The sequence below is a fragment of the Cervus canadensis genome, chromosome 11, assembly GCF_019320065.1.
Source record: "Cervus canadensis isolate Bull #8, Minnesota chromosome 11, ASM1932006v1, whole genome shotgun sequence".
Taxonomy (NCBI): Eukaryota; Metazoa; Chordata; class Mammalia; order Artiodactyla; family Cervidae; genus Cervus; species Cervus canadensis.
This window is the reverse complement of record NC_057396.1, coordinates 55,955,867-56,244,224: the sequence shown is the minus strand read 5'-3', so window position 1 is coordinate 56,244,224 and position 288,358 is coordinate 55,955,867. Positions and strand designations below refer to the sequence as shown.

General features: G+C 41.3%; 1 protein-coding gene and 1 non-coding gene across 6 annotated transcripts; both read left to right on the top strand.

Annotated features, from left to right (window-relative positions):
- The first annotated feature begins 68,221 nt into the window (after positions 1 to 68,221).
- MPPED2 (metallophosphoesterase domain containing 2) lies at positions 68,222 to 265,571 on the top strand. Of its 5 annotated transcripts, none has more exons than XM_043482793.1 (7): positions 68,251 to 68,805; positions 74,477 to 74,725; positions 119,154 to 119,335; positions 167,574 to 167,799; positions 255,461 to 255,576; positions 259,821 to 259,934; positions 264,008 to 265,571. In XM_043482793.1, exons 2-7 carry the CDS (start codon positions 74,598 to 74,600, stop codon positions 264,124 to 264,126), a joined length of 885 nt encoding a protein of 294 aa, XP_043338728.1. In that variant the 5' UTR covers positions 68,251 to 68,805; positions 74,477 to 74,597; the 3' UTR covers positions 264,127 to 265,571. The 5 variants fall into 5 exon arrangements, with proteins under 5 accessions (XP_043338732.1, XP_043338728.1, XP_043338730.1 ...); XM_043482795.1 differs by lacking the exon at positions 68,251 to 68,805 and adding an exon at positions 70,238 to 70,364; XM_043482794.1 differs by lacking the exon at positions 68,251 to 68,805 and adding an exon at positions 70,570 to 70,687.
- On the top strand, positions 263,312 to 263,385 carry TRNAG-CCC. The gene has a single exon. It is a non-coding gene; the product is annotated as a tRNA-Gly (tRNA).
- Positions 265,572 to 288,358: the final 22,787 nt, after the last annotated feature.

Sequence of the window (288,358 nt, the reverse complement as noted above, 5' to 3'; positions counted from 1 at the left end):
CATGTTTTCAATCATCTCCTCTGGAGACATTTTTCCTGCTCTCTCCTTCTACTCTCTTGAGAAACACAGATTGAAATGTGACAAAATTAAGAAAGTATTATGGTTCTATTTACTATTCATGGGAAATGAACTGACTTCCATATCTGTAGGTCTATGTAGCTACCTTACAGTAAAGACCAAATGAAATATGTAAAACACAATGCTTGATACATACGCAAGTACGTAGCCCCATCCAAAATGTTAGCTTGAACTAAGTATAGCATCTAAACAATTTTTCCTGCCTTCCCAGGAAATGCTTACACTGGTGAATAAAGTTTGAATTCACTCTTCCATTTGGTATTGCCATATTCTTGCTCCTGTTCATTTAAGAAATTAGGTAATTTGAAGCAATATTTTCAAAAATTGAATATAGATGTGTGATTGGTGCAAAGTAGGATATATAGAAATAACACTAGAAGAGAGGGAAAAGTCCATTCTGGAAAAGGTGAAAATTACAGATCATTCAGATCAGTCCCAGGAAGGTCTATTTCCTTAATTTACAGATTTATAGATTTAAAAATTATCTTGCAGGATTTCTTATACAGAGCTTCAATGAGTGGGAAGTTAAACCAGATAATCCAAAAGGTTCATCCAATTTCTAAAGTTCTGCTAAAACTTCTGTGATTTGATCAACCTGATTTCTAGTACTAAAGACATGAATGATTTTCAAGTCCTCTACCCTAAAGTGTTCCTTTATGTATTGTGATGATTGTACACAATAGCCAGAAAGTGATTCACTATTTCTAAGTCAATAACTGATTTGGAACAAAATATGACTTCTGTCCACTCAGTTATATCTACATACTCAAAGACAAGTAAACATTTTTGTCATAGAGATTTAACTAAGCAAACAATTAGTAGGGGCATTTACCAAAGCCTAGCTCCCTTCCCAAAGTGAAGAAAATAAAGGGAAAAAAAAAAGGGAAATTTTTAACATATTAAATATGCTAATTTTACTGTAGATGTCAGTTTTGTACAAAACTATACCAGGAGCAAGAAGATTTCCTTAACAGAGAAATTTACTTTGCTGGATATTTCCTGTTACCCTTCCAAGATATTCCCCATCCTGCCCTGGACCCTGGGAGGCAAAGCCTTTTAGATGGTGTCAGATGGGCTCCTGGCTCTCTGTGCTCAATTTGGGTTTAACCAACAGGAGAGAACAGCAGGATATGGGTGGGTGGGAGGAGAATGAGAGGGAAGTATTTCTTCCGGCTCTCTCATTATGTAGTCAGGAAGGATTGGCTGTCTTCCTCAACCAAATGCCACTGATTTTGGCGGCTGGTGGCTGCCATTGGCAGCCCTCTCATTTGGTGGTATCAAGTCTACATCCTAATGACCATTTCCCTCATTTTCCTCCTTTAGGTTGGATTGGTGATAGTTCCACACTGTTACTAGCCCCTTGTTTCTGTCCCCAAACTCAGTAATATGCCCTTTATTCAAACTCCTCAGTTAGCCAGTTTTGAGTATGTCCTCCATCTCCTGCTGGAATTCTGATGCATTCACCTTTGAAACTGGCTACAAAATCATTTTGTAACTACAGTGTTGGGTCACTCGGAGCACAATGGTTCCAAGTGCCAGTGTGAGAATCCAAAAGCCTGGGTTGAAATCATGGCCCAGCCCTTTACCTCCCATGTGATCTTGAATAAATTTATTAACTTCTACATCTCAGCTTCCTCATCTACTCCAGGAGATAGTGAAAGACAAGGAAGTCTGGCATGCTGCAGTCCTTGTGGTCACAAAGAATCAGACATGACTTAGCAACCGAACAACAACAAATATATATACACTGCTATGTGCAAAATGGTAACTAATGAGAACCTATTGTATAGCCCAAGGAACTCTACTCAATGCTCTTTGGTGACATAAATGGGAAGGAAGTTCAAGGAAGAGGGGATATATGCATATACATAGCTGAATCATTTTGTTGTACACCAGAAACTAATACAACATTGTAAACCAAATACACTCCAGTAAAAACTGAAGAAAAAAGAAAACCAGATGGATACTAGTAGAAACTACCCCATGGTGCTATTCTGAGGATTAAAATATCTTAGAAACATGTCTGGCACATAGTTAGTGTTTATAAATGTTGACTATTTTTTTATGTCTTCATATACTCTGTAATACTCTATATTCAGTAATAGACACAACATTGGTACATCACGATTAACTGAACTCCAGACTTCATTTGGACTTTGCCAGTTTTTCCACCAATGTTATTTTCAATTTTTTAAGAAAAAAAATACTAATAAAAGGGGGGGGAAGTTTCGGTAACCAATTGAGGAAAAAATAACACAAATAAACAACAATGTTAATTAAAGATAACTAAAAATAGAGAATTTTTTAAACGCCTAAGATTAATCTTTTTGACAAAGACTCCTGCCCACTACAATTTGTGGCTTCCCTTGCAGTTATGTGTAACCATGTAACCAATTTCTTCCCCTATTCAAAGAGAGTGGTATTGACATACATAATTTTGGGGCCTGGGTGTTAAGATCTTGGGCATCCCCCTCCAAGTCTTTCTTCCCTGTTTTCACAGTGAGAACGATAACCTAAGGAAAGGCAGAGCAGGTGCCTGTCCCTAAATGACCGGGAGGAGCATAATTCAACCACCAGTTTGAACCGTTCACACAGTAAATGTTACATAAGAGAGAAATAAACTCTCTCCCTTTCATTTATAATTTTAAAAATGGATTTGCAGCCCACTAGAAATAACAGGGAACTTTCTTAACCTGATAAGGGAATATCTAACAAAAGCCTATAGCAAACTTCATACTTAATAGTAAAAGTTTAACTATATTTTCATCAATGTAAATAATGAGATAAGGTAACATACTATTTTCATTACTATTCAACTTTGTAATACTAGAGGCTCTGACATTACAACAGGCAAGAAAAAGAAATATAATCTATAAGAGTTAGAAAAGAATACACAAAATTGTCATTATTTGCAATACTATGGGTTTGTTTACACAGAAAGCAGAATAAAATCTATGATTATTAAAATGTATGAGAATGCAGCAATTTTCTGAATACAAAAAATCCATCGCATTCCTGTAACCAACCACTAAATAGTTCCAGACAATTGGATTTCCATATAGAAAAAAAAAGATTTGTAAATTATCCATGCCAAAAAATTAATTTCATATTGATTGATTAGACATCTACAAGGGAAAATAAACTTTGTCTATTAGCAGAAAATATATGAAAATAACTAACTTTATGGACTCATGGTAAAGATGAACATTTTTAGGCAGCATACTAAAGAAATCAAGGAAATGTTTGATAAGCCAACTTTGATCATTTATGTCACTTGTTGTTCTTAAAAAGATGCCCCAAATAAATGGAAATGATAAACTATAGACAGGGAAAAGATACTCACAATGCACATAATTAACCAAAAATTGATATAAGAATATACAAATCACTTCAAGAAAACATGAAAAGATAAATAACCCAATGGAAAAAATGGGAGGCAATTACTAGTAGACAATTCATAGAAGAAATAAAAATGGCAAATAAACTTATGAAAAGATGCTTAATGTAGAAAAATAGGGAGAATAATGTAATCCACCATCAGAATGTTTTAAAAGTTAATCATCTGTCACCATACCTCCATATTTTTTTTAAATATAAAAGACCTAAGCCATTATTGATAAACATAAAGTCCCCTTCGTTCCCTGTCTAGTACTACCTGGTTCCCTTGGAGCAATAACAATCACATATTACATATATACGCTCCAGTCTATGTCTTTATATGCATATTTTAGATATAAGTATTGTTGTGTGGTTTTTAGAATGTACCTAATGGAATTTTTTTTAAAAAGTAAAACTAGAAGTGGTCAGGACCTGACATTCAATCCCTGAAGGGGCCTGCCTTCAAAACCCACACTCTTCCCAACAAGAATGATCCTGTGGTACTTCCGAGACAGTGGAGGTCTCCTTCTGGATGTCAGAACCAGACTATTGTCCTGTATGCCGGAGGTCTAGCATTTCCCTGGCTGGAATGGGTGAAGAGTGAGACAGAGCAGAGCCGTGGGCTAATTAGGGCCTCTAAGAGCTAGAAATAAAATCCTTGTGAAAACTCCTCAGAGAAATCCAAGCTTCAAGACCTGGAAAGACTAACAACAAACCTGCAACTCGTCAGAGGCAGAACATAAGCCTGGGTAGCAAAACAAAGAGTCCAATCTCAGTAGAGATGGTGAAGGAAGGAGGAACTTTCAGCAAAAGAGAATTCAGACCTTTCCAAGAATTGTCTCAGGGCCTCTGGCCTTCGTGAATTATAGATATATGATACCACCAAGTCAAGTTGACTTAAAGGACCTATTCCCTCCTTTTCCCTGCCAAACTAGTGATGGCCGACAAGTCATTCTCTGGATTAAGAAGTAGTGGATAATAGGAACCCAAAACAGAGTAAACGACCATCTCCCATCTTTGCCCTCTCCAAGAAAAAGTCACAATCCCAATGATGGGACCATAAGACTGCCTCAGCCTTTTGATGAATAATGGGATCACAGAAAACCAAGCTCGCCATGGGGCCTGCCAGATAGATGCTTGACTGAGAAAGAAAGACAAGCAGGTGAAAATGGTTCACAAGGAGGTCAAAGAAGTCTATATAAAAAATGAGACAAAGTCTTACAAGCGTAGTAAAACTCTTCAGCTTTCATAACCCCATCACGATTGTGTCAGATTTGCTGGGTCAATTAGCTGCCTACTCTGTCTTCTTCCTCTGTTAATAATGGGCAATATTCTCTCCCTTTAAGGAATGAAAATGAGGGATTTGTGGTTATAGTAAGCTATCATTAAAAGCACATGAATTCCTAAAAGCCTCTGAAAATAAATTAGTCTTCACATTACCATCTGCAACCATTTCACCTCAGCTAGTGATCCCATTAGCCCTTGTGCACTCTAAATAGGAGAGGGCTTGGATATTACTTAAGGAAAGATCTCCAAGGGAAATCAAGTGGTTGTAGAGATCAAAAAGAGAAATTCCAAAGATGGCATCTATACTCTCACATTGCTCCAGAGCCAGGACCCCTGGGCCACATGCGGAACACCTACTGCCATCTCTCAAAGGAGAAGACAGACTCTCCAGTACAAGTCACCAATAAGACCCCAGAATGACTGAAAACAAGAAGAGAATTTGCACATTCAGATTTAGGGATCACCGACTAAAATTTTATCAGCAGATCTCCGCTTTCCAACAAACTAGGATAAGTTTTAAACTATTCTCTGGGCCTCTCTTCTGCAAATATCACAAGTTGCTAACACTGTCTTCTTTTGGAATTTATCTTTTCTCTTTGTATACTGGGTGCAGTTCAGTTCAGTTGCTCAGTCGTGTCTGACTCTGTGCGACCCCATGACACGCAGCATGCCAGGCCTCCCTGTCCATCACAAACTCCTGGAGTTTACCCAAACTCATGTCCATTGAGTCGGTGATGCCATCCAACCATCTCATCCTCTGTCATCCCCTTATCCTGTTCTCAATCTTTCCCAGCATCAGGGTATTTTCAAATGAGTCAGCTCTTTGCATTAGGTGGCCAAAGTATCAGAGTTTCAGCTTCAACATCAGTCTTTCCAATGAACACCCAGGACTGATCTGCTTTAGGATGGACTGGTTGGATCTCCTTGCAGTCCAAGGGACTCTCAAGAACCTTCTCCAACACCACAGTTCAAAAGCATCAATTCTTCAGTGCTCAGCCTTCTTTACAGTCCAACTCTCACATCCATACATGACCACTGGAAAAACCATAGCCTTGACTAGACAGACCTTTGTTGGCAAAGTAATGTCTTTGCTTTTTAATATGCTATCTAGGTTGGTCATAACTTTCCCTCCAAGGAGTAAGCGTCTTTCAATTTCATGGCTGCAATCACCATCTGCAGTGATTTTGGAGCCCAGAAAAATAAAGTCAGCCACTGTTTCCACTGTTTCCCCATCTATTTGCCATGAAGTGATGGGACCGGATGCCATGATCTTAGTTTTCTGAATGTTGAGCTTTAAGCCAACTTTTTCACTCTCCTCTTTCACTTTCATCAAGAGGCTCTTTAGTTCTTCTTCGCTTTCTGCCGTAAGAGTGGTGTCATCTGCATATCTGAAGTTATTGATATTTCTCCTGGCAATCTTGATTCCAGCTTGTGCTTCTTCCAGCCCAGCGTTTCTCATAATATACTCTGCATATAAGTTAAATAAGCAGGGTGAAAATATACAGCCTTGATGTACTCCTTTCCCTATTTGGAACCAGTCTGTTGTTCCATGTCCAGTACTAACTGTTGCTTCCTGACCTGCATACAGGTTTTTCAAGAGGCAGATCAGGTAGTCTGGTATTCCCATCTCTTTCAGAATCTTCCACAGTTTGTTGTGATCCACACAGTCAAAGGCTTTGGCATAGTCAATAAAGCAGAAATAGATGTTTTTCTGGAACTCTCTTGTTTTTTCGATGATCCAGTGGATGTTGGCAATTAGATCTCTGGCTCCTCTGCCTTTTCTAAAACCAGCTTGAACATCTGGAAGTTCACGGGTCATGTAGTCCTCCTAAAATTTATGTCCCCAGGTTGGGAAGATCCCCTGGAGAAGGAAATGCCTCCCCACTTCAGTATTCTTGCCTGGGAAGTCCCATGAACAGAGGAGCCTGGCGGACTATAGTCCATGGGATTGTAAATGAGTTGGACATGACTTAGCCACTAAACAACAACAGAATGTTTGCATGTCCCAAACCTTGAAATGTGGCTTTATTTGAAAATAGGTTCTTTGCAGAAGCAATTCATTAAGGTGAAGCCATACCAAAGTAGAGGGGACCTTTAATCCAGTATGACTGGTGTCTGAATAAGCAGAGACCCAGAGACAGAAACACAGAGGGGAGATTTCCATGTGACAGCAGAAAGAGATAACAGTGATGCATCCCCAAGCCAAGGACCGCCAAGGATTGCAGAAAAACCACAAGCCAAGAAACAGCCATGAACAGATCCTCTGAGTCCCTAAGAAGGAACCAACCATGCTGACACCTTAACTTCAGACCTCTGGTCTCCTGAACTGTGAGAGCATACACTTCTGTGTTTTAAGCCACCCAGTTGCTGGGGTAGCAGTCCTGGGAAAGTAATACACCTGACTTCTATAATGCCGCATTGTTTGGTGTAAAACTGTAAAAACCACTAATACCTGGACCTTAAATGATGGAATTTCTCTAGGGTCTGTCCCAGGCACCTTTTTTTTCTCACTCTAATCTTTCCTTAGCTGACCTGACCCTTTCTCATAACTTCCATTACAACCATCATACAGCTGACTAGTATCGGATGGTGAGTTGTATTAATTCTTTGTCTATTTTGAATATTAACTCCTTATCAGATATACTGTTTGCAAACAGCATCTTCTCCCATTCTAGTAGGTGGACATTTTGTTTTGTTGATAGTTTCCTTCACTGTGCAAGAGCTTTTTTACTTCAATGTAGTTTGTTTATTTTTTTTCTTTTGAGGAGACGCGTCCAGAAAAATATTACTGAGACCCGATGTCAAAGAGTGAACTGCGTTCATTTTTCCTATAAGTATTATGGTTTCAGGTCTTACATTTAAGTCTTGATTTCACCTTAAATTTATTTTTTGTGCATGGTATGACAGAGTAGACCAGTTTGAATCTGTTGGATATCTATCCAAGGAAAATGAAAACACTAATTGGAAAAGATACATGCACCCCTCTGTTCATTGCAGCATTATTTATAATAGCCAAGATATGGAAGCAATCTAAATGCCCATCAAAAGATAAATGGATTAAGATGTGGTGTGTATGTGTGTGTGTGTGTGGTGGAATATTGTTCAGACATAAAAAAGAATGAAATCTTGCCATTTATGACAATATGGATGGGCCTAGAGGATACTATGCTAAGTGAAACAGGTCAGACAGAGAAAGATAGGTACTATATGGTTTCATTTATATGTTGTTGTTGAGTCGCTAAGTTATGTCCAATTCTTTTGTGACCCCATGGACTGTAGCCCACCAGTCCCACCAGAGGAGCCCACCAGGCTCCTCTGTCCATGGGACTTCCCAGGCAAGAATACTGGAGTAGGTTGCCATTTCCTTCTCCAGGGGATCTTCCTAACCCAAGGATTGAACCCACATCTCCTGCATTGGCAGACAGGTTCTTTATCACTGAGCCACCAGAAATAAATATTATATGATTTTACTTATGTATGGAGTCTAAAAATCAAAGTGAATGAACATTATGAAACAGAAACAGTCATAAGTAGAGAATGAACAGATAGTTGCCAAAGGGGCGGGTGTAGAAAAAGGAAAGAAGTGGGTGAGGGAGATTAAGAGATACAGATATCCAGTTGCAAAATGAATGAGTCACAGGTATGAAATGTACAATGTGAGGAATACAGTCAATAATTAAGTAATATCTTTGAATGGTGACAGATCATAACTAGACTAATCATGGTGCTCATTTAGAAATATATAGAAATACCAAACCACAATACTGTGTAACAGGAAATCACATAGTACTATAGGTCAACTATATTTCAAAAACAAACAAACTCATAGAAAAAAGAGATCAGATCTGTGGTTATCAAAGGAATGGGCAGGGGAAGAGGGAATTGGATGCAGGTGGTCAAAAGGTACAAACTTACAATTACAAGATAAATCAGTACTCAGGATAAAATGTACATGATAAATATAATTAACACAGCAGTATGCTATATATGAACATTGTTAGGAGAGTAAATCCTAAGTGTTCTTATCACAAGGAAGAAAATGTTTTCTATCTCTTTAATTTTGCATTTGTGTGAGGTGATGGATGCATACTAAACTTCTTATAATAATCATTTCATGAAGTTTGTTAGTCAAATCATTATGCTGTACACTTTAAACTTACACAGTGCTGTGTCAATTATATCTCAATAAAATTGGGAGGGAAAAAAGAATGTCTAAATATGTTTTACAGCCATGAGCATCAAATTTCTTCACCTCTACAGGGCTTCTGGGTCCAGAGTCAAAACTGAGTCAGCAGACACCCAGGCAGAAATGTCATTTCTACAGAAAGCACCTCTAGTTGAAATTTGAAAATCTCGTATCTTTTGTTCATACCGCAATAGTGTAAATTTTAAATTTCGGATTTTTTTATCTCCTAATTTAATTTTTAAAGGTTTGACAACTTTCATATTAATAAGTTTTTCACATAAGTATCATAGAGATTTTTTTCTGCCCTAAAGGTCAAACGTCTTTCTGGACATTGAATAACATTAGACAGTTGCTAAGAAAAGAGCTCACAAAGTAATTGAAAATAATAACTATCATCTGTCCATGATGAGTTAATTTGTCCACTGTGCTTGCTTTGAAATGTCTATTTTCAGTGTAATGATGAAATTATATGCCTTTCCTCATTAGACTCTGGCATTATATCAAAATTAAATGTGTTGAGCCTGATAAAATAGAGTGGCAACTTCTACTGGAGTTCAGTTTTTACATGAAATGTTATACATTTGGTGATTTTTAAAAATACTTACTCTTTTTTTATATACTTATGAAAAGTTTTAAAATTTCCAAGAGAGAACTCTGACTAGGAATCAAAACACTCAGTTCAGTTTCCACCTTGCCTGTGCCACTAACTAGCTGTTGGCCTTACAACCTCTTTACATATAGTAATGATTAAAAGGGAACATTTCCTACCTTTGTATCTGGAAGGGTTGCTATGACACTCATGTGTGTGGAAAAGCTTAAAGAGTTAAAATTCTATGCTAATGCAAAAAATAATTATAATTACTATTATTTATCAATTCCTTAAGGAGACAAAGCCTTACATGGAGAACAAAAAGAGCAAGGCAGAAACAATCCACAAAATATGTATGACTCATAGTTCATTGATAAATGGTTTCAAGTTATTTACGGATAGGAGTTAATTATTGGTCATCATCACAACTATCAGTGATCACCAATGTGCAAAGTATGGAACATTTCCAAATAACTGAATAATTGCCATGGTAAAGGCAAAATACCCAAGTGTTGGAAACCATCAAGCAAATGATTCAGAATAATTTAGACTTATCTAAAAAGAAATGAAAAACCAAACTAAAAGTGACATTAGCACATCACTGCTGATACAATAAATCAGCATAACCTTTCTGGAGTGAAGTATGACCACGCATGTTAGGAGACTTCAGAATGGACAGAACCTTTTCCACAGGAGTTACATTTTTGGAAACTTCACCTAAACACATAAACAGGGATTTGTTCAGTTACGCACAAAGACTCGAAAAATTGAAACTACAATGAGATTGGCTATCATCCAAAAACAAGCAAAAAACAAGTGTAGTAAGAATTAGTAAGGACATGGAGAAAGTAGAATTCTTGCGTATTCCACAAAGTAAAAAATTAAAATGGTATAACCACTGTGGCAAACAGTATGGAAGTTCTTCAAATACTAAACACAGAATTACTGCACGATGCAGAAATTTCATTTCTAGGCATATACCTTAAAGAATTGAAAGCAGAAACTAGGAACAGGGATTTGTTCATAGCAGCACTATTCATGATAGCCAAGAAGGGAAAACAACTAAAATATTCAGTGAATGAATGGACAAACTGAATGTGGTATAGACATAAAATGGAATAGTATTCATCTTTGAAAAGGAATTAGATTCTGACACACACCACAACTCGGATGAACCAGAAAACACTATGCTAAAGTGAAATAAGACAGACACAAAGGAACAAATATTCGAAGTATGATTCCACACATATGAGGTACCTAGAATAGCAAAATGCACAAAATAGAATACTGGTTATCAGGGGCTGGGGAAGGGAGCTATTGTTTAATGAGTATAGAGTTTCAGTTTGAGATGACAAAAAATTTCTGGAGATAGATAGTGGTGATGTTTGGACAAAAACGTGAATTACTAAAGGTCACAGAACTATACACTTAAAATGGTACATTTTATGTTGTGAATGTTTACCATAATAAAAAAAGAGAGGGTAAAAAACTCACAAAGGTTTACACTGCAACATTCTTTATGATTGTGAAAACAGCAAATAATTTACTGACCAACAGTAGAGGTTGAGTTAATGGCAGTTGTTTATCTAGTATGCTGATTCAATGGGATCCTATACAAGCACTGAAAACCATTTGTATGTTTAACAAAGATTTGAACAAGAAGGTTTCCGGCAACTTTAATCAAAATAGCAAAAAACTGGGAAATAAATGTTCATTAATTGGAGAATGGAAAACCTAATCAAACTGTGGTATATTCATACAATGAAACTTTACTCAGTGATAAAAAAGATAGAACTATGTGCAGCAGCAAGAACAAATTACAAAATCATTTTATGTTGAGGAAAAAATATGGCAAACTTAAGAGACTACATACTGTATGATTCCATTTAAATTAGCTCAAGGACAGGTAAAACTAACTTATCTTTGAGGAGGTAATGTTAATTAAGAACTGACTGGAAGAAGGAATAGTTCTATATTTGAATTGTGTTGGTTACGTGGTTGCATACATTTGTGAAACTCATAAACTGTACCATGTATTGTAAGATGTACTTCAATAAAAGTTGTTGAGAAAGAATGTGCATTTATGTGGAAGCATTTTCATAGTATGTTAATGAAGGTTAAACAGAGACAATAAAAATAATAGATGATTCATGATTCCTGAGAGATGGGAGGTAGGGAGGGAGTGAGGATAAAGGACATAAAAGCATGGTAACGGGGGTAGAAGAAATGAGCCATTTTTCCCTTTTCAATTCTCTGTGTTTTCTAAGTTTTCCACATTAAGCATTGAAACAATATTTGTGAAGAGAATAAAACAAATTTTTTAAAATGTGAAATGACCCCCCAAAAGGTGTGAGTTTAGGAATACCATCAGATTTTTCTTATAGCTCAACTGTATATTCAATATATATTGAATACTGGCTTTTTTCAAGATTGCTTATTGGAACAAAATTCAAAACACGACTTAGCTTACATTTCTGCAATCTTTGGTGTCATAGGGAGAGGGTAAGATTATTCAAGATATGTTAATAAGCTTTAAAAAAAAAAAACTGGGTGTCACCCACTCTACAATTTTCCAACATGATGCATAATTTGGGAAGTGCCACTTTCTGTCAGAACAAAGAAGAGAGATACAGATGATTTTTGAGAGAAGGGTTGGGTTTTTGTGTTTTGAGGAGATCTGGTTTTAAGACTAGATTTGGGTTCTGCTTTAGGAAAAATCCAATGAAACAAAAATAAATTTAAAAAACTGTCATGATATCTTCAAAATGGATTTACAATATGGCATATACGAGAAAGGAAAAAAAGCTCATGAAATTGAATGTTGGCCCCTTGAAATCTGTATATCTGATAAAGTGGTGGTTAGGCATGTCAAAAATCAATTTCTCCTCTGATCTTGAGAAAATTAAATTTAAATGTCTTTTTTGGTTTCCCATGTTTAGAATTTTGAAAAATAGATGAAAGAGAACAAATATCTATATTGACTTTTTTTCCTAGAACTTAAAGTGATTTGACGTGAGTGGCTGGGTTATAATATGCCATCCTTTGTCACATCTCCTAAAGCAGAGATGGAAAGAATCACTGACATTCTTCCACACTAAGCACAATGAATTTTAAAATTCCAAGTGTTATTTGTGATGATTTAGTCTAGGGTAAAGGAACAGATTTTCATCTCAGATGTTACCTCTACTGTATAGATGGATTGCTAGACCAAAAGAGGTTCAAAAAGGACAATGGATTATAACTGATTATCAAACTCTGACCTGGTCATGGAAAGGGAGAGTTAGTAAGCATCCCCCAAATCAGCTGTCCCAGCTTTTAGCCTAACTCACTGATTTTACAAAAGAGGAAAGCAAAGCTCAGAGAGTTGAATTTACTGATTCATAAGATTGATGAAGTACCCAGTGGAGTCCATTCTCCTCAGCATCTTCTGCCACTGTTAATGCCTATTCTACACCAGGTTTATAAGCTTGCAATATTTATCTACCCTTTCCCATTACCCCCATATTATTTCCTTCTTTTTACCTTTACCACCACTTGGGGATTATCACCCCCATCTCTTCCCTGGTAGGCGCTGACATACATCTCTTGACATCTTATCTCTTCAGAAAGCAAGGGTTGATTATTTAACAAAGAAAAGAAATGCATTGCTATCACACAATTGTTAGATTGAGACCCTATTATTATAGACACTATTTAATTACAACCTATTTGAATCAAGCCTTGTTCTTTTTTTTTTTTTTTTTTCCTTGGGTATTTATTTGGGCAAGTTTGGCCCTTGGCAGATTGAGGGGAAGATATTTTTCAGGGAAAATCAAACAGGGAAGTTTGATTACACTGTCTAAACTTGACTATCTTTCCACAGAAGGTTTCCCTCTTGCCTGGTCATCACTTCTGCTGCCAGTCTGAAAAACATTTCAGCTCTTTAAATCAGTCTTGAGACTTGGTCCCACTCCCTTTTACCCTTTCTGTCTCTTTCTCCCTATCCTAATCATTAACGTTAGCTGAAATTTTTAAAATTCTTATTGGAGTCTAGTTGCTTTACAAGGTTATGTTAGTTTCTGCTGTACAGTAAAGAGAATCAGTTACACATATACATACATCCCCTCTTTTTTAGACTTCTTTCCCATTTAGGCCACCAAAGAGTACTGAGTATAGTATATGTGCTGCCTAAGTGAGCACGCGCAATGAGTATAGTTCCCAGTGCTACACAGTATTCACTAGTATCATCAGGTACTCACTAATGAATTAGTATTCATTAGTTATCTATGCTATACATAGTAGTGTGTATATAGAGATAGATAGATAGGTATCAAGCTGTACTTTTTTTAAGATGAAGGTGAAGTTCTTCAAAGATGAAGAAGCCAAATCATGGAATAAAGGACGTCTGTAAAATCTCTACATGGACACTGAAATTCTCAAGGATAGTGATAGAATTTATATATAAAAAGGAAAAGATGATCCAAGTGCCCCACAACCTAGTAGCTAAAAACCACAAATATTTATTATCTAGCTCGTGTTCTGTGAGTTGACTGAGATGACTGGGACAGCCCAAAATGTCTGGCCTGAGTGGAATCCGCTGATCTTTGTAGTTGGCAGCCCTGCTGGGGACAGAAAATCTAGAATGTCCTCATTCATTCATCTGGTGGTTGGATCTCAGTTGGTCTGCTCATTTCTGCTCCACATGGTCTCCATCTCCCATCAGCTCCACTCGGTCTGTTCACAAGTAGAAGTGTTGTGATAGTGACAGAAAGAAAGCTGCAAGACTTCTTAAGATCTCTGTTCAGCAGCAGCTTGATGTCCTTTCTGGCTCATTTGATTGGCCAAAAAACTTACAAGGCCAGCCCAGGGTTAAAGGATGGGGAAATGGACTCCTGATGACAGTTGACAAAGGCTTTATTAACTGTGGAGACTGAATAGGAGATAAGAAGTTGTCAGCAAAGAAGGGAAGAATATGGTAAACACAGAGAGAATGGGCTCTCAGGAGATGAGGAAATTACAATGAGAATGTTCCCTCTGTTTCCACGCTCCATAATTCTTGGGGTAACTCACAGTGTGGTCTCAACTTAAGACAGCTACAAAGGAAGTAAGATCCTCAAGGAAGAGCAAGGTTTCAATTAATAGACAAGATGACTCAAACATTTAGGTAAAGATCACTTTGTCAATTATCACTTTGTCTCCTGGAGACACTGGGAAGAATTGAGCGAAGCAGAGGAAGGGAGTGATTAACTGGGGGTGGGGGTGCGCAGTAGATGGACAGAAGAGTTAGGTATTAGAATACGAAAGAGAAAATATTTGCAGTGGTATCTAAAGATGATACCACGGGGTAAGAGGAAAGGAAAAAAAAAAAACAACTAACCTCACGATTCTTAGAAATCTGACCAAGGGGCAATTTTCAGACTGACATTGATATTGGCCCCATCTTTGGGGAACCTCTGCATGTGCTTGCTCTAAGCTCCTAGTATCACTCTGGGTCAGCTGGGTAGAGTTTCCAGATCTAGCAAAGAAAATACAAAATGTCCAATAAACACAGGATAATTTTTTATTATAAGTATGTCTCAGGCAACTCAGGCCATATTTTTACAAAATTTATTCTTATTTGCCTGACATTTAGATTTAACTGAGAACCCTGGATCTTACCTCTCAACCCTGGGGGGAGGGAAGAAAATGAAGCAGATGCTGAGCAGGACTGATCACAGCCACCTACCCCAGCAGCTAATTAGACTAGAACCCAATCTAGAACCACCAAGTCCTGGGAATTCCAGCTGGGTGCCCTTCGCCATTTCCATTTACGAGAGGTTTTCTTTTTCTCCTCTCCATCTCCACCCCGACCTCAGCTCTCTCCCATCACTCCCACCTTTCTTCCTTCCCATTTCTCAGCCTTCAAATCGCCTGGTGCCAAGCCACAGTTCTCATCTCTTCTCCACCATTCTCTGACCCTGCCAGTCAACTTCATGCTCATTCTAAAATGAGCATTTCTCATTTTTTAATCTATTAAGTGTTGAATTACAGTGTTGTGTTAATTTCTGCTGTACAGCAAAGTGAGTCAGTTATATGTGCATGTGTGTGTATGGACTTCCCAGGTGGTGCTAGTGGTAAAGAACTTGCTGCCAATGCAGGACACGTAAGAGATGTGGGTTCAATACTTGGGTCAGGAAGATCCCATGGAGGAGGGCGTGGCAACCCACTCCAGCATTCGTGCCTGGAGAATCCCACGGACAGATGAGACTGGCAGGTTACACTCCATAAGGTCACAAAGAGTCAGAAATGACTGAACCAACTTAGCAGGCATGCATATATGTGTACATATATGCACATATGTATTCTTTTTCATATTCTTTTCCGTTATGATTTATCACAGGTAAAATGAGCATTCCTACTTCACCATCCTCATTTGCCGATTTTTGTCTCCAGAAGAAGAGGAGGGGTAAAATTGCCATCTGCTATAAATAGGAAGGGAGGGGTGCTCCTTCAATCACATCCTAAATCCCCAACCTTGATGCCAGCGCTGAAAGAATATGTCCTTAACTTTGCAAATCAGGAATGAAGGTGACACCCATTAAGAAACATCAAATAAAATATTTAAATGTATTTAGATTTCATATCCTCAGGTTGAGGAAAGCTATAATATAACTGATTATGGAAACCCTCAGGGTTTGTAGGAAAGACGGCTTCTTTTAGTGAGCAGTGAATAAATAGCAAAATGAAGTACTTAAAATTGGTTTACAATACACCTCAGCACAGAGCCAATAAATTAATAAAATCTGATAAGTTTTCAGATCCCTTGAGGGGTAAAATGCAGCTTGCAACACAGCAAATTTGCAGCCACATCACAGAACAGTGAAAGTTAATTTTTTCATTTCCTATGTGGCAAGGTCCAGCTAATTTTTCACTGCCAACTCCCCTTTTAAAAAAATATATAGTTCTTAGTGTGTAATGGTTAATCGTGATTTTTCACGTCATTCTGTTATTTCAATTGCTTTTAAGGAATTCCAACTTACAAATGAGGTGAACAGCAGCTGAATTTTATCTTTTTTACTCAAGCATTTTCAGTGAACTCAGTAATCAGTGGGGTATACTTATTCTGGTGTTGGGCAGGGAATTGCATACCCAGCTCCTATTACTGTCCATAAATTACTGCCCCCACATGCACCATCCTGAAAATGTATCTCAATGAGCTTTGTTTGAGCTGTGTGCTCCTGCCATCAATGGTGGTAGGAATCTCACCAGAAATCTGGAAAAGACCAATTAAAAGGCAAATCCTCTCTTCTCAATCCAATAATGCTGACCAAAGCAACTGAACATAAGGAGATAAATGTGAATTATTTTCTATGTTTTGCATAATCATTGTTCATTTTAAAATACATTTCAATATTGAACACAACATAATGCCCCCTGAAAAGTTCTGTTTACAAACCTTTTTAAAGACATATCATGCAGACAGCCTACCTACATAATTCTAAAGATCTCAGATATTTTTCATTGAGGCAGTTCTAGTGGTTGGTACTTAAATGGTCACAAAATTAAGTAAAAGCATAAAAACTCCCATCTTTAGGGATAAAACAAACAAAACACTTTGATGCAGATAACAGCCATCAGATAATGCCACAGTAGGACATTGTGTGCTCAGTTGCTCAGTCGTGCCTGACTCTTTGCGACCCCGTGGACCGTCGCCCGCCAGGCTCCTCTGTTCATGGAATTTTCCAGGCAAAAATACTGGGGTGGGTTGCCATTTCCTTTGTTCAGTTCAATCACTTAGTCATGTCCAACTCTTTGCGACCCCACAGACTGTAGCACACCAGGCTTCCCTGTTAATCAACAACTCCCGGAGCTTGCTCAAACTCATGCCCATCGAGTTGGTGATGCCACCCAACCATCTCATCCTCTGTCCTCCCCTTCTCCTCCCACCTTCAATCTTTCCCAGCGTCAGGGTCTTTTCCAATGAGTCAGTTCTTCGCATCAGGTGGCCAAAGTACTGGAATTTCAGCTTCAGCATCAGTCCTTCCAATGACTATTCAGGACTGATCTCCTTTAGGATGGACTGGTTGGATCTCCTTGCAGTCCAAGGGACTCTCAAGAGTCCTCTCCAACACCACAGTTCAAAAGCATCAATTTTTCAACACTCGGCTGTCTTTATAGTCCAACTCTCACATTTATACATGACTCCTGGAAAAATCATAGCTTTGACTAGACAGACCTTAGTTTAATAGTTAACTCCCTTGTCTGATTAAATAACATTACTATATACTTCTTGAAGATTTCTAGAATTTCAACTTGGGAGTGGGTCCCATCTCACAGAGACTCATATGAGCATCTTATAAAGGTCTGTGGAATAAAAGAGTCTTCAATTTATTGGCTTGAGGGTACCTCAGTTGGAGAAGGACACCATTCCTGTCCTTAAGCAGTTCCCAGGCAAGTGAGGGAGCTTGAAAGATGCATCCAGAGCAAAAGGATAAAGATGCCTGACATACAGAGGACTCCAGTAAGTCAGGCACAGGTAATCCAGTTTGTTTTCCTTTTTTCTCTTTTTCCTCTCTTTTAGGAGCACTGATCTTAATCACCAGGGGGAACATATTTCAAACGCTTTTCCTTTTGCTTTATCTGCAAACTTTTCTTTCCTACACAGAGATTTCTTTCATAAGAGGTGTCTTCAGTAAAATAGCTACCACTTCAGTACAAAATAAAATAATCTCACTACACAATAATAAACAATTTTTGGTCAAATTACAGAAAAAAAAAAAAGTATGGACTTCCTTGGTGGTCCAATGGTTAAAACTTCTTCCAATGCAGAGGGTATAGGTTTGACCCCTGATGGGGGAACTAAGATCCCACCTGCCTTGTGGCCAAAAAACAAAACATGAAACAGAAGCAGTATTGTAACAAATTCAATAAAGTCTTTAAAAATAAAAACAAATTTAAAAAATTTTAAGAAACATTCTAACTCAAAAATGAAAGAGTTGTCACTCAGAGGAAAAATGAGATGGTTCTGTAATAGCAGTGAAACCTGATGATCTAAAATATTCTGACAGATTTTTGAGCAGTTTGCTTCTCTCTTCATATCTATTTTATCTTTATTAGGGAAGTTGATGAAGCCTTTGATGTTCCAAAGACATAATATGGGATGAATTAAACATCATTTCCACAGTCATGTGTGCGGATTTGGACTAACGATATTTTTTTAACTCAGCCAACCAGTGTCCAAAGCAGTTTTCCTTATTATTAACATCTTCTCCCACCAATTTCTTTCCCAGCCTGATACCTCATTCTGATTAATGGACTAGTAGCAGGGACTACTTTTTTTAAATGATGTTTTGCTTAAAGCATCTGTTTATGTTTCAGCAAAACAAATAAAGTCAGGCGTATTAAGGAATATGGTGTTTTAGAAACAAAGAAAACAACCAAGATTAGAGAAAAGTTAACTGTTCCCTCGGGAGAAACCCTGGTGGTTAAACTGTTTCATCAGCAACAATACAGAAATTGTTTTAATGGTGTTTTCAGCATCTTATCCTGGAAAAAAAATAAATAATACCCAGGCTCACAAAACACAAAGGTTGAAATCAAGGCTATCTATCTGGAAGACTGACATTTATTGAGAGCAACATTTCATAAAGTCTGTTAAGGCCAGTAGAGTGAGCATATAGACACTAATGATGTACCTTTATCCTTTGAAATATTTTTCATGCTAAACTGGTTACTATCACTGAGAACAATTAACATGATTCAAGAACTGGAGAGGGGTTTACTTTTTAGGGCTGGGTTCTTCCGGCAAAAACCACACGGCAAAGCTTATTTAATAAAAATTGAAGAGAAATCGCACAGGGAACAAAACCAAAGTCTTCTATCTATATAGAAACAGAAGGGCACCTATGGAGTTTATCTTCACATTCTCTTCCCAGTTAAAAATACAACATTCCTTTCTTTATGTTTTTATGTCCCAGGCTCAGTTTAAACAATTTACCTCTCCTAAATATTCTTTTGAAGGTTAGGGAGAGGCCTTTCCCTCATGTAGTGAAAACTGCAGCAGCTTTTCCCTGTCCTCTAAACACCGTCGTCATTAAATGCACACAGCTGTCCATAGACTATCCGGGAGAAACTTCCAGTTTTGTCACAGCAACAAACTCCATCATGAGCATGGGAGGGTATAAGCAGGCAGGGCAAGATCCGCCTCAGGCAGAATATCCACGTTGAAGGCTTTCCATTTTTCGCTCCCTTGGTCCCAAATACAGCACCGTCTCCTTTCATGAAAGGCTTTGGTTTGCCTTGGTAAAGGCTGTTTCTTACAGCCCGTGTTGGGGGCAGAAGTTCTTTAGTAAAACTTGTCATTATTTATGTACCAGAAAGGAAAACCTTGTCTACTAAATTAATTAGAATGCGACCTGAAAAGGAATATTTTTGATCAGTGAAAACAGAAGTCTTCGGGGAAAGGGGGGAAAAAAAGGCAGGAAGGTTCAAAATACAGAACTGCATTGTTTGCAGAAAGCCTGCTGCTTCCTTTATGCCTAGCTGAACCATGCCAGGAGCCCTCTTGAATTTCTACAAGAATACAGTTTCAGATCATCTGCATTCAGGGCCAGAGTCATGGCCCTGGAACCGATAATTGCCTCTGACAGGATTTAATTACCTTCTCTAGGACCTTTTCTCTGTTTGATTGGAGACCACCCCCTGCCTCCGATCAAATCAGACAGTAATAACACGCTGAAGCGCAGCAGCCAATCACGAGTCAAGTCTGAACAGTGACCTTGCTGAGTCGAAGCTGATTGGTGGTGTCAGCCTTGTCAACGGTGTCAGGGAACCGTCAGACGAGAAGGAGCGAGGGGGGAGCGGAGGAGCGCGAGGGGAGATAAGAGAACAACATTAATGCTAATGGAGGCTGTCAGCATTCAGGGCTCCAGGCCGCCTCACAAGCGGCCTTGCACAAAAACAAAAATATGAGAGAAGTCATACAAGTCTGAAATATTCAGAAGGGGAACATTTGCGCGTCTCCAGTTTGGGGAATCTATTCAAGGTGCAATCCACAGGCAATTCAGATCCAGACACATGTGCATGATGTGAGAGAGTAATTTTCATGAGAAGAGAAAGGCCCATAAAACTTAGATAAATTGGGGCTTGGCGGGAGGGGGAGGGAGGATAAACTACTGCTCCATGACTTTGTGTTGTCTGTCTTTTTTTTTTTTTTTTTTTTTTAAACTAGAGCCCTGAGAATGCTGGTACTTAAAGATGCACCACAAAACTCTGCTTTTAATATTAACTTGACTTAGCAGTCACTGTATTATTTATGACCACTTTAGTGTGGGATTTAAGCCCACCTATAATGTTAACAAAGAATAATACATTCATTAAATGGCCAGTCTTTATGTACGTAGAGTTTTAAGATAATTTATAGTAATGGCATAATTCTGGTCATCTGCAAAAAATAGTTTAACTAAGCTATAAAATTTGGTTAACCTCTACTCTATCAAAAAAAAAAAAAAGAGTTCTTTTCTACAGAAAAACAACACTAAGACATCAGTGAGTTATGCAGAAAGTCTGTTACAAAATAGTAATAAATCAAGATTTGGAAGAGAAGTAGAATGCATTATTAAGACTGTACTAATTTGGAGTTTAATTTATTCATTACATTTGTCTATAAATAACCTTCCCCATAGCATTTGTTTTGTTTCTGACTCACTCACCTCTTTACAAATGTAGCAACTAATATGAAAAAAATACATTTACAGAGGTGTGTAGAAGTTGAATGTTTATAGTGATAAACAGTATTTTTCTTAAGACTTTCAGTCATTTACAAAAATTGGTGTAATTTAACTTCTCTGGCAAAGAAAGGGACACTTTGTTACATGATTCCTGGACTTTACCAAAAGGAATACTGTTTTTAAAAACAATACCAGCTGATTCAAGATAAGACAAGCTTCTGCCACATGTATACAAATAAACATTTCTTCAAGTGACTTCCAGCTCCACCAAGGAATTTTACCTAAACAGAATTGCACAAGTGGATTCATTGTTTTTGACTCCTGTTCAACTCTTTACATACCTCTCCCTACAAAAGATGATTTTTAAATAAAGAATGGAATCTTTTCCTATATCTCTACAATTCTTTTCCTTTAATAGTCATGGAATTTAAAAACAGTTAACATATAAATAAATCATATTTTTCTATACCAGATCAAAATTTATAATGGATATGTTAGGATGATCATAGTTATAGCAACTTTTAAAAAAGCTATCTGCAACAACCTACAGGGATGCAGAGTTACTTCGAATAGATTGCATCTTTTCAGAGACTCATGGTTAAAGTAACTCATTTAAGGGGAAAATGTATCTTACACAGAAAATCAGAGGCTTACAGCCTTGTTCCCAGCTTTGCTATTGACAAGCTGTCCAATTTGAGCCAAGTCACTTTGTCCTCATGCCTTTTGGTTTCCTCAACTATAAAAGGCAGTTAACAGGAGGTTACTTAAAGAATTAAAAGTATGTAAAGTACGCCTGTAATTAGAATGTAGACAGGATAACAGTCTTTTCGCTTCCTGGAAACACTATTCAAGGTTGGTTTCTCTGCCTCTACTCCCTCCAGCTCCATTCTGTCACATGCATTCACCCCCACCCAACACAACATATGCTGATAAATATTTTAATAAATATGGGGAGATATGTAATATTTCATCAGTAACAGTATCAGGACCAGAACCCAAATTTGCTAACTCTTATCCCTAGGTTCTTTCTGACTCCACTTTTTTCCCACTTGGAACTAATACATTTTTTTGGTACTCAGATAAGTGCTGATCTTTTACTGTGCTGCGTTTACGTATAGTCCCTTAGTAAACTCCATATGCATCGTGTATTTTCTTGGATAAGGGAGCAGATGCTTAACAAATGCTTTTAAAAGAGACTGTGCAAAAGTAAACAGGTCTAGTCATGTGATCATTATCAACTTGAATTTTTGGCCACTTAGGATTTTATCCCTATCTAGCATGTATGGAACTTTGAAAATAAGGACAAACTTTATTTAGCTATTTTTCAAGTATTAAAGAGAGTATAACAAATGAAAGTGTGTATATTCCAGACCTAACAAGGAAACATAAGGTTTATTATGTCTCAAAGTGAATAGTCAGTAACATTTTATTTCAGTGGAAGATACTATGCTTTTCAAAGACAATCTACCTCCCCTAATTGTGAAGGGAAGGGCAAATTTTCATTCTGTCCTCCTACTATCACATCTTCAGCCAGTTCAGATCAGAGCAACAGCAACAGAAAGAAAGGAAAGGAAAGAAGCCAATAGCATGCCTTATTCATTTCTTTAGCAACGCTATTCTCACCCTGGAAAGGTGAATAATTAATACCCATCTGACTCCACCTAATTAAATCCACATTTGCTTTTTCTGTTCATTTGAAAATGCTTTCCTTTAGAGAAAATAGCTTTTGCTTATCTTCACAGTTTATATTTCTTCACAGTTTAAATGGACACTTTGGAATTAAAGAGATTCTATCTTGGTTTTCAAAAGCCTTTCCCCTTTTTTGTTTTAATCATTAGGAATCAATGACAAAGCTTACTATTTTTTAAAAATGGGAGACAGAATATTAACCAATTGCTAGATTTAGATTTTTATAAAACAGATAGTCAAGCCAGCTGTAATTCTAGATTATGTCCTTTTTATTTTCCTAAAGAGATGGAAAAAAGTCTTTTGCTCCTTTAAAAACTGAACACACAACAAATAGAAATTAAAGAGAAACCATATACCAAATCCTGAATTAAATCTCAGTTGCTGTTTCAGAATGATCTTTGCATAATCTGAATTACACAAAAGAGTGACTCTAATTGCAAATTCAATCACTCCTTGACTGAGGCTCAGAAATCAATTCTCAGTAAAATATGACACTCAATCATTCAAAGCAATAGAATAGTCAATATTTCACCATCAACAGTCTAGTTAGGACCTATTTCAATACAATACAAATTCAATTTTTTACTGTGCCTAGCAAACCTCTTCTCTTCCTCATAACCTTGTCTAACACTCCGAATAATCAAAATCATGATGGAAAGTTAAATAAAATCCTGAGATTTCCAAGACTGGTCAAGAGAATTTCACTCAAAGAATTCTGATCCAGACTTCTGATCTTTTCCTTAATTAGTACTGATTGTCAACTTTACTTGCGTCCTCCTCGCTTGGCAATTTAAATTTAGACAGGGATCATCCCACTGAGGCGGACAGCTCTGTGGATTGAGGGGCAAGGGACAAGGAGGGTGAAGAAGATTCAGGTTCAGGTAGCTGGTCTAGAATCAAATCTGAGACTGTAGGGTCCTGGAATTTACTGAATTTCAGCATATGAATGGAAATTGTAGTACAGTTTCCAATAGACCTCAGCTTGGCATCATTTTCTCTAACTCTGAAAGACAAAGATGAAAGAAAGAACTCAGATATAGAATTAGAAACCAAATCTAGATAGAAAATAGGTAAACAGAGAGTTTTCAGTCAGTCAGTGTTTCCAAGGCTAACATTCCCTGGTTTTGACTGATTGTTACCTCTTACTTGGTGACCTTATCAATTCATCTGATGCCCAAAATTCTATTTCTCTGTCTCAACCCTGGACTCCCAGATACTAACGCAGGATTTTCATTTTGCAGCTTGAAGTTTTACTAAATAAAATACTCAAGGCCTAAATTGTTTTGTCACACTATTGTTGTCACTATTATAACAACATTGGGGTTTGTCTGTATGTTTGGGAAGAGGGTGTTTCTAAAAAGGATACATCTGATTAAGCGCACTGTTTATTTACTTTAGAATCCACATTTTAAAAAACCCGCACACAAAAGGCTTAGAAATGCATCCAAAATGAGAAACTCCAGTCAACTGATTACTCAGCTGGCAAAATGGAAATTTCAAGTTGCATAGACAGCTAATTGTGGCCTGCCTCTGGAATGACAGGTCTATAATTTTTAGTTTTGTGTGCATTGAAAGCCAGTCACCTTGACACTCAGTGCTCCATTATCTGCCGACCACCAACCATATGATGATATTCAAGGAGTGACGGGCACTATCCATTATGGATGGTGAAACACATGGAGTTTTATTTGAATGAAGCTGTCCTGAGAAAAAAAGAAATCCAGGTGTCTACTCCTCCCCATAAGCAACAATGACACTGAAACACCTTTAATTCCAGAGGAGCAATGTCTTTGTTCTTGTATAATAACATCCATCAGTTTTTCTTGGTATTCATTACCAACTTCCCAAAAGTGCTTTAATGTGTCACGATCCTACCCTTTTAAAAACAAATTTTGCGTTTTAATGTCAAGAGCTCTCCCCATTAAATTATATTATCTTAGAAGAACTTGAAACCTAGTTAAAGCCTGCATCCCAGAGAAAGTGTAAAATGTTTGTTCTTTGCACTTTTCTTCCCTCCAACTTATCATTTCAGTTGTTCCAAGGCTTTCACAGGTAGAGGAAATATTGTTGAACTAGGCGCCAGAAGATGAAATTGTAATCCTAGTTATGACAAAATTTTGGCTGTTGACCTTGCAGAAATCTATCACCTCTTTGAGCCTCAAATTAGTAATCTTTAAAATAAAGAGGTTGAACCAAATGTTATCTACAGTTTCTTCTATCTGTGCAAGTCTCTGTTTCTATATTAATATTAAGGCCTATATTATTAAAGTCTGAGCCATATAATATTGAAAAAATATAACACTCCTAGCTACAAAGAGCAGTGAACTTCATTTGTCAAACAGAGCCATGAAGGTGTATTCAGCTGCAAATAACAGTACCTACTAACTGTGGCATCAACAGAAAAGTCAGCTAATTGTCTTCCCTAAAGGAAATTTGGAGGCATATTGTTCAAGGTTCTGTGCAGTGGCTCAACATTGCTATTAAGAACCTACGCTCTCTCTGTCCTTGGTGTGGGGTTTTCATCCTTTGATGTCATTTTGTTGTTGTTGTTTAGTCGCTCTGTTGTGTCCAACTCTTTTGCGATCCCATGGACTGTAGCCCTCAAGACTCTTCTGTCCATGAAATTTCCCAGAAAAGAATACTGGAGTGGATTGCCATTTCCTTCTCCAGGGGATCTTTTTGACCCAGGACTCGAACTCACATCTCCTGTATTGCAGGTGGAGTTTTATCACTGAGCCACCTGGAAAAAAAGCCCTTGATGTCAGTTATAACATGGCTGCAGCATCTCTAAGCATGCAAGCTTCAACAAAGATGAACCAGAAGACATTATATAAGTGATCAAAGCCAAGAGAAAGAAAATTGCTGTATGATCTCACTGATAAATAGAATCTTAAAAAGTCACACTTGCTTCCAATACAGGGGGTGCAGTTTCAATCCCTGGTTGGGAACTAAGATCCCACATGCAGAGGAGTGCAGCCAAAACTTTTTTAAAAAATTAAAATAAATAAGTAAATAAATAAATCACACTCAAAGAACCATAGGGTAGAAAGATGGTTGCCAATGACTGGAGGGTAAGGGAAATGGAGAGCCTCTTGGTCAAAGGGCACAAATGTTCTGTTATATGTTGATTAAGTTCTGGTTATTACAGTGAATAATACTGTAGTCATACTTGAAATAGGCTAAGAGAGTAGATCTTAAGTGTTCTCAACACACACACACACACTCATCAAAAAGTATTAACTTGATTGTGATAATCATTTCACAATATACATGTTTATTAAATCATCATGTCATAGACCTTAAAAATATCACATTGTACAGTCTACACACATACAATTTTTATTTGCTAACCATACCTCAATAAGGCTAGAATAAATTTAGTTTAAAAAATTTAGTTAAAAACCATGGGTACAAAAAAAATGTCTCCCACAAATTCTTAGCAAGGAAGGGAGAAACTGAAGAGAGGGCTCATCAATAATCAGAAAGCCAAAACCTACCCAAAGGCCTGGTCTGTGGACTAATACATACCATATCCTCCTCTTAGCCCTTAGAACCAGTGGGTGTTACTTTATACGACAAAAGAATTTTGTAGATATGATTAAGAATCTTGAGTGGGAGATGATTCTGGATTAACTAGGTGATCTCTGTGTGTAATCAGAGGGTCCTTATGAGAGGGAGGAAGAAAGTTTGACACAGAAGAGAAATAGGTCATAGAATGACCGACAGGAAGTTGGAGTGATATGAAGAAGGAGTCACAAGCCAAGAATGCCAATGGCCCCCAGAAGCTAGAAAAGGCAAGGAAACAGATTGTCTCCTAGAGTTGCCAGAAAGAACAGCCCTGCTAACATCTCAACTTTAGCCCAGTGAGACTGACTTTGGATTTTGGCATTCAGAACTTTAAGAGGATATGTTTGTGGGCTAAGGCACTGAATTTGTAGTAGTTTCTAACAGAAGCAACAGGAAATTCATGCAAGCCCTGAGCATCTGATTGGGCAGATATAGGCCATTCCTTGACACAAGAGAAGCTAGGAGAATAAGTAGCCAGCAAACAGGAAGAAAACAGACATGATCGTCTTAGACGTGCTTTGATTCACTTCCTGGGCTTGGGTATGTTGCGAGCCACAAACAAACTGGAGTTCTGTTATCATGTCAGTAGGGTGTCATATCAAGGTTCAAAACAATATATGAATTTTGAGATTATTTTTCCACTTTGAGATTATTCAGATATTCAGTCATAATATTTAATACGTGCCTAGCCTCTCAGCTTAAAACTTCAGTGACTTGCAAAGTTCTCCTTTGTCTCACCCCTGCTTATCTTCCCATCCTATCTCCCATCATTCTCTAGGGATCTAGTCTTACTGGTTTTTCAGCTTTTGTTACAAATTAGGCTTTCTTCCTCAAAGTCACCCCAGCAGGCAGTTTGCTTTCCATGAAAATCTCCCTAATTCAACTCAACTCCTGTATTTTTACTTAGCTAAGTTCCACTGACTTTTCAACTCTCAATTTACACAGTAATTCTTCAACATCATCTCCCCATCATCTGTCACTAAGTTAGCCTTACTAACTACTAGCAGTAGTGAGCATCTTGAAGTGAAAGTATTAGTCTTACAGTTGTGTCCGATTCTGTGACTCCACTGACTGTAGCCTGCCAGGCTCCCCTGTCATGCAATTCTCCAGGCAAGAATACTGGAGTGGGTAGTCATTCCCTTCTCCAGGGGATTATCCCGACCCAGGGATCAAGCTCCAATCTCCTGCATTGCAGGTAGGTTCTTTACCATCTGAGCCACCAGGGAGGTCTTATGATTACATAAAAGATGCTCGCTTAACTTCTTTTATGTAATCACAAGACTGACAACTACTTCTTTGATGTTGTATCTTCCATTAATCCAGGGTAAACCCTGGTTCTAACAATAAAGGACCATCCTTGAGTCTAGGACAAGAAATTAGGTCAACTCTATTGGCTTGCAAGGGAGCAAAACATAAGGCAACATAATTTTTCCTACCTGTCTCACTGCTATAATCTGAATATTTGTATTCCCCTAGATTTCATAAGGGAGAAGGAAATGGCAACCCACTCCAGTATTCTTGCTTGGAGAATCCTGTGGACAGAGGAGGCTGGTGGGCTGCCGTCTATGGGGTCGCACAGAGTTGGACACGACTAAAGTGACTTAGCAGCAGCAGCAGCAGATTTCACAAGTTGGAACCCTAACATCTGATGTGACAGTATTAGGAGGTAGGGCCTTAGAAAGACACTTAGGTCCTGAGGATGGGGCCCTCCTGAGTGGGATCAGTACCTTTGTTAAAGGCCCTAGAAGGCATGCTAGCTGCTGTGAAGTAATAGTAAATACATCAATTGGTCTCTGCCCTTGGTTCATGGCACGGAGCCCTTAAAACCCTGTAATTTCCTAAATGATAAGAGTATTAGAAGCATGTAGAAGAGTATCTTCTCTTCTAATATTTGGTCTTTCCCAGGAAGGGGAATCACGGGAATCTCTGATTTGTAACCAAGTCAGACAGAAGTTGTGGGTGACTTGGGGACCTACCACTTGCCATTGACATCTTAAGTGGGGAGCAGAGGGAGTAGGCTGTCTCATGGGACTGAGCCCTTCACCTATGGAGTCTGTGCTAACTCCAGCTAATGTCAGAGTTGAATTGAATTGCAGGACACTCAGCAGGTGTCACAAACAACTGTTTGGTGTGGGGAAAAAGAATCTATATGAGTGGTCTCAGAGGTGTTGTGAGTATGGTGGTAGCATGAGAGTTAAGGAGAAACACAGGATGAGTTTTTCTTTTCCATTCCCCTTCCAACATGTGAGGACACATCACTCATTATGAACCAGGGAGAGGGCCCTGACCAGAGCAAAACCATGCTGGTGCCTTGATCTGTGGCTTCTAGACTCCAGAACTGTGAAAAATAAATTTCTGTTGTTTATAAGCCACACAGTCTTTAGAATTCCATGATAGCATCCCAGGCCGACTAAGACACTTACATGAAAGCACTGATGTTTCCGTGGTGGGTTGAACAGTCTCTTAGTTTCAAAGATTTTCTTTGACATATTCTTCATCATAGTCCCCAGCAGCATGTCAATTGTCAAAAAGGAGCCACTTTGAAAGAATATGCTAAGTGAGGTGTTGAAAAATACTCTCTCAGGACTTCCCTGGTAGCCCAGTGGTGAAGACACCATGTTTCCACTGCAGGGGACTCAGGTTCAATCCCTGGTCAGGGAACTAAGATCCCACATGCCATCTGATGTGGCCAAAAAGTAGAAAAAGTAAAAAGATAAGAAAGGAAAAAAAAGAAAAGTGCTCCCTCCACTCACACAGTCAAAGCTCTGTTTGCTTTATTGATAGCTCCATGCACAGACCTAGGCTCAAAGTGTTCTTTGAAGAAATAATACTTACTGAGTGAAGGCATCAAGCTAAGTGCTGGAGCTATGGAAGTGAACAAGACAGGGGCCTGGTCAACATGGTGGTCAAACACATAAACTGCACAAGCTTGTGCTTCTTAAAATTTGGTGCACTAACCACTTGCATCAGAAACTCTTGCAGCACTTATTTTAAAAGAATATTCTTGGACCCCACCTTAGACCAGTTATTCAGATTTTCTTTGGGTATAAATGATTTGAGACCAATCAAAGTTGAACAATCCTTGCCATAAACTGAAAACAAACATAAGCAGTCCTATTTTTTCTAACTCAAGGAATTTTTTGTTCTCATTTGCTTGCCTCACAGAGACACTCACCTGTTTTTCCTCATAGATTTAGCACAATGCTTTGCAAACATTAGCTAGCGCATCAGCTAAGCAATTCCAGAATCTTCATCTATTCCTCTATGCAACCATAGAACTAACACACAATTTATGCCACAGAATAGCTTGCTCTTGGGGAATTGTGTTTCATCTAATTTCTTACAATTAATGAACAAGTTCTATCAGTTTTAATGGTGTTATCTCAGGCCTACATTTTGACATAAATTATTTATCCTACTAATTTAATGGCAAACAGTCACCAAGGTGAGCTTAAGGCAGTAATTTCACACGTATATTGGTTATAGGTTAATTATTTAGGTGCCACAACTAGCTTTGTGATAATGAACTCTCCTGGGCAGACCCCATAAAATACATTCCTCAGCTTTAAAAAAAAAAGGAGGTTTAATGCTTCAAAGTCTCTCATGCTGAGGTTTATGTAACTTCTGAGTTGGACTGAAATTTTATGGAAGAGACAGGAAATGTTTGTACCAAGCAAAAGACAGAGACTGGGATGAAGGCAGAAAGAGCAAGCATATTTGCAAATCTTTATATGAAACTTCTGAAAATTAGTAGTGCCCTTAGTCAAAGAATTATGAGACTTAAAAAATTAAATGCCCACATTTTACAGCATGTCATATTTTTAAAGTCTTTTAAATTCTCATTTTTATTATATAACCTTAATATTTATAATATTTTTGAAATTAATTTTTATTGGAGTATAGTTGATTTACAATCTTGCTCTAGTTTTTGCTGTACAGTAAAGTGGATCAGTTTTATATATATAAGAATTTGATACAACAGTGGTTCTCAAGAGCTATGATGTCACACTGGAATACTCTGAATCTTCTGCAGGCATGTGCCAAAGTTTGATCACTTAAATTTTTATCTATTACAAAATAGGATATATACAATGAGATCCAAGAGGGATTGAACAGTTTACACAATGTGACATATTACAAGATAAAAGCCCTGAAGAGTAAGAGATGCAGTATTAAGTCACAGCTGTTGAGAAATTACTGAAAAGTTTAAGACATTTTTTCCTTGAGTGCATGAATCATCAGGTTAAACATCTCTCAAATAGTAACACAAGGCTGAAGTGCTACCCAATGAACACAGTGACACAGATATATATTAATGTCTTCAAATATTCTGAGCAAAAATTCTATGCTCAAAACCCAAAAGCTGAAAACTGCTTTTATACAGAGTAATAAGGGCTATGGCACAGATATGCACACTATTTAAGGACATAGAAGAGGAACTCGTATTCTGTTTGAGTTTGCAGACAGCAGGTTTGACTTGAGTAGTTGAAATCATGGAAGAACATAATGTAACCTATGTGGGTAATTAATTTCTTTTTCCAAGTAACCAGGGAAATAGTGAACAGAAAGTTAGACAGTTCCCTTGAGAAGAGAATAGACAATGGGTTGGGGAGGAAAAAGTATTTCTACTCAGATGGTCAAAGATCCATCATCCCATCATTTGACTGTCCACATCATCTCCATCTGTTTTCCCTGCATAGTAATTAGCCATATTTCCTCTTGTCTTCTGAAGCTCAGAGACATATTAGACCAGCAGGCCAACATTTCACCTCTGCAAATCTGACGGCATTTAGGCAATGTGAGAAATGCAAACTTTTCAACCGCTGATCCCACTATAAATCCAAAAACTCTCATATCTGTGTCATTTTCTTGACCCATAATCTTCAGGAAATCCTTTTAGTTCTTCTTCCCTGCTGAGTTCATTATTTTCTCCCTCGTCCCTTTGCTCCATTCAACACTTAGAATGAATCTCAAATCTATTAACTCTTTCCTGGAAAAGCCTAGCCATCCTTCATGCTTCTATACCAGTCTCTCATATTCACAGGAGTTTCTGTAAAGGTCTGATATATTCTCAGTTTTCTGAAGAGCAACAGATAAGCTCTGCAGTTTACGTGGAGCTTTAGAGCATTCTATATTATGCCTCATTTTAGTTTTTTGCTTCTTTGTTTTGTGTTTTGCTCATAGGCATATTCATGTTTTTCAGAAATTGTTTAAAGTTTTCTTAAAAAACAAACTATCATTTCAGTTCTCTGTGTTTTCTAAGACTCTCTCCCTGTGACTTACTGTAGAATGAACTATCTATGTAATTATTTCATCCCCTTAAATAACACCATTGTTTTACCTCCTATATGTTAAATATCTTATAATGGGTGGCAGGATCAAATAAGATTTCAGCATTTGTGTAACTTTAGACCTGGAATGAACATAGTCCTTTGATGAACAACTATTGGTCCCAGAGGATAAGTCCTGCCCAGTTTCTTTGTAGGATTTAAGATCTAATTTCAGCATGAATGATTGGAGAAGTGCCTCCAAAAATAAAACCTTTATTTTTTTATTCTTAATTGATTTATAGGATAACTATGTGTTCAGAATAATAGTAGTAACAATGTATTTGATTATGTATGTTCATGTATTTATATATGCTTTTATATAAGTGAAATGAATAACAGCAATGATATAAAGGGTAGGAAGGAGGAATTGGGAACATTTTGTTTTTATAAAGTACTTACACTATATGTGAAGCTATACACTATACTGTGTCATTTGAAAGTGGACTTGGATTAGCTGTAATGTATATTGCAAACTCTAGAGCAACCACTAAAAATGTTAAAAAAAAAAAACTTGATATGAGAAAATAGAATCATATAAAACTTTCAATTAAAACCATAAAAGGCAGAAAAAGTACAGGAAGACAAAACAGGAATAAGGCTAAATGGCAACAAATAGAAAAGAATAGCAAATATGATATTACTCCAACTATATCAATAATCATCTTAAATAGCAATTGTCTAAATACATCAATTAAAAATAGAAATTGTCAGAGTAGATTAAAAAATACCCAAATATATGTTGTCTATAAAAGTTCCCTTTAAATATAGAAACATATAGATTAAAATGAATGGTTGGAGAAAGATATACCATGCTAACGCTAATCAAACAAATCACTATACCACAAATGTTCATATAGTCAAAGCTATGGTTTTTCCAGCAGTCATGTTTGGATGTGAGGGTTGGACCATAAAGAAAGCTGAGCACTGAAGAATTGATGGTTTTGAACTGTACTGTTGGAGAAGGCTCTTGAGAGTCCCTTGGACTTCAAGGAGATCCAACCAATCAATCCTTAAGGAAATCAGTCCTGAATATTCATTGGAAGGACTGACTCTGAAGCTGAGGCTCCAATATTTTAGCCACCTGATTCATTGGAAAAGACCCTGATGCTGGGAGAGATTGAAGGCAGGAGAAGGAGATGACAGAGGATGAGATGGTTGGATGGCATCACCGACTCGATGGACATGAATTTGAGCAAGCTCTGGGAGTTGGTGATTGACAGGGAAGCATTGCATGCTGTAGTCCATGGGGTCACAAAGAGTCAGACACGACTGAGTGACTGAACTGAACTGACCACCAATCAAAAGAAAGCAGGAATAACTAGCAATTTTAGCTAAAGAAAACTTCAGAGCAAGGAAGATTATCATGGATAAAGAAAAGCATTAGATATTGATAGAAAAGCTCATTATTACAAGAAGACATAACAACCCTTAATATGTATGTGCCTGACAACAGAACATCAAAATACATGAGGCAAAAATTGATAGAACTACGAACAGAAATAGATGAATGCACTGTTATATAGCTGAGACGTCAACCCTCTTCTATTAGAAATGGAAAGATTCAACAGGAAAAAAATCACTAAGGACATAGCTAAACTCAACAGCTCCATCAATCAACAGGGTATAATTAATAACTCTAGACTACTTTATGTAACAGCAGAATACAGATTTTTCTCAAACTCTCACAGAACATTCAACAAAGTAAACCACATTCTGGGTCAGAAAACACATCTCAACAAATTTAAAGGAAAGAGAAATCATGCAATTTGTACTCTTAGACAGCAACAGAATTAGACTAGAAGTCAATAACAGGAAGATAGCCAAAGAATTTCAAAGTATTTGCAGATTAAACAACAGACTTCTAATCACACATGTTAAAGAAAAAATCTCAAAAAATTTAAAAAGATATTTTTTACTAAATGCAAAAGTAAAACTTAATAAAGGTTATGTAGAATACAAAGTTTAAACAGACATTTAAAGCATTAAACCTCTATGTTAGAAAGGTAGAAAGATCTAAAATCAATAATAACCTTTCATCATAGGACACTAGATAAAGAAGAGTGAAAAAAAGAAATAACAAAAATTAGAACATAAAGCAGTTGAAAAATGGAAAACAATAAAACAAAGGCTGGCTTTTTGAAAATATTAATAAAATTGCTAAGCCTCTAGACAAGCCAACTAAGAAAAAAGACAAAACATTAATACAGAACCTATGGATATTAAAACAATAAAAAAAGAAATATTATAAACAATTCTATGCCCATAAGACTCACTCCATGAAAGACACAATCTGCAAAAATTCATACTCAGATGAAATAAACTATCTGAATAATCCTTTATCTATTAAAAAATCAAGTCAGTTGTCAATCATTCAATCCAATAATCATGCTCCTTAGTATTTACCGAAAGGTATTTACCCAGACTTACATGTCCACTGAAAACCTGCACATAGGTGTCTATAACAGCTTTGTTCCTAATTGCCAAAAGTTGGAAGCAATCAAGATGTCCTTCAAGTCCATCCTTCCAGATGATGGGCCATTATTTGAAACCTGAAGAAAAGAAGAGCTACCAAGACATGAAAAGACAAGGAAGAAACTTAAATGCGTAATTCCAACTGTATGACCTTCTGGAAAAGGCAAAACTATGGAGACGATAAAAGATGAGTGGTTGCCAGCAGGTGGGAGGAAGGAAAGGATGCACAAGCAGAACACAGAGGATCTGGGTACAGTGAAACTAATCTTTGTTACACTACAGTGGTGGATACACACCGTTATGCATTTTTCAAAATCCATAGAATGTATGACATCAAGAGTTAACCTCAGTGTAAATCAGGGAGGCTGAGTGACAATGAAATGTGAGGGTGCATTTATCGTAATGAATGTAGCTCTCTAGTATGGATGTTGACAGTAAGGGAAGTTGTGCACTGTAGAAACAGCAGGTATACGAGAACTTTGTGTGTTTTCTGCTCAATTTTGTTGTGAACCTAAAAAATAAACTTCATTAATTTGGGGAGCAGGGCAGGGAAAGTAAATGACTTATCCAAGGTCACAGAACCAGGGTGAATATTGAAGCCAGAGCCCCTGGTTTTCAGCCCAACATTTTCCCTTTCCACCAGGCTCCCATTCTTCTACCAGATTTTATTTTTATTTCTTACCTTGAAAAAAATAGAGAAAATATTTATTTGTCATGTGCTCTCTTCTTTATAGAACTAACTTACTCTTTCATAATTTCCCAAACATTCCTCCAGTTACATCCTGATTAAAGTGGTGTCTATTATTTGTAATGAGAAAATGGGGATTGGACTCATTTGTACTTCAGAATTTTCCTAAGGCTGCATCTTAACTTTTCAGGAGTGTACAGTTCAAATACCTCTTTTCTCCTTTCAGAGTATCTGATATTTCTTCTCAGGTGCACATTGCCTTCTGAAGCTTCAAGTAGATCATTCCCATACCAAGAGTTGTTCAGTGTCATAAATTTTAATTTCTTGATTATCTGTTCAAGCATAATCTGTATTTCATTAGTATTACTTATTTCTCCCTAGAGAAAACTCCAGACATCTTACATCTGTTTCTCATAGTCTGATATAAATAATGATGATAAACTGTACATACAAAAAGACAGTGTACTGTTTCACAATATTTTCTACTATAAGTCTTGTCAATTCAAACTCTCTTTTATTGAAGTTAACATTCTATCTTTTATAATCTTAGTTGCAGCAGGCATAGTAGACAAATATTGTGAATGGGCATTATTTCCTACCTTTCATATCCAGCATCTGCAGACTGTTTATCCTCCATCAGGAAGTTAGCTAATATAAATGTCTAGTGATTTGGATAGAGTTCTCCAGAATTCTTTCAACTGAGATTTGAAGAATTAAACTAACCTCTACCTTAAGGCTGGGGCATTATTATGCTGAAACTTGAGATAATGGGCTAAATAGAAATCCTGTCACTTAACATCCTCCTGAACCTAAACACAAAAGGAAGAAATTTGGAGTTGAATTCATATTTCTCTTTCAAAAACGAAGTAAAACACATTTGGAATAATTCCCTTTGAGAAATATGATCTGTATGATTTCACTGTGTCTTTACAGTTGCAGTTTGTAGGAATATGGAGAAAGGGGAGAGGAAATACAAAAGAAAACAAAGAAGAATTCGGTTTGTTTTTAGTCCTCTCAGAAATTATTAGTTTGATCATAAAGCATAATAGGATCATGAAAGGATCTGAAGGAGTGTATTAAGGAAAAAAAGATGAGCAGAGAAAGTCCTGAGGACTGGTCAGTGGTGTATATTAGCCCTTTGTTTCCCGGGACTCAGCAAACCTGGAGAAAATCATAATTTGCCTTGGTTTAAGGAAGGTAAGAGTAGATGAAAGGTTTAGGGTTTTTTTTGCTTTGACTTGTCTTGTTTTGTTAAGAGGGTATAGAATAAGGTGGTTCATCGGAGATAGCACCCAATCTAGAATTAAAATTGCTTCATTCATTCATTCAACAAAATGTCTATTTGAGGAAATGGCAATTAAGCTGAGATCTACAGGATGGACAGCAAAAGTAAAAGACTTCTAGGTAAAGGAAGCATCACATGTGAAGGCTTACAGGTATAAACAGTTTTGAGAAGGGCAAAGATCAATGCAGTTACAGTATAAAGTCTAAACAGAAAATTGGCATGAGATGTGGTTAGAAATACAAACAGCAGCCTTTGCAGGTAAGGTCTTGAAAGGCTTTACAAGGAGTTTGAATAATTGTCTTAGACCCACTAAAGGGCATTCAATGATGGGGGGCTAACGACTTACATACTTTTTAGGTTAAACTTTGTATAATAAATAGATTAGAACAGTGGTTCTCAGTGGAGGGTGATTTAGTCCAGAAGGGACAATTGGCAGTGTGTGCAGACATTTCTGGTGGTCACAACTGACGAGGGAAGGGGGAGATCACCACTAGCATCTAGTGGGTGGAGACCAAGCATCTGCCAAACATTCTGTTATGCACAGGATGGCTCCTCCACCCCCAGCTCCCACAATTCACGACAAAACATTGTCTGGCCTAAAAGGTACATGGTGCTGAGATTGAAAAACGTCAGGCTCAAGGAGGCAGCCAAAAATACAGGAAAATTAAGTTAAATTATTCTTGCATCAGTAGTCTCTGTAAGAGATGATGATGTTTACTCAAATGGAAAGTAGTGAAATGGAGGTAATCAGATGGATTCCAGATACAGTTTAGAGAAAAACTGATGGAACTAGACTTCAGTTTTTGGTAACTGCAGACTTGATCATTTAAATCATCACTGAAGACTACTAATAAAGGTGGAATACATGGCTTTTAAAAAAGTCTTTTCAAGATAATTAAACAGCTAACAAATCAGTGAGACATCAATACATCAAACTTAGTCAACAGATAAACATCCAACGTTTGGATCATATGCTACATTCAAGACACCAGCAAATCAAAAGAAAAGCAATGATAATGTTTTGGATCATAAGAGGGACCCAGTTATGTCCTTGGGGAAAAACAAAACAAAGCAAAACGAAATAAAACGAAACAAGCACATTACAATAAGAGAACAGCGAGAAAGATAATGAAGCCCGGGGAGGTGGGGGGGGGGCGAGTAAAAAATGATCAAATATTCAAAAGTACATTGGCTCCGACCTTCTGCACTGCCAGAGTCCTAGCATAACTAACAAGGTTACCACTTCGTATTAAATAACAAAGGTTTGTGTTTCAGAAATTAGTTTCTATGACAAATATGTATAATCAGAAATAACTTCCCTGATTTAAGAAAATTATAAATGGTGTTTGAGTGCAGCATATGATCCAAACTTTGGTTTCGTGTCACGGAACTTAGCTAGTAGCCGAAATGACACTTGCAACATTTTGCATACCTTAGTAAAGCCAGTAGTGATAATTTAGCCTTTCAATGCCACTTACATACTCTGGATAGTTCTATACTGAAGTAGTGATAAATGAGTCCTGGTTTGATTGTGATAATTTCCTAGACTCTGAGACCAGTGTTTGGGAATTATCTGATATAAAGCTAATCCTATATTTTATCATTCAGTGGACACGAACTTGGGCAAACTCCAGGAGGTGGCGAGGGACAGGGAAGCCTGGCATACTGCAGTCCATGGGGTCTTGAAGAGTCGAACACAACTTGGCAACTGAGCAACAACATATTTTATCAAGTTGTCTGATACAAAACATTCTGTCTTCATTCTGTGTCATCATTAAGGTACTGTCAACTAGTAAAATCTCAGTAAAACTCTGAAAACACAAACTTAAAGGCATAATAAGTGAATTAAATTAGAATTATGCAGCAATTTATATATACTCAGTACATTTTATTATTTTCAAGCATGATACTACATTAATATTAGAAAAATGCTTATACAAATTGCTGTGTTTTGGAATGTAATTCTCCATTTCAGATGCTATTCCATGGTTGGGAGCTTTGTTGTTGCTTTTTTTTTTAAATTGTAAGTTCATACAGTTTTTTTACTTTTTAAATTATGTAATGTGATACATAATTTTTATTTTCTAAAAAAGATATAAAAGTAAACTTTTAGAATTTTTCTTAATATCTTCTTATAAAATTGATGGAGATAGCATGGATTTAGAGCATAGATTTGGGTTTTGGTCTTGATTTTTCTTATGATCTATATGAATTTAAATTTATTATTTTATTTCTCTGGCATTCAGTTTTCTTGCCTGAAAATTGGAAAAAAAATATTTCAAAGAGTTCTGGTGAGGATTAATGACATTATTATCATTAATGTTTATGATAAAAAGGTCAAGTAGAATGTAGGCCCTCAAAGAATAGCCATTTTCTTTGCTTTTTCCTTGGGTATGTTGTAAGCTACTTTATAAGAATTTATTTAATTCCTTAATGTTTGGAACAATGTGGGATATTCAGGGTTTACTAAATTCTCATTAAGGTAAAATATCCAATAGAAATTTTGGAAGTGAATTGAGATTTTTTTTTTCTTATTCATTCCTTCGGTTTCTTAAATACTTCCATGCTTTTGCTTAAGGGATACCTTTTAAAATAAACTTCTTATTTAAAAAAATATATTTATTTATTTATTAGCCCACACTGGGTCTTAGCTGCAGCATGCAAGATCTTTAGTTACAGCATGTGAGCTCTTAATTGTGGCATATAGGATCTAGTTCCCTGACCAAGGGTCAAATCCCAGCCCCCTGCATTGGGAGCACGCAGTCTTAGCCACTGGACCACCAGGGAAGTTCCATTAACTTTTTACTTAAATACTGTAGGACTGGGTTAGATAGCTATGCCTTGTGTTCCCAAAAAGCCTCTAATGTATCTCCATTATAATATTTATCATGAGGCTTTATAATTATCTATGAATTGGTAGTCCTTTTTACTAAACTATGAAGTTTTTGTAACAATATTATTCATTTTTCTTACATCCCTAGAATTTTGCAGAGTACCTGACATGTAGGAGTTTCCAGAAACATTTATTAAATAAAAATATGAACGAACTTATGGTTCAGCATTTAAATCTAGCATTGTATATATCATCGTCTCTCCCTTCGCAGTTAAAACATCAAATGAGGGAAATCCAAAACAGAGTTTTTAAGCACTTGTTCTTATCTCCTTCTATTTAAAAAACAATTGACAACAATGAGGCATACTTAATACATTTTATGATGTAAAGAATATAGTGATAAAAGTATAAAAGATTTTAAATTAAAAAGCAGAGTTTATAATAAGAATACTAGGAACATCACTCATTATCAGAGAAATGCAAATCAAAACCACAATGAGGAACCATTACACGCCAGTCCGAATGGCTGCTATCCAAAAGTCTACAAGCAATAAATGCTGGAGAGGGTGTGGAGAAAAGAGAACCCTCTTACACTGTTGGTGGGAATGCAAACTAGTACAGCCACAATGGAGAACAGTGTGGAGATTCCTTAAAAAACTGGAAATAGAACTGCCATATGACCCAGCAATCCCACTCCTGGGCATACACACCGAGGAAACCAGATCTGAAAGAGACACGTGCACCCCAATGTTCATCGCAGCACTGTTTATAATAGCCAGGACATGGAAGCAACCTAGATGCCCATCAGCAGATGAATGGATAAGGAAGCTGTGGTACATATACACCATGGAATATTACTGAGCTGTTAAAAAGAGTTCATTTGAGTCAGTTCTAATAGATGGATGAAACTGGAGCCCATTATACAGAGTGAAGTAAGCCAGAAAGATAAAGACCAATACAGTATACTAACGCATATATATGGAATTTAAAAAGATGGTAACGATAACCCTATATGCAAGACAGAAAAAGAGACACAGATGTATAGAACAGACTTTTGGACTCTGTGGAAGAAGGCGAGAGTGGGATGATCTGAGAAAATAGCATTGAAACAAGTATATTATCAAGTGTGAAACAGATCACCAGCCCAGGTTGGATGCATGAGACAAATGCTCAGGGCTGGTGCACTGGGAAGACCCAGAGGGATGGGATGGGGAGGGAGGTGGGAGGGGGGATCAGGATGGGGAACACATGTAAATCCATGGCTGATTCGAGTCAATGTATGGCAAAAACCACTACAATATTGTAAAGTAATTAGCCTCCAACCAATAAAAATAAATTTAAAAAAAGAATACTAGGATCATAGAATTAAGCATGAGTACAACGTATTAATAAAGATAGTCAGAAATGTCCCAATATCAATCAGATTCCAATAGAAAAAGAGAATCTCCTCTGAGGATTTCAAACAAGAGAATTTCAAGGCAGGGAATTTTTTTATACTGGTGACAAAGGAGCTGAAAAGCCAAAGAGGGAACAGTGAAGTAACCCAGAAATTGACAACAACCAGGAATGTCCACTCCATGACCCTCAGCCAGAGAGACAAGGGCCAGGGAGCTCAGAAACAGAACCGAGGGGCTGAAATCTCTTGTTGGAATTAGGATCCGTGAGGGGTTTATCACGTGGAAGCTGGAACCATTGGGGAGATACAGCTGCTTCTGGAGGTACCACCCAGACAGACAGACAGAAGCTAGGGAGCTTCTCCCCTCCTCCCACCACCCACCTCCACCCAGTGACTCCCATTAGGCAAAGCCAGCTGACATGGGAGCCTGGGAAACTCTGGCTGCAAGGGATCTAAGAATCCTTACCTCCAAGGAGAGGATTACCTCCAGAATGAAGTAGATAATATAGGAAAAAAACAGAAGTATGCTTTGGCATAAAGCCCACCCTTCAACCTCTATCAACTTACCAAACTGGTCTTCAGTTTCATGTTTGATATTGCAGTAAGCACAGATGTTTAATGTCTAAATGACTGCTTATAGAGCTTCCCATCTTCCTCGCTCCAATCAGAGGAGTATTTACAGTATTTACAATGAAGCTATTGATTCTCAAAGCTCAGGACCCCACCCTTGCTCCTCTCTTCTAGTGCCTTGGAGAAGGGCTTAACTATTTTTAAAAATTTATAATTGTATATTCTTTTCGAAAACAGAGGACCCAAAATGTTGTATAAGCATCTTGCCCCTTACATAAAATCTGCCCATTTCTGTCTGCAGTCCTCCCCCTCCTCTTAGATCTAAGTTAGCTTCCTTTCTCAAGTTTCCTTCTGTAACTCTTAGTCCAACAAATGAAACCAGGACCCTGGATCAGATGAGCATGGGAAATTCTAGTTCCATTCAGCAAGGTGGAAAAAAAATTATTCTGCTTATGGAAACTTTCTTTACAATAAGAATCACAAACTCAAATTCTTTCAGGGATCTAAGCAAGTAACCAATGAAAAAGGATCAGTAAGGGCTAGACTAGCCTCTGTGGCTCATGCACAGGTTGAAAAGAGCAATTGTTCCTTAGCTCCAGCCAATGGTTACGTGAAATTGAGCCGACTATATCCAGATCGTCTCCTTCTTTTCTTTTCAAGAGAAACTGAAAATATAATTTCTTTTTCCCAGTTAAACTGTGAACTCTCTTGATTTTTAAATGTACACTGAAAAAACTTGCATACACTGCCGAGCAAAACAAATCACATTCAAGTGCGATATGGAGCCCTCAGGCTGCCAGTTTATGGCACTAGTTTTATAGGAAATATGTATAACTTGAGAAACTTAGAACCAATCTTTGCAAAAATCTGATTCTGGGAAAGAAAAGGATATCACTACCCCAAGAAGTCTGTCTGAGCTCTAGAATAGGTTATTATTTATTGTAGTAAAAATACAGATTTAACAGAATCAGTTTAGTGTCAAACATATTACTGAATCTGGTATATGTAAGTGAGAGAAAAGTGAAAGTCGCTCAGTCATGTCCAACTCTTTGTGAGCCCATGGACTATATGGTCCATGGAATTCTCCATAATAAGTGAGAGAGATGGGGCCAAAAAATCGAGGGGCCAGCTGATATACAACTAAATAGAATTCTGGTGATAAAACACCTAACAGATATTGAGTACTTACTATGTGCCTGCCATGGTGCTCAGTATTTTGTCAGTCACATAGTCAGTCAACAGAAGTGTTCAGCAACACACTCTTCTATGTACTGGGACAAAGCATTGACAAGACAGAGGAGGCTGTTTTCCAGAAACTTAGAGCCCAGAAGAGGACAAGAGTAAATAAATGTGTAAGAAAGAGATCTGTAGGATGATTACAAGTGTTCTGTGATATAACAAAGAAATGAGAAATAAAGAGAGAGTGGGAGATAGGAGTTTTCAAAACTGGCCCAGAAAAACTTTACTTTGGATAAAGGCATGACTTATGAGAAGAAAGCTGTCATGAAGCCAAAATTGTGAAGGTTGTTCCAAGCATAAAGAAGAGCAAATGCTGAGGATCCTGTAATGGCTACAAGTCTGGCATAACTGAAGGATGAAAAGTAGGCCAATGTGAGTACAGCAAGGGAAGAGTGAGAGAAGGTGAGCTCAAGCCCACATGGCACTGGAGACCATGATCAAGAAGTTGGCTACTCATCTACGATGCAAGGAGACCACCGTGGGTTTTCAGCAGTGCTGGAGGATGTTTTGATGTAAGCATTAAGGTCATTCTGGTTGGTCCATGAAGGATGACGTATTGATGTGAAAGCGGAGTTTATGGAGGGCTGGATTAGACTGTAGCAGTGCCAAGAATGAGATACTGGAAGATTTTTTAAATCTATTTCTTTGTTTTTAATGGACTGAAGGCAAGACCTAAACCAAAAATGATATCTTGGTTTGGCGCTGACAGGAGCTGCACGGGCCACTGCCACTAAAACCTTTAGCAACCACAGTCCACCACCCCTCTTCCCGCCAGCATCATTCCCACGCCCCGTTACTCTCAGTCATAGCTAACGCTATGCTAGATCATTAGGTCTTTATAGAGTCAATACTGTATTACTCTTTACAGCCAGAATGGAAGTATTTTAATATCATAAAATCTGATAACAGGGCCTCTGGTGGCTCCACTGTAAAGAATCAGCGTGCCAACGCAGGAGACACGGATTCCATCCCTGATCCTGGAAGATCCCACATGCCACGGAGCAACTAAGCTCCTCGCCACAGTCATAGTAGCTCAGCTCGTTGCAGCTAGAGAAAAGCCCACACAGCGATAAGGGCACAAGCACAGCCAAAATACATAAATAAAATAGTTTTTAAAATTACTTTTAAAATCATTATTAAAAAAATAAATAAACAAAAGCAATAAAAACTGATACAGCCATGCCAGGCGATTGATACCAGCTAAATATCCATCTGAGACTAAGAAGTTCTAAACTGGTCCTGTTGGACATGGACAACATTGGTAGTTTCTGGCCAGGGGAATGAGACGAGCAAGGTAGAGTTCCCAGAAGGCTCAACTGGCAGCAAGGTGCAGGATGAGTTAGAGAGTGGAGGGAAAAGCTGGAGGCAGGGATCGGTTACCAGGTTATTCCAGAAGAGGCACAAGATCAAGGGAGTAGAACTCTTAAATTCCCCAAGGATTTTGTTGTGAAAATTAGATCCTGCCTTGATAGGAGGAAGGTAATATAATCCCTTCTCCCCTTTAAATTGATTTGTTGGAGCTTTGTTTTGTTGCTGAAGGTCCCCAGTGAATACTCTTTCTCACCCACATGCCCTGTGGGTAAATGATAGAATTACCATTCCAGCTTCCTCTTTCTCCAAGGGATGAACTTTAGAACTCTATGGTATGAAGTGGGTTCGATTAGGCACAAATGCCTGACATAACTTGGTACTTTCCAGAGATAGAATCTCTCTATGAATCTTTAACACATTGGCTAAATTGGGAAAAAAGGAAAGATTCACACTCACAGGAAAAATATTCAAAAATCCTTGAAAATAACCCTAAAACATATCTTTGCTTATTTATGACTGTCAGAATAGATATAAAAATTGAGGGAAAGAGAAAGAGAGAGAGAATAAAATAGTAACAATACAATAATTGGTGAATTTTGGTGAGTATATGAATTATCACAGTACTATTTTGCAAATTTTCTGTAGGTTTAAAATACTTCAAAATAAACATCAGGGGAAATACTTTGCTAGTTTGCTACTTGTTCTTTCTGGGAACTAACTGACCTTTGATTTTTAGTAGTGATGATTTTAATGAGTCACTTTATTTTCACTCTTGGAAAAGTCTCTCTATGGTTTAAATGACAAAGTGAATTCCATTTTTCCAAATAAAGGGATCAAGATCTTAAATATTTCCTAAAGTACAATTGTCTTTTTCTTCTTGTTTTAATTTCCCTAATTATCATTAGAAAAGCAAGGGACCATTTGTATGGCTACAGATTTTCCTAGGAGGAAAACTCTATATTTCCCTCTTTGCCATTTAATACCTATTCAAGTTGACACAGAAAGTACTCAACCCAATAACTAAATGTTGTGCCTTATCTATTTATAATGTTTGCTTGAGTCTGATAGTTTTGAAAATGTCTGGTGGTTTGAACAAATGTGATATAATATTTAAGAATGTCAGAGCATACTAAATTTTACAGTTAGCCCTCTGTATCCACAGGTTCTGAATCTGCAGATATATAGGGCCAATTACACCGTGCCAGCTGATGTAAAGGACTTGAGACCTATGGATTTTGGTGTCCATGAGGGTACCGGAACCAATCCACTGTGGATACCGAGGGACAACTATATTTATTTTTCAGTCCATCTCATCAAAAATACAAAAAAGTTTGAATCTCCACAGCTTCTATAAAGTAGGACAAATTCCAATGTAACTCCAATTATTCTTAGAATCCAAAAAATAATATCATTGCCTGTGGTTTATTTACATCTTAAAATACTAGGTTGAGCCATATAAAATTGACATTTAATAGATCAAAAACAGTCAAATATTAACAACGTCATACAGTTAATCCTGTTAAAATCAGTACATTTTCTGTAATGATGACATCAGATAAAAATATTATTCATACTGCCTATTATATATTATTTCCTCCCCAATGAAAGCTCATAGCTTAACGAAAACATGGAGGCTTAACAGTTTGTAGAATCTCAGAGCATGTGCCCAAACCAAGTGGGCACATAAACTCACATAAATTTACAAATGATAGAGTTCTGTGTGTAGCATCCAGCTTATTATTATTTTGCTCTGTTATGTCCAGGCTGGCAGCAATGGAAGAAAGAAATTTTTGATTAAGGTTAGCTGGGGCTTTTGTATATTTTGCACATATTCTGTACAAATTCTAAAAACTATTTGAATGCCTTTGAAGTCCCCAGATTGTCATCATCAAAGTGTGTCATTTCTTTGGCTCTCAAACCCCACTGAGGAGGTGGAAAGTTCACTAAGTAGTATTAATCTATTGGGCAACCTACATCTTTTCGTTTCATTTTTTTTCCTGAATTACAGCTTCCGATAACCTCTGACAGGTGAAAAACCACTCACAGAATTCTCTTACTCTTACAACAAGTGGATATTTTCAATTAAGCATGTATCATACTTAAATGCCAAATCCTGAACGTACCACATGATGCAATAGAGCATAGATTATCCTAACTGCTCTGGTAAGTGCAATAAAAAAAAAAGTCTGTGAATAATTCTCATAATTTGGCTCACTTACAACACAGGAATATCTTTTCCTTGACATAGAAAATGTATTTTCCCTTCAAATGATGAGTGTTTCCCTTGGATATTCCTCATTAATATCCTTAAATATTGTAGTCCTGAGAACTGCAGTTTTTTTAGAAGCAGAAAGTTATATAGGTTTTTTTTAACCAAACTCTCTTAATAGAAAATAAAATATTGGAGATTCTGTACAACATAGCTGCTCTTTCAATTAATACTTGAAAACTATACTAGCAACATGAAGAAAGAACTAAAATTTGGGCTCCTTTACTTAATGAATTCACACAACACTTTTCTATTCCAGTTGTTCCAAAAGTTCACTATTTCAGTCAATAGAAATTTGTTTTCTTCTTTGGCAGAAAACCTACACACTTTCTAATATTACATAAAGTATCCCAATAGTAAAAAATAAGCAGAGGAGAAAAGGAATCAGAATTTAACAGAACAAAAAGTCAACTGGAGAAGGAGAGGTATGAAGAAAAAATGTATTATGGAAGGAGGCAGCAAAAAGACTCAGGGTATGATAAGGATAAAGAGACTCGATGAAAGTGAAAGACAAGAGTAAAAAAACTGGCTTAAAACTCAACATTCAAAAGACAAAGATTATGGCATCTGGTCCCACCACTTCACAGCAAATAGATGGGAAGACAATGGAAACAGTGAGAGACTATTATCTTGGGCTCCAAAATCACTGCAGCCACAAAATTAAAAGACGCTTGCTCCTTGGAAGAAAAGCTATGACAAACCTAGACAGCATGTTAAAAAGCAGAGACATTGCTTTGCCAACAAAGATTCATATAGTCAAAGCTATGATTTTTCAGCTAGTTGTTTATGGATATGGGAGTTGGACTATAAAGAAAGTTGAGCACCGAAGAATTGATGTCGTGCTGGAGAAGACTCTTGAGAGTCCCTTGGACTACAAGGAGATCAAACCAGTCAATCCTAAAGGAAATCAGTCCTGAATATTCATTGGAAGGACTGATACTGAAGCTGAAGCTCCAAAACTTTGGCCACCTGATGTGAAGAGCTGATTCATTAGAAAAGACTCTGATGCTGGAAAAGATTGAAGGCGGGAGGAGAAGGGGACGACAGAGGATGAGATGGTAGGATGGCATCACTGATTCAATGGATATGAGTTTGAGCAAGCCCTAGGAGATGGTGAAGGATGGGGAAGCCCGGCGTGCTGTCATCCATGGAGTTGCAAAGAGTTGGACATGAGTGAGTGACTGAACAGCAATGATAAGGAAGCTGCTAGAGAAATCCCCAGGTCTGGTACTGACCTATGTGTGGCCTCACAGCAGCACTACTGGCCTGGATTCAGGTGTCACACTGCTGCTGCTGCTGCTGCTAAGTCGCTTCAGTCATGTCCGACTCTGCGACCCCATAGATAGCAGCCCACCAGGCTCCGCTGTCTCTGGGATTCTCCAGGCAAGAACACTGGAGTGGGCTGCCATTTCCTTCTCCAATGCGTGAAAGTGAAAGTGAAGTCGCTCAGTCGTGTCCGACTCTTCGAGACCTCATGGACTGCAGCCTACCAGGCTCCTCCGTCCATGGGATTTTTCAGGCAAGAGTACTGGAGTGGGGTGCCATTGCCTTCTCCCAGGTGTCACACTAAGTGGGGCCTAATCCTAGTTGTACCTGGGTGACCTTGGGTAAGTTGTTTGCCCTTTGTGCCCCAGTTTACTTGTCAACAAAACAGATATAAGAATGGCTTGTGTAGGATTGGATGAAGAAGACTGAGTATAATACTCCAAGCAAAGCACATAGATCCTTAGATCTTGATTCTGATGAACTTCCAACAAATGTTAAGTATAAAAGCCATAGCTCAGATATTGCAACTTCATTATAGATGTGCCTGCAGAAATGCATTGTGCTACATTGGAAAGAACTAGCAAGCTTTTAAACCAGGTAGGGCTGGATTCTATTTTTAGCTATGTGAGGTTGGGCAACTCATTTGATCTTCCCAAGGCTCAGTTTCCTGACCTTTACAACAGGAATAACAGTACCTATGGAAGGTTGATGTGGAATAAGCACTAATAACCAGGCAGATGCTAGGCAGGCCATGAGTTCTCAATAAATGGCAACTCTTTATTCTCAAGGGAGGGCAGCTATTTGATACAATCATACCAGAATATCAGAAACTTTAACACATGACAGAATCAATTCAACAAACCTTCACACTTGCTTTGAGATCCAATTTAGGATGCTTTTGTCATATATTAACCTTTTTAATTTACTCAAACTTTCTTTTGGTTACCCTGTAATTTTTTATTGCCTTAGACATTTCGACTTTCACAGCTCCAAGAAATTTGAAACTGAAATTAAAAAAAAAAAATCCACTCCAAACAACAAAACTCTCCAATGCTCTCATTGATTGAGCTCTTACTATGCATTCTACACTTGGGTCTAGTGTCAGACCTGAACGGGATACATTAGTACTCAGATGATCTTAGATACCATTAAATTAATATGTGAAAGCAACTACTGAATTTCAGAGACATGAAACAAATTACCGATAAAACTAGCTAAATATATTGCTAATATCTTAAGTTCTTTTCTGTGCCACGTACTAAACTGAGTACCATATATGCATTATCTTATTTAATTCTCATACTACCCTCTGAGGCATATGATCCTGATGCTTATTTTATAGATGAGAAAGCTGAGTCTTGGAGCTATACAGTCTAATAAAAAGCCACGAGCTACAGGTTGCTGTCCAAATTAAATAAATTTAAGCAAAATTTAAAATTCTGTCCCCCAGATGTTTTTCAGGCCAATTTTCAGATGCTCGAGAGTGGTTATTGTACTAGATTATATAGAACATGAACAACATCACAGAAAGTTCTATTAGACAGCATTGCCTTCAAGTCTTAATCATCTAAGTTAATACAGGATTGGATTGAGAACCAGGACTCAAATCTAGGTGACCTGACTCCTGAACTTGTCCTTTTAAGCCCTCATTGCCGAAGTCAGAACCAAGATTTCCCAATATCCACACAAACTTTCTTCCCATTGTCCAAACTTTCTTCCCATTGTCCACTCTTTCTTCTTAAGAATATCCCTACCTTGATGAATTATGTGCTTCATGATGGCATAGCACTGATATTCATAAAACTACGGTTTTCTAGACCTCAGGCATTCATTTATCACTTCATGAGTTCTGTACACACAGACTGTGCTAGTATTACTCACTTTTTAAAATTTACCTACATTTTAACTTAAATATATTTTTCAAAATTTTTATGTTACTATAGTAAATGATTTACCTCTATTACTTGCCTGTATTTATATCTATTAGAAGAAACACAAAACAGTAAAATATTTTATCATAGTCTATTCAGATTCTAAGAGATTTTCATTTCTATGTAAGGAGGAGTGTGTTTTATATAGGTATTAAACAGAGACTAGGACAAAAAAGATACTTTTACTTACCCTCATCCCAATTACTGAAAAATAGTCAAAGAAGGAATACATCTCTCACAATGTGATATGATGCTATTCAGGGCTACATCTGTAAAACCATCTAAAACTTCCTCTGTGCCCGACCAGGAGATTGTGTAGGAACTCTGTACCAAATATTTAGGGAAACTCAAAGCAGCATATAATAAAGAGCAAATACAACCATGTGCAAAAACTATCACACAGACAATGGGTAATTCGGAAAGGAAGTGACTTTCAAGGAATAGCATCATGGAAGGATGTAGATGGAAATGGGCTTTAAACCTGGAACAAAACGGGTAAGACGATTTTGGCCAAATATTCACTAGAGTGAGCGGGCACAAGTAGTTTTGGGGACAATAAGACTATCAGCATGACTAGAACACTTTGAAGAACTTTAGGAAATAGACTTAAGTAAGTTTGAGAAGGCTCAATTTAGAGTTTTGATGCTAGATTAATACAAACTGAGAGGAAGTGAAATCAGTCCCGAGGAGTGGCTTCAACTTGTGCACAGAAGGGTCAGGATGGGAGTGGTCTTGCTAACATCATTATGGAAATGATGAGCAATGACGAGCAGGATAACTTCAAAGAATCAGAATATTCCAGGCTTTATCAGCTGTGAGTTGAAATTTAATCCCCAGTGCATGAATATACCAAAATCCCTTCATCAGGCAAATCCTTTTCACTTGATTTAACAAAGTCCAGTTTTCCCAAGAAACTCAGTCCCCCAATATATTTCTAATCCTCAGAGGTCTCATATGTCAGCTTCTACTTCACTAGGCCCAAGTCTGGATGTCTGGCTCTGGGTTAGTTGTGCAAATAAGTCACAGCTACTGTTAACTGGAGGCTGAATGTGTGGAAATCCTACAACAGCCTTTCCGTTTTCACAATGGGTTCCCCATGCAGTAGAGAAGAGAAAGCATCTCCCACTATGGTATAACCTTGACGCAGGTGTGGTTTTCAGAACCAAGTTAGCTCAGAGGGCTCCAGAGTCACACTGCTTGAGTTTAAATCCCAGTCTAACCATTCAATTGTATTTCTTTCTCTTAGTTAAAATAAATTCATAATGATACATATATCATAACTGCTGTTAGTATTAACCAAAATAATTCATAGAAAGTATTCATTCAACTCCAGATTAAATTCATGCCAGATGTCTCCCTGTTATTAACCCCAGACTATTAGAGCTCTAAGTCACTCATACAGGCAAGCAAGCACATATACACACAGACCCACAGTCCCCAGGCAGCTCACATCCCAGCAGGGTGACTATTTTGGCATGCTTCCCAGTATTAGCCAAGTTATTTACCCAAATACATCTTCAACCATCACCACCCTCTGATACCTGAGCCTTGGTACCGTCTTGCTGAGGCAGATTCCTTCACCTACTTGCCTTCTCTCCCCCAATCCCCCTCACACACACACTCCCTACATAGACTAACTTTTGCCACCAAGGTGCCAAGCTCTTTCTTATGTCAGGATCTTTGTTCCTGTTAAACCTCCTCTCTTCAGTGGTACTCTCCCCACTCTTCTTGACTAAGTTTTATTCAACCTTCAGGGCACTGAGAAGCCTTCCCCAAACTTCAATCTAAATGGGCCGCTTCAATTCAGTTCAGTCTCTCAGTCTGGTCCAACTCTGCAACCCCTTGGATTGCAGCACACCAGGCTTCTCTGTCCATCACCATCTCCCAGAACTTGTTCAAACTCATGTCCATCCATCGAGTTGGTGATGCCATCCAACCATCTCATCCCCTGTCAACCCCTTCTCCTTCTGCCTTCAATCTTTCCCAGCATCAGGGTCTTTTCCAATGAGTCAGTTCTTCATATCAGGTGGTCAAAGTATTGGAGCTTCAACTTCAGCATCAGTCCTTCCAATGAATATTCAGGCTTGATTTTCTTTAGTATTGATGGGTTTGATATCCTTATAGTCCAAGGGATTCTCAAGAGTCTTCTCCAACACCACAGTTCAAAAGTATCAATTCTTCAGCACTCAGCTTTCTTTATGATCCAACTCTCACATCGATACACGACTACTGGAAAAACCATAGCCTTGACTAGATGAACCTTTGTTGGCAAAGTAATGTCTCTGCTTTTTAATATGCTGTCTAGGTTGGTAGACATTTAAATGGCCATTTACTTATCTATTTCTACGTATGTATGTCTATCCTTACTTTGTGAAGTTCAGCTTAAGAAATTCATAAATGTGTATATAAACAAAGTTTTACCCTGGAGCAAAGCCAAGTTAATTCTGTTTACCAATGACTGAAGACAGAAGTGGTCATGTACAGTCATTTTAATCTTAGTCATCTTGTTTTCATTTATCTTAGTTCTCTAGAGCTTGCTATGTTTGTGTGTAATTTTGAGGTGTTTTATGAGCATTATTAATCTCATTATGTCCAATGAATGTGCAAGCAGTGAGAATGATGAAAACTACTAATTAGTGGTATAACATTATGATGAAAACAAAATGAAACCTAACATTAATTGATGTGCATATTTTCATCACTTTTATGGCATCATTTTGGATGTACAAACAAATAGATTTATACAGTCTTTGGAAATTTAACACATTTGTACCCAGAGGAATTTCTCTTATTCTTTCTTTCTTTGGCTGTGCTGGGTCTTAGTTATGGCATGTGGAATTTTCCTTGTGGCATGCATGATTTTTAGTTGAGGAATGTGAGATCTTTAGTTGTGGCATTCTGTATCTAGTTTCCTGACCAGGGATCACACCCAGACCCCTTGGATTAGGAGCTCAGAGTCTTAGCCACTGGACCAGCAAGGACATCCTCCCAGAGAAGTTTCTATGTTTGGTTTTCTGGTTATATATTTTTTGTCTCTCTGTCTGTCTGTACTCTAAGCTCCATGAGGCTAGGGATCAATGTTTTGTTCACCATGGTACTGCAGATTTCCTCAGGATGACTGTAAAGACACCAACTACCTAGAGTTAAGCCAAACTTCCCAGCCTAAGGGCAGAGTACTCCACAAGACTGCCCTCCCTTCAGACATCAGTCACAAATTCAGGAGTCCTCAGGCCACATTGACTTCTGACTAGCTGGCTGCAAATTCAAAATTTCCCATCACCTTCTCAGGTTGGATAATTCATTAGAGCAACTCTCTCTACTTAATGATTATAGTTTTATTATAGCAAAAGGATATAAATCAGAGCCAGCCAAAAGGGAAGCACAGAGGATGATGTCTAAGAAGGCCTCAGATGTGAGGCTTTGAGTGCAAGTTACCTTCTGGGTACACAAGTGTGTGCCAGAACACAGAGTGTTTGCCAGCCGTAGAAGCTCATCTGAACTTCAGTATCCAGAGATCTTATTAGGGTTTCATTATGTAGGCAGAGTTGGTTGAATCATTGCCTTTGAGTTGGTAACTCAATCTCCAGCCCCATCCCTCTCCTCAGATGTCAGGCTTATATCAGTTTTGAGGCTCAAAGCCCCAAAATCTAATCAGCTGGTTGGTCTTTGAGGCCCCTCTTGACTCATCTCATTAACATAAGATGTCATAAACACCATGAGCTCCTCATTAGCATAAACTTTCAAGTGTGGTCTGAGGGGTGCATCATAAATAACAAAGATACACCTATCTTTTGGCAAAATTCCAACTGCTTAGAGGTTACTTCCAGGAATCAGAGACAAAAGCCAGTGAAATTCTTTACCACACATTGGTGCATAGTGGTGCTTTAGTTACTAAGTCATATTTGACTCTTTCAACCCAATGGACTCTACCCTGCCAGGCTCCTCTGTCCATGGGATTCTCCAGGCCAGAATACTGGAGTGGGTTGCCATGTTCTTCTCCATTGATGCATAGTAAGTGCAATAATTGTTCGATAAACAACCCCCTGGAGAGTTAGGCCAAATGAAACTGGATATTGCTATGACTATGTCAAGAAGAAAAGTAAGAGAAAACATGATTGAATTTAGCAATTAGGTGATTGCATTCAAAGAAGTTTCAGATGTTAATTGATTAAAGAATAAATGGAAGTCGAAGTTTTATAGATTATTAAGAAGTTTGCTGGCGACTAGAAGGCTTGAAATACAGTAGGCATGAATAGGCAAGACAAGATGGGAAGGATCCAGTGGACTAAAAGGTATTAAGGAGAGAAAAACTGATAGGGAGAGTTCAAGCTGGCCTTATGGGTGATTGACTTACTCTTGGCTTTATGGGGCCAAGCACTTCTCATGGTAAAATATAGGTCTTAGGGATGACGTAGAGATCACTTATTCAACCAGATGGCTTCTAATGTCCCTTCTCAACCTAGAAGTCCATGAATCAACTCAGTGGAAATACAATTGTTCAAAGAAGCTTGCTCCTTTAGATAAGACAAGCAGTCCTTAATTGGGAGTGATTTTGCTCCCCCCCACCCCAGGGACATTTAACAATATCTGGAGACATTTGACTCAGCAATTTCACTTCTGTCCATATGCTCAAAAGAATTAAAAGCAGAAACTCAAACAGATATTTGTATACTCATGTTCATAGCAGTATCATTCAGTCAGTTCAGTCCCTCAGTCATGTCCAACTCTTTGCGACCCCATGGACTTCAGTACACCAGGCTTCCCTGTCCATCACCAACTCCTGGAGCCTACTCAAACTCATGTCTATCGTATTAGTGATGCCATCCAACCATCTCATCCTCTGTCATCCCCTTCTCCTCCCTCATTCAATCTCTCCCAGCATCAGGGTCTTTTCGAATGAGTCAGTTATTTGCATCAGGTGGCCAAAGTATTGGAGTTTCAGCTGCAGCATCAGTCCTTCCAATGAATATTCAGGATTGATTTCCATTAGGATTGACTGTTTGGATTTCCTTGCAGTCCCAGGGACCCATATCATTCATATATAGTTTCATTCATATATATATATATCATCATATATAGTATAGATCATATACTATATACAGAGTATATGTATATACACATATATAATATACATATATAGTATAGATCATATATAGTATCATATATAGCAGTATCATTCATAGTAGTCAAAAAGTAGAACCAACCCAAGTCCAATTGACAGATGAGTGAATAAACAACATGTAGTACAATACTTTGGCCACCTCATGCGAACAGTTGATTCATTGGAAAAGACCGTGATGCTGGGAGGAATTGGGGGCAGGAGGAGAAGGGGACGACAAAGGATGAGATGGCTGGATGGCATCACCGACTCGATGGACATGAGTTTAAGTAAACTCCAGGAGTTTGTGATGGACAGGGAGGCCTGGCGTGCTGCGATTCATGGGGTCGCAAAGAGTCGGACATGACTGAGCGACTGAACTGAACTGAACTGAACTGAGTACATCCATACAATGGAATACTATTCAACCTTAAAAAAGGAAGGAAATATTGACATGCTACAACATGAATAAATCTTAAAGACATTACAACAGTAAAACTGGCTAGTCACAAAAGGACAAATATTGTATGATTCCACTTAAGTGAGATATCATGAGTAGTCAAATTCACAGATATAGAAAATAGGGTGGAGGTAAGCAGGGGTTGGTTGGGGGTGGTGGGAAAGGCAAATTACTGTTCAATAGGTGTGAAGAATCAGTCTGGGAGGACGAAAAATTTCTGGAACTGGATGCTGGTGGTTGCACAAAACAGTGAATGTACTTAATGCCACTGAATTGCACACTTAAAAAATGATTAAAATGGTAAATTTTATGTACCTATATTTTACCACAATTTAAAAACAGACTGAATTGTTACTAGCATCTACTGGGTAGAAGCCAGGCACACATTAAACATGCTATAGTATATAGGTCAGCTCCTGAAGAAAGAACTTTCCAGACTGAACATCGACAGTGCTGAGGTTGAAAATCTCACTTTCACAGAACAGTGAAAGAACAACAGGGAGAGACTTACAGTGATGCTGGTCTTTTCACTTTTATACTGCTTTTCCACACTCAAGCCACTTTCTTTTTAAGAAATATTTAAGAAGACATACAGATGGCTAACAAACACATGAAAAGGTGCTCAACATCACTCATTATTAGAGAAATGCAAATCAAAACCACAATGAGGTACCATTACACACCAGTCAGGATGGCTGCTATCCAAAAGTCTACAAGCAATAAATGCTGGAGAGGGTGTGGAGAAAAGGGAACCCTCTTACACTGTTGGTGGGAATGCAAACTAGTACAGCGACTATGGAAAACAGTGTGGAGATTTCTTAAAAAACTGGAAATAGAACTGCCATATGACCCAGCAATCCCACTTCTGGGCATACACACTGAGGAAACCAGATCTGAAAGAGACACGTGCACCCCAATGTTCATCGCAGCACTGTTTATAATAGCCAGGACATGGAAGCAACCTAGATGCCCATCAGCAGATGAATGGATAAGGAAGCTGTGGTACATATACACCATGGAATATTACTCAGCCATCAAAAAGAATTCATTTGAACCAGTCCTAATGAGATGGATGAAACTGGAGCCCCTTATACAGAGTGAAGTAAGCCAGAAAGATAAAGAACATTACAGCATACTAACACATATATATGGAATTTAGAAAGATGGTAATGATAACCCTATATGCAAAACAGAAAAAGAGACACAAGAAATACAGAACAGACTTTTGAAACTCTGTGGGAGAAGGTGAGGGTGGGATGTTTCAAAAGAACAGCATGTATACTATCTATGTGAACAGATCACCAGCCAGGGTGGGATGCATGAGACAAGTGCTCGGGCCTGGTGCACTGGGAAGACCCAGAGGAATCGGGTGGAGAGGGAGGTGGGGGGGGATCGGGATGGGGAATAAGTGTAAATCTATGGCTGATTCATATCAATGTATGACAAAACCCACTGAAATGTTGTGAAGTAATTAGCCTCCAACTAATAAAAAAATTAAAAAAAAAAAAGAAATATTTATTTGTCTTCTTAGCTGTGGCAGGCCTTAGGTGTGGCACATGGCTCCAGAGCTCCTGGACTCAGGAGTTGCAGCACTCAGATTAGTTGCTGTGGCATGTGGGATCTTTGTTCCCTGACTAGGGATCGAACCTACGTCCCCTGCATTGCAAGGCAGATTCTTAACCACTGGACAACAAGGGAAGCCCCTCAAGCCACTTGCTTTATTTCACCAGATTTCACTGGCCACATCAAGCTTTAAAAGGACAGAAGTAGTAAAAATAAATGAATAAATAAGGAGAAAAAGGATCACTTAAACCTCAAACTTGAATTTTGGAATTCTCTCTTTCTGAGGTACATATATTTCTCTGTCTCTCTTTTTTAACAAGTTTCACCATGAAGTTTGACACTACATAAGGCTCCCAAGTTTGGCTTGAACTCTTCATTTTGTTGTATTTCCAAAACTATTCTTTGCATGTTCAAGGAAAAGGTAATAGAAGCCTTGTCAATGATGTATTATTTCAGTATATATTGTGTCTAAATACATGCAATCTGATTTAAAATCTTGTGAAAATCGTGAGTCCTCTACAGTGAAGAAGGCATCCTGATTTAAAGTATGACTTTATTTCTCCTGTTTAAAGTCTTAAGAGAAATCTCAGTGATTAAGAATAGTTTTTTTACACTGCTTGCATTATCATTTAAAAGGGGACAACGTCCCCTGTTAAATAACTAAAACAAATTAAAACTTGAATGAATCATGACAGGAAGGGAAAATTATCCTTTGTATTTTTCTATCACAGAGCTACTAGATCAATGGCCTTTCAATTCAGTCAAATAAACCTCTGATCCAGTTGAACAATCAGTGAGTCGCACTATTTTCAAGAAATTGAGCAGCTTATTTGACTGAAAATGATTGAGGCAATTGTGTGTGTGCGTGCGCGTGTGTGTGTGTGTGCGTGCGCGCGTGTGTGTGTGTGAGTGGGAAGGTGGGTGGGTGACTCTGCAAGAGTCAGACACAACTTAGCAGCTAAACCACCACTACCAGCTCTCAAAAGAGTACCATCAACATCACGTTGTAGGAAGAATGGGATAGAATATATATTCAGTTCAGTTCAGTCACGCAGTCATGTCTGACTCTTTGAAACCCCATGGACTGCCGCACGCCAGGCTTCCCAGTCCATCACCAACTCCCGGAGCTTACTCAAACTCATGTCCATTGAGTCGGTGATACAACCACCCCATCCTCTGTCGTCCTCGTCTCCTCCCACCTTCATTCTTTCCCAGCATCAGGGTCTTTTCAAAGACTTCTCAAAGAATATATATTAGTGCAATAATTTTCAGAAAATTTAATCTACCACCCTGAGCCTTTGGATTTGATGTAATCCTGTTACTTTTCAATAAACTTCCTGTTGCTGATCTTAGCCAGGGTCAGATTCTATTACTTATAACTAAAGGATCCCAGTCTAATAGAGTAAGGATCTGTTTTATTAATCCCTGGGCAATTAAATGTCACTTTAATGTTGGATATTTAATTAATATCACCATCTAAAGGTTGGTACTTATTCATTAATTAATTACTAGGCACACCTGCGTGACTCAGAAGCCAGCTTTGCTTCACTGGTGAACGATTTCAACTATTTTATCAGGCTTCCCTCCATCGCTGCAAAACAGACACAATTATAAGAAAATAGCTGAGGCAGAGAAAGGTTATTTGGCTTATCACAGATGGCAATGGGAAGTTCAGTGCTTCCAGAAACAGACCCAGAAGTTTTCATTCCCTTGGCCGGGTTGGAATATTAAATCACACAGAAATACCAGGAAAAGATAAGCTACATGAACCAGTGATTGTTGGCACTAAACACTCTATTGAGTTCAAAGAACCCTTAGGGCCTGTTGTTTATTTGGAAAACCAGGGGGAGAAAAAGTAGTGAGAGAATGGCAGGATAGAAGCCTAGCTCCGTATTATCTTACGATTTTATCTTAACCAGCTTGTTTGAAGAATTTACATACTAGGGGTGCATGAGTTTATGTATATATGTGTTTCGAATGTTTAATCTTTTTTTTAAAAAAAGCCTCAGGGCATGCATACACATATAAAATAAAAATATATGTGCCATTACATATTATCAAAATGTTATCCTGAAAAGAACTTTAACATAAGAACGCATAAATGTCAGAAAAGCAAGTTAGAAAAATAACTAATGATATAATTAATGTGTAGACTATGATGCTGCTTTACTAAAGGTGAAAATGTTATGATAAATAAAGAAGTAAGAGAATAAGCATGTTGTTTCTAGGAATATTCCATCCCTCCTTCTGGAACTTATTAGTCAATTTCCCTAAGATGCCTGAAGGGTGTAGAAGATTTTTTTTATGTAATTGTGTAATTGATCACCTATATTTTCAAACTCTTTTATTAATGAAGTTCTTGGAGATAGAAGAGAAAAATATATGCCTGTGATTTCAGCTACTGAAATTTTTTTCAGGGTTTAAATCTTTACCTTTTAGTGTTCAAATATTATATTTTCATCTACTCTTAATCCATCTCTCTCTCTCTCTCTCTCTCTCACACACACACACACACACACACACACACACACACTCTACTTCCACCTCTTTTTCTCTTTGGTTCTCTTCCAGAGGCTGCTGTTTCAGTGACAGGCGTCTCCTGGGCTGTTCTTTGTGACCACCGGCCGCGTTGTAAGAACTGTTTTGGTCTGGCTTTTCTTCATGCCTGTCAAAGGCCATAGGGTGTTGGGGACTGAAAATATAGCCAGCATCAGTGTGGACCCCAGAGACTCCCAACACATCTCAATAAAACTTTCAATGATCTCCATTTTCCTCACAGCACTTTGGTTGTGGATGATACACCTCATCTGCAGAGAATTATATTCACCAGCATCTTAAGTGAAAAGGTGTGTTCAAACAAAGAATTACCTCTAATACCTTGTTTTTTTAAAATTCTCCATTATGAATAAATTCACCACTAAACCCCAAGAAAAATCATAAACATTCCTTTCAGAAGTACAAATGGGGGAAAACCTTTGATTTGAAAACCTCTGTGGCCCCAGCACTTTAAGCTACCTTGCAGAAAATCCTATATGTGTAAAAACACTTGTTAGGACTATTTTCCCAAAGAAATGATTATTAAGGTTTAGTAGAGAAGCACCTTTCTATTGACTAATTTTGGAGTCATCACTTCATTCATTGTGTGTGTTTATCTAATATTATTAGCCACTTGTTGCTGGACTCTAACGTATTAATTCTGTGCAGCAGTTAGGATTTTTTGTGCTGTGTTAGTATGAGGTTCCTTTTAAAATGCTAGGTTTTTACCCCTGTTTAAGCACAGTGCCAAAGAACTAAAGGACATACATAACTCTCGATCTATCATCTGCATTCCCTTTGCATTAGGTGTAACACTGGCACAAAAATCAGAGCCCCAGCTCCAATTTTTCCAGCTGTCTCTGTCGCCCTGTGATCTTTCGGTACAAATTTTCTAGCCTGTTTGAAAAGGCAGCCTCCTACCCTCTTCTTTGATTGTGCTTAGGCATTTGGCCAGCCTGAGACATGGATTAATATGAACAGAATCATAGAGTTTTCTGAACATAAGTCATTTATGTGTATTTAGTGGCAGATACCAAGCAAGGGAAAGGCAGACCGCAGTTGCCTTTGTATAGAGTCTGGGTAGGTTTTGATTTCACTCAGAGTCAAGAACAAAGCAACCTCTGACTTTTCTTCAAACTCAGTCCGTATGGAATGACTTCTAATGACTTCATGAACTGCTAGCCTTCAGATGACTGCCGCGTTTTTTTTGCTTTTTAAGTTTCCTCCTTCTATGACGTTTTATGATTATACCTTATGGTGCAGTTCTATTTTTGTTCTTCATGATTTTCTGCGTGCTTTAAGTCTAGAGGGAATTTTTTTTTTTTTTTAATCATTTGGCCAGCATCAAATGTGCTTTTCAGTTTGGGGATGTTGTGGAGCGAGGCTTTCAGTACTGTGCCAACACCAAACATGGCATTCCCTGTTGAATGAGCCAAATCTGTCCCCGGAGTCTGAATAATTTAGAGGAGACGTGATGTCATTGTCTACTTAGAGATAAATGGAAAGGAGTCTGGGCGTAAACTTTTGGAGTGGCCTTTGTAATAACAGTAATTAAAAAGAGCATTACCTCATATATTTAAACTTTTTGTACATACCATGTGCTTTTCTCATTTCTACTCAATATTACTCAGAAAGGGCTAGTAGTTCTGTTTCATTATTTTTGAAGTACTATTTGATGACACTGGTTTTAACAGTTTCTCACAGTTCACTGCTTCAGTTTTCATCAAATTATATTTCTAGTTACACTAGACATTTTCGTCGTCAATTTCCATATGCCTCAAAGATATGCAAGGACCAGTTAGCTAACAGCAAATTTGGATACCAGATAATAGCTGCTGTAGGACATGTTTTTCTCTTAGCACAGCCTTTTCTAAAATGAAAACCTATACTCCACCAGGCAAACCCCTTGACACCCAAACACACTCATATTTCTTTAACTAAATTAGCTCATGCACATGGGAAAGGTTGAGGATCATCATAGACTATTTAATTTTGATGTGCAAATCTTATAATAAGATAAACACTGGCCATATACATTTTCATACACTTCAGTTCCCAGCTGGTGGAAACGCAGCAGTCATACAATTTGCCAAAGACCTGCCAAGCTCCAAACGATTCTGAGATCCTCCTTCCCTTAAGTTCTACAACTTTCCCATGTTATTGTCATCACGTTTTGAACCTCCTGTTGTCAAATGAATGCTACATATTAGGGCTTATTACATATTCTAGACAGCTCTGAAATATGCAAATAAGTGTCATATCAACAATTGGTGGTAAAGTTAAATATCAATTAGTCATCATTCTCAACAAATGATCAGCTTGTTTTGCTTATGAATTTAAACAGCATAAATAACCAAAACTGATTGCAGCTAGCAAAATATAGAATCCCTAAATTGCTTTTTAAAATATTGCCTTTGCCTCAAAAATTGTTTTTTATTAGTAATATGACAATAAATTAAATGTAAATCTTTTGATCTTTCACAGATCAATCATTCCCTTGAATGTAACTATCAGAAAGATTTTCTTAAAATGTTTTAGGATTACTGAATCCTATATCTTTTAATCTCTATGATCATAATGGGGCTTCCCAGGTGGCGCTAGTGGTAAAGAACCTGCCTGCCAATATAGGAGACATAAGACACAGGTTCGATCCCTGGGTTGGGAAGATCCGCTGGAGGAGGGCAAGGCAACCCACTCCAGTATTCTTACCTGGAGAACCCCGTGGACAGAGGAGCCTGGCAGGCTATGGCCCATAGGGTTGAAAAGAGTCAGACAAGACTGAAGTGACTTAGCATGTGCACATGATTATAATACGTGTGCAGTGTCCTGAAAAGGAACATGAACTGTTGGTATTCTACACTTATAGAATGCATAACACTTCTTTTAATGAAAGTTCTAGTCTACAGAGCCACAGAACGATGTTTAATGACATGAGGAAATATTCACAGTATCTATTTAGTTGAAAGAACTGGTTATATAGGTAACAGGACATGAGGAAGAAAGAGGGGAACTTTTATTTCCTAATGTACTTCAGTCTTTAATTTATTTACAATGGCTGGTATTAATTTTGTATTAAAAAGATTTAGAAATGGATTACAAGACTACAATAATTACTTGATACATATCATGCATTTTGAAAGTTAGTTTTCTTAAAAAAACTAACTCATTTAGTCTTTGTAACAGCTCTATAAAGTAGGGAATAGTAATATCTCCTTTTTACAAATGAGGAAACCCACGGCACAGAGGGTTTAAGCAACTTACCCAGGGTCACACAGGTAGTAAAAGGCAGAGATGGGATTCCAGTCTTGCTCTGCCCTCAACTACTACAATATACACTTAACTACGTTCCCAATTTTACTTCATTTTTTGTAAAATACATTTGACTGAAAACTGTATAACCAAAAGTCAACAGTGGAAAATTCTGAATGATAAAATTGTAGTTATTTAAATTTTTTTTCTTTTTGCTTGTCTGTATTTCCTGTTTTCACAAAATAATAAATAGAAAAAGAAAAAATATTGAAGAGGAAAAAAATATTTTTTTTATAGTTCCTTCTGTAGTAAGCATGATTATAGTGCTGTGATTTTTAAAAAACTGCCCTCCTGTAAACCTTGCCTTTATTTTAGTATCTGGTAAAACCATGTCCTGAAGATCTTGACTATTCATCTGTTTTCTTGTGTACAGATTTTGCTTTGTTTACAGATGGTCACTATGGGGAATCATGAGGACAGAAGAAGAAGCTGATGGAACTTTCAAAATGTAGAAACGCCAAGAAAGGGGCAAATTTAGAAAACATGCTTGCCATTATGAATGTCCTTAAATGTTTGTATATATTTCCATTGCACGCTTTCTTGGCAGTCTGACTTGCTAAGCAGGGCCATAGTGTCTTAGCTTGCAACAATCGGGAACCCACCAACTAGAACACTTTCACAACGGGTTGGTGAAGACTGATTGGGTCCACATGGAATGATCCTGTACCAAAAGAGCAGTATTCTTACTTGTATTTCCTTTGAAAGCATATCTGCTTCTTTGAAGATTTCACTTAAAACACAGTCATATTTTAAGAATCACTTAGAATATTGTTTGGAATATTGAATAGAAATGAACTAGTTCCAATGAGGACAGACCTGGAATTGATGTAGCATCTGCAAACTTTAAAGCAAAAGCAGAAATACACTTACCTCTTGCATTTATATTTCATACAAAACAAGACAAGTCCATATGTGGACCAAAAATAGGTGTGGGACATTGAATGAGGGATAGTTTTAGAATCTGTGTGCTTGAAAAAAAGATTAGTGACATTTTATGCTAGTATTTAATACTGCAGTTCTTCATGACAAGATGGGATACCAAAAGGATGTAGAGAATAGAATGAAGGTGACTTGGGAGACAGGAGAAGTCTGACCTACGAGGGGAATGAGGGGTTTAATAAAAGAAGTCATCAGGTAAGTATAGCTCTCAGCCTCTCTGGCTGGGTATTTCAAGATTTTGGTGATCTTTGTTTTAGGGCTTCACTGGTAGCTCATTGGTAAAGCATCTGCCTGCCAATGCAGATGAAAGTTGATCCCTGAGTCAGGAAGATCCCCTAGAGAAGGAAAAGGCAACCCATTCCATTGAACCCAATCCACTGAAAAATCTCATGGACAGAGGAGCCTGGACGGCTACAGTCCATAGAGTCGCAAAAGAGTCAGACAGGACTTAGAGACTAAACAACAATAAACAACAACAAAACTTTGTTTTTATTACATGAAATGTATTCAGATCTCTTAAATCTATTCACATCTCTTCACGCCTTACCGCCTCCAAACTTTTGCTGGAGGTTACCATCACCTTCAACCTAATGATTGTTAGAGCTTGCAAATGACCTCCCAAAATTGACCCTAGCCCCCTAAAATCCATTCTCCACGCTGGGGCAAGAGTGGCCTTTGCAAAACATAAATCAAATCATGTTAGCCTTTCTACTTAAGATCCTTAAACAGCTTCCAGGAGCCCTCAGAATAAAGTCAAACATCTTCAACAGGGCCTTAGCTGTGACCTTCAAATGTTTTTAACTTGGCCCTTTAGTTCAGGCTTCTGCCTATAGAGCTGTGTACAGATCCCTTTTGAACTCAGCAACCTGCCAGACTGCTTCTCTTTTCTATGACATCCTTGTATTCCTTTCCTCACTCAGAGGAGGAAAAGTACCCCTACTTTAAGTTTTCTTTGTACCCGTTGCCTCTCCTTTTCTTAGATACAACTTTTACTTGTGTGATTATTTAAAGCCAGTCTCTCATCAGGCTCATTAGATTACATACTTCATAGTATGGGAGAAAACTTTTGCTTGTTTGCATCATAAGATCATCAGCATGGTTTTGAGTACTCTGCCTGTCACAGAGCGCAGCCTTTAAAATATTTAATAAATAATCGAACCATAACATTAATAATACTGAGAGAAATGGAGTTTAGAGTCTGCTGGTCTCTCAAAGTCAGTTTTTAAAAAATGTATTCATTTATTTTTGCTGAGAAGGAAAATTACGTTATAGGTTGCTTACTCAAAATATTGATATATCTTATACTAGCTTGTCAAATTGAATTATTAAACTTGAAAACCCCCACATACATTTTCTTTAATCAGGTTATTATGGGTCTTCTACCCTGCCCATCTTTCAAAAGAGATTACTTTGGCTTTTACTTCAATGAGATTGCTCATCTTCCACCATGACAAGCCTATCTCAAGTACCACTAAATTCCACCCCACTTTTCCAGAATTGGGACCATGATATAGGAAGGACCCAGCAAACACTGACAACAGAGATCATGCAAGTTTGTTAGGATGTAAAACATACCAGCATATGCTCAGTATCTTGCTCAGATTTTTTTTAAATTGATTACTAAAATTATCACATAAATAATATTCATTTGATTTGTTGATACATGAGAGGCATTAACTAGTAAATATGGTAAGAATTAGTGAGTGCTTGGCAAAATTTTAAGATTTTCACTTCCTCCATGTTTATTACTTAAGCTGCTGGCAAAGGTGGTTCAGATTCAGTCTTTCTAAGATAATGCCTATAAAATTTATTTATTTATTTTTTAAATTTATTTTGTGATACAAAATTTCACCAGTTCTAGTGTTTCTTGAATCTTAGTCACACACATTTTTATTGGTTAACCAAAAGGAAATTTTAAATAAAAAGGACAAAAACCATTATTTATATATTTATTTTGCCTACTTCAATAAGGATCTATCAGAGAATCAGGTTAAGCACATAGCTGTATTTTGAGACTGTATCTTGGTGTATTCAATATGTAAATTTTAAGATAGAAATTCTTTATTTGTACATCCTACTATATTTAAAAAGAAGGCTGCCTTTAAATGGATGAGATACATAAAAATCATCAGCTTCTCCATGAGAAAATCAACTTATGGGAGAGTCTTAAGTACTATTTCATGTTTCTGAAGATGTTAACAAACCCCTTTAATTGTACTCTCTGAACTTCATAGGAAATCCTTAGCTTTTATCCTCCACACTGGTCTTAGGATGTCACTTCCATTCCTACACATATGATATGGATTTTCATTCATTGTGTAGTTGCTTCAATTACTCCTGAATTATCTTATTCATTTTCTCATTTATTGACTCATAAGGTTGTTTAACAAATATTTCCAAGTTTCTATTAATACTATGTGCATAGCACAAAAGAATGAAAACCAGAAAGCAATAGTGGGCATCATTCTCCAGTTTGAGGGGGTTACAATGAAAACATTTAAAACAAGTTTTAAAAAAAGTAAAAACTGTAGGAATTTAGAATAAGGTAAAGGTGTTAGTTGGCTCAATTTTCTAATTGTGTCGTAATAGTTCTATTAACAGTCACTGATTTCTGATCATATATATCTTAAGTTTTGTTGGAAAATGATTAAAATGCAACCAACTTAAAGAAAAAAAGAGGTAAAATAGTTCATTTTTTTCTGAAGAGGAGCCACAGGGTGGAATTAAGTTTTAAGTTATATGCAAGTATCCCTGAAGTATTAGAAAGCTGTTCTTATACGGAGAATGAAAGCCAACTCCAAATAAAGTACTGAGATTTCAAAGGAAGTAGTATTCACTTTCCAGGCTTCCATCTAAGGTTCTCCCACGCTTCTACCTCTCATTTTCTTCCCTGAATGCATTCTGAAATGATATTTTAAAGGACACTGTGGCAGGCTATTGGGAAGTGTATTTGCCAGTTCCTTCAATGAAATCACTGGAGAAAGAGTCCAGATTTACATTCCATTAAAGGAAAAAATTTGTAATATTTGCATAGAGGCAAGCATAAACTTGGCATTTGACTTTCATCCTTCTTTTGTTTTCCATCAGAAGCAATAAAAATTGAATTTAACAGCAACAACAAAAATGGATCTTATAGGCTTACTTACCTTAAAACAAAACAAAACAAAACCCACAACTCCCAGAATATAACACTTAAAATTTGGTATAATGAGGCTTGATGTTTCAAAGCTGATGTCAAGGGACAGCCATAGTTCGCATCCAATCATTTTAAAACAAGCTTTTAGTGTAGGTAGCTATATTGGTAGAGAATATGATTTCACAAAATGCAGTATGTTCAAATACATGGGATGAGAATTATTTGAAAAGTGAGTTTCTTTTGTTCTTAATTTATTGTTTAAATTCATGTATACTTCCCCAGCTTTTTATTTTGGTAGACAAATGGAAATAAAAATTCATAATCCTAATATAGGTTGGTCACTATCAGTAAGTAACTGATTAGCAGAGACATAGAAAGGTGAACTTCTTCCTATACTACATGTTACAATTTTAAGCTGTTTGCCTCAATTTCTCCCCACTCAATTAAATAATAAGTAATTCTTCATCAACTTTGTAAAGATCACTGTCTTGATTTTTTTTTAATATCATTAAGTGTCCTATAAAATGTGCCGCTAAAGTAGAACAGGTTATTTATTTTTTGTGTGTTATTTTTTGTGTGTGTACATTTATTATTATTTAGATCCGGGATCATGTACAAACTGGTTTTGTTGTTTTGATTAACTATCAAGTTTTTTTTTTTTTTTTTAAAGGAAGGAAACCACAGAAATGATTTGGCTGGTGCAGATTTATATCAGTCAAAATCAGTTGAAAAATTTCAACCATTTAGATAAGGAGTGTACTGCTAACTCACAGAATAAAGAAAAGAAAACCAAGCATTTCTTCAAAAACATGACTCCAGTCAATGTTTGCTGCTGGACTGGCAATCAAAAACAAAATATAAAAGGTCCATCCCCCCGCCCATCTTTGATGTTCTTTCACACCAGTGCTCCTTGCTGTGGTTTATGCTGGGCAAGGAAAGTGACTGTCCTATGGTTCCCAGCACATTTGACAGGGACGGACACTCTGGACATACTGTACAATAAAATAAATACATTAGCAAGACCATCTCCTCTTCATTTCAGCTCGGGCATAAGACATAGCTTACTTCAAGTGCCAGGAAAGTCCATTGTAAAAGGGATATATTTTCAAGTGAATTCCGTTTGATCTTTTTTATAGGGGCTCCTACCAGCCTCTCTCCCTTCCTCCCCTGACCCTGGAAACCAATTAGTCTCAACACAGAGGCCACAGACCAGGTTGCAATGGCTCCTTTTTATTTTTAGGGGATATAATTTCAGCCAGGATGTCTAGTCCGTTGTCACATAGTATACCTAGCACACTTCACTCTCTCACACACATCCACTGGATTTCCCTTTGGAGAATGCCTAGATTTTTGAGTCTGACTCCTGGAAAGGAATTAGAGCTGGTTGGCATCCAAATCCTTCAACTCTGACAATGGCATAACAGCACAGGGTCACCTCGTCTTTCACAGCCAACGCCGTCAACCAAGTTTTCTAAAAGCCTTCTCTTCCTTGTCCTGTCTTCCAGCATCTCAGCGACTTTTCTTTTTCTTATGTTGTTTGCATACAATTCTGAAAATCTTTTCTTCCATAATCCAAAGTAGCAGGGGGAAAAAGGGGGCAAACTGATTTTTACAATGTTTTTGAATTGCTTATCCTTCGGGGGAAATGTGCCCCAAAGACCAAAATGTTAACACTTAGACTCTTTGCCTCTCCTCACCTCCCTAAACTGAATCTGGAGGTGAAAGAAATTGTCAGCTGGGTTGGCCTTTTCTTTCTCAGGAACAACGTTGCAGAAAGAAAGAGGTGTGTGTGCATGCGTGCGTGTGTGTGTGTGTGTGTGTGTGTGTGTGTGTGTAAAGGTGCATAGCTTTACCCCATTAAAGTCTAAGCTCTGAGACAGTAGGAGACCCAGGGTCGCCCTCCCCCGTTTCAGCGCAGTGCCCGAGCCGCTCTCATTGCCCCCAGGCAAGCTCTGCGCCTTGGAGCTGTGCCAGGACTCCAGACCGCGCCTGGCAGGTCGGTGGGTGGGGGGGCCTGGGGCCTGGGTGTTCCCTTTGCAGAAGACGCCCATTTGGAGGGAAAACTCCCTTTATTTTCCTGGGGCTCCGTAGCCCCCCTCCTCAGTCCCCTATCATTTTTACGCTGATCACACTCATGATGATGAAGAACTTGCAGCTCAGCTTCCTGCCGCCTGCTTGACCCGGGAGCACCAGCAGGCTACCGGCCTCGCCCTTAGCTCCCGCCTCCTCTCGCAACCCCGGGGCCTCGGGGCGCCAGTGGGGGCTCCAGCGGGCCGGGGCCGCAGCAGGGGCGCGCGGGGGCGCGGGGTCCCGCCGGGGAGCGCGCACGGAGCGGCGCCTCGGCCGCCCTGCTTCCTGGAGCTCTGCTCCTTTGACCCCAGTGGCAGTCCCTGTCACTGCACCGCTCTCGTTCCCTCCGGCTCGCCGCGCCCTCGCTCCCTCTCCTCGCCCCCACGCTCGCTCTCTCCCCAGATCGAGGCTGCTCGGGTCCTTTCTCCCCCCGCCCCCCGCCTCCCTCTCGCGCCGCGCCCCCCGGCCCCCCGCCCCAGCCCGCGGCGGGACCTTCGGGGTCGAAGGTTCTGGCCCGCCCGCGCCCCTCGCCGCCCCCGCGCGCCCCCCGCGCGCCTCCCGCCGGCTCCGGCTGCTCCGCGATGGATCGCCTGCTCGTCGGGCGCTGAAGGCATCCCCGGGACCCGGAGCGCAGCCCGGGAAAGGTAATCCGCCCCGGGAAGGGAGGCGGAGGGCGGGGGAGGGGGAGGAGGCGGCCGGGCGCCCGGTGCCGCGCGCGAGAGGAAGGGAAAAAAATGCACACACAAAGCGGAGCCCGGGTGAGAGGTGCCTTGTCAGAGGCGCGTGCGAGGGGCTCGGAGGCTGCGGACCGCGGCTGCCCCGGTGCCCCTGACAGTCGCTCGAGTCGGCGCTTTCCGGGCAATTCGGAACCCGAGGAGGGCTTTTTTCAACCCCTGGAGCGAAAGCGAATTCTTTTTTAGGAGCTGTCTCCTTCCCACTCCGCATCTCGCCCCTCTGCCCTTCTCCCTTCCCCCCGCCCCCGTCCTCGGCCCCCGACCTCCCGGGGTCTCCACCGCGCCGCTCCCTCCTCCGCCGGGCTCTTTCAGCAGCGAAGGAGGGGGTGTAGGCGAGGGGCAACGGCGAAAGCCGGGCGGCGGGGATGGGGGTGGGGACGAGGGCACGGCGAGCTGTTTACTAGAAAGTCCGGGGGTTCTGTGTTCGAGCCGCCCCGGCCTAGGCCCGGGTGCATTGTGTTGGCCCGAGCCCTGGGCGCCCGCGGCGGCCGGAGCGAGGTGCCGCGGCCGGGAAGGCGCCGCGCAGCTTTGTGCTGGGTCTGCGCTCCGCGGCCGCCCCCGGGCCGCCTGCGCGCGCGCCGCTCTCGCGCGGGGCCGTTTCTCACCCTCTCCCCGCGCTCCAACCTGGATCTCCCCCGCCGCCTCCGGTCTCCGCGATCGCAGCCTGCAGAGCGGGCCAGCGACCCGGGCTGGGCGGCGGGGAACGAACGGCCAGAAAAAGTAACCGTTGCAGCTCGATTTCTTCCCTCGGGAGGCAGGAGTTTCTTTGCTATTTACATGAAACAGGGTTGTCTTTGCAAAACCTTTGAATTCTGAGGATTTGCGGCCTAGGAGGTGAAGGGGGCATTTTTCCTGGCGATTGGGGAGGGTATTAGAATCCACCAGCAAGGAAAGAAATTAAGGATGCCCCAGTGGGCGGATTTATACCACACCCCTCCCCAGGACACCCCCAATTAAGTGCAAATGCAGGTCTTGAAAAATGTGTAATTGAGATGCTGTAAACACACAAACAGGTCAGGGTGGGGAAAAAACAAAACAAAACTTTAAGTGAAAGAAAAGATTTCCAAAGAGGGGGGTGGAAATCCGTGGCCTCAACACCCCCTTCGAACGCTCGCTGGATCCCTCCCTTTCTTTCTCTGCCGCTCCAAGGATGCAGCCCGGCAGCTCCGGGGCGGAGAGCAGGGAGGCGCCGGCGGCCCCGGGCGCGGGTTCGGCTCTCGGGGTTCGGGGATGCCAACGCGCCCTAGAGGCTGACGTCGGGGGCGTGGGGCTGTGATGCTCGAGCGAGGATGGCGCGGTGTCAGAGCCATTGGCCGCCGGTGGTCATCAATCAATTCGGGGCTGGGGAAGCGGTAGAGAAAGAAGGACAAGCGCCCAGCGGAGCCTGGGGCCGCGAGCGCCAGCGCCAACAGTGCCAGCCGCGGCGGCCGCGGCGGAGACGACGGCGGTGGCAACGAGGGACTGAGCGAGTAAGGCCAGCTGGTGCTCCAGGAAAGAAGGGGGAGCTATAGCTCGGACGAGCCGGCCGTGAGCCGGGAGGGCAGGGCGCGCGCGCGAGTGAGTGAATGAGTGTGTGTGTGTGTGTGTGTGTGTGGTTGCTGACCCCCCCACCCCCAACTGCCCACCGTAGATTTAAAACAAACACACCAATCCAAAGTAGAGAATTCCGCACCCCCCGCCCCACCATATATAGACTCCACGCGTTGCCAGAGGCGCGGGAGAAAAGTCCTGCCCTTTCTCTCCGAAAGAATGTGCCAGCCGGGTGTCCGAAGTGCTGGAGACAAGTTCAGGTGTAAGTGCGTTGGGAGGGAGGGCGCTCTGTGGACAGAGGGCACGTGGGACTTTGTGCATCCGTCTTAAAACCTTGGCGGAGAAACCGCCCGGAAGGCTTCTGGGCATCGCTCCGGGATACAGGGATGAGTAACTGGAGATGGGCATAAGAGAGTAAGGGCGTGAGTTGAGAAAGCACTCCATCCGTGCGGCAGAGGGAGGGGAGAGCGAAATTTGGCGTAGTTGGAGCCAGCGAGTTCCAAAGTCCGGCCAGGAGGTTGGTCGGATGATCTTCTTAGGGGCTAGTGAATAAAATGAGCATCCTTGTTTAAACGAGGAAATCACGGGCTCCTTTCTCATAGGCTGTGCCGTGCGGTGTTCGGGTAGAGAGGTCAGGAGTTGTTGCTTTGAAACTTTTGGTAAATTGGACTTCTGGTGTCTAGGAGGTGGAGACAGTTATTTAATTCCTCAGTTTTTAATCCTTTCATTGCCAGCAGACTTTAAAAGGATTTCCCACTAGATTCCTAAAAAAGAATATTGCAAGTTGCACAGCTTAAGGCACAGGAGAAGTGATTGCTGTCTAGGAAATGCAAAATGTGCTCACATGATTTTTTTTTTAAAGAGAAAATCAAAGTAGCCCCAGCATGAATGTTTGGCAGTGTCAGTCCCCTTTAGATTTTTCTTTAGGATTGCTGGCATGTAGTACTGGGTTCCTTTGTTTTGTAAAGCAAATGTATTGAAGTCTAAAAATGGAAATTAAAAAAAAAAAAAGTACCGCTCTCTAAATATTATATGTAAAAAATAATATGTGTGATGAGGATGAGGTGTTCTAAAATCTGATCATTTGGAGGGTTTTACTGCCTGTGTTAAGCAAGGGGATGCAGGTTCTTAGTAGTTTGAAGGTGTTGTATCATTCTGTCTTGTTTCAAGCTTTTTCCAGGTTTCTCAGATTAGAGGAGGGAATTTACCAAAAAAAAAAAGCCTTTTCCATGTGTTGGTGTTTCATATTCTTGAGATATGATTATCCTGTGATGTGAATGGGGGTGAACATAGCATTTTTAAAAAATAAGCTTTTTCTTGACTTGTCTGTAAAGGTTCCTGTGAAAGTTTTGAAGCTCTCTGCCTCAGTCTGACATTTTCTTCAAAGGACTCCAGATTAAAGAAGATAGACGCTGCAGGTGTACTGTTTCGATAAAACATTTGAAAGAGAACATGGTAAAGATGAATTCAAATGAGGTGCCAGCCACCCATTTACCCTTTTGAGTTACAGGGGTCTATGCTTGCTGATGAAAAGATGTTCTATTTGTCTTACTGGAGCAAAGGTGCAAAGAGGCACAGATCTCACTTGATAGAAAAGGCAATCCCATGTTGACTATAGGATATAGTGGACCATAAAAGAGTGCAAATTGATCACCTTCTAAGTTCCTGCTTTTCTGGACTTCAAATGAGAGGGTCTAATGCTAACTACTGTAGGTCATTACCTAGATATTTACATAATAGGTATGCATCTTTCATTTCTAGGCCATTTTGCTGAGTTTAATTAGTGAGTTTACTCCAGGAACATTTAAACTGTTTCTGGCTCCGGGTGCAGAGATTGTTACAGAGAGGTCACAGTGGTCTAGACATGAATTTTATTTCCTTTGCTTCTTAATGTTCTGTATTTCACACAATAGACATTGATGGCAGGAACATTAAGAATTGCCGTGTAATTTTTACACCACTGTCTAATTTATGCAAACACTAAGTTCTCCAGTCTGAAAATGTGTATTTTTCCCCCTCTGTGCTTTGATGGCTAACATTCTTTTTAATGACAGTCATTTCTATAACAGGAAGATGTTTTCATTTGTATTTACTTTTCAGCATGTCGCAATTATGCAGTTTTGCACTTCATTCGTGTCTCGGTACTTTGTGTCTCAAAAGAGAATTACAGTACTTAGAACAGGACTGCAATTTGAAGCAGGTGTTGTGTTTTACTGTTATGCAAAATAACAGTAAAATATAATTGTGGGGGAAATTAAGGAAACAGCTGCAAACTTGGTATGAAAACTGCTACATTATGATTTGTAAGCAGTTCTTATAGATATCTTACATCAGAGAAGCAGGCAAAGATTTTAATTTCGTTAATCCTACTGGCCTGGTTGTCTGTCAGCAGTCCTTAGAGGACTCATACCTCCCATGAAGTCAGGAAGAAGAAAGAGAACCCAAAATGACACTTTGTTTAAAATGCCAGAGCAGGAGGGGTTCATGTCTTGGCAGCGCCATTATGTGTTAGGAACGCAGGCAAGGTGGGTGTTTTTTAGCTTGCTTTGCTAATATGAAGAAGGCAGTGATTTGAGTAGAAGGCTGTGGAATTTCTTAGCTCAGCTAGCATATGGAGGACTTACACAAGCCCTGGGTTGTAAAATAATAAAATAAATGGCCTATGGCAAGCCATCTGCCTTTTGCCTGATATTTAAGGTGTTTCATGCCAAATTTAAATCTAATCTTATTATTCTAAATATTTTTATTTGAGATAGCATCTAAGATTCGAGAACTTAATGGTGCACATGGTGAAAGTATTGTAATGCAGAGCGCTTAAAGTAAAAGAGGGTGGGTTAACCCAAGGGTATCCAAGGAGCCTACTGTCCCCTTCTTTAAAACTTCCCTGATCAATTGCAACAGCGTAGAAGTAGGGATGGGCTCTGCTCAGTCTTCGCGCACCTGCTATAAAAACAAACATCCTCATTTCTGAACCCAGCACAACAAATAATATAGTGTCTTTTATACAAATAATCAAAATGAGCTGAAAAAAATTTTAAAGGATGAAACCAGCTACTGAGAATATTGCAGCACCAAGCAGGAGTGAGGGCTTCCCTTGTGGCTCAGCTGGTAAAGAATCTGCCTGCAATTCAGGAGACCTGGGTTTGATCCCTGGGTGGGGAAGATCCCCTGGAGAAGGGAAACGCTACCCACTCTAGTATTCTGGCCTGGAGAATTCCATGGACTGTATAGTCCATGGGGTCACAAAGAGTCAGACAGGACTGAGGGACTTTGACTTTTAAGCAGGCATGAAGCAGTAGATTCAATGGCCACCCTCGTTTACTGCTCATAATGAATGCATCCGAAATGGTGATCCAAGCCTGGATGTGTTCAACTTTCCCCTGAATAACTGGACGGTTTTAAGAAACTATGTTACATGTAGCAAGAAGGATTTGCCTTAACATAAAGTTCTTGGCTGGAGTGGAATTCATATGTATGCCATGCTTTGAGTACCTATGTATTTTGAAACCACTGAAAAATTATATGTGATGTGTGCATATATTATGTGTGTATCATAGTTACACACAGGTATCTGTGATGAACAGAGCATTTTAAATTTACATTTGGCATTGTGTTTTATGACTGTGCTAAGCACCGAGGTTTCAAATTATTCTGTGACACCAACTTTGTACAGACCAAACATTCCAATTAGCAGGAAAGGTTTGGAAGACTCTCCACTTCGAGCTCAAACCATTTCTAGTTAGACACCATGGCAACTGTGGATGTGCCCTTCCGTAATTCACGTTAAGTGCCATAATTATAATTAAAGAGGAAATCTTAGTTTGAACACCATTGAAATGATTTGCTAGCAGCCAGCCATGTCATTTGGAGTGTCATGTCCATTCTGAAGTACGTGCTAGGTAGAGAGTTGGGAGAGGTTTTGTCCACGAAGCGACCACACAGATTAAGATTTTTCCTGAACCAATTTCACATCCAGGTGTCACATCTGACATTGTTTAGAACATCCTCTTTTTCTTTGTCCTCATTTTTTGGTTTGTTTTGTTTTTTCCAGAAACGCAGAGCATTATTGATGAATAGATCCTTGGGTTCAGAGGTTGGCTGAAACGCACCATGCCCGCTTCCATCCTTCGCTCCGGAAAGTTGTGAATTGCTCATGCCTATAGAGAGGAAGGATGGCACATGGGATTCCTTCTCAAGGCAAAGTTACCATCACGGTGGATGAGTACAGCTCCAACCCCACCCAGGCATTCACGCACTACAACATCAACCAGAGCAGGTTCCAGCCGCCACACGTACATATGTAAGTATCACTCGTGAACTTAAAAAAAATTAGCCATCAGGGAATTAGAAAGTCGCTAATGACTTGGAGAATAAAAGATGTATGCTTCACCAGACAGATGGGTTATCTGAGGTTCCAAGTACAGCTCAGAGGAATCCTCCGCATCTGGGTAATGCCGAACCTTTCCAGAGTATGTACTGTTGACCATAATTTGCCATTAGATCTTTAGAGCCCCCAAGGGCTTGCCTACATTTTGTGGATAACAACGGAGAGGTTCAGATACTCGTCCAATGTCACACAGCGAATTTTGGCAGATTCACCTGACCCCTTGTTCAGTTTGCATTTACCTTGCATTGCTTGCTTCCCTGATGAAATGTCCTTAAAATTTCTGTAGCTTTTCCCCCCCTATACCTCACCCCACCACCCCTTTACATTCAGCTGGGAAATAGGCCTAGTTGGGACTAACTGTCCAGCCACTACTAAATCTGTTGTCGTGCCTGTTGCTTGTAGGACGAGTGCCGCATGCTGCTGGATTCGAACAATATGGGGAACAAAGGATTAAGGGACAGTGGGACAGTGGGTTCCAGGAATTGTACTTTTCCCTCATTCCCTAATACTTTTTAAGCCCTGTCTCGGTTTAAACTGTTAAAGGAACAAAGTGTGGGAGAAATCCAGAGGCAAGGATTTTTGCAGCACCTGGGTGCACACCAGCTTTTTTTCTGTTCCTCTGCTACAGGATGTGCTGGGCTTTCAGCAGAAGGGGCAAAAGGTCACCGTCTCCCTTGTTTATTCAAGGCCTGGTGCTCATTCTCTATTAGACCCTTCCAATGTCTAACATGAGTCTTTCATGGTAGGACTAAACCCCTTTGAAAAGCATTGTATAGTCAAGAGAGAAAGGAGGTTAGGGATCTGTTGACTGATTTTGCCATTCCTGGCAAAATGGAACTCGGGGCATGTCCAAGTCACAAGCTCTTTTTTTTTTTTTTTAAGTAATTGTTTTATTTGGGCGTTAAAAAAAAAGCCCCAGTAAGTCCACCTCCCTCCCACCACCAACACAGGCACACACACAGATACATGCAACCCCCTCTCCTCAAATTTACAAACACAAAGATCTTTCTCTTGACTGCCTGGGTGTTGTCACAAGTACTAGGATGTTACTTTGCAAGTTTGCATATTCTGTAGAGCTACTCAATTATCTATGATAGGATTTCTGCAAAAAAAAAAAAAGAAGAAATAGAGAAATCCTTGCAAATGGTTAATACTAAACTATTTCTAAGATTTTTATACTCTCTTTAAATCAGGATATGTTCATAATAATGAAGGTTTCCTAACATGGTTTTAAGGAAAAGTTTTTAAGGGGAAGATTTTTCTTTGTTAAAATGGCTTTTCTGAATAGTAACTGTGTGTTCATTTCAAATATTCCTTTTATCCTTCTGCTTCTAATAATTGCTTTTCCTTCAAATATGTTATAGAATGTGTGCAAACTGGACTTAGGAATCCTTGAGCTCTGCTTTGCTGGTGTAATATTTCTGTTAAAGAATGGCACAGCACTTTGTGGATTTTTGTTTCCTTCCAGGCAAAAGAAAGTATGTTTTGCCCCAGATTCCTTGGAAAACGACTGACAGGGAATCTGAGCTTAGTCTTTGCTTGTTTGTAGCCCTAAGATTCCGCTGGTGAACTGTGAATGCACAGTGATATTTTAAAAATCATGTAACCTTAGAACTGATGTACATGATCTAGCCATGAAAAATCTGAAGGATCAAATTATCCCTTTTATGAAAACAAGGCTTGAAAAGCGGAGTTTGCAGTGGCGGCCTGGACAGCTGTGTAGCCCTCTTGCCAGACTTCTGCCCTGGGAGTAGCAGTTCTTCCACGGTTATCTCAGCTGCCCTTTACACCTTCATCACCCGTGAACGAAAGGTGCAGGTGGGGGGCTTCCCACCTGCACCTTTTGTTCCAGCCACGCGTGTTGGCACCCCGTGGGCCTTTCTGTCTTGGTGCCGTTGCCTTCACTGTTTCTCACAGCTGAGACGCTCACATTTCAGGTCTGCTGAGAGTCAATTCTTGTCCCTCTGCATCTAGGAAACCTCTTCTCTCTCTTCCCCAGTCCAGAGTGACTGTGCCCATCCACCCCCCTACCAACATGACATGTCTCATCACTTGATATTTTCCTCCAACCAGACCACCTCCATTTTTATTCTCTTTTTCTGTCTCCCCCGCCCCCGCCCTTCTGCCTACCTTCTCTCTCAAACTATATCATTCATTTCTTCTTTTAAAATATTACAAATTGTTTTATTAAAAAAAGTTTTTAACATTTATTTATTTATTTGCTGTGCTGGGTCTTAGTTGTGTCACGTGGGCTCCTCAGTCTTCATCGAGGCACGTAGAATCTTTAGTTGTGGCCCTGTGACATGTGGAATCTAGTTTCCTGACCAGGGATCGAACCCAGACCCCTGCATTGGGAGCACGGAGTCTTAGCCGCTAGACCACCAGGGGAGTCTTGTATCATTCATTTTTTTAAAGGCAAGGATTGAGCAGGTGACAGGTGTTTAGAAATATTGATTGATCACTTGATCGATCCATGGATTTGATTGTGCATTGTGTTGAAAAATTGTGGTTGAGATTTGGAGATTTTCACTGGGATCTCTCTGACCAGTCTTAACACTCAGTGTTGTTTGAAGGAGTGTACACATTATCAAGATGCTGGCCGACCTTTTCCTTGACCTTTCTTTTCCATGCTTGGTGCCCTAGCACAGTGACCAGCCCATAGTGGGCATTCAGGTTTCTTGGTTAAAGATGGTCATGTTATATCTAAAAAGATTGCCCTGAGTCTAAATAGAAACTTAAATTGGCTGAAAAATACCTATAAAATATTTAGTCTAAGATTTCTTCAGTTTTTAAAAAAATTTTTAGCATGTCATGGTAAGAGCTCTACTCCTCTCCCTAAAGGTATTTTGTCTTTTCTTTTTGAATAGTTGCTCATTTATTTTGCATGAGTTTCTTAAAACATTGGCTTTCCTTTTGCACTTACAACTGACATCTGTGGAGACCCATGACTGATCACCTGGATTGGAGTTACAGTGCTGGTCCGTTAAGTGATCTTTTGCTTTCAGGAAACCTAGTTGAGGTTTATTTAACTTAGTTAAGAAATAGTTTACTTCCCATTTAATTAGTTTGTCGCACCTTAGCTTTGTGACCCATCTTGGACAATTTACTTTCTTTTCTCTCTCGGTAAATGTAAACATTTGCACCAAATGATAGATACGAACCCTTTTAGCTCTGACATACCAAGATTAAGATTGCAGTCAGGACATTTATTTGCAGGATGTGCTGTGAGGGGAACACACATGCAGAAGACCCAGTTCCCATCTTCATAACCTCAGTCATTGATTTCAAAGCTGTCATTTCAACTCGCATTAAGGGTTTACCACGTGGCCCTGGTTTGGTTTCACTTGGGAGTTCTGAACAGGTTGCCACCAAGCTTTCTAGGAATCACTGGTCTGCATCTCTGCCTGTGATGTAGGGAAGTTTTTGGTTTTTGTTTTTTTTTAAAGAAAGCAATCCCGTATGACCTTGGGAAAGAAGATGAAAGCACAGCTGAAGTTGGCAGGACAGAATTGAACCCAGAATTTGTAAGCTCCTCTTATCCAGATTCTTAAAGATACTGATCGATGTGATGGTTGAAAACCAGCAATTAACAGGGCTTCAGTTTTCTACAGCCCTGTCATCTTCCCCAAGCAGAATGCTATTTAGTATTTTTAATGATAAAATTATTTAGTATTTTCAGTGAGGGTGGGAGAAAGGTGCTCAAGGAATCAGTGTAGATCTCAAAACACCAACAAGATTTTGTATGTTTTACATTGTCTGAGGCCTAATTAAGTACTGTAAAACATCTTTAGTAAGGTATCTAACCATATCTGTTTTTGCATCAAAAGTCCCACTTCCTGGGAGACCCTTCAGTCCCCTGCAAACCAGGATGGTTGGCTACCCTATTGAGGTTAATTCCTCACCATTTTCTTTCAAGATTGGTTGCTAGGAAGCTCAAATTAAATTTTATTTTCAGTTTTAGATACTTTCTACTTTATTGTCTATGGCTTTAGTTGTTAGCACCCCTGAAATCTTACTTAACTCTTTCTTTTACATTTATTTTGAGGAGGCAGTATAGTATAGTGGAATTAGATTGTTGGATTTAAAACCTGGTTGCATGATGTACTAGCTGCATAACCTACTGTGGAGGAATGTGTTAACATCTCTTTTTTTCCTAGCTCTAAAATATAGATGATAAAAGTAGCGCCTATCTCCAAAGGTTGTTGTGAAGGTTAAAAACATTATTGTTTGTAAAAGTTTTAGAGGAATGCTTAGTATATAGTCTGTACTCAATAATTGTTAGCTCTTCTCATTGATGATCGTTTTATTGATTCTGCACTTTTTTATTCTGCCTCAGTTCATTTTGAAAATTAGTGGAGTATAGATAAATGAGTAAATAAGAAAATCACTGCTAAGTTTTGTCCTGTCTTCCTCAAGGAGTCATTACTAGCAAACTTGCCCTGTGCTTAGTTGAGGAATCATTGGACTGTAGCCCGACAGGCTCCTCTGTCCGTGGGATTTTTCAGGCAAGAATACTGGAGTGAGTTGCCATTTCCTTTTCCAGGGGATCTTCCCCATCCAGGGATCAAACCCACATCTCCTGTGTCTCCTGCATGGCAGGTGGATTCTTTACCCACTGGGACATGGGGGAAGCCTTAGTAGCAAACTTGGGCTGGGTGTAATTTTCAGCTGTTAGTGTTGGAAGGTGCCCTGACTTCTTTTTAAAAATTTTTTCATTTTTAAAATTTTTTATTGAAATATAGGTGACTTGCAAAATTATATTAGTTTCAGATATACAAAATTGTAATTCTATATTTTTATACTTTATATTCCATATAAAGTTACTATAAAATATTGGCTATACTCCCAGTGCTTTATGTTGCATTCTTGTAGTTTATCTATTTTATACCTGGTAGTTTGTACCTCTTAATCACCCGCACCCTTTTTGCCCCTCCCTCTGCCTCTCACCAGCAGTCTATTCTTTGTGTCTGTGTTTCTGTTTTACTATATTTGTCCTTTTATGTTTTAGATGCCACATGTAAGTGAAAATGTATAGTATTTGTCTTTCTCTGTGCCCTGACTTAGTGCCTGTTGGGATGTCTCACCGATCTCGAGTTACTCATGAGATTGTCAGTCCCAAGGGGACAAGGAATCTGGAGAGCTGAGTGTTGTCACCTGATTTTTCCTTGTAGAATCATAGTGGCCTTCATTCATTTGTGCTAGTCTCAAGCCTTTGTAGCCCTATCAGTGTCTTAGGCTCTGTAGCTATGGCTGTGGTTAAAACAGAAGCATTAAGTCAGTCAGTCAGTCAGTTCAGTCGCTCAGTCGTGTCCAACTCTTTGCAACTCCACGGACCAGACCACAGCACGCCAGGCTTCCCTGTCCATCACCAACTCCAGGAACTTGCTCAAACTCATGTCCACCAAGTCAGTGATGCCATCCAACCATCTCATCCTCTGTCGTCCCCTTCTCCTCCTGCCTTCAGTCTTTCCCAGCATCAGGGTCGTTTCCAGTGAGTCAGTTCTTCACATCGGGTGGCCAGAGTATTAGAGCTTCAGTTTCACCATCAGTCCTTCCAATGAACACCCAGGACTGATCTCCTTTAGGATGGACTGGTTAGATCTCCTTGCAGTCCAAGGGACTCTCAAGAGTCTTCTCCAACACCACAGTTCAAAAGCACCAGTTCTTCGGCATTCAGCTTTCTTTATAATCCAACTCTCCCATCCATACATGACTACCGGAAAAACCATAGCTTTGACTAGGTGGACCTTAGTGGTTATAATAGAAGCCTTAAGAATTAACTGAATTTAACCAGGATTGAGTACAAACAGCATAGCTTGAGCTGGGGAATGAGGACAGTGTTCTCATGGCAGCTGATAATGTGATGTGAAGTCAGAGATCTCTATCCGAAGGCTGATCTCACTAGTTGCTGGCTTGGCTAGGTGATGATGGGCTGGATTACTGAATTTCTGTCTTCTCATCTGTAAAATGGGTTCAGTGACTCTCTAAGATGGTTGTAAGCATTACTTGAGATGATGTATATGACATAGTGCCCAGAAGATAGCATTGGTAAATAAATGCTGTGATCATATTTCTGGTCTTGTCCATTAGCTGGTGAACATGAAGTGTTAACATCTTTTTTTTTCCCTGAACTGCTTGTGTGAAATTTGACAAGTCCAACTTGTCCTTGTTGCTTTGTTGCATTTTACAGCATCTGTCAGTGTTTGCTCAGGCATTGCTAATCAAAAATGGTCTGAAGCTTTTAGGGTATCTAGGTGATCATCCCATGCCAAATTCTTACAAGATTTTGTTTGTCTAATCTGAAGTTTTATTCTTAAGTGGTAGGAAATAAATATTTATTTCAGGTCTGTATTAGTTATCCTTGGCATTTCCGAGGTGGCAAAGTGGTAAAGAATCCACTTGCCAATGCAAGAGATGCTTGGGACACAAGTTTGATCCCCGGATCGGGAAGATTCCCCTCAAGTAGGAAGTACCAACCCCCTCCAGTATTCTTGCCTGAAAAATCCCAGGGACAAAATAGCCTGGTAAGCTACAGTCCATGGAGTCACAAAGAGTCAGACACAACTGAGCAACTAAACACAATAGGTATCCTTATATGTAAAATGAAAGTTACAGAAGAGTGTTAGAGAATGATGCCATTTGGTTAAAAAAAATCTCAAAATGTGTAAAAAGATAAATATCAACATTATTGGGGGATTCTGTAGGGAATAAATTTACAAGTAAATTTAAGGGAGGGAATGATAGGTAAAGATCTTAACACTTTGTATTTTATATACTTTCATCTATTTTATAAGAACTGTATAATGCTTTTATGATAAAAAAAATTTAGTTAAAGAATGATAAACATGTGATTTGTCTGCAGTTCCTTCTGCTTTTAGTTAGCAAGATTTGCATTGAAGGCTCACTCTCATGGAAATCTGCTTTCTTTGGGCCTAGCTTCTTTGGGTGGTACCTTCTTCTGTTCTATGTTGTGATCCAGGTAGAGACCAAAAGCTGTTCCTTGGTTCAGTATCATTCAGCTTGCTCATGTATGTGAAGATGTGAGGCCATAGATGCTGCTGCCTTCTTAGTCCTGTAACTGGAGGGAAATCTATCTAAGAAATGCTGTCAAGTTCATTTTTGGAAGCCAGAAAAGTGTACAGTATTGGTAAATAAAGAGCTTGCTGTTGCAGATGACTTGACAGTATTTCAGGGAACCTGGATTCTGGTCCTGTCTTGGTCACTAATTAGGTCTGTGATCCTGAGCAAGTTGAGCATCTTTGAATTTCAAGTTCCTTACCAGCCATTGGACTCGATGCACTTCAGCATCATTCCTTCCTACTCTGGCCGTCTAGGGTTTCCTCTTTTCTTCTCTTTTCTTTAGTTTGTTTGAAATAAAGAACACAAATCCCTCATCACTAGTGATATTCTGTAGGGAAAGACTACATGGTGAGATACCATGGGGATATGTTGGAGGAGAAGACCAGTGACCCCCCCCCCCACCTCTCGTAGGGAGGAAGAGGATTATCAATGAATGAGTGATTGTCTGGGGCTGTGTAAAATTGCACAGTACTAACAAGGTAGAAATTCATTCTTTGTCACAGAGCTGGGTTGCATTAGCTGTGTGAAGAAAAAAAAATTCTAAACATTTTTCTCTTGGTAAGCCGCTTTCTCATTCTCATTACAAATTTATCACTGGCCTGCACATTAGCATGGCCATAATTTTTGTTAATGTTTTCAATCTGAAATTCATCTTGGAGATGCTGAATGGCTCTTTTGGTTTGTGCTCATGTACAAACACAGAGTGTTTTTTCTTTTCCTCTCTCATTTCTTTTTAAAAATAAGTTCTTTTTCCTGTTACGCTCCCTGAGGGTACTGGTCTCGTGGTCCGTGACAGTTTAGGCTTCATTTTAGAATTGACTTTTTTCTTATTCCGTTGATTTCTTTGTTTGCATTCTGGCTTTAAAAAGGCAACCTAAAATTAGACTTTTTTTTTTTTTTGTCCCATATGGATTTGTTCTTAGAAATTTAGCTGTATGTTGCACAACTGAGTAGACTTATTTGTTTTTGGTTCCTTGACTCTCTGGGAGGGTAAAGAATTTTGACAAAGCCGATTCTTTTTACTATGGTATGCCTGGATTTCAAATCCTGAAACAGTTACCTACGTTTATAGAGAGAAAAGATTCATATGAGAAGTGTGGCTCCAGTCAGTGGATTGGTATATCCTGAAACTGGGCAATTGTTAATCACCTCTCCTTATGGATTAAATTTATCTCCTGATCTGAGTCCAATTTTTAAAAAACATTTCTTTAAGGGAGAAGTTTTGATAAAAATAGACAAAAATGACAAGACCAGCTAACCAGGGAAGGAGTATTATAATAAGGAGTTTGTATCTGAAACATACTTAATTTTAATTCTGAGATTTAGAGCCTGTGAAGATGTAGATTTTAAGATATGAAAACAAAGCTAATAATTAAATCTGCCACCTCTCGTATAACAAGCTCTAGGTAGTTCTGAAGTATTTCCAAAAAGGAGAAACAACTCACCAAGTCTCGGAATGTGTGCATCAGCTTGTTTTTCATCTTTAGTGTTTGCTTCGCTCTCTCCTTCCCGTGTCTCCTTCCCTTTTAGACTTTCCTAGCATCCTGGAATCTGGATGTTTCAGTGGCTATCCTGGCATAATTAGGCTATTATTTCAATATCAGTGTGGACAAAATTGCCACAATTTTCCAGACCACCGTGTTAGTCTGCCTTTTTTTTTTTTTTTTAATGTAAAAAGTACACTTAAAGGCTTTGTCTGTGTAGAAACACTAACTTTGCAAAGAGGAAACGTTGTTGAATTTATTGGCCTTTGCAGTATTTGGGTCTGCATGTTTTTCTTCTATTTTGCTTTGAAGATTTTTTTTTTCTTTCAGTTTGTCCCTGTAAGAGGGTAAAATGTATGCAAATAAGAAAATGTGTTGTTTTGCAGGCTTTTAATTTTTTTTCCCTTTACCACACATCAAGAATATAAACTCCTCTAGTTGGTTTAAATTTTCGTATGTTTTTATATTAAATAGCAAAGCTCTTGATACTAGTTGAAAAAAAAACAGAAAACCACTAGCACCATTTAATAGAGCAAAGAGGTAAATTTTCAGAACTTGATGGTATTGACCCTTAAAATTTCATGTGAGAATTAAACCCTTCTTGAGGTTCATTGGTTGGCAGTGGCTTCCTTAATAGATTATGGTGCCCCACCACCATAACATGAACTCTACTCAAATCCCTTTATTTCTTTGACTAGACAGTCTCTGAAACCTTCCAGCTAAAGGATTTGATAATTCTCCAATTGGAAGAAAAATATCTTTTCTCATCTTTCGGTGGACTATTTTGGCATTTCTGCTGATTGGCTAAGAAAAGCGGTTTACTTGTGGTATTTAGTTTTAGGTATTTGGGCCACAGACCAAGTTTCAAACCGTTTACATATTGTACACTTAGTTTAAAATGTGTTTTGCCCAAAGACTTAAAACTGAAATTAAGGGGAAAAAAAAAAAGGTGAAGTCTCCCACCAGCTAAGCAACCTCAGCATGTTTCTCTAATTTCCTGAGTTAGCCTTTTGCTATGACATAGACCTTCTTCTACCAGCTCTATTTTGGTTCTGAGTTTTGGAAAAATTTCCCCCTTTTGTTTCATTTTGCTTTGCCTTAAGACTTCAGAGATAACCACAGAAGCATGTCAGACTGTATTAGGCATTTTTTAAGAATCACAGATATCATACCCATTGCTGTTAGTTCTGCCTTATATTTAATATTATTCCATTTTTTAAAAAGTACCAACTTTTGTACATTGGTCCTATGAGGGTGTGGAGGAACTATAGTGAGGAGATACACTTTTTATGGAGAAGAGGGAAAGTAGTGGTATATGTGAAGAAGAGAGAGAAAAGGAGAGGGAAGGCCTGGAAGGTATATTATTAGATTCTAACTCTTTCTTGCAGTTATGATGTCCCTGGCCTTGGGCTTGACTTGAATGCCAGGAGTATGTCAGCTCATCCGTAAACATCAGTCAGTAGGGAGAGATAAGACAGATTTCACCTTGGATTTTTGGGGTATACATGCTAACTCTACATACCAATGAATCCAGCATTTGAAAAGATCAGAATTGAAATTTTTGATACACTGACCTGTGTTGATCCCTGAGATGGAGCAATTTGTTAGACTTTTTTGGGTAACTCAGAACTTTAGGTTTGTGTTTCAATATTAAAAAAAAAAAATCCATTTGAGAAATAGTGAACCATGAACTGGTTTTTGAGCAATGTAAAAAATATCTGAAATTTCAGCTGCCCAAGGTCTGCCCTCTGTTAGTCTCTAGGAGACTTACCGTGTGTTGTCCTCCGATTCTGACTTTCACAGTTAACTTGTTTTCACTTTGTTGCTGACCCTCACATTTTGGGCACAGCTGGATGCCCTGAAACCTATTTTGTCTCCACCAGCTTAGAGAAAAGAAGAGTGAGGAGGGGGGAAGTCTTTGGGAAGAACTGACAGACTAGGAAGGCGGTATTAACTCCTGAAGGGTATTAATTCCTAATTCTCCCATAGTGCAGTTCAAAGAAGCATCTCTTCCCCCTCCATGTGAAATAGAAAAGCACAGGTAGGTGTCCTTTTGCTTACAGAAGAGGGAGTCTAGTACCACCCCCTGGTCGGCTGACGCTCTTGAGAATTCAGAAGGGAAATAGTAACAGCGTGGGAGGTGGTTGGCCCCCGTGTCATGCCCTTGGGTGCTGGACGGCTGGCCTATTTTGCATCTCTGCATCTTGACCCCTCCACCACGTTAATGGCAGCCGGCACGCTCCACTGTTTATCTTGGAATTCGATACCATCATCTTGGCAACCAAACTGGGACCTTTACTGCTCACATTGTTGTCATTTGTTGTTAATTATCTGTTACCATAAATTCTGCACTTTGAGAAAAAAAGGAATGTTTTGAAATACTTCCTCCCAACATATAAGTGGAGTTTCATTTTTCTGTGGACAAAAGAAGGGGGAAAAAAATCAGCCCTTTTGGGAACTGGTTTCAGGGAATTCAAATACCCAGGTTTTTCAGACTGCCTGGGTTTGTTCTTGCTAATATGGCCAGGATTTGCAGCAAAGGAATCTTTGCAATTTAGGAATGGCCTGTATTGGTGAGAGGTACCCCCTTTCTAGAAAAAAAAATTAACTTTACATAGGGAGTTGTGCTTTTATTGCAGTCTCTTTGTGCCATAATTGTGTGTTGCGTTCTGTGTGAGAGCCTGTTCCCCACAGTGGATTTCTTGCTTTCATAGGTTATTAAGGCAGAGCAGTCCAAAGTGGAAAGTAGCTTCTGCTTACCTGCCTTTATGAGGTGTTTATTTTGTCAAGTGTAGAACTGAAATGAGCTTTCTGGCCATTAGTGGACTTTAGTCACGCCCCCACACTCTGCAGGGAGGGCTGTGTCACCTTATAAACAAACAGCGCTGCTTTGAAAGGTGCTCTGCCGAGGGCTGCCCGACTCACCGCTGGGCTTAACAAAGCAGTCAGCAGAACAGGAGACCAGAGAATGCACGAGTGTATTTTGGAGAGGAGAGTTTGGGAGTGGAGTGGTTGTTGCTAAGCAGAAATCTAGGCACATTTAAAGATATAAAAACTGCTATCATTTAAGAAGTTCTCCAAAAGTATGTCCATAATCCTGGCTGTCTACCCAGGTGCCCCTTGTGTGTGTTCACTTACAGACTCCGCTCCTAGAATCTCACCTTTACCGTGGTGATCATAATAATATATGCGTCCATAGGTAATGATGGAGGTTATATTAGATGATGCTTAGTACAGAATAAGGCACTTAGCACCGTGTCCCAATACTCAGTGCCTGGTAACTATTGTTACTAGTACTGTTGTTTACCAGGATTGTATCCACAGCGTTAACACTTGAACTTCAGCAGACTTTTCATGGTGCCACGTGGCTCATCCTCACCTTCACTTTTTGGGTTGCCCTTAAGCTGGGTGTGTCTGTTCTATTCTTGTAGAGAAGTTTTTGTTTGTCTCAGCACTTTTAAAGTATTTAGGGCATCGCTGTCTCCCAAGGGATTCCCACCCCGGGAGGGAGGGATTGAGTCTTTGTTAACCTGCTTAATGCGAGGGGCACAGACTTAATGAACAATGATCGCAGCTCCTGTCCGCTTCTTGGGACAGTGTAGCTCTTGGTGATGTGTGTTTTCCTGGAGGTGAGGAATTGGCTTGGGTCTGCTGCCTTTATTTTCTGCAGAACCAGAAAATGTTCTTCCCAGGCTTAGGAGGAAGGTCTCCTGATACTGGTGCTGCCCCTGAAATAAAACCCCCTTTCTACATATTCCACTTCCTTTATTCTTTTATTTCCTCTCTTAGTGGTTTTTAAAGGCAGTACGTATGGTAGGTGCACACGCACTGTTTTAGAACACTGATTACAATCAGAAAAAATGAATATTAACTTGGTGTTTCAGATTTAGGAACAGTTTGGGTATGAGAGTAAAAGACTGGATGGAGAGGAATAGAGGTTGAAAAAAAAGCACCCTCAGATGCTCTGGGGGAGGCTGGGAAAAGGATTTAACACTTTGGATTCTTTAGAAGCCATTAAAACTCTGATGGGATCGGATTACCTGACTGCACATCTGAAACATGAAACTCTTGCCCTAAACCGTGCAATTGAGTTAAGCTCAAAATTCAAGGCCTCCCCCCAAGACTGGCCTCTGGGTAAGCCTCACTGTGGATGGCAAAATGATTTCCTTTGAGAGGAGCAAGACTACAGTGAGGTTTTTATGGCCAATTTAGCCTGTGTATTTGTGCCAGCCAGACATTTGGCAGCTCTTAGTGCCAACTTCGGTGATCTGTCCACCAGTTTTTCCCAAGGTCTTCAGTTCCGTCTGGATTCAGGGCTGACATTGAAGAGAAGATACATTGTAAATCCAGCTTCCTAGGCATGCCTCCTGAATTTTTTATTTTTCCAAGTGGAGAAGTACTGAGAGGTGTGGGGAGAGCAGCAGGGCCCCAACTTGGAGGCTCAGACTGATGCTGACGGTCCTCCTCCCTAAATATACTTTCTTTTCCTCCCTCCACATTTGTCACTGCTTCAAGGGAGCCCCTACCCCTTTCTCTGGACTCCGTGAATTCCTTGTATGTGTGTACTCAGAGCACGTCCTATGAGTAATGCTTTTCTTTGGTCACACGTTTTATGAATATTTTTTTCTGAGTGTTTGTGAAGTGTCTGTCTGGCAACTAGACTTTTAAGTTCTCTGAAGGCAGTGACTCTTTGCATTTTACTTTCTTGCCTTTCTGTACCTGCAGCACCTGTCACGTGCTAGCACGTTCTAGACAGTCTTCAAATACCTGTTGAAGGAATGAGTGGCTGTTGAATTTGCAAGAATTCCATATTCTCTTACTGTGTGCTTCCCCGGGAAGTGTGTGCTCCCTTGGAATCATTCATTCATTTTGAGAGCATGCATATAGACTTGACGCTATACGTGCCTTTAAAAAGGGTAACATGAGTCTCCCGTGTTTTTTTCAGGATGGAGCTGGATGAAGCTCAGAGTGAGTATTTCTGATACTCCTACACTAATGCTATGATCTGTCCTGCCTCCAGTTGACTCTTTCTTTGACAGTAGTAGACTCTCATTTCTAACATAGGAAAAATACCAGTTTCACTTTCATCTTGACCCTAAAGTTTTGGGTTTCCTGTGTCGTTCTCAACCTTAAAAACGGGGGTGTTAGAAAGTATACTGTCTTAACTCCTTGTAAAGTGTTTATTTATTGATCCTGTTTGGCATCAACTATTATTGAATAGAAGCATGAAATTGACTCAGTGGTAAAGAATCCGTCTGCAAATGCAGGAGACACAAGAGACATGGGTTCGATCCCCAGGCTGGGAAGATTCCTTGGAGGAGGAAATGGCAATCCACTCCGGTTTTCTTGCCTGGAGAATCCCGTGGACAGAGGAGCCTGGCAAGCTGCGGTCCACAGGGTCACAGAGTCCAACATGACTGAGCACGCACGCACATATGCACATACCAGGACTCAGACTGATAGCTGTCCCTAATATGTGGAGTTTATCTGAAATGAAGACCATGAAAACGGGTCATCTTAATCATGGGAATCACACATTTTGCATAAAGTGAACCAATTTTATTTTGCATCCTGTTTTCTTAACAACTTCAGTTATTATTTTTTTTAATAGTAAGCGCTTATGTATCTTACCAGATGACTATTTTCACAGAAACCTGTAATTTGGGTTTAATACAGGTAACAACATCATAACAACATTGGTGTTAGGTACTGATTGAAAGTGTTTTAAAATTTTTCCTTTAAAGGTAAAACAAATGAAATTTAAAATAAGCATTTGATGGATTTCTAATTACTGGTGATTTAGCTATAAGCCTCTCAAAAATTAAATGACAAAAAATAAATGCTACTAAAGAGGAGTTTTGCAAGGGGCTTGCAAGGGGCAGACCGTAAAAGAGGGGAGATAATAAGAGAGATTTGCATGGCAAGCACTTTGGGGCAGGAAGTTGTTAATTTAGGTTAATTTGGGGCTTTAGGTTTTCTCCCTGACTGTCTTCTTACTGTGTCTACTGAGAAAGGTGCTGTATAATTAGGCTTTCTGGCGATCTCCTTTGGCTGAGGACCTAATTGAGCTTCAGGGCTAGACTGCTGAGCTGGGCTGGAGTTGACGCAGCCTTTGGCCCTGCAGGTCGAAACCCTGGATGGACCTGCCTCTTTGATAAGTACTTGGAGCGACTGGCAGTGACACTGTTTGGGGAAAGTATAGGTTAGTAGCTGAGGAGTCGGTGTTCCTCATTATATGAAAAACTCTTTTTAACATAGGGAAGACACCAAAATCCACATGTGCAATTTAAATGAGCTTGTATTCTGCATTATAAATATGCACCGGATGCCAAGTAGAAAACCGGAACACTCTCTCAGGATGCTGTTAGGGCCAAGCGGAATCTCATTAGGGACGGCTTCAAAGATCAGTTCCTCGTGTCCATAAAAACAAGTGTAAATTATCTGGTGCGCGCCTGCTGTTAGCAGTTGCGGTGTTGCATTATGCATGATGCCAGACTGCACGGAGGAGACAAACCGCACGGAGCTCCGAAATAGACGTGGGGATTCCTCCACCCATACATAGATAGTTTTTGGTGCTGAGTCCTACCTTTTGGAAATTTATGGGTGCGTTTCAGTTAATGGAGGGCGCCATATATAACCTGCTCCTACATGTTTGATGAATTGGAGTCAGTTCGGAGAGGCATGATAAGACTCTGAATTGTTTATATGAACTACCAGTCTACTCAGATTTATGTATTTTGCTTGTTCACATCTGGAGTCAGATTAGGGGGCGATGAATGCATTCAGTGCTCATAGAATTGGGTGCCTTTGTTTCTACATTTCTCCTTCTCCTTTTGGGCTCTTGGTTAGATTTTTAAAAATAACTGAATCCTCGGAAAATTAAGAGAATGGAGTTGAGTTTAATAAAAAAGCTTTTGGAAAGGAGTTTTGGAATAAATGCCCAAGGGTCTAGAATGTTTTCCTGAGCTTCACTGAACAATAAGGTAGGGATAAATAGTGTTTAAGAACATGGAGTCTAGAACCAGATGGCCAGCGTGTGTCTTTGTCTTTTATTGGTTGTATGATTCGGGGCAAGGTACTTCCCGCCCCCTCCATGTTCTTGTTTATAGATGAGGGAAAACATTTAGTACCTACCTCGTAGACCTGTCATGAGGGTTGAATCTGTTGATTTTTGTATGGTGCCTAGAACACTGCCTGGGACACAGTCCCATCAAAGCGTTTGTTCATATGAGTGTTGTCATCACTAGTGTCGGAGGTAGAAGGCCTTCTCGTGCAGCTGGGGATGAGACGCGAGGCACAGCACACCCAGAGACTGAGCTCATATGCACGTCTGTGCCCGAGTAGATGTGCCCACATTAGGGCAGAGGGCAGGCCAAGGCAGGAAATGATGACCTTTTGTCCACTGGAAGAAGCCATTGGAGATACAAAATACTGAGTAGATGTGTGTCTTTCTGCTCCACATAACGCAAGGGAGAGAATCATGGTATCTTGGGGGAGGCTTAAGATATAGCCAGAGAGAGGCATTTTTTCTCTCAAAGTAGAAGAGACTGTCTGTAATGGTCTCCTTCCCCCAGTTGTTTCTCAGAATAAGGAGCCTAGGACAGGGACTTCCCTGGTAGTCCAGTGGTTAGGACTTCACCTTCCAATGTAGGGATGTGGGTTGGATCCCTGGTCAGAGAGCTAAGATCCCACATACCCTGGGGCCAAAATCTAAACAGAACAGAAGGCATATTGTAAAACATTAGTAAAGACTTTAAAAGTAGTCCACATCCAAAAAAAAACCTTAAAAAAAAAAAGGAAGCATGGGACACAAAGGTCAAAAGATCAGCCTTATACAATGTCATGTGACTTACGTCCACAAGTGGTCCCGCACCAGTTACCTTCATTTGGGAATTTCCATTTGCAAGTGTAATGGGGAGTCACAGATAACCAGCATTGGACTTCCTAGACTGGAAGTTTTGTAAGGGTAGGGCTGATCTTGAATCCTCTGCAGCACTCGTGGGCTCAGTAATTAAATACATCTTTGACCAATCAATAAACAGTCTCCAATATGTATTTATTATGTCATCAGTCCTTACGGTAAACTCCATTACATTTGCTTTTCAGTTTTATTTCCTGATTTTCCACTGTAGGCATATCCCAGGTGAGTCAAAAATGTCTTCAGGTCTGATCCTTTCCCCAGACATGAAAGAAGGAGGACTCCCTGTAGGAGGCATCCCGTGATGGAAAAAAGTTTAAGTGAAACAGGAGTAGCTGTTTTCTGCCCTAGAGGATCACATTTTACTTTCATTTCATAATATCTCCTGTTCTTACCACCCACGTGCCCCTTGGTTCCTCTAAAATCTGGCAGCATTTTTCTGGACCTCAGAGCTCCAGAAACCACTGCCATCTCCTACTCAGAGACTATGCGTATTGGACAGCAGTTGCATTTTTGCTGGGATGTGGGAATGGAGAAGTGTGTGGCCATATGCCGTGAGCTTGGATAGTGGCTCACATTCCAAACAAGTGAAATGGTTTCTGGCCCGCTGCTTGTGCTGTGTGGAAATGAGCAAACCTATACGCTTCTAGGTCTTTTCCACTTGCGGACATGAAGATAGCGAAGGTTGGATGCTTCAACACAATACATTTTCCTAAGTTTCATTTGAGTACAGTTTTGGGACCCGACGTGTTGAATGTGAAGGCTAACTTGAAAGACACCTCCACTTTTGAGAACTTCTCAAAGGTTGCTCTTTGGAAATAATCTCTCTGACTGAAAAGAAGTGGTATTACTACCCAGAAAATTGCTTCTGTGAGCTGTAAGCAGTGTTTTGGCCTCACTTAAGAGACCGTTGAAGTGTGTCTTCTTCATTAAGATTTAGAAACCCTGTGGCCACAAGTCACTCTGCAAGGAGCGTTTCCAGCCATATGCAATTTCCCTCTTGGAAAAAAGCTCTGTGGCAGGTGTGAGGTATGCTATTAAACTTCTTTATGTTTCAGCTGCAGCCAGGCCCAGGTCTGCTTTGGCGATGGTCCTCTCTGCCTAGGGTGCCGCAGATTTAGCTATCAGCCAGACTCGTGCCAAATGCCTCGGATGCGAATGCTGTGGCTGGCAGCTGGGCCTTGGCTCCATTGCTGTTGGTGAGCCCGGAGTACCTGTTTGATCTTTAAAATCGAGCAGCACAGCAAAGTAGGAGAATTCTTCCAGCTCTGTTGCTTTTCTGGGAAGTTCAGAGATGGCATTTGGCAGCAGCTTTTGCATTCAGTTCTAACTTTTGAACTTCGTAATAGGAAAATTATCTAATAAAAGCTCTATTTTGGGGTGGTTAAAATTAGTAGTTCCCGAATGTTCAAGACCTCAACTTACTAGACCGAGAAGCTCATAAAATACGCATTGTGAGGGGTCCAGCTAGTGAATATATTGGTTATAGCAGTCTATAGCTGCCTGTAGAAATGATACATCATATCTCTCCATTGTCTTTATACAAATGTGTAAGTATATGCACACATAGCCACGGATAAATGAAGGTTTAAAATTAAACACAGATGAAAGCATTTTCAGAACATTTCTTATGACCATCTAAAAATCAAAACACTGGACATTGTTTGCATGTTGAGATGAACACCTCAGCTAACAATTGACCTTGTTTTCAATTGAGGGCACCAAGATGTCACATTATTAAGCATATTGGGTCAACCCAGAGTTCATGGTTAACATCATTTTTCTTTCTGTGGAGATGAAAAGGTCTTCAGCCAGATTGTTTTCTTTTGGTTCCACCCCGGGTGCGGGGTGGCATGATTTTTGCATGACTATGGCTCTGCTCTATAAATAAGCAGATTCAGTCTTTTGTTTCAAATGTAATCAGCAAGATTGCATTTGCATTGCTTGTAAGTGAATCACATAAGTGAAATTACATTGCCTGCATCTCATTTGGTATCATAAAATGTTATGGGATGCAGGCTGTTTTTCTGCAACTAAAGTGTCTTGAGTTGGTACTAGGGTGCTTGCTTTCATTTTCCTTTGTGACCAAATTTGTTGCGTTCTACAGAGTTAGGGCTCATATTTTCACTTAGGTTAGTTGCGGGAGAAATGCTCATTCTCCTTCCCTAGAATGAGCTTAAGATATTGGTTCAGTAGGGGGTAAATGGGAGTTTTAAGACCATTCACGTCATGCAGCAAGTGATGGCTAATCACTTTCTGTCATTTGAGACAACTTTTGCTTACTAAGAGTAAACGCCAGTCACTGTGGGTTGGATGTATAATGCAATCTAAAGCTTTTCAGGCAGTTGGCGACAGAAAACAGTTTGCATAAAACAAAAACAAAAGCTTCAGTTAGTCACCATTTTTTAATGACCATTATAAAATACATATCTTAATTGGCTCTTAGGATATCCGTAAGGCAGATAACATAAAAGTCATTTTGAGGTTCTCCTGCTTATTTCCTTGAAAATAAATGATTTAACACAATAGTAATAATCACTGACTTCAAAAGTCAGTAAGTTCAGTGACAAATGAGAATGCCCTGTTTTACAGATCACCTCCCCCTTCCACTGAGGTTTTCTTAATTCATAAATTTTTAAGGTGGAAGTCGAGGGAAGGGTATGCATTCTTAGATAACCTGGAACATGGTGTGGTTATCCACAAAGCCTCTGTTTGTTAACTACATTATTGATAAAACCCCACAAGGCAGTAAGCAGCTATAGTGCTGGGTATGCCCTTTGGTAAATGTGAAAACTGGTTTCAAAAAGAGAAAGGATACCAGTTATAGTGATAGACCAACAAAATGAAAGTGCTGAATAACAAATGATGATCTTCAGTCACTCGGATGGCTATTAGTAGGAAAAAATGGGAAGAATTAAATGTGATGAATAGGACATGTAAATATCAGAGGGTATGTTTTTCCTATCCAAAGAGATGACTTAAGAACACTAATTCCAGAAGAAAAACTAACATTCTAACATAGCTGACAGTTTTGTTTTGTTTTGTTTAACAGTAAGACCTTGTAGGAGATGTGCAGTTTTGTATTCTCATTATTTTTTGAATGTACGTAGGAAAAACATTTCATGTGGAAGGAGAGGATTGAGTATAACTTCTTTTTAATTAGTAAATTTTTAATTGAAGCACAACACACATACAGAGAAGAGTCCGAGTTAACTGTGTTTGACTAAATGAATTCTCACAACGGGAACCTGCTTGTGTGATCAGTATTGGGTATAGTTTTAAAGATGATTTGTTTTAGTCTGCAGAACAACATTCTGAAGGAGTAAGAATTTAAGTATCATAATCTGTGATAAACTTTTATTAATAAAAAATGTAGAGACCTCTGTTACTAGGGCTGTGTGGTTTACAAAGAAGATAATTGTAAACATTGGGATCCCAGTGGCCTCCCTAGGATTCCTCTGCAGCTGAATATTGCAGGGCTGAGAGCATATGTGACTACTGTGACTTCTATCTAAACTGGTCTCCAAGGCCTACTTTCCATTTGTAGTCACTTAAGATTTCCTGAAAGCGCCTTTCTGTGATTTGATAATTCTCTGGATAATATTTCCAAATTGATGACCTTCTTGAGTTAAAATATGTTTTTTTTTTTAGTCTAGCTTTAAAGACATCATTATTTTCTCTTCCATTCATCACCATTTTCTCATTGAAAAAATTAAACATGCCTATCCCACTTCAAATGAGCAGCTGCACTTTGAAACTAGATCCTTCTTTTGGCCGTAATTGTCCAAATGAGGAGGACTAGGTTGGCTAACTATTTTGAAAAGAATTGGTTGTGACTGTAAAGCATTTTTACACTTTCAGTTTTTTTCTCTTCAAATTTTGGTGTGTTCCCAGCTAGGGGGAAAACAAAAAAAAAAAGAAAGGAAACAAGGAGGGAGGGAAGAAATAAGGACAGAAACAAAAGAAAGAAGAAAAAGCGGGAAAAGCAATTCACAAAATACTTAAAACCAAGACAACTCTTACCTGGAAATAGCTTAACTCCAGCTTTGGAGGAAAGAGGGCAACAAATAATTACTCCAGAATCTAGCCAGAGAGAGACTGTTGGGCTTCAAGTATGTCTATAAACTACTGATTCAGGGTTTTTTTTTTTTCCATAAATTTGCCAGAATAAATAAAATAATAAAATGCATACATACATATATACTTGTGTATGTGTATTCATTTTCATCTATTCCTGCAGTGCTTATATTGTTGAATATGGGTCTGAAACTTTCTTTAGGGGTGGTTTTTGGAGGCAGTTCATGTGTATATAAGGAAGGAGTTCTGTTTTCTGGTTACAGACATCATCTTCACACATAGTCCTCATGCCTTCCTAGTGAAGCCCCTGAGGTGCCCAAGGAATAAAACTCATCAGTGAGTTTTCACCTTTGAATTTCTCACTCTGGCCACAGGGCACTTTAGCCTTACCAGGCTAAATGTCTTCTCTGGTTGCTGTGAAGAGTTCATATTATATACATAGTACTACCACAACCTTGGGGCTTCCATGGTGGCTAGCTGGTAAAGAATCTGCCTGCAAGGCAGGAGACCTGGATTTGATCCCTGGGTTGGGCAGGTCCCCTGGAGAAGGGAAAGGCTACCCACTCCAGTATTCTGGTCTGGAGAATTACATGGACTGTATAGTCCATGGGGTCACAAAGAGTCAGACACAACTGAGCGACTTTCACTTTCACAGCAACCTTATACTTGTCTGCAAAAGTATTGGACTGTCTGCTGGAAAGTTGATCCAAATGGTCCTATATGAATGGGAACTATGGTCCATCAGCTTACAGGCTGAAATAATTGCACATTTTGTTTAGGTCACCAAGATGGCTGACTGGAGATGTTTACTGATTGGTTACTTAACAAATAGTCATTTTTTTCAAAGGAAACTAACAATCATAATAGATTAGCTGGCTATAAATGTATGTTAAATCTCATAATAACTAGGGAAGAACACTTCCAAATGAACATGAATTATAGCTCTGCTTATTATGCAATTGTGAAAGCTAATAATTTGTCTTGACATAATAGCTGCTTCAAGCTATCAGGAGTCACGAATAAGTGAAAATATATATAAATTTTCCAAAATATATTTGAATTCTTATATTTTGATTATACAAAATTATACATTATCTCCAACCAAAAGTTTGGACTGGTACCTCTAGTTAAGACAGAAATAGTCTAAAACTTACTTAACCATATAAATAGAATGGCAAATACAACTGTCTTGAGTTTTGATATGTACTTGCTTATTTGGCATGGTCATTCTTTTATTCATACACTAATTAAAATATTTATGGCATTCATGCTGTGTTCTAGGCAAGCAGACTCTCTGAGTATGGGATCATTCAGCAAATAGAAAGAAATGATAATCTCATAAATTTATTATGGGGGAAAGTAGTTCAATGTATTGCCCACTGATGATTTGTATTGGCCTTGATACAAAATTTGTCATAGCCTAGAGTATGAAACTAACCCTCATTATTTTGATTATTTTCCATTTGATGGCCTTTTCATCAATTTGTTGTCTTATTTTCCTTAGTTAAACACTTCTTTGGGGGACCCCTTTCCTCCCGCTCCTTCAAGGCATCTTGGATCTTCTGGACTTCAGCATAAACAGCTTAAGACCAAGTAAACGAGTTAGAATGAGCAAACCAGATAGAAGACAACATCCTCAGAGATAATAACAATAATGATAAAATGGCTACCATCCTTTGGGTGCTTACTGTGTACCCAGTAAAGTGATAACTGCCTTAATACACTGTTTTATTTAATTCATACTATAACCCTCAGAAGTAGATGGTATTCCCGTTTTGCAGATAAGAAAGTCAAGGCTGAAAGAAGCCACTCAGGATGACCTGGGTTTCACAGTTGGTCAGTGAAACATGTTTACCTGAGTCTGTGCATCAGGCTATCTGTCTCAGAGACAGTGACAGATCCATGGATTAAAGATTTGGATTTTGACTGTTTTCTTTTCTAAAACAAATCTCATGATAAAACCATGTGGTACTGAAGTCATGAAGAAGCATGAAATAAATACAATCCAGATCCACAAACATATTTTTGGAATAGTTCCACTGATTGAGGCTCTGTAGAGAAGCATGACCTAGGATGACTTATTCTCTCAGATAGAAACACAAATATGGAGGAATTCATTATTTCAGGATCCATGGAGAAAATCGTATTGGACTGAGACTCAAGCAGTGTGGGCTTCAGTGCCCGCATCTGTAAAACGGAACTAATGCTGGTGAGAGCAGATGGTCGCCAAGAATCCTGGCATTTCGAGTATTCTAAGACTTCAGGCTGATGTTACACAGAATTCCCTGTATTCCTGGACTTTCTACTCAAATGCCACGTGGATTGGAAGATAATGCAAGAGAGAGGTACAGATTGAAACATTACACTCACAAGTCATGGAATTCCAGAAGGAATGCTCAAGACTGTTAACCCATTCAGCTCAACACCCAAAGCTGAGCATAAATATTTAAGAAGGAAAAGACTTTTCTCTACCATGAAGTACATTTAGGAGCCTTTGAAGACAAATTTCCTCAAAGAACACGCTGATAACGGAAGTAAGAGATAGAGATGTGGAGACTGGGCTTTCTACTGACTGGAAAGAAGCATTTCAGATCCCAGAGAAGTGTGTCAAGATTTATTTCTTTCACTGGTTCTTAGATACACTCATCTAAGAATACATCAGCAGCCTGAGTGCGCCTCCAGTTTTAGAATAGCTGTTGACTCAAACTTTGATACTGGACAGGTCTCTCCAGCCTCACTTTTTTATCCGTTAAGATGTGGGGTAGGTCTCCCTAACTGCTGAAACATCTGTGAATCAGTTTATATTTTGATGCCACAAAAAGAGAGTGACAGTGTTGGGATGGTGCTGGGAGTGCCAGGGCTCCCACGTGACTGGAGTTAAGGCTGAAGGAACAATTCAGAGGACCTGAGCTCGGGTTATGTGAGGAGAGGAAGAAGATAAGCCCAGTGTGAAATAAAGGCATTTGCAGTGGAGTGAGAACGGTTTGTCCTTGGAGATGAGTTGCATAGGTGATGCTGATTCTGCTGTTGTACACAGTGGCATCTAGAAGGGTGCTGGAGAAAGCTAGATATTCCAGTCCAGCATTGCTGCGGAGTCCTGGAGACGCCTTGGAGTTGGTGTGAGCTGCAGGTCTGGAAAGAGTGAGAGGGCCCGAGGCTGTGAGGAACTGTGTACTAGTGTAGTCATGTCAGGGAGAGGAGGCTTAAGGGAAGGCAAATGTGAGGGGTCGTCTAGCCCCACAGGTGTGGCAGCTGGTGGCAGACCTCTAGCAAATACTGTTGAGTTTGGGGGAAGAAATTCTAAAATCGGGGCCTTATATCCTGGTTTCTCTTCAGATCATATAAATCGTTCGCCTTTTAAAATAGGAGTCCAACCTTAAAGGAACAGAGTGAGGGCAATTGGCTTGCAAAGCAGGAGATGTAAGAGACGCAGGTTCAGTTCCTGGGTTGGGAAGATTCCCTGGAGGAGGGCATGGCAACCCACTCCAGTATTCTTGCCTGGAGAGCCCCATGGACAGAGGAGCCTGGCGGACTACAGTCATAGGGTTGCAAAGAGTCGGAAACAACTGAAGTGACTTAGCACACATGCACACATAAAAGGCTTATGGCAGGAAGAAGGCAGAAGCCCATTTACTAGACTGAAGTGGGAGGCAAAGCAGAGGGAGATGCCCAAGTGGCTTAGCCCTGAGCTGCTTGAGGAATGGACTGGGATATTTTGGATGCCATCTGTGGTCAAGAGTTGGTCAGGGTCAGCCCAGAAAGCTGGCCTGGGACCAAGCTGAGCGGTGGGCGTGCAGCTGCCTTATCTCTGTGTGGAGAACTGGCCTGGGAGTAGGGAATCCTGCTGTGCAGTTGTTGGGAAATTCACAAAGTGCCTGGAGGACCTTGTGTGTTGGTTAAGGTATCCCAAGACATCTGGGAAGGGTGTGCATTTTCTCTTTAGTTCTTAGCTTGTTTCATAAAGTTAAAAAAAAAAAAAAAAAGAGCAGTAATCCTCCATTTCTTAATCTCTAGGTCTTTGACTTATGTTTCTGATTATTTACAGTCATAAAATGGTCAGTGTAACCTGACTACCTGACAGCTTCCTCCTTGAATCATAGGCTCTTCCTGTTAATATATGGAAATCCCGGCTTCCCTGGTGGCTCTTTGGTAAAGAATCCACCCGCCATGCAGGAGACACATGTTTGATCCCTGGGTCAGGAAGATCCCCTGGAGAAGGAAATGGCAACACACTCTAGTATTCTTGCCTGAGAAATCCCATGGACAGAGGAGCCTGGCAGGCTACAGTTCATAGGGTCGTAAAGAGTCGGACACGACTTAGCAACTACAAAATGTAAAACAGACCTGCCCTGTGTCAGAGGTGGTCCTTGGAATTGTAGATACCATGTTTAACACTCTGAGAACCCTCTGAAGTGGCTGCGGAGGGGTCCCTTCATGAGGCCTGAATTAGAATTTAAACCCAGTTCTTATGACAAAGCCCATTCTTTTCCATGAGGCCATCCTGACTTTCAACTTCCTGGGTCTCAATCTTGTTTTTAACAGCTGACAATGATGATTTTCAAAATTCTGGCTGCTGTGCCTAGAAATCCATCCACAGAAAGATATGCTGTCTTCCCTTTGCTCAAACTTTATTTGCTTCATTAAAAAAAATAATGTGCTTTTTAACTGCTGGAAATGCAAACGTTTAACTCACAAGTTGTTTTTTTGAGACCACACCATCCTTCCCAAATTTGAAAGCCATGAAACTAGATCTTAATGTCATTAGTTTTGAAGCTTAAGATGATATTCGTGGGTGAGCATGGAGGTAGTGAGTGAGCCCTGATTATTGTTTTCTGACTTCAGTGTTACATTCTGTGACTCTAAGCAAGATCTACTTGGTAGTTTACTTTATAAAGTAGGTTTGATGGTGCAGTTGGCAGCAAATGGTGTGGAGTGGTGATGGAATGGTGAATTTTGGAAATAAACTGTGTAGGGGAAGAAGAGGAAAGGAGATACATCTGTGCCCTGTGTTTTCATTGGAGCACGCACTGCATAGGTGGGAGATGTTTGCTCATCCCTGGGCTCACCATGGGTGGCCAGGACCGTCCAAAATATGATTTTATTTATCTTAGAGGAGTTACTGTAATTTTTTGCCCAGAACTATTGGCATTTGGGGTTCACACATCACTGAACTCCTGATCTGTTGGCATTTGAAGAGCAGGACCCACGGTGTTTCTCACTTACGGTGTGAAGTTTGATAGCAAGTGCCCCAAATGGCCCAGTTCATGATCACAGACAGCCCCAGTGTTAGGGCTGTGTGTCTAGAAATCTTGTCTGGGCTTGACAGCTTAAAAGCCTTTTGGGGGAGTTCAACAATGGGAAATGGCTAAGAAAATTATGACAGAACTAACCCATGAAATATCCTGCAGCCAGTGAAAACATTTATAAAGAGTCTGCAGTAACATTGAAAATGCTGACATTGTAATGATTTAAATGGAGCCAAAAAAATCCCTGAAATATGACATGTTGAATGCAGAATGATCCCAATTATGTTTTAAAAATGTATAGTGAAAGGACGAAATGGAAAGAGACCAGAATGTTACTAGTAGCTCTTCTTATGGAGTTGAGGATGGGTTCCTCTTCTTTGCTTTTTATATGCCTGTTCTTAATTTTGTTAATGTTAAGTTATTTGTAATTTTAGTAAGCATATATTCTCTAATTAGGAGGAAAAAGGTTTTTTTTTTTTTTTTTTAAACAGCAGAATACTAATTTCTCGTATTGAGGGGAAATTTACCTTTCTGGATCGGAAATTTGCTTATTACCCTTTGGTGGGTCTGGTCTCTCAGATGACTCTTATTTGACTGAGTTAACATGTTACTTTTGTGTATAATAACACCTATTTGACACTAGTACTGGGGTGACCTAGAAGACTTGGCGATTTTAATACCATCAGGTAGATAATCATTTTAAGTGAGGGTTGAATTTTGAATCACAAAATGGTATGGTCTTTCCTGTGTAGGCTGCTTTATTGTCTGTTCAGAAGAGAATGTGGGAATAATTCGTTAAGAAGACTATCAGGTTTTTGTCATCCTAGTGAAATTGGGCAATCCTGAGAAATTTTGGAGAGACAGAAATAATAACAAAACAATATTGTGTGTGCTGAATCGCTTCAGTTGTGTCCAACCCTGCGCAACCCTGTGGATTGTAGCCCGCCAGGCTCCTCTGTCCATGGGGTTTTCCAGGCAAGAATACTGGAGTGGGCTGCCATGCCCTCCTCCAGGCGGTCTTCCCGACCCAGGGATCCAACCTGTGCGCCCAGTGTCTCCTGCATTGGCAGGCAGGTTCTTTACCACTAGCGCCGCCTGGGAAGCCCCAAAACAATATTCATTTTGATCATTATTGGTTCTTTACACTGTGCTGGGTGTGTTCTCACTGTTTCCTCACAACATCTCTGTGGGGTAAGTGTGTTTACCCTTAATGCAAATATGTGAAAACTGAAGTATGAGGTTCAGAGACTGTCCACTTGTAAATTTGTGATTTGAATCCATTCAGTTTTGAGAACTTATTATGCTCATAAAGTATTCTGAGGGATTCTAGTAAATTTCATGCAGGAATTTATATTAAACCATCTGTTTTTCCTTTAAATGACCTGAGATGAATGTGAATGATATTTGGACCAGTCAAAACACCTGATGAAAGATAGCACTTCATGGTTTTTAGAGTATCTTCTGTTGGGCAATATCAGAGTGGACAAAACTTGAATTTCAGAAGTTTATTAGGTATTAAAAGTAGTACCTAATATTTGAACTGCTCAGATCTGGGAAAAACTTGTACTTCTTCAATTTAACATTGGATTTGTGGAGAAAAGAGTATTGGACTAGGAGGCAATGTAATAGTGACTAGGCCAGGAATCAGATAGACTTCCCTTGTCATTGAAGCTTCACCATTTATGGCATCTCTGACCTTGGGGAGATTATTTAACCTCATCAACTCAGTAATACTCATCTGTAGAATGGGCTGAATGCATTCGTGCTAAAGTCATTTCAGTTGTGTCCGGCTCTTTGTGAGCCTGTGGACTGTAACCCGCCAGGCTTCTCTGTCTTTGGAATTTCCAGGCAAGAATGTTGGAGTGATTTGCCATGCCCTCCTCCAGGGGCTCTTTCTGACCCAGAGATGGAACCTGGGTCTCTCATGTCTCCTGCGTTGGCTGGCAGGTTCTTTACCACTCCTGCCACCTGAGAAGACCATGGGATTAATAGTACTCACCCTACAGGGTTCTTGCAAGGAATAGATGAGGGAAAGTTTATAAAATTCTGGCACAGTGCCTGATGCTTGGCAAACAACTTCATTGATGGAAGTCAATATTTTTGTTCCTGGGAGTTGCAGTAATTTTCTTCCTGTTCTTGGAATGCGGATCCAGTTCTGATGCTAACATTGACCTGAGCAGGTCACTCAACCCGTCTGGATGTGAGGCTCCAATGGCAAAAACAGCATTATCTTTTTTACCTACAAGGTGAGGATGAAATCAGATTATACATGAAGCAGCTTTTTGAAAAAGTCTGAAGGGTTGTACCAACATACGAGTCAAAGAGGAAGGAACTTGTAAGCAGATCAGAAGGGGCAAAGTCGTGGACTTACGTTTAGGTTGTAACTGGAACTTCCCAGAGGAGTCCAGTTTGCAGAGAACAAGTTGAGTGAGTAATACTCAATCTCCTGGGGGGGCGGGGGGTGGAGGAAGCTTTAACCTAGAAACCCTGCAGCCCTATTCAGAGATTTGCCTGTCTTGTGACCTCTTATCAAGAAAAAGCCAGCCCCAAACTGGACCTTGTGGGAAGTCTTACTGCATATTTTCCCAGGTGAGGGCTGTGCCTTTGGTTCCTAGGGAACTCTGTCAGGCCTGGCCAAAGTTTACTCTTTTCCCTTGAGAGTGGTCTCAAGGGAAGTGTCCAAGAAGAATAAGAGTCCATTTATTCAGCCTGGCAAGCTGTGGAAGCATCAAGTGTAGATGTGTGCAAGATTGTCCATACCTCAGAGCACTATATAAAAATTGTCTGTGTGCTAAATTGCCAGCAGCACTCAAGAGAAGTTTTGCTTTGGCAAACTCATATATCAAAATTCCTGGCTATTCTTACATCCCTGCCTGTCCACAGGTCCTGTAACAAACATTTAGATTTCTTTTTATTTGTCCTAACTCTTAAATGCTTGCTGCAGGACAAAGAGAGATTATATTCCAGTCCGACTGCACTGATGGAAGCGGGTTCATAATTTTTACTGTGTTTCCCAATACAGTGACATGCTGCAACATGGGTGGGAAAAAACACAGTAATTTCTTTGGAAGCAGAAGCGGTTTTGTAGTTGGGCATTAGAAATGCTTCCAGTGACTTTCTCAGGCCACCACCCACCCTAGATTCCAGCAGGAATCACATTGTCTTCACAGAACAGTGCCAGCTCCAACGTTAATCAAGTTTAATCTGTCAGCCAAGACCGCTTTCCTACCGTGGGCATTTGGAGGCACTGCCGATGAAAATATCCAAGTCTTTGGCACTTCCTCGAAAGCAAATCTGAAGGCTTGAGTGGGACTGCCATCTTTTAATTATTAATTGTTGTTACTGTTATTTTCAGGAGCAATTGATACAGGAATGAGGGGAGGACTGGCTGGAACTTAACATGTCCCCTTGGCCACCCCTCCCTAAATGATGATTTAAAAACAGGCAGTGAGCCAGAGAATTTTCAAGGCTAACTTTCTCACGTGGATGAGAAAAATTATTGCAATGCCCTTTAGCTAAGTACACTTGCTTCAGCGTTTATGGATGGCAGTGGTCACGTGGTCGCCTCTTCAGGAGGAAGAGAGGTTGAAACAATCACGCAGCCCAGCCTCCGGAGACTGGGGGTGGAGGGGAACTGATGGTAGGGCATAGGCAGTGCTTTTCAGATTTTATTTTCTTTCTTTTTTTCTGAAAAGGCGAAGACTTTTTGAGGAAGTTATCTTCTTGCCAGAAAACTAAAGTAGCCTAACCTCCTTTTCATCTTACCCATCACTGCTCTAGCAAAAATATACTGGCATGCCTGAGTCTTAGCAGACTGGCAGGGCACTACAGTAGGCGATTTTGTGGAATGCACTTCAGAGAACAGCCCTCTACAGTTTAACATTCAAATGGATATATGCCGCATGAACAGGCACAAACAGACTTATGCAATCAAGGTGGATGACGACTTTCTAGCAGACATTTTGCAAATGTTGATAGGGACCTGAGAATTAGCTGCAGTTTATTCCCCTATCCAGAGTTTCCAGGAAAGTCACTGGTTTGAAATAGAACAGGGTAATTTTACATGTGAACTATCATGAGACCAATAAAAGAATGTAGAAGTGACACATAGCCTGGTGCTGAAAGAAATTGGATCTGGCCAAGATAAGGACTAGGGTGTAATTAGATTTGTGTGTTATTTCTGCGGGTGTTCAGGAGATCGTGTGTGTGTGTGTGTGTTTGCACTAAATGTAAGCTCACTGTTAAGTACATTGTAGGAAGTTTGCTGCTGCTGCTAAGTCGCTTCAGTCGTGTCTGACCCTATGCGACCCCACAGACAGCAGCCCACCAGGCTCCTCTGTCCCTGGGATTCTCCAGGCAAGAACACTGGAGTGGGTTGCCATTGCCTTCTCCAATGCATGACAGTGAAAAGTGAAAGCGAAGTCCCTCAGTCGTGTCCGACTCTTCACGACCCCATGGACTGTATGTAGCCTACCAGGCTCCTCCGTCCATGGGATTCTCTAGGCAAGAGTACTGGAGTGGGTTGCCATTTCCTTCTCCATGTAGGAAGTTTGGTCTCTATAAAATGTGATCTGTACTTTGGGCTCAGTCATTCTTGGCTAGTACCATTTGTTGTTTTTATAAAGTTTAAAATAATATAACCACTTATTCCTTTTGGGTACCTGGGCTGGGTGAGATTATAACTGTAGTCATGATGATTTGTTGTCTGCATTTTGTGAATCTGAATAATGCGTTCTGGACTGACTTAGCAGTCTTATACCACTGTGAAGTAGAGAGATACAAGCGTTAACACTTTAGGAAAATTCAGGTCACCTTATAAACACAATGTCCACTGGGGAATAACCTTCCTATAAATTTGGCCCTGTGACTCACTTCCTCACCTTCTTACCTCTCTCTTTTTAAAATAGTGTTCCTTTTATGTTGAATGACATTACCCTAGCTCTCTGCTTGGTGAGCTCCTGCCTCTTCAAGACCCAAATAAAATAAATCCACTTTGTGAAGACCTTCCCATCCCCAAATGTAATTAATTCCTTCCATCAATCTTTTTCTAAGAAGAATCACAGTAATGATTGCTAGCACTTAATGAACACTTAATATGCACCATTTGCTTAGTCATTCAGTCGTGTCTGACTCTGTGAGACCCTCCAGACTGTAGCCCTCCAGGCTCCTCTGGCCATGGGATTCTCCAGGCAAGAATACTGAAGTGGATTGCCATTTCCTTCTCCAGGGGATCTTTCTGAATCCGGGTCTCCTGCATTGCAGGCAGATTCTCTACCGTCTGAGCCACCAGGAAAGCTGTGTGAGAGGAGGTTGTAAAACTCTCAGATGACAGAGCAGACTCTGGATGGTCATCCTGGGGCAGAGCCACCTCCTGGCCTTGTGCCTTTGCTTACTCTGAGTCTCAGGTTCCTCATTTGTAAAATGGGAGAAATAGGGGGCCTACCTGCTGTAGGGATTAAATGAAAGCTGTTCAGATGAAGGGCATCACATAGCACCTGGCTTCAAAATGAAAACGGTTGCTGTTGCTCCCCATCATGACCATCATTATTTTCAGCCGAAAACTTCTACGTCGGTATCCAGATTTCATCCAGATGTCTTAGTCAGCTTGAGTTGCTATCACAAGTGCTACAGACTGAGTGGCTTAAACAGCAAATATTTATTTCTTACAATTACAGAGCCTGGGAAATCCATGATCAAGGTGCCAGCCAATTTAGTTCCTGATGAGATCCCTCTTGCTGGCTTGTTGACGGCTGCTTTCTTGCTCTGTCAAGGTCATCTTTCTTGTGTCTCTTTTTATAAGGCCACTCACTCCATTCATAAGGGTTCCTCCCTCTTGACCTAATTACCTCCCAGAGACTCCACCTTCAAACACAATCATATTAGGGCTTCAACATGAATTTTAGGGGAGGACACAGACACTCGGGCTGTAGCATCAGATCAGTGATAAAAATGGGGACTGGATGGAGCTACAGAAACTATAATCATCTAGGATGTTATAGTTCATTTTTGACGACTTCTCCAATTATCATTTACAGTTTCTATTTTTAATACCTTCAGGTTTCTATTGCTTTTCCTTCTTATCCTCTACTTTCTGTTTTTATTGGGTGTGGCTTTATCAAACATACGCCTAGTTTTTTTGGCAGGTAATTTTGAGTCAGCCTCCTTTTCTTTAGTACCCTCAGCACCATTCCTTCCCTCACATCCTGCAGTGGCCACATCAGTTTTCCTTAAAGCCAGCTTTCTTTATGACCCCTTGCACTCTTCAGTTGAGTGTGGTGGAGGGGGCAGGTTTCCACAGCCTCCAGGACTGGTTCAGGCCCTACGGTCTGGCTCTCTTGGGTGTGGTCCCCAGTCCCACCAGCCTTTCGAACCTTCTGCTGCTCACTGACACAGTGACTCTGCTCTGGCATTTTCTCTTCACTCACAAGTCCCTAAATAAGGGATGTGCTTCCTTGCAGTGTCCACTGTTGCCTGGATAGCTCCTCTTTTCTGCCTGACTTTCCAAGTCCTGTGCTTGTTTAAATCCCAATTCAGATTCCACTCTCACGTCTCTTCTTTCTGAGCCTGAGATCCTTTGTCCCCGGCATTTGAAATTGAATTGACACACCCCGTTGTGTCCGTGTCCATTGTAATGTTCCCTGTCCTTCCTGGCCTACAAGCAGCGTCAGGAATTTTTCTCCTTTATCCCACAGTACCCCACACATCCTGGATTATTCGCGACAACCACCACCACGCAGCTCCTTGATTCTAGCTGTTCGCGAGTTGTTTCATAACTCACTTGTTTACATACCACAGAAACCTTCTGGGGCTTGGCTTTACCTGTCTCCCCAGCACCTAGCGCAATCTGGTCCATAGAAGGTGCTTGATGAATGTCTGGGAGAGAGCTCAGTGACTGAACAGAAATCATATACTTATTGAATGCAGACATACCTAGATTTATTGTGCTTCATTTTACTGTGCTTTACAGATGCTGTATTTTGTTTGTTTTTTACAAACGGATGGTTTGCGGCAATCCCTCTGTTGAACAAATCTTTTGGTACTACTTTTCCAGCCGCATTTGGTGATGTTGTGTCTCTGTGTTACGTTTCGATAATTCTTACAATATTTCAACATTTTTTCATTATTATTATACTTACCATGGTGATTTGCGATCGGTGATCTTTGATGTAACTGTTGTAATTGTTATGGGGCGTTGGATGCCACAAACCATGCCTTGTATAAGACAATGAACTCTAAGTGTTTTGTGTATTTCTGACTGCTCCACTGACCAGCTGTTCCCTGCTGTCTCTCCTCCTCTTTCCTTTCCCTATTCCCTAAAACACACAAAAAATAATGAAATTAGGATAATTAATAAACTTACAGTAGCCTCTAAGGGTCCAAGGAAGAGTTGCACAGCTCTCACTTGAAATCAAGGAAAAGTAGGAATGATTAAGCTTAGTGAGGAAGGCGTGCCAAAAGCCAAGACAGACTGAAAGCTAGATCTCTGACGCTGAATACTTAGCCACGTTATGAATGTAAAGGAAAAGCTCTTGAAAATTGAAAGGACTACTCCACTGAACACGTGGATGATAAGAAAGTGAGACAGCCTTATTGCTGATATGGAGAAATTTTGAGTGGTCTGGAGAGAAGATCCAACCAGTCACACCATTCCCCTAAGCCAGAGCCTGATCTAGAACAAAAGCCTAACTCTCTTCAATTCTGTCAAGCCTGAGAGAGCTGAGAACTGAGAAAGCTGCAGAAGAAATGTTTGACGCTAACAGAGCTGGTTCGTGAGGCTTAAGGAAAGAAGCTGTCTCCAACACATCAAAATGCAGGGTGAAGCAGCAAGTGCCGATGTAGAAGCCCCTTTAAGTTGTCCAGAAGATCTAGCCAAGATAATTAATGAAGATGGCAACACTAAACCAGGGGTCCCCAGCTGCCAGGATCTAATGCCTGATGATGTGAGGTGGAGCTGACATAGTAATAATGGAAATAAAGTGCATGATAAATGTAATGCACTTGAATCATCCTGAAACCATCCCCCTACTGGTCCATGGAAAAATCATCTTCCAGGAAACTAGTCCCTGGTGTCAAAAAGGTCAAAAAGGGGACCACGGCATTAAATAGCTGTTTTTCAATGTGGACAAAAACCCATATGTTGGAAGAAGGTGCCATCTAGGACTTAGATAGCTAGAGAGGAGAAGTCAGTGCCTGGCTTCAAAGCTTCAAAGGACAGGCTGACAATCTTGTTAGGGGCTAATCCAGTTGGTGGCTTTAAGTTGAAGCCCGTGTTCCTTTAGCATTCCAAAAAGCCTAGGACTCCCAAGGATTATACTTAATTAACTCTGCCTGGGATGAGTTAACAGTGATGCTGGGATGACAACAAATCTGTTTACACCATGGTTTACTGAATATTTTAAGCCAACTATTGAGACCTAGTGTTCAGGAAAAAAAAAAAACAACAACTTTCTTTTCAGGATATGACTGTCACAGACAGTGCATGTAATCAGCCAGGAGCTCTGATGGAGATGCTCAACAAGGTGGTGTTGGGGGCTTCCCAGGTGGAGTGGTAAAGAATTCACCTGCCAATGCAGGAGATGCAGGTTTGACCCCTGGATCGGGACAATCCCCTGGAGAAGGGAATGGCAACCCACTCCAGTATTCTTGCCTGGAAAATCCCATGGAAAGAGGAGCCTGGCGGACTACAGTCCACGGGGTCACATGGACTGAGCATGCACGCATGCCACACCAACACACCATCCATTCTGTAGTTGTTGGAACAAGGAGTCATTTTGACTTTGAGGTTTATAATTTAAGAAATATATTCTTATGTCTGTAGCTGCTGTAGATAATGATTCCTCTCACGCATCTGAGCAAAGTAAATTGAAAACCTTGTGTTTTCAAACAGTGAACGATTCACTGTTCTAGACGCCATTAAGAACACTGGTGATTCGTGAGAAGAGGTCAGAATATCCACAGTAACAAGAGTTTGGAAGTTGATTCCAGCCTTCCTGGATGACTTTGAGAGGTTTAAGACTGAAGTGGAGGAAGTTAACCACAAATGAGGAAGTACCAAGAGAACTAGAATTAGAGGTGGTTCCTGAAGATGTGGCTGAATTGTAATCTCATGATAAAACTTTAACAGATGAAGAGTTGATTCTTACGGATGAGCAAAGAAAGTGAGATGGAATCTACTCCTGGTAAAGATGCTGTGAAGACTATTGAAATGACAGCAAAGGATTTAGAATATTAGGTAAACTTACCTGATTAAAGAAGCAGCAGGATTGGAGAGGACTGGTACCAGTTTTGAATGAAGTTCTGTGAATGAAATGCTATCAAACGGCACTGCATACTACAGAGAAATTTTCTGTGAAAGGAAGAATTAGTTGATGTGGCAGACTTCGTTGTTATCTTATTTTAAACAATTACCACAGCCACCCCAACCTTCAGCAACCACCACCCTGATCAGTCAGCCTCCACCAACAGCCAGGCAAGACCCTCCACTAGCAAAAAGTTTGCAACTCGCTGACTGCTCGGATGATAGTTATTTTTAGCAATAATTTTTTAAAGCGTGCACGTTGTTTTTTTTTTAAGATGTAATGCTATTGCACACTTAATAGACTACAGTATAATGTAAATATGACTTGTACATACACTGGGAAACCAAATAATTCTTGTGATAGTCACTTTATTGTGGCAGTCTGGAATCCAACCCACAGTATCTCTGAGGTATGCCTGTAAGGAATTGACAGATCCATTCCAGAATCCTTGTATGTTGCTTCTTTGTCGTCCTAGAGCTTACCATGACTCCTGGCATGCAGGTAGGTGTTTAAGAAATCATTGTTGACTGTGTGGACTGACAGACACTCAGTTCAGTATCATATGCCTTTTTTTTCAAAGGCAAGGCCAGTATCCAGAAGTGTAAGCTAACAAACCCGGTTGTTAAAAGAGCAGGAAACACTTAACCCTGGACAACACATCTCCAGTGGGATATTTATGACCCAACTGTTTGCCATTTGAGAGGCTTCAGTGGCTATCACAGTAGCTAGCCTGATGGGCACCGAAACGCCCCAGTGGAACCAGCAGAAGGACCAGAAATTCCTATCACATGCAGTGCTTGAAGAATTAAATTATTACCACTTAGTATTCATTGGATGTCAGCACTGTACTTCTGTACTAGGAAAAAAATAGATGAAACATGAGACACGCTCTGTGCAGTGGGCTTTTGTTAGCTATAATTAGTTGGTGGTAGAACAGTGTTGATACAGCAGTTCAGAGTTAAAGGAAAGCAGTGCCCTTGGTACAAATGTGAGTATATTTAAACATTTGGCTCTGTTAGGCTTCCTCACTGTGTTTCAGCACCATTACTGTTCTGGGACATGAAGGCTAAATTGGGAGAGTTTCATCAGCTCAGACTTTTAGAAAATGTAGAACAGCCCATTTTTGAAGCAACTAGTTAAATCTCACATCATTTAATTTTTATTTAATTGTGGTAACTGGGATTCTGATTTCTTTGCTCTGTTTTACACTAGAAAGACCTGGCAGCTCCATCTGTGGTCCTAAATTGCAATTTCACTTCTCTTTGCATGTGAAGTCTGGCTAATTCTGATTCTATTTGAAAGAATCTGGACTGCATTTACTTTTGCATTGTCTGGAAAGCAGAAAATACAATTGCAAAGAGAAAGAGTGTGTTTTAAGCTGCTTATGAGACTGACTTGTTTCTAAGGTCTTGCACAGATTTCTGGCGGTGGAGAAACCAGGCAGGTCATCATTGGAGCATCATTTGCTCCTGCCTCTCTTTCACACTTGAAGAACAGAGGTTACAGGAAGGGCAGTGACTTGCCCAGGATCACGTAACTAATTGATGACCAGTGTAGTGGGGGTGCAGGAAGGGCCTGGACTCCACAGCCAGAGCTCTTTTTAATGAGGCTTGTCTGTCAGCTAAAGTGGCCCCTCTAATGCCACCTGTATTTGGAAACATTCACAATCAGTTTGCCCGTGTGACTTGACGTCTCCGGGAATGAGAAGCACTCTTTATTTTTGTTGTTGTTGTTCAGTCACCCAGTCGTGTCCAACTCTTCGCAACCCCATGGACTGCAGCACATCAGGCCTCTCTCCCTCACCATGTCCCGGAATTTACCCAAGTTCATGTCCATTGCGTTGGTGATGCCATCCAGCCATCTCATGCTCCGATGCCCTCTTCTCCTTCTGCCCTCAGTCTTTCCCAGCATCAGGGACTTTATCTTAACCAATACTCAAAAAATTAAATTCTATATTGCTTATTTTCCTAATGAACCCTAATGTGCATTTTCTTGAGGTTTTAAGAGGCTCCATTCAATTGGGTAACAGTCATAAAAAGAGAGGTATCAGTGCACTAAGACTTGGGTATTTTTGAAAATGAACTCCAACAATTTTGAGCAGAGTCTCTAGATATTAATGATTACAAGAGTTTAGGTGGTTTGATTTGATGTCATTTTATTATTTTTAACATCTTTTATTCTCCAAGTCCAGGCATATTTTTAGCTTCCAAAGTTAGGTAAAAAGAGAAGTGAATCAGAAGTTAGAAAACTTGAGTTCTAGTTCTTTAGACTGGGCAAAGCTTAAAAATTTTTATACCTGTGTATATTTTTTAATGTTAGTTGAAAAGTTCAATCACCATATCCACTTCATGCCTACATAGATGAAACTGTTTAGGGCCAAACTAAACAAAATTGTGTAAAAACTGTAATATGCTTCACAAAAATTAAGTAATAGCATACAAAAAAGGCAAAAACCATGAAGCCGATATTCAGAGAAGCGAAACACAGGATTAAATCATCTCTGAAGCCTGTCCAGTTGAAAAATTCTCCACTGTACTAACTTAAGCCTGGTATTTATTTATTTATTGTTTTGCTAGAGGGTTTTGCATATCTTTATCAAACAGTCGATTGGAGAGGGGACTGAATTCTTATGTCTGGGGTGGATGGTGTAACATCACAAACCTAATTTTAACTCGCACGTCAGCTGAATTTTCAGGGTAAAAATGAAAGCTTTAACATTACATTTGAAAACTTGTTAAAGTCACTGGGAGCATAAGCACAGCATTGTGGTTTTCAAGTGGAATGGGAGATAATAAATGCATTGGAATCCTGTTAAAATGCTTTGTAAGAGTTTTAGTCTTGTTTGACAGTGAATTATAATCTAAATGTGTACATAAGGCTTTTACTTCTCATTTGGCCTAAAGAAGAAATTCATGTCATAACAGACCGCATGATTACAGCTCTTCTGAAGATCTGTCAATAGGGCTTGCATCAGTGTATACATTTGCTATTGCAAAAATAACAGATGTGACCAATAGAGCTTTCCAGAGTGGAAGCAATAATATTATCATATTAGTGTTTTATGGTAAAAAACAAAACAAAACAAAGAAACTCTAATGGGTCAGGATGGAGTGAATGAGAATGGTTTATTTGTTTGAGTAGGCAATGGGATATATAAACATTTGACAATCAAGCTTCAAGAACAAGATTTGAGGCTTGGCACAAAACTTGGAGACTTAATTGGAATACTCAGGATGATAGCTGAGGCTTCCCCTAGGAAAATCCTCCAGGGTGTCCGGCTTTGGTGGTTCTCCAGCGCCTGTACTAGCATTTGTCTTGGACAAACAACTCATGGGCTCATGAATCCATATGTGCTTGTGTTAGTCACTCCGTTGTGTCCAACTTTTTGTGACTGCATGGACTGTAGCCCACCAGGCTCCTCTGTCCATGGGATTCTCCAGGCAAGAATACTGGGGTGGATAGCCATTCCCTCCTCCTGGGGATCTTTCCAACCCAGGGATCTAATCTGGGTCTCTTGCATTGAAGGTGGTGTCTGAGCCATCAGGGAAGCCCCCCCTGAATCCATATGGCCCATGAGTTCTGACACTACAGATAGAGGCATTCTGACCATTTGGATTGTATCCAGGAGGTCACCAGTATGCCAAGGGCACTGGACATCCTATCACAAAAGAAAAAGTTGAGGACAGTGTGGCCACTCAGGTGGGTTAGAGATGATTTCAGGAGGTTATGATACATGTCCTCAGATATGTGAAGAACTGTCCAATGGAAAAGGGACTGAATTCTTCTTCTCTGCTGTTTGAGTGCAGAACTAGGATTAAGAAAGAAGTGACAGGAAGGAAATGCATGGTTTTAATTTTTAAAAAGTATTTTTATTTTCGTCTGCATCGGGTCTTAGTTACAGCATGCGGGAGCTTTGTTGTGGCTTTCACGGGCTTCTCTCTAGTTGCAGCACTAGAGTGGGCTCAGTGATTCTGGCATGTGGGCCTCATTGTCCCGTGGTGTGTGGGACCTTATCTTCCTGATCTGGGATAGAACCCTGGTGTGTCCCTTGCCTTGAAAGATGGAATCTTAACCACTGGATCACCAGGGAAGTCCCAAGAAATGAATGTTTTTATTGACTGTGGATTATGTGTCCAGCGCTCTGCTGGCTGTTGTGTGTGTAATCAGCCTTAATTGAACAAAGTTGTGTGCTAGCTGTTACTGTCTCCTTGTAATGGAAGGAGACATGGAGGTCAGAAAAACTTAACTACTGCTACTAATAGTAGTAAAAATATTACTACTGAGTTAAAACAAAACCTAACATTGATAGTCTGCTGTGTGTCAGGCACTGTTCTATGTGCTTTGAGTTATTCTTTGTCATCCTCATGGTGACCCTATGAGTTAGAAACTATTTTTATATTCATTTTATTGGTAAGGAAACCAAGACACAGGAATCAAGCACATTGCTCGGTGTCACACTTTATAAAAGTGAAGTGAGATTCATAGCCAGATAGTCTGGCTTTATAGCTAAACATGACCCCCCACACACACCCCACCTTACATCATTCAGTATCTTTAATTTCGGAGCATGTGTTGCGTGTCAGATCCAGTACTTGACAATTTATTTCCTTATAGTGATAGAGTAGATTAGACAGTGAAAAAGCTGGCTTAAAACTCAACATTCAGAAAACGAAGATCATGGCATCTGATCCCATCACTTCAAGGCAAATAGATGGAGAAACAGTGGAAACAGTGACAGACTTTATTTTCTTGGGCTCCAAAATCACTGCATATGGTGACTGCAGTCATGAAATTAAAAGACGCTTGCTCCTTGGAAGAAAAGCTATGACAAACCTAGACAGCATATTAAAAAGCAGAGATATTACTTTGCCAGCAAAGAGCCACATAGTCGAAGCCGTGGTTTTTCCAGTAGTCATGTATGGATGTGAGAACTGGACCCATAATGAAGGCTGAGTGCTGAAGAATTGATGCCTTGGAACTGTTGGTGTTGGAAAAGACTTTTGAGAGTCCCTTGGACAGCAAGGAGATCAAACTAGTCAATCCTAAAGGAAATCAACCCTGAATATTTATTGGAAGGACTGATGCTGAAGCTGAAGTTCCAGTCCTTTGGCCACCTGATGTGAAGAGCTGACTCACTGGAAAAGACCCTAATGCTGGGAAAGATAGAAGGCAAGAGGAGAAGGGGATGACAGGATGAGATGGTTGGATGACATCACCAACTCAATGGACATGAGTTTGAGCAAACTCTGGGAGATGGTGATGGATAGGGAAGTCTGACATGATGCTGTCCATGGGGTTGCAAAGAGTCAGACATGATTGAGTGACTAAACAAAAACAGCAGAGATTGGGCAGTGTTATTCCCATTTTATAGATGAGAAAATCGAGATGAAAAGAGTGGAATATCTTACCCAAAATGAGTAACTCAGCCAGACTGTTACTCAGTCTTCAGGCTTCTGGCCAAGTCACTTTGGACCATGCTCAGCTTTCTTAGAGTTTCTGGATCGGAAACTTTCTAGCAAGTAGAGCAAGTAACCAGAATTGGCTGCCCTGGTGGAGAGGAGGGGACTCAGGGGCGGGGCTTGCCTTCTCTGGAAAACTTGGAGAGAAAATTTATGTAAGCTAGCCAGGAAACAGATAGAGAAGGCTCAAGCTTCGTATAAAGCACTGAACCCGATGCCCCCTAAGGTTTTGTCCAGCTCTGGGATTTTATGATGCAGTGTTTTCTTCTCATCTTCCCATGTCATCTTGTTTTCCCCTGGGTGTACTCAGATGTACGTGCAAATGTCACTCTGCTGTTTGAATCTGGCTCTGGGGGTTAGATTGCCTTGGTAAGAGACTCACTTGCTAGGATGTTTGACATGATGCCCTAGGGGAAATGTTAGGTCATGTGAGAAGTCAGCAGCATAAACAGTAAGCAGTAAGGTTGTTAACTAAGAGGGAACAGGCAGTGGGAGGGTCTTCCCACAATGTGAACAGGTAGATCTTATGATAGCTGTCAGGGTCTCCCTTAAACACGCTTTTACAGGAAAATGTTTGACTGTCTTGCCTTTTCAAAGTGTTTACCACATGCTCAATTTGGAAATGGTCGTTTCCCTAGGGTTGTCTCAACTTTAATTATATCTGCTGCAACTTGCCTACTCTACTAGGGAGCCTTATTTTCAACTCTGAATATCTCTGGGTGGAAATGCCTTCTTTCCTATGACCCCTAGGTGATACTTGTCCTGTTATCCTGCAGTGTGGCTCTGACAGGCTATGCTGTCTTATGTTCTTGTACTTTGATGGATAGCAAAGGACATCAGTGCCTCTGGGTCAGGGGGTGTATGTAAATTATATTTTTGCATGTTTATAACCCATCCACACCCCAGGCTTTGGGCTTCCACAGTCCTCTTCCTTGAATCAGTCCTCCATATCTTTCCCAGTATCTACTAATTGTTTCTCTTGGATGACATCAAGTTGGTGGTGGTGATGGATACACCTTCTCAGTCATCCTGTGTCCCTCTGATTCATCATTTTATTTCAGCTCAAAGCTGAGAGGACTCATTTTTCTCTCTTCTTCCTGTCTCTTCTATTTTTTTTTATTTCTTGGCCTTTATTTCCCTGTTAATTCTTTTGGACCTTTGAGTGTTTCTCTGGAGGAGGAGGGAAGGTGGGGAAGGACTTGAAACCACTCAGAAATTGACTGATGTTTTAATAGTCATGGAAAATGATTGTCCAGCACAGAGCTAAGAAACCCAACATGTACTGAGCGGTGATTCGCTTCTGTAAACGGAGTAGGTTCCTAGCACAGGGGCCTGTTCACAGGGAAGGATGTTTATCTGTGCTCCTTTCTGTTTTATAAACTGAAAATGATGACTCTGATGTCTCTCTGATAAATTCGTGTAGACTCTTAAAGCTGGTGTCCCCAACCTCTGGAATCGGATGTCTGATGATCTGAGGTGGAGCCGATGAAATAATAATAGAAATACAGTGCACACTAAATTAATGTGCTTGAATCATCCCCACACCATCCCTACTCCCCCTCCGCCAGTCGATGGAAAAATGGTCTTCCATGCACCTTGTCCCTAGTGCCAAAAAAGGTTGGGGACCGCCTTAAAGGATTTTGATGCAATAGTTGTGCCCATAGCTTAGCTGAGTTACAGAAGGGAAGAAATGGGACTGTGTCTGTATTTGACCATTAGGATGAGAACAGAACTGGAAAATAAAGATATATAAATAATGAATTTATGTATACTTTTCAAGTCCAGTGGTTGATGAATTTTCTTGCAGACATTGGTGGTTTCAGCATAGATGTACACAGCCCCTTTCTAGCAAGCATCTTAAATTTGGGTGTAGGAATAGAATATTGTCACTTCCAGAGGGTGACACAGTCTGCTATGGAAGGAAACAGTCCTTCATTGTCTGGGAAAACTACTTTTAGAAAACAGGCAATGTCAACTGATACAATTTAGAACCACTGAGACAGTGTAATAGAGTCTCAGTAATGGAAAGGAAGACAAACATTTTAATATATATTAAAAAAATCAACAGTGGATACTATCAGAAGGGTTTCTAGGTCACTCATGAGATCTCAGTGGATTAGTGAATTTTCTTCATGATGACAGCATTGTTACTTTCTAACCTTTACAGGAAAAATCAGGTGTGTGTGTATATATATATATTTTGTTTGTTTGTTTTTGCAGAAGTTAAACTTTCTTTTTGGGTTTTCAGTGAGCCCCACTGTGTTCACCAGTTCACAGCCCCTGCATCCTTTTTGTCTTCTTCCAGTTCTTTCTTCTTCCTTACTTCTTCTCTGACAAAGGTAAAATAAAATTAAAAGACTAACCATTAAGGAAATGCGGGACTTGGCAGGTTGCATATTGACTGCCTTTGTGCCCCTCACAAACATTGCCATTGTGAAAACAGATTGTTTCTTTTTACAAAAGTGGGGAAAAGAACGAAAAATTAAACAAAGCCTTTGGAGGCAACTGGTACAGAGAATCTTGTGTTGAGCTTTCCCTGTGTTCTCTGCTGCATGTTAATGACCCAGGGTGGGGCGGTGAAATGAAATATTGTTCCTTATTTAACATTTTACGCTCTCATCTCCACATCGCATATTTGCTTCTCTTGTGACCTTCTCTTTGCTTTGATAGCTGCTTCTTTTCACCCATAATCCAACATAAGTGTACATTCCTACAGAGAAATTACAGGAAGCTGTCAGTGTAGAGTTAATATAGTTAAAGCATCCTTAACTCTGCTATAAACCCTTTAAATAATTAAAACTGTATGCTTGAAGAGTCAGATTTGCATTGCTTTACCAAGTTTATTTAGCACACTTTGTTACACTCAATTAAATGAGAGTGTTCTGTTTCATTTTCTTTGCTTCGGGTGGATCATTTTGCCTTTTGATTCTTATGCCTGAGTGTAATTTCACAGTGCTTAGATCTCTAAAACTGTACATATATTAATGCATATGTAGATCTGTACACACCCATTAAACGACTTACTATATTTGTACTGAATAGACTCTTTGCCCAAGGCATGTGAGCATTCCAAGTAACCTAAGGTGTAACTGGGGCCACAGGTGGTGGTAGAGAAGCAGCTGGGCAAAGTTCTTGGAACATCAGTGTTTTATTTAAAAGTCCTTTTACTTTGGCATCACCTTCCCTCCGCACAGTTTGATATGTGAATCTCTGCTTGAAAAACGTGATAGAGGTATTGAATGGTTCTAGAAAGGAAATTACATAGAAGTACTTACCATCTACTATGTCTCTTAACATTTCAGTTGGCAAAGCATGTGTAGAATGTTCTCCATAAATTAGTTCTTTGCTAAAGTTGTGCATGTTTAAGGAGGAATAAATTAGTTATCCATTTCCTAATGAGTAGTAGGATCAATTGGAGCATGAAGAGAGAGAAGATAATATCATTTTGCTTCCCCAGTTGGGGTTCAATATCCCTAAACTTCACCATTAATCACTCTCTCAGTTGCCTGGGTTACTTCTGACTCTACGTGTAAAATTGTCTGGCTTTTTAATTTTCCTACCAGGTAAGTAAGACTTTTTGAATTTGCCCAGTGGGTTTGGAGACGGGTGATGCAGTCTCTTTTGCACCCCAAAGGGTTCCTTGTTATAGTGGGCCCATCTGTCTTTGCATCGGTTTGTCTGGGTGCGTTCACGGATAACAGTCAATATGTATGTGCGATGACAATTACGAGGGTTCTAATATATTTAACTGTTATGGGATCTGTTATGTCTACTTCAGGGTCGACCCCATCCCATATGACACTCCAAAACCAGCGGGCCACACGCGGTTTGTCTGCATCTCAGACACACACTCCAGAACAGATGGTATCCAGATGCCTTATGGGGACATCCTTCTCCACACAGGCGATTTCACCGAGCTGGGACTGCCCTCAGAGGTTAAGAAGTTTAATGACTGGTTAGGTAAGGAATGATTGCGTTCTGGCGCCCCCAATTAACCTTTCCCGTCCGAGTGTCACTCACTGCGTCCTAATTGAATTAGAGCACTTGGAAGCCAGCTCAGCCATTTCTCGTATGATATGCGGTGGTGTCTAGCTTTAATCCAGTTCTGTTAATTAAAGATGAATTTTTAGATATTTAATTTTACTGTGCATCCTTTCAGCGCCTGGCCTCGGCGGCTCTGGGGCAAAGGGATGGAAAGCTTTGAAGCCGATCTCATCTCAGTCATTCTGCTTTAACGAGGGCACTCATTGGCACACATGAGACCTGGAATCATATTTTTAATTCATTGGCTCTGCCATTTTTCCCAGATAGTATGAGCAAAGATGTACCAGTAAGAGAATATTTCTAAAGAATGAGGAGGATGTCAGAGCCCTTATTTAAAGGGAGGGTCTTAGCACAGGGATGCTTGGGGGGCAACTTTCCCAAGTGAACCAGAAGGGTGTCCTGGATGTCCTACTGTAAAGCCCCAAAAATCTGGACTATGAAATCACCCTACACACTACTGTGAAAAAGGTAATGGCAACTTTGTGGTTATTGTAGGGGCACCCAGCGGGTCGGAGTTACTTGAAAAATGCTGACTCCTGGGTCAGGCAGTTGCCAAATATTAGCATTACAAGGGAATCATGGGGTTATTCACAGCAACATTAGATGACAATTCTTTGTAAGAATCCTCTTCAGTGAGGGAAAGAAGTGCCAGCGTTCTGAGATTTTAGAATCTCTAAAGACACTGAGGAATTACACTGAGATTTTAGAATCTCTAAAGACACTGAAGAATTACAGAAAGGGCAGAAATCACTCTGCAAGAATAATGTCATGAATAATGTGTCAGCCAACCAAAATCACTTAGGAGATTTAGGCAGAAACTTGAAAATTCATTTTCCATCGAACTAAAGCAAGGCTTGAGAAATTTTTAAATAATTGATTAAATGATAAGGTGTATGTGTTGATGGAAAACACTATTCATTAAAAATGGTTAAAATATTTAGAAAATAAACAATAAACTAATAACAACTATTTTGAGTTTTCTTGTGACTTGCACTTTATCCATCTTTTATAGAGTTGACACCAGAATACATAAATGCTCTTTTACTATTGTTTATTTTCATTTGATAGTATTGATAACATATTACATGATTTTGCATGATTTTCATATTTATCCTTTTTGATAGCAATATGGCATTTGTATTGTTCTGTATTTTTATTTAATAGGACAGCTCTTTCAAAATGAACTTTCAATTTGGTAACAGTTTTTCCTCTGAAGCTAGCACTGAAATGTGCGTTTTCATGCATATATGTCTTTTTGTTTCCATTGATTTATTTCTTAGGGCAAACTACAGTGTGAGTGAAGTTACTGCGTCAAAGGATATGGAATTATTTACGGTCCTTATTGTTTATTGGCATATTGCTTCCCAAGGGGGTTGTAGCTGTGTCCTGAATATACCAATTTTACCACGATCTTGGAGTTTTGTATTTTGTACTGTTTCAGTAGGTACTCAGTCATCTCACTTAAAATAGCAAGATATATTAAACATCATTCAGCATAATCCCATTTTTACAAGTGACTCTGATGCAGAGAAGTAAAGTGACCCGTGACAGACTATACTATGGTACAGCTGGGCCTGTAATCCCATTCTTTTCACTCCTCTTTCGCATGTTTGCTTTCCAGTACTATTACCTCTTTCTTTTAACAATTTGTATTTATGAACTATTCACAGACAGAATTATTTGGGGTTGAATTTGACAGTTTCAAGCTGTTCTGTGACAACTGAATCAACACAGAAGTGATCTCGCTGCATTGACAATGTTGATTTGTAAGGAAAGAGTAAGCCTGTGGGAAGAAATACAAGACAGGCTGGATCCTGGTTATAATCTTGTTTAGCCACTGACCTTGGGCAACTGAGTTAACCTCACTTTTCCCCTTGGTTTCCCTCTGCAGAACGAAGGATTAATACTACCTGTCTTTCTGGTTTGTTGTGCAGATTAATCAGTAAATGATTGCAGCTAGGAAGTTTTTGTGGGCCATTAATAACTGAATGGGGAATGTGGTGAATGAACCATCAACAGATATTTAAAGGGTAAAAACAAGAAGAGGTCAGAGGAATTATTTAGTGGAATGGAAGTAAACACACGGAGATTTTATAAAGGAATGTACTTCTTAGATGGAAAAGTGCCACAACCAAGGAAATAAAATAATAAAGAAATAAAATGCTGAGGTCCAGTTGCAAGATCAGTTTCTTCTCATCCATTTCGCTTCTGGTGGCCTGACGCAAGAGGAAGGGGACTCAGAAGGGGATGCAGAATGTGAGGCTGAAGGAATACCGCCCCCCCCCCCCCACAGAAGTATAAGGGAAGAGAAGTTGGGAATCCCAGAGGGACAGCCCAGAAGAGTTCCGTTACCCTGGCAACCTCAGGGTGCTCCAAGGGTGAGAGTTAGTATATGATTACACGCTACCACTTGGCTCAGTTGGAAACCTCTTACCTGAAAAAAGCTGCCAGGTGGCCTAGCAGAGTGGAGGCAGGGGTCAGATCAGTCTAGGGCTTTAGCCATAATAGGTCATCCAACCCTCACTGGCATGAATCCACATAGACTTGGCCGGCACTTTGAGTCCAGGGAAACTCTCGCTGATTTCCATCTTTCTCCTTGGGTCTAGACTACCCTGATTCTTGGCAGCAACTGATCATCCCCTGGGCTCCTTTACTTTCCCAAAAGGCTATTTCTGCTTCAGACCAGGCACACCTTCTATCTGTCCCAACCTTCGAAAGTTGCTAATGTTATCCCCATTTTACAGATGAAGAATCTGGAGTTCAGTTGCCCAGGATCTTTTAGCGGAAAAGAAACTCAGAGAGTCTAAGACATGCACCCAAATTCACTCAGTGAGTAAACCTGGTGTTGTCTGAGCCCTTTTCTTTCCATCCTGTGATTTTACCAGTGGGCTTATGGCATCTAGGAAGCTTGCAGACTTGAGCTTGAACTAAAATGTTCCAGCATCTTCATGGAGACTTGAGTTATGCTGTTATTTGAAAAATGTATTTAATCTCACCTTAACCTACCAGTTGCAGGGGCTGAGAATCCCATCACGCGTTCTCTGTTGGTTCAGAGATGTTGGGTCCCTGGTTAATATGTACGTATGCCACCTGGCAGGAGGAACACATAAAGTTATTAATGCAAAGTAATTTATGAGATAAGCAGGCACAGCACAGGCTCATAAGACGATAGGACCCAAACTAGGTACAGCCACAGGTTGGGAAGATAGTGCAGCCTGTAATGAGAAGAGCCTGTGTTGAATTCCTTGCCTTTGTTGCTTAAATTTCTGAGCCTTGATTTTCTCATTTGTAAAATGGGCATGATAATAATACACCCCATGGTTGCTATGAGAATATATTCTGTGATAAAGCTTGTGCCATTCTCAACATGGCTTTTCTGATGGCTCAGCAGTAAAGAATCTGCCTGCAATGCAGGAGACAGTGTGTTTGATCGCTGGGTCGGGAAAATCCCCTGGAGAAGGAAATAGCATCCCACCCCAGTGTTTTTACCTGGAAAATCCTGTGGACTGAAGATCGTGGCAGACTACAGTCCATGAGGTAGCCAAAGAGCTGGACATGACTTAGTGATTAAAACAACAGACAGCAATCTTCCTAACACAGCCCCTGGCCTACAGACAGCTTTCAGCAGATAGTGTAGAGAGAGACAGCAGAGCCAGAGGCATAGAATCCATAAGGCAGAAACTGGAAAGGACTGAATCCACCTGCCAGTTTAGGAGACACAGGACACGCAGGTTCGATCCCTGGGTTGGGAAGATCCAGAGGAGGAAATGGCAGCCCGCTTCAGTAGTCTTGCCTGGGAAATCCCAGGGACAGAGGAGCCTGGCGGGCTACAGTCCAAAGGGTTGCAAAGGGTCAGACACAAATGAGCAACTTAAGCATGCAGAAAGGATTGGCACTTTACTGTTTTTTTAACCTAGAAACTGAATTTATTAACTTGCATAATGTTCCATAGGTTTAAGAGGAATTTAGAGTGAAGAGGGAGTCTGAAGAAGCACAGAATAAAGGCTGAGGACAGGCCCCCCTCTTAACAGTGACACGTGGGACGAAACGTTGAAACTGTAAGAGGACTTGGAGGTCCCACCTCCTCATTTGATGGAAGGGGAAACTGAGGCCAGAGAGATTATATGAACAACTCAAGGTCACTGAGATAATTAATGGTCTCATTGAAACTGGGACTTGGTCCGGGAGAGGGTTGAACTAATATACATTATCTGTGGGTGGTGGGGGCTAGAAGCTGTACCTCCCCCCCCCGCCCCACATTAACATGTATCATTTTATGCAGTCCCCAAAATAACTTGTGAGATAGCTTCTATGATTTATGAGGAAGATATTATTAGCTTGTTTATTACCTGGGAGGAAAACTGAGCCTTGGTGAAGTTAACTTACCTAAGATCACACAACTGGGAGGTGACCTGAGAATTTGATTTTCAGTCTGTCAGACTCCACTTGCCACATGTGTTCTATCTTTTTCTATTCCCAACCTTGAGCTTGGGATCCCTGCCGGGAGGGACCATATTCTGGGTAAAATTGTTTTTTTAAATTAACTACCTGTCTAAACATAGGGCTTCCCAGGTGGCTCAGTGGTAAAGAATCCACCTACCAGAGCGGGAGCCACAGGAGACGCTGGTTCCATCCCTGGGTCAGGAAGATACCCTGGCGGAGGAAATAGCAACCCCCTCCAGTATTCTTGCCTGGGAAATCCCATGGACAGAGAAGCCTGGCAGGCTGTAGTCCAGGGGATCTCTAAACATACACACTCACGCGTATGTAGACTCAGAGCCCAGGATGGCTCTATGGCATTTCTCATATATGAGAGTTGTGGGGACAAGGTGCAGATAGGTCTTTCCTAAAGAAATAATTTTTATAGCCCCATTCATGTGATAGCTCAGATATGCTCCATGGATGTCATGAATGAATAGGCATTGGTGAGCTGAGCTGGGGTCCTAGTCACTCAACCATGATGGCATTTTCTTTTTTATCTTGGCAAAACTGCATCTCATTTACAGACTGGGCTTAAAAATAAACTTGCCGACTATAGATTAACTGCCAGTTAAGATGTTATTGTTTTTATTGCTAGTAAATTCTGAACCACTGAAATGCCTAAAGACAACTTTTGTGAGGCAGTGGGTTGTGTCTGGTCTTCCTTCACTTTGCCCCTATGGTGTTCTGACCTGTGCCACTTTGATGTTCTTTACTGATCCCTCATGTCCTCTCATCTTTGGAATATTTGTGGTAGCCTTCTTCTTGAATATGCATCTTTGCCCTTGGAGGCTACACAAATGGAGATCTCAACATTTGATTGCACACCCACCTTTGTGTTTCCACCTTCCAGTTGCACCCACACTGACTTTCTTCCCACTCCCCGAATGCACATGCCCTTCCACATGGCTTTCCTGTTGCAAGCCTTGTTTCCATTTTCTGAAATGACCAGGAGGCCTCCTTGCTCCTTTATGATGGGTTCTCTTTTCCTTAACACGGGGTCTGGCCTCTGTGCAGCCCTTCGCACGGCTGTTACGTCCTTGTTTCCTTGTCTTTCCGCGCAAGACCACAGAGCATGCCCAGAGAGTGCTCCTTCTGCACCAGTTCTGAGTAGAGCCTGGAACAGTCACTGCACACAGCCGATTCACACTGAGTGAATGAATGAACGTAAGGGGCAGGGCTTTTTGTGTGTTTTTTTTGCACTTTTGGCTGAAACTTTAAAATTATATTGTACTGTATATAAAATGCCGTGCCCTTCCTTTTCCTTTTTGTCCTCAAGATATGTATCCAGTTGGTTGCTGTTAGGGATTCAAGGAGACTTTGAGCAGAAATATTTAAAAGGGGTTTATGGCAGTTGTTTTGTTTCCTCAATTAAAATTAGAAAGACAGGGTTCTTGGGTGGTCTGTTCTTTTAGCTAAAAGTTTATATACAACAATCTAGTCACTCAGAATCCCTTTTAACACAGCATCAGTATCATGAACTTACAATTTTGTATTTTCTCCTGCCTCAGTTGTCATTTAATAGTTCAGAGTGTCCGTTTCTCCAGGCCTAAAAGAAAGATTGAAGAGGCTCCTAAGGAGACTGTCAAGAAGAAGGTTCTTCATATTTGTAGGGTCACTGTATTAGGCAGTTATAACTGAGTGTGACTGTGGCAAACATCCCAGATCCTAGACACCAAAGTTGATTTTGCCCCCTTCAGAATAGTCGTACGGAGAGACTGTGTCCCTTTTCCAGTGATCTTGCTATTGGCCTGAAGTTTTGGAGCTGGTCTTTGGGGAAAGCTTTCACAGCCTGGGCTATTTATTTTATTATTATAATACATGTAGTACATGTTCATTCCTGATAACTTAGAAAATAGAGATAAGTGAAACAAGATAACAAAATTACCCATAGCCAGAGATAAGCACTGTTAACATTTTTATAGAATGTTCTCTATTGAATAGACTAGGGTAATTCTATATAGAATGTTTTCTATTGATACACACGTGAGCACTTTTTACCAAATTAGAGATCTTAGAGTAAGACTGTTGTAAGCTGTTTTTCATCTTAGCAATAGTTTATGAACAACTTTCCACATCAATAAATATGGCTAAAATACTTTTTCCCAAAAAAGAATACTTGCAGTATAAATAAGATACACATACATTATAGAAATTAAAGTTTTTGACATGTGCAAGGTAGAAAATACACATTTCTCCATGTAATCCTGTCTCTGGAGTAATTACTATTTGGTGTGTAGCACTTGAGACATTTTTCTTTTTGATTTTGAATATCCTGAATAGCAGCAAGTCTTTACCCTTTAAGGGTTTTTATTTAAGGAATATTTTGATTCTTTTTCCTTTTCACAATTTGTTGATTTTATTTTAACCATCCTCATCCATGTTCCCTGCTGCTGTAATAGTCAGTCTCTACACATCCAGTAACCATTTCTCAGCAGCCCATTTCTGAAGGTGCACAGCTCATGGTACTGAGACGCCTAGCCCTTGCTCTGTAGTTAGTGGCCACACCACTAATTTCTTGAAGTGGGTTTCTAGGGTTCTTGGTCCTGGTAGAGCTATTTTCATTTTGTTTCTTATTCATCCTGTGATGATAGCTGAAAGCTGTTCTTCTTGTTCCTTTAGACTTCCATGAAAGGATGATGGTTATTGGAGGGACTGTTTTTCCCCCAAACTCCCTCTAAGGGCCCTGTTTAATGTCATGTTGTCTTAACCAAGAAGGGCAACAGAGTAAACCCAGAAGGACGTGGGTTTAGGGGAAGAGGTTGGGGACAGGATGGAAAGCCAGGCTTCACAAGAAGGAGGACCAGGTGAGAATGGTGTTGGTACCACCAAGGGTGAGCAGGAACCTTGGAGGGAAGGGAGCCGATGGGAAAGAAGAAGAGGAGCGTGGCAGGGTCATTTGACCTTGCCACCATCTCTGTTTAAGGAATATTTTGAAAAGTTAATAGAGCTATGCATATTGTCCCGTAACTTAAAAAATTTACAGCACTGTATTTTTCTGTATGGGAGCTGTTCCTGTTGTTAGTCGCTGAGTTTGACTCTTTTGTGACCCTGTGGACAGTAGCCCACTAGGCTCCTCTGTTCATGGGATTCTTCAGGCAAGAATACTGGAGTGAGCTGTCATTTCTTCTTCCAGGGGAATCTTCCCAACCCAGAGATTGAATCTGAGTCTTCTGCATTCCAGGCTGATTCTTTACTGCTGAACCACTAGGGAAGCCCAAGTGTATTGGGGCACTCTGGCTCATTTATCCAGATCTTTACCACTGGGCTTTTGAGCAAACTCTGAGACATAGTGAAGGACAGAGTGCTACAGTCCATGAGGTGGCAAACAGTCAGACAGGACTTAACGACTGAAGAACAACAAAAATTAGTACTGGCCACCTACAATGTTTCCATTTTTTATTATTATCTGCACAGGTGTGATAAATATCTTTCTTGCTCTCTCTTTGCAAACATCCTTAATTTAGAAGATATCTTCCTATAAGTAGAATTATTGCTTCAAATGATGTGTTTTTTAAAAGGGTTTAATACATATTGTCAAATTTCCCTCTGTAAAGATTGTAATTTCTTTCTAATGCTTTCAGTAGTACTGGGGAGTTTGTGTCACATATGTTTGAATATCCTCAGTGGGAGAAAATTCTCACTCTTTAAGGGCTTTTTAAAAATGACTATAAACTCTTTTAATTGTGAAAGCTTACATACTCATTGTGAGAAAATACAAATAGTTGTACAGAAAAAAAATCAAGGAAACTACTACTAACAGCTGGTGTGCATCCTGTCGTGTGGTGTATAAATGCACGTGTGTGTGCTGATCTGTGGAAAGCTAGTATGCTGTCAGGCTAAGGGCGTGCGTGCCAGATCTAGTCTGCCTGTGTTTAAATCTGCCTGGTTTTAATGTTGCTAATTTTGTGATCTTCAATTTATTCATCTGTAAAAAGAGATTTATGAATGCTTAGTGTATCTAACTTAAGAGGGCTGCAGAGAGGTTAAATAGGGGACCTGATAACAGGTGTCCAATGTGTACAGGTAGTGAATGGTCAGTAAATATCACCTACTACCCGAGCTGCCATGACTCCATCTTTCTGTCCTGTTGGTGAATTTCTTTTATTCCTCAGGATGCCGAAACTTCAGGGAGAGTAGCCTTACATTCTCTTGTGCCACAGGGCCCTCTGGCAGGTGGCCCATTCTGCTGGTGGAGTATCGAAAATGATGAGCAACATGGCCTGTCTGGTCCCCCGGAAACCTGGCCCTCTCTCCTTTCCAAGCGCCCCACACCCAGCACACATAGATATCTCTTTGGATTCTAGTTAACTTTTGAACCACAACCTGAAGGGCCAGGCCTCCCCGTTCCCTGTCCCCCTCCTCAGTCTCCTGTCATCTCCCCCTGGTCTGCCTCCTTGAATCTATCTGATCCACTGGCTCCCCCGGCCCCGTCCGCCAGTATCACCATCTCTTTTTGTGAAAAGTCATTTCTGCCCACTAGCTCCTGTCTTCGGAGCTCCAGCACACTAAGCTTTAACCAGGTTATTGATGGCAGGTTTTAATTTATTTTTTGAACTCTTACACATAATGATTTCCACGCATGGTTTGCACATTTTAAGGCTTCTGTTTTTTTTCACCAGTACAAAATTCTTAGGAACTGGAATTTGTGAAGTGAGCAAGTTGAAATGTGCCATTTTGAATAAAAAGCAATGATATGACATAACGGCAACGAAATAAATAAGTCATGGGTTTGTAATGAACAGCGTGGTGACTATAGTTAATGATATATATGCTGTAGTGTAAGTATAGGAGAATATATATTATAGTCATATCCTAGTATAGTATTACATATTTGAAAGTTGCTATAAGAGTAGTTCTTAAAAGTTCTCATCACATGGAAAAAATTTGTAATTTTGTAGAGTTATGATATTAACTAGACTTACTGAGGTGATCATTTTGCAGTGTATACAAATATTGAATATATTATGTCATACACCTGAAACTGATATATATCAATTACACCTTAATAAAAAATAAGAACAAAACAATGATGTGACATATGGCAGTTGCTTTCTAGTAAAGTGCCTAGGAGTTTCCAAAAGAAAATTTCAGGAATAACTTGAGCAGGGGAGCCTCATTGGAATGTTTATAGTGATGTAATTTTATGACCACTTAATAGTCATCTCTAATAATGAGGTCAGGGTAAGAGGCTTTAAGAAAGGGCAAACAAGATGACTTTTCCCGTGATTTATAGAGGAGAGTGTGTGAGAGAGTTCCTTAGAGCCTAGAATTCCATGATTCTTACTGTTTAGAGTTAATATCGGAGAAGGTTCATAATCTTTAGTTTGTTCACAAAAACAGTGTCTCACATGCTGATACTCTTGAACTTTTGATTCATAGTTTGGTTTTCCCACTTATCATGCTAGAGTTATAGTGTATTTGATAGTTTCTCTTTCTATTTAAATTTATTCATAGCTTCTCTTTCTAGGCAATTTATCTAAGTTTTTTCCCTTAATATGAGATTCTAGAATAAAAGTGTCTGCACGTTATCTATATATTCTATCAGGTGGATATAGACATCCTATTTTCCTGTCTGTAATAGTATAGAATGCGTATCTACTTAATCCAAATAACAGTTGATTCATGCTTACTATTTACTTGTCCTGCTTTCTATTGAAGAATCTTTTATCCTCAAGTTAATTACTTCATGATTTAACTCATATGTAAATATGTAAATACATTTTCCCAATAAAGACAAAATTAACATTCAAGTATAGTTCAGTTTGATATAGAATTAAATAAAGTACTTAAAAAAAAAACCCAAACACCAAACAGTTGAATATGTTCAAATAAATAAGATTGGGTTTTGTTCCATTAGAAAGGCTCATCAGTGACCTCAGGATGTAAAGACTGGGTCGTTTGTGATCCGTGTGAACCTAATCCTCTCTGTTATGGCCAGCTATTTTCTTAAATTACATTAATTATCCTGTCTCTAATTTATAGGACACATTTCCTCCAAAGGACCCAAAGTACCTTTGAGTATATTAGATCATTAATGCTTATAATGGTCCAGGAAAGTTGGTATGGGCAGACAGTATTTTCCCTGTCTTGCTGATGGATGGATGGAGATCCAGAAAGTAGAAGGACAGACTGGGGTCATACCGTGAGCCAATCCAGGAGCTGAGACAAGAGCTAAAGTCCCTGGACGTTGTCCCCACTCTTTCAACCTTCAGTACTAAAACTTTTTACTTCCTCCTTTGCTGAAATGTCCCCATCGCCTCAAGAGAAATATGCATGGCCAAGACGTATATAACCATTACTTTAACAGCCAGGTAGACACTTGACTAAAAAGGGGGAGTCTTTTCACATTTTTCCATATGAAAATTGTACCACTATTAAAAATAAATAAATTAAAAATGAGCTCTTCAAAAATAAAAATGCCCTCAACTTTTCCAAATCATCTGGCCCAAGAGGGAAGATTGGAGTCCCTAAATGTTACAGTCCTAAATCCTGGAGCCAGGATCCTTGTATCCCAGGGTGTGAAGGGATTTCCTCCTCCAAAGATTATTTGTGAGCTAAGCGTTGCTCTGGACCAGGTCCTGCTTTGCAGAAGGTGCCGAGAATGCAGAAGGGAACGAGAGCAATGTTGCTGCATTCAGCATCCAGCCTTTGAGTGTCAGTATTATTTCCCTGATTTTATAAATTAGGCAGCTAGAATTCAGGCAGTTTAAACTTTAAACATCTTACCTGATTTTTCACAGGACTAGGGGCTTTATCTTCTGCCTGCGTGTGATGCTGCTTCTCATCATACACTATTTCTACATATCACGACCTGGGGGATTATTCTTATTCTTTGAGGTTTTATTTGTGGATTGGAGTCCTGATTATCTCTTAGTATCTCTCCAGATACTTGCATCTAACTGGAGACGAGGCATTTTGCCACAGAAGGTAGAAGGTACATAAGATTCCTCAAAACCAGTACATCTCAAACTGAATTTCTGTCTCCTCCAAATACTGCTCATTTTCCTCAGTTCTCCTTCTGATTCTCATGACCATTTATCCAGGCGCCTAAACCGCCTCAACCTAAATATGATTATGTTTTGTCAGTTTACTTTCTTGAGTATCTATTGTATCTAAAGAAACTGCCTTGGCTCAGCCTACCATTCATTTTCCTGGAATAGTTTAATAACACTTTCTGAGTACTCATATTTGCTTGACCCACTACAAGAGTTAACCCATTTAATCCTCACAATATCCTGGTGGGTCCATGCTGTTATCACCACTTTCATAGATATAGTGGAGGCACAGGACCCTTTTCCCATGAATTATCCCATCAGACTAATATTTTCTGGAATCATTTTAGGAACCATTAGCTGATGGAATAAAGTTTGTCATGACATTCCAGACTCTTCATGACCTGGTCTGGTCTATCTGCCCAGCTTCCTGCCCCGACATACTTCTCTCCACTCTCTCCTTAGCCCTTTGGGCATATGTCATATCTTTTCGTCTTTGCTTGTCCTCCAACCACAGCAGACATTCTGGTCCAAAGTCATTCCCACCTTATCCATCTCCTGGATCTGTCAGTCTCTGCTCCAATGCCACCTCCTTGGTGAGATCTTATTTTTCCCTATTCTGTGTCTTCTTGTTTATCAGACTGATGATAACCAGTCTCCCTCCTCTGAATGAGAGCTCCGTGAGCGTATGGACTTGCCCCATTTACCACTGTTGTATCCTCTGTATGCCTAAGAGCCCTAACACACAGGAGCCGCTGAGCACAGATGCGCCGAGTGGGTGGTGGTGGGAGGAGAGCAGGGGCATGTCCGCTCCTCGCCGGTGATGAGGACGCAGGCCCGGGGCCGTGTGCGTAGTCAGCGTTCAGCACAGTTTTGCTGCATAACTCAATGTTTGCTCCTGTGGGTCCCGCTGCCTGCCTGCCAGTCTTGTGGCCTTTCTTCTGTGAATTCTGTTCATTCTTTCAGGCCCGATTCAAAGGTTACTAACGCTGTTATGAAATTGGCCCTGCCTTTCCAATTGGTTGTCATCCTTGCCTCCCCTCTGTATGGTGTTCACACTGTTAGCACATGTTACTCTAGGGCTGCTGCTCTCCTCTTAAAAAAAAAAAATGTATATATATATATGTGTGTGTGTGTATTTTTTATTTATTTATTTATTTGGCTGTGTTGTGTCTTAGTTGAGGCATGAGGATCTTTTATGCACACTCTCTGGCTGTGGCGTGCAGGCTCAGTCGTTGCAGCAGGCGGACTCTCTAGCTATGACGCGTGCTTAATTGCTCCAGGGCATGTGGGATCTTAGTCCCCTGATCAGGGATCCAGCCTGAATCACAAGGTGGATTGTTAACCACTGGACCACCAGGGAGATCTCTTATCTCTTCTTTTGATTGTGAGTCTCCTAAGAGCATACTTCCAGAGGAGTCTTTGGCAAATAGGACTCTTCAGTAAAAGGTTTGGTTTCTTCACTGCCTAGTTGGACTTCCATGAAAAAATGTGTTGCTTCCCTGGTGTTTAGCCACCACGTTTCTCCAACAAGGAGAAATTGAGATGTGAGGGTAATGTTTGAGGAATATCCTTAGAAGATGTCAAGAGCCCTGTAAAATGTTAGAGATGATCATTTTATTTTTAACATCACATTGCATCACATTCTTACATCGGAACGCTCCAGATGCCTCATTTCCAGACCCCACCGCAGGTTTCTGGGTGAAGATAGTCATCCTTGTCCCAGAGTGACCCTGGGTTTGAACGTGCTGAGACTGCATAGATCATTTCCATTTCAGCTCTCTCACCTCCTCCCAGCCCGTCTGCATATTGTTTCCTGGAATCTCTCCTCCAGCTGTCCCCTGGGTTTTTGACTGTCATTTTCGTGGCCCTGAAGCTACAGGGAGAGTCAGTTCTGCTTTTAGTCTATCACTCGACTCACTAATTCCTGACATCCTCCGTCTCCCCCTTTGACTGATAAATTTTCATTATTGGTTTTGCGTGAGAGTCTTCAGGGTTTCACTCTGCCTGACCCCTGTGGTCACTTAGTGATTACATGCGCCAGCTGAGGTAATTTATTCACTTTGTTTTGGTGTGAACATGTCCCATGGGTCTTGTAACTGCTGTAATCACTTGACCCTAGTGACTGTTAAATGCTTTAAACACAGTTATTTTAAATTTATAATTGTTTTCATTAAAAATCCCTTATAGTAACTTAGCTGACCTTGCTGTCAATGTGGCATTCTGTGCAGGAGGAAGAAATGAAAATATTATGATGCAAATAATATAGTACTCATCAGAGATAACACAGCAAATCATTAGCTCACCCTACACATGCTCACTTTGAGTCATGCAAGGAAGATGAGAAGAGGACATAATTATAGCATTGTCCACATAATTCAGTTAAGTTACTTCTTCACATGGGGCAGGCCGATAGCCTAGGGAGTGGAAGGTGGAGTGGAGTCCAAGGCGAAGCACCTGAAGGGCCATTAAGGTGCAGACAGCACTTCTCACACCAGTGGGTGGCCCCAGTTGCTTAATCATTTTTTCAATGAATATTTTTACACTTCTTATTTTGAATCAAATTTCAGAAAAGTTGCTTCCCTGGTGGTTCAGCTGGTAAAGAATCTGCCTGCAATGCTGGAAACCTGGGTTCGATCCCTGGGTTGGGAAGATCCCCTGGAGAAGGGAACATCTACCCACTCCAGTATTCTGGCCTGGAGAATCCCATGGACTGTATGTATAGTCCATGGGGATGCAAAGATTTGGACACGACCGAGCAACTTTCACTTTCTTTCGGAAGAGTTGCAAGAATAATACAATGAATTCCCATTTACCCTCCACCCAGATTACCCAATTGTTGGTGTTTTGCCTCATTTGCTTTATCATTCTTTCTCTGTCTGCCCTTTTCTGAAGTATTTGAGAGTGTGCTACAGACATTGGGTCCCTTAAATATATTTCAGTGACTTTCTTGAAAACATGGCTATTCATTTACGATAAGCCACTGCAGTTTTCAAAATCAAATGTAAATTGATACAACTCTATTATTACTCTCAGACTTTTTTTTCCAAATCTTGTCAGTTGTCCTAGCAATGTCCTTTATAGCATTTTTTTTCTATTCGAGAATCCAATCCAGAATCATGCTTTGCAGTTAGTAAAAACCAAGCCAAATCAGACTAAATCAAAATACTGTTTCTCACTTTCTTACCCTAAAAGAGTGAAGAGTTTATAAAGGAAATTTGACCCTATAAAATTACTCTATCTATGCCTGCATTTCTAACTAATATAATAAGGGTTGTATATTAACTAACAAGATGCCATGCGCTGCAGGTGTTTCGCAAGCACATTTATTTCATTTGATCCTCTGAGCAAATGTACGAAGAGGAGACTTTTTTATGTTTTTCACTTTTTCTTTTGTATTGGGGCATAGCTGATTAACAGTGTTGTGACAGTTTCAGGTGACTCAGTCGTACATATGCATGTATCCATTCTCTGCCTAACTCCCCTCCCATCCAGTTTGCCTCATAACATTGAGCAGAGCTCCTAGTGCTATAGTAGGTACTTGTGGTTTATCCGTTTTAAGTATAGCAGAGTGTACATGTCCATTCCAAACTCCCTAACTATCCCTTCCCTCTGTCCTTCCCCCCTGGTAACCATAAGTTCCTTCTCTAAGTCTGTGAGCCTGCTTCTGTTTTGTTAAGTAAGTTCATTTGTATGATTTCTTTTTAGATTCCACGTTTAAGGGATATCATATGATATTTCCTTTTTTCTGTCTGACTGACTTCTCTCAGTATGACAGTCTCTAGGTCCGTCCCTGTAGCTGCAAGTGGCAAAGAAGTTCTTCTTGATCTCAAGCTATAGATGCTGCACCTACCGTAACACAGATCTCCAGATTCTAAGGGGCAGCATCCGTGCCGAATGCTGCTTTCTCCCATGTGTTGGGAGAGGGTGGGCCCCCGGGATCCTAGAGACTCATGGCCGTGGGGAGCTGAGTGATGTTACCTTTCTTCATTTCTAGTTTTTACACTATACTATCAAAGACGGGAAAATATATTTACCTTGGAGAGTTATCTAACAGTTTTGTTTTTGTTTTTTGCTCCAAGAGATGCTGCTTGGTATCTTAATTTTAAAAATTAGTGAGATCCTTAATAAATGTCAAATTGATTAGATTTGTGTGATGGAAGGCTCTTGGACTGCTGGCTAGAATGTGACAGAGTGAACTCAAAAGAGCTTTGATAACCTGGCTAGTGGTACTGGAAGTTTGCACACTCAGGTTCTGTGTGTTTCTGACGTGGCTAAGTTAGTCCTGGTAGAAACTGGAAGGCACAATTCAGAGCCGTCAGTGGAAAGGTTCCTACAAAGATGGTTGATTAGTAATATTCATCATTTAGCCTAAATTAAGGGGGCGGGATTCATTCTGAAACTCAGATCTGAACAACTGGTTTTGTTTTTGTTTATTCTTCTTGTTGTTTTTCTATTTTATTACTTGGAGAAGGAAGTGGGAGTCGTTTGCATTTTCATTTAAAAACTTTTTTCAATTTTTCCAATATGTTATTTCTGATTAGGACTACTGCTTGTCCATAAAGTGCTTTTGCACGAAGTGTGAAGAGGTGTCTCCTGAGCCCAGTAGGTACATGCTTATTGAAGAGCACACAGCTCCCACTTACCCCCGGGGCTGCTGCTCTTTTTCAGTCAGCAACCTTTGCAGCCACATAGAGCCGCCTTTAGTTAGTCTTCTATTTTGACTTGACCCCCGATGAATGTTTTCCTTGTTTGCTTTTTTCACCTTTATTGCCTATCTTTGGTTAATGTTTTTAGACTCGAATTTACTTTTGTCACTTTGTGACCTTTTATAATGTAATATATGCCATTTTTATGTATAGTATTTTGAAATGGAGGATTTAAGGCATTTGATTTTAGCATTTGTAGTGGTTCATAAAACACATGTAATTATAAAAAATATAAAGTTCTTAATCAAAATATCTCTTTCTAATTTTGAAAACTGGAGACTTTTATGATCTTTCAGGTAAGAATTACATTGGGGAGAAACTTTTCTTTTTGATTGCACTATCTGTCCTTTCTAGATCTTTCCACATTTGTTTTAAAACCTATTTGGTTACATCCAAAATGAATAATTAAGCAGCTAACTGTAACATGCATTATTGATCTGCCAGATTTAGATGTTATTGTAGCAAGTGTTGTGTGCATTATGAAATTGAAACAAACCTTTTTATTTTCCTGGTGTTTTTAAAATTCTATTGAAATTTCAAGAGCAGGAAAGAAACAGCACATTTTTTTCTTCTCATTTCAGAATAAAGTGCATTAAACTGTATTGTCTCCCTTCTTTCTGCCATTGATATGAATCTCACTTATTCTCTACTTTGTATTTTTCCCCTTTGTTTGAAAATAAGGTTGGAAGGTAAACTTTTTGTTTTGAGGAGACTAGACTTGCCTGTGAAGACAGACATCTGGTATAAAGTTTATAGCTTCCAAGCTTTGATTTCTCTGAAAATATTGAGAATGAGACTGTTAGTTCTTTCCTTATAGACTGAATTATTTCACATTACACAGTCGTTTGTGATTCAGTGCCTGCCTGTATCAAAGCCCGATGCATTTATTTTCCTTTATCATTTACTTTTGAAATTGTAAAGTCTGTATAACAGTCTTAGTGATGATGATGATGGTGATAGTCATAGTGATTGGACTAGTGTTTGTTGTTGTTATTTAGTTGCTAAGTTGTGTCTGACTCTTTGAGGCCCCATGGACTGCAACACGCCAGGCTTCCTTGTCCTTCACTGTCTCCTGGAGTATGCTCAAACTTATGTCCATTGAGTCAGTGATGCTACCCAACCATTCTCATCCTCTTTAGGCCCCTTCTCCTCCTTCCTCAAACTTTCCCAACATCAGGGTTTTTTCCAGTGAGTCAGCTCTTCACATCAGGTAGCCACAGTATGGGAGCTTCAGCTTCAGCATCAGTTCTTCCAGTAAATATTCAGAGTTGGTTTTCTTTAAGATTGTCTGGTTTGATCTCCTTGCAGTCCAAGGGACTCTCAAGAGTTTTCTCCAGCAGTACAATTTGAAAGAATCAGTTCTTCGGCACTCAGCCTTCTTTATAGTCCAACTCTCACATCCATGAGGAATACTAGGTGAGTTGGCTGTACTTGGTGAGTTTCTTGGGGATTTAGGAAACCAAGCTGATATTTGCATAGATTTATATGCTTCATTTTATGAATCCTTCCTTTGCAGAAGACCTGGATTTACAAATCAGTGTAACACAAAGCCTAAAAATGACTTATATTTGAGTGGACAAATGAACCTTTAAACTTGAATATGTAGAGCTGTGAATATGAGGAAAGTTTGAATTCTTTTTTAAAAATAACTAGAAACCAAAATACATGTATGCCTTCTGTAGTGTAGATATAGGTCTGGATGTTTTGTTCCTTGCAAAGGCCACGTGAGGGTTACGGGTAGAGAAGGGTGTCATTCCCACCTTCATAGCTGTTTGCAAGTACAGTTCCTACTCTAACTAAAGTCCTCTTGTCTAGTGTGATGGAGACTAGAAAGTGTGCAATTAATCACAACGTCAGCTAAAGCGGGAAACTATAGTGGTGATAAGCATGTAGGTAAATACTTTTATTTTAACTGAAACATACAGATGTTCAGGTTTTGCCCAGTCTTCTGATTTCTAATCACCGTGTCCAAAATCTTTTCTTTGAATACAAATATGGTGATTCAAGATCAGCACCGTCTTCCTTGGGTAAATCACACATACAATTTATTACCTTTATCTAAAATGTGTCATATTTATCATGTTTCCATTTTATTTACTGGTGAGTAAGAACGAAAACTTGCTTGCAAAATAGTCTGGGTGCAGAGTACTTCTAGATTATGATGATTCTTTTTGTCTCACTTAAATTTTTTTTTTTCACTTTATTTGTATATTTTTTGGCTGTCCTGTGCAGCAAGCAGGATCTTTGTTCCCCAAGTAGGGATCGAACCCACATCCCCTGCAGTGGAAGCCTGGAATCTTTACCACTGGACTGCCAGGGAAGCCCCTCCCTCACCTTTAGACTGGTGTCACTTGCTCTTTATGCAGTGATAAATTATACAGTCTTTTAAAGTTCATATTTAGTCATTTTAAAGAATATACAATGGCATTAGGTAATTGTGGTAAAAAGTACATAAAAGGTAATTATGGTAAAAAGTATATAAACTAATTTGGGGAGAGAGGCACGTGGCTGTGAGATGCTGTTTGGGGGAGCAGAAGTGACAGGGGTCACCAAGAATAATAGTGACTATCGTCAGCCAGTGTGCTGAGGGCAGCAGCCAGTGTAGGTCTTTCAGGGACTAGGAAGTGTCAGTTATAAGAGTCTAGGGTTTCTAGAAAGATCTAAAACAAACTACGTGCGATTTCTGTTAGTTCGTGAGCTCATCATTTGTTATATGCTTTTTCAGTAGCTCTCAGTTACAGGTTTTTATTCTTACATATGGTCTCTTTGCCTGCCTTGGAAGTGTTGTAAAAAAAAAGTCACAGATGCAGCTCAGTGACAAGGAGCACGCATGTGTTCTCATGTCAGTGTATCTGGGTGTGTCTTTCATTTTATTATACATAAATCAGATGCATCACAGAGTAAGATTGCATAGTTTGGGGTGTCTGGAAAGAGCTAGAGTTTTAAGAAGAGTCAGGTATCCTAGAAAATCCCATGGACAGAGTGGGCTACAGTCCACAGGGTCGAAAAGAATCAGACACGACTGAGCATGCAAGCATGCATGCACGTCTCCTAGAGGTATTTTATATGTGGTTTTAATAAGGTCAGTTTGGAAACTCATTTCCCACGACAGGAAGAAGAAGGATCAAGAAACGTGTTAAGGCAGTTCTTGTCTCCCTCTTTTAGTTTTCTTTGTCAGCATTAGAGCAGGTGACATCTGAAGTTGTCCATGATGATAGAACATGCTCTTTCTCCTCACATAAGCACCCTGCGCCATCACCTAAAGAGTGAGAGAAGCATAGCAAATAAGCAAGAACTCACCACACAGGCAGCCTCAACCTTCAAAAGGGCTAGCACTACTTCTAGACTTGGATAGGTCAGAGTTTCTGAAGTGTGCTTGCTTTATCAGATATGCAGTATGCAGGGTTCTGCGTGTCCTTTTTAAAAATTTAACAAAGCTTCTCGATAGTGTTGGTTTTAAAAATCTCTTCCACCACCTGTGTACATTTGAATCCATCTTTTTTTTTTTAATGTGTGCTTGTGGTATTAGGAAAATAGGCCTGGTGTTTATAATATTGTTTGTATATATTCTGGTGTGAAATATAGATGCACACCAAATAACAATAGCTATAAAAATGAAATCTTGCACAAGCCGTGCCCTGCCTTTGCAGTCAGCAGGAACAATGCTTTTGGGGTTGAAGAGACGCTTTATCATTGAGGAGGTATGTGTGGGGGGCTCTTAGCTCAAGCAGTGGGGAGGGGGAGGTGCCACAAATTTTAGTATAATGCATAATGTTGAAAGAAATTTTATCCCATCATAAAGATTAGCAGGCTGTGTAATTCAATTTAAAATTGGTCGGCGTGTCCTGACTATTATATAGCCTTTCTCTTTTTTTTGTTTTATCGCTATTCCATTATTTTAGGTTGTACACCAATGTATTGTAGAGTGGAACCTACTGCCGAACCATACAGAGTCTCTCACTGTGGTTCCACCCGTTGGAGAAATTGTTGGTGAATGCAAGAGATTATCTTAAAATGAGTTAAGAAAATGCTTGCTCAATTGAATGCCTCCTTGTTTTCTTTCCTACTCTTTTTTAAACATAAAATGAGTTTCTTCTGGGCAAGCAAACATTGGGGGTGAAATTCTTTTAAAAAGCATTTGCTGGATCGAGGGCTTGGTTCTCAAAACTCCAGCGTTAGCACTTAATCTGCAGTATCATAGGCATTACTGTGCCATTGAAAACCAAGATGCAGTAGCTTATGTTAATACAAGACTGACAGACCCACATCTGATGGCAATTACCCATACTGAGGGGTTAATAAATGTTCTTAGAATTACTGTCTTTATTTTCTTTATTACAAGAAAAACGGGCAGCTTCCTAAGCCATGCCTCCTGCTTCTTGCTCCAGTCATGGTGACTTGCTAATTAACTGCTTTGGTTCCAGTGCTTCATGGGCTCTGCTGAGTTTAATATTTGTGTTAGAGAAATGCTAAATCTGTTGGCTGAAGAAGTAGGAAAAAACTAAATTAAATTCAGCAAACATTTATCCAACAAGAAACGAGGAGCTATAATAATAATGAGACTTGGATGCACCAGAAGAGTATATGGGAAATGAACACATAATATTTTCACATCTTGTTTTCTTCTAGCTATAAAAGATCTTAATTTGCATCCATGTTCTTAGGGAGTTTCAGCCCTGAAGCATTTTGTTAAGAAGGATCTTCATGCCACATCCAGACTCAAGACATTGTGATCAATTAGCAATGTTTTTCCATTTCATAGGATGGAAAGACGGTTACACACATACCGTGTGTGTTCAGATCCTGGTTTAGTGTTATTCATCTTTCATCAAACTCATGCTCTCTGACCATGGTAGACAGAAAATTGACATAGTGAAAATGTATGCCTGCTTAGTTTTAACTCTGACGAATCCAGACTTTCAAGTATGTCTATTAGAAAGTCTCTGAAATGACTGTGACTTGGCTTGATGGGATTTTTAACTTTCTTTCACATTTTAGGCAGTTCCATGACTGTTGCAAGAGGTTCTTGGCATATTTGGGGGCAGGCTGGGGCTAGTATGTGAATCAGGCAGTCAGGTAGACAAAACACATAAGACTGTTTGTATTCTGTAGGATTTAGGAAGTAATTTAACTTTGGCTTATGCTTTTAATCTATAAAGAATCAAGGTTATCTAATCACTCTGCTAAGTCACTTCAGTCATGTCCGACTCTGTGCGACCCCATAGACGTCAGCCCACCAGGCTCCCCCGTCCCTGGGATTCTCCAGGCAAGAACACTGGAGTGGGTTGCCATTTCCTTCTCCAGTGCGTGAAAGTGAAGTCGCTCAGTCGTGTCCGACTCTTAGCGACCCCATGGACTGCAGCCTACCAGACTCCTCCATCCATGAGATTTTCCAGGCAAGAGTACTGGAGTGGGGTGCCATTGCCTTCTCCGCTAATCACTCTTAATGGGAGTTAATTTTTTAGCTTTATGCATACTTATCTGTAAAGGAGTTAGATCAATTCAGTTTATCCTATTATGTCTCCCAAATCTTGGGCAGCTCACTTTTCTCTGGTTCCCTGTCTCCTAAAACTAACTGCTTATCAGAATGTCCCAGGTAGGTGGATAAAAACTTAGATTCCTGGAATCTAGTTCAGACCTATGGAATCAGATTCTCTACCAGTGAGTCTGAATGATTGCGGTCTTTTTTTTTTTTTTTTGGTTACACCTTTCAGCATGTGGGATCTTAGTTCCCCCACCAGGGATCAAACCTGTGCTCCCTGCATTGGGAATGTGGAGTCTTAACCACTGGACCACCAGGGAAGTCCCATGAATAACCTCAGTCTTAATAAACTCTTGTATGGCTCTTCAGCCACTCCAGTGCCGCCATTCTTGCTTATGATAGTGTCTTATGGTCAAGTTCAGGGATGTATTCTGCAGGCTCTCATCACCCTTAACAATAGGCCATTCTTTTCCATTGTGATCTCTGTTCCATTCAGTTACCTCATCTGTAAAAGGGGATAATAGCTCTCATTTCATATGGTTGTTGTAAGTGTTCAGTAGGTTAATGTATAAAGTTTTTAGCACGGTACCCAGCAGAGGGTATGTGCTTTGTATGTTCTAAGCCTCATAATGGTCATCATCGTTTGATTTTGTTTATAGGGGCTCTGAGTAACCTTGCCAGAGGCAGCAAATCATGAATCAGGATCTCTTACTAGACTGTTCTTAGAAGGAATGGAAGGTATACAAATAGTATTGTTTGGGAAAATCATTATTCATAGTGAGTTGAATCAGGAGGCTTTTGGCTGCAAGGAATAAAATAGCTTAAACAACAAGGAGTTTGTTAAATCTCATATAGCAAGAAGGCTGGGAGTAAAGTATTTTCAGGATCTGATAGTTCATGAATTCTTTTAATCCTCCTTTCTCTACTTCTCTTTTGTTATTAGTCTTGCTACTAAGTTTGGTGAGTGACTGTTGAAATTGCAGGCCTAGTGTGAAGGCATAAAGTCATGACAATGTTCAGAGGAAAAAGAAGCCATTCCCTTTTTGTATTATCTCTTTGTACAGGTGGTGACCATTTCCCAGCAGTTCATCAGCAGATTGCCCTTCTTATCTCATTGACTAGGACTGGGTGATGCACGCCTGTTTCAACCAATCACTGGCAAGGAAAATAGAATTAATGATTAATCAAGGTCCACTTGCCCGGGTCTTCTAAGAATAGGCCTGCCTTTCTTGACCATGTGGCTTTGGAGAAGTGTAGTTGAGGGGAATGAATATATGAATGAAATTGGATGCCCTGCTATTGTGGGAAGCTAGGGTGAAGATTTGAATAGATCATCAACAGTGTCTGCTTTATGAGACAAATGAAGAAGGAGCTTTGTTTGGCACTTTGAGAGGTCATCTCCTGTCTTCCTAGAATAGAGTTTATTCTGCGTGACTTCTGTAATTCAGGAGGTGGTAGCCATTGTAGATGGCTTGGCTGGTGACTCAGACAGCCCTGCATAACACTTAAAATATCATTCCTATCGCCTGTTTCCTATTTTTATCGTGAAGTGTTTTACTTTTCTCTTTTCCTTTGATTTGTTTCTCTTTTCTTTCTTCTATTTCATCTCTTGCCCTTCCCATCAAGCAGCTATCAGGCCCCATATGATAAACAGGATGATTGACTTCTAGTCATCTGTGCCCCTTTCCAGTAGAAATTATGTCCAGAAGGAAGATTCCTGTTATATTGTCAGATTCCAAAACTTTGTGAGGCTCCACTCATAATTGTGTACTGGGTTTGATGACTGGCTTTTCAGAGTAACTTAATCTTCTTTCCCTCTTACCCATCTAAACTTGGCATGTCAAGCTTCTTAACAGTAGCATAGGAAGCATCCTTTTAATAATCCAAATGAGTTAGTTGTCACCATTGATTGGTCATCAAGAGATGGAAAGACACTTGGTTAGAACCTGAACCTACTAATACAGGCTGACAAGGATGCCTGTTAAATCCTCAGTATAAGAGACCTGCATAGCAGCAGGGCCTGACAGAGGCAACAACAAAAGAAGAAGCAAGAACAAAAACTGAAAGAAACAGAAATAAATTGTATTATTGTTCAATTCTGATGGTTTTGAGCCCAACTCCTTTAGTGGGCTCAGTCATGTCCATTCTTTGAGATCCCATGGACTGTAGCTCCCCTAGGATCCTCTGTCCGTGGGATTTTTCAGGTAAGAATAGTGGAGTAGATTGCCATTTCCTTCTCCAGGAGATCTTCCTGACTCAGAGATTGAACCAAGTCTTTTACATCTGTCTCCTGCATTGGCAGGTGGATTCTTTACCAGGAGTGCCACCTGGGAAGCCTGTCAATCCTTTTGTAGGTGAATTAGCCTGAGCCATGGGTGGGCTAAGGACTCCTCTGCCCCTGGACGAGAACGAAATTAGGACAAGAAGCCTCCATTACCCCTTACGCTGGCCACTGAGATCTTACCTGTTTGCTGGAAGAGGCAAAGAAGAAGTGAATGTGAGGGAAAAAAGAATATCTTTTTCCTTAAGAACATGGCCCACTCAGCCCTAGAGAATCAGAATCTCCCAGGAGGAAACCTGAAATCTGATTTTTTAAAAATTTCCTACATAATTCAGGACATCAGACAGGTTTGGGAGCCACTGGCCTAGAGTGACTATCTCAGACCTTGTAATAATTGAAGGATTTGTACAATCTGACTTTTAGGGCAGTGAGGGGCTAGCATTGGAGGACCGGGTTGGGGTGCAGAACTCTATCTCTCACCCCCACCTTCAAGCTCTCTTCAACCACGACAGATGCATTTTGACTCTTTTTCTTTGATTCACACTTTAATTCACACTTCTGTATTCACACACTTATTTATTTTTGGATATGTTGGTCATTGCTGGGAGGGCTTTTCTATAGTTGTGTTGAGTGGGAGCTATCCCCTAATTGTGATGCATGCCCTTCTCATTGTAGTGACTTCTCTTGTTGCAGAGCATGGGCTCTTAGGACGTGGGCTTCAGTAGTTGCAGTTCCCAGGCTCTAAAGCACAGGCTCAGTAGTTGTGGCTCTTGGGCTTAGTTGCCCCGAGGCATGTGGGATCTTCCCGGATCAGGGAGAGAACCCGTGTCTCCTGTGTTGGCAGATGGATTCTTAACCACTTCACCAAGGAAGTCCCTTATAAACTTCTTTGAACAAAGTTTTCCCTTCCTCCCCTTGCCCTACCACACAGACATACAGGAGCAATCTGCTTCTGGACCAAGACACAGGCTGGTACATCTTCCTGTAAATCCTTGTGCACGGCGTCTTTGCGGGGCTGAGAGAAATCCTATTTTAAGGCCTTGCAGGTCTGAGGTTGCATGAATAGATCACAGAAAGTCAGCGGTGGCCAAGTAGAATGACCGTGGCAGGAGGAGGGAACAGAGTCTCTGTCAGGAGCCAGCCCTAGTCGTCCGCTCCCCCAGGTCAGCACGGTCCTCGGGGGACGCTCTGTCACCTGTTTGACAGCCCCTCAGTTAAGCCGTCATGCTTACCCTCAACTACCCAGAACCCGATTCCCTGTGATAGTAAGAATTCTGAAGAGACAAAGATAAAGCCCAAGAAAATAAGCAGAAACGTCAGCTTAGTTGAGCTGCTCCCGCCCACACCTAGACAGCAGCATCACTGCAGGGTGCGTGCACGTTCAGCCCATCTTGTGCTTTTTCACCTCCTGCATGGCTGCTTCAGCATCAGGCCCTTAGTGGACCTGTCTATTTTAGAAATGTTTTTGATCACAAGAGTAGGTTTAAAAATATTCTCTAGTTAATTTCCAGCTAATTGACAAAAGGAGATAGGTGTTCTCATGAAAATTGAGAACCTGAAGGAATGATGTGCTTGATATACTCTTCTAAGCATCTCTGGTATGTGCATGTGTGTGTGTGTGTGTGTGTGTGTGTGTGTGTGCACTCTTGCATAAATGTGCTTCCTGCTTCTTTAACTTCTGTTAAACAGGATCAGGCAAGTCTATTTCTTTTTTTCTTTTTAATATCTATTTACTCATTTGACTGTGCTGGGTCTTAGTCTTCATCACACCATATTGGACCTTTAGTCGCAGCATGGGAACTCTTTGTTGGGGCATGTGGGATCTAGTTCCCTGCTCAGGGCTTGAACCTGGGCCGCCTACATTGAGAGCTTAGAGTCTTAGCCATAGGACCATCCAGGAAGTCCCAGGAAAGTATATTTCTTATGTATCTTATTATTGATAAAGGGCTGGGCAGACTGAAAATGTTCACCAACTGCCTCAAAGACACCATCCTTGAAAACTGCCATACCTCAGTAGATTTCCTGTTACTCTCTTTCATAGAACCTACTAACTCCCTTTCTAGCACCTACCATAACCTGAGTTATGTTAGTGAGTATTTGCTGCTTAATTGTCTGTTGCTCCCAGCTGAGTATAAGCTCTATAAGGATGGAGATGTTTTCTGTTTTGTGTATCGCTACATCAAGCACAGTGCCTGTCATATCCTAGGACCCCAGGGCATAGTTGTTGAAAGTTGTGGGAAGACTGATCATTCATGGGCATTCGGGACCCTATTTCTTTATCAGATCTCATGCTCACTTTGAGAGGATCAGGTATCTAATGAGATTTAATGGGATCTAATAGGGTTTCTTTCCCCAAGGGCTGCTGGATTAGGAAATTAGGTTGTGACCCGACTTTGCAAGAGCTTTGAAATGAGCCAAAAGAGAAACCACAAAATGGGTAAATCTGAGAATGTGGCATTTAAAGTGAAATGCCATACTACAGAGTTAAAAAGTGAAAGGAGATGAACCCAAAGAATTGAAATCTGGCCAGACCTTCCTAGTAAGGAATCAACTTTATAATCTTCGGATGAGCTTGAATAGAAGTAGTTGGAGTTCTCAGTTGTGGAGAATTACGTTGTTGTTGTTCAGTTGCTAAGTTGTGTCCAACTCTTTGTGACCCCATGGACTGCAGCATGCCAGGTTTCCCTGTCCTTCACCATTTCCCAGAGTTTGTTCAAATTCATGTCCATTGAGTTGGTGATGCCATCCAACCATTTTATCCTCTGTTGCCCCTTTCTCTTCCTGCCCTCAATCTTTCCCAGCATCAGGGTTTTTTCCAATGAATCGGCTCTTTGCATCAGGTGGCCAAAGTATTGGTGCTTCATCTTTAGCATCTATACTTCCAGTGAATATTCAGGGTTGATTTCCTTTAGGATTGACTGGTTTGATCTCCAGTCCACTGGAGGGGGAAATGACAAACCATTCTTGTCGTGAGAACCACATGAACAGTACAAAAAGGGGAATTATGTTAGACCCTGCAAAAATGTCTTTTCCTGCTAGTGTATCTCATCTCCAGTTTCTGGCGCAAACATTCTGAAAGAATTCATTTTTAAAAAAGTAGGCTTTTTTCAAAAAAAATTTGACTGCCATCATCAACATTTAAGATCAATGATACTGCTTTTACCTCCTACTCTGAAGAGAGTAATCCTAATGGAAAGTGTTAGTATTTCAGAGACAGGCAGACATGAAATACCATGGTTGAGACGAGCTTATGTGTTATAAAAATATCAATCTAGAAAATCTTTTGTTCAGAGCTTTGAGAAACCACTTTGGTATTTGATATGAAAAAAGGGTGCTGAATTGACTGAGAGTCAACAAATAAAGCTCCTTAACTATTGAAGGGAAAAAATAAATAAAAATGATGATGTTGCCCCCTTGGAAGATTTTTTGTTTGTTTTACTTTAAAAATTTTTGCAACGTTGTGTTGGTTTCTCTCATACAACAACACGAATCAGCCATAATTATATATACATCCCTTCCCTCCCTAGCCTCTCTCCCCTCCCCATATCCCATCCCTCTAGGTCATCACAGAGTGCCAGACTGGGGTCCCCGCGCTACACAGCAACTTCCCACCAGCTGTCCATCTTACACCTGATAGTGTATATATGTTGATGCCACTTTCTCCATTCGTCCCATTCTGTCCCTCCCCCGCTGTATCCATAAGTCTGTTCTTTACATCTGTGTCTCCATTCCTTCCCTGCAAACTGGTTCATCAATACCATTTTTCTAGATTCCAAATACATGTGTTGATATACTATATTTGTTTTTCTCTTTCTGACTTACTTCACTCTGAATAACAGGCCCTAGGTTCATCCGCCTCACTAGAACTGACTCAAATTCATTCTTTGTTATCATTGAGTAATATTTCCTTGTGTGCATGTAGCACATCTTCTTTATCCATTCATCTGTTGATGGACATCTAGGTTGCTCCCATGTACTAGCTATTGTTATTAGTGCTGCAAAGAACATTGGGGTACATGTGTCTTTTTCAGTTATGGTTTTCTCACGGTATATGCTGATCTTCCATGGAAGATGTTTACTGTTGGACTTCATTAAGGATGCTTCAGAAATAGTGTCAGAGACTGAAGGAAAGTTTGGAAGGATTGTGGTTGGATTCAGAGCTGTCATTTCTATTAAGTTGCTCTCTGATTTAAGCTCATAGTTAAGGTCGCTAAACAGACTCCTTCTATGGGTCAAATGAAAGAAAATGATATTAAACTATAATAGCAGAAGTTTAGAAAAGAGCAGAAAAGAATATCCCAACAATAAACTGAACAGTCCTGAGTGTCTGTGAGATACGAAGAACTTAGTAGCCATATGCCCAGGAGGGTTACTGGTTGGTACCTGCAAATAGTGGCAGATTGATTTAATCAGGATTCATGATTGAAGACACAGCCTTCAGAGAAGTCTCTCCGTTTTTTGAACCTTAGTTTCCTAATTTAAGTGATCTCTCTGAGTCAAAAACTGTGACTCGGTCACCGTATAAAGTGGTGAAGGAAGAGAGGATTGGTCTGCAAAATCAGGAGTTTCACCTTGCAGGAACTCACTGGGTGACCTGAGTCATTTAGCCTTGCTGGGTCTTACTTTCTTGTCCCATGGGAGGAATGACTGATCTCAGAAGACTTGCCTAGGTTGGAATCTCAGTGAGTCTGGAATTAGAGGATAAAAGGTCAGGATCACCCTGCTGCCTCTTGATGTTCTGTTGGAAGCAAAAGGAAAAAGCCAGCCCTGCAAGTATGTTAGCTTGGATTCTTTCATCTGACCCAGTGACTTGGGGGCCTGAGAAGATGCACACACATGTCCTATTTGGCTTGGTCAGTAGACTCATTCCTAAAGAGTGGCCTTTGCAAAGCCAGCTGTCAAAACAGCAGTGATTCGCCTACAATGCCTAGGACTGAAGACGTTCACATGAAGGGATACAGGGAAGAGGAAATACAGGCACCCTCATCAAGTAATAAATGGTTATTGCTTTAACTTCTCTATTATCTCCTCTGAGCACCCTAGTCCTGGGAACAAAGGCTGGAAAATCTTTAAATGTATAGTGTTAATTTTGCAACAGTAGTAATTCCTTTCTCTTTTAAATTGAAATGTTATTTGTCTGAAGTATATAGTGCATTCATTCATTTATTTATCCTCTTATTTACTCACCCACTCAACAAATTTGAATCTTTACTGTGTGCGGATCAGTCTGTTTCCATCTGCTTTCCCCAACAAAAAGCCCCCTTATAATGGATTTTTAAGACCAGATTTGGTGTCTCAATGACAAATGAATAATATATCTTGTGATAGATTTAATTGGTGCTATCTTAGGGATAAAATAAAAACAGGATTTGTTACACTTTAAAGTCATCTGGAATCCAAAACTGAGATACTAGCTACTCATATTCACGTTATTCTTAACCAGAGTAAAATTATTTCTTCACTCCTTCATTCAGTTGGTTAATAATTATTGAAACCCACTGGGAATGCAAAGAGGAATAGAAATAGTCTGACCTTGCTGAGGTCCATAGTCAAGTAGGAAAGAGAACCCTGTAGACAGGCTCTTCATTCTGTGAACTGCAAGTACTGGGCAAGCTCAGAGCCCAAAATATGAGTTGGAAGGGTGGCCAGTGGGCGCCAGCCAGATCATGAAGAGTTGTGCACATCACATAGGAAGTTTAGCTCTTTCGTCTGCAGGCCATAGTTGGGAGTCCAGGGTGATTTTAACATGGGCGAGTTTCTAAGTGAACGGAAGAATATATATTATCAGTTTTCTATTCTAATAAGATCACCTTAGTTTTTAGTGTATAGGATGGATTAAGCCTTCTAAGAAGGCATGTAAGTTTGTTACGGCTGTCAACAAAATACCACCGACTGAGTGGCTTAAACAACAGAAATTTATTATCTCACAGTCAGAAGCCTAGATGTCTGAGATCAAGGTGTCTGTGGGTTTAGATTCCCCTGAGACTTCTCTCCTTGACTTTCAGAAAGCTGTCTTCCTCTGGGCATATACACATTCCTGGTGCCTGTCTGTGTGTCCATGTTTTTTTCTTATAAGGACATCAGTCAGATTGGACTAGAGCCCATCCTATGGTCTCATTTTTGTTTTGTTTTTTTTTTAGTTTATTTTAATTGCAGAATAATATTCAGTAGTATGGAGATCCCAGTTTGTTTATGTATCTCCCATTAATAGGCATTTGAAGTGTGCCCATTTGGGGCTATTATGTTTTTGTTTGTCTTTAGGCTGCACTCTGCGGCATGTGGGAATCTTAGTTCCCCGACCAGGAATTGAACCCATGCTCCCTGGAGTGGAAGTGCAGATGCTTAACCACTGGACCGCCAGGGCAGTCCGCTACGGTCTTGTTTTAATTACCTCTTTAAAGGCTCTGTCTTCAGTCTCATACTTAAGGTATGGTTGGGAGAGGGCTTCACATGAATTTTAGGGGAACACAAGTCAGCCATAAAAGAAGCAAACCAAAAGGAAGAGGAAATCCTTGTCGGAAGGCATGGTTGTGTGCGATAAGAAACAAAAATGGACATGTATTTTTATATTGACAATTTAAGGCTAAAGAAGTGTGTATGCACTTGACTTCAAATGTTCAGTAATAGGGACTCTTCTAGAACAAGACCACCTGTGCTTGCTCCCCCCCCCATTTCACTGTCTTGCTTCTAACATGTTCAACAAACAGAGCATACTCTCCAACTGTGGTCTGATTGTCTGAATTCCTTAAAATACTTAATTGAATTACTTAAAGGAATACTTTAAGAATACCTTATGCTTTAAGTATACTACTTATGAGAAAACAGATTTAGGAAGACACAGTGCAAACTTGTCTTTTGACCTTTATTTTTAAGATGCTGAGGACTAGAGCTCTTGTTGTTGTTCAGTCGTTCAGTCGCTCAGTCGTGTCCAACTCTTTGTGACCCCAGGGACTGCAGCACACCAGGCTTCCCTGTCCTTCACTTTCTCCTGGAGTTTGCTCAAACTCATGTCCTTTGAGTCGGTGATGCCATCCAAACATCTTGTCCTCAGTCATTGTCCTCTTCTCCTCCTGCCATCAGCCTTTCCCAGCATCAGGGTCTTTTCCAGTGGGTCTGCTCTTCACATCAGGTGGCCAAAGTATTGGAGCTTCAGCTTCAGCATCAGTCCTTCCAATGAATATCGAGGGTTGATTTCTTTTAGGATTGACTGGTTTGATCTCCTTGCAGTTTAAGGGACTCTCAAGGGTCTTCTCCAGCACTGCAGTTTGAAGGCATCAATTATTCGGCACTCAGCCTTTTTTATTGTCTAGCTCTCACATCATTTCCAGTACATCAGTAAACCATAGCTTTGACTGTGTGGACCATTGTTGGCAAAGTAATGTCTCTGCTTTTTAATATGCTGTCTAGGTTTGTCATAACTTTTCTTTCAAGGAGCAAACGTCTTTCAAATTCTTGGCTGCAGTCAGCATCTGCAGTGGTTTTGGAGCCCAAGAAAATAAAGTCTGTCACTGTTTCCATTGTTTTCCCATCTATTTGCCATGAAATGATGGGACCGGATGGCATGATCTTTGTTTTTTGAATGTTGAGTTCTAAGCCAGCTTTTTCACTCTCCTCTTCCACCTTCACAAGAGGCTCTTTTCTAGGTCTCTATAAACTAGTAAGCTATAATGTCTTAGTCCCTTCAGTCTGCTATAACAAAATACCACGGACTGAGTGGCTTATACACAACAGAAATCCTCTCACAGTTCACGAGGCTGGCAAGTCCAAAATCAAAGGACCCACATGGTTGAGTTCTGGTGAGGGCCTTCTTTGTGGTTCATATACAATGCCCTCTTTGTGTGTCTTCACATGATGAAAGGAGCAAGGGAGCTCTGTGGCTTCTCTTTTATGAGGGTGCTAATCCCTTTAATGGGGTCCCACCCCCACTCTTATGATCATTTAATCACTTTCCAGAAGTTACCCCTCCAAATACCATCACATTGGGGATTTCACTACATGAATATTAGGGGTGAGGGACAGACCGTCACATATGGGTAAAGAATATAAATGTAGAATATGAAATAGACCTCCAGCTCCACTCCTTGGAACCTTGGGCCCCAGGGGCCATGATGGACTTTCCAGAAATCTTTTCTTCCTGAGAATTCATACTACTTACTTCATAGTGCTTCATCCCAGCAGGGAAGCTTGGTGAAATTAGTCCCCAAGGCTGTTCCCACCAAGAGGTCAGAGACTGTTGGAACTAATATTTCAGTGAAACCAAAACCTTATCAGTAGGAGACTTCAGACTTCCAGACTGATTATCTGGAGTTCTTATTAGTAGAAAATTTTACCAGTTGAGGGGTGGGGAGGAAACAAAAATGGAAGAGGAAATGAATGTGACCTCCATTCTTTCCATTTCATCACTGTCACTATTGATCAAAATAACCTTCCCTGAGAGATTTCTTTTGAATTTTCACCCTTGGTAGGCTTCATTAAAATTTTGAATTATAAAATGGAAAAAGTCAATTTTATTGGATCCTAAATTTTGCTCTATGCGGCTTCCTGTCCAGAGTGCAAATTGTTAAAATTGACATAGGATGTATGTGCAAGGTAATATCTTTTTTTGTAGACTCTTCTAAATTTCACGATATTCCATTGAGTGGATTAGATTGTATAGCAAGTGGGCACTCTGAAAAGAAAATAGAATTGTGTATTGATGCCTTCAGAAATATTATTTGATGGCAATAAAATATTCTCTGAAATTCCCTTCAGAGGGGAGAAAATGGAGTTTGTTTGCAGTAATTGCATTTTCTAGCATTTGCTCTCACACTTTTCAATATAAGCCGATTGGAACCTGTGATTTGGTTTGCTTATTGGCAAAAGTACCATGTAAATTGATCTGTGATGCATTTAAAGAAGATGCTTTTGAAAGTTTGGAAATTGAGATGGTTCTTTCTTATTAGATTTCAAGAGTATTAGGGTTTATTTCTATATTTTAGTCTAATGTAATATTAGCCAAATATGTTCTTTTTCAATTTAGTTTTAATCAAGTTCTAGAAGACCATTTTCATCTAGCCCCAGTGGCACTGTTAAGGCAGAGATTTTATTTCCACTGTCAACCCTCTGTTCTGGCTTCTGTGGACCAGCCGCTTGGAATCACTGCACACTGAAATTCTGCATTTCATCTTGCTGAAGCATTGTTTCAGCATGCAAAAATAATAGTAGCTATTACAAAAAGATTTTTTTTATTACTACTTGTGGGGTAGTGCAAAGGGAATCTAAAAAGCTCTAAAACAGTTATCTTTTAAAGAAGATGGCCTTTATGCTAGCATTACTTTTATTTAATTTGATTTTTCATCATACTTAATGGTTTAAAAGACAGGCATATAGGATTTGTATTTGGTTCTCTAATTATTCAGGAGAATAATCACTACTTGTTTTATAATCACTGCTGGATGGACCACCTTTTCCTTAGTTGGTTTTCTTAACAGTTTTATAGGGATCAAACCCCAATATACTGTTTTTCAGCTCACCATAGACTTTCTCAGTCAGCGCTAGTTTATTACAGATTAGTTTATAAAAGATATTCATTGAACACACTTTCAAGGTGGTAAGAGTAAGAGATGAACCCCTTATCCCAAATGAAGTTACAATGCAGACCAAAGACAGGATAAAAATAATGATAATAATAATTGTTCTTTATGTGTCAGTTTTATATTAGGTTCTTTACCAGTCTCACTCAGTCTGCATGTCCACTCGTGATATAGGTTGTGCAGTTACCATTATTTTTTCTGATGAGTAGTATAAACGTTAAATTGCATGCTTTGAGTTTCACGGATAATAAGTGACAGAAACTTAGTCCCAAATCTGTCTGACTCCAAAGCCCATCAAGCTGTTATTCCTACATCCCAGTATACTCCAGTGGTATAAATATACACACAGCTGGTGGAGATGAGACTTGAGAATACCGTCACCAATTCTTCTTGCGACTGTCCAGTGAAATTCTGATTTGGATTCAGTTTTCTGAAACTTGAGGAAGTTGCTTGAACAGCCTTTAGGAGATAGTCTGATTGTTTCAAATCAGATTTGTTGTATGGCATATCAGTCTTTCTCAGCAAGCCAAGCCTGTCATTTGTAAGAAAGAGGTTGGACAAAATAACAATGAAGAGACTACCCATGGTCAGATGGTTAATAGTCAAGTATAATTGGAACCATGCTTCCTTGGACAGTTCCCACCACGGCTTCACATGTAGAATGTGCTGTGTTGGTCTGGGGGGCAACTTAGAGATAAGCAGTTGGGAAACAAGGAGGATGTTGTCATTCATTTTTACTACCTGTGGTAATAGAATGTCTCTCTGTGTGTGTAAGTCACAGAAAGCTATGTTAAAGTAAGGTTATGGTTGAGACAAGAATGCATGGAAACAAGTTGCTGCTGAGAAAAGGTCAAATCTCTGAGATGTTTTCAGGTCCCTAATAATTATGGGTCCTAATAGCCTGCTCCTTGTGGCTTACACGTCTTACTAGTTATGTTACCTGCCATCAGTGCTATATACTGGTAACCACTTGGGTCCAGAGCAGGGTCTTCTTTCCTGGATGAGGGATGGACTTTTATCTCCTTTATGTAGATTAAGGCTTCTAACATCTCCTATTGCTTCGTGGTTGTTTTTACAGAGGAGGCTGAAGAAGAGGAGGGAGTGTTTCAACTGTGGCTTCTTAGGCTAGCCCTAATTCCTGCAGCAAACCACTGAGCATTCACTCAGCATTCCTTACTTTCTCCTGGGTATCCGGCTCAGCCCTGACATTATTGTAATCTAGTTTTCTGTGTTTAATATTTCTTAGACTTGGTTTCCCATTGCAAGCATGGAAGAAACCCTAATGCATGAGTTTCAGAGGAGAAGGTAGCAGTCTGAACCTGCTGTGTGGCTCCATCAGCAAGTGTGAGTATTAACGTTAGAGCTGTCAGGACTTGTGAAAATTAATGGAGCCTGACGGGGGACAGACTGAGGTCAGAGATGGAGCTTGCCCTGACTGAATGCTTCTGGTGGCTTTGCAACCCAGGCAAGTGAGTGCAAACCGTGGAGCTGAGAGGGGGTGCTGGAGGCCCGTTCATTTGTTTAGGGAATAGACAGTGGGCACTGACTAAGTGCCAAGCATTTTTCTAGGTGCTGGGAGCACAGCAGGAAAAGATGGGTTGTGCCCGCTTCTAGCTTCAGAGCCCTGTTCCTTCAGGCTAGACCCAGCCTTTCTGTGCTCTCAGCCCCCGGTAGTCACCTAGGAAGGAATTTTAATTTATTGCAATATAGTTGATTTATAATGTTGTGTTAATTTCTGCTCTACGGCATAATGATTCAGTTATTTATATATGTGTTATATATATTCAAACATCTATATGTATATATACACACATATATGTGTATGTGTATATACATATAGCTGTTATATGTATATGTATATATAACTGAATATATACCAGGGAAGCCCCATATATATATATATATATATATATATATACACACTGAATATACATATATATATATATACACACACACACATATATAGGCTCAGATGGTAAAGAATCGGCCTGCAATAAAGGAGACCCAGGTTCGATCCCTGGGTCAGGAAGATCCCCCAGGGGAGGACATGCCAACCCACTCCAGTATTCTTGCCTGGAGAATCCCATGGACAGAGGAGCCTGGCGGGCTACAGTTCATAAGGCCACACAGAGTCAGACATAACTGAAGGGGCTTAGCACACACGCATGCATATCTGTATATATACATACACACACACATATGGGGTTTCCCAGGTGTTGTTAGTGGTAAAGAACCCACCTGGCAATGCAGGAGACATAGAAATGCAGGTTCCATCCCTGGGTTGGGAAGATCCCCTGGAGGAGGGCCTGAAAACCCACTCCAGTATTCTTGCCTGGAGAATCCCATGGACAGAGGAGCCTAGCGTGCTATGGTCCACAGGGTCACAAAGAGTTGGACACGACTGAAGCAGCTTAGCATGCGTGCTTCCCTGGTAAAGCGTGCTTCCCTCAGACAGGAAAGAATCTGCCTGCAATCTTAGGAGACCCGGATTCCATTCCTGGGTAGGAAGTGAAGTGAAGTGAAAAGAAAGTTGCTCAGTCGTGTCCAATTCTTTGCAATCCCATGGACTATACAGTCCATGGAATTCTCCAGGCCAGAATACTGGAGTGGGTAGCTGTTCTCTTCTCCAGGGGATCTTCCCAACCCAGTGATTGAACCCGGGTTTCCCACTTGGCAGGTGGATTCTTCACCAACTGAGCCCCCAGGGAAGCCCTGAAAGAGAATGGCAATCTACTGCAGTGTTCTTTCTTGCCTGGTAAATCCCATGGACAGAGGAGCCTGGGAGGCTACAGTCCCTGGACTCACAAAGAGCCAGACATGACTGAGCGACTAACACTTTCACTTTCATATAAATATATATTCCTTTTCACATTCTTTTCCATTATAGTTTATCACAAGATATTGAATACAGTCACCCATGCTGAATAAATAGTAGGACCTTGTTGTTTATCTATTTGCTGTATAATAGTTTGCATCTGCTAAGCCCAAACTCCCAAACAGGGAATGGATTTAAATGACACATCACCTTAGTCCTTCCCACAGCCTCATAGTTCTTCCATCCTCTTAGCCATTGGTATTATTTTTTTTTCCTTCCATCCTCCTGCAAAATTTTCTGCTTGACCAGTTTTCAAGCCAAAGTTATTCTTATTTAGTCCTCAGTGGAATAAAGAACCTTCAAGAGTTTGAACATTTCCCTCTCTGCTGGAGTCATGATATTAAAAATATAATAATAATTTTAAATGGAAAAAAAATGCCTTTTTTAATCCACCTTGGGGATATAACAAGGTCCCTTTATAGCATTGGCATTAGGGAACATCTGCAGTGCCCCACGCAGAAGAGAGATTTCAGCAATGTGATTGAATTGCAAGATACGTCTTTTGTGTGGAAACACTCCCATGATAATAGGACTGAAGTAGTGATAACATGATAACATGACTACATATCTGTTTTATTTTATTCTTTTTAATCTCAGAAAGTTAGTTTCCTTTTCTTCCTCGCACACTGTCGAGGGAAGGTAAGCCTGAAGGTTGTGCCTTGTGAGTTGTATTTTCCTGGGCATCTGGGAGCCATTATAGGTTCTTCTGACTTGTCATCTTGTCTTGTTTTCTTCTTGTAGAGAGCTTTATTTAATATGAATGTTATGCCAGAAACATTTTTGGTTTCCTCATATATTTTCACTTTGGTTTCCTCACATATTTTCAAAGTCTAGAATTTAGGAGTACTGAAGAAAGTGGGCATAGAGATTGGAGAGTTTGAAATTATTTGTCATCTTTGTATAAGTAGGTTTTCTTTTACCCAGGGGTGCTTTGGGGTGCTCTCCTTCACAAAGAACTACCGTCGTATTTTGGGGTTTTTTTGCCCCCTGTGTTCTTAGCAGAAATAAATAGGCGATCCAGGATAAAAATGGGGCATGAGGAAAGTGGTATTTGGTATAAGTCACAACCTGATGGCCATATTGGTTGTCTCTCTTCCCTATACTTCCCATTCATGAAGAATGAAGTGTTTGGGGGCAGGTGCCAACTCCTAGTAGGTGGAGGCAGATTCTCAAGAAAACAAAATATTCTGGAATTAACTTTGCATTTTGATCTGACTGAAACTTTGAGTTGTCAAGAGGAACACATTCTATAATGATTAAAAAAAAAAAAAAGAAGTTGCAGTCGTGTGATAATTTTGAGGGAAATTAATGTTTTTATTGGTTGGGGGGCAAGGAACCTTGTTGGGCCAGAGCAGTGCTTATTTATATTTATGTTATTTTTTTAACTTTTAAAATATTTATTTTTGGCTGCGTCAGGTCTTAGTTGTGGCACAGGGGATCTGTTGCAGTATGTCGGCTTTTCTGTAGTTGCCGCGCGCAGCTTTGGAGTGCGTGGGCTCTGTAGTTGGGGCTTTGGGGCTTAGTTGTTCCACAGCATGTGGGATCTTGGTTCCTGGACCAGGATTGATTCCACATCCCTTGCATTGGAAGGTGGATTCTTAACCACTGGACCACCAGGGAAGTCCTTCTATATGTTTATTTTAAAATACTGATGCATGTGTGCGCTAGTCTTCACCACTCTCTATGACTTCTAACCAGTTCAGCTCACATTTGTGTTTCACTTCTCTGGTCCCCGTAGATGTTTTGATTTATTACTTTGAACTTCTGTTCTCCTGTCAGAGTCTCATTTTATTTCTCATGGTACAGCCTACAAGTTTTTATATTCTGGGACCCTGCATGAAGATGGGCCAGAGGAGTTTCTTTCCCCTTCTCAAGTCTGTGACCTTCCTTTCCTTGGTAGGTGCCCAAATTCTTTGGGGAGCTAGTAGATAAGAAATTATGCCCACAGCTACAGTAGCATTTGGGAAATGGCCTGAATTGAGCCAGTGTGTGTGTGTGTTGTCATAGTGTGAGGCTGACATGGCTTCATGTCCCCTGGAGGAGAAATCCATGACATAGGCAGAGGGTCATGTAGAATGGGGAGTTCTATTTCATGATGCAAACATAAAGATCATAGCTGCCCAGATCTAGAGAAAAGATCACTGCAGATGGAGGAGTGGGATGAAGAGGACTCACGTAAGAGGTAGGTCTTGAGCCAAACCCCGTGAGGCAGTTAAAAATTTGGTCTCACCTGACAGAATACTAGCAAGAGAACCAAAGAGCTTTTCTGTCCCACTTTTGAACCAGCTTGACCTGTGAACTTCGCTTAGAAAGTGACAGCACCTCTCTGGTACTCATTGTCTTCATTAGTAAAATGGAATCGGATATATCTATGATTTTTCTTTTAAATGTTTTTAAGCCCAGGGATGTTGTTGTTTAATTGCTAAGTCATGTCTGACTCTTTTGTGATCCTATAGACTTAGCCTGCCAGACTCCTCTGTCCTTAGAATTCTCCAGTCAAGAATACTGCGGTGGGTTGCCATTTCCTTTTCCAGGGGATCTTCCCGGCCCAGGGATCGAACCCACATCTCTTATGTCTCCTGCTTGGCAGGATAATTCTTTACCACTGAGCCACCTGGGAAGCCAAGCCAGAGATAACTTTCTTCAAATCAAATCTTTTCAGTTCAGTTGAGTCGCTCAGTCATGTCCAACTCTTTGTGACTCCATGAACCACAGCACACCAGGCCTCCCTGTCTATCACCAACTCCCAGAGTCCACCCAAACCCATGTCCATTGAGTCAGTGATGCCATCCAACCATCTCATCCTCTGTCTTCCCCTTCTCCTCCTGCCCTCGATCTTTCCCAGCATCAGGGTTTTTTCAAGAGAGTCAGCTCTTTGCATCAGGTGACCAAAGCATTGGTTTCAGCTTCAACATCAGTCCTTCCAGTGAAGACCCAGGACTGATCTCCTTTAGGATGGACTGGTTGGATCGCCTTGCAGTCCAAGGGACTCTCAAGAGTCTTCTCCAACAGCACAGTTTAAAAGCATCAATTCTTCTGCACTCAGCTTTCTATGTAGTCCAACTCTCACATCCATACATGACTGCTAGAAAAACCCCATAGCCTTGACTAGATGGACCTTTGTTGACAAAGTAATGTCTCTGCTTTTTAATATGCTAAGTTGGTCATAACTTTCCTTCCAAGGAGTAAGCATGTTTTAATTTCATGGCTGCAATCACCATCTTCAGTGATTTTGGAGCCCAGAAAAATTAAGTCAGCCACTGTTTCCACTGTTTCCCCATCTATTTGCCATGAAGTGATGGGACCGGATGCCATGATCTTAGTTTTCTGAATGTTGAGCTTTAAGCCAACTTTTTCACTCTCCTCTTTCACTTTCATCAAGAGGCTCTTTAGTTCTTCACTTTCAGCCATAAGGGTGGTGTCATCTGCGTATCTGCAAATCTTTTACTAAATCATAAAATAAAGGAAAGTAGCACTGCCATGGTGAACATGAGTCCCCTTCCTTCTGCCCTTGTGTGTTTCCTCAAGTTGCTCTGCTCCACCTGAAGGAGGCTTTGTGGAGCACAACTTTCAAATTACTCAGGCTCTCCTGAGGATGCTTCTAGGTTCTTGTGCTGTGATTCATGGGAGCCACTTTCAGTGACACATTAAATACCCAGAGTTTGGGAAGGAAAGGAGGTTGACCTTGACACAATCTACTGTGCATCTGCTTTAAAGTTGTTACAGCTTTGCCAGACATATGTATAGCTGAAGATCTTAGTTTTTCTGTTCTTCTCCATACACTCATAGAAGAGTACCCTATCTGATTCTATGAAAGATGTTAGGCATTATCTTGTCCTTTTTAGGGCTGAGTAATATTCCGTTGTATATATGTACTATATCTTCTGTATCCATTCCTTTGTCAATGGACATTCATTTTTTTTGTTTGTTTTTGTTTTCTCATTTTTTTAAATTAATTTTTATTGGAGTACAGTTGCTTTACAATGTTGTATTACTTTCTACTGTAGAGCAAAATGAATATATATATATATATATATATCACTTCTTTTTTTTGGATTTACTTCCCATTTAGGTCACCACAGAGTATTGAGTAGAGTTCATAGTAGGTACTCATTAGTTATCTATTTTATATATAGTATCAATAGTGTATATGTGTCAATCCCAATCTCCCAATTCATCCCACCCCCTCTTCCCTCTTGGTGTCCGTATATTTAATCTCTATGTCTCCATTCCTGCTTTGCAAATAGATTGTATGTACCATTTTTCTAGATTCCACATATATGTGTTAGTAGATTCATAGATTTTGAATAGATTCATTGATTTTGAAACTTGTGGTTACCAAAGGGGAAACATTGTGTGGAGGGATAAATTAGGAGGTTAGGATTAACATACACACACCACTACATATAAAATAGATAACCAACAAGGACCTACTGCATAACACGGGGAACTCTACTCACTATTCTGTAATAACCTATATGTGTAAAGAATCTGAAAAAGAATGAATATAGTGTAACACTGAATCACTTTGCTATAGACCTGTAACTCACACAAAATTGTAAATCAGATATACTCCAATAAAATTTTTATTAAAAATATATTAAGGATATTCCAAATGAGTAGTCACTCTGGGGGGAAATAGAATCTAAGGTGTTACCTATCACAGGTTATACTATTCATTTGATAATGAGGGGCTGATCCTGGCCCATTTTGGGGCAGTCAATAAATGTTAGAAGAGATGGGTTACTGGGTCATTGAAGGTTAAGGGCACACATTTTCAGGGGTAGAAACATCTTGACAGAGGCAGCTAGGTTCACAGCAGTGTGTACAGGTTGAAAGTCTCATATGTCCACCCACCATCACCTCCAGATCCAGACATTTTAATGACCCTAGTGATATTTTTGTTAACTTGAAGGACACATTGGAACATATTAGTTTCTGCCTTTGGAAAATCAAAGTTTTCCTTTTCATCCTCAGGTGCTTATCTTTGAAGATAGTGACATTGTGCAATGTGACCAGAGGGTGATCCTATTTGTAGACAAACTAGTATTTTCTTGGTTGGCAACTGGGAAGGGCAATCATTATAATAATTATTTGAGCACAGCTAATGCCTGTTGAGAGATGATGAAGTGTTATAAACTGTGCACACCTTTACATGCAGTAGATTATATAATGTGCATCAAACCTTAAGGGTAGTGTGATTATTTTTCCCTCCCCCCCATTTATATTTGAAGAAACTGCAGTTTAAAAAGTATATTGGAGGAATCTCCACACTGTTCTCCATAGTGGCTGTACTAGTTTGCATTTCCTATCAACAGTGTAAGAGGGTTTCCTTTTCTCCACACCCTCTCCAGCATTTATTGCTTGTAGACTTTTGGATAGCAGCCATTCCTTAAAAAACTGGAAATAGAACTGCCATATGACCCAGCAATCCCACTTCTGGGCATACACACTGAGGAAACCAGATCTGAAAGAGACACGTGCACCCCAATGTTCATCGCAGCACTGTTTATAATAGCCAGGACATGGAAGCAACCTAGATGCCCATCAGCAGACGAATGGATAAGGAAGCTGTGGTACATATACACCATGGAATATTACTCAGCCATTAAAAAGATTCATTTGAGTCAGTTCTAATGAGATGGATGAAACTGGAGCCCATTATACAGAGTGAAGTAAGCCAGAAAGATAAAGACCAATACAGTATACTAACGCATATATATGGAATTTAGAAAGATGGTAACAATAACCCTATATGCAAAACAGATAAAGAGACACAGATGTATAGAACAGACTTGTAGACTCTGTGGGAGAAGGTGAGGGTGGGATGTTCTGAGAGAATAGCATTGAAACAAGTATTCTATCAAGGGTGAAACAGATCACCAGCCCAGGCTGGATGCATGAGACAAGTGCTCAGGGCTGGTGCACTGGGAAGACCCAGAGGGATGGGATGGGGAGGGAGGCGGGAGGGGGGATCAGGATGGGGAACACATGTAAATCCCTGGCTGATTCATGTCAATGTATGGCAAAAGCCACTACAATATTGTAAGGTAATTAGCCTCCAACCAATAAAAATAAATGGAAAAAAAAAAGTGTGTTGGAGATTATTTGGCTAGACTGGATTGAAGATGCTTCTTCATTTCACTTCTAAACTTCTGGAAAGAGGATTCCAGAGGCTTGCATCTGGTAGGCCAGATTCAGCTCACAGATGTGTTAGAGTTGGCTCCCAACTGTGTGTGTTTGTTTTTAACCTAGCTAGCAATTCAGGAGGGCTTAAACTTGGAGGACAATCTGATACCGGCTTAAACCTTGTCATGACTCAAGATGACAAGCCCATTCCTGAAATTCTTTATAGGAAGCTCCTGGTGAGTCTTGCAGGGATTCAGTCCTTCCTTCACTTGTTGAACGGATGCTTTTTATGTGCCTGCCATTTGGAAAGTATTGAATTCGTGTGCTCAGTTGCTCAGTCATGTCCGACTCTTTGCGACCCCGTAGACTGTAGCCCACTGGGCTCCTCTGTCCATGGGATTTTTCAAGCAAGAACACTGGAGTAGGTTGCCATTTCCTCCTCCAGGGGATCTTGACAGGCAGATTCTTTACCCCTGAGTCACCTGGGAAGCCCAAGGTACTGAACTAGTTTGGGTCAAACAGGGAACCACAAGCCACAATCCATGCCTTCAAGGACCGTCTTGGAGGAGATAAGTCAGATGCAAAGGGAAAAGCTAAACAAATGGAATATAATAATAATTAATATGCACTGATTATTTACTCCATACCATGCATGTGCTTTAGAAGCTCTGTCTCATTTTATCTTGAACGCAGCTTGTGAGGTGGGTGCAATTATTGTCCTTGTTTTTCTGAGACACCTTAGAGGACATAAGAGCTCTCTGCAGGGTCACACAGTTAATAGGTGGTGAAGCCTGCAGAGTCTCTGCTCTTACCCATGCTGCCGCCACGGTGTAATTTGTAATAAGACTTAAAAATTTAATCGTAGAGTAGAAATGTGATAACATGCAGTAAAAAAATACTAAATAATATTCATAGAAGTAACGATAAAGAGCGGAAGTGTAGCAAGTCAGCTGAGAATGAGATGAGAGGCACAGGGAACTGAGAAAGAAGCGAGGAAGGGGTACCCTGGAGAGGGAGGAGGAGAAGGCAGAGTCCAGCATCACTAATCTAGGGAAAAGATACTTTATCGGACAGATAGGTCACTGCCGTGTGATCCTTGGAGATGAGGATGGAGGGAAAACCTCGGCTTTAGTTTTTAGGAGGTAATTCTGACATTCAGGGAAGCTTTTGGTTGAGTACAGAAACAAAGGGAGGTTGCGATGGGTAAATTGTTTTTTTAAGTTTTATTCATTTATTTATTTTTGGCTGCTCTGGGTCTGTGTTGCTGCGTGCAGACTCCCCAGTTGCGGTGAGTGGCAGCTTCTCTTCGTTGCGGTGCACGGGCGTTCGGCTCAGGGGCTTCAGTAGTTTGGCATCTGGGCTTAGTTGTTGCTCCTCAGCTTGTGGGATCTTCCCAGACCAGGGATCAAACCCATGTCTCCTGCATTGGCAGGTGGATTCTTAACCTGCGGGCCGGCAGGGAAGACCAACATTGGGCAAATTCTGAGTAACCATTTGTGTCTCAGTTGCTGATTCTAATAGTAGGTTAGCCCATCAGGGTACACAGTCCTGATAAGTAGGCCAGGAGTGAGAAGTAACACAGAATGAGGAGGTCTGCAATAGACTGAAGGTCAGAACTGCCTGATTTTTGATCTTCCAAAAGAAGCCAGAAACCCTGAATTTTTAGTGGGATACCTCCAGATTTCTAAATGTTAGTTCAACTAAGAAAATAAAACAGTTGAGGACCAACTATAATACATCTTTGAGCTGAATTTGACCTCCCCAGCTGCAAACTTCTAGAAGCCTCTTTCCAGAAGTTTAGAAATGAAGACCCATCTCAAAGAAGAAATAATTCCAGGGATGGTTTAGGATTGCATTTGAGATGTGTGTGTGGGGTGTGTGTGTGAAGAGCTTCTTGTTTTTATCTTCTTGGGGAGTAAACATAAACTTACTAAGCGGGAGAAATATAATAAAGACATCCAAAACAGTATAGGGAGATGTCTGAAAAATTAAAGTGCCAGTGACAAGAAAAGCATTGAGGCCAATTATTAAAAAGATGAGAAGATGTAAAGGAGCAATTGGGAAATAAAGAGAGCCTACCTTGGGGCTAGAAGATGTGTATTGTAAGCTAAGTGGGGAGTCAAATGGAGCCTGGAACCTGGAAGTTCTGTGACGGCTGCTTAGGGAATAGACAGTGGCAAGAATGTAAGAATAATTAGAATTGTGGAGTAGCAGTGAAGACCTAGCTTACTTCAGCTATCCTTTAGTTTTTAAGTGAGCATCTATTTATATGATATAGTGAGGTAATATAGATACCGCAGGAGACACAGTTTTGAATAAGACTTAATTGCTGCCTCCAAGAACTTGTTGTCTTACTTACAATCTGTAGCTCTAAACTGAACTGATAGATGGGCTAGTTTCCCAAATTTCATTCATTCACTTGGTAGTCAATACTTTGCCAAATCTTTGAATTATCTATATGGTTATTTGCTCAATAGTTTTCTTTAAACTATCTCCTATTTTATATACAAAAATAGAAAAATGAAAATAGAAAAGATGGTAGAAAAATGAAGCCACATATCATTACTTGCATTGGTGTGTTTTTTCAAATGTGCCTTTTAGAACATACAAAGCTACTTGACATTCTCTCAGAAGTTCATCTCTATTTCGCCTAAAATCATCTCGTATCTTACCAGTAAAACATATACCATGTCTGGGGGAAGATAGAACTGGTTAGTGGGTAGAATTCTTTAGGTCATTCAAAGCAAGACTTTTTCCACATTAGAATTTCTGCATATGGCCTTGGTTTTTTATTCAGATCAGGTCAACTTCGATGACCTGATCTGAATAAAATGGATAAAGGCAGGCACCTCTTTGTCTGACAATTTTAAAATCATGCTATTTGAATACCAAGAAGGTTGGAGCTTGCCTGCAGAGCCTTCCAAATTAATCTAGTCTGGGAAAAAAAAAAAAAGAAAATGCCATCAAGTAACAGGAGATTTGTCAGCTGCCCTGCTTACACTTTTCATATAAAACATAAAGGTTGGCAGATTACAGATGAAAGGTCAGTCCAGCAAAAAAGAAAACATGTCAGACAATCTCATAACACAAGTAACAGAGGATGGAAGTTGGAAACTACTATTGGATTCTCATAAAGAGATGAGTTTGTTGGCAGTGTGTAAATATCATGACGATTTCCGCGGCTGTTCATTTTGGTGGCTAGTTCTTTATGCTGAGTCTCCAAAATGTGATTTAAATGATACTGAAGAGGCCTGTCTTCCTGGGAAAGATTTACTTTGCAGCAGTTTTATTTTTTTCTCTTTCACTGATCTGAAGGGGAGAAAAGTACTTCCTTCAGGTCGCCTCGTTTCCCAGTCTCACCCATCCCATCCCTGAAGCAATGCTCTAAAATGGAAAAAGCAAGAAGCCAAGGCCTCTCGCAAGAGCAGTGGTGCATAAAGACAGAGTTTGCAGTGAGTCCATCATCATGAATCATTAAAGGAGAACTGGCAGCTAACGCATGACTCGTACAAATAGGGTTGCTCAAAGATTCAGTCAGGTAGGACCTGCCTTGGAGCAGATTACTGTCCAGGAAAACATTTCATTCTGTTCCAGCCTTGGGAGGAAGGTGGGTCCGGGGAGGTAGTATTGGGCCAGTGGGGTCACAGAGCCATGATGTTGAAGTAATGGGGCATCTCAGAAATTTCTATCATGTACAATGCTGGGAATTTTCAGACTCCTAAATACATCTTTTATCTGTATTTTAAGAGTAGGGAATTGTGCAAAATATCATCATTTTATCTGAGTAACTTGCAACATTCATCACAATCTTATTGCCTTATGCTAGTGCAGATTATAAGCTCTGCATGTGTTTAAGAGAAGTTTCTTACTTTCTTTTTTTAGTCTATTTATTTACTTACTGGCTGTGTTGGGTTTTCATTGCTCTTCCTGGGCTTCCTCTGGTTGCAGTGAGTGGAGTCTACTCTCCAGTTTGCAGTGGGTGGGCTTCTCATTGTGGTGACTTCTCTTATTGTGGACACCAGCTCTAGGGCGTTCGGACTTCAGTGGTTGTGGCACATGGGCTTAGTAGCCCCGCTACATGTGTGATCCTACGGACCAGGGATCGAACCCAAGTCTCCTGCATTGGCAAGCAGATTCTTAACCACTGGGCTACCAGTGGGTCAAGTGTCCTTGAGAGAGGCTTCCTATTTTTTTGGAGCTCTTCACTGCAGCCTTTTGAATAACTGAGGCCAAAGGCATGTCACACAGCTCTGTGGACCAGTAGTCAAGGATATCCATTGATACTTAGCCACCATTTTTATCTTCCTGCAGTATTATTTTCTGCCTGTTTTCATCTCTCTCATAAGTCTCCCCATTAGCCCACATTCTGTGTATCCAATTTTAATACTGTTTACAATTTGCATTGGTGAAATCCAACTGGACCTATGACAAAAACTTGCCCTCCCCCCCAAATATAATTCTGTCTCCAACTGTAAGCTTCATTAATTGATTCATTGACTCTGGCTTGCTGGTAAGGATGAATTCTTACAACAAATATATCCAATTCCTGCTAGTGGTAACTTTCATTCTTCCTGGAATAGCAGGAAACATTAATTTTGCATTGGACCCGGGAGTCTCAGGAAGCTGGAATTATAGGCACTGTCTTCCCACCCTTTTCCTCCTCAAAATAAAAATGAAATAAAATAAAATGAGCAGCTGCCCAGTGGTGAGGCTTGAGGGAAACGTAATGACAAAGAAGAGAAAAGGGCATTAATTTCAGGATGGGGACAGCTGCCGGGCACTATCTCCCTTTGGATTTTGGTTCTTATAGCATCACGATGACTTATTAATATGTATGATCTGCACTTTATTCAAACATTATAAATCTATGCAGAAGTCTGGTGTTTGGGTTTTCCTTTATAGCTTTCATTCTTCTTCCCAGAATTATCTCATTTTGATCGGGAAACTTTTGCATAAAAAGCACACACTGCGAACTCACATTTCCATACCATAAATATTAAAAGGGGGTTAAGCTTTACAGTTTCTTTTCCCATCCCAATGGGAGGAAAGTTAGCCTTCTAATCAGGGGGTCATTATTAATCTTTTTACTCACAAGCCGAAAGGTAAACTTTAACTTGCCATACGAAATTGTACTGTGTGCTTCCTTTGATTTATGCAAATTGTGAAATATGTATGCCATGTCTTTTGTACTAAGGTGATACTAAAAATCTAGCAGTGAGTGAATGGAGTTGTTAGAAACAATTGGTCAGCTTATTTTTTAAGGATTAAAGCCAAATCTAGACCTTTTTTAAGGCTTATGACTAAAGTACTTTTTGTTGGTTGATTCTGAAGTATGGATCACAGTATGGATTTATCACAGTGAATCTGTAGCAAACAGAAAAGGGAAATGGAACTAGAAAACTTAATGTCTCCTTAGTAGCTTTTTAGCTTCTGAGCAGCTTCCTGTCTCCCATTTATTGTCATTTTTGTTAGCATAAAGGAGTAGTCATAAATTTTGGTTCCCATGGAAATATGAAGGAATGTGTGAGCTATTTCATTTGGGGATACTGTCTGGTAATCACGCAGTCTTGGCTGTTGTACTTTGGTGATGGGAAATGAACGTGCTAATTGGTGCTCTTTTTTTGTATTTCAGGAAACCTGCCATACGAATATAAAATAGTGATTGCTGGGAATCATGAACTGACATTTGATAAGGAATTCATGGCAGACCTTGTTAAACAGGACTACTACCGTTTCCCCTCTGTGTCCAAATTGAAACCAGAGGACTTTGACAACGTTCAGTCCCTCCTGACGAACAGTATTTACTTACAAGACTCGGAGGTGACAGTGAAGGGATTCAGGATATATGGTGCACCTTGGTAAGTGTTCATTCCAGCAGTCTTCCCCTCCTTCTTTTTTTAGCTCAACTCTGAGAAAGCATGGTGCCAGCTTAAGTGTCTTAAACCAGAAAAATAAAGGTGAAATGAAGCCTTTACGTTGTATTTCCAACAGAACATGAATTTTGGCGCTGCTGTGAATTGTTCGTTGTAATGCAGATTTCTTTAGGCAAGATCAGTGAGGGCAGAGCTTTGGTACAGTAGATACAAGTCTGTTTGTGTGACTGGGGCTGCACGTGTGTTGGTGGGACACAGAAAAATTTGGGGGAGGGTCACTGTGTTACCCTTCACGCAGATTCAGCCACTCTGAACATTCCATCAGCCTTAGGTGATTCATTTCCTCCTTATGTTTTACATTGGAAACACTCATGAAATATCTTGCTTAGAGTTTCTCAAATCTTGCTACACATGAGAATCACCTGATCACCTCTGAAGAAATACAGATTTTGAAGCCATACCGCCACCCCCCCCCGCCCCCCGCTGCCAAGATGCTGATTCTCCTTCTTAAGGTGGAGCCCAGTGACCTGTATTTTTAAAGCTCCCCAGGCAAGACTGATTAGAGAAGGGAATGGCAACCCACTCCAGTATCCTTGCCTGGAGAATCCCATGGACAGAGGAGTCTGTGAGTTCGCAGAGTCAGACAGGACTGAGCGACTAATACACACATACACACACGCAAGACTAATCCCCAGACAGTTTGCAAGTTATAGGTTAAGAGCTCAGTTCTAGAATTCTTGGTACTGCAGTTCTCAGCTCTAGAAAAGTTGAAGCTGGTACATATTCTTTGGGACAAGATAAGGAAGCATGTTGATCTTGGCTTCGTCAACTGGCACTTGTCTGGTCTTGAAGAGGTTAACTCATAGAGGATGAGTCTCAATTTCTGCATCTCCAAGATGGTGAAAATAACACCTACTTTAGAGGGTTATGGTGAGGATTAAATTGGCTGATGTTTGCAATGAATTGAGAAGAGTGTCTGGTGGTTTGCTTAGAGCAATATTAATAATTACCACTTTTCAGGCCTTAGCTCTGCTACTAAGTATTTATGTGAACTTAAGCGAGTCACTTAGGCTCTAGAGCCAGTTTTTGCATCTTTAAAATGGGAGTGTTAGATCAGAAAATCAATCGCAGAGGGGTCTTGGATTTTTATTTATTTGCTTTCTTACTTTTTGAGAGCCTTATGTGTATAGAGAGCACAAAAACTGGCCTTTACTTATGCAACCTGGAAGAGTATCCTGGTCATGCCCTAGGAGTTGTGAATAAGGCTGGAAAAGGACAGAGTGAATTCAGATTGGCCACCTCACTCAACTTCCCAGGGCTTCCCTGGTGGCACAGTTGTAAAGAATCTGCCTGCCAATGCAGGAGACATAAGAGATGCAAGTTCTATCCCTGAGTGGGAAAGATCCCCTGGAGTAGAAAATGGCATTCCATTCCAGTATTCTTGCCTGGAAAATTCCATGGACAGGGGAGCCTGGTGGGCTACAGTCCATGGGGTCACAAAGAGTCAGACAGGACTGAGCATACACACACCCCTACTCAACAGTTTGGATTGTCCTCTGTAGAATAGAAAGTTGAGACATTTCCTGTAATTTTTTTTTTTTTTCTAGCTTTACTAGTTAGTATCCAGAAGGACTGATTAGTGGATACAGGAAGAATGTTAGTCGTTCAGTCATGTCCAACTCAGTTCGGATCTCACTGAAGATTTTTTTGGTTAAAATTAATATTCCCAGAACCGCTGTAATCTGAACGTCGATTTAGGAATGCTTACATCAGTGTTTCTGTGCAGGGACACCAGATTTCCCGCTTCCACCGCTTCTTCAGCTTTTGGACTTGCACTTTTCCCTGAACACCTCCATGCCTCTGTTTTCTCATCTCTAAAGTGGGAAATAGCAATTTTACTTTTCTCTCATGGTTGTCGTAAGTGAGTTAATGCGTCCACAGCATACAGAAGGCTTTCTGACGTAAGAATAAGCACTTGATACATGTTAGCTGTTACTGGTCTAGTGGGGTTGGTGTTTCCAATCTACTTTGTCCTTTGTCCACCTTTGTACAAAGACGGTCGCTCTGGGAGTCGGATGTGGTGGGGTCTAACCTTAGTTCCGTCTCTGGTGACTGCGTGACAAATCCGTTAGCTTCTCTGTAAAACCAGGGCAATGAGGTCTGCCCCACTTTCTCTCTGATTCCACCCACTTCAGTAGTCACCCAAATTAGAATATTCAAAGAGCATGTATTTGTGGACATGCTTGATTATTTTAATGTTTTGTTCCATTTTATAGCCTCTTTCATTATTAAAAATTTGATTGGAAGCAAATTTGGGGGGATTTATACCAGAGCTATTACTTTTATCCTGTCAGCAAAAAGGATGTTTCCATCCCTGGGATTCACAAGTAGGTGGATGGCTGCTTAGTAACCCATCAGCTATTCCAACCCCAAAATAATGTGAACTGATTTAAGAATTTTTTTAACTTTTTATTTTATGTTAGAATATAGCCAATTAGCAGTGTTGTGATAGTTTTACCCGGACAGCAAAGGGATTCAGCTATACATATGTCTTTTCTCCTCCAAACTATCCTCCTGTTCATTTTGGCACATGACATCGAGCAGAGTTCCATGTGCTATATACTAAGACCTTGTCGGTTATCCATTTTAAATACAGCAGTGTGTGTGTCCATCCCAAACTCCCTAACTGACCCTCCCCCTGGTAACCATAAGTTCCTTCTCTAAGTCTGTGAGTCTGTTTTGTAAGTTAGAACTGATTTAAGTTTGATTTCCATGCTTTCCCAATGACTTTTCCAGAGAAAATATTAAGTTCTGATTTGCTGATATTGCTATTGGTTTTAATTTAAAAACAAATCAAAATGAGAACCTTGATACTAAGGATTTCCATCATGTCACAGATTTCTCAAAAGTAATTGCCATCTGACCAGGGAGAGAGCTATTAACTCGTTTACAAAATGTGAATTGTGACTCAGTTTTGCTTTAAACAAGGTATATTAGTTCATATTCATTCCATGTTTATAACTTGTAGCACCGCTGAAAGCTTCCTAAAGACCAGAGAGAATTAACGCAGTGTCTCCTGACTTACAATTTAGGAGGAATTTGTATGTGGAAAATAGCTTAAAAACAATCCTGAGCCCTCGTGGGTGTTTGCAATTGGAGTGCACTGTGGTGCTTATTACATCTGCAAGGAAGAGGGTTTGGCTGTGATTTGATGGGTCTGGGAAAATCCAGTGACCTACACTGAAGAAGTAAATGGGGTACCTTGTCCTGGAAGAAAGGTGTTTCCTTGGAAGGAAGGCAAGAGTTGACTAGTTCCCGAGGGGAGGTGGGAGGGTGGGAGGGTGGGCGGTGGGAACCTGGCTTGGGAGGCCTTCTGCTGGATTCTGTTGCTTCTGTATATATTTCGTCACCTCATCATTTTTCTAGGAGTCTTAAAGAAAGGAATCAGGCGTGATGTATTGTCACAGGACTGACAGTGCAGTTAAAGCTTTTCTTAATTTCTCCCATTACCTTTTTCTGTCTCTCTCTGGGGGACAGAAGAAGGTATTGTGTGGCCTGGCGGTTAGATCTGCCCAGGACTCTGCACTTGTTCAGCAAAGCTCGTAGATTTCTTGTATCCCTCATGTTGGTTCTTTGCCACTGAGATGGTTCCTAATCTCTTATGGTCACTTTCAGCTCTTGTATGTCTTTTCCAAATGCTGATCAGAGGAAACAAAATTCTCATCTGTCAGCTATCAGCCACTGTGCTAACTCACTCCCTGCTGGTCTGGCCAGGGTGGAGGAGAGGTGGCATTTTGAAGTCATCTTTGTATTTTTGGTTACTGGATCTATAGCCAGCATTTTAGTGCAAGCAGATTTCAATAAATTCACTCGTGGGACTTGGTATTTAAAAGTTGACTAGCCTCTTCTTTTTTCTTTTTAAATTTCAGTTGTTCTTTTGCTACCAAGATGCTTATGTAGAAAAAAAAAAAAGAAAAAAATCTGGGTACAAACGGATCAGTAGCCAAGCTGCAAAGAGTAAGAAGTCCATCTTGCTCTGACCTGAGCATGGCAGTGGTATTGTTCGGCAGTGTACCTCGTTCCCCTCCTGAACAGAAATGCAGAGCTAGTCTCCCGTGGCTTTTAATGAAAATGAGTGGGGCTTTCCAACGTCCAGGAATTTGATCTCTATGCTGACCAAGGGTCAGGAACAAAGAGCACACTTTTTCATGTTAGAGTAGACCCAGGTGTAATTTGTCAGATTTAGTAACTGTGGAGGAAGTGCCTTAACTTCTGCAGCCAGAAAATTAGATGGAGTCCCAGGCAGCAAAATTCTAAAATGGTTGAAACAGCAAGAGACAGCCCATCAAGCTGCATTTTCAAAGGAATTGTGAGCAGGATATATTTTCTCCTTTCTTCTCTCCCCCTCATTTTGGATCATCAATATGTTGAGTTCGTCCATGCCTTTAAATGTAATTTTCTCAGTGTTTTTCAAAGTGGGAGTTAAGTGTTGATTCAACTCTCTGCCGCGTTTATACATAATTGTGTTTGCACACAAACAGCTACAAGGTTGCTCCCATTTCCTTGTTCTGATCAGCCCCATGGTACTTCACCCTGTCAGAAGAGCTTCAGATGTTTTTATTTCCAATTATAAGTTTTGGGATGCATCATGTATTTTGCTGACAGTCTTCAAGTTCTGGCAATAGCGAACAAATTAACAGCAGATATTGAGTGAGAGGATTAGAAAACCAATGGGCAACTCATATGATAGAATTCAGATACGGGGATGAGTGGAATGGGCTCATTTATTTTATTTTCATAGTCATACTTTGTAATTAACTTGGGCCAAAAAAAAAAAGAAAGAAACATCTCTACATTCAAGAGGAAAGTCCGTGGATGCTAAAGAACATCAATGTAGGAACAATATTGTTTCTGTACCAGTCTCAAGGATTCCAGCTTTTATTCAGGAGGGTTCAGGAAGGTCTTGGCACAGAGGAAGGTCTGTGTGTGTGTGTTAAACAAATATGCACTCTGCTTCTACACGATTCTGTTTAAAGGCCCAGGCTAACATTTCATTTTTCTTGGCCCTGGGCCCGTGGACTCTCCCATTCTGAAACCTATGGCGGGTTTGCCTGCTCTAGAGTTTCGGGCTCTGTTTACATTTTCGCCTGCTTCAGAATGCAGCTGACTTGCTCTTAAAGCTGCACGGGATCAGATTCACTTCTGGTTTAACAACCGCCTTGTTTATTTGGAAAAGGAGAAAGCAACACCAGTCCCCTGGCTTCCTACCTCCCATCAGTGGCCCTGCCAGTAAATACCATGGCAGAAGCTGGTGTATGAGAGTTTGGGATGTTGGATCCAACTCGTATCTCTCTGCCCGCTGAGTCCAAACCTTTAAAACCTGTCATGTGCTTTTATTGGTTGTATAAGCGAATGCGGAAGGAGATATGTATGTGTTCTTGGGCAATCATTTATGCTTAATATCGGCATTGGGCATGATTTAAATTTTTACCTGAAAATTCTGAGAGACCAACTCAAATAGCCAACAATGATAAGAAACATATTTGGATGGTATATTTCACTTAGGGAACTTTCATATGTGTTCATTTGGGCTTCGCAACAATTCTAAATAGTTAAAATTTTAAAAAATTCTAAACAATTAAAATGCAAAGAGTGTGTATTAATAATTATTAACAAGAGCCAGCTTTTGCAAGTGCTAGTATGTCATGATGGTGTTGCCTTCATTTGACAAAGAAGCCCAAGACTGAGTTTTTGGCAGAGAAGGTGACGTGCCCAAAGTTAGTCTGGGGAAAGACAGGGCTAGAATCGGGGCTTGCCTGGTGGCTTTGGCAGTAAAGAATCTGCCTGTAATACAGAGGGAACCTGGAGACTCGGGTTCGACCCATGGGTCAAGAAGATCCCCTGAAGAAGGAATGGCAACTCACTGTAGTATTCTTGTCTGGAGAATTCCATGGACAGAGGAGCCTGGTGGGCTCTGGTGTATGGATTGCAAAAAGTTGGACATGATTGAGTGACTAACACACACACACACACAGCACTAGAATCCAGTGTTCCTTTGAGGAGCTTTCGAGGCTGAGGGAGAGTATCCTACTAACTGCAAATGTCACTCTACTCCTTGACCTGAGGCAGCTCAGGAAGTGGCCACATGGAAGTCTTGACTGTTCCCGTCTGGTTGTAAAAAAGGACACACAGAAATCCAGGCCAGTCCTTGCAGAGCTCTCAGCCTTCAGTGGTGAGGTGTTTGAGGGGGGACAATGGGAATGTTGGGGGGACGGAAGAAAAGAATGATCCAGCATCTTTTGCATAATATGCTCCAGAATCTAGGGTTTAAAAAATGGGAACCTATACGTCAGTCCATCCTAAAGGAAATCAGTCCTGAATATTCACTGGAAGGACTGATGTTGAAGCTGAAACTCCAATACTTTGGCCACCTGATGCGAAGAACTGACTCATTAGAAAAGACCGTGATGCTGCGAAAGATGAAGGTGGGAGGAGAAGGGGATGACAGAGGGTGAGATGGTTGGATGGCATCACTGACTCAATGGACATGAGTTTGAGTAAACTCTGGGGGGAGTTGGTGATGGACAGGGAAGCCTGGCATGCTGCAGTCCACGGGGTTGTAAAGAATTGGACACGACTGAGCAACTGAACTGAATACCTCAGTGTGTCAGAAGACGTGGGCCAGTTCCTCTGGTCCTTCTGCTTCATGGGGACAACTTCCATCTCCTTTGCCGAGGAGCTGCTGAGAGAGACGGCAGCCCTGGGCACATGCACCAAGAAGGAAGTGCTGGCTGAGTGTCCCCACTGAAGTCCGGCTCACATGGACCCATGCACTGTGCTCCAGGCAGACTTGGACTTCCACACTGAGACCCCGTCGCTGGCTACTGGGCATTCCTTCATCTTCTCGTGTCACACTGATAGGCTCCTTTTTAACCCAGAGTTGTTGGGGGTGGATGGAAGGAGATGATAAAGTGGCTGTAAGTGCCACAAGAGCAGGGCCTCCATCCCTACCTCGGAGCCTGGCACACAGTGGATGCTCAGTCCATTTCTGCTAAATAAATGAATGAGCATGGCGGTGGTAGAGATGTGTCTGTGGCTCCTGGACTGTAGGTCTACACTTACAAGACACTCAGTTGCAAAAGAAAAGAAAATATTTCTAAGACAAGATCAAGCATTGCCATGAATCTGCAAGGACCACTAGAGATGGTAGAACGAAGTGGAGCCAAAGAAAGGGCTAACCTATGCCCGTGAGCTCTTTACGGACACATCTAAATCCTTCCTGAACATTCGAAAAGTAGAGTGCATGAAATCTCTCCAGGTGAGCCTGGTCTCATGAAGGTGAGGAAGGGGAGTGGTGAGACAGACCTTGAAGGCAGTGAGAACTTTGAAAGACAGGCTCAAACAGTATTTTTAAACTCTCATTGTCAGTTCTTTACTTCATTTGCCTTATCCCCATGCTCTGGGTAGCTACAGAAGTTTCTTTTAGATTTGGAGACTATCTCTTTAAGCTAAAGTAAAAGCAACCGGCGTAAAGTGTGAGTTTGGCCAGAAGCTAAACCAAGTGGGCCTTCAGAATGTCCTTTGGATATTAGAAACCAGGTATTGAACATATGACATTTCTTGATGGTTGTGTTCTCAATGGCTGAATTCTTAGAGTTGAATTAAAGCCATATAGATTCTGTACCATTTACTTTCAAGCTCTGTGACAAACATGTATTTCTTATTTAATCCTTTGAGTTGTAAGTGTACCATGAATTTCTCCAGATGTTACCAGACACTGAGCCCGCTGGGGTCCCTTTGACAGTTAGGACCCATGTTGGCCTGGTTCCATGCTCTGCCTTCCTGCACTTCCTGCATAGCTTTCCCCTGTAGTTCAGGCGTGCCCACGAGTAGGTCCAAGTAACTGTGAGGGTTCCTTTGGTCCTCCTGATGATGAGAGTGAATGGGCTTTGGAGTCCAGCTAGGAAGCTGCCCCTTCTACCCAGTTCTTCCTCTTTGCCAGGCACAGGGGCCTCCCAGGAGGCACTAGTGGTAAAGAACCCGCCTGCCAATGCAGGTTAGACATAAGGGACTCGGTTCGATCTCTGGGACAGGAAGGTCCCCTGGAGGAGGGCATGGCAACCTACTCCAATATTCTTGCCTAGAGAATCTCATGGACAGAGGAGCCTGTCGAGCTATAGTCCATGGGGTCACAAAGAATCCGACATGACTTAATGACTAAGCATTGCTCAGGTGGCCCTTTTGCCCTTTCTAATGCGTCTGCCCCATTGCCAAAGTTGCTTCACAACAGAATCATGGTCATCAAAGCCATGCTGTGTTCTGGGAGAGGCCCTCTGCCTTTTGCATATCCCATTTCACAGGTGAAACTGTGGCTCAGAGATGAAGCAACCTACTTAAGGAGGGAACTGAGATCTGCATGATAAAACTGAGACACAGGTTGTTAGGCTGTGTCTGTAAGAAGGCCGTCAAGGTATGTCATGTAGCCTCCCAAGGAATCACCTGTAAGCCTGTGGGAGCTTGTTGGGGGATAGGCGAAAAGGTGCTGTGTTCAGGGACATCCCTCTGGCAGTGAAGGGTTTGTTGAACCTGGGCTGAGTTCCTCTTGTTGATCCCCTCTTTCCTTAAACCATTAGTCCTTCAGGTTAACAAAACTGCCCGCTGGACCTTCCCATCAGGGAGATATACCCTGAAAGCTACATACCCAGACTGGATGTAGCTTAAACAGCGGCAGCTCTGTTCTGCCTGCTGACGGGAGAAGTGGGGGGCGTGTAGAGGCTGCAGCCTTCGGAAGCAGCTGTCTGCAGCAAGCTTGTGTCTCAGTTTTACCATGTAGAACTCACCTCGTTTCATCCTTGAGCCACAGCTTCATCTGTAAAATGGGTATGCAGACAACAGTAACTACTGTTTCTTCAGCATCACTCACATATAGGTATTTTACATAAAATAGTTTTTAAGCCTCAGCTGTCATCCGGTAAAGAAAGTAATATTACCCCCCATTTGGGAGTTGATAAAAATTGAAGTTTTATGATGAAAATGGATAAGTTAAATACTACAGAAAGATACTCATTTCCTTAACAGCAGAACTGGAAGTCTAACCCCAAAGCCTTTATTATTTTCACTACTCCATGTATGTTTCATGGCATTAAAATTCGATTATGTATGTTATGTTCCTGGCACTCAGTAAATCCACAGTAAATATGATTTTCTTCCCTGGAAGGTAATATCGATAGTTGTGTAGTTTTGTGATGGCTACTTTTGTTTGTTTGTCAGATTTCTTTTCTATTATGATATACTAGAGTAGAAGGGAAGAAGCAAAAAGGGACAGAAATAGTGAATAGGAAACTTAGTCTAGGAAAATAGTCACCCTGTATGTGTGTGTGTGTGAGGCAGGGGAGAGGATTTTTAAAAGCAAACATTGTACAATTTTTTTTGCACAGCAAGTTGCTAATGATCTGGATAAGTGAAAACCATTTAGGAAAGAAACCCCATATATTTGCAGCATGTGGTCAAAGGATGTGGAAGAGTAAATAGATGTCTGTTAAATGAAGACATATGGGGTGTTTTAAGGTCACTTACATGGAGCGTCGTTTTAAATGTATGAGTAACGTTGGGTACTGCGTTTTCACCCAGAAAAAATAAAGGTGATCTTGGATGGGAACTATAAATTGAAAGTGGAATGTTCCGTGAGGGTTCCTGAAACAGGAAGTTAGTGGCACACTTTGAAAGCCTCTGGGTTAGCAGAATGTGTCTGCATTCCATAAAGAGCAGAAAAAATGAGTTGCAAACCTGCTTTAATTCAGAAGGAGATACAGGAGGACTGTTTTGCACGAATATTAGAAAAGATCAGCTTGGTTAAAGTGTAAATACAATTACTGTGTCTAAGGTGTCTAAGTATGAAATTTGCAACAAAAAATGAAAAATAAATGAAGAGAAGCACCTGGTTTATAAAAGCCTAATGTCTGGCATGGTGGATTTTGGATGGATCTCTATTTTTTTTAAGTGGTGCTAAAATTTCTTAGAACACTCCAGTAAATCGGCATTTGAAGACTAAGTAAAACCAATGCTAGGTGTGTAAAGGGGAAAAAAAATCAGAGCTGACAGACTGATTTTCCATTTTCTCCCCTAATTTGTTATCAGCTTCTTTTACATATGATGTACAAAATGATGGCATATAGAAAGAAATGCCTCTGATGCCTGTCTGGCTTCATAAACGGAGATGACTATTTCTCTCACTACATTTCAAGCTGCTGTCCGTATTGAAACGATGGGACGAATCAGTCCTAACTCTGAATCCTCTGAATCCAGTAAGGAGTGCTGACTTTCAATGCCAAACAAGGCTTTTATAAGCAATGCGAAGTAGCGTGGAGCACCATGATTCTAGAGATGGGGTTATCAAAGACAGAAACTAGGGGGAAAATGTTTTTATTGTCTTAATGCTTTAAAAGTCCAGCCTCTCCAGCTTGGATGGCAGGAGAGTTTGGGAGAGAATGGATACATGTATATATATGGCTGAGTCCTTTGCTGCCCACTTGAAACTATCACATTATTAATCAGCTATACGCTGATTAAGGACTTCCCAGGTGACTCATTGGTAAAGAATCTGCCTGCAATGCAGGAGACATGGGTTCAATCACTGGGTCGGGAAGATCCCCTGGAGAAGGAAATGGCAACCCACTCCAGTATTCTTGCCTGGAGAATCCCATGAACAGAGGAACCTGGTAGTCTACAGTCCATAGGGTCACAAAGAGTTGGACATGACTGAAGTGACTGAACGCGCACGCATGCCAGTAGAAAATAAAAAGTTTTTGTAAAAAAAATCAATTGACCAAAAAAAATGAAAAATGGCCAGCTCCTCAAATCACTAGTTGTAACTGGGGCTTCTATTCTGAATCAAGGATCTATAGAAGAAAACCGTCTTGCTTTGATCTTTTCAAAACAAGGTAAAAGATGCTGGATTAAAACCTAATCAGAAATTGTTGGAGGTTAAACTATTAATAGCTGGAAATAAGCTGTTGGGCTATTATCAGCCAATCCCTAGTTTTCTTTTTTCTTTTTGGGTGTTATGACTTAAGGAGAAAAATTGTGGAAAGGACATTTGTTTAAGAAACTCAATCTGTGAGTTTTGTTTTTACATTATTTAAATAAGTTAATACATAAGAAGCTCTTGAGATTGAGAATTTTAAGCTGTATTTGTGATGCCTTTGTTACTAAACATTTTTTAATGCTTACCGTTTTTCCCAGTGAAATAGCCAAGACTAAGTTTTTTGCTTTTTTTTCTTTAACCTTGTCTCTTAAAAAACTGTCATAATTCTGTAAGAAGTACTTACCTGTAGGTCCCACAGAATGAATAAGAAAGACAGGAGACCTAAGTGTGTATGTATAATGTTGGCCCAGACCTTTGTGCTTTTAAATAGCTTTTCCTGGAGGCAAATTTTGTGTGGTTTGCTGGCGAACAGAGCAGCTTCGGAGGCAGGCCCAGGAGAGGTGAGGGAATTTTTAGGGTATTGACTGTCTGCCTACATTCAAACACACCATATGTGCAGTTCAGTACTACTCGTAAACGGAAAACCTGATATTAAGGAGGGTATTGGTTTTTAAGGTTATTTGCTCTAGAAATTACCTCTGTAGAGTTTGAACTGTGTTCTGAAAAGTCTGAAAGGAACAGGATCATTTCTTTGGAAATTTTGGAAGTTTGTCTAGCTTGTAAACTCACAAGCCTTCTCTAAAGTCAGTTCTGAGGTTTTGTAACTGTTGATATTTATGATTTTCATTGTAAGTGTGTTTTTACTTTGTGGATTGTTGAAATAAAATCATTGGATTATTAATAGAACAGAATATGAATATGCCAGAGAAATTTCATTTTCTTTGTCCATTGATTCAAGTATTCTTCTTGTGAATGAGGCCAAAAAACTGGTTTTTCTGGATTTCTACAAGTAAGAACAGAACCAAAAAAAAAAAAAAAAGGGAAAAGGAAAATACTTACTGCAGAATATCAAGGTTAGGAATCATACAAAAAACAGACATCTCAATTCCTAAAAATTATGTTTCTCAAGCTGTGTAAACTGTCTTCAGTTAAGCAGACACGCACATGGATGAAAGCTTTGCAATTCCAGTAAAAAAATTCACCCACTCACCTGGTTTTTCTCATTCAAGAATTAGTATCAGACATCAAGAGGGTCATGGTATGTTTTTCTTCTTAAATTTAGCAGTAAGCTTTTCAAAAGCCATATGCCTGCCAAAAATACACAGAGGTGCATCAATAGCATCATGAAAATGTATATACAGAAAAGGAAAACTGAAAGGTAATAACTACAAGTATAACATTGGTTTTCTCGTATGAATTTTTTTTTCTTTCATTCTGCTTGCCTGAGACTTTATATGTTCTTACAGTGGGTAGGTTTTATTTTTACAGTCAGGAGAAAAGGCCACATTCTCTAGTTGTAAAATGTATGCCGGGGTAATGTGGACATTGACTCTCTTATTTTTTCTAACTTCATGCCGCTGGTGTGTATATGGTTCTTGCGTGACTGTGGGCATGCACGTATGCACGCGCTCCCAGGGTGACCTGGGTGACAGGCCATTGCCCAAGATGGGGAGATGGGTGTGTCTGCTCATCAGCAAAGGCTGTGTGTGCCTGTCTGAAGTGGAAGGGTTCCCTGAAAGCGCTGTACCTCATTCGGCTGAAAATTCTTACTTCCGAAGCTTTTAACTCAGACTCGCCCAAAGAAGGTGGAGCCCAGACGCCTCATTTGGGGCTGGGGTGACTGACAGAACCCCCCTCTCTTTGGTGCTGCGTTTTGATTCATCCCCAAGTGTCATCTGGGTCTGTGGGTCTGGCTGTACGGGATGCGACTTCAGTCAAGGAAAGCCTGGTGCCTACCTTTGCTTATTTGTATTCCGGTGCTGTACCCTCCCCTCCTCTCCTGTGTCTTTGTTCTATTAATCTGCAAAACAGGGCTTGACTTGTGATTAGTCCTTGGAGCTTGTTTCTATTAATCAGCCTGCAAAACAGGTCGACTCGGACGCTTTTGTTCCAGAGCTTAATGTGTTCTCCTTGTCAGGCTGTGGTTTAGACTGCGCGGTTTGCCTTAAATGGGACCAGGCGGAGAAATTTGGTTTTTATATACCGATTGCATTGTGAAGAGAGAAAATACCTTTGGAAAAGACAACAGGAAAATGCTAATGTAGAATTATTGAGATGTGTTTTAGGAAGCAGAAAAGTTTATGGAAAATATAACTTGCGTCGCCCGGTTGTATTGTAGAATGCATTTCAGAGTGCAGTAGACTGGAAGAGAAAGTAAAGCGTTATTTATGTTATAGAGCTGAGAAGTTTGGTGTCCAGCAAAGGTTGCCTATTGGCAATCATTTTATGTGTATTTGAAATGTAATTTTATTTTGATACTTAAAGTGGAAATAGTGTCATTTTAGCTACAATATTGAATAATTATCAAAAGACCCAATACAATTGTGTGAGTTTCTTTGCTTTTTTTCTTTCCACCTTCCTTTGACTGAAAGACCTTGCCACAGATTAAAATTCCTCTACCTGTTAGGTAGGGGGAAACTGTGTGTATCAATTTTGTTATCTTCATTATCAAGGGACAAGCATTGACCTAACTGTGTGAGAGCAAGTATGGGCGAGCTGAGTGATGATTATAAATTGCTTTGTAAAATGCTCATTATCACCATTTAAAACATTCTGCTAACTCTAGTGTGCGAAGGCTAGGATTGCGGAAAAGAATTTTAATGTGTAACTTTTCCCAGTGATAGCAACACTGTGGGACAAACACTGTTTTCTATGGGAAGTCATCTTTTACATCTCTAAAAATTTCTTATGAAATAACACCCCCCCTGCAAATAATAATAAAGAAATCCGTTGAAATATATGCAAGGAGCAAAACTGTCAGAGTCCCAAATTAAATTTGTCATCAGTGATAAATTTAGTGCTGTAAGATCCTTTAATAAGTGCTTCAACTTGATTTATTGGTTTTGTTAGTTAACAAGAGTATATTATGTCTTGTACAGAACTTAGCAGAAGCAATTTCTGACTAGACCTTCCTTGATTAAAAAAAAACGATGTCTCATTTTAGTCACTGTGGTAATTATTTTAGTGCCAAATTGGAAGGTAAGCACACTGCAGTTCTGTCATTAATATACAAAAAAGAAAAAGAAAAATGTCAAAATGCAAAAGGGAAAACGTTTGAGCGGTTCCAGTTCTTTATTTTGTACATACTTTATTTCCTCCGTGTGTATACAGGCTGTCTAGGCTGTTTCCCTGGTTGGGACTAAGTTGCAGCCTCTACATAGAGAGTCACTAATGAGTGTCAGGATTCAGCTGCTAATTTGAAAGGCCTTGTGGCTCTTTCACCCCAGACACTAGCAGCTTCATTAGACTCTGCTTTGTCCAGCCTGACCTTTGCTGGCCTCTAGATCACAGCTAAATACCAGCGCTACACCAACACCCTCCCATTGAAGCAGTCCAGATGTGATTCCTTTGGTGCCTATCTTATCAGAATCTGCTACTGACATAAACCTGGGGCCTCATGCTGCATAATTAGGATTACCATCCCCTGAAGAGGCCCTATATCCTCACACCCATGAGAGTGTTCACTTGATTGGAGCTTTGAATTTTAGAGCAATTAGCATATTTCTCTGTCCTTTTTTTTTTAATGGACTCTTTATAGGCATAACTTTTAAAATGTGTCTTTATATGAAAAGCAACAAAAAGGGTTTCTTTTTCCCCCTTGAATTGGGTAAGGAAAATACATACTATTTATTATTAATGGCATCAAATAAGAAAAAAAGAAAAGAAAATCTAATGGTATTTTTTTTTCTTTAGAGGTTTGTCCTTGGGAGTACACTCTTCTTCAAATCAAACCAGTTAGCAAGCAGGTGGAGAAGAGCTTTCTGTTTGTTTTGCCCTTTTAAATACACTGAGATGTAAAACACTGATATGATTCGTCAAGCTTTAGATTGTTGGGAAGGAGAGCCTTTATTTCTCAGCGTCATTTGTTTGTAGATTCTCCGCCTGCTGTTCCCAGTTCCCAGAGAAATTATTCTATGTAAGTTTAAAATTTACCCTATATTTGCTACAAAGCAGTAGTCAGGTGGAGTAGTCCTTTGGCATGGACTGTGATAATCAGCCAGGAAAATAAATCCTTAGAAATTTCTGTCTCATCAGAACCAGTCTTCCAAGCCAGGTCTCCTCTGGTGATCTTATTTTGAAGTGGTTTGAGTTCTCCTTCCTTTTTTAAGGAGAGTCATAAAACTAGAGATGGGCAGGAGCTCTCTGATTGCATCACTTTTTCCACCCCTTTGGCCAATGGCTCCCCTCCCTCCAGCATATTCCCTGGTGTTCCATTCAGCCTCAGTTAAGATGCTAAGACCAGAGAGGCTTCTTATTCAGGCCCCCTGGGAAAGTGTCCCACGGCCCTTGACATGTGCATATGCTTTCAGGCACGTGAGCTGAAGTTTTCTCTTGTTTTAAAAATTTTCTTACCTTCAGTCACTCTTCCTACTCCTTGACCCACAGGAATGTCTCCTGTCTCAGTCAAACAGAGACACAATCCACACATGTCTGGTTTTGTGTTTTTATCCCCTTCATTCAAAATAACAACATTATTTAGGGAGTTTTCTCTTTATTAACCATGTGTTTGGGGGGGAAAAAAAAAAGGTAAAGTGTTAGTCGCTCAGTGGTGTCTGACTCTTTGTGATCCCATGGACTGTAGCCGACCAGGCTCCTCTGTTCATGGGATTCTCCAGGCAAGAATACTGGAGTGGGTTGCAGATTCCTCTTTCAGGGGATCTTCCTGACCCAGGAATCGAACCTGAGGCTCTTGAGTCTCCTGCATTGGCCGGAAGATTCTTTACCACTGAGCCACCTGGGAAGCCCATAGGATCTAGGTGAAGACTCTGTAAAAGTTTGTTTTTAGATGGACAAAATTAAATGTATCAAAAGTCCTTGGTTCTTGACACACTGTTATCATGAGTTTCTGCAAATCCCTTATTATTCTTGTGTTATTTACCCCTTATTATTTATTGTGTTATGAATACTTTAGTGAACATCCATTGACCCACACCACACAGAAAACTACCTATGACAGTAATTTGTGTTTGCCTGTGTGCTTTCACCTCTGTTGCTGTTATGTCATCCTTCTCCACACATACATTAATTTGAATTTTGTCTTTTCAAATATATACAGGAAAAGCTTTTGAATAATCTCAACATTCATTCATAAAAACTCAGCAGTTAGGGGTAGAAAGGAGCCTCATCATTTTACACAGGGTCACAGCCTACAGTCAGCATCCGAGTTTATGGTAAGCATTGAATGCTTTCAAACTAAGATTAGGAAAATGTAAGCCTTCTTGGACTCATAGTTCTAGTCACCAGTTTTTGGAGGCCCTAAACAGCATAATAATGCACGAAAAAGAAATAGAAAGAATGAAGACTGTAAAGGAAAAAGTAAAATTTTCTCTTTTTTGCACGTGACATGGTTGTTCATTTAGAAAATTGGAAGGAATCTCCAAAACAACAAAATTCTAAGCTGTTTCTAAGAATTAAGAAGTAATAAGTAAATTTAGCAAGGCTAGTATATAAAAAAGTAACTTTATTTATGTACTCAACATAAAATTGAAAATGAATTTTTAAAATGTTAAAATAATAGTAGTACCAGAGCTTCCCAGGTAACACAGTGATAAAGAATTTCCCTGCCAATTCAGGAGACACAGGAGACTCAGGTTTGATCCCTGGGTCAGGACGATCCCCTGAAGGGAAATGGTAACCCACTCCAATGATCTTGCCTAGAGAATCCCATGCAGAGAGGAGCCTGGCGGGCTATAGTCCATAAAGTTGCAAAAAGTCAGACGTGACTGAACACGCATATAGACACAATAGTATCAGAACCATAAAATGCAAAGGGTAAATATATTAACCTTAGAAAATCTGAGTATCTTTTCACTGATAACTAAACAATATTTCTGAAAGGATTAAAGAAGACTTAAACAAGTGAAGATATACTATATTTGTAGACTGTTCTCCCTAGATTGATCTATAGGTGCAAACTTAGTCTATCAGCTGGCTTATGATTTTTGGAAATAAACAAGTTTGATTCTAACTTTTTTTGAAAGTGAAAAAAGATCTAGAATAGCTGAAAGAAATTAAAAAATAAAAGTTGGTGGACTTACATTTTCTAATTTTCGGACTTACTATAAATCTTTTAATAACCAAAACTCTGTGATAATGGTGTTATGGTGTAAAATATAGACATGTAAATCAATGGAAGAGAAAAAGAGTCTGGAAACAGACTCACACATATATGATCAAATGAGGTTTGACACAGTGCCAAGGCAATTTAAAGGGGAAATAGTAGTCTTCAGTCATTGATACTTGGACAAATAAATGTCATATGGAAAACCTTGACCGATACCTCACTCCATATACAAAAATAAATACAAATAGATATTATACTGAAATAGGAAAACTTAATTCTGTAAAACTTCTAGAAGAAAACCTAAAATATTGTGATAGGCAAAGATTTCTTGGGACACACAAAAAGCATGAGTCTAAAAGGAGAAAAATGACAAATTGAACTGTATCAAAAGTAAAAACTTTGATAAAAAACACCATTACAAAAATAAAAAAAGGCAGTCCACAATCTGGATGTATTCTCAGTATATGAAGCTCACAATTATGTAAATCTCTATTCAGAATATCTGAAGGGCTCCTATAACTCAATAATAATAAAAAATAACCCAATAAATGGTTAAAAGTTTAAATTGACTCCTCATAAAGAAATACATACAAATGGCCATTAAGCATATAGAAAGATATACACCATCATTAATCATGATGGACATATGGACTAAAACCACTCAGAGATACCACAACACACTGTGTAGAGTAACTAAAATTTCTTATAATACCGAGAGTTTCAAGTATAGAGCAACAAACAGAGTTATTATATACTGCAGGAATGAATATAAAATGGTACAGTCTCTTTGGAAAACTTTTGGCAATTACTTAAAAAGCTAACCCGCATGTACCAGATAACATAGCCTTCTGCTCCTAGATATTTATCCAAACAAATGAAAACATGTGTTCAAGTAAAGATTTGTACACAAGCATTTATAGAAGCTTTATTCACAATAACAAAACCCAAGAAGCCACCCATACATCCATCAACAGGTAAATGAATAAACAATTTTGATATAGCCATGCATTGGAATACTACTTGGCATCAAAAAAGGAATGAATCATGCAATAATATGGATAAGTCTCAAAATGTTATACTGAATGAAAGAAACCAGACCCAAAATAGTATGTAACATTTGGTTCCATTTGTATAAAATTCTAGAAAACACAAACTAATCTAATTTGACAAAAAGATCATCAGATGCTTACATTAAGCACAGAGGGAAGGGAAGACTGCAAAGGTATGAGGAATCTTCAAGGGGGTGGGTTGTGATGGAGATGTTTGGTGTTGTGACTGTGGCCACGTTTCATCATCACAAATATGTATAAAAAAATTTCATGAAATTGTGCACTTTAAATGGATACAACTTGTATGTAAATTTTGTCCAAATACAGTTGACTATAAAAGGATGTTAGGCTAAATATAGTCATCTGGGACTTTCTTATTTCATTCAACATTTATTGCTAGGTTTAATCAAATATTTGAGGAAGGAAGGAAGGTGTTAATGAGGTATATTTATGTCATTTCTTTCATAGTAGAAAACAGAAGTATGGAAAAAAGCTCAAGTCTTAAACAAAACAACTCAAATTCTAGATTCCATTACCTGTCCATCTTAAATATAAGAGAGTGGCCTTTCTAGAATCAACTTTACCAGTAACTTACAGCGCAGGGCTATTGCTGCTTTTAATAATCAGGAAAAGGTCAATTTGTTTCAACAACATTCTTGGTCAAGTTATACAGTGTTTTTTTAATTTGTTTTTTCATGTTGGAGCAGCAAAGCAGGAGGATGGTATTCATTAAAAGTCTTTGGAGTACATGTAACAGAAATCTATTCAAAATAACTCAAGCAAAAATAGAAAACTATCGACTCATGTAACTTAGAAGTCTGTGGGGATAATGACATCAGGCGTGGCTTGATCCGGATGCCCAGGCATTGTGATAGGAATCCATCTCTATTTCTTGGCTAGATCTTTAGGTGTTGACTTCATCTGTAAACAGACTCTCCCCTTGTGATGGCTGCTGACACTTTCAGCTTCATAGTCAATCGAGACAGTCTAATGATCTCAGCTTGATTTACATGGCCTTCCTAAAACCAGTCATTGTGGGAAGGAAGATGAAACACTCTGATTGGCTTGGCCTAGTCATACACTCTGAGGCAGGCAGGCAGGGGGTGGGGTGGGCCCTACCTGTACCACTTGAATTAACAATGAAACAGAGGTGAGTTTTACAGGGAAAGTTAATGTGCCATTTTGCAGAAGAAGGCGGAGTAAATGTTCCACAGACAAAATGATAGTCCACTCATCCAAACACACACACACACACACACACACACACACACACACAGAAGATACCTGATGTGGTTAAGAAAAGGAATTATCTTCCAGTGATAAAAGTTTTAAAGTTTCTTGTCCTATTTATCTCACGGCCTATTTTTTCAAGAACCATGATCATTTTTTCATCCCAGTGTCTTTGCTTCTGGCACTAGTCACTAGAGGTACTTTGACCAGTGGATGGTGGAAATGATTTGAATTGAAAATTCTGGAATGGCAAATGCCTTTATTTATGTTAGGCTTGGCAATCTGAGATTGTAACCTTGCAGCTGTAGTGATTATCTGTAGCTGTGTAAAAACATCACAGAATTTAGTTGCTTCAAGAATAGACATCTCTTATCTTATAGTTTCTATAGGTGAGGGTCGAGGTACAGCTTAGTTGGGTATTCCGGCCAAGGGTTTATAGACTGTATAATCACAGGGCTGTCCAGAGCTGTGTTCTCATTACAAGAGTGGACTTGGGTAGAATCCACTTCCAAGATCACTTTAGTGGTTGTTGATAGGATTCAGCTCCTTGCAAGTTGTTGGACTGGGAGGCTCCGTTTCCTGTTGTTTCTTGCTAACTGTTGGCCAGTGGCCTTCCTCCGTTCCTTGCCGTGTGGGCCTCTGCAGAGGGGAGCTCACAACTTGGCTTGAATCAGGGGAAGCGAGTGAGAGGGCAGGAGAGGGCCCGCAGGATGGAAGCCGGGGTCTTCTGGTGATCCAGTCTCAGAAGGAACATCCTGTCAGTTCATGGTACTGTTGTGAAGCACATCACTAGGCCCAGGCCATTCCCTTACCTGAGGGGGAAAAGATGACACGTGGGCATGAATGCCAAGAAGCAGGGTCACTGGGAGCATCTTAGAAGCTGCACATCACAGTACCACTGGCAGGGGCTGTAGAGGAAGGGATTTGCCCATCTCCCTTGCCCTTGAAGTTTTCCTTTGAGAGCTCTGAATGGTGGCCTGTGTACACGATGTAGACTAAGGAAATTCCTGTATCAGGGTGAGAACTTTGGCAGGAGGGGTTTCATGTTTATGGTTAGAAGTTGGATTATGGGGTACAAAAATGATGACAGAAACAAACTGAAAAAAATAATTGCATAATGAGGTGAAATAGAGATGCATACAAAGAGGTATGTTTAAGAATGTTCACAGAGAATAAGCAAAAAAAAAAGAAAAAAGAAGGGAAGAACAGAGAGAGGGAGGGAGGGAGGGAGGAAGGAAGGAAATGATTTGAATGTCTAAAAGCAGAAACAGATTTAAAAATAGCAGTGTATCCTTGATAGAATGTCCTATAGTTATTAAAAATAATTTGGGGGAACAGTGGTCTTAAACTTTTTTGACCACAACTCAAAATAAAATATGTATTTATACCAAAATTAAATATACACCAACTTTTACTTGAAAATAAAATTTCATAGAACATGCTTATCTTTTGTATATAAGACATGCTTTTGTATTTTTTACTTTATTTGATTTCATATTTTAAATTGTGGTAAAATATACATAACATACAATTTACCATTTTAACCATTTTTAGTTGTACAGTTAAGCAGCATTAAGTGCCTTCACATTGTTGGACAGTCATCACTGCTACTCATCTTTGGAACATTTTCATCTGCCTTGATTGAACTCTGTAACTGTTAATCATTAACACCCTTTTCCCCATCTCCCAAATCTGGCAACTACCATTCTACATTCTGGCTCCCTCCATGGATTTGACCATTCTTGGTACCTTGTACAAGAGGGATCATAAATATTAAGTGAAATACACCTATATATGTATATACAATACTTACCATTCTGTGACTTCACTTGGCGTCTTCAAATTTTATGTATGTTGTAGCATGTATCAAAAGTTTTTCCTTTCTAAGGCCGAATAATATTCCATTGTATGTATATGCCACATTTTGTTTATTTCTCCATCTGTCAAAGGACATTTGGGTTGATTCCACCTTTTGGCTGTTTATGGGCTTCCTTGGTGGCTCAGACAGTAAAACATCTGCCTGCAATGCGGGAAACCCGGGTTTGATCCCTGAGTTGGGAAGATCCCTGGAGAAGGAAATGGCAACCCACTCCAGTACTCATGCCTGGAAAATCCCATGGACAGAGGAACCGGGTAGGCTACAATCCATGGGGTCACAAAGAGTCAGACACGACTGAGTGACTTCACTTGTGGCTGTTTTGAATAATGCTGCTGTGAACATGAGCGTATAAATGCCTGTTCAAGCCCCTGCTTTCATTTCTTTGAGGTACACAGCCGGAAGTGGAATGCTGGATCATGCTGTATTTAATATTTTGAGGAATTGCCTTACCATTTCCGTGGTGGTTACACCATTTTACATTCCCATCAGCCATGCTCAAGGGTTCCAGTTTATCCACATTATTAATATTATTATTATTGTCATTTTAAAGTCTTTGAATTTGTTGTGCTTCCAAGGTGGCTCAGTGGTAAAGAATCTGCCTGCCAATGGAGGAGACGCAGGAGATGTGGGTTCAATCCCTGGGTCAGAAAGATCCCCAGGAGGAGGAAATGGCAGTCCACTCCAGTATTCTTGCCTGGAGAATCCCATGGACAGAGGAGCCTGGTGGGCTACAGTCCATAGGATTGCAAAGAGTTGGACACAACTGAGCATGTTGAATTTGTTAAAATATTGCTTCTGTTTTATGATGTTTCAGTTATTTGACTTCAAGGCATGTGGAATCTTAGATCCCTGACCAGGGATCAAACCTGCACCCCTAGCATCGGAAGGCAAAGTCTTAACCCCTGGACCCCCAGGCAGTCCCCCTAGTTTTTCCACATTCTTGCTGATACTTTTTTTTTGTCATGATAGTCATCCAAATGGGTGTGAAGTAGTATCTCATTATGTATTTCATTTTCCAAATGCTGGTCACTAAATTCTTTTCATGACCTGCTAATGGGACATAATCCTCAGTTGGAAAAAAAAATTTTCTCATGAGATCGTTTGATGGTAAAAGTCAAATTATGATCCCAACATAGTGGTAAGACCAAAAAAATTATGCAGAATATGAAGACTGTCTCCAACTAGTGGGATTGTCTATGATTTTTTAAATTTTCTTTGTGTTCTTCCAAAATTTTGGAAAGTGAAAATGTATTTCTTTGCTTATATAAAAGAGGGAGAGTTTGTTCCTGTGTGTGATGTGAACTTGTGAAGACACTGTAAGAATTAGAAAATTTAGGAGAACATATAGGAACATGCATATTCCCAAAGAAATGAATCCCAGTGGGTCAGTGAACAAGTATTTAGTGAGTCAAACTCCGAGACTATGATAGTGAGTAAGTGTTGTAGCCCTTGCTCTCAGGAGCTTACAGTCTAATGCACAAAAAATGATGCATTCAAAGTAGGTTAAATATGACTCACTTAGGCTGTTAGAGTGGAGAAGGCAATGGCACCCCACTCCAGTACTCTTGCCTGGAAAATCCCATGGGCGGAGGAGCCTGGTAGGCTGCAGTCCATGGGGTCGCTAAGAGTCGGACACGACTGAGCGACTTCACTTTCACTTTTCACTTTCATGCATTGGAGAAGGACATGGCAACCCACTCCAGTGTTCTTGCCTGGAGAATCCCAGGGACCGGGGAGCCTGGTGGGCTGCTGCCTATGGGGTCACACAGAGTCGGACACGACTGAAGTGACTTAGCAGTAGCAGCAGGCTTTTAGAGACTAGGAAAATGCCCTTGGTGTGCTGAGAGTAGGATTTGGATATGGTGTGAATGTACTGGGAGCGGAAATACGAAGCCTCCCTTTGAGTGTCAGGTTAAAAACCCTTGTTGGCTCATAGTATCCTGAACTGTACCTTGGATTCTTTCCTCCCCTGGCTTTCATGCTTCACCTGAGAAGCTTAAACACAGTCTATACAAGTACCCACAAACAGTCCACAAATAGTGTGCATTGTATCTGGGATTAACAAGCGTCGCGCTTGACCTTACCAGCCTTGGAAAGAAAAATACTTGCTGTCATTTGATTGCATGAAGTTTCTAGAGATTATTCTGAGTCTGTGCTTTAAGTTGATTTGTTGTCCTTTAGAGATCCTTGGATTCTGGGTCCATGAGAGAAATAAAGCAAATTCAAGAAGACGAATATTCTCAGAGGATCCTTCTAGAGTCCGTACTCAGTAGTAAAACATACTTTTATGGTGTCTTGGGTTTTGTTTATTAACTTGGCTAACATTTGTTGAGTTGCCTGGTCTGTGTGAGGCACAGTGCTAGGTACTGGGAATATGAGAATGAACAAAATAAAATAATGACCCTTACTAAAGAGAGGCAAGTTGCTCATTTAATAACCAAGTTTCATAAGCACTACAGCTACTTTTTTAAGATTCCTTTGGAGATAGACATGATGAGCACCCAGTTGAGCTTTGGGTGGGTAAGAAAATCCTTCAGGAAGATTGAGACGAATCTGTAAGAGAATATTTCAGGCAGAAAGAGCCACACATACAATGAATTGAAGCAATTCAGAATTTAGGATCTGGAAGTATTATTATTCTGTGGCGAGAATGCTGGGTGTGGTGGGATAAGAAGGCCATAAAGGGCCAGATGAGCCAGGTGAAAGAGTTTGGACTTTATCTTCTGGTTCTGGTGAGCCATGAGTTCAAAGTGGGAGAATGATTTGACTCTATTGGGAAGAACCCTAACAGCAGTGTAGACGAAAATGAAGCGAGCAAGAAAGGAAATGAGACTAGGAACAGTAGTCAGAAATGTTGTTAATTGTCCAAGAACAAGATTGGGAAGAGAATCTTCCTTCAGGTACTCTCTGGAGGTTGGGGGTGAGGGGCAGAGATGAAAAGGACAGCAAGACTCCAGACATGTTGAGAAGATGGAATTGAAAGATATAGGACTGATGGACCAACAGTAAGGGAGAAATTAAGATTAGATTTTGGCTTGCCAACTAGTATTAAATAATCCCAGTAACCTGATAATAGACCATTAACATTAACTGAGTCTTTTCCCAAGGAGTCTCGTTTTGAGAGATGTTGAATTTTTTGACTCGAATATAGCCAGGTGCCTTCATAACTGGCACATTCTGCAAGTTTTCTTCTTTCATTGTCCTTGGAGGCGTATTCGTGTAGAGTCTTAGAGATCGGAAATCTATTGAGGATGACTCAAGGCAAATAAAGTGGCGGAAGAAGCAAGGAGAGAAACAGCCATTGACAGAGAAGCAAGGAGAGAAACAGACCTTGGGTGCCCAGTGTTGGGCTAAAGTAGTAGCAAAGTGAAGGTGCAGGAAATGAGCTCCCAGGTCCTCAGTTGGGAGGAGTGGGAGATTTTGGGGACGTAGATGCAAGTAGCTCAGAGCATGGGTGATTTAAATAAGACTGTGAATGATTTGAAGATGTAAACACTCTACTTTTAATTGGTGCGTGCTGCTGATCACGGGGACTTGTTGGCTTGAAGGTTCAAGCTGAACCTAGTAGCGTAGGAGATAAATGAAGGGAGAATGTTTTCTGAAGTTTCTTGTGTTCGCATCAGGAACTTTTGTGTTTAAATCACTGTCTTCACACTGACCACTGCATGCTGTACCATTCTACTTATATCTGAAAAGGAAAGTATTAAATGAAGTTAAATAGTCAAGTTACATAAAGAAGCATGCTAAAATAAAAATAGATTGGTTTAAATGAACAGCTGAAAGAATTCAATCACAGGCATAAGAATAACCACTCATAGGCAAGCAAGACTCTTTGAGTTGAAATGACTGCCAACCATACTTTGAATGCTGCTGGTTAAGGGATGTGGTTCTTGATGGGCTCAAGACACTCCCTGTGGAGTTCTCTGGATGCCTTCCAGGGCACCATGACCAGGAGCCCAAGCTTATTTTCTTGGAGAGATCATAGGGGCTAGGCCATGCTCTTTGCACTGAAATTTACTTGATTAATATTATATTTAGAGAGAGAGAGAGAGAAACAGTTATCTTCCTAATCAGTGGAGGATGTGGGAGAAGGAATGATGGTGATGATGGTGATTATGCTTTGCTTTTGAGGGCTTACTCTGTGGCTGGCAGTCTCTGAAGGACTTTACACACCTCTCCTTTAGTACTTGTAGCAACCTGCATCTTAGATATTCTCACAGAGGAGGATGGGAAGAAGCAGTGCTTATGGAGCTTTCCTGCAGACATACATGATGTTTGGAGAAGCAGGGCCGGACTTGGATTTCCCTGCTATGCTATCGTTACACCTCTGATTCTAAGTTTCCTCATCTATAGAAAAGGAGTAAAAGTAACCATGCAAGGACTTTCTTGGTGGTCCAGTGGTTAAGAATCAGCCTTCGAAATCAGGGGACTTGGGTTTCATCCCTGGTCCGGGAACGAGGGGCTTCCCTAGTGGCTCAGTTGGTAAAGAATCTGCCTGCAATGCAGGAGACCCGGGTTCGATCCCCAGGTCGGGAAGATCCCCTGGAGAAGGAAATGGCAACCCACCCCAGTACTCTCGCCTGGAGAATTCCATGGCACAGGGAGCAGGACAGGCTGCAGTCCATGGAGTCGCAGAGTCGGACATGACTGTGTGACTAACTTTCACTTTTCCAGGATGTAAGATCCCTCATGCCAGGGGGCAGCTAAGCCCGCACGCCACATGTAGAGAGCCTGAGTGCCACAAAGTGCAGCGCCCACGTGCCACAGCCAAGACCCGAGGAAGCCTGAAGCAAGTAAATACTAAAAACAAGGAAAAGAAATCTCCGCACTGTTCTCCATGGCGGCTTCTTACGACAGGATCAAGCGTGCTTTCCTTATTGAAGAGCAGAAGATCGTTGTGAAAGTATTGAAAGCACAAGCACAGAGTCAGAAAGCTAAATAAAAAATGAACCATTTTTGAGTAATAAATCAGAACGCCTCATTCTGAAAAAAAAAAAAAAACAAAACTGGAAATAGAACTGCCATGTGACCCAGCAATCCCACTCCTGGACGTACACACCGAGGAAACCAGATCTGAAAGAGACACGTGCACCCCAATGTTCATCGCAGCACTGTTTACAATAGCTGGGACATGGAAGCAACCTAGATGTCCATCAGCAGACGAATGGATAAGAAAGCTGTGGTACATATACACAATGGAATAGTACTCAGCCATTAAAAAGAATACATTTGAATCAGTTCTAATGAGATGGATGAAACTGGAGCCCATTATACAGAGTGAAGTAAGCCAGAAAGATAAAGACCAATACAGTATACTAACACATATATATGGAATTTAGAAAGATGGTAATGATAACCCTATATGCAAAACAGAAAAAGAGACACAGATGTACAGAACAGACTTTTGGACTCTGTGGGAGAAGGCGAGGGTGGGATGTTTCAAGAGAACAGCATTGAAACATGTATATTATCTATAGTGAAACAGATCACCAGCCCAGGTTGGATGCATGAGACAAGTGCTCGGGCCTGGTGCACTGGGAAGACTCAGAGGGATCGGGTAGAGAGGGAGGTGGGAGGGGGGATCGGGATGGAGAATACATGTAAATCCATGGCTGATTCATGTCAATGTATGACAAAAACCACTACAATATTGTAAAGTAATTAGCCTCCAACTAATAAAAATAAATGAAAAAAATAAAAATAAAAACAAAGAAAAGAGGAACTGCATCCCTACTAGGTTATTTGTTGTACAGATTGGATGAGTCGGTACATGTAAACTTCCTAGAACCATGCCTGTCATCTAGTAAGTGCTCACCGAATATTAGCCATTATTTTATATTATTAGGTTGTTGTTATTCTAAGGAACTAAACTAAGGAAATGGCTCAGTCGTGTCCGGACTCTTTGTGACTTCATGGACTGAAGCCCACCAGGCTTGTCTGTCCAAGGCAATTCTCCAGGCAAGAATACTGGAATGAGTAGCCATTCCCTTCTCCAGGGGATCTTCTCGACCCAGGGAATGAACCCAGGTCTCCCGCGTCTCAGGAAGATTCTTTACCATCTGAGCCACCAGGGAGCTTTTAATATTTACAAAAAGGCACATATTTTAAGAAAAAAAAATACATAGTCAGGGAACAGAAATGTACACACACACAGCCAGGGAAAACTCACTCCTTTTCTGCTTCCATCAAAGGCTATTAAAATTGGAGAGCCTGCTATTGTATGTTTATTCAGACATCAATCTTCATCAGCCCCTTTGCTACTTTGGCAGTAAGGGCATTGTAATTCTATTTTTATCGGTTCCTTCCTGTGCACCAGACATTCAAAATAGCATGAGTAAGGATCAAAAATATCTTAATGGATTTGGTTCCCAGAGATATCAGTGACCAGAGGAAGAGTTTTGCAGAAATTTCTTCCTGAGCCGATAAGAGAGGTAAGAAGGGAAGGGTGGAGGGAGGCCGGGCCGTGCAGCCAGCTGGGAGCTTCTGAAGAGGCCAAGATCAAGTGGCCAGGGGAGCTACAGGGTAAGCCTGGAGGATTAGAGCATACATGCTTCCTATTTCCAGGCTTGTGCTTGGGACCAGCATTGTGTAATTGTTCAGGATAACACTGGCCCTTCACGGGGCAACTGTGTTTTTGATAAACAGACTTACTGGTGTGAATGCCTTGTTCACACACACATACACACATAGAGAGGTTCCTAGTCTGTTTTAATTTGGATCTCTTGCCTGAGCATCTTTTGTTTCTGTTTCTTCTTTTTTCTTTCCACTTCTTTCCTCTGAGCATCTTTTATTTCTCTTCTTTTTTCTTTCCGCTTCTTTCCCCTCCTCCTTCTGTCCCCCTTCTTTCTCTCTCGCACTCTCTCTTTCTTCATCCCTTCCTCTCTTTCTTTCTCTCTCTCTCAGTCATCATCAGAAAGATGTCAAAGTCAGGAGACTGGGATTGAAGGGAAGACAAAAATCTGATCAGAATATCCCAAACAACCATACCTCTTACAAACTGGGCCAAGTTATGCCACTGAGGGCTTCCCAGGTGGTGCTAGTGTTAAAGAGCCTGCCTGCCATTGGAGGAGACATGAGAGACATGGATTCAATCCCTGGGTCGGGAATCTCCCCTGGAGGAGGCAATGGCAACCCACTTCTGTGTTCTTGCCTGGAGAATCCCCTGGACAGAGGAGCCTGGCAGGCTACAGTCCACAGAGTCGCAAAGAGTCGGACACGTCTGAAGCGACTTAACACGACACGAAGCATGACATAATCCCAGGCAGCACACAGATGAACGTGTGTCCTTTAGTAATTTTGTATTTATGGCACGCATATTGAAAAGTGAGTGTGTGTGTGTGTACACACCAAACTTGTGATTTAATGGATGTTATTGTTTATGGTGAGGATAAACTTCTTTAAGTATTAAAACTGCGGCCATATGCAGAGAAATATTTAGTAAATATTAGTTCAGGTGGTACGCAGATGTGGAAAATGAATCATGACTCGAGTACATGGGGACTGAAGCTTGGGAAACCCTGTTGTAATAGACAGCATCTTTCACTTGTGTCCGGGGCCATGGGGGAGCTCTGACGCCTTCTCTGGAGAGGTTGTGGGGTCGGTCCTTTCTCATTAGCCTCTGGGACACCCCTGCCGTCTTACCGTAGTTCTGCTGTACCGTCAGCAAGTCTATCTCCGAGGTAAGATTCTGCACAGAACCCACCCCTTCTCACACCCACCAGTTCCACAGCTGCGTGTGCTGATGAAAGCCCAAGGCGTGAGCAATAACTCTGCACCAACCACTTGGAGTTTTTAAACATTTAAACATGTGTAGCAGATGTGAATGTTATTCCACTAGGATACACAGATGCAAGAAATTTCACATCAGCTTATCTGTTTGTTTGCTTTTAGAGTTGAAATAAATCTAAATCTGAGTCCTTAGAGCAGGAAGAAATTAGATCTCGCTCATGACTGAGGCTCCCTTTGCCCTCACTCCCAACCAGGGGCCTTGGAGGGGCCCTCTGGACTTTGGTTCTTTGGTGGCCTTGCATGGTCCCTTGAAAGCAGGTGATGACTGCGTTTTCCCTGACTCAGGCTGGGGGATCTCTGCCCAAGCTGGAGGTGAGGGCATGGGTTGGCCTCCTGACGAACCTCACACAGCAGTTGCTGCTGAGGGCTGGTCCCTCCCCCGCCCACCCTGCCCCTTTGGCAGGAATTGCACCTGAGTCCCCACTGCTCCAGACAGTGAGAACTCATTGTTATTTCATGTAGAGAAGCTCCCTCTCCAACCTGCTGGTAAACCTTCACCGTTGCGTGCGCGCGCACACACACACACACAGGCACACACACACACAGGCACCAAACGCACACACACCCCAGCCCCCAGCCCCAAGGGCACTGACCCTGCTTCCCTCCCCAGGGTGTTGACCTAGCCTCATGCCCTCAGTGAAAACAAAAGCCAGGAAGGGTGGGGGTAAGGGCTGTTTCTGGCAACTTCCACCTAAACCGGTGATATACAAACACCCCTGAGGCAAAGGAACACAAAGACCTTCTTGGAATAAGGGAGAGAAAAACAGAGGAAAACCAAACAGAGATAAATATTTCTGTTAACTATTCTGTCATGTGTGAAGGTAAAAAAATTTGAAATATGTGTATATGCTGAAAGTATTTGTTATAATATTTCTTTCTCTTTCTCTCTTTCTACTCAGAGACTCAGGAGTATTTCAGATAGGTACAGTGTTAAACATGGCTTCCCAGTCTTACCAGTTTGCTCAGGAGAATCAGAAAGACGTGGTCTTAATAATTATCTCTTTCAAATGGAGTTTAGTCCAAAAATTTAGTAGGTTTGAGGCCCGAGAAGTACTGTTTGTGTTCAGTTTGCAAAAGCCTTTAACGTGGGGGCAGATAACAGAACCAGTTCAGTGCCTGGCATGTGATTAGATCCACGCAAGTCATTGCCCCTTTGGTATTAGAAGTCACAGGTCATGCTGATCGTTTGCTGTTTGCATCAGCTCCATTCTCTGCCCTTGGCCTGCTCCTGTCTGGGTCACAGGGCGGACCAACTGCTGCCGGCTGGGATTCCAGATTGCTCTGCCAGGGACGCAGCTTCTGCTGGGTGGGCCATCATGGCCTCGGTTGTTGGGGTGGTCCTGGCCACTGGCAACAGTACCTACTCTTTTTATCACTCCAGCCCCATGGGAGGGCAGTCGCATCCTACAGTTGCTAAATCCAAGTTCCTCTTAAGCAGCTTTGAAACGAACTCTCCATATTGATATTAATCCCTTTATTGAATTACCTGGCTACTGTACATCGATCACTTTGTGGAGTCCTTATTCAGAGGGGAAGATAAATCTGTTAGATTTCAGAAACTAAAATTCCTAATCTGAAAGTAATGATTCTGTGTAGAAATTTGCCGGATCAAATCATAACTTTACTTTAGTCATACAACAAATATTGGTAGAACACCATCTTCTGCTGGGCTCAGGAATAATGTCTGTGGTCTCATAGAACTTTCATTCTAGGAAGAAATCAGCAGATCCAAAATGGAAATAATGTAAGAGAAGAGTATCAGAGACTGTTAAGTGTTGTGCACAGGAATAAAACAGACTGATGTGTTAGCAAGTGGTTACTTTAGGGAAGGCATTATAGTTACTACAAATTTAGGTGTAGCTTTCTAAGATGTTTCATTCACTAAAACATTCTCCTTTTCACTATCTTGTCAGATTCTACCTGCCAAAGATTCGAAACTAGGACTTAGGGCTACATTTGGACTCCAAATGTGATGTTTTCCATGTACGGTATTTTGCTTAAGCAAATAACCAAAAAGTTTAAGGTCTTCTGAGGTCCATGCCATAGGTCCCATCACTTTTTCCAATTGCTCTCATAGTCCAACCTCACCTACTTACCGCACCTACATGAACTATAAATGCAGTGGCAGCCTGAAACATTTGATATCCTTTAATTTGCAGAGTATCACTCTTTCTGTTTGATTGAAAACTTACCATGTGCCAGACATGGTGCTGAACATTTTATTTCATCTTCACAACCTGGTGAGAAAGCTACATTACCCATCACCGTATAGACTCCAGAGCCAAGACCCACAGGTGACTTGCCTAAGGTCATACAGCTCGTGAGGAGCAGAAATAGGAATCAGACTCAGTCTGCTGAATAGCATCACTTAGATCACTTGGTGCTTAACTGAGTGGGATGGTATCAGAGAGTCTGTGAGGTATCAAGATGCCTCGGGGGTGTTCCTGTAGGCTCCCCAACCCAATAACTGCCTTGAAAAAGTGAAGTATCTCAGTCGTGTCTGACTCTTTGCGACTCCATGGACTGTAGCCTACCAGGATCCTCCATCCATGGGATTTTCCAGGCCAGAGAACTGGAGTGGGGTGCCATTTTCTTCTCCAGGGGATCTTCCCGAACCAGGGATCAGACCCGGGTCTCCCACATTGTGGGCAGGTGCTCTGCCATCTGAGCCACCAGGGAGAAGTTAACTTCCTTGAGCACTTACCTAAATTTTTGCACCCTCATGATAGAAAGTGGCACTAGTGGTGAAGAACCCGCCTGCCAAAGCAGGAGACAGAAGAGACAAAGGTTCGATCCCTGGGTTGGGAAGATTCCCTGAAGGAGGGCATGGCAACCCACTCCAGTTTTCTTGCCTGGAGAATCCCACGGACAGAGGAGTCTGGCGGGCTACAGTCCCTGGGGTTGCAAAGAGTCGGACACGACTGAAATAACTTAGCACGCGTGCATGATAGAAACTCAAACATAAAATAAATTATAGGATTGTAATTTTATAAAATTATTAAATCATAAAAGTAAATTGAAGGTGAGCAACAGGAAACAGCTTTGAATATTCATGTGTTTTTCTCTAAACTTGATCAGAGACTCTCCTCGTAGGCAACATAGTCTCAGACTAACAGGTTTCCACCCACTGGCATAGAAGAGACTCAGAAAGTGCTGTTTTTTCAGACAGTTTAGAAAGAGCAGTCTGAATTAGTGAAAAGCCTAAGTTTCAAAATGGTTAATTAGAGTTACGTATATGGAAAAACTAAAGTAAACTTTCATGGGGTTATTATGACAGTGAGAAAGACAAAGTGTTTATATGTGTCATGTTTTATTGTATGTTATCAGCTTTTCTTAAGAAGGACTGTTCTTTATTCTGAAATTATGTTCATCCTACATTTTATTTTCTAATGAAACATAGTAGATGATAGTCAGGTGTGGTGTTTGTGAGTGAGTGTGCATGTTTGTGCTTTAGTATTTTTTCATGCTGGCTTCCCAGGTGACATGGTGGTTAAGAATCTGCTTGCCAGTGCAGGAGGTGCAAGAGACATAGATTCGATCCCTGGGTCACGAAAATCCCCTGGAGGAGGAGATGGTTACCCTCTCCAGTATTCTTGCCTGGAAAATCCCATGGGCAGAGGAGCCTGACAGGCTACCATCCTTGGGATTGCAAAGAGTTGGACACTACTGAGCACGCACACACATCCTTTCATGATAGAATAAAAATTAACAACTTATTAGTACCTTACACATTCCTTGAGATTTTACATGTCTATGAGATCCAAAAGTCTGGTTACTTCTGGCCTTTTGTGATTAAAGATCAAGTCAAAGGGGCAAGTATGTGTTTATCTCATTTCATTTATTTGTCATGAGTATTTGCATACTTGTTAAGATATCCTAAACTTATCAATTTAACTAACCAAATTTTTATTGAATGCTTACTGTATATCTGCTTATAGTCTACTAATTTAAATGTTCTCTTTGAATCCTGTCTCTTTAGACATTGCATGGGTAAATTTCAACCTAGCCCTTCCCTGACTTAATGTTAAAAAAAAATTCGCCAGCATGGGGTACGTGTGAATGATGTTTTAATATATTGAAATATATATTTTAACAGTTCAGGCATAGCAGTGTATCAGTGAGGATTTTAATGTTGCAAGCCAAATTGGCTTGAGCAAATGTATTGGCACACATTTTTTAAAAATTCAAAGTACACGGGGCTTTGATGATGTTGTTGTTTAGTCACTAAGTCATATCTGACTCTTTTGCAACCCCATGGACTGTAGCCCTCCAGGCTCCTCTGTCCATGGGATTATCCAGGCAAGATACTGGAGTACCATTTCCTCTCCAAGGTATCTTCCCAACCCACGGATCAAATCCATTGCAGGCATATTTTTTACCAGCCCAGATATGGCTTTAGAGGAGGTTTTAACATGACCCTAGACATGTGACTGCAGCACGGTCTCTCTCCATTTCCTAGGTTGGCTCTGTTCTCAGGCATACTGTCTCTTCACGCTCTCAGATCAGCTGCTAGTGGCTCTGTGAGACTGAAAGGCAAAGAGACCGCATGTAGGGAAGCCAGACTTGGTAAAATCCGGAAGCGGATCCTGCTGGCTGACTTGGGCCCATAAGCCCGATCACTAGGGCCGGAGCGATGAAAAGCACCCCATCCTTAGCCTAAGCTGCAAGCTCTGTCCTGTGGTCCTGAAGAGGAGTCAGCTTACCCTGGATGTTCAGGTGGAAGCTGGGGCTGTGGGAAAGAGGAGCGGAAGAAGGAGCCTGGGAAAGCAATCAACAGATGTCCACTCGAAGCTGCTTACTGGGGGCAGGAAGTGGACAGCTCCCCTTTGAAGCTCCTTTCCTTTACATAATTACAGTTCTTTGGTGTTTATTTCTTTCAATGGTTCTCAGTTGTGTATTGGAACTGACATTTCAAAATTGGCCTGAATAGATAGCAGAGAAACATTTCTTAACCTCTTCTCTCTCTAAGTTTACCATTTGAATAAAAATGGACAAATTCAATGCCAAAGTCACTTATTTTTTCTTAACTATTGTATTTCCTTTTTTCTAAACCACAGGCTCTTGAAGAAATTCCTTCTTTCCTGCAACAGTTAAAACTCTTTTCTCTAACCAGTTTCCTTTTGTGTGATTCTTTTTTGTTTCCTCCAGATTTAAAATCTCTTCATATGTGCCTTTTTAGATTTTTTATTAAACTTTCCATTCATCAAATAAATGCCAGATGATAGGAGCTGTACCCTTTTCCATACTTTTTGCCATGCGGGTAATAAATACATCTGTTTATTTCAGTTTCCATCAATTAAACATACTACAGTGGCTTTTTATTTAATCAGTTACATGGACATTCGAGTGGATGGGAATGGGATATTATTGGATTCCTTGTTTGCAAGTCCTTGGACGTTAGTAAACTTCTCTTGGAGATCTAGTCCAAGAAAATAGATTGAGGGCCAGAAATAGAAACAGGATTTTTTTTTCCGTGTTAAATGAAGGAAGTCATTGTTTAAAATTATACTTAAAAGAGAGCAACTTCCCTCTTCCTTTTAAAACGTACTTGTGAGCATACTTTTAAAAGATTCTTTGTATCTTTACATTAAAAAAAATAATTTGCATTATTTATGCCGTGATTTTTATGCAGAGCCTACATTGAAGTCTTGTTATTCCTTCATGCCCAGTTGAATCTGTAGGTTGTGGGTGGTTTTTTTTCCTCTCTTTCCAGATTTGCCAAAGAATTCCATAAGTGAGGTGATGCTGGTGGTTGGTGCTTGTCGTTTGTCTTGTTTGCATTCTGCTTTTTGCTGTTTTTGATTTCTTGTTAAGTTAATAGAATGTTTATATCTGTGATTATCCCCTGGTACAGGCGTATCTTTACCCTGGAAAGGGGGGTAATGAAGAACAGGTGTTGCCTGTGTCCTTGGAGTTTTATGTTCTCAAAACGTGCCCAGATCCAGGGCGGAGCTTTCCGAGTTCTTTATTGCGAATCCCTTTGTTGATATCCACAGTATTTCACCCAGCTTCCCCTAACTTCCCCACTTCCAGACTTCTGGGTCTAGCAATACCTGAAAGGAACACATAAACGTTTTGAATTACAGTTGGTAAGTTCATCAGATGAATTTATGCCGGACAGTGAATGCCCGGCATCTCTGCCTGAATGTTTACACAGGATCATCCCCTGAAACACAGCAGAGTTCCTGTTTGTTATAGGAGATGTCTGATGCTTACCTTCAGACTCTGAAATAAGACCTAGGAAAAAAGTTGTAGAGATTAAGTTGTCGAGATGATTTTCACTTACATATGTGAGGGCCAAAAGAATGTTTACTCCTCATAAAGATTTAGCCATTGTGATCAACTCTCAAAGCGTGTTTTCTCATTTTTAAGGTCCTTTTTATCCCATCCCTGCCTCGTGGTGCCAGACTTTGCACCGGTCATCGGTCATTTGTGCATGCTCAGACATCTCTGACTCTCTGCAGCCCCATGAACTGTATAGCCTGCCAGGCTTCCCTGTCAATGGAATTTTCCAGTCCAGGATGCTGAAGCAGCTTGCCATTTCCTACTTCAGGGGATCTTCCCGACTCAGGGATCAAACCCGAGTCTCTTGTGTGTCCTGCCCTGGCAGGCGGATTCTTTACCACTGAGCCACCTGGGAAGCCCTCGGGTCATGTGTCTCCATTTCTTTATCCTGTAGCAACCCTGACAGTCACTGGGGCTTCTCAGGATACTGATACTGGAATATGATTTACGGAAGGTAGAGCATCCTTTCCCCTTGGCGCTAGACTTTGTTGTGGCTCAGATGAAGTGCTGAGTCCCATTCAGTGGTATTACTGGTGCAACATCACGTTTTTTCCTGTCAGAGTGTTTTTTTTTTTTTTTTATTATGTTAGGTTGCATGACATAATTTACTATTTTAACCATTTTTAATGTACAGTTCAGTGGCATTAAGTACATTCATACTGTTATGTAACCATCACCACCACCACCTCCGGAACTTTTTTATTATTTCAAATGGAAACTCTATAACCATTAAATAATTAACTCCCATTTCTCCCTCCCCCCAACCCCTGGCAGCCATTCTACTTTCTGTTTCCATCAGCTTGACTATCTAGGTACCACACCTAAGTGGAATCAAACGGTATGTGTCCTCTTGTGTCTGCCTTATTTCACTTAACATACTGTGTTCAGGGTTCATCCATGTTGTAGTATCAGTTCATCCAGCATGTATCAGAATGTCCTTCCTTGTTAAGGCTGAATAATATTTTGTTTTATGTTTACACCTCATTTTGTTTATTCATCCATTGATGAACACTTGGGTTGCTTCTACCTATTGACTAGTATGAATCATGCTGCTAAGAACATGCGTGTACAGATTTCTGAGTCCCTGCTTTCATTCCTTTGGGGTATATAGCCAGAAGTGGAATTTCTGGACTCTATGATAATTTTATGTTTAATTTTTTGAGGGGAAAAATGTCATTTCCATGGTGGCTGCACTGTTTTACATTGCTGCTAGCAATTTTCAGGTTCTTTTTAGCACACCCTAGTCCCACCCTCCCTACCCCCAAAAAATGTGATATCTGTACACAACTGATTCTTATTAGTAAAGGTTTTCTCCATTTGGGAATGGGCATGGGAATGGGAATTGGACTCCACATTTACATTATGGCCAAGGGAAGCAGTTCAGTTCAGTTCAGTCGCTCAGTCGTGTCCAACTCTTTGTGACCCCATGAATCACACCATGCTAGGCCTCCCTGTCCATCATCAACTCCCGGAGTTTACTCAAACTCATGCCCATCGAGTCAGTGATGCCACCCAACCATCTCATCCTCTGTCGTCCCCTTCTCCTCCTTCCCCCAGTCCCTCCCAGCATCAGGGTCTTTTCTAATGAGTCAGCTCTTCGCATGAGGTGGCCAAAGTATTGGAGTTTCAGCTTCAGCATCAGTCCTTCCAATGAACACCCAGGACTGATCTGCTTTAGGATGGGCTGGTTGGATCTCCTTGCAGTCCAAGGGACTCTCAAGAGTCTTCTCCAACACCATAGTTCAAAAGCATCAATTTTTTGGTGCTCAGCTTTCCTCACAGTCCAACTCTCACATCCATACACGACCACTGGAAAAACCATAGCCTTGACTAGACGGACCTTTGTTGGCAAAGTAATGTCTCTGGTTTTTAATATGCTATCTAGGTTGGTTATAACTTTCCTTCCAAGAAGTAAGTGTCTTTTAATTTCATGGCTGCAGTCACCATCTGCAGTGATTTTGGAGCCCCAAAAAATAAAGTCTGACACTGTTTCCGCTATCTCCCCATCTATTTCCCATGAAGTGATGGGACCAGATGCCATGGTCTTAGTTTTCTGAATGTTGAGGTTTAAGCCAACTTTTTCACTCTCCTCTTTCACTTTCTTCAAGAGGCTTTTTAGTTCCTCTTCACATTCAGCCATAAGGGTGGTGTCATCCTCATATCTGAGGTTATTGATATTTCTCCCGGCAATCTTGATTCCAGCTTGTGCTTCTTCCAGCCCAGCATTTCCATGATGTACTCTGCATAGAAGTTAAATAAGCAGGGTGACAATATACAGCCTTGACGTACTCCTTTTCCTATTTGGAACCAGTCTGTGGTTCCATGTCCAGTTCTCACTGTTGCTTCCTGACCTGCATACAGGTTTCTCAAGAGCAGAGGTGTGTTTAAAACAAAAAGCAAAGAATAGAATGTTAAAACTATGGCATAATAAATGCAGAGAAGCAAAGCCAGCTTTCACAAAGAACACAGGAGCCTCTAGATTTAGACAGAAATGCTGTGAACAGGGTGTGAAGCTGTCATCTGTCCAGCGCGCCTTCATCTCAGGGTGCACGTGGTCTTGAGCGTGTCAGATACAAGGCGCCCTGTGCGCCTCCATAAGGACCGAGCCCGCGGTGTTCTCTCTTCTACCCAAGTGTCCGTGTGGACTGCAAGGTGAAGCAGACCCCAGCCTGACACCCTTGCTGCTGTTTGCCTCCAGACCGTTCAAACCATGTCCTTTCATTTCTGGAAGCAGAGAGTGTCCATCGCTTTCTGAAAGCAGTTTCCACCCTGGGGCAAAACTAATTGTCACAATACACATGTTCTGCTCAGGATTTCCAAAAAGAGAGACACATTTGATGCCGGTTTATATTCAGTCCATCCTAACCAACCACACATCTGGCAGGTCTGGGTTTGGGGATGGGGGTGGTGAGGGAGCAGGAGAACATTACTTCCCATTTCATGTAACTGTTAGCTTGCAGTACATCTTGGAATAATATGACCCGGAGAAAGAGCTTCTGTGTGAAACTTTGTGATCTGAAAGCTGCTCTACTGAATATTTTATGATCTCTTGTCAAGGCCTCATCTTATGACGTGACCTCTGGGCGCTACAACGACTTCTTTCTTATGAAGATGTGAATGTTTCCAATTGCAGAAAAACCTCAAGAGATGCAGCCTTTCCAAAGCCGTGGTTTAGGTTCTATTTTCTCTGCTGGGATGTTTGTGGATTTTCTTATTATAAAATCAAGAGTTGTCATAGCGACTCTACTTCAAACCAGATATTCCCCTGTCCCATAGAAGTCCCACATTAGGTGATTGGGTTTATTTCTGAATGTGCTGACATTGGGCATGGAAAGTAACAGTTCCCTGATAAACAGGCATCTGTGATAGAGTGGTTGTATGTGTGTGTGAGCTCAGTCCCTCAGTCGTATCTGACTCTTTGGTAGTGTGGTAAGTTTAAATTTCTGAGGATTAAACAAAAAGGCTCTTTTATTTCAGTACCTTTTTGGAATTACCCTAGGAATTTTAAGTCAGGGTCATCTAGTGTTTCCAGGTGACCATAATCAACAGAATTTTATTGGTCCCACTCATCTAGGCTCAGAATACATGGTTCCTGAATACAGGTCTCAGCCTTGACCTTGGTTCTCGTTAATCCGGTGGCTAGGTCTTGCCTAGACTTGAATCAGAACCTTTGACAGTGGGACGGAAATCTGCACTTTAGCCCCCAGGGTGATTTTTATGCCCCCGAAAATGTGAGAACAACTGGCTTTGAACTTACACAGTTATTTGAGTTGGCTGTGTATTTATTCCTCGAATTTCTCCTTATGAACCAACTCCCAATTGGGATATATTTTTGCCTCTTTCCTGTAAGAGTGTTAGTTGCTCAGTCATGTCCAACTCTTTGCAACCCCATGGACTGTAGCCCGCCAGGCTCTTCTGACCATGGGATTTCTCAGGCAATATTGCTGGAGTGGGTTGCTATTTCCTCCTCCAGGGGATCTTCCCAGCCCAGGGATCGAAGCCAGATCTCCTGCATTGCAGGTGGATTCTTTACCATCTGAGCCACCAGGAAGAGAGGGCAAAATAAATTAAAATTCAGTTAATTCAGAACTCTGGATTGATTGGGATATGGATAATTGTGCTTTTTATTGACTTTCAAAAAATCTCTTCTTGCTAATTAGATGTTTCAAGCTTGTCCTCCTCTGTGTTACAGCAGAAGGGTTGCTGCTACGACTCAGGGAACCCAGATTAAATACATGGTTTACTTTCTTTGGTAATTTTGGGTGTCACCTGTCCCCTTGGCCCTTACTCCCTTCTTGTAAAATGAAAATATTGCTTGATCTCTAACTGATCTCTGAGTTCCTTTCTATCACTAACATTTTATGGTTCCTAACATGTTATGGTTCCACTAGCATTTTATTTTTTCACTTTTTCTCTCTCAACTGCATAACATTTTCTCATGCATGGAGCTGGAAAGGAACTTTGAGATCATCTAATCTTAATCACTCATTTGGCACCAGAGAAAACAGAGAAGCAGATGGGAGGTGCTGCTTTGGAGGAGCCAGAACCCGATCGCAGGGCTTCTCCCACTGTGACACTATGACATGAATGGTGTGTTACGGGAAAGGCTGTGTTTCTTATGCTCCAGGAACACCTCGCGTGTATTATATTAGGTTCTGCCTCATCAGAGTTTGCCCTGGACATTTGGATAGGAGGAATTGAATGCAGATTGGTTCATTAGTGTCATTTCTTTTAAATTGAAGTACAGTTGATGTACAATGTTATATAAATTACAGGTATGCAACATAGTGATTCACAGTTTTTAAGGGTTATACTCCAATTAGAGTTATTTTAAAATATTGGCTATATTCCCTGAATTGCCCATTATATCTTTGTGGCTTATTTATTTTATACATAATCATTTGTAGTTTTTAATCCCATACTTCTGTCTTGTCCCTCCCTTCATCTTTCTTCCCACTAGTAGCCACTTGTTTGTTCTCTATATTTGTGAGTCTGTTTCTTTTCTTGTTACATTCACTAGTTTTATTTTAAAAATTCCACATGTAAGTGATATCATACAGTACTTGTCTTTCTGTCTCTGAGTTATCTCAGCATGAGGCCCTCCAAGTCCATCCATGTTGTTTCAAGTTGCAAAATTTCATTCTTTTTTTAATGGCTGGGTAGTATCCCATAGTGTGTGTGTACACATCTTCTTTATTTATCTGGTGATGGGCATTTATTTCTCTTCCATATCTTGGCTATTATAAATAATGCTGCTATGAACTATGGACATTGGGGTGCATGTATCTTTAAATCATATATTCACTCTGAGAACCTAGATTCTGGGGAGATTCATGTATGAACGAACACCTAAGTAGGACTATGGCAATCCACAAGTAAACCTGGATGACTTGCCAGGACAGCATAGACTGTACAGTTTATTGGAGCCTCTGGTTCATGGGAAAGAGCATGGCTTTTAGACTTAGAACTGGATCTGAACCCTGGCTCAGTTACTTACTAACTGTGGGATCCTGAGCAGATTACTTAACCTCCCTGGGCCTCCTCAACGTAAAGGTTATGAAATAACTGATTTGCAGATTAAATGCAACCACCTATGTAAAGATTGCTGGAATTTAATGGGCACTGAGTAAATGCTAGCTTTCTCTCATGGACCTTCATTTACCTTTTGGTATCATTGTGTGTGTTAGTTGCCCAGGTGTGTCTGACTCTTTGCGACTCTATGGGCTGTAGCCGGCCAGGCCTCTCTGTCCTTGGGGTTTCCCAGGCCAGAATACTAGAGTGGGTTGCCATTTCCTTTTCCGGGGATCTTCCCAACCCAGGGATCGAACCCAGGTCTCCTGCATTGCAAGCAGACTCTTTACCATCTGAGCCACCAGGAAAGCCTTTTGGTATCATTAGGGTCTGCAACTTTGTAAATTTGGGGCACACATCAACAATTTGAAAATGCCAAGGGGTCATTTTAAGCTTCTCAGGTAACTTAAGGAGGATGTCACTTTTCAGCAATTGGAAAAGAAAGGACCATTTTGAAAACTTAGAAGGTGAAAATGTCAAACCAGTATATGAGTGAGAAACTTCTTTTAAACTGCCCTATGGGTTTGGGGCTTCCCAGATGGTGCTAGTGGCAAAGAGCCCACCTGCCAATGCAGGAGACATAAGAGACACAGCTTCGATCCCTGGGTCGGGAAGATCCCCGGGAGGAGGGCCTGTCACCCCACGCCTATGTTCTTGCCTGGAAAATCCATGGACAGAGGAGCCTGGCAGGGCACAGTGCATGGGGTTGCAAAGAGTCCAATACACCTGAAGCGACTGAGCGTGCATGCATGCACATTATCAGTTTATGTCATCATTAAGGATCCAGCCTCTGTGAGAACCCTGTCCCAGACCAGGGCAAAAAACCTCTCTGTCCTTCCATCCACACCCCCTTTTCCAGTTCTCAACATCTCTTTAGAAGGCGTCCAAGGAGCAGAGCTGGATGAGCCTTCTCAGAACATGGTGGTTTACTCCATAGATACTGATGAACTGTTTTCTCAGAAAGACTGAAACCTTCTGAGTGAGCTCCTTCTTGTTAAAGGACAGAGAATAAAATTTACCAAGCAGAGACTGAAAAGTCTGACCCCACCAGGAATTTTTTTCTACCACTTATTCCTCTCACTGAAGTATTAATTTTTAACAGGAGTATGCTGCTACTGCTAAGTCGCTTCAGTCGTGTCCAACTCTGTGCGACCCCATAGACGGCAGCCCACCAGGCTCCCCTGTCCCTGGGATTCTCCAGGCAGGAACACTGGAGTGGGTTGCCATTTCCTTCTCCAGTGCATGCAAGTGAAAAGTCAAAGTAAAGTCGCTCAGTCGTGTCTGACTCTTAGCGACCCCATGGACTGCAGCCTACCAGGCTCCTCTGACCATGGGATTTTCCAGGCAAGAGTTCTGGAGTGGGGTGCCATTGCCTTCTCCTAACAGAAGTATAGATCACTGTTTTTTCAAGTGCGAGTTAATTCCTATTGCCATATATTTGTCAGTCTAAACAGTTTTTGTTCATGCTGCTAGCTGTGTGGTTGCCTGAATAATTAGTTCTCACAGAGTATTTGAAGAGAAGTAAATGGCAACCCACTCCAGTATTCTTGCCTGGAGAATCCCATGGACCAGAGAAGCCTAGTGGGCTACAGTCTATGGGGTCACAAAAGTGTCCGACACAACTTAGTGACTAAACAACAAACCTTCCTGGAAAGATGGTGCTGGTGTAAATGATCTTAAATATGAGGCCGTTGTGGCATTGTTTAAGCAATTGTCAAGGCCCCATGTAGATACATTGTCCCTATAGAGAAAAGGGGAGCTAAAAAATAGGAAGCTAACCATTTCTTTTCATTCCTCTTTTCATTTGATTTTTAGAATGACAGAATTGCTGGATTGCAACATTCCTTAATGTTTAGGTAGCCATCCAGCACCTTTAAACAGTTCTTAACACAGGAGAGAGAGAGAGAGAGGCTTAAGAATGAGAGAGAATGAGAATGAATGAATTCATCCACTATCAGCTTAATCACCCAAGTAGTATAAAGGTGTGGCCAGGCCACCTGTTACCCTCTGTATGGTCAGGATTGATTTTGCTGGTTGCATGCTGGTCCCCCTTCCCCTTGCACTGCAGCGCGTCTGTTCCTCTCACCTAAGGGTCACTAGTCAGGCAAAGCTATATGTTCTCCTTTGGTTGAATCCATATTTGTCTATGTCTCAGTGCTCACGTCAGTTCCTCAGACAGTCAAAGGAAATTCGGTGTTTTCCTTAAGTGTTGTCTCCTTTCCAGGTGAATTTTCCCCCAGATTCTTGATTTGCCCCTCATTATGGGGGATGACAGCAAAAACAAAAGAAACTGCCTCAGGATTCCCTCCACTACTCGTCCTAGTGCAGGCTTTCTCTGCAGAAACAGTATTTATAAAGAACAACTCAAGTCATGCCTGAAGAGAGTTTTCAAATTTTAGACACTATGTTTGGCTTCACAGGTAAGACATAGAGGCTTTGAGTTCAGGATGAAACATTACCCCAGGTCAGCATCCTGTCTGCATTCGAGTGGGAAAACTGAGTCATTGAGCCTCATGGTTAGGGCATCAGTCAGTCAGTCTCAAAGCGCTGAGTTCTGGATATGTCCAAAGACTATTGTGATCTGGGCAGGACTGTCCAGGTGAGGGATCTTTACCTTGATGAGTGGGGGTCTCCCATATCTCATCATGGTAAGCCAGGCTGATCTGCAGAGGGACAACTTCCTAGAGGAAACAGCGATGCTTACGTGATTTACACTGTTGATGAAGCACACAGCCCTGCTTTCTGATTACCTCCCATCCCATGTGGGGAGGAAGGCGTAGGTTGTGGAAGCTGCCTTTTGGTATTAAAAAGAAGAAGGGGGAGAAAAAAAAGACACTGGAGTCATCTTAGGATATACCCTTAGCTTTTTCATCTTCGTTACACCATGAGAACTAGTTTTATGGAAAACGGGTGTTCTGTTTTAAATGTATATTCTCATAATAAAATTAGAGCTATTGCCAAAACTCAGTTGGATGGGCAGCCTTTTGTTCTTAAAGCACAAAGAGGAAAAGAGACAGAGATCATGTCCTTTATTTTCAGTAATACTTGTTCATAGTCTCTCCTAATTAATTGGCCTGTAGAGAGGGTCACTGTCAAAGCTCTGAGTCCCTTTTGCCAGAGCTGCTTGGTGGGAGGGAACATTCACCGAGTCCCCAGGAGGAGCAGGGAGGAGGATCTTAGGCTGCTTCCCAGGCCTGTTTGCTCTGAGCTCCGGCCAAGCCAGGTTTGGCTTATGCTCACCTGTCACTCCAGCAATAGGTAGTGACATTTCAAACTGCTAGAGTGAAAGCAAGGTAAAAACTGCTTGGGACATCTGGGAAATTTCATTTAGACAGAGTGTCAGACCTTGGTCTCCAGTGTAAATACTAGAGGCTTTGCTCTGTCCAGTTATGCAATAGCACTTGGTGTGAAATTAAATCAGAATCCAGTGAAAACCCGGATGGGATCTAACTGTGTCGCGTGTATTTGAGTTTTTTCTTCACTAGGTTAGGAGACCTTCTGCTTCTCCACCTTTTGGCCCCCTCAGGTATTTGGAAGAGGCCTTCACAGTCTTGAATATGAATGTGGTGATTAGATGCTCTATCCCAGAGAAAAAAGTCCAGAATTTACAGGCCTTCTGATCTTTTAAAATATTGCTTTAGAATCTGGCTTGGCACTAGTCTTTTTTTTTAAATTATTTATTTATTTTAATTAAGGCTAATTTACAATATTGTGGTGGTTTTAATTTGCCCAGCAACCTAACTCATATTCTCAAATAAGCAAGCGAGACTTCAGTTTCTAGAAGGGTGAGCTGTGTATATTCACAAGCCATTCTATTCATTTTCCAGATATAGGATTTTTGAAAAAGAAGAATAGGGTCATTTTGAGTCTATTGCCTACTCTTTTTATCTTTCAGGGATCAGATTATCAAATTTCAGGAAAATTTTTTTAAACTAGGTCATGAATTTCAAAGGTCATCTTTACCCTCCTTAGTAGAAACATTGGACTTGTAAAAAAAAAATTATAAATTTCCCTCTAGTGAGTTTTTTCTTTTTCTTCCTTTTCTTTTTTTTTTTTTTTTTTACCCCCCACACATACAAAAAGCGCTTGGGGAAAATGTTTGCCTTCACTTCCTGCTATTCAGCACTGTGCATTGTTAAACTGATGCTGTGTTTATACACATCGTGGTTATGGCTGAAACCCGGCTATTGTTGAAGGATGTAAGACAGCCATTTATCACCGTGCGCCAGTAAACCCATTGTAAAAATGTCCTACTAGTTAAATGAGGCTTAGATTTAATGAGGCTATAAGAATGGACCGGGTTTTTGTCATACTGTAAATAAGGTTCCTGTAGCAATGTCATGGGATGAAGGTGCAGATTCCTTTTGTTTTCGAGCAACAATAGTCTCCTTGCCAAGGTAAAAAGGAGCCCCTTCCTTTTTTCAAAGGAGTCTTTTGAAGAAGTGGTTGCTTGCTCAAAGGAATGCATGAAACAAAGGTGTGTGGCACAGAGACAAGATCTGGGATGACCTCTTTGGGAAAGAAATGACACTTCCCTGACCTCTTTTGTGTCCTACAGCAGCCGGGAGAGCACCGGAAGTTGCCTTTTGGACACCAGCGCCATGCAAATGCCATTCAGATGCTGCCTTGGTCCCTCCTTGGGGAGGGCAAAGCCAGTCTTACAGAGACCAAGTCTGGGACTCCTGGCAGCCTTGGAGACTCTTGGCAGCAGGAGGGCACCTGCTCCTATGAGCCAAGTGGTGAAGCTCAGGAGAGAAGAAACAGCTTCCTTTGCTTGGTTTTATCCATGCACAATGAAATGTGCCATTTTGAAATCACAGAGCAAACTGTAGAAAATGACCAGAAATTTTGGTGCACTCAATTTTCCCCATGGGAAGGGAAAATCAGTTATTTTCCTAATGCCTGAGGAAAACAAATTCCGTGAGAATGTCGCCACACAGCCGGAAGCGGGTGTGCAGGGTGTGGTGTTACTGGTGGGGCTGAAGTGCACTATTTACAAAAATAGCCAGTCTTGAAATTTCCCTCTTGGAGAGAAATTTGATTGTCTCAGAAATAAAATAAAGTGGTCTCCATCTTCATTTTGCGAGGGCCCCTGCAAAGCCTCAATTCAAAGAGATGGGTTTTCAAGAAGGCTAAATGAAAGGATGCCCAAGGGCCAGTGAGTAATAGAAGCAGGTCCTCCACCTCTGCAGGTCCCAGCTTCTGTCTGGGCCTGGAATGCCTTCCAAGCACGGAACTTCTACACTGGAGCCTGTGGCTGGACCGGATACGCTCCCCTTTGGGTTTGGACCCTAAATCTCTTTCTTGCTCTTTTTTTTTCCATTTTTAGTTCTTTTTTTTTATAGTTTTTATTTCTTTATTTTGTTTTTGACTGTGCTGGGTCTTCTTTGCTTTGCAGGCTTTTCTCTGATTGTGGTGAGCGGGGGTTACTCTTCATTGCGATGGGCTCACTTCTCGTGGTGGTGGCGTCTCTTGTTGCAGATCAACCAGGCTCTAGAGGACGAGGACTTCTGTGGTTGCTGCTGGCGGGCTCTAGAGCACGGGCTCAGTAGCTGTGACCTGTGGGCCTAGCTGCTCCATGGCATGCAGGATTCTCCCAGATCCGGGAATCAAGCCAACGTCTCCTGCATTGGCAGGCGGACTCTACTTCTGAGCCACCAGGAAGCCCTAAATTCTCTTTTCAGTGAAAAAGTCCTAAGGAATCCATTGCTTCTACTTTAGTAGAACGTAACCTCACAAGTGACTACATTTAGGCTGCACATAGTTTTTACCATTTTATATTTATTTTGCCTCTATTTATATGAAATATAAATATATATATATATAAACATCTATGAGGCTTCCCAGGTGGCACTAGTGGTACAGAATCTGTCTGCCAATGCAGGAGACATTAGAGATGCCAGTTCAGTCCCCAGGTCAGGAAGATCCTCTGGAGGATGGCATGGCAACCCACTCCAGTATTCTTGCCTGGAGAATCCCATGGACAGAGGAACCTGGCGGGCTATAGTCCATAGGGTCGCAAGGAGTCGGACACGACTGAAGTGACTTAGTAGCATGCATAAACATCTATAAATTTGTTTTCTATTTTTTTATTTATTTGTTTCTGGGCAGAAAAAAAAGTTCAGAGGGGTGTGTTTCTTCTCGGCACCCACATCACATAACTGAACTCATTGTTCATCCTTGCAGGGAACGCCGACTCCATCCTGGTGCCGACTCCACCAGGGAGTTGCACTTGGACAACAGCCAGTGCGTGCCGGGCATCCTCGACAAGGAGGGTCTCCTCCGCAAGGCTGCCATCTGCAGCGGCTCCCCCAGCCCAAAGTCCTTCTTTCCCAGATTTTGTTTTAAGCTCTTGCCGTCCTTTTTGCAGAGCCATGTAGAACAGTGTCGGCAAAGAAACATGGTCGTGCTATCTGATCTCTTGCATCCTAACAGCCGTTTTTATAGCCCCACCGCTCGACCGAATGTGTTTCTAGAGACATCCTAAGGCAGAACGTCTTCATGCCAAACCCTCAGGACAGGAACTCCGCTTGCCTACATCCTAAGGGCATAAGTGATTTATTCACTCACAAATGTTGATTGAGTGCCTGCTACGTGCCAGGTACCGTGCTGAGTTCTGGAGACGCACAGAGAATTGAGCGTGTTGCCTCCCTCTAGAGAGCTCATGCACTAGCCCAGTGATTCTCAGACTTCACCGAACCCAAAACATACCTGCCTCCAAAGGTGTGATTCATTGAGTTTGAGTGGGACCCAGAAGCCTTTATTTCTAAGGAGCATCCCAGGTAATCCTGATGCAGGGACCACAAAAGAAACACTGATACAGTGAGGGAAGGGAACACAGAAACATCATTAGTTACAAATCCGCAGAAACTGCCTTAATGAAGGTCCTCACAGAGGGTTGTAGGAGCAGAGGAGAAAGAAGGTGGTCGTGCTAAAGATGGGCCTGGGCGGGTTCACAGGCCCAAAGAAAGGGTCGTGTTGAAGCCAGATCTTGGAGGATGGCCCAGCCATGGCCACTCGGCAGTGCTAGAGAGGAAGGGTTCTTGGAACAGAAGATAGGAGAATCAAGGAGACTGAGGTGAAAGAGGGAAGTCGATGCAGGCGAGGATTCTGTGTGGGGAGCTCACGGATCTGAGGTTTATTAGGCAATGAAAAGCCTATAAAGGATTTGAAGCAGAGAAGTGAAACCCTCTTGATTGTGCTTTTCTGCTGCGGTGATCGGTGGTGGTGATTTTAGGCACATGAACATACAGAAAGAGCAGAATGAGAAGAGCAGGAAATGGGAACTGGCTCGTGGCTCCCTTCTGCTTTCACGCTCCTTTGAGGCAGGCTTAATTGGTGTGATTCCATCCTCAATTTAAGAAATCAAGGTTAAATGACTTGCCCATGATTGCGCTGAGTTACAGGGAAAGCGGGAACTGGGGCACAGGCCTCCTGCCTCCAAATCTCCAGCTGGATCCCTCTCTGTGGGCTCTCAGTCAAGGAGATTGGAAAAAAACAAAAAACAAAATCCCACCCCCATCCGTTTAAATTCTGTGATAATGAAGCCCACCGCAAAACCAGTTGTATTCTTTGGAAACTTCCTGTAACATTACAGGCAGACACATGAAAATGGTAAAAGTGGAATCGACGTTTGTAGTAATAGGCTTCTTTTAACATTAAAACTGGAGAGGAAATGGCAACCCTCTCCAGTACTCTTGCCTGGAAAATTCCATGGACAGAGGAGCCTGGCAGGCTACAGTCCATGGGGTCGCAAAGAGGCGGACACGACTGAGCACACAACATTAAAATGACATCTCCCATAGAGTCGTGGGGAGGTTTCTAATAAGATTCTATTTTTTGATTTTTTTATGTATTTATTTTTGGCTGCACCAAGCGATATGTGGAATCCTTGTTCCCCAACCAGGGATCAAACCTACACCCTCTGCATTGAAAGGTGGAATCTTAATCACTGGATCACTGGGGAAGTCCCCTAATAAGACTCTAAACAGACTATAAATTGCTCTCCCTAAAGTAGATTCCTTAGTAGCAAAGTCCATGACTCAGTTCAGTTTTAACATGAGGCACAGGGTATTAGGAATCCCTGTTATCCATCATAACAGTCGCTGCCTGGGGACAAAGACACCGCTCCCCTCTGAGCCCCTACTTACACACCGCCCGAGGGACAGCTCAGCAGTGGCCATTGTGTTTCTGAGACCTAACAGCCAAGGTCCTTAGTCCTGAGGGCCCAGCCTTTGTCACGTGCCATTCCCAAGTGTTATAAAAGCAGCTGGAGATGAAGAAGGGAAGCCGAAAAGGAGAAAGAAACTAGGGGTGAGGTATGGCTTCCTATGTGTCAGAGCTGGAAAGTAGCCTACAGATCACTGTCATCAGGGTCCCCATCCCCGTCTTGCTGGGAAGACGCGGAGCCCAGAGAGGGGAAGGGGTTCATTCAGACCTCACAGCCCGTCAGTGGCGAGGCTGGAATGAAGAGCCCAGGTCGCCCCTGCATCTCACCAAGCTGCTGCTCTCCTCTCTCCTGATCCTGTGCCTGCCACGCAGATTGTTTTCCAGGGATCCCAATTCAGAAGCTACGGGTAGTTTCTGAATCCTTTACATGAAAAAATAAAATGATACTGGGGACCAGAGAGCCACTTCTCTACCTCTTACCAGCTGTGTGACCTTAGCCAGACCTTCCCTGAGCCTGTTACCTCTTCTTGTCAAAAAGGCTAATATTCTCTCTCCTCTTCTGCAGAGTTTCTCTGAGAGTAAAGTGTGTAGCTTTATGTAGATATTCTTTGCAAACTGAAAAACCCCATTAAGACATATGCCATTAAACTCTTGGCTGTAAAACCTGGATGTAGAACAGGAGAGGAAGTTCATGTATGGATCGAGTATTTTTCTGTGTCTGTTTCCTGGGTGTTTTAGAAGTACCTGGGGGTGACCCTGTTTTGCTGATCCTAGGAATCCAGGCTTTGGAGTCTCCCTGGTGTCAAACCCCAGCTTCCCCATTTGCCCCTTGCTGACCATTGGCAGCTTACTTCATCCCTTCAGAGCTCAGATCTTCATCTGTTTTATGGGACTATTAACAGCATTTCATTTATACCATATACATGAGCATCCATGAGATAATATGTGCAAATTACTTTGTGTAACCTGAAATATAGGAACAATTTAACACCTGTTATTACTAATATGGGCTTCCCTGATAGCTCAGCTGGTAAAGAATCTGCCTGCAATGCAGGAGACCTGAGTTCGATCCCTGGGTTGGGAAGATTCCCTGGAGAAGGGATAGGCTACCTGCTCCAGTATTCCTGGGGTTCCCTGGTGGCCCAGCTGGTAAAGAATCTGTCTGCAATGCAGGAGACCTGCGTTCAGTCCCTCAGTTGGGAAGATCCCCTGGAGGAGGACTTGGCAAACCACTCCAGTATTCTTGCCTGGAGAATCCCCATGGACAGAGGAGCCTGGCAGGGTACAGTCCATGGGGTCGCAAAGAGTCGGACCCAACTGAGCGACTAAGTACAGTGCAGCATTACTAATATACTTCCAGTTGTTTTTGTTGTTCAGTCGCCAAGAATGGTCCGACTCTCCGCGACCCCATACGACAATCATATTTATTATTCATTCTGCTCTAGACAAGGAATGAGACTGTAGAGCTTTGTATAGGCCATGTCAAGTCTCTTTTGGTAACTGAGTCCCTAGGTTCTAATAAGGGCTGGCAATATTAGATGTCCAGTGAATATTTTGAAGTGAAGGGATGAGTTCATATTCAAGCAGAGTAGAATTGTAAGATTCATGATACTCTGATTTTATTTTCAGTTGAACTTAGGGACATACACATTCATTCATTCATTCTGCAAACATTTATTGTGCACCTACCAGGCTCTTTGTTTGGCAGTGGACATATATTGGGCATAAAATAAATCACAGATCCTGCTGTGGTGACCTTAAAATCTAGTATGGGAGACTAAAGAACAAGCAAGAAAACAGATAAGTTAAAACAAATACATTCAGTCTTCTTTCTTTCTTTCTTTTTTTGTCTGTGCCGGGTCTTAGTTGGCATGCAGGGGTTTAGCCTCCTGACCAGGGATCGAATCCAGGCCTCCTCCGTTGGGAGCACAGACTCTTAACCACTGGGAAGTCCCTGTGTCCAGTGTTGAATTAGATAAGTGCTGAGAAAGAAGCATAGAGATGGGAGTTAAAAATCAGGAAAATACTTGCAAAAAACAAGAATTAACCCTTTGCATTTCTCCCTTATGGGTGAAAGTTGTCTACAATGGTTTAATCCATGTACTAGTCATACATTAAATTGGATAGCTAGCAGTAGCTTCCCTGAAAGCTGTTGTAAGAATCAGTACCATAGAGCTGTAAACCTTCTGGGCACATTGTGATCATCTGGAGCCCAGGAAACTATCGGAGGCCTTCCCAGGTGGCTCAGTGGTAAAGAATCTGCCTGCCAAGCAGGAGACGTGGGTTCTATCCCAGGGTCAGGAAAATCCCCTGGAGAAGGAAATGGCAGCCCACACCTGTGTTCTTGCTTGGGAAATTCCATGGACAGAGGAGCCTGGTGGGCTACAGTCCATGGGGTTGCAAAGACTTGAATACGACTTAGTGACTAAACCAACAGCAAGCCCTGCCCAGAGGTCAAGAATGGGGCTACCCTGTGGGGGTCTGGCATCTGTGCCAGGCTTACCGAAACTCCTCAAGTGCAACTGCTATGCCCTCAAGTCTCAGAGGTTCCACTTGCTCCAGGAGCTGTTGGTTCCTTTGCTGGCTAATGCCTCTGAATGGGGTTCAATGTGAGTAGTGTGAAGATATTGTCTTTTTCTGATGGAAATCCTGTTATGGAAATGGTGCCCTTGTGGTGTGTCTCCTTCTTCCCACCGAATGATGCTCCTTCGCCTCTGAAAAAATACCCCCTCAGGGACTTCCCTGGTGGTCCAGTGGTTAAAATCCACCTACTAATGCAGGGGACATAGGTTCGATCCCTGATCTAGGGAGGTGCAGCTAAGCCTGTGTGCCACAACTCCTGAGCCCCTAAGTTGCAACTCCTGAAGGCTGATTGTCCTACAGCCCATGGTCTGCAGCAACAGAAGCTACTGCAGTGAGAAGACCGTGCCGCTCAACGAAAGAGTAGCCCCCACTCGCTGCAACTCGAGAAAGCCTGAGCGCAGCAATGAAGACCCAATGCAGCCAAAAATCTGCATATAAATATTTTTAAAAAATAACCCCTCAGTAGGTGGTGACAGCAGACAGGGAACTCTTAAGCTGGAACTCCCCTCTAAAAATGCCCCTGAATGGGCTTCAATTCTGTAAAACCCCTGTAACTGTATATTAGTTCTGTGTCTTTGGTATAAATGTGAATTTTCTCTTCCGAAGATCTGTCACTTTCATCACTTTCTTAAGCGAATCTGCTCTCCAAAATAATAAGCCCTCCTCCAAGGGGTCTTCCTAACCCAGGGATTGGACCCAGGTCTGCCTGCATTGCAGGCAGATTCTTTACCATCTGAGCCACCAGGGAAGCCCAAGAATGGAATGGATACTGGAGTGGGTAGCCTATCCCTTCTCCAGGGAAACTTTCCGACCCAGGAATTGAACCAGGGTCTCCTGCATTGCAGGTGGATTCTTTACTGGCTGAGCGACCAGGGAAGCCCTATGTGTGTGTATGTGAGATATATATATATACACACACACACACACATATATATTCCCTCATATATATGTGAGGAAATGCTACTCAGTCATAAAAAAGAATGAAATTCTGCCATTTGCAGCAATGTGGATGGACATAGAAAATATTATGCTTAGTGAAATTAGAGAAAGGCAAATAATATGTATCACTTATATGTGGAATCTAAAAAATAATACAAGTGAATGCATATGCAAAACAGAAACAGACTCATAGATAAAGAAAATGAAGTTGTGGTTAAAGGGGAGAGGGAGATGGGGAGGGACAATTAGGGGTATGGGACTAAGAGATACAAATTACTATGTATAGATAAGCAACAAGAATATACTGTATCACACAGGGAATTGTAACCATTGTCTAGCACTAATATATAATAGAGTACAATCTGCAAATACTGAATCACTTGTGCTATATACCTGAAACTAATATTGTCAATCAACTATACTTCAACTTAAAAAAAAAAAAAAAGACTCATTTTCAGGCCAGCCCTTTCAGCTCTCAGCAAAAGACAGAATGCGCACTAGGCCTTTTCTCCCTGGCCCCTGCCTAACAGCAAACCCCTCTTGGCTATGCCACCCTCTTTGATATGCCCCTCTGCACCAGGCTTCCTATTTATCAGCTATCAATATCCGCCGAGTGCTGGCTCTTGTCAGTCTAATTTCGACTTGCTGCTGCTGCTTGACACCTCGCACTTTATCAACCACACACTGCTTGGCTCCTATTACCACTGATCTCAGCATTGCTAATAAACAGCAACACCAAGGCCATATTTTCTGGTCCCTGTCAGGCTGCCGCTTTCCTGGGTGAAATACAAGTCCTATTAACATGCTCCTCCTCATTGCCTCTGACAGTTTGATTAATTAGGCCTCCTCTTTGGATGACCTCTGCACTAACACGACAAGGAGGTGAATGTAAAATGAATAGTTTGCCCACATAATGGGCTACTGTGGCTTTGGGATTTTTATCAAATCAGACTGTCAGAAGTTCCGAACTTGTTTGCGATGCCGTGGCAGGTAACAGCCTAAGAAGGTAGCTTCTGGTCCCCTGGGCTGTCCCTTAGAGATGGGACTTCACACCCGGTGCTCCGGGGCAGGAAGACCCCACCTGAACAACTGCAACCTGCGTGACTAGAATGACCCATTGTTTATGCAACCCCGGATGCGGAGTACAAAATCTAAAGTTTTTCAAATGCTATCAGATAAAATGACCTTTTGTTTTCAACAGCTTTTCTCTGCCTCAGTCCCTCCTGACCAGCTAGAAAACATAGTATGTTAAGTTTGTTGGCTGCTTTGCTTTGCAGAACCAATTACAGAAGAGCACTTGAGCTAAATGTCCACGTTTTCATTATAACTCAGGTTGTTTTCAGGGAAATCAGTAACTTGGACAGAAAAAGTCATTTTAGACCAAAGCTTAGTATCTAAGATTGGGGGTGGAGAGCTCTGACAGTCTTGGCAAGTAAATTGGGCTGCTTATTTTCCATCATGGGAGTGTGGAGGGATGTCGACTTGGAGGGATGCTCCTGTGGTGGTAGCCACTTCTTTAGTGAGGGATGACTTGTGAAGCCATTAGCCAGATTGAAATGTACGCGGGGCTCTCTAACTGCTATGCCCAGCAGGCTCCGTAGATGTTTTAAATCCTGCCTGCAAGGAAGAGTGGAGCAACCGGGCAGAGTGTGGAGGCTGCAGGAGGCTGCAAACAGGGACAGAGGCGATGGAAATGTGTTTGTTTCTTCTGCACACTTAGACTGTTTTTCCTTTCCTTTGCAGTGAGTTAATTTATTCCTTTAAAGTCACAACTTGTGACAGCTAGCACTTTTAAAAACATGCATTTCCATTACAGTGTCTTCCGAACAAAAATAGTTTAGTGATGCTGAGATCCAGCCAGTGAATACCTAGCACCAAGCTCGGTGCTTGCTAGGTGCTCAGTAAGCAGTTGTCAAGTGAACTGAATTGAGTCTGCACAGGATAGATTTCTCGTGGGTGAAAAGCTAGGAGCAGAGAGTAGGGGAGGGAACTTACCAGTATTCTCTATCATGTTCACTTTTCTGTACACAGTTGGCATTCCCAGGGCCAGGAAGGAACTTGCCATCTTTGACTTTGCCAAGCTATTCATTCTGTGGCAGTCTAAATTTGGGCTGGGTTAACAGCTCTCTGAAACCAGTTTAGTGAAATACTGGATGGTTCCATAGAGAAATGATTGTACTAGTAGCAAATGGGGCACTCAAGAAAGTACGTATCGTTACACCGTCTTTTTAGGAATGATAATAGTGACAGTTAGAAAGGCAGAGGTTGCTGGGTTAAAGCTTACACGAATTCAAACAGATATCTGTACATCCATGATCATAGCAGCATTATTCACACTAACCAAAAGGAGGAGGCAACCCAAATGTCCATCGACAAATGAGTGAATAAACAGAATGTATATACATAAATGGAAGGACATTAAAATGGAAGGACATTCTGACATCTGCCACAGCATAGATAAACCTTGGAAGGATTATGCCAGTGGAATAAGCCAGATACAAAAGGATAAAGATTCTGTAATTCTATTTAGATGTACCTAGAGTACTCAAATTCATAGAAATAAAAAGTAGAATGGTGATTGTCAGGGGTTGGGGGAGGGGGCATGGGAAGCTGCTAATTGATGGGTACAGACTTCTAGATGGGGAAGATAAAAATGTTCAGAAAGTGGAAGGTGGCGAAGGTTGTACAACAATATGAATGTACTTCATGTCACCAAACTGTTCTCTTAAAACTGGTTAAAATAGCAAATTTTATGTTATGTGCATTTTATCACAATAAAAAAAAGGTTACGTTAATCAGTGGCAGATTGGACTGGAACTCAGGTCCCAGGTCTCCTGATCCCTAGTCCAATAGTGGAATGGAAAGATTTTTGCCTAGGAGTCAGAAAGTGTGGAATCTAGGCCCGTGTATTCATCAAAGACCTTCTAACAAATTACATCAGCCCTTTGAGCCTTATTTCCTATCTATGGTATGCAAGGGCTTCCTTGGTGGCTCAGATGGTAAAGAATCTGCCTGCAGTGCAGGAGACCTGGGTTTGATCCCTGGATTGGGATGATCCCCTGGAGAAGGGAATGGCTACCCACTCCAGTATTCTTGCCTGGAGAATTCCATGAACAGAGGAGCTTGGCAGGGTACATTCCATGGGGTCTCAAAGAGTTGAACACAGCTGTGGGACTAACACACACACACACACACAGAGTATGCAAGGATTGAACAGTATTCCCATTATGCCAGCCTTACACACCCAGGGCACTTCCTCACCTACTGAGTTCTCCTGTTGGATATTTTAATGAGGCCAGCCTGGCTTTTGCTCTGTGTATTTTCTCTTTGTCTCGGGTTACTCAGGCAGTGACCGAACACCTAGACGAGGTGGTGTTGGGAACAGTGAAGAAAAGACAAAAGATTTATAAAGGACTGTTTTGTCTCTCCCCAAACTTAATTTCACAATTTCCAGAGAGAAAAAAAAAAAAAATTTTACATGGTTGCTGTCAAGAAACTGCTATATGTCCTGTTCTTTCATTCCAATGTGGATGATCAACTAACTCCCAGAGATCCTAACAAATCAGTCAGAGGACGTGCTGAAATTTAATTAAGGTGGTCCAGAGGCTGGTTCAATATCATACACAGTTATGAAGATTTAAGAACTTAATGTTGTCATGAGTGCATCTGCGATTGTTTAATGGTTTGGTGCATTACCGAACAATTTAAGCATTTTTTAACAAAGATAAATTAAACAAGTGGGAAAAAATCAAAACAAAAGGGAAAGTAGAATGGAGCAAGATTACAATATATGTTTTTTTTTAAAGTGAGTTACTTTGTTTATGCTTGCTAAATCTTAACTTATAACATTATTTAGGATCACAGTAAATGTGCATTTTATTTCTTCTGTCAACCCTGAGGTGAGTTTATTTGGAATGTTTATCTGGAATGTTTATTTTAAACAGATTTAGCCATCGTGGAAGTTAGGTCATCTTGGAAAAATGTGTTCCATCTTAAAAAAAAAAAAAAAAGATGGCGTGTTGTGTGTTTGAGAGTAATTCAGAAACCACTATTAATTTCCAGTCTTGTTATGGACTACTTCTTCAGAAAGGCAAGTGCATTTGATATGTTTGAAGCACTTTGTGAGACAAGCAAAACAATTTGGAGCAATTGAAAGTGACAGCCCTGGCCCAGCACATGGCTTTATTTTCATTAGGTTGGAATGCAGGTGGAATGCAAATCATGCCTCTCATCGGTTGCCTGTCTCAATTTCATATATTCTGCTTTTCTGTGCTTTGAGGACAGAATTTTCATCTCTCACTGCGATTACACCCTGCTTGCTTTCTTTTTGGCTTTCCCAGCCATTTGGCCTTGTTACTTGTTTTTTTAACTCTTACCAAAAACTTGGGGCTTCTCTGGTGACTCAGTGGTAAAGAATCTACCTGCCAATACAAGAGATGCATGTTCCATTCGCGGGTTGGGAAAATCCCCTGGAGAAGGAAATGGCAACCCACCCCAGTATTCTTGCCTGGGAAATCCCATGGACAGAGGAGCCTGGCAGGCCACAGTCCACTGGGTCACAAAAATAGTCAGACACGACTAAACAACCACCACCAACAGCTTTAATCAATTTCCTTTCCAAATGATTGTTTTTGGTTTAACTCTCAAGAGATGGCAAGAAGACAAGTAGATGTTTATTCCACTTTCAAAGAAGTGCTTCCTCCAGAAAATCTTGTGTCCCTTAGTAGTTTGCATGCGTCCACGTATCAAATGTAGATTGAGAGCTGAGCACCTGGGTGCGAGGGAGAAGCATAAGGCGGGCTCATCCCTGCTTAAGAGGAGAGTTGCCTGTTTATTGTAGTGAGACAGGCTGCCTGCTGGTGAGAAGTGTCACTGATTCGTGGTGTTTTCAAGCAGACAGAATTGCATCCAGCTAGTTACTGATCAGTCTCTTAAGACAAAAGACCCCCAAGAAGGGATCTTGTTTATTACCCCTGACTACATGCAAAGCATAGCATGTGTGTGTGTGTGTGTGTGTGTGTGTGTGTGTGCGTGCGCGCATGTGCATGCCCGCTCACTCATGGTCAATTCTTTGCTACCCCATGGACTGTAGCCTGGTAGGTCCTCTGACCATGGAATTCTCCAGGCAAGAATATTGGAGTGGGTAGCCATTCCCTTCTCTGAGGGATCTTCACCACCCAGGGGTCAAACCCGTGTATCTTGAGTCTTCTGAATTGGCAGGAGAATTCTTTCCCACTGAGTCACCTGGGAAGCCATTACCTCTTCCTTAAATCCATTCTGTAGAGGCAAGATTGGAACTCACATCTCTCTGGCCACAAGTCTGGGCCCCTTCCACTCTCTGCTGCCATCTCTGGGAAACGTCTGACCTCTCTCTCGCCTGTCTCCTTTCATTCTGTCTCTCCTCCAGCTTCTCTCTTTTCCTCCCCACCTTCTGCCTGTTTTCCCTCCTACCCTCCCCTCCTCCCACAATGTGAGAGGAGCTCATTGAGACAGGACACTGACCCTGAAGTCAGGCAGACCAGGGCTTGACTCCCACACAGGCCACGTGACCTTGGACAGGTTATTTAATGTTGCTCAGTCTCAGATGTCTCAGCTGGAAGCAGAGACAATATGGATACTGAAAAGTCGTAATCGTAAGCTCTGGCTTGTAAAGCACTCTGTCTAGTGCCTGACCCAGAGGAAGCTCTCACTAGTGTTAACTGTTTTTTACTGTCTTCTCATCAGAAACGCCGTTTCCGTTTTATGACTTTTTCAAAATATATTATTTCCTGCTAGATCCCCAGCAGAGTGGATGGGGAAGCAGGTGTGGAGGACTGGTTTCAGGAGTCTGTGTGTCTGTGAGCAAAGGGATATATTAATACTGCAACTGAGAAATTTCTTATGTGATGCATCCAAAGCAGATTGGAATCCAAGCTCAATGGTAATAGTTATTAAAAAAAAAAAAAAAGAGCCCCAGTGGATAGTCTGCTGACTTATTCTCTTGCATGTGACTTTCTGAGAGTCTCCCAGTGGAAGTGGTCATTTCAGCCTCTGCACGAGTGTAGAGTGACTGAACGAGTGAAGTATGTGACTTCACTCATTGTTGTGTGACTGAATGAGTGAAATAATGAATGGATGCCAGCACTTTTCACATTGTTTTAAAATATTTTCAGGGATCTCCCTGGTGGCCCAGTGGTTAGGACTCAGCGCTTCCATTGCAGGGGTCCTGAGATCCATTCCTGGTCTGGGAATTAAGATCCTACAAGCTATATGGCTCAGCAAGAAAAATAAGTAAAAATAAAATATTTTCATATTTGGTTCCTTTATCAGACCATGAAATTGGTCACATTCAGAGATGTCTTATCTCTTCCCCTCTCCCTGCCACGCTGGCGTAGCGCGCCATCAGCCCATGTTTCTGTTGATTTTGTAGGCTCTTTTCCTATCACAAACATTCTGCAGACAGCCATGACTTCATTCGACTAAGTTCCCACATCATGCATCTTAATTAGTTGGGCCCTGTTTCTTTTTTTCTCTAAAACACTCCTGAAGTATTTCTGTCAAGAGGCTACTCTTCTGTTTTTCTCCTCTTCCAAAGTGTCAGGATTTTCTTAAGCTGCCATGCTTGATGGTTTGTCTCCTCTTCAGATTCTTCCCGCTTTCTTCCACAACTTCCCAACAACTCTTGTCATTGCTGTTGTTCAGTCTCTTAAGTCATATCTGACTCTGCTACCCCATGGACTGCAGCATGCCAGGCTCCCCTGTCCTTTGCTGTCTCCTGAAGTCTGCTCAGGCTCATGTCCATTGAGTTGATGATGCCATCTAACCATTTCATCCTCTGCCATCTTCTTCTCCTTTTGCCTTCAACCTTTCCCAGCATCAGGTTCTTTTCCAATGAGTTAGTTTTTCATATCAGGGGGCCAAAATACTGGAGCTTCTGCTTCAGCATCAGTCCTTCCAATGAACATTCAGGGTTGATTTTCTTTAGGATTGACTGGTTTGATCTGCTTGCTGTCCAAGGGACTCTCAAGAGTCTTCTTAAGCACCACAATCGAAAAGCATCAATTCTTTGACATTCAGTCTTCTTTATGGTCCAACTCTCACATCTGTACATGACTACTGGAAAAACCATAAACTCTGACAATTCTTATATTTCTACTCAAACTAGATACCTTGAATGTATATAAAATGCTCCCTTCCTGCTCTCTTGGAGTGACTTATTCCAATGAGTCACAGATCAGCAGAAATACTTGTTTAACATCTAGGTGCCAGGCACTGGGCTAGGCTGTGAAGATACAGTGGTAAACAGGATCTGCCTCTTGGGACTTAGACTCTAATAATGAAGCAATTCAAGGGTGATGAGTGTTGCAGAGTGCTAAGCTGAGAATAGGAGGGCAGCCTAGCCTAGCTCGAGGATGGGGTTCTGACGACTGACATGTTCCCATTGGGGCCCAGGAATGGAGAAACATACAAAAAAAATGAAAGGGGACAAAAGAAGAAAGGGGACAAAAAACAATGCAGGCAATAGCATTGTAACAGCATTTGAGGACAAAAGCTTTAGAAATTTTTCCCACTTTCATAGTTGGGCTTGAATTAAAGGACAAAAATGGGAGAGAAATATGAGACTGAACCACAGAATCACAGATCTGTTGCCAGGCTCCTGGAAGGAGGGGGGCATATTTTTTGGAGGCATAATTAAGCTATTACTGCAAGATTGTAGTCAATTGTAAGTACTCATATATTACAGATGTTTCTCAAAGTGATTGGTCTCATAGAGAGGGATTGTGGCAAATGTCGTTTAAAAATATGATCCCTCACTTGTTCCATTTCTGATTTTCCACATGGAACAGATGATCTGGATTGCCTCATGGTCAACCCAGAATTATGAAAGTCTAGGAAGATTAGAAGGGGCATAAACTGCTACTTAAATCTTTTCTCAGCAGCATTGGAAAGCATATGTTTCTAGTAATAACTCCTGGGAACTATTTGGTCAGTAAATGCTTCAGCTGTAATTAAAAGGGCATTTTCTTGGTTTTAATTTCTTTTAATTAATTAAAAAATATGTTGTCTGGGTATGAGGAGGTAGAGTCCCTCCTTAGAAACAGGGAAACAATATCTCTGAGGCCAAATTAAAAAAAGCAGTATTTCCCAGAGAATGTGCTGAAAACCAGCAGTCCTGCTGGGTGACTCATGGGAGGGAGAGGAGGGATTGACTTGGGAAGCGCTTCTCGCTGTGTCCTCGTGGAGCGTCCCAGGGTGCGCTGATACAATGAAGGCTCTTAAGTCCTGCAGTTCAAAGTCCTGCAACTTCTTTAGTTTCACTCAGCTTTTCACAAATGTGCTTGACTATGGTACCTTGCTTTTAACCCAAGACCTGTTGTCATTCCACAGGACCCACTTTGGAAAGCAGGGATGTCGTGGGATCTCTTAGCATCCTCTGGATGCATCCTTGTGATGACTGCTAGCTGGCGGGTCTTACAAGTGGGTGTTCCTCACACAGAACTCGACGGCAGGGCTCAGCCTTGACGGTGTATCGAGTGAAACGAACATGTCAGTAGAATGTAGTGGGAAGACAGTGGACTTGGAGGCAAATGGCCGGGGCCTCCTCTGGGCCCGACACTTACTGGCTTCACTATCTTAAGTCAGGAATGTAACCCTATTGAGTTTTTCTTTTATCTGTGAAATGCTGTAACAGGTACCTGGTCTTCTGCTCTCTGAAGCATTATTCACCCAGTGCTCGAGTCTAGAATGGGGTAGGGAACATTGAGGGCTTATATAGTAAAATATCTTAGACTTTGTGGGCTATATGGGCTCTGCCATGGCTCCTCAAATCTGTCACTGCAGCGTGAAGCAACTACAGACAACATGCAACAGGTATGGGTGTGTCCATGTGAAACTCTGTTTACAAAAACAGTCACCACGCAAGATTTGGCCAGTAGACCAGAGTCTGCTGATCCATGGTCTAGAGTTTGCCGAGGGCTTAACATATGTTGCCTCTAATTAACCCTGTGGGGTTAATTGATTTATACCTGAGGACACTGAGGTGGAGAGATGCTAAGTAACTTTCTTAAGGCAGTTAAATAGTTGATAAGTGGGATTGAGAGTTTTGCTCTTACCTTCCAGGCGAAACTCCTCTCCTTATGACATCACAAAAATAGGTCCTGAATTACAAAGGCATATTCCTTTCAGTCGGATGTGATCGAAACACCTGAGCCCACACACACTCTCTGAGGGGATTTCCTTTTACTTGGCTGTAGGAGCAGCTCACAGGGAAAAGCGTGTATTAAGTCATAAGCGCCCCGTTTCCTCTTTTCTTCTGCTTCTGTGCTGTGTCCTCTGTGCGTGTGTGCGCAGTTGCTCGGTCGTGTTCAGTTCTTTGTGACCCCCATGGACTGTGGCCTGCCTGGCTCCTCTGTCCATGGGGTTCCCAGGCAAGAATACTGGAGTGAGCTGCCATGCCCTCCTCCAGAGGATCTTCCTGACTCAAGGATAGAACCCATGCCTCTTGCATCTCTTGCATCGTCAGGCAGATTCTTTACCAGTGAGCCTCCTGGGAAAACCCAGTGTCCTAGGCCCCGCATACTCCCCTCTTCTCCTTGAGCAGTGACTGGGATTTCTAGGACACCACAGTTGAAAGAGATTGCCTTCTTCTAGAAATTATAGTCTACTGAATGTACTAATAATAGTGACCCTGAAAATGAGCCTGAAACTTCAAATATCAACATATCAGGATGCTAACCAGGATTGTAAACCAAAGTCTACAATAGGAGCTTAGAGTGCCAACAAATTCAGACTATTTCTTAATAAAAAATAACCCCATGTACATTCATTTATATTTCTCTTCCTAAGTGGAGTAAAACTAGCCCTAGAGTCAAGTTTGAAATTATTTCCATAATTTTGGGTAATTAATACACTTCCCAGATCTCATTAGCAAAAGCCCAAAATAGAATAATTGCCATATAATTAGTGATTGGCAAGCCTTTAGAGGTTTAGAGAGTTTGTTCTTCTCTGAATCTGGAAGTGCAAGGGCCTAACCTGAGTTTATCTGAACCCAGGATATTTCTGAAGCAGGAAGTATTCTTTGCCCAGTTTATTTGTTTTAGGCCACTTGAGTTGTTCTACCTAACTTCTCATCCTTCTGTTATTTCTTGGACACATTTTGTCATTTTTTACTTAAATCTTTCTCCCTCACAGGCGCTCTGTGAACAACTGGTTGGTGTGTTCCTTCTCTGTGTCTTGTGTAGTCGCTAAGGCGTGTCTGACTATTTTGCAACTCCATGGACTGTAGCCCACCAGGCTTCTCTGTCCATGGGATTTCCCAGGCAAGAATACTGATGGGTAGCCATTCCCCTCTCCAGGGGATCTTCCCAACCCAGGGATCAAGCCCAGATCTCCTGCATTGCAGGGAGATTCTTTCCCATCTGAGTCCCTGGGGAAGCCCCAAGATTACTGGAGTGGGTTGCCATTTCCTTCTCCAGGGGATCTTCCCAACTCAGGGATCAAACTCATGTCTCCTGCATTGCCAGGCAGATTCTTTCCCACTGAGCCACCTGGGAAGCCCCTGCCTGTATCTAAAAGCAGTCATAATACTGTAGGGTTGCAAGAAAAGGGGAAGATGCTGTGCCTGCCCTTGGGAAGCTTCCCGCCTAGGTCAGGAGGTAGGTCTGCATGGTAGCAACTCAAGAAAGACAGGGTGATAGATCATGCCACCACGGTTGAGCTCTGAGGTTTAGAGCTGGAGTGTCCTACTTTCTCTAGCATCTCAGATGCTTCTCAGGGCTGCCTGGTTATTGCTGTTGATCTCACACTAACTCTACCTGGCAGTGCAGGTGAATCACAGTTGAGCACTGTATTTTACCCGGAGAAGCTGGTGCACATGGGAAATGGTAATTGCTCCAGAGTCACACAGTTATGTATAGATTGGAAAAACAAAAACAAAAAACAATCTTCCACCCTCTGGCTCCACCTGTTTCTCCTGGGATGCAAGGCACATGGCACATAATTTCCTAGCATCTCAACCCTTTATCTTGTCAGGAGAAAGAGCATGAATTTTGAAGTCGGGCAGTTCTGAATCCAAATCCTAGCTCATCCACTTGGTTGTTACTAGTAGGTCAGTGACTTAAACTTTTCCTTAAGTCTCACTCTTCATAAGTAATTTGATACTGTAATTCCTACCTTTTGCAGAACTCTGAGAAGGATTAAAGAGAGGACAGATGTAGAAAGAACCTAATAGGTGCTTAATAAAAGGAAGTTGTTGTATTTATCCTCCAAGTGGAGCTCATCACCCCACACACACTTGCACCACTTACTTCTTCCCAAGTCCGTCTCCTTTAAGAGACCATGAGCTCTTTAAGAATAAGAGCCGTTTCTTGGCCGTCTGTGACGCGTAGCCGGGCTCAATAGATTTTATTCATTTAATCAACAACTCAGAATGTGTGTCAGGCAGCATTCTATTTTACTTTCTTTTTTTTTTTTATTGCTTGGAGACTACATTGAATGACAAGTGCTCGTGAACAAAAAGGGAGAGTCCTCCCAGTGGATTGATCTTAATGAGGGCAAGGAGTTAATTTATTTATTTAAAAAAAAACAACTTTATTTTGTATTGAAATATAGCTGAGTAACAATGTTGTGACAGTTTAGGGTGAACATCGAAGGGACTCATCCATACATACACATGCATCCATTCTCCCCCAAACTCCTCACCCATCCAGGCTGCCCTGTGACGTTGAGCACCGTTCCTTGAGCCGTACAGTAGAACCTTGTTGGTTATCCATTTTAAATACAGCTGTGTGTACGTGTCCACAGTGTATGACATCCCTTAGACGTGGACTCTGAAATGACACAAATGCGCTTACTTACAAAACAGAAGCAGACTTAGAAAATGAACTTACAGTTGCCAGGGAGCAAGGACGGGGGGGAAGGGGAAGTTTGGTATTTTACATGTTTGAACTCGGCTTCCTTAGGTGGAAAAACTATTCTGCTTTTACTGATGAAGAAACTGAGGCGTGATGGGGGTGTGTCAGGGTTCACCCAGCTGACGAATAGGGACCCGAGCTCCAGACCCGGCTGTGTGGCTCTGAGCCCCTGATCCCATCATGTGCTGCTCTGAGATGGACTGGGTGGCCAGGCCCCAGCTCTGTCACATTCCTGCTCCTTGACCCTGGAGGCCCGTTTTGTTAACAAGTCTGAAATTCTCCCATGAGGTCAGATGCCCTCCAACTGCCTCCCTTGTTCTGCTCTTGATCTCTTGGGTCTTGAATAGCAAGTGAAGACGACAGCTGAACCCCGGGCCTAAATTCCAGTGCAGAATCCAGAGGTATTTTGAACAAAGAGGGAAGGCTGTTCAGAGGCCTGCTGGGTGGAGGAAGGCTGGAGACTGGACTCAGTCTAGAATTCGAGTGAGTCTTGATGGAGAAGAGCGCCAGATCATGTAGCCCAGATAACAGGGCAGGTTCTTATTCTTCTGGAAGGAGAAGACTTAGTTGGAAACAGACAACAGCCCCTTTCAAGCACCCTCACCATTCTAGGGTTGGACTGTGATGGAGAAAAAAGGGTTTTTCAGGTCTCACTTAAGAGAAAGTGGCAAAAGAAATTCCATCTGTCGATCTCAATTTGAGCTTCTGTCTCAGGTAAGGTGTGCAGTCATTTGCAAAGATGTGTAATCAGTATAATAGAATCATAGAAAAGCTTGAACAAACAGGGAAAGGAGCATATTAAAGCAAACATAAAATAGTAAAGACAAGATCCATCCTGAGTGTGGATGGGTAACTCAGCATTTAGGCCTAGTTTTTGGTTTTTTTTAATTGCATCATGACGCTGTGAGCCCAGCAACTCTGAGGTAGGCCTGGTGATGACAATATCCATTAAAGTTAATTTCCTGATAGAAGCTGCTTAAATCTGATTGTTGTTTTAATTTGTTTCACTGCTGTTTTCCTTCAGATTAAATAGAGGGAGCTCTCTGCACCTCCCATAGCCAGCCCAGGTGGTCTCAATAAGGTGATATCTATCAGTATCCATCATGGCCTTGACCATCGGACCCTCATGGCCACACTCTCTAGGCAGAAGACTTATCACTGTAACTGGATGTTGGCCTAACTTGGGAAATACAGGTGCTCACTTTAAAAGTCTGAAGGTCTATTGATGTATTAAGTGAGAAATTTTCCATTACTTGGCATAGGTCTAAATCCATATAGATCTTCATGGGGGAAAGCTGGTCCCCAGTCACATGCAGAATCACTATTGAGGTAAGAGCCAGGCTCTCCAAATTGTACATCCTCGTTTTGTTGTTAGAACAACTGATAGAAACACAGGCTGAAAACATCAAAGCAGGAGAGAAAAATCTCCCAATAATAATAGCAAACACAAGGTTTTTGAAATATCAGGTCCTGTTGGAAGTATTCTACACACAGGAATCTTGTGAGGTGGGTTTTTATTGGGATCTGCATTTTCACAAGTGAGAAAGCTGATGTTCAGAGAGATGGAAGAAGTGAACGGCCAGGATTAGAACGAAGGAAGTCTGTCCTGGAAGCTCGCTCTTTACCGTGACACCAGAGGGTCTCAGGATCTGCATCACCAGCAGTGCCTGGGACCTTGTTGGAAGATGCACGCTCTCAAGGCCCACCGCAGACCTCCTGAACTTTTAAAGGGGCCTTTCAGGTGATTCTCATGCACCCTAAAGTGTGAAAGCCGCTTCATAACCATGCTGCCTCTCCAGACTTTGTTCTTGCATTCCAGAAATGTTTTTCAAGTATCTTATAAGGGATGAGCACTGTTGGAAATACAGCAAAGATTAAAAAGTGCCTTCCCTGGGACTTCCCTAGTGGTCCAGTGGTAAAGAATCCGCCTTTTAATGAGGGGGACACAGGTTCGATCCCTGGTCGGGGAACTAAGATCCCACATACTGTGGGGCAACTAAACCCTAGCACCACAACTAGAGAAGCCAGCACGGCACAACCACTGAGGTCGAGCACTCTAGAGCCCATGCTCCACAACAGGAGAAGCCCGCATCCTGCAACTAGAAAAAAGAAAAAGCCTGTGCACTTCAATGGAGACCCAGTGCATTAAAAAAAAATGCCTCCTTTCATAGAACTGACAGCTCAGAGAGTGAGACAGACACTAAAGAAAATTAAGTGATTGATATACCAAGCTCTGTGCTCTCAGGTTGGCAGATTGCTTTGTTAGATAGTGAAAAACATAACTTGCAGAACCTCGGCCCTCTACCCACTGATGGGCAGATGAAGGAACAACTGCATACAAGGGTTTGGCCACAGACCTCGGGTGACACGACTGCTTATCATTAGGAGGCGGGTTTAAGACCCAGGTCTCTTGGTTCCTGCCTGGAGAGTTTTTTTGAAATGCTAAACTGGATGTGCTTTCCTGAGCTCCTCTGTCCTGCATCTTGAAGTTTATAGACAGACTGTTGTTTAGTTGCTAAATCGTGTCTGTCTCTTTTGCGACCCCATTGACTGTAGCCCACCAGGCTCCTCTGTCCAAGGGATTTCCCAGGTAAGAATACTGGAATGGATTGCCATTTCCTTCTCCAGGGGATCTTCCTGGCCCAGGGATTGAACCCACATCTCCTGCATCAGCAGACAGGTTCTTTACCTGCTGAGCCCCCAGGGAAGCCAACAGGCTGACTTGAGACCACATACCCACTCTGCTGCCTATGGATCCTACGTGAATTAACACGGGGACTTTGACAGTTTTTGGTAAAGGCAGAGCTGGAAATTCAAACCCCCAGTTATGTCTCTCTGACAAAACTGGGACTCCAGTCTAGGGGAGAGATTGGAATGATGGGTGGGCAGGCTCTGCTGGCCAGTGGGAGTCACAGCTCCTGGGCTCGAGAATGTCCTGTCCTTCCCGGTTGTGATGGTTTGGGGAAAGACATTTTTCTCTCTTTCACCATGTGGTATGCTTAGCCAGCATCCATGTGTGTATCCCGGGTATTCATCCACATGTGGAGCTGCCGTGAGGGACTGACATTGCTGCTCCTGGCTCAAAGCTTTCTGTTTTAGGGACAGTCAGCAAAACTCTGGGCTTCCCAGATGGTGCTAGTGGTAAAGAACCCTCCTGCCAGTGCCGGAGACATAAAAGACACAGGTTCGATCCCTGCCTCAGGAAGATCCCCTGGGAGAGGACATGGCAACCCACTCCAGGATTCTTGCCTGGAGAATTTCATGAACAGAGAAGCCTGGTGGGCTGCAGTCCTTAAGGCTGCACAGAGTCAGACGCTACTGAAGCAATTTTGCACACACGCACAGCAAAACTCTAATGCTTGAAAATTTCCAGTTATTGAAAAAGTCAGACAGCACCACTTTTATACTGTTTATTAAAAGACTTTGAGAAGATGGGGTTTGACTAAGTAGAGGCTGGGGCCATTTCACACAGGGGATGGTATGTTATCAGAGAGTAGAGTGACCTGGGAAAAGTGTGTGAGGGGGGAGGGGAACACCAGTTCTGCTTCCCTTACTCTCTAAGACGCTGGCACCCACAAGGAAGTACTCAGGAAGCCTTCAAACAAGAGCCCCCGTAGGAACTCACTGGGAAGCTCTATTCACTCTGACTTAGCTTGTGGTTGTGACCTGCTCTGCGGGCCCCGGAGGAATAGGAGCCACAAAGTTGGAGGAGAAATGGAAATGTTGTGACTGTGGACTCTGGAGATAGAGTTGGGGTCCTGACTTTGCCAGTCAGATGTGCAACCCTGTGGAGTGATTTAAACACTGTAGACCTTGCCTCATCTGATTGTTTATAAAACAGAAAAAAAGTGTCATGGCTCATAGGGCGACTGTGAGGCTCCAAGGAGGCGTGTATTGAGAGCACCTGGCAGGTGACTATGCGATTGTTTTGGAACTGGAATAGCAACCAAGCCGAATGGTTACGCTGCACTGAGAGTTTCTACGTGCCAGGCCCTGGTTCAGGCACAGCATAGGTATTAATTTATGTAATTGTCCCTAGTACCATTGAAGGTAGATGGTGTTATGCACTCTGACAACCAGGAAGATTATTAAAGTGTTTTTTTTTTTCAGCAGAACCAAAAATTTGCCTGTACTTGTCATAATATGTAAATAGTGATTTCGATTTTAAAAATCTCAGCATTGCGACTCCCTGGTAGTCCAGCAGTTATGAATCCACCTTCCAATGCAGGAGATGTGGGTTCGATCCCTGTTTGGGGAACTGGGAGCCCACGTGCTCTAGAGTCCAAGCTTCCCAACAGGAGAAGCCTGTGTGCTCCATGGAAGACCCAGTACAGCCAAAATAAAATAATGATAATAAATAAAATAAGATAAAATGTTTTAAAAAAAATTAAAATCCCAACATCTTTAAGGATACGCAGCTCTGCCTTCCTTTTTCATCTCCCCTCTGATGTTCAGGGGCCATGATAGCCAAGCTAATGATGGTGAAGGGGGTAAGTGAGGAAGGGAAAGACCCCGTGGCTTTGTCCCTTCCCCCTTCTCCTGTAGCAGGAACTCAGGGCCCCAAAGGAATCCCCATCTCCTCCCTCCTGGCAACTCCAGGTCCTGCCAGTTCCAGGTCCCCGTTTTCCCCAGCAGCTCAGTGCAGTATTGTAGGCAGATTAAGGGGCCCCCAAAGATGTCCACATCCTAATCTTCAAAACTTGTGAATGTCACCTTACAATAGCAAAATTGATTTTGTAGCTGCGATGATACCAATGGCAATGAGCTGGGGAGATTATCCTGGATTTTCTCAGTGGGTTCAGTGTCATCACAGGGGTCCTCACAAAAGAGAAGCAGGAAGGTCAGGGGGAGCGATGTGGTCACAGAAGCAGAGGTCGGAGTGATACAGGGCTAGGAACCAAACAATGCGGTGGCCTTTAGAAGCAGGAAAACGCCAAGAAATGGCTTCTCCCTTCTTGCTTGCAGAAAAAGCTGCAAGCCCTGCCAATAGCTTGATTTGAGTCAGAGGAGAATGATTATGGACTTCTGACTTTCAATACTGTGAGGTAATAAATGCATGTTGTTTTAAGTTTGTGGTAATTTGTTATAGCAGCAGTGGGAGGCTAATACACCAGGATAAAGTAAACCTGATTTCCTCTGAAGCCTGGATCTCTTTTGTGGATAAAGACCCATTGTTAAACTTTGTTTCCATTGCAAACTTGTAGAGGGAAAGTTGGAACCCTTAGAAAATGTCCAAATCCTGCTTTTTAAAAACTCCAGAGCTGGGACATGTGAGTGAGGAACTAATGTAAGAAAGGGAAGGGCTGATGGGTCATCTTAGGGAGCCTGGACTTGCCCCTTGGACAGTGTTTCCTAAAGAAGGCTTTCCAGGAGATTGGTCTCCAGGGTTGACTAGGCGTGGTCATGAAACACGGGTCTCTGTGTGCCTTTGGGAGTCTGTCACCTCTCTTTGCCTCAATTTCCACATCCATAAAATAAGGTTAATCTTAGCGTCTGCCTCAGAAGGTTGCATGTGTGGGCATTAAGTGAGCTCATGCATGTGAAGTGCTTAGAACAGTACCTTCCACATCATAAGCTTTAAATAAATGTTAGCTGTTAGGAAGATCCACTGGAGAAGGAAATGGCAACCCACTCCAGTCTTCTTGCCTGGAAAATCCCATGGATGGAGAAGCCTGGCGGGCCCCAGTCCACGGGGTCACAAAGAGTCGGGCATGACTGAGTGACTAACACATTATGTATAGGCATCCTAGAAGAAAAGTGGGACAAGATTCACTGGGGCCTGATATGTTTGGAACATGTTCAGTGATACAGGGTAAACATTTGTCTTCCGCTTGGCTTTCTCGGCGCTTTACTATGGCAGCATTCATGCAATTGCCCCCAAGCGGAGGGGAAACGCAAGTAATTTCTCAGACTTGCTTATCCCAGTGTTCTGTGATCCAGAACACTCTGAAACACTCTTAGTGGATCAGCTTTCTTGGACGTAGTATGGTAAATACTGCCCCGGAAAGTTACATCAAGAGATCTCAGTTCACTTCTATCCAACTCACAGTCTCTGCCCCTGGCCCCAGAGTCATCACTGAACTGAAGATTGGGGAGCCCCCATCCCCACCCCGGGCAATGAGAAACGAGTCCCTATAGCATCCAGAACTGAAAAGTGGACTTTCCCCCAAGTTCACATTGTTCTAAGCAGTTGATGGAGCTCTTAGCGTTAGCTTTGTCGTTGTCTGTCAGTCATGAATTAGCTGGGCTGCTGGGGTCTTCCCTGGGAATGTGGCCCTGTTTCCACAGCATGACCCTTCAGTTCCAGCCAGGCAACCTAGAGACGGTTTGGAACAGGGTCCCTTCACAATCCGGGGACCAGTGGGTTCAGCTTCCGAGCAATGCTGTCGGTTTATGAGCAGATAACCTAGAATTTATATTTTGAAATCATTATTGTATCCCTCAAAGGGAGCGATTTTCAAAGAGGAATTGTGAGTACTTTATAGGGTGGAAGTACAACATTCAGTTGTGTTCATTCTGGGGCAGGTGTTTAAAACAAAACAAAACACCATGGTGTCTGAAAATAAAAACCACTTTGGTGTCATTACTTTACATAGCCACACCTTGTATAAACATAGGAAATCTAATTTCTGGGGAATTTCATTTCCAGAAATCAGGCCTGGCTCACATAAAGATGCCTTTTCAAAATAGAAATATAACACATTTACTTAAGCTCAGGCTTTCGTGTTTTGTTTTGAAAGCTATAAAGAAAGAAACTGTAGCCCTCTTTATTTTTAGCAGACACCTCTAGAAAACCTTGAACAATGTTCTATTTATAAAATAGTCTGTTTTCAGGCAAACTTGCTTAGTCTCCTATTAGAGAAAGAACAGGACTGAGTATCAGAAAAATGAAATGTTTCTTTTTCTAGATTTGTTAACTTCCTCAGCAGTTCTTTAAAAAACAACAAAGCAATTGACCTGGTTTTGTTTTTGACTAATAGAAGGTCACCTGGAGATCAATAAATTGTGTTTCATATTCTAAATAAATTGGAGCAAAACAAATAATATACTGGGGAGAAAAAGTGGAATTTGAAATGAGAGTACAGCTTGGCTTTTTTAAGAGTTATGCTGCTGAGTGAGAAACAGCAGACCTAAATAATTTTCTGTTTAAATTATTTCACTATCACATTATATAGAACATTTACAGTCTCATCATCCTTCAAGGCCTTAAAAGAAAAAAGGAAGATGAAACCTTGGCTGAGTAAATTCAACAGCTATAAAAGATTCTAAAAACTGAACAGAAGTGAACGAGTGCAGGCAGAAGAGTGTTACCAGCATGCAGGTTCCATCCTTCCTATATTGCCATCCTGATCAGCTGGGTCATAACTAGTCCTATAACCTTTACAGTAAAAATAGCAAAGTCAGCATTTGTCACTGTTCAGTCACTGTCGTGTCTGTTTTGCAACCCCATGCTTTTCATTTAGTGCTTATTGTGTATAAGGCATCCTGTGAAGAACTTTATGTAGATTATTTTATTTAAATTTCTCAGCCAGGTAGCGATGAGGCAGATACAATCATTGTTTTCCATTCTACAGATGGGCAAACTTAGAGAGGGAGCAGCAAGAGGTATTAACACTGGTGCAGACAGAGGTCTGACTCTAGACACCCGGTTCCTCTTTGAGCCAGAAGTGTATACCTGTCCAGGACCAGAGGCTCACCAGAGAGGCTCGTCTCCCTTCTGTTTTCTTATGGTAAAAAATCCAAGAAAGCTTGGGAACCCATGTAAAAAATCCATACCACTCCAACCAAAAGAATAGCTTGCTTTTTTTTTTCTTCCCATTTTTTCCGGTCATTGCTCATCCCAGGAAATCTTATGACCTCCTTCAGAAGGCCATCTCACCTATTACATATTTTCATACACTGTTGTCTGTTTTTCTTAACTATTATTTTTTTACAGAGTTTTGAATATACTTGCTTCCAATATTTTGCTTTTACAAGTAACACTGTAGTGAAAAACCTTGTGCATGGCATTTCTACTTGCTTTTAGGTTATTTTATTAGGATAGAATCCGTAAATAGGGATTACTGAATCATAGTGTAAACATTTGTGTGGCTTGTGATAGCACTGTCCAATACAAATATAGCATGGCCCAATATAAATATAGCATGAACCACATGTGTAATTTTAAAATTGCTGGTAGCTTCACTAGAAAGTAAATAAAAATTAAATTCATTTAAATAATATATTTTATTGAGCCCAGTACATCCAAAATGTTATCATTTAACATGTAACCAATGTAAAAATTATGGTATTTCTCCATTCTTTTTTTATGTGAAGAATCCAAAATGCAGTGTGTTTCACATTGATGGTACAGCTCGAGTCAGATGACCCACATTTCCAGTGTTTAGTAGCCACATAGTAGCTAGAGTATTTGGCAGCACAGATCTGTAAGATTTATAATCCAGTATTTTTAAATGGCCTTTGTTTTTTAAAAACCTAGACCTTCATCTGTCTTGCCCCAGTCTAACCTCCAGACACACATATTATCTGGATTACTCCCTTGGGCCCTTATTCTAAACTCCTTTTGCTTTTTTCATTATTATGAATATTTTCCTGACATCTGTCATGTACCAGGTACGGTGCTAGATCTTGGGGTTCCCAGTATAAATAGGACAATCCATTGGGGAATACAGAGACCTTCATAGCACAAATTGGATTCACCTGCTTATTGTAAGTAGGAAATAAGTTAAAACACATATGCACACACACAAGCAAGGAATAATGCAGAGTACGAGAAATTCCCCAAATGACGATTAAAGAAAGTGCCGAGGGGATCAGGGCAAGCTTCTTAGGGAAAATACGAGTTGAGCCTTAAGGGCTCAGTAGAATTTTGATGGGCAGAGATGGGAGAACAGTCTTGCCTGTGACTATCTCGTTATCCCAACCAGATGGCAGGTTGGGATGGTCTGGCATTGTATGTAGATCCCTGGAGGCCTTGCCAGAGCCTTGCAGTGGGAGGTGCTGGATAATGCTTGCTGAGCCCAATTAATAATATATGGTTGGCTGGCACACAGTGACAGAGACACCGGGTCTGTCTACTCGCTTTAACCTCTGAATTGAAGGGGCAGCTTAAGCTTCTCACTCATTCCTCTGATTGTGTGTCCTGCCAGTTTGCGGTCACAGTTTTCTCACTTTACTAAATCGGTCTGGATTGAAACCAGTCGTTTAGAGCCAAAATGGTAGATAAATGGAGGCCAGCACTTTAACTTACATCTGACCTACTTGTCACTTACTCTGGTTCCTCTGAGCTTTTCAAACTGCATGAGCAGGCAACATGGACAGCCAGTGACGTGGGAATTCCAAGGCACTTCATCAGAAGGCACTTTTTATGTAGTTGCAACTCGTTTATACAGGCATTTGTGTGACAGGCTTGCAAGTTTCATCAAAGTCGTTATCCCCCTTGCACAGTCACGGACACAGGAGATCGGAGAGGTTTCTTGCTCAAGGTTTTGTAGCAAGTAAGTTGAAGGAGCCCAGACTAGGGTCCAGACACCAAGTCAGTGCCTTCCCGTTCCGTTGTCTAAAGCTGGTTCACCTGTCAGATGCTGTCACTCATCGCTTTACAATAGATCTACTTATTTCTTTGGTACCTATAGTCTAAATCTGAGACATGGAGAGAGAGATACACTTTGTGGGGGTACAAAGAAGGTAAATGAGGAAACAAAAACCAAAGGGTTGGTGATATCAATATTTATAATGATATTAGCTTTCATAATAATGGTTAAGAGCTAACGTTGAATTCTTAATATAGGGCAGACGCACTGCCGAATGCATTACATGTAAGATAACAGTCAGTGCTCACACAAACCTGCGTGGTGGGTCCTGTTATCTCCACTGTATAGATGAGAATGCCGAGATCACACGATGAACTTGAAAATCTTTAGACTATAGAATTGTGTCCTTGCCCCCTCAGCTATAGGTGACCTTGGCAAGTTACTAAAATTCCTGTTTCTGTACACCATTTTCTCTAAAATTAATACCTCGCCCACCACTCGGGGTTGTTGTGAACTAATAAATGTGAGAATGATTTGTAGTGAGTATAGTATATGCAGTTATATATAACGTTACCTATGTGTGTGAATGCATGCTCAAGTCGCTTCAGTCGTGTCTGACTCTTTGCAACCCTGTGGACGGTAGCCCACCAGGCTCCTCTGTCCATGGGATTCTCCAGGCAGGAATAAGTGGATTGCCATTTCCTCCTCCAGGGGATCTTCCCCATCCAGGCGAGGGCTGAATGCTCATCTCCTGCATTGGCAGGCGGGTTCTTTACCGCTAGCGCCGCCGGGGAAGCCCTACAGTCAGACTAAAATCCCTCTGTAAGTTGAACCACCCCCAGCAGACTGGTGCCTGACATGTAACAGATGCTCAGTAAATGTGTATTAAATTCAGTTCAGTTCAGTCACTCAGTCCTGTTCGACTCTTTGCAACCCCATGAATTGCAGCACACCAGACTTCCCTTTCCATCACCATTTCCTGGAGTTTGCTCAAACTCATGTCCATCAAGTCAGTGATCTCATCCTTTGTCATCCCCTTTTCCTCCTACCTTCAATCTTTCCCAGTATCTGGGTCTTTTCCAATGAGTCAGTTCTTCGCATCAGGTGGCCAAAGTATTGGAGCTTAGGTTTCAGCAGCAGTCCTTCCAATGAATATTCAAGACTGATTTCCTTTAGGATGGACTGATTGGATCTCATTGCAGTCCAGCGGACTCTCAAGAGTCTTCTTCAACACCATAGTTCAAAAGCATCAATTCTTCAGTGCTCAGTTTTCTTTATAGTCCAACTCTCACATCCATACACGACTACTGGAAAAACCATAGCTTTGATAGATGGACCTTTGTCAGCAAAGTACTGTCTCTGCTTTTTAAAATGTTGTCTAGGTTGGTCATAGCTTTTCTTCCAAGGAGATTGGCCATAGCTTTTCTTCCAAGGAGCAGTAAATATGTATTAAATTACCTGAATGAATAAAAGACTGCTGCTCAAGACACCTTTCCATCCCTAGAAGTGGCAGTGAGGAGGGCAGAGAAAGAAGGCAAGCCCTGTTCCAGCTCCTGAGCACAAGTCCCCTAAATCCACCAGTTTCTTCACCCCTCTGCAAGAAACTGCTTTGCAGTCTAAGTAGATTATGGATCCTCCAAATCTTTCCATCCATGCTCAACTTGCATTCGACTATATGGATATTTTAGGTTTAGTCGCTAAGTTGTGTCCAACACTTTGTGACCCCATGGTTTATAGCCCACCAGGCTCCTCTGTCAGTGGATTTCCCAGGCAAGAATACTGGAGTGGGTTGCCACTTCCTTCTCCAGGGGATCTTTTTGACCCAGGGATTGAACCCACGTCTCCTACATTGCAGGCAGATTCTTTATCAACTGAGCCACTGAGGAAGCCTGTAGTCATTTCACACTGGATAAAAAAAATTTTCCCCCTAATGATATTCAGTATAGAAAAAGTAGAGAATAATAGACAAATAGAAGGGGAAAAAATCATTCTTGATCCTTCTGTAGCCTCTGAGATCACCATTTAACATGTTGATCTGTTTCTTTTTTCTAAGCATTTTCTTACCTCCTTGGATTCATCCTGATCTGCAAATTGGCTTTTCCGCTGACCCTCAGGGAATGCACATTTTCTCATGAAGTTACAAACACCTCATGAACACTCATTCTTAACTCAGTTCAGCTGACAAATACTTAAGTTTCTGCTCTGTGCCAGGTGCTAGAGACGCGGTGGTGAACTAGGCCAAAGAAGTCATTGAACTTCCAGTCTTCCTTGTTACGTTTAACGAGGGGCTGCCTAGTGGGTTTTGGCCCTCTAATCACTTACCGTCTTCGGGTCTCTTTTTTCAGGGTCAGGCTTTCTTACCAGTGCAGTCCTCCCCCTGGTGCCCTCAAATATGAAATTATTTAAAAAGAAACCAGCAAAAGCAACATGAATATGTGACAACACACACCTAACACAGACATGTTCTAAACAAAACATAATAAAATACTGTTTTATCCTCTGTTTGGGAGCAGAGATTTTATCAGTCCACCCCTGTCTGTTAACATCAATTCTTAAGAGTTCACTATGTAACACGATCATATCCAGCTAAACCCAAAGCCACCTTTCCTCGTCTTCTTATTCTTTGGGGAAACCTACGCTGGATGAAGACTCCCTTCTGACTGGGTGTCTGTGACGTTGTCTGCAGGACAGTGGGGTGGGGGCCGGTGCTGTCTGCATAGTTAGCTGAGTACCTGGCAGTCTTCCCACCTCCTCCCCTGTCTTGTGCTTTAGGGCCAGCCGGGCGTGTGACACCCGCTGCCCTGCCAAGCTCGTTCTCCGGTAGGACGTGGTTCTGTGTTCCCGTGTTTTTGATATTACCCCCGGAGTCTTCCTAAGGGGTAGACGTGGAAGGAGACACCTCTCCCCAAAGTCCTGCCTGCTCTGCCCCAGGTTCCCTCTTGTCCAGTCTGCACTTGAAATTGCTGGATTCATCCTCAGATCATTTTGGTGTTCCCCCAAGTTCTTCAGAAATTAGGTTACTTAGGAAAGAAGATCAGCATTTAAAGACTTCGAGTCCAGGGCAACTTTACCTCTGAAATGGCAAGCCATGGGTTTATCCTGGAAACTGTGTTCAGTTTTGTATTCCCAGCAAGGACCTTGCCAGAACCTGGTTCACTACAGGCACCCAGGCCGTGTCTGCTGAATGATTAAATGCCGCAGAAGGACCATACCAATCCCATCCTCTGAGCTTTTAACACCACTATCTGTGCACTTGCTGCAGAAGGAACTCAGACTTGTCATCCTTGGCGCCTTATGGCCAAGCTTAGTGCCTGGCACACCCTGGACTTTCAGAAACCCTGGATGAAAAAAAAAAAGTGAATGCTGTATACCCGTACAGGGGAATTTTTTCAGCCATAAAAAGGAATGAATTCCTGACACATGCTTCAGCTTGGATGAATCTTGAACATATGATGCTAAGCAAAACAAGCGAGACCCACAAGGACAAATACTGTAAGATTCCACTTACATGGGGCACCTGGAGTGGTCATATTTGTGGACAAAAAGTAGAATGGTGGATGTCAGGGGCCGGGGGTAGCAGAGACAGGAAGGTATTGTCAGTGGGTCACATCTTCTATCAGGGATGTGAAAAAGCTCAGGAGATGGACAGTGGTGATGGTTGTACAACATTGTGAATGTACTTAATGCCGCTGAATTAAACACTCAAAAATGGCTAGAATATTAAATTTTATGCTATATATTTTTATTTTACTACAATAAAACTTACTGGAGAAGAATCCTGCTTTTCTTTTTTCTACTTTTTTTCTCTATCCGTCAAGCCTCCTTTTTCTTTCAAACTTGGCTGTGATGCCCCTCTTTCAGGAATTCTCCCTGCTGGGGATTAGATGTCAATTAATACAGGTCGCATTGGGGGTGCTTGGATCAAGGCCCCACCTGATCAGGCACCCTAGTACCTAGTCTTCTGATTTCCTCGTCAACAAAACCGAGAGCCGTGTCTGGAAGCACCAGGGCATAACCCCAAGGCTGCCTCACCTACCCACCAAGACAGAAGTCCTGCCACGGTCTTTCCTCTCCCGTCAGATTCTTCCCTTGATGGATGGGAATAGTCTCCGTCACAGCCCGATGGGAAGGAAACCGATTGAAAATCTTTCTCTTCCTGCTGTGAACTTGTTTTGAAGATTAAAAGCAGGTATGCTTCGGAGGACCAGGCAGATGCTATAACATTATTTTTAATAATTCAGAGCACACCAAGTTCAAAAACAGGTCAGGGTGGTTTTTTTTTTTTCTTGGCTCCTAAAGCAAACTCTGCTTACATCATGTCCTTTCCATCAAGAGAGGAAAATGGGTAGCAGAGGCTTACTTCTGACACTTGCTCCTTATTATTTACAAAAGAGGACACTGTCAGCCTGTTTGTCAAGACAGAGGTGTGTGCTGCCTGGGATTACAAAACCTCTACTTGTAGCTCATGGGCCTCAGGTGACTCTTGGGTGTGATTTGCTCCTGGCTTGTCTATGGCAACCGACCACGTTATTCATCCAGGCCTGCCCTTTATCAACACAGTATCTCTTTTCATCCCAAGGACCTCATAATGAAAGGCAAAGCTACCAGGCCATAGTGAAGTGATGGGATTAGACAGCTGGCGTGAGAGAGGCCGGCCCTGCCCTTTGGAGGCAGCTGGGCCCGTGGTTTGGGTAAGGCAGGCTTCCCAGGCAGCTGCCCAGGGGTGTCAGTCTCCCCCTCGAAATTCAGCTTTGCGTCTCTCTTCTAGCGACGTCAGTTACCGCGTGCATCTCTTTATTGCACGACCTTCCGTGGGCTAATGCAAGACAGCTTTTTAATTGCATAGGAGAGTAACTTCCAGGCTGCCAAGTGGAGGGACTCGGGGAGGGACAGGGCTGGCTTCTTAAACAAACTCCAGAGCTGCGGAGAGAAAAGGAGGCAAGGAGGGGAGCGGGGCAGGTGTCTGCCTTTCATCTGGATATTCAGGATGACACATCTGGTGCCAGGGAAACTGCTATTTCTAACTGACGGGAAGCTTTGCAGTCAAGGGAGGGCTAAGCTGTCAGGTGAGCCAGAGATCAAGAATTATCATGACAGCTTCATGGCATGTGAAAGGCGCTGTGAAGTGCGGTGTGATTTTAACCAGCGGTGGTTAAATTAGCTTCTCTCGGACCTGATGTGATGTGTAGTCAGAGAGGCCGATGGCGGCCGGGAGTGCCCGGCGTGGAGGAGGTTGCGATTCTGAAGCTCCACCATTTAGAAAAGAAAGGGAATGTGGAAACTGGCTCCTGGTTTCTGAGTTTTGCTTCACAGAGGTGCCAGACGGCCGTGATGGCTTTAATTAGTAGCGTGTCGATTCCTCCACTGAACCTCTCTGAGCCCCCTTATTATAAATATTCCAAGGACTCAGAGCAACCCCCTTCCTTGAACTTCCCCAATTTAAAATGCTGTCAAAATCTAGCCACCTGTACTTGCCGGCTAAGCAGCCTTGACTAACGGTTTTGCCCTGTGCGCTCACATTCCGCGGGATTGTCTATGCAAGAGTGAGCCAGCCAGCAAGCAAGGGAGTGCCTTTCTGAAAAACTTCCACTCAGAAGTGAGCTGAGAAAGTGCCTTTTAATAAGTAATCAGCCAGAGGGAAACAAGGAACTATCTAGCCATCTAGTGATGCTTGCCTGTGCACTGGGGACTTTTCCAGAGTCTGGTACAGTGGGGTCTAGGGTTTGATGAGTCGTAGCTTGGGAAGTTCTAGAGAGAAAAAAATAACATGAGCAATTATGTCTGTACAAATGTGTATATATACATCTCACACACTGTCAGTATATAGCATATATAAATTAGAAGCTGCACATTAATACTCTCTGCAGTTCTCTGTCAAAAGTTTTACATAAATTACATCCTCTCACTTTATCTACTTGGGCAGTTATTCTGTTTCTTTTTGAAAGTTCAGGAAACTAAGAGTCAGAGAAGTCAGTCAGTGAACAGACCTGGGACTTGAATGTGTATTGTACCCACTGCCTTCAAAACAAGAATGGCTAACTTTTACAAAACCCCCAGGTTCTTGTGGTTTTAAGTGGCACAGCCAACCCTCCAGAGCTTTTAATTATTAAATCCGGGTGTTCCGTGAGCTTGCACTTTCCCCCTTTGCGGCTTTTGTGCAGAATCCCAGCAGACCCCACTTAGTGCTTCCAACCCTAATCTCTGCAGGGGGCACCCAGGCGACTGTCTTCATTAAGAATCCCAAGACTTTGTGATGCACCCTGCCCTGGTCCCATGGCCCTTGGGGAATTGTTGGCACTGCCCAACACCAGGGCTGTAAACCTGAGTAGCCATCTGAACTGAACAAGTACCAACTGTTCGTTTCCAAATCCTGCTTTGCTGGGGTGCACCCAGCCCCCACTGAAGTTGGTAGGGGAGTGAACAGCCATTCACCTGTCCAAACCTGGGATTTATGCTCCGGCAGCTCCCTTCCGCCCGCCCCACAGGATTGTGTATGGCAAACACACATGACCTTTGCAGCGATTTCATCTCAGCCTGCTTGCAGAGAACAAACCTGTTTTGTATTGACATTGTTCGGAACAAGTTCTGCCTCTGTGAACTCCCATAGCACCTGCCCCTGGACTCTCAGCCCGGAGAGGCCAAGTGCCTGTAATTCTGAGAACAAGGGGGAGGGTGCCTTGACAACATCTCCAGCGTCCATCCATCTGAGTCTTCGGTCCACTGGCTTCAGGCAGCTGAAGTCCTCCCCTTCCTTCCAGGACTTTCTGATCCCTGTCTAGGAGGGGCGGTCGCAGGCTCGGATTGGCCCATTGGCAGTGGGGTGCTGTGTGGGACATTTTCTTACAAGTCGGCTCCCATGTGGCATTTGTTAGTCACAGCTAATTATTAAGTCCTTGGCTGAGGCAGTAGACGTTGTTCCTGCGGATTCCTCCCTCCTCCTTCTCCTTCCCCCCCTTGCCTCCCCACTGCTACAGAACAAAACTCATTGTGGGCCACTGGAGGTTGGCTGTGCACACATTTTCCAGTGAACCCCTGATGGGCTTACTGCTGGGGTTTCGTGTTTCAGGTTGAAACTCCACTGGATAAAACATTATTCATTGATGCTGACACGGTCAGTCTCCGCTCTGTGCAGCTATTTCTCCCACACTGGACTTGGTCCCTTACAGGCAATTTAGGTAATTCATTGAGAGCAATTTGCAGCATTTATCAGAACATAGATAGGCTGCAGAGAGTGATAGAATTCGGGGGTTTTTAGATCACAGAAAGATCGTCAAATGCCAGGTTTTGCCAGCTGTGCTCAGAAGCGTAGGTCAGAAAAGAGGAGGGGGCTGAGGGAGTGAGCAAGTTTGGAGCCCCTTCCTCCCTGGCAGGAACACCCCTGCATGTACCTGCTTTGGTTCTGGGACCTGTGCATAACATTTATACAGCCTAAAAGCAATGCTGGAGTGGGTAGCCATTCCCTTCTCCAGGAGAAGATCGAACCCAGGTCTCCCGCATGGCAGGCAGATTCTTTTACCATCTGAGCCACCAGGAAAGTCCAAAAGCAATCCTGAACTCCTGTAATGGCATCCACCCACTCATTCTTTGCTCAGATGAAGAAACTGGCCCACTGAGGTCCTTTCTCCTATCTAAAGGTCTTGTGCCTTGGTGAATTGATGCCAGAATGCGAGTGAGCACACGGGTCTCCCACTCCTACATGTCCCATTTATTGTACCATGCTGGGATACTTCTAGAGCCCATCACTGGGCTGCTTTTCCCATTTGCTGGTCACTGTCTTATGGAAAAGGCCTGACCTGGAGGATCCAGAGGAACAGAAGGCACCCAGCACTGTTGAAGTCACGCTGAATTTTCACTAAGAGCCACCTCCGTCACAGTGCCATGGAGCCCTCTGCAGTCACGCAGTGCACAGCCTCAGAGACCGTACTGATCAGCCTTGCTTATATATGTGAAAGCCAAAATGAAAACTGGGCTGCAAGGTTTTAGTTCTGCATTGTGCACAGAAAGAACACAGGCTTTGAAGTCAGCAGGTCTGGGTTAAAATCTTGGTTCTGCCTCTTGCCAACCCTGGGAACATGAATAAATGACTGGGCGTCACTGATCATCAGACTTTTTATCTAAAAACAGAGCTGATAATACCTAAGGATTATTAAGGATTATTTTTTTCAATATCAAGGATTGTTGATACCAATATCAAGGACTGTTTTAAGAAATTATTGATAAATATAATAGTCTATGTAAAGCCAAACCCCTACAGAAAGCATATTTCTTTATGTTCATTCAGTTGTGTCCAACTTTCTGCAACCCCATGGACTCTAGCCCACCAGGCATCTCTGTCCATGGGGTTCTTCAGGCAAGAATACTGGAGTGGGTTGCCATGCCCTTCTTAAGGGGATCTTCCCCACCTGGGGATCGAACCTAGGTCTCCCACATTGCAGATAGATTCTTCACTGTCTGAGCCGCCAGGGAAGCAAGCATATCAGGGACTTGACAAATGTTCGTTTTCATGTAACTTAACCTCTCTCTTGCTCTTGTGCACATACAGGTTTGAGTCAAAAGAAAAGCCAAACATTTTCAAAGTTTACCCTTAACTTGGAACCGTCTGGATTTTGTCATAGGCTTAACGTTAACCAAATAAAATTTAAGGTTTCTCTAGAGCATGGGCCTGTCTTAATCTTCTACAGAGCCCTTGTAAAACTGAGCATTTCCTGGGGGAATAGGGCTGTGGGTTTCTAAGAGAACATTCTATGAGGAAAAACTGGAAAGAGTGTCGTGTTCCTTTGACTCTGAAAGCCGCTGGGATACCCTGGGGGTTCAGGGGCTGACTGCCCTCGGACAGACTCCGGCAGTGAAATCAGAGCCCCTCATTGTACCACCGACTTGGGTGTGCTTGGGACTCTTTCAAACCCTTCTTTATTCACCATTCAGACAGGACCCATCGGCCCAGAAGCTTGTTTCCAAAATCTAGGAAAACAGATGTTTTTGCTTATTTTCCTCTCTCTCATGCCAGAATGCTCACTAAGTCTTCACTGGGTTCTGAACTTGCCTTTTTTTCCCCCTCTCTTTTTACTTTAAAAACAAATCTAGGAAGTGGGTCATTATTGTATAATAAAGGGGAAAGATGAGCATCCCAAAATGGCAAAGCTCTGTTTTAGACTCCAATGAGAATATTGAAGATCCTGAAGACAGGGAGTCCTAAAAGTCAAAAGAGAGCAAGGTTGGCTCATTGAGGTCTGACAGGGTCACAGACAGGGTGGTTGTGGAAGGACTGTTGATTGAACGTACACTGTGTACCAGGTGAGTCTCAGGCCGCTCATAATCCCTGGATTTTTTTCAAGTATATTTTATTTATTTGTTCATTTATTTATTTGACCGTGCTGGGTCTTAGTTGCAGCATATGAACTCTTAGTTGCAGCAAATGGGATCTAGTTCCCTGAACAGGGACCGAAGCCCCCTCCCACCCCCCGCACCTCTCCCCCACATTGGGAGCACAGAGTCTTAGCCACTGGACCACCAAGGAGGTCCCTATTTAGTCCCTAGATTTTATAACCAGACAGTTTGATACTCTGTTAGTTTTCTGTTGCTGCTATAACAGATCATCACAAATTTAGTGGCATAAAACAACAAATATTTATTTTTAATATATTTTAAATTGCAGTATAGTTGTACAATGTCATATGTTACAAGTGTACAATATAGTCACAATTTTTAAAGGTTATACTCCATTTATAGTTATTATAAAATATTGGCTATATTCCCCACATTGTACAATACACCCTGGTAGCTTATGTTATACCTAATAGTTTGTACCTCCTCCTCCCCTCTGTATTGCACCTCCTTCCTCCCCTCTCCCCTCTGGTAACCACTAACTTGTTCTCCCTATCTGGTGAATCTGCTTCTTTTTTTGTTGTTACATTCCCTAGTTTGTGGTATTTGTTAGATTCCACGTATAAGTGGTATCATACAGTATTTGTCTTTCTGTGTCTGACTTATTTCACGTGGCATAAAACCCTCCAAGTCCATCCATGTTACTGCAAATGTGAAACATTTACCCTTTTTCATGGCTGAGTAGTATTCATTGTATATGTATACCACATCATCTTTATCCATTTACCTAAACCAACACATATTTAATACCTCTCCGTCTATTGGTCAGGAATCTGACAGTGGTCACACTGGGCTGAATCCAGGTGTCAACAGGGCTTGTATTCCTTTCTGGAGTCTCTGTGAGAGCCTTTGTTTTCTCTCCTTACCTTCTCCAGCTTCTTGACACAGCCCACATTCCTTAGTTTGTGCTCCTCTTCCTTCCTCTTCAAAGCCAGCCACAGCAAGTTGGTTGTTTCTTACACTCATCACACTCATTTCATCTGCCTGCCTTCTTCACTTTTAAGGACCTGTGATTTCACTGGCCCACCTAGGTAATCCAGGATCACCTCCATAGGTTAAGGTTAGGTCCTGAACTCCATTGGCAGACTTTTAATCCCCCTTTGTCATGAAAGGTAATATATTTATAGCCTCCAGGGATTAGGACATGGATATCCTGGGGTGTGGATAATGAGTGCCAACCACAGATACATAGGTCATTTCTACACTGAATACAAGGCTTCCCTGATAGCCCAATCGGTAAAGAATCCACCTGCAATTCAGGAGACCTGGGTTCGATCTTGGGTTGGGAAGATCCCCTGGAGAAGGAAATGGCAATCCACTCCAGTATTATTGCCTGGGAGATCCCATGGACAGAGGAGCCTGGAGGGCTACAGCCCACGGGGTCACAAAGAGTTGGCCACGACTGAGCAACTAACAATGACTAAACCACCACCGCCATACTAAATACAATAACTGTATATGTTAGAACTTTTTCAGTTGCAAGAAACAGGATCTAACTCGAACTAATAAGAAGAAAAGGATTTTGGTGGCTTATATACTTGGAAGAAAAATGTGCTTTCCTGTGCCAACAAGATCATCAAGGCACTCTGTTTCTTGGCTTGGCGTTCTTTGTGGGGACTTTTTTTTCCAGCATAAGCTACCTGCATGGTGTAAAATAGCTCCCGGGCAATACTAGGCTTCCATACTTCTCAAGTTAGGATCCCAGAGATGAAGCCATGACTTGTCTTTAGGTGGTTGTTGTTTAGTCAGTAAGTCGTGTCTGACTCTTTGTGACCCCATGGACTGTAGCTCGCCAGGCAAGAATGAGTTACTGGAGAAGAAAATGGCAATCCACTTTTTACAGAGAAAAAAGAACCTGCCAGTCAATGCCGGAGACATTTCCTTCTTCAAGGGATCTCCCCAACCCAGGAATCGAAGCCACATCTCCTGCATTGGCCAGTGGCTCCTTTATCACTGAACCACCAGGGAAGCCCTCTCTTTAGGTAGCACCAACAAAATCCTGAGGATGACATTGATAGGCGGAAACCATCACTGTGTACTTTAGCATGGCTGGATTTCCGAACCATGCAGTTGACAGACTGTTCTAGTTCAGAGCTCGTTTGACTTCAAGCAATAAGACACTCAAACTTGAAAGAATACAGAGGGAGGCTTCCTCATGGCAAGAAGTAAATGAATCCAGGTTGTATATGAGAAGGGGAATTGCATGGTGATTACGAGTCTGGGTTTTGGAATCAGACTGCTTGGGTTTTTGTCTAGTTCATTGGCTGTGTTTACCTGACCACTCTGTACCTCAGTTTTCTCATCTGTAAAATGTGGTTACTAACAGCACCTACCTCATGAGCTTGTTGTGAGCTTTCAATGTGTTAATACAAATAAAGTACTTAGAATGCTGCCTTGACATGGAGTGAACACTCACTAAATCGTAGCTTTGATTGTTGTTATTATATAGCTATTGTTACTACAGGTTAGTTTTCTGAGGATGGCTTAGGGACTTGGTTAGGAACCAAGTCAGGCATTCCCTTGGTTTCTCTTTTTCCAGCTGAGGACGCAGCCTGTTGTCTCTGAAGCTTCCTCTCAGCCACCTCAGGTGCGGTTCTCACCTGTAAGGTGGGTCTGCACCAGCCTGTCAGACGCCGTTCTGCCACCTCTGGCCTTGACTGTGTGTGTGTGTGTGTTAAGTCGCTTCAGTCGTGTCCAACTCTTTGTGACCCTGTGGACTGTAGCCCGCCAGGCTCCTCTGTCCACGGGATTCTCCAGACAAGAATACTGGAGTGGATTTCCACACCCTTCTCCAGGGGATCTTCCGGACGCAGGGATCAAACCCACAACTCTTACGCCTCCTGCATTGGCAGGCAGGTTCTTTCCCACTAGCGATACCTGGAAAGCCCCTTGACTCTGCACACCCACCCCCAAAAGAACGATGGTTAAGTGTTTCTGAGTGCAGAGTCTTGAGAGTCACTGATGTCTAACTCATGACTGGCTTTAAGTGTCACTGATGTCTAACTCATGACTGGCTTTAAGTACTAATGCCCCCATTTTGTTAGCTGTGACAAACCGGGTGCCCTTGTACACAGGGTTACCTCTCTCAGTGGGCATGGATGGGGCAGCTTAAGCTGAGGGGAAGAGTTGGGCTTAGCCAGAAAACTGACCAACTTGTCTTTGACGTGTATACCCTAGTAAATTAGAATTTTCCTGCAGCACAAAAGAGAAGTGGTTTTGAAAAATAATGGTCCCATCTAGATGTTTGGGAAAAGGACAGCACTGGGCACTGTTTAGTGCGGATGTGATTTAGCCTGTAGTCTTTATAGAAAAAAATTGATCGTTCTCCTGTTATAAATGATAGAGACATTTTCAGCTCTAGTTAGAAATTCTCATTGGATGGACAAAGACACCATCATTTCTATGTAGAACATCAATCTCAGAAACTCATTCCTGGAGCAGACATCCCTGAGAGGGTGGAATGCATGCATTTGGTATCAGGAGAATGGATTCCAGAGTGACCAAGGGTGTCCCCAGAAGTCTTCCTTTTGGTGATGGGGGAAAATCCCACATTGAGTTTTTGTTCCCTGTGTCCCTTCTCACCGTTCACAGCACCCCGCCTCCCAACTTTTTTCAGCATTCTCAAGTCCAGGATGTTCAAGACATCTCTTAAGTGCACAGGTTTCTGCCTTCAGAGCGCTTGTCTATTTCTCCAAGAGTTTCAGTAAGAATCTTTCTGGTGAAGCCCTTCCATGGTGACGGTGAGGAAGGAGGGAGACTGATGAAATTTCTGAGCCCTGAGGTACTGCAGCAAGAGGGGACAGGCTTCGGATCTGGCTTGGGCATCTTTCCGAAGCACTGAGATTTGGGGGAAGACAAAGCATTCTTAAGATTTTGATAGAGGTCTGCTGGGAAAGTCTCCACCGGAAAGGCTCTTGTGCAGCTTTCTAGTTGAACAATTCGGAGGCTTCACACTTGCTTTCAGATGCATTGGTTTTGAAGCAGTCAACAAAAAAGCACCCTGCTGCCAGGGCCAACCATCAAAAAGAGAAAAGAGAGCAATGCAAACCGTAGGGGAATGAATGTGTGAGAGAGAAGTAGTGTAGAGCGGAAATGTGGCTCTGCTGGCCTGATACCATGTACATTATCTCCCCCAAAGGACCCCGTGGTTTAATGGATGGGGCTTTAACCTGCCCAGAGGTCAGTCTCTGCTGGACAAGTGGAACCTCATCCCCGAGGGCATTGACATACTCATGACACACGGACCTCCTCTAGGTAAGTGAAGCAAAGGTGTCCTTTCGTTATCTGTGATGCCTTTTTTTCCCAAGCATAATGACTAATGCTTCAGGGACATAATCATTTTCCTCCAAAAAAAAAAAAAAAGTGATCGAAAAAAGAAAAGTCAATGTCTTTAAAGAAACCCAGTATGATAATTAAACTCAGCAGTTCTGCTGGGCTTACAGGTGTTCTTGAAATTAAATTTTTTTGATTTTAGTCAAGTCAGGAAAAAATCAAATGAGCATATAGCACAACAGTCCTTTGAGCTTGATCATTTATTTTAAGAACTGTATTCACTTTGGAGTGAGGGGGTGGGGTGGGGAATAGAAGGAAGACACAGACCTCCCAATCACAGGGCTTTTGAATGGTAATGAAATGATGGAATCTTTCATTCAAAGGAACTCATTTTCCTTTTCCATGTAATAGGAGATCTTTAAAAGTTTAGCACTGAGCTAATTATACAGGAAAAGAATCTTTTCTCTCTCTCTCTTTTTAAGCTAAGGTGTTAAGTAAGGACTTATGGTGGCTTGGACAGAAAAGAATTTGCCTGTCATGCGGGAGACCTGGGTTCGATCCCTGGATCTCCTGGGGGAGGGCATGGCAACCCAGTCCAGTATTCTTGCCTGGAGAATCCCCATGGACAGAGGAGCCTGGTGAGCAACAATCCATGGGGTCGCAAAGAGTTGGACACAACTAAGCAGAGCGCAGTATGTTGAACCTTACTTAAAGATGCTGGGTCTTATGGATACAGTGAACAGGCATCCAGGTTTAGATTGCCAGTAGGCACCATAGCTACCTTCAGTTACCCAGACTGTGTGTCAGAAGATGATTATTTGATTTATATAATTATCTTCTAATGATTCATGTGCTCGTTAGTGGTTTGGCTTAGCCACAGAATATTTTTCAAGCAGGTTGTTGTTTAGTCACTAAATCGTGTCTGACTCTTTCTCGACCCCACGGACTATAGCCAACCAGGCTCCTCTACCCGTGGGATTCGTGGGCAAGAATATTGGAGCGGGTTGCCATTTCCTTCTCCAGGGGATCTTCCTGGCCCAGGAATAGAACCCACATCTCCTGCTTGGCAGGCGGCTTCTTTACTGCTGAACCACCTGGGAAGCCCCTTTTCAAACAGGACTACCACCCTGATCCTCCCATCTACTGAGTGTCTATTATGCTGGCACATCCTTGTCCAAACGAAGGCATTCTCAGTCAATCCAGATGTTTCCTTTTTAGTAGGAGAGTTTCCTCTTTAAAAAAAAAATTGTATTAAAAACCAGATAACATGAAATCTATCGTCTTAAATTGTTAAATGTTCAGTGCTAGGAAAGTGTTCTTGATCCTCTTGGTTTGGAGAGAGGGGGAAAACAATGCAAAAATAAATGATTTTTGTAATTTTTTTCCTGTGGTTTGGGGTTACTACCCATGTCACTTCCCTCCTCTGTCAACCTGAAAAATAAAAAATCCCTAACGCACATCCCCTGATGTGAATTTAATCTTCGTAGATGTTACCCCCTCCCCACCCATGCCACTTAGCGCTGCCTTCCTGCCCTGACAAGGGAAGTGCTGTGTGTTTCACAAAGAAACAGCGGAAGGGAGGACCAGGGCATGAGCCACGGTGGCACATTTTCATAAAGAGGAGTGAAGGGAAAACAAGACAAGGAGCCAGTTCTGTTGCAGACAGGGAATTTATACAGATTGGCACAAGATCAGCGCTTCCCGACTTTTCGAAGCTTCAGAATCTCCATCCCTGTGCTTTTTCCCTACCCCACCCCCACCTCCTCCACACTTTACACGGTTATACTTATCAGTAACCTTTATCAAGTCATAAGTAATTAATTTCCCTGTTTTGCAATCATTGGAGACTAAGTCATTAAATTGTTGGCTAAATATTTTGCTCAGCATGAGTTAAATAGAGAGACACTAGAGACCGAATCCTAGCCAACTCGATCCTTTCCCTGAGTAACCTAGTTAGGTCTGGGCTTGATCTTACTCTTAAGGCTGTTTACTGTCAGGGACTTGGGCATCCTCAGCACAGAAATGTTTACCTGCCTGAAGTATGATTTGGAAAATAATTTTGAACAGAACAATTGATGTGTTGTTAACAAAGTCATTAACTTTGGTACAAAAGCAAGTGGCAGTCGGTCTGAATTCTGACCTCCAAAGAATTCATACATTCCAGAAACTCTTTTTGTTTTTTTAATTAATTTTATTGGCGTGTAGTTGCTTTACAGTTCTGTGTTGGTTTCTTCTGTGTAACAAGGTGACTCAGCTACTCATGTACATCTTTCTCTTTTTGCGGGGGAGTCCCTTCGCATTTAGGTCACCACAGAGCATTGAATAGCATTTCCTGTGCTATACAGTAGGTTCTCATTAGTTACCTATTTTATACATAGTGTCAGTAGTGTATATACGTCAATCCTAATCTCCCAATTCATCCCACCCCCATCCGGGAACTCTTAATAGAGAGCCTACCATCCCTCTCTTTGTAGTAAAGATGGAGTAACCCAGACAGCGGCTGTGCATGGAGCAGAGTAAGATCTACATCGGAGAGTTCCAAAATACTAATAAAAGTGAAAGTCGAAAAAAAAAAAAAGTGAAAGTCGATCAGTCATGTCTGACTGTTTGCGACCCCGTGGACTATACAGTCCATGGAATTCTCCAGGCCAGAATACTGGAGTGAGTAGCCTTTCCCTTCTCCAGGGGGATCTTCCCGACCCAGGAATTGAATCGGGGTCTCCTACATTGCTGGCGGATTCTTTACCAACTGAGCTATCAGAGAAGCCCTATTAATAAAAGGTCAAAGTTTTCATTAGTTAAAGCTGAACATTTATCGGTGTAGTTACTGGGAATTCTTGTGAGCATTCTGGACTAGGAGGTAGGAGGTGGATGTGGGGGCCTTGAATCTTTTCCTGTTAAGAAAGGAAGCATGGCACATGGGACTTCATTATTATGGTGCGAGCAAGACACTTTCTCAGGTGATTATATATGAAATGAGATGTTTTCCCTCTTCAAAAAAAAATACATCCATGAGGGAATATCCCAATCACTGTGGATTAAAGTTTTTTTTCCTCTAATTAGCAAAGTTTTTAAATCTCTGATTGAATTTTTTTTTAGGGCCCCTTGCTTGTATTCCATGCTTTTCCACATTCTCTGGCCACTCCCCAGTCAGCATGTCTTTATAGAGATGTTGAAACTTCATTTCTACTGTTTTGCCAAACAAAGTGGAGTGAGCTGGCCTCTCCCTCTCTGCCTGATCAGTTCTGAGTGGTAGAAATCACCTAATGGAGCTATGGCATGTGTTCCCACTGATTATGACAGCCTTTTGGCCTGTCTGCTTTCTTAACACCCCATCCCGCTGAGGCGATGGGATTCCATTCTGGGCCATAATCATTCAGATAGCTGACTTTTGCTATAATTGATGTCAGTTTTTATGGATTTTCTGCATTAGGCGTAGAACTAAGTGGTTTTTACATGAAGGTAGTCCATCAGCCCCAGCTTACTGCATGCTACCATGGGTCACCGTGGCTGCCCAGTTGCTAGAGAGGAGACCAGAGGAAGAGCTTGGCATTCCCAAGCTTGGGCCATCAGGAACCACCAAGGGTTAAGAGTTGATGTGTTTAAGTGAACAAGGACTTCCCTGGTGGTCCAATGGTTAGGACTCTGTACTTCCACTGCAAGGGGGCATGGGTTCAATCCCTGGTCAGGGAACTCTAAGACTCCACATGCCACACTGTGCTGCCAAAGATAAAAAATGATAATAAAAATAAAATAAAGAGAATAAGGTATCTTGTGGCCAGTTTATAGGAAGTCCCTCCCAGCCCTTCTTCTTTAAAGTCTACATCTTGGAAGTAGACTGCTCTAAGAGAGCTATAATTTTTAAAAAAGAAAGCAACTGAATTGAGAAAAAGAGAGAGTATGGGACTGCCGGGAATAAATGTCATTGGGCCCATGAAGAAGATTTGAAGCCTATGGCTGAATAAATCAAATCCCTCACAGGGGGGAAAAATGTTAATTAACGGAAGAAAAAAAATGGAAACCAAAAAAAAAAAAAAAAATCAAGATCCTAAAGAAGACAAAGTAACGAGTGAAAAGTTCCTTAAAAGCCATTGTAAGCTTTAATGGGGAGGCTAGGATTACAGATAATGTAATAAACCTTCTGTGAGTTATGGCTTCCTGAAAGTCTAAATGAAACCTTACCTGAAGACAGAAAATTAAGAGTATTGATTGCCTTTTACCCTTAGGTTTTCGAGACTGGGTTCCAAAGGAGCTTCAGAGAGTGGGCTGCGTGGAGCTTTTAAACACAGTCCAGAGGCGAGTCCGGCCCAAACTCCATGTGTTTGGTGGAATCCATGAAGGTAAGACCAGAAGAAAGGGGTTCACAACATTATGAGTCATTATCCATGAACTCATTTCACAATGGAGACCTTAGTTACTGGGAATAACTGGAGTGGTGGTTTCCAAACTCTTTACCTGTGGAATGCTTTCAATGAGATGAAATGTTATGAGAAACACTTGCATATAAGGCTGAGAAGTATTTTGTGAACTGCTCTCTTTTGAGCAGAATATGTGTGCTCAGTCGCTCAGTCATGTCCAACTCTTTGCGACTCCATAGTCTGTAGCCCACCAGTCTCCTCTGTCCATGGGGGTTGTCCAGGCAATACTGGAGTGGGTTGCCATGCCCTCCTCCATAAAGAGTAAGAAACCAAGTCTGGTCCACCTTTTGGGAAACCCATCACTAACCCCAGATGACTTCTGGAATCTCAGGACTCTGATAAAGAGTGTTTGATAACCATTGTTGCAGAGCAGTACTGACGGAATAAAGGACAGAATTTCTCTTCAAGAGCATTAGAAGAAGTGGCCTGGATTTTAGACTAAATAATGTCCTTGGCCTTTTCCTACCTACAAATATTACAGTTCATATGGAATATACACAAGACAAGACATTCTCCAAAAAATATTAATAACTTTGCCCATGCAATGAAAGAGATAGAAGTGAAGTGGCAGAACCTACACATTTGCAGGTAGACTTTTCCTTACTAAGCTCAGAAAACCATTTCAGACTTCTCAGAAATCATCAATCCTATTAGTTGGGGCTGAGGTTAAACAGCATAATTAAATGTCCCCTACATGGGAACTGGTCAAGTTGCTGTTTTCTGCCTTTCAGGGTAAGCTGTGAAGTCAAGTTCACAGACAGAATCTGAAAGCCTCACTGGAAGCCCTAGATTTTGTCTCTCCTCACTTTTTCAAACCGGGGGTCCCTGGGCCTTGGGACAGACAGGCCTTAGGTTTTGTGGTTGTACCATCATCTCCTGGTTACATATGTTTGTGTGCAATGAGTGTGTGTATGTGGGCAGCCTCATATTCACTCACTTACGGCTGTTACTTTGAAGTTATTTATGAACCTGCAGGTGAGGAGTTTAGGCCTGACGCTGCGAAAAACCAAAGTTTTCTTTGCAAAGTCCTCAATCTAGTGGCTTCCTGGCTAGGTGGGTGATAAACAGCATATTGAAAATCATCCTACTGGGGCCAGAGAAAATCCAGCTTGCTCCGAGTGCAGGCACGAGCTGTGTGGATGGAGAGCAGGGGGCCAGCTCCCTGAGAGCAGATATCATCCTGCCCTGACTTTTAACCACACTCTTTGGAAAGGAGGGCACTTCTCTAAGGCCTGATAGAGGCTGGGAGTAGGGGAAGGATGGAAGATCATGTCTAAATAGCATTTCTGGGGAGCAGTTATGAATTTCTGCATCCTCACCTACAAGTTTGCATTTTATCCTTTTAAAAAAAAGTCATTAATTAGCTTTAAAATAGCCAGACAATTGAGGAATTCCACTGAAGTCCCCAAATAATAAACTTGCTTAAAAGGAAGGCGATCATATTCAAATAAACTTGTCTCGCTTTTATTCGTTTAAGACAGCTGAAGAGGGCAGAGAGAGGGCAAATACCAGCCTCTTGATGGAGAGAGATAACAAGACTTTATGACCCCAGAACTAAACAGTGCACATTTTAAATGCTTCTTTTCTTTTCTTAAGAGATTTTTCCCATTGACCCTCATTAAGCTCTCCACAGGCTTATTTAGAGAAATTTTAGCAAATGGAAGAAAAAAAAGCCTTATCAGTTATTTGTATAAGTCCTGATAAATTTCTTTTTTCACAGATGTAGTCTTGTGTGCCATAAGAACCTGATACCGACATAGAATTACAAACTTAATTACAGAGGCTGTAAGACAAAATATAAGGTATCCAGGGACATGTGCGAATCTGCAAACGTGCTAAAAATTTCAACATGTTGAAATTTATAAAAGATATGAATATATGTACCAAAGACCCAGAGAAACCTGCTTAGCTTTCTTCTCACAGGTCACAAGAGATTTATACTGCTTATGGGAAGTGTTTTCGCTTGAGCCAGTGTCCAGTGGTGTAGGAAGTGTAGGAAGAAGTGTCCTATGGTGGCATCTGTCCAGACCACTTGGACATTTGATGGTTTCTTGTTTAGTTCCTAAGTTATGTCCGACTCTTTGCGACCCCAAGAATGGTAGCCCACCAGCCTCCTTTGTCCATAGGATTTCCCAGACAAGATTACTGGAGTGGGTTGCCATTTCCTTTTTCAGGGGATATTCCTGACCCAGAGGTTGAACCCAAGTCTCCTGCATTGCAGGCAGATTCTTTACTGCTGAGCTCCCCAGGAAGACTTCAGATATTTGATTATTTCCTGATTCTTTGGAATAAAATGGAACTCAGCATCAAAGTCACACAATTCAAGTAAGAAAATGTTGACTAAAAAGATGCACAACGTGAGAGTTTTGACTTAAGTTTTATTTGGGGCAAAATGAAAACTGCAGCCTGGGAGACAGCACCTCAGATAACTGAGAGACTGTTCCAAAGAGGTAGTAGAGGAACGTCAATATATAAGATTTTGGTGAAGGGGGCATTCGGTGCAATCAAGCATTTACTTTATAAAAGCTTTTCTGCTAGTCACGAGGAGCTGATGTCACCATGAAGGGATTTAGTGCTTTTCTAGATATGAAGAGATGCAAGGGTTGGGGTCTGTGTGGTCAAAGCTATGGTTTTTCCAGTAATCATGTACAGACATGAGAGATGGACCATAAAGAAGGCTGAGCACTGAAGAATTGATGCTTTGGCATTGTGCTGCTGGAGAATACTCTTTTGAGAGTCCCTTGGACTGCAAGGAGATCCAACCAATCCATCCTAAAGGAAATCAGTCCTGAGTATTCATTGGAAGGACTGATGCTAAAGCTCTAATACTTTGGCCACCTGATTCGAAGAGCTGACTCATTAGAAAAGACCCTGATGCTGGGAAAGATTGAAGGTGGGAGGAGAAGGGGAAGACAGAGGATGAGATGGTTGGATGGTTGGATCGCATCACCGACTCGATGCACATGAGTTTGAGCAAACTCCCAGAGATGGTGAAGAGCAGGGAAGCCTGAAGCGCTGCAGTCCATGGTTCACAAAGAGTCGGACACGACTGAGCGACTGAACAACAGAGGGTTGGTCATGAAATCAGTTCCTGAAAATATCTTAACTATCTAAAGACCTGTTCCACCAGTTTCCCTGGAGCACAGAGTGCCTCACTCTCCATCCTGACCTGCCTTCAGGGCATGTCAAAAGTCAGCAGCTGCAGCAACACAGGATTCTATTTCCACAGAGGCAGGTGGCAAATGCCCTTGGCAAGCCCCAATTTGTAGTTGACAGTAAGGTCACTTAATGTTGGAATTTCCCTGATGGTCCAGTGGCTAGGATTCCAGCACTCCCAATGCAGGGGGCCCAGGTTTGATTCCTGGTCAGGGAACTAGATCCCACATGCCACAACCAAAGATCCTGCATGCTGCAACTAAGACTCAGCGGAGCCAAATGAATTAATTTTAATAAGTTGACTTATTGTTAACTTTCATTGAGGCAGTTTAGAGCTTATTTTATAGATAAGGAAGCTAGGCATTCATGTCTCCCAAGTCCCAATACAGTACCTTGCCTGAGTCTTGCCTGTCTTGAAGCCCATTTGGGGCTGAGTGAAGGGTGTGTTCGCCCTTGAGGAGTTCACGTTACTCATCTTCTTCCCTGGAACTCAATAGTTAATACAGGGCTTTGAAATGAAAATCATATTTGAAAAAAACAGGGCAAAAATGTTTTTTTCTTTATTCTCACTAGTAAAAAAAATCACAGCCTCTCCTCTACAAATCGAGTGTTGAAATAAATTAAAAAGAATCACTTTTCTTTGAAGTAGAGGATTCCCCCTTTAAAGAAAATAAAATCGGGAGGCAGCTTCTGAAAGCTGTAACATCCAGAGGGGGCTCCACTGAATTTCATCTCACTGCCCACTGGCAAGACTTTTTTGCTTTCCTTGTCTGACAGTCCTGCACTGAGTCACTGTCATTTGTGTATTTCACAGTAAGTGTGACTCTCTCTCTCCACAGGTTATGGCATTATGACCGACGGTTACACAACGTACATCAATGCCTCAGCATGTACAGTCAGCTTTCAACCGACCAACCCTCCAATTATATTTGACCTTCCAAACCCACAGGGTTCCTGAAGCTCCTAACACCCAATTGGAATGTGAGGAAAGGTCTAAAAAAACTGCCATTTTTCTAATTATAAACTTACATTCTCTTCCTTGTTTATTTCCAGATCCTGTGAGTTCTTTTTGTAAATTGCTGGAACACAAATGATGCTAGAGGTTATGCTTCTTCTTCTTTTTTTTTTTAAATGGGGCATCCATTCGAATCAAAAGAGCGTTGTGAATTTGTAAAATGACTTCTGTTTTCTCAAAGGCCACGCCATTGTAAATTGTTAGTGTTCGCCAAAGGACAGCCAAGCTTTCTTTTGAAAAGGTGAAAAAGGTCTTATTTTAATATGCTTTAAGCTGGAAAAAAAAAAAAAGAAATTAAGCAGGTAGGCAGTGTTTTAAAAACCACCCATATTTGCACAACAGTTTAAGAGTATTGTTTGAAGTATTTTATTTTTATGATGTTTGTTGTTGTTGTGTTGTTTTTCTTGGGAATGCTTCTTTTTTGCAGACGTGGCCCAGATTTAGAGCAGTCTTTGCAACAAAAGTAGGCGTGGAAAAGACTTCCCTTCACACTCTCACTATAAAGCGGTGTCAAGGGGAAAAAACAACTCTCGTTTAGAGGATGGCTTAGCTAGTGAGATCCATATTGTGGTTATACAAGGTCTCATCGTCTGTTTGTTTCTTTTAAATTATTTTAGCTTTAAAAATATGGAAATGGAATCTGTCAAGAGCAGGTATTTCATGCAGTTAAAAAAAGAGCGTGCAGACTCCTTTTCAATATGGGTTTATATATATAAATATTTTTTGTGTATTATGACTAAGTTAGGAGTTTAATATTGCCAAGGACAGTACAACTGTAAAGGGGTGCTTGATAGTGGAGCATCAGAAGTCCGAAGGAGATGACGCATGTTCTCAGAACTCAAGGTCTTAAAGAGCTTGAGTTAAATCTAGGTACACTCGCAGGCGTGTATAGATTTAAATGGATGCAATGGAAGCTAACTAAAATAAGGCTTAGTTGTCCTTTATATTTAAATACCCTGAATTGTCTTCTTACATCCTTCTCCCTCCCCACCCCCCCATTTTGCACTGTGTGTTGATGCAATCTTCGCTAGCACAAAATATTGTCGCTAATAGTCATTTCTGTTTTCCCATTGTAAATGCTGTTGAGCTTTATTCTATTTTATGTTATCTTGTTAATGAAATTTAGGAAAGCAGTTGTTTCTTTAAATTTATTGTGATATTCTATATCTAGCGGCCTTTATATGCAAATAAAATTGCAAGATTTTTAAATCTGTGCTGTTTGGAGGGTTGGCTGGTGGGAGGGTGGTAGTTTAGTTCTGGGGAAAGAGGGATTTATTCATATGCAACATTGGTATTCCCTTTCAGAGGAATTAGAATAAGTGAATTTTTTTTTCTAATTTTCAATAAATTTTTATTACCTGCCATTCACGGGCTGGCAGGTAGATCGATAAGGCACTCAGCGTACTCTTTCCTTCCATCATGCTGTCATCTGTCTTGCTGTAGAATTCAGAGGGTGAGGATTTCATCTTTAGCTATTGTGATTTCTATAGGAACAGAGGGACTGTGCAGAAGAGGGACTGTTGTGGACATGTGTGTGGTATTGAGAAGACAAACCAGTGGGTAACAGAGTAACCCTGCATGCATGCTGTCTTAGGTCCTCAGGAGCAGTCACCATCCCCCCCTCACTTTTTATTTTTAAATAAATAATGTCCACCACTAGAATCCCTGGAGGAGGAAATGGCAACCCACTCCAGTATTCTTGCCTGGGAAATCCCATGGACAGAGGAGGCTGGCAGGCTACAGTCCGTGGGGTTGCAAAGAGTCAGACATGACTTAGAGACTAAGCCCGCACGCACCACTAGAATGTATGTGGCAGCCAGGAGGCAGCAGGGGGCCGGGTGGGGAAAACCATATTTCATCTCTTTTATTTTCTCTGGGAGAGCCATTAAAGAAAAGCAGCATGATCTTGAATCTGCAATATATCCCATATGTCTGCATTCCAGTGCCTGTTGGATTGTAGCATTCTGACACATCTTCCTCCCTTCCTACCCACTGGGCATCCTTTGGTATAATCCACAAAAAGAATTCTTTGATTTCAGTACCAACAAATTACAGAGAATGTCCTAGGCCAGAATTCTGGCTCAGATTCATACTGTTACTACTCATGAAGTGTCTTGGGTGGCCACCCAGAGCCAGAAGTGGTCCATGACCTTAGTAGCTGAGATGTGCTGTGGAGGTTAACCATGCTTCCTTGACCTACTGCATCAGCAGAAGACAGTGGTGATTTCAGGCTCATTCCCTGGGTGCTGAGCTGAGCGTTGACCGAATGGGAATTTCAGCTGGTTACAGTGTAGGGAGTTAGGCCCAGACTTTTGGAAAAGCAGGCTCTCCAGAGACAGGTGGATGATCGCGATGACAAGTGTGCGTGCCCAGCCCTTGAGAACACGTCTGGACACTAATTAAGCTAAGCACTTAACTAAAATTGCTTTCCATTGTGTGGGGGCAGGAAGCAGCCCAGTCTGTTAATCTAGGGGGTGGACTGGCTCAGACAGAGCTTCCTTCAGCCAGTCCAGGTTCACCATTCCATATGTGTGAACTGCCTCCGGGGGGGCCCAGGATGACTGTCCCAAGGCCAGACGTTTTCTTTGCTGGGCTTTATAACAAGGAAACATCAGAAATAGCTCTTAGACATCATGCACTTTCTATCCTTCTGTCACCAGGCACTCTGCTGAGTCGGTTTCCTATTTTATTTCTGTTGTTATTCAGTTGCCAATTCGTGTCTGATTCTTTGCGACCCCATGGACTGTAGCACGCCAGGCTTCCCTGTCCTTCACTATATCCTGGAGTTTGCTCAAATTCATGTCCATTGAGTCAGTGAGGGTAGCCAACCATCTCATCCTCTGCCGCCCCCCTCTTCTTTTGCCTTCAGTCTTCCCCAGCATCAGGGTCTCAGAATCCTGGGAGAGGTTACATAAGCCCCACTTTTTAGATAGGAAACTGAGACTCCAAAAGTTAAGTCACTTTCCCTAGGAAAATAGAAGATTGAAAGTCATTCTCTAGGGAAACGGAAGGTCCATTTGACTCTGTAGTCAATATCCTTTTCATCACCCGACCTCTAGGACAGAAAGGAGGATGCCGTCCAAGAGCTGATGGAAGGCTGCTGGGGCCGGGGGCACTCCCGTGTCCCTCACCCAGGGGCCTGCTGACGCGCACTGCACAGGGCTTCATGACTGCATCCAGCTGCACCACGTCCTTCCCACTTGAAGCCTAGCCCGGCGTGGTGCAGAAGAGCACAGAGCCTAGAGCCAGCGCCTGGCTCCCCGGGGCCCGGCTTCCCCTCAAACTGGCGCGATACCTTTGACTGGGTGCTCACCCTTCCTGTAAAAGGGGGGTGATGGTGATGATGACGACGTCATTGTACATTGTTGGCCTACGTTACGTGATGTGCAGATCACTGCCTGGCATCTTAGTAAGTGGTAACACATGCTCATTAAACACCATCTCCTGTGCCGCCTTGAGATTCTCCAGGCAGGACCTGCCTGTCGACTTCTCACCTACAAGAGCATTGTTTCCAAGAAAGCGTGTCTGTTTGCAGTCATTGGAAACCATTAACGAATCTTTCTTTACAAGAATATGTCTTCTTTGGAGAAATGTTCGTTTAGGTCTTCTACCCATTGAGCTGTATGAGCTGCTTATATGTTTTGGAGAGTAATCCTTTGTCAGCTGTTTCATTTGCAATTATTTTCTCCCATTCTGAGGGTTGTCTTTTAATCTTGCTTATTGTTTCCTTTGCTGTACAAAAGCTTTTAGGTTTCATGAAGTCTCATTTATTTATTTTTGTTTTTATTTCCATTATTCTAGACCACCATGTGTAAGCTAGATAGCAGGTAAGAAGTTGCTGTTGTTTAACACAGGGAGGCCAGGCAGGCACTCTGTGATGATCTGCAGAGCTGGGGTGTGGGGAGGGAAGGGAGGTGATATATGTGTAATTATGGCTGATTTGCATTGTTGTATGGCAGAAACCATCACAACATTGTAAAGCAATTTTCCTCCAATTAAAAAATAAATTAAAAAAAAGAACATGAAGAATGCCAAGGGCATTTGCTAGAGGCAGATCAGGGAGACTGATTTTTCAGTTTGGGTATCTTAGTTTGCAAAATCCCATCTAATCTCAGAACAGGAAGGGGGCTGTATTCTTTCAAGTCGCATTAAACGGCACCCATGGATCTTAGCCTCTCTTGCCCTTTGGGTCTTTACATTTCATCTCACCATCTTTTGAAAGCTCAATTAGCGAATTTTTCTCTACATTTTCTCCCCAGCTCCTTTTGTCTTATAAAGATGCTGGGGGATGCCAAAATCCCCTTAAGAGGCAGGTCACTGTTGTTCTGACAGGTGGCCAGCGTTAAGCCTGCCTTCATCTCCATCACTTAAGTAAATAAATACTGTGACCCAGGTCTTAAGTAGGGAGAAACAGAAGCTGGGAGGATTGGGGACTTGTCAATTGCTGATAAAACACTTGCTGTGCCCAGAATAATGTCCCCCTCCCCCAACCCTCATCCAGCAAGAATGTGCTGCTTTGATAGAGTTACCATCCACATAGTATTTTGCTTTTCCAGTGTCTTTTCATGCCCTTCTCATGCCTTCTCATTCCCACTTTCCTAAAAATTTTAAGGTACTTTTTGTTTAATTATTAAACCAAAGTGAGTTCAGAGATTAAGTGAATTTTGAGAATTCGGCTCTGAGCTGAGGCATTTGGAAATACTGCTGGGCATGGGGCAGGAGGTCATTGGAAGTGGGGAGGGGTCCTGGACTGGACAGTCTTCATGAGTGGTTTCATAGAAGGCTCTAAGCCCACTTCTGGCTATCACCTTCTTAACACAAAACGTTTTTTCTCCTACTTTGCAGTGAAGAAGCAGGATTGCTGCATGTATGACTCAGAAGTTTAAAGCTATTTTCTTTTCCTTTGCAAAATGTCACCTCTACCAATCTACTTCTGTCCTTCCTTTCCATGGAAGAGAAAACCATGCTAATTGGAAAGCCTCTCTGAGAAGCCTCTTTGGATGCCTGTATAAAATGACTTCTGCAGCTCGTGAGACGTTCAGAGAGGGTCCGTGGCACCACCGTGTTCACACAGCAAATTCAAAGAGATAGCCCTGCATTGACATTCGAACTCTTAACTTGGAACATAAACCACTCTCTCAACTTGATATTCAGGACTAATCGAAGATGGGGAGATGAGTTTGGCCAGACATAATGTAATTTTGTAGCCAAGAACAAGTGGCCTATATGGGGCTTATTAAACTAGATTACTTGAAAAAAGCTCAGAATCTGACCCCCAAGTGTTCCCATGAGTGTTCACTTTTTCCCCTTCAACTTGTCCACCTACAATTTCTCTGATGGGCAGCCAGTTCCTTCTACTGGAAGAGATGGGTGCCTGGTTTCTGCCTTTGCTACCTCTGAACTTGGACTGCTCTCCATCATGCATTTTGACATGCATATGCATGTCCAGTCTGTAAGACATTGGGTGCGGGTCAGAGCTCCCAGCTTTGGCACCAGACATGGTTGTTTTCAAATCCCAGCTCTGTCATTGGCCATCTGGGTAGCCTTGGATGTGATACTTCACTTCTCTCAGCCTCAGGCTCCACACCTGGGTAATGGGAATACTTCCTACCTGACAGTGGATTTGTCAGAGTTTTATATAACATCAGAGAATCCTGGGCCCAGTGAGCTATTATTTAAAAATGGAAGATTTTATTCTGCCAGCCATCATTCTTTCTTACAGATGCAGAAAGAAACATGAAGCTTATTTTTCTCTGTTAGAGCTCTTGACATGAGCAAGTGAATTCCTTGAACTGGCCTGAGTCAGGGTGAAAGAGCTGCAAGCCCAGCCATAAATCAAGCTCTTTAAATTCCTGTCTCTCTCCCCCTCTCTGAGCTACCTGACAAAACATTTGTGGTAGGTTCTTCTCGACCCCTTCTTATTTCCTTCCTGAATTAGGGATGCCTTACAAGACAAAAATCTTGAGGTAAAAGGCCTTTCATATCCGAGAGCATCTATATCAGGGTAATGGTGAGAGAGAAAAATGCATTTCCATTAGGAAGCGTGGCCACAGTGGTACTAAAAGCACAAGTAGACTAAACATTCAGAGCGGAGAGCCTGCGCCCATCAATCAGCTTTGATTTTTATGAAGCCACAGTTACCATGAGGTGCATCTGAATGCTCTCAGAGCCCACTTACCAAGGGAAGGGGCTGTGATTTCATAGCCTGTTTCTGCCCCAGCCTTAGTGGATGACCTTGGAAATCCAAGGCCGAGCTTTTCAGTAGGAGCTCCAGAAATAGCAAATGACTTGGAACCCGAATGCTCCATGCTTGGGCTCACCAACATGCCCTTGCACATACTGGCAATAATGCTTCAGTAGCAACAACTTAATCCTCATATTTCCTGGAAACTTTTCTGAGTTCCCTTATCCTTACCCAGAATACCCCCCACCCTTGATACCATCATAGCCACCCCCTCACCCTACACACACATCTACCTGTAGGACATTCAGATCACTGCTTGTCTGCCTGTGAGCTTCCTGAGATCAGTGACAAGATCTTCTGTCTCTGCATTCCCAGCATCTAGGTCCAAAGACATGCTTTCTTAATAAATTGTTTGGCAGAAAATAGCCAGGTCTGCAAGAAAGATAGAAGAAATTAATCACAGATCAGATCAATAAATATTTATTGGACACCGTAAGCCCAGTGATGTACCAAAAAGCTTCTTTTGTAAGACCCAGTTCTTGGCATGAAAAGTCATTTTGGTCCTAAAAAGAAAAAAAGATATTGACACATGAAGTTAAACAACAATAAGCGATTTAAATAAGAGTTCAAGACAGCAGTAAAAAAAAATCAGAGTCTGTAATGCAGTTTTCTCCAGTTATATGAGTGGCCATCATTCTGGGGAAGTGCTCACCGGGGTTTAAGCTCCAGACAAGCACGGGCAGCTACCCCAGGAAAGGGAGTCTGATTGATAATGATAATGTCCATCCCATGCAGCTTCATTCCTGGAGGAGAAAAACCAGTCTGGCAATTCCAAGTGTGTCACGTAGCTGGTTTGTTTTCTTAATTTACTCTATGAAATGGTTTTCTCTAATGGCATGCCATTGACAAAATGCACCATAATGTCTTCATCCATCACCTCCAAGTGCTTTTGCATGCATCAGTTGTTGACTTGTTTTCTCCCGTTCAGCACATAAGTGAAAGGAATGATTTATCCAAGGCCACAAGTTACTTTTATATGGAATCTGAAATAGCTCCCTGGAGAAATACTGCCCTGGCACATGTTTCTTTATGCTGCTCTGAACTTGTATTGAAAGGTGACTTTGGCCTGGACTGCACTGATATCCTCCTGACCAGTGTTTCCTGGGGAGCTGATCCAGGGGTCTATTGTGGTTTGTAACTCTCAGATATAAGAGCTCGCATTCCTGTGAGTGTAATCATTTAGGGCTGGGTTGTAGGGGGTGGAAACTGGGACTTGGCCTTTGATGCTATGTAAGGACATTTGAACATGTAATGAGATTCCCCCATGAGCTCTCTTGAACTCACATTCACCAGGAAGAGAAAGGGTATGACATGCATGAATGCCCTTCCCTTCCTTCTTTTAATTTGTCCCACTTCCTTGAACTTCGCTTCCCAGGCTGGAGACAATCTGGCCCTTAACCCTTCAGAGTTTTGCACATCATTGATGCAGAAATGGAAGAAAAACAGGAACATCAAGATAATTCTTATTAGACCTGAATAGACATTTTTCCAAAGAAGACATACAAATTGCCAACAGACAAATGAAAAGGTGCTCAACATCATTTATCACTGGGGAAAGGCAAATCAAAACCACAATGAGATATCACCTCACCTCTGTCAGAATGGTTATCATCAAATAGACAACAAAAAGAAAGTGTTGAGGAGGATGGGGAGAAAAAGGAACCCTTGTACACTGTTGGTGGGAATATAAATTGGTTTGGCCGTTATGTAAAACAGTGGGGAGGTTCCTCAAAAGAGTAAAAAATACAACCACTATACAAGCTAGCAATTCTACATCTTGGCATTTACTTGAAGAAAAAAATACTAATCTGAAAATATACCTACACCTCCATGTTCATAGCAAGCATTGTTTACAATAGTCAAAATATGGTAAGTATTCTGAATGTCCATTGATAGATGAGCGGATAAAAAAGATGTGATACACATACACACATACACACACAATGGAATATTACTCAGCCATAAAAAGAATGAAATATTGCTATTTGTAACAATGTAGATGGGCCTAGAGGATATTATGCTAAGTGAAATAAGAGAAAAAGTCAAATGCTATGTAATTTCACTTACATGTGGAATCTAAAAAACCAAGCAAATGAATAGACATAACAGAAATGGACTTACAGAGAGCAAATTGGCAGTTGCCAGAGGGGAGAGGAGTGAGGAGCTGGGTGAAATACATAAAGCGGATTAAGAGGTACAAACTTCCAATATAAGTCACAGGGATGTAATATGCAGGATAAGGAATATAGTCAATAATACTATTACAATTTTGTTTGGTGAGAGATGGTTACTAGACTTTAATGTATTTAAATATCCAATCACTGTATGTTGTACACCTGAAACCTAGTAACAACTATATGTCGATTAATTAATTTTTTTAACAAAAGATCATTTTTATCTGCCAAAGTTTCCTTGAGAGAAGGCAGAGAATGGCATTCTCAAAATCAGACTTGGTACTGACTCAGACACTGCAAAGCTTTTGTCTGATTGATGGTGACCGTAAAGATGAAACGTTTGAAGTATCTTAAGAGTACAGAGATCCTGGAATGTTGAACACAGTACTACTCCTGTCTGCAGTGCTACTAACTTACGGCAGGATTTGAAATAGCATGTTTACCTTCTTAATTCTTATCTCAAAAAGTTGAAAAGTATAACATGGAGGGTTTCTTTCACCTGAGAAAATGTGTTGGAATCAATTTTACGGCTATAGTGCTAATCGGCTACGGCTATCATCACACTGTGTTTCTGTATTAAAGGAGGGGAAAGATAGAGACTGTATGTCAACAATACTACATCATATATATAACAAATTAACCCTTTTCCTTGACTGGCTATATTTCTGGGTACAAGTGGAATTGAAATAAGGTGTACAGAAGGATAAGAATTCCCTTACATTGTTTTCTAAAGGGCTGAATAACCAAAATAAAAAATCTGGAACTAATCATAAGACCACTGATTGCACTGGGAGCAATGCATTGGTTTCACATCTTATAAGCAAAAGCTGTATGTTCTAGGAAAAGTCAGAAACTATAGTAGATTGGCACTGTATTTCTCTTGCCTTTTTATTGAATAGATCATCTTCCCAAAGAAAGATGAAGTCTCTGTGTACAGCATCCAGAGATAGCAATACAATATGCTTGAGTTCAGAAATTATGCTGAGAAATGTATTCAATATAAAGGTGAAGTAGGGGTGAGGAAATGAGAATAAGGAGAGAAAGCAAGAGGTGTAGGTTCAAAAATCAATCAACTTTGGATTTCTGAGACCAATAGGTGTGACTTGTATATGTCTTTTGCTCTCTTTCTTTAAACTGAATTGATGGATTTATCTTCTCTAATGTTAGGACATCTGGTTGTTGGATTCATATGAAGTCTGCTGGCTTTTGTAAGGAGACAGGGAGAGCTGGACTGCCCCTGCCATCACAGTCCATATGATGGGTTTTTCTAGCATAATCAACACAATGGCACTTGGAAGGCTATTTTGTAAGAATGTTACTTTTAACAAAGATTCTTCCCAAGAGATAAATCATGTATCTCCAGTGAAGTGACAAGATGCAGGCTCTTTCAGCTCTACTTGTAGATTCAGCAGTATCTGATTTACTGATATCAATATTTATATCCATGCCAGTTGTGCTGTGGTTGGTTGGTGGTATTTGCAGTGAATAGCTTGGCTGGGATGCTGAGGACATCACCTACTGTTTTTAAAACTCAGCCTTCTCAAAGCTATTTAAAGAAGCCCTTCATCACCACCTCTTTCCACCAATGTTAAAAGCAATTCAATAGAGGCATTCTCCTTTCATAGTCCCCCAAGTAATTGTTACTGGCCTAGAGGCATTCTGGAGGGAGCCGTATGTTGGCAATTTTTTCCCCTTATATAGTTCCTTTTCCTCTGAAAGTTTTGTAAGATTCTTAAGTGTCACTCTTCAGTTGAATCTATGTATAGTTCTTTCAGTTTGTTAGAAAATGTTTCTACTCTTCACCTAAAGTCAAAAAGATTCTGTTTAAACCGCATTTGAGGAAGGAGGTTTGGAAGTGGCATACCCAGTAGATAACTTTGTGGGTGTTAGTGGCCAGTAACGGGCACTTGGGGGATGTTAGATGGAGGGCAGAAATGCAAATCTGTACCTCTGTAGCCAGGCACCAGGTCCCTAATATTTTCTCATGTGGCCACTCTTCCTCAGGCACCATATTTAGCATAATATTGAGGGAAGAGTTGGGCCAAAGAGAGGCTCCATCTGAAGCCTTAACCACAGTGGTCTAACCTGCATCAGAGCAAATGAGTTTTTCTCCAGGTGACCTGCATCAAATCAGTGGTGCCATTCCCTTTTCTTTAACACACTGTAACACGCAGTCACCATTTTCTGTTGTGATTTTTGCAGACCATGACTTATTTCATCACTTTTATTTTTTAGCCATGATGTCTATAAAGAGGCAAAGGTACCGGTACATTCATTTATTAGTGTTTGATAACAAACATGTTTTATTGGAGAAAGAAATGAATACGAAGTAATTGACCTTTGGACCATGTGGTTAGGAGTGCATGTGTGTAAGCTGGAGTGGTCTGGCTAATGTTAAATCTAGGAAATTAAAGTTTTAGGTCTTTTAAACTTTTGTTGTTTGGATGATACATCTTAAAACAGGCCAATGAGTGCACTCTCTCTTCAAGGATTTAGAACTCCTCTGGTTAATATTAACATTGACGTCTGCAAAGTGAGGTTGAAATGGACACCCAAATAATGAGGAATGGAATATCTCTCTCATGGGCTAGGACTGCTTGAAAGCTTTGGGGGATTTCTGAATGTTCCTACAGTTTTAGGGTGTCTCCCTTTTATTCCAGTAAGTCAGCCAAAAAACTTCTGTCCACAACTTTCTCTGGTGGTGGTTTAGTTGCTAAGTTGTATCTGACTCATTGCTCCTCTGTGGACTGTAGCCCACCAGGCTCCTCTGTCCATGGGATTTCCCAGGTAATTCAGTTAAAGAATTAACTACAAACTCAAGACTCTAAATATTTATCCAGTAAAGTACTGAGTTCTATGACTCCATTTTTTAGGCTGATATGTCGTAGATAGATAGATACATAGATATAGATATCAAGATAGATATATCTGTTTAAAAATATATACCTGTTTAATATATATTCATTTTTGGTAGAAATTGTGCCTGTTCTGTTTAAAAGCAGTATCTAAAGGTTAGAGATTGTGGTCATAATTTGATATCCACAATTTATAATCTCTAACGGGTAGTGCAACCATTTTTTGTTTGAGACTCTGCTGAGGTCTTCACTGCAAATGAAGCCTCTCTAATCTTCACCCATTGTCCATTTACACATGAGTAAATATGTTAAACTGCTCATAAAATGATAAAATAATTCTGAAGATAAATGCAAAATGACTTTAACAAAGACACGAAACAGTACATTACATTCTACTCTGGGGAATGCTTGCCAACATTCCACAGGCCAGAGATTTGATAAAATACCAATTTAAAGGATGGAAAAAAAATGACTCCTTGAGTGAAGAATTTTAGTTCCCCAGGATGGGAGTCTAATTCTTGAAGAAAGGAGAAACATATAATTTTTTCTTACCTATGAAATTCAGCAATTCTTAAGCTAATAAATTAGAGCAAGTGGTTAGTCTGAGACATGGAGAAAATTGGATACACTATGAAAAATTAGCAACAGTGTTAATGAGAAAATGGTTGACATAAGTTCTGTGCTTCAATTTAGTATGCTGGGTGATTAGGTCTTCATAAAGTTGTTTATTAAAAAAAAAAAGAGTATTTGATCCTTTTTTAATGTTTCCAGATCTTGCCAAGGTCAAAGAAGACAGTCTCTGCTCTGTTGCATTATGTTCTAGTGTAAGAGTTGATGGTTTAATGAAATTGTTATAGAAGAGCCAGCAGCCAGTGAACATCAGACTTCTGTGTGTCACAGAGAGAGCATCTTTCACAAACAATTAGCTCTTTATAAGACATATGACAGTCCTCACATTTACCACATATGTCCCATGCCTCCTGAATAAAAACACCATTTACAACCCACCAAAATTAATCTGGGCCCCCCTGAAGAGAAGGGAGTCAACTCCTTAGTTCTTTGCAAGTTAACTCTTTCAAGTCTGAAACATACCATTTTATGCTTTTTAGCTGATGGACCTTTACCCATTTATACTTCCAAAGAGTTGTTTCTGATATTAAAGAAAGTTTAAAACATCTCTCTTGTTCGGATGATGTTTGATTGCAAAGAACCAAAATTCACTCTAATTTACTCAAAAGAAGAGTTTATTATAGGATACAGACATAATAAATAGCAAGAAACTAGTAAGCCTAAGGAAGAAATGAACCAAGAATTTCCAGGCACCTCAGTAGCAGTTGTTCGTGGATCTGCTATCTGATGCTTAGTTAAAAAAAAAAAAAATCATCTAATCAGCTTCTTCCTAGTCAATGTGTCTACCCCAGGTCATGTGTCTGTCTTGATTAGTAGCCAAGGTTGTGCAGAACCCAGAGCGGCCCACTTTGGGTAAGGAGTGCAACAGGTTGAGTTTAAGTCAGAGCAGTATGTTTATGAGGACAAATGTTCATTCTTCTTATTCAAGACACCCAACAATTTCAGCCCTGTCATCTTAACTCATCAACCTGACCATTGACATTGCTTGAAAGTATATAAGTGAATTGAAGCAAACCTGTTTCTGCTACTAAAAGGGGGGAAAAACCTGCAGTAATTCATAGCCCTTGATGTACTGGTAGGAATCAGTATTACCATGTTTATCTGCAAGGACAATGACTTATTAAGAAATCCCAAAGCCTGTTTCCTTTGTTTCCTACAAACTGGAGGAATTAATGGGCCATTCTCAAGGAATGAGTTGGTCAAAATAAGCTATGAAACATCTCTTGTAAGATATTCAGCCCTGCCCACATTAAAGACTCCCAATAGACTGATTTAGTGACACAGTTAAGCTACCTCACAAAGTGTGTGGTTGAAAAGATGAATCTGAGATGGGGAGTAGCTCACATTTTTAGTTTCAAGTTTGGAACATGGGATTTGGAGTAAGGTCTGGTTCAGAACAGAATTCTACCATCTACCTGTGAGATTTTAATCAAATGATTTAATCTCAGAACCTCAGTTCATTAAATGAAAGGGCTAATAGTACTCATCTCACAAGATTGTTGAGAGCGGTGAGAAAAAGGATGTAAAGAGCTTAGCGTGGTGCCTGGCATACATGCACTACCATTATCAAATTGTTTGATTAGACTTTCCATATTAATACATGTTAATTCTTCTTTCATGACTTATCTCCGTTGCAGTTTTTTACACTCTAAATACAATTTTAAAGAATAAGTAAACAAAAAAGGCCATTCAACTAATGACTGAGATGAAGATAATTCTATTCTGGGCCCTCAAATCAAAATATTAAAGTAACAGTAGAAGCTAATCAGATGTTAGGAAGGTGTGAATTTGATCTTGCAAGTAAACCTGGGATTTCCTTCAATAAATATGGTTTCCACTTCCATCTCCTTGTCTTGTTGAGCTGAAATACGGAATTAGAAGGCACATATTCCAGGTCAGGTCTGCCAAGCAAATCACCAACCACTTGCAAGACTTAAATTTATAGCACCTATAAAATATATGGTTATGTACAAGCATAAGGAATAAGCAGTCTAGAAGATAAAGAATTTCATAAAAATTGCAGCTACACAGAGCTAGCTGCTGAAGGTTGAAGTGGGAGTATCTTCTGCAGCAGATGTATGCTGCTCTTGAATGCTTGAATCAATGCAGGTGCTGCTGCTGCTGCTAAGTCACTTCAGTCGTGTCCGATTCTGTGCAACCCCATAGACGGCAGCCCACCAGGCTCCCCGGTCCTTGGGATTCTCCAGGCAAGAACACTGGAGTGGGTTGCCATTTAATTCTCCAGTGCATAAAAGTGAAAGTGACGTCTCTCAGTCATGTCCAACTCTTATCGACCCCATGGACTGCAGCCTACCAGGCTCCTCTGTCCATGGGATTTTCCAGGCAAGGGTACTGGACTGGGGTGCCATTGCCTCCTCCCCAATGCAGGTGGGGCATTCAAAAAGCTTCCTCGGGGTCAGGTTGCTCCAGGTACTTTGTAAGGTTATAGAGTCTGTGATTGAATGATTTTGCAGAGGAGAGTCAGAGGACAGAGTACTCTCTTAGTCCCCAGGGATTCTCATCTGTTGTGACTAACCAAAGCCCCAAGTAGGAGGATGGGTCAGAGGTCTGAAATTCAGAGCCTTGCTGGAACGCGTTGATCCTTAGAAGTAAGCGTCTCGGTATGATAAATACGAACTCCTCAAGCCCGTTAGGGAATGGAAATTTAAGAACCGGTTGGGTCAAAGATCAGGAAATTTATGACGATTATCTGTGGTTACAGTGTAGAGTGTTTGAGGATGGTTTAAGCCAAAGAGTCCAGTGCCTGTAAATCTTGAGTGATATTAATACCTCTGTGAGCATGTGTGTACAACGTTTCTGGAAAGATTAATTGCAAAGGCCAGTTCCCAGGAAAGACAAGCAGGTAATTGGCATTTAATTAATGAGAATAAGTTATATTAAATTAAAGACTTATAATCCTTGATTATTTATCTTCCTGTAGCCAGTGTGACAATCTACTCTTAGATTATTAACTGGGCACTTTTTCGAGAGGCCAAACTAAACCTTCTGTTCAGACTATAAATAAGAATATGCTTGCATATCAACCACGAGAACAGAATGACTTTTGGAAAACCACAGAGGGTTTTTCTTTTTAACATAAATGATATATTAAAAATTCAATCCAGCAGAGCATCCAAGGTCTTCTCGGGCATATTCCACACCTCCAAAATTCAGAAAAGTTGAACGACTGTTGAAGAAAGGGCATGAGCTTGAGGGTTGGTCTGATCGGTTAAGTCCTACCTCTGACTCTATTAACTCTGTGGCCTTGGGCATGTTATTAAAATCTCCGAGGTTCAGTTCTCTTATCTTCATAAATGGGAAAATAATATCTACCTGGAATATATTGTTTTAAAAATTAAATTCCCATGGTCCAGTGCATATGACATGGACAGTGCTCCATAAAAGTTTCTTCTCTTTGTTTTCTCCTTTTCTAGCACAGGGTGACAGGTTAGAAAATTATTCCAAAACAAAATTGAAAGGTTAGTTCTATTTGATGTTGACAATTACCGTTCATGTATGCTAAGTTGCTTCAGTAGTGTCTGACTCTGTGTGACCCCATGGACTGTAGCCCACCAGGCTCCTCTGTCCATGGGATTCTCCAGGCAAGAATACTGGAGTGGGCTGCCATGCCCTACTTCAGAGGATCTTTCAGACCAGGGATCAAACCTGTGTTTCTTACCTCTCCTACATTGGCAGGCTGGCTCTTTACCACTAGAGCTGCCTTGGAAGCCCCAGAATAGACCCACATGAGTACAACCAATTCATTTTTTTTTTTTAAGTGCAAAGGCAATTCAATGAAGAGAGGCAATTCTTTTCATCAAATGGTGTTAGGACAATTGGACTTAATATGCAAAAATAAATAAACTTAGGCCTAAACCCACATATCTTATACAAAAATTAACTTGAAATAGGTTATTGATCTAATTGTACAACATCAGTCTGAAAGGTTTTCAGGAGAAAACATGGGAGAAAATACGCATAACTTGGAATCAAAAAGTTCTTAGAGATGACACCAAAATCACAACTCATAAAAAATTGGTAAGTTGGACTTCACATTAAAAACTTCTGCTCTGTCAAAGACACTATTTGAAAAATGGAAAGACAAGCCACTGGGAGAAAATATTTGCAAATCACATTGTGTCTATGGCTAGAATATATTAGAATCTTAAAATTCAATCGAATTAAAAATGGGTAAAGGATTTGAATAGACACTTGACCAAAAAGGACATACAGATGGTCAATAAGCACAAGAATAGATGGTCAACATTATTAGCCACTAGGAAAAGGAGATACCTCTACTTGTAAATTAAAACTACAGAGATACCACTATATACCTATTAGAGAGACTTAAAAAACAAAGAAACACACAAAATGAAAACCTGATAGTATCACATCATGCATTACTGATAGGATTATAAAATAGTACTGCCATCTGGAAAACAGGTTGGTAGTTTCTTATGAAATTAAGCATACATTTACCATATGACCTAACAATCTTACTCTTGGGTATTTACCCTAGAGCAATGACAATGGAGAAGGCAATGGCAACCCACTCCAGTATTCTTGCCTAGAGAATCCCTTGGACAGAGGAGCCTAGTGGGCTGCTGTCCATGGGGTCGCACAGAGTCGGACACAAATGAAGCGACTCAGCATGCATGCATGCAGTGACAACTTAGATTCACACATACCAAAAAACCCTGTACAAAAATATTGATTGCATCTCTTCATAAGCACCAAAATCTGGAAACAATTCAGATGTCCTTCAGTGGGTGAATGAATAAGCAAACTGTGGTACATTCATACAATGGGATACCACTTGGAAATAGAAAGGAACAAACCATTAAAATACATAACATGACATATGACATGAAGTCGCTTCAGTCGTGTCTGTCTCTGTGATGCTATGGACTGTAGCCTGCCAGGCTCCTCTCTCCATGGGATTCTCCAGGCAAGAATACTGGAGTGGGCTGCCATTTCCTTCTGCAGGGGATCTTCCCCCACCTAGGGATCGAACCTGTGTCTCTTAAGTCCCCCACATTGACAGGCAGGCTCTTTACCACCAGCACTACCTGGGAAGCCCTAATAAAACACATGACAACATGGATGAATCTCAGGGGCGCTATGCTGAGTGAAAGAAGACAGTCTCAAAAGGCTATATTCCATATGATTCCATTTATGTGATACTCTCAAAAAGGCAAAACTATAGTGATCAATGGTTTCCAGGGAGTAGGGTGGAGGTAATATGTGACTCCAAAGGAGCAGCATGGGGTGGGACAGAGTTTGGGGGGATGATGGAATTGTTTTGTGACTGGTGGTGGTGGTGATTGTTACACACATCTACACATGTGCTAAAACTCAGAACTACATGCCAAAAATGTCAAATTGACTGTATTTTTTAAATAGAGTAAAAAGAAAGAAAATGAGTCCATTGAGAAATTGATCTGACTTATGATAAATAAGACATAATATCCAGGAACTCCAAGACTCTTTTTGTAAGTATAATTTATTCATTTATTGGAAAAGTGTTTCTTGAGCACTTCCTATGTGTCCACAGTGTTTTAGGTGCCGGAACTGAAAAGTACTATATGTAACAAAAACTCATGGGAGCTTGAATCACCATAAGTAATAACTATGTGGTATGTCAGATGGTATAAATACTATGATAAGAGAAATAGGAAATGGGGGGAGGTAATGTTGCTATTTGATAGAGGGTGGTGGTGGAGAACAGTTCATAGCCACAAGGAAGAGAAGGAGCAAGCTGTGCAAATATCTTGGGATGAATGTTGCAGACAAAGAGAATAATCTTAGGTAGAGCCCCAATCCAGCACACAAGACTGATCAGAATAGAGCCACTCTTCTTGAAACTAAGCAGGAGGTTCCCAGAGAATCCTTTGCAGAACCCTAGGGTTTGGATGGGGAACACAGTGTGACATTCACTAAGCCAACCCATCCTTGCACAGAGCTTATTTGCCGTGAGGTCAAGAAGAAATCTCTCCTGGGTAAGAAAAATCTCTTCCCTAAGGTCAAGATGGAAATCCTGTCTAAAATCCCATCAGTTGGAAATATGCTTTAGGCCTAGGTGATAAAGCCAAAGTCACCTGAAAAATCACAGACTCTCTCCAGGGTGTGGTGAGAGCAGGAATCAGTTTGTCTAGTAGCAAGGACAGAGGAGAGGAGACTGGCCACTGGTATCTTTCAGTGATGCTGTGAGTACTTGACATGTATGGTGGAGAATCAAGACTCCAGCCCAGATGATTCATAATTAACCTGTGAAAGAGAAACAACCATAGATGGGAGGTGATCCCCAGATTGGCTCCAAATTGAAGGTTCCCAGCTCAAGGTGTAGATGTTCAGAGAGGTGGAGCCTGGGAAGAACCCTAGGGTTGACAGAGGCCAGCAGGAGGGCCAGAGAGCAGACTAGGGCTAAGTCAACAAAGTGCCACGAACCCAGTAGAGACGGCAAGATGGTAGATAATGTGGCTGGAAAGAAGTTAGTAGACATCCTGAAGCCTGTTGGCCAGAAGCCCAGAGCAAAGCTGAAAATATCCCTCAATATTGCTGCTTTTCTCTTCCAAGACTCAACGGCCACTCCGTGAGTTTATCTTGAAGCTGGGCAGACTTTAAGAGAGAAACATGAAAATCCCCTCCCATCAGCCTGCCCATTACTATCTCACAATCTTCCTGGGCTGCAGTTTAGGAAAATCCAAGGGAACCAGTCCCCTTTAAGAACCAATGGCTTACAGGAACTGGCTTCCTGCCAGTGTGGAAAAGTAGAGCAGGAGACATTTAAAGCCCTGTTTGAAAACTGTCATTTTTCCAACGGCCTCAGATGGGGTGATTAATCAAGAAGCAATTCCGGAGAGAAGCCATCTTCTTTACCTACTTAAATCTCCCAGGTTAAGTTGTATTTTAAGCCCTGGCTTATTTTTTAGACAAGTTTGTTGCTGTTGCCTAACCCTATGGTAAAGCAATTATTGTCTGCGAGGGTCATGCAGAGTTCAGTAGAACTGAAAAACTCACAGCCTTTAGTATTAATGGGGTGAGCAGCTTGTTCAGGGTCTTTTCCTTAAAGGGACAGAACAGTGAGTGAGAACAGTCCATAATGAGAAAAAATGCACTTGATGTTTCAAGAGAGGGGAGGCTTCTTTTGGTGGCTTCTGGCAAAAGACCCCAAAATCAAATAAAACAAAAAAATGGTTAGAATCAAGTTCCACCCTCTAAAGACAAGTGGCCCCACCCCAATATTGTTGAATCTGTTATTTGAACTCAAGTGAGGAATCAGAAATTCAAAAAGGAGACAGAAGAGAACTAATGTATTTCAAGCGTCTATTATGTGCTAGTTGTTTCACGTAAGTTCACCTTAATTGTCAAATCTACCCCTTTGATGTATATGATGTAATGTATATGCTACTATTACACGTACTCTGCAGATGAGGAAACCAAGAGAGCTAAATATTTTGCTCCAGATTACGCAGTAACTGGCAGAACCAGGCCAGGAACCCAGATTTATCTAAGTACATGGACCCTTTCTCACTACTCCCTCCCAGTCCATGTTAAATGTCAGGATAACTGGACAGGTTGAATTTTTTCTTTGTTCTTTTAGACTCCCCAAACATATTAAGATGCTCATTTCAGACACCCCTCTTTCCTATGAATTCTGTGTCTTTGAAAAATAATGAGAACTAATATGTAATATTGAAGACAACAAATGCCAGATATTGAAGACAAATGGCATGGTCTAATTAAACCCACACACAACACATATACACACGTGGTTAAAAATAAAAGATTTAATAATCATCCCATTTTACGGAGGAGAAAGTTGAGGCTTAGAGAGTTTATATCTCTTGTTTACGTAGCACAGCTAGTAGTGACAGAGCCAGGTTTCACAGCCAGGCCTTTTGATTTGAGGATCTACTCCTACCTGTGGTTTTGTTCAGGCACTGTGGCTTTTTTTGTCCTCCCCTGACTGACAAAGCTGAGCACCCGGCCCAGATTTCCTTGTGAGGACTCTAGGGGCTGATTAGCAGTCTCACCACAGAGTGTCTGAGCCTTTTGAGAGAAAGTGTAAGATGACCATATGGAAAAATGGTGCCTCTTTAGCCTCTGCGTCTCAAGCAGCTTGGCCATATTGCTACTAAGCTACCCTCCATGGGGCTGCGGCTAAGTCGCTTCAGTCATGTCTGACTCTTAGTGACCCCATGGACTGCAGCCCACCAGGCTCCTCCATCCATTTTCCAGGCAAGAGTACTGGAGTGAGCTGCCATTGCCTTCTCCGCTCCATGGGGCAGCCACTCTCTATAGGGTGGTGGCGGTTTAGTCGCCTAGTCGTGTCTGACTTTTTGCGACCCCATGGACTATAGCCTGCCAGGCTCCTCTGTCCATGGATTCTCCAGGCAAGAATACTGGAGTGGGTTGCCATTTCCTTCTCCAGGGGATCTTCCCAACCCAGGAAACGAACCCGGGTCTCCTGCATTGCAGGCAGATTCTTTACCAGCTGAGCTATGCGGGAAGCGTGGAGCCCAAAACCACAAGGCCTGTGGGTCAGACTCAATGCCCCAGCTTCTTTGAAGGCTCTAGACATTCCCTTCTCCCTCTCTTCTGGAAATGGCAATCCTTCTGTGGCATTTCTGTGGTATGTTGTTTAATGACTGCAAATTCCTTCCATTCCAGTGTCCAGGGCCCTATGCACTGTAATTCCGCACCCTTGCCTGTCCTGGAGGACAGTGTGTTTCTCCACCCTCTTCAGTCTGGGCAGTTAGGACTTGCTCTGACCTATCAGCTTCCACCTTCTTTGAGTGCTGTCCTGAGGCCACCACACAACGAAGCTGATCCAGCCGACTGAATAATGACAGGCCAGAAGGGAGAGAAGTGTGGCACCCCAGCCGACAGCCAGCACCCACTGCCACGGAGGCCAGGGACACCCGCCGTCCTGACCTTGAACCCAGCTGACCCTCCCGCTGAAGGCAGCTGCTTGAGTGAACCCTGGCAAAACAGGCCGTGTAAGCTTACAGCCAATTCAAAGAATCATGGGGCGGGGCGGGGGGGCGGGGGGGAAATACATTGTTTTTAAGCCACATTTGGGGATGGTTTGTCACCCAGCAAAGACTGACTGAAACAGTGCCCCTTTGAAGTTTGGAGCACTGTAAGGGTGCATCGTCGGCTGACACTCTTCTCTGCAACACTTCAGAGGCTGCTGCTGTGTAAACCATGAACATGATCCTCCCGAAACCTGCCTCCACTGCCATAAACTCCTCCAGAGAACACTGGATGTTTCAGGACTCTTATCCTTCGAGGAACACAGTCAGGACACTCACATTACTAAACTGACAATATTTGAGGTCTGAAAAAAATATATATATTGTACCAATATTTTAAAAGAACGCCAAAAATCAAAATTAATATTTCGTTGTGACTTCCCTGGTGGTCCAGTGGTTAGGAATCTGTCTTCCAATACAGAGGACATGGGTTCAATCCCTGGTTGGCGAACTAGGATCCCACAAGCCACTGGGCAACTAAGCCTGTGTGCCACAACTAGAGAAGCTCACACTGCAACGGAGGATCCTGCATGCTGCAGCTAAGACCCAATGCAGCCAATAATAAATAAATAAATTTTAATTAATATTTCATTGAATGCAAATGTAATAATCTGCCAAGTAGTTGCCTACATTTCATGGGATTTTTTTCCAGGCAAGGATACTGGAATGGGTTGCCACTTCCCTCTCCAGGGAATCTTCCCAATTCAGGGATTGACCCATGTCTCCTCCATCTCCTGCTTGGCAGGCAGATTCTTTACCACTGAGCCACCTGGGAAGCCCAATGAGCTTGAGTATCTTGGGTGTTTTGTGTGCCGATGGCCCTGGGTACTCTGTGTATTCACTCTTTAAGTTCTACCCTGATGCCCCAAACTCCAGCTGAGTTATGCTATCCCATCCTTGGGGAGAAGATTAAGTGAGGAGTTCCTAAACCTAAGGGTACCCTGTCTATCCAAATCAGTTAGCAAAAAGACAGTCACCTGCCTCAGCCAATCAGAGACTGTTTTAAGGCACATCACAGCAACTCAATTCATCAGGAAGTTGTAGAAAAGCAATAGAGTGCTTTCTAGAGAAACAGCATTGTGGGGGCACAGTGTATGATGGGGGGTACAGAGATGAAGCCAGCAAGGACAAGTGAATTCTTTATTAGCTAATTGAGAATTATTTCAAGCCTCAGTCCTTCCTGAGAAAAGTAAGTGGGGAGTTCCTGAATTTCTGTCAGAACCATGAGCACAGACACACATTTTAGGAAAACACAGAAGCAAAAGCTGGCATAGCAGCTCAGCAGGGGGATACAAAGAGCTCTTATCAACACATTAGCCCACAGAGAATCGGTGATACCCCGGGTGCCATTCTCAAAAATGTGGATTAGCCACTTCTGCCTGAGTGGAGTTCTCAGTTTGGTTCTGCAAGTGACCACACACCATGTTTATTCTCATCCTCTCTCTCTCATTTGGGAATATACCCAACCTTAATCGAAGTTCTCCAAATCCAGTCTATGTAGCCTAAAGGCTATGTGGGAGGAAGGGGTCAGCCTTACTAGAGGCCATTAGGATCATAAACTAAACTCATGCATCATTCCTGCAAGGCAACCGCTTGGTGGAGAGGCCCCGTTAAAAGCCAAGATTGCTCTTAATTTAATCTAGTGCAGTCAGTCCCCTGGAGAGGTGCCGAGGGATTGTTTATGGGATTGGGGAAGTAATCAATACACCATCAGAGAGGGAGCCAAATAATTTAGGTCGTGTTCATCTGAGGGAGGGCAGACCTTGTAGAGAGGTTATCTATAACTGTAGTTGAGAAAGGGAGAGGAAGAGAGGGGGAAGGAAGAAACAAGGACAGAATACATTAACAAGGAGAATTTGAACATTTTCATCCTCATCAGGACAATGAGGAAAAAAACCCTGGCAGTTTTCTTTAAAGATGTGTCCTGCCAGAGCTCTTATTCCTCCAATAGAGGTTTATTAAATGCCTCCTTGGTTTGTTCACACCCACAACTGTACATTAGGAGCAGGCATTGAATTTGTGTTTTACGTCTTCCAAACTTCTCCTCCACAGCTTCTCAGCTCATTGATGGCAACTGACAAATTCCTGTTCCAGCCCAAAATGTTGGTCCCCATGGAGGGAACTCGTCTGGTACATTTCCTTTTTCTGTTGCAAATGCCTTTGGGCAGACTCATCCCGTGGTTGTAGATCATGGTTGGAGAATAAGAGGAGTGAGAGAAACCTGAGCTTGAGCTGTTTATTTATTCTGGCTTTCAACAAATCTCTTTCCACATGTGCAAGCGTACTTTGCTTCTGTCTTTTTAAAAGGTAATATCACACATGCTAAAATTTTCAGTTTTATGGGGGGGTTTAAAGTGTAAAATCAGTCTCCTTCCCACCTACCATAACCCACTTCCAAGTACTCTGCCCACAGGCAGCTCTTACCACCAGTATTACTTTTTTTTTTTTTTTTAACATAAGTTAACACTCTTGGCAGTGACACCTCGCATTTTTTCTCTTAACAAAATGCTTTTGGATTTCATTCCTTGTGAATACATGTAGATCTGCCTCAGTAGTTTCAACGGCTGCATAGGAGTCCATTTTATGTGCACTTAGGTTGCTTCTAGTCATTTGGAGGGGGGAGGGGGAAATCTTTTGAGCATTTTCAAGAAAACTACTAAAAGAAAAGAGTAACTACTAAACTAACTACTAAAAGATAAGAGTTTTTGGTCCCAGGCCTTGAAGACCCCTAGTCTAGTGGAGGAGGCAAAGTAATTAATGGATGGTTTCATTAATGTTTGGGCTACAATCCTGCCATGAATCCAGGACTAGAGAGGCATACAGAACACATATATCTCCCTGGTGGGGCCGCAAAAGGCATCACAGAGGCAGGGCCAGGGATGCTGGCCAGGTGGAATACAGGTAAGAGGGCAGGAGGAAACAGCCTGTGCCCGAAGTCGGCTTAGGCAGCTACAAGAAGGAGTGGCAGGAGGATGGGAGAGACTGATCAGCCTCGGACCACCAAGATCTGCAGATGGAGCTGGTGCCTCCTCTAAGCTCAGCATCCCCAGCAGACAAATGTTCCCTCCTGCTCCTTCTCTCCCAAGGCCCCCAAACAACTTGATACACAGGCCTCGGAAAGAAATTCCCAGCCCTGAGCCGGGCCTCCCGGACCCCGTGTTTGCAGCCCTTCGTGGGAGCCCTGCCGGCCCCCTGCCCTCGGAGGCGAGGCGGCGGCGCTATGCACCTGCCCCT

What these genes read in the sequence shown, in the direction of transcription:
- MPPED2 (XM_043482793.1), top strand. Translation starts at nt 74,598, where the DNA reads ATGGCACATGGGATTCCTTCTCAAGGCAAAGTTACCATCACGGTGGAT. An exon ending in GACACACGGACCTCCTCTAG is followed by an intron (nt 255,577 to 259,820) that starts GTAAGTGAAGCA and finishes TTTTACCCTTAG; the next exon opens with GTTTTCGAGACTGGGTTCCA. An exon ending in GTTTGGTGGAATCCATGAAG is followed by an intron (nt 259,935 to 264,007) that starts GTAAGACCAGAA and finishes CTCTCTCCACAG; the next exon opens with GTTATGGCATTATGACCGAC.